This window comes from Bos indicus x Bos taurus, chromosome 3 (assembly GCF_003369695.1).
Source record: "Bos indicus x Bos taurus breed Angus x Brahman F1 hybrid chromosome 3, Bos_hybrid_MaternalHap_v2.0, whole genome shotgun sequence".
In the NCBI taxonomy this organism is placed as follows: Eukaryota; Metazoa; Chordata; class Mammalia; order Artiodactyla; family Bovidae; genus Bos; species Bos indicus x Bos taurus.
In genome coordinates, this window is record NC_040078.1 from 57,076,324 (window position 1) to 57,364,681 (window position 288,358).

Sequence of the window (288,358 nt, forward strand, 5' to 3'; positions counted from 1 at the left end):
TGATAAGCAACAAAAACCTATTGTAGAGCACGTGGAACTCTGCTCAATGTTATGTGCTCAATCTTGTCCCAGCCTGGATGAGACTGGGGTTTGGGGGAGAATGGCTACATGTATATATACGGCTGAGTCCCTTCACTGTTCACTTGGAACTATCACAACATTAATTGGCTATGCCCCAATACAAGATGTTTTTGTTGTTAAAAATAAAAAATGAAATGAAAAATCACCTAACAGATTAATAGAAACCCTCTGCCATGGTTAACTTCAAATATTGATCTATTCTTACTTGTAACTAGAAGTTATTTTGAACACAATAAATCAAGAAAGTGTTAAAACACACACGCACGCACACACACACAAACTACCATTTATTGACCGGGGTATCAGATATCAAGAAACAAAAGCTCAGAAGAAGCATTTCAAAGCACCAAAGTGGCCTAAGCGTGCTTCTCCCTAGTTTTGAGCCTCCCTGGTGAAGGCAGCCTTTGCTGAGTTACAACCGCAGCTGTAGCCCACATGAACAGTGCCATAGCTCCAGGGTCCCACTTCTCCTGGTGCCAAGCCCTGTGGGACTGTAGGAAAGAGGCTGCAATAGACATGTGGCAAGACTTTCAAAACAGACCCTCTCCCCTGCCGTCCCATCTGTCAGAGCCTGTGTCACACAATGGTTGAGGCTAGAAATTTGCAGTCAGACCTGGATTTGAATCCTACCTCCACCACCTCCCAGTCACGTGATTGTGGGAAAGTGGACCTCTGTGAGCCTCATTTCCCTTGTCTGTAAAATAGGGCTAATCGCAGTATCTTCCTTGGAGTTGCAATAGGATGAAATAACACGTGCAAAGCACTGAGTGCCAGCACAGAGGAGACGCTCTGTACATGGACAGCAGTTTCCTTCTTTCAAAAAGAACATGTTGAGGAGAACACATTGCACCTAAGGGCTCAATCTGCCGCTTTGCTGGTTTCTAGAGCCTGTGGAAGGAATAGCCTTGCTATGCAGGGTGGGGCTCAGATCTGAGCTCCTGGAAGATCTTTGAGCTATGGTCTAAGCCTTGGTTTGGGCTCTTGCTTCAAGGAGGGAAAAAAATGCAGATGAAATTCATGAGAAATAGGTGGGTGCTTTTGTTTACCCCACACAGCTAGAAGAGTCTACATGGAACCACAGGCTATGGATCTCAGCTGATGAGGAAAGCACTGGGGATTTCCAAGAAGCTGCAGGTACCCCCATACTGCCTCATGCCACAGCTGTGCAAATATTGCAAGGCAGGGGGCAAGGAGCCCTGCTGCCATTAACTCCATCACAGTGCAGTATCGGGAGTGAACAAGGAACTTGGGCTAGGAAAGACCCAGGTGCAAAACGCTTACTCTGCACAGCAATTTTGGACCTTCTGGTATATTTCTGGATATCCTGATTTGGACATTCTAGTAATCATTTTGGGGACCATCCCTCCTGTTCATCTCATCCAGAAAACAAAAACTCACTAGATGGGGCAGACTTTGTGCCTTACTCCACAAGACATCCAGAGACCTTTATCTTCTTATTGAACTGCCTGTCTCCCAAGGATATTTCAGAAAGGAATTTACCAAAATGGAATATCTAAGCTAGACTATAGTTGTTATAGTTGCTAAGTCATGTCCAACTCTTTGCAACCCCATGGACTATAGTCTGCCAAGCTTCTCTATCCATGGAATTCTCCAGGCAAGAATACTGGAGTGGGTTGCCATTCCCTCCTTCAGGGGATCTTCCCGACCCAGGAATGGAACCCATATCTCCTGCTTGACAGGCGGATTCTTTACTACTGAGCCACCTGGGAAGCCTCAGACGACAATAAGGAACCCCAAAACAGACAATGTTGGAGCCAGACAACATTTTGGCTCACAACCTTTTATTATGGGAGGTCTTATACAGGTTAACCTGGGTGAGCCTGCCCTCTCATCTTTGGACCAGTGCTCTAGTCCAGTGGGTCTTGAACTTTAGTCAGTGTCAGCACCACCTGGAGGGCTTGTTAGCACATACAGATCACTGACCCTACTCAGAGGGTTCTGGGGCTAAAGCATTAGGCTTTCAACAAGCTCCCAGGTGATACTAATGCTGCTGGCCCAGGGATAGGACTACTGAGAACCACTGCCACTGCTAATCTGTATCAGAGCCTTTGTTCGCTTGGAGAGACAGGAACATAGCAGGAAGGACACAGTCTGGTGAAGCAAGACTCATGCGGGATGGGTTAGACCCTCTTCCTCTTACCATGTCAGTTCCCTCAGTTGTACAATGAAGACAATGATACCCATCTTTTAGGTGACAGTGTTAAGTGAAGATAAATACGAAAGTGCCTTATAAACTATAACATTCTATACAATTGTAAAGGATTAAACATGAGGATTATTCTAAGGGTTAAATTTCATAGTCCATGGAGGTTGGTAGTGCAGGGACTGGCATATTGTGGGGCTCAACAGATATTAAATGAAAAAAACCCCAATAAGTAAAAATAGCCACTGACTCCTTGCCAGACATTTCGGTCTCTGTCATATGTTAAACAAAAAAATGGTAATAAAGTTACAACACATGAAATTCATATTCCAGTCGTGGGTGGCAGAGACCTCCTTCTTGGCTTCTGATCCAACTCATTATTCAAACCCTTTTACCATCGAGTGCGCCACGGCTTAATGTGGAACCAACTGTGGATCTTGATAAGAGGAAAAGACTGGGCTCTGTTTCTCCTTTGCTCTTGGCAGTCCTCAGGCCTCCAGGATAACTTTTCTCACAAAATGAATAGTGTTGGCTCCCAGAGAGACCAATCTAATCTCATCTTGTCCACTCAGAAGATCCGTATCAAACGTTACAGACTGTCTGACTGCAGTAAGGGGCATCTAATTCCATCTGGATTTGGACCAGTGTTTAAATGATCAAATAGGGAGCCATTAGCCTGGTAGAGACAGAGAAGCAAAATATAGCCGGCCCACTTTTTCAACATTGTTCTTGTCTAAAGTTTGAAAAGCCCCCATTTGAGAGACAAAGAGAGAAACAGAGAGTAAGAGTGAGAAAGAGCAAGAGAGGAGTTGAAAGCCCATCACCTCCCTTAAAAACACTATGAATGAATCATCCTACATTTTCAGTGTTTACGGGCATGACAGTCTGATCAGATAACCACGCTATGCCAAGAGACCCAATTACCAATCCCCTGGAGAACTTAAATTACTTTCAAAGGAAGAAAAAATAAGTCTCCGGTTACTCTTGGTTGAATAAAAATGTCACTTATTTCCCCTCAGCCATTTTCAGAAAGGCGCTGTTCACTTCAAATGGAAGCCCACTTCAAATCACTGGTGAGCTCTGTTACCCAGAAAACATACACTTCACCAGTCAGTTTTGAGAGATGCTTAAAAAACATCAGTTTCTAACATGTAAGACTCTGAAAACACTCTACATTTTTTTTTTTAATATCTCAGTCTCACTGCGTTATTAAGGGAACATCCAGAATCTGTAAAACAGATACAAATTAAATGTTGTTACAAACACTGTAAGTAAATCTCCAGGGATACAATGTGAAATACCCTGACTTAGGCCAAACTGGCCCATATTTGTGAAATAAAACCAAAGTTTGGACGCCAGATCACATGGGGACTGTAGATCTGTCTTTGCCAGATTCTAACAATTAGATACAGGTTAAAGATGCAACTTGCACCTTTAAAAAGGCACAATCTTATCAAAAATCACAAATTGATTTAGTGTCAGACTTTCTTTGATGTCAACTTTCTACCAAAACTTTGGAAAGAAAAGAGAGGGAGAGAGAGACGGAGCGAAACCGTGGTTCTAGAATCTCAGGATGATGTCTTGAGCCTGCCTGACTCCAGCCTCTCAGTGGACTGCTGAGAGAGAGGAATTTCTTAACATTCTTACAGTTCAAAATACATGTCATTATGTTTCCTGTTTACTGGGAGGGGTGGGGAGAGGTAGTACTTAGAAAGTCTGGGCAGAGTCAGTCTGCTCTTCAGGCTCATCCCGTTTCTTTTCCAGCATCACCGATAGGCTCACAGCTCTAGCAATCCAGTTGCCCAGACCTTTGACTGAAACCCTACAGTTCTGTTTCCCTGTAAACTCTCTCAGGCACTAATGATGTGCAACATCTCTAGGCATGACTTTAATTTTGAAGCTTGAGCTTTAGGGAAGTCACACGAGACGAGGCTGAAGTTGATTGGCGTGTTTCACTACATGTCTGACATCAAACCACAGAGCAGTAGGGTGTTTGAAGGAAATTCTTTGCCAAACCCTAACCCAGGTCACAAAATCTGATCCAGAAGAGGCACGGGAATGAAATACTTAATATTGAGACAGTGAATCCTGTCTTTGTGGTCCTAGCTTCTCTGGACAGACACTGGTCTATTTTGTAAACTTTTAGATGGAAAACAACCACCACTGCATAGCTGGGGCAAAGGCAAAGGATGTTGAGCATCTGTACAGACACAGTGTTTTGCAAACCCAAATATTGCCCACTCTCTTCATTTACTAATCACATCCCATCTGTCACCAAGTGCTGGGTCCTCTGTCCCTGAGATCCATCTGCTTCTCCCCAATATTATCACCACTTCCTTTGACAACTGCAGTAACCTCAGAGGTTCTGCGTCCCCAGCTTTCAGCCCGAGAGCACATTTTCTACACTGCTGCATCTATTTTTCAAAACTCAAAAGTGATTACTTCATCCTCTGCTTACATGCCCCACAGGTTAAAATATGAACCACTCAGCTTTAGGGCTCAAGACTGAAAAATCTCACTGGGGAAAATGGCAGAAAAACTCAATTTTAAGTTCCCCAGTAGGACACCACCCTCAGATTCCTCTGCTCTAATGAAGGGATAACTCCATTAGTATTTAACTTTTGTGGATTAGGCTGGCCCACATGTGTAATGTTGGTTCCACATGGATTTCAAAGAACTGGTTTATAATAAATTCTCAGAATACAACCCATTTTTTAGATTCAGACTACAAATAAAGCACTGCTTTGTCTTTCTCACTGTTTAAATGACTTTGGAATTAAAATATAATATAACTAAAAATTACAACAAAGATGAACAGTGCCTCCCAGAGTAAAAGCTTAGCATTTTAACCCACAAAGCCAACTAGGGATCTGGAGAAGTGGGAGGACAGATTTGTCATGAAACGAAGCCTGTCACAGACATGAAGATGAAAGTGCATTTTAGAGTAAGTAATAGATACTGCATGTTTAGAACTTGATTGCTTGGGCCATGTGGTGCTTCTACTATTTCAAAGCTAAACTAAGAGATGAAGCCGTTACGTGTATTCAAAGGTCTGAGGGTAGAGGTGGGTTATGAATCCTTGTGCTGTGCCGTGCTCAGCCACTCAGTAGTGTCCAACTCTGTGCGAGCTTGTGGTCTGTAGCCCGCCAGACTCCTCTCCATGGGATTCTCCAGGCAAGAATACCCGAGTGGGCTGCCATGCCCTTCTCTATGAAGCCTTACCAACAAAAGGTGGTGGTTTATTAGTAAGGAAAGAGATCTCTGCATGATGCTTGGTATTTCTTCACCTCGTCTCTTATCAACAAATGAAAGTCATGCCTGTTTTGCTCATCTTTCCTGTTCCTCGGGTCATGCGCGCAGGTCAATGAATGACTTCATGGATGCAGTGTGACACAGTGTGTCCAAATAGGTGGCTCCTCCTCTTTTGCTTTCTTATTTATCCTAGCAGGTAATGTTGGCTCTTCATTAGAGAGCTTACTATATAACAGGAAGCAAGTACTAAGTTTATACATATCTCACTGATCCTCAGACTGTTGATTAATGTTAGTCCCATTTTACAAACAAGATTCAGATGTAGGGAGGTTAATTTGTTCAAGATCAGTTAGCTAGTAAGCGGTGGCGCTCCAGAGCCCATATTCTAACCACCATACAAACTGCCTCTTTGTCACAGCTGGCCGTAGAATTCTCTACACCTTGTGATTGCTTCTTTCTTTCTAGTTGTCAGGCTAGGAGAGTCTCCAGAAGCAGTATGTATGTGATGAAGGACTAGGGGGAAAGGAGGCAGGTACTGAGTCTTATGGATGTATGGGAAATCAAATGAAGTCTGAGATCTCAGTTTTCAATGTAAAAAGCAAAGATACTAAAGTTTACAAAAAACCATATGGTGATCTCACCAAGCTGGTCATCTGGTTTGGAATAAACACAGAACCAAAAGACGTGGAGAGAGGAACTAGCCAACTCTTCGGGATTATCTTTTCATGAATCCCCATTGTCACTGTTTTCAGACCAAAAAATAAAGGGGCTTAGTATTCTCTCTCATAGAACGAAACAGGTGAAAGACAGAAAAAAAGATCTTTTTTCCTGTTGTGTCTCCTCACAGGTCTTACAAACTAAATGTATTATCTAGAAATCCATTTTACCTCCCATAGGCCCTTGACATGTTTTTAAACTTTTAGTCTCATGCTACTAGAAGAAATATAGTAAGCCACAAAGAGAACAGTGACTGTATAACAAGTTTATTTATTTATTTAATTTGTTCAACTGGTTATTCCTGAAGTAGAAAGGGAAAAATTTGCAATTTAAAGTCAATTTTGTTGTCGATGCTGTTATTGTGTTTTGCTGCAAGGTGCCACCTGTGGGCTCTGTGGTAACAAAGGTGAGACAGGGTGTAATGGAGGCAAGGTAGGGCAACTGGTGGGCAGGTGCCTTCAGAGCAAGAAAACAAACGGACAGTGCTTTGGAATTTGCATTGTGGCACCTGTCACTACTGGAAGAAAATTCAGAAAGTTCAACTGCTGCTTTAAAAAGGAGCTCGTGATGGTAAGAGTGTGGTGAAAATAAGTCAGTTTAGATTCATAGTAAGTTTATTTTTCAGATATCCTAAAAATGTGGAATTAATGAATTTATAGCCAAGGCAAATGTCCTCTTTTCTTCAAGGATGGAGAGTTTCCTTTCTGTTGAAAGAATGCCAATCAAAGAACGCAAATTACTCCAGGTATCCTGAGTTTTATGTATGTGCTACTTTAAGTCCACACTGTTCAAGAATAATATGTGAACACAGCCACTTCTGGAACAAGCAAGTTCTCCTGTAGGATAATCAGCAACCCCCCTTTTCTCACAGAAAATTTGTAGATGCAAACAACAGCAGGTATCATAATCAATACTAGCTATGCTATAGGATATGTTAAAAAAAAAAAAAAGGCATTAGTGGGCTGTCAATAAAAAAGTAAAATTCAGCAGTATTTATAAAACATTTATAAACACATCTTTTCTAGAGCAACACTACTAGTATTCTGCAGGGTCAGAAAGGCAATATTGTCAACTTCTTGACAATATTCTAACCCAGTACATAAAAGCCCTACCAGTTATTGGTCTGCCCTGGCCAGCACTTTGTATCTACCTTTTCTAACCTTTACAACAAAAATACTGTTCTCTTCACTGATTAGTTACACTGCTAAATGCAGCATGACTCCCAAATTCATGCTCCCTGTTCTGCCTCTGTGGGTGTAGACCAAATTCCCTGTTTAGACAACGCATTACTGAATTGGGTATTTACTCAACCCAGTATCATACAATACTTGCTAGGAACAATGAGCCAGGGCTGAGAACAGGAAAACTGTTAATTGAGAGTCTCTCCTTTTTAAGACTGAAAAGAGAATCAGCAGACATGGGTATTCTCAAAGGAACATTACAGACATGTCTAAACTGTGCAGTAAATGTTAACCAGATTAATTTTTTCTTTCAAATTCCCTTTTTATTCTAAGCTGACAGCTCTTTTTTCTTCTAGTTATGAATATATCCTAAGTATACCTTGTAAATTTTCTATCTGAAATTTCAGTACCAGTAGTGAAGTACAAGGCAAAAAGCAGCAAAGCCCTGTCAGTTTGCAAGTCACAAATAAACCCCCAAATCATGACAGACCAGGGAAGACACGTACCTCTCTGCTGGCAGTGATATCTGAAGGTTAAGTTCATGACACTGCACACGGACTCCACTTGGAAAAATCTCTTTCGGCATCAAGGCCATGGAAGAAAATATTAAAACAGGACACCAAACCATTTTTCCCCTTCCCACTGAGTGTTTATTTTATAGCTTTTTCATCAGGTAATCAACTGAAACACTTGAACAACAGAGAGCTGGCAGAATGTTAAGGAGAAGGAGTGATTCTCTCTCCAACAGATGTGACAAAATGGTTTCAACTTGGAAACAGTATTGTGTAAATGAATCAAGAGAACAGCAGAGGGGGAGAAAAAGAGAAAGCAGAGACAGAGGAAGCAGCAAGCATCTTCCAACGCGGACTGTGAGGGGGAAAAGGCACTCTTCTTCAGCTGTCTTGTGTATTTATAAAGTGAAAGTCAAAATATACAATCCGTTTGCCAAAATTACATTCAACACTGCTTTAGAGATGCTCACACACCTGAGTCTCAGTAGAAAGCTTTAGAAGCTGTCTGAAAAATCAGATAGACAGCACCAGTGTGTCTAAACCATAGGCTTACCAGTAATGGGTTTTAAAAGAGATCATCACCATCAGGGTCCTTTTTATAAACAGGACTGCAAAGGTCACAAAGCTGCATGAACTTAAATTACAGGATAAATCTGATGAACTGATTGCCCATTTCTATCTTTACAATTCCCTCTCCAGTAAATCAGAAAGCAAGCTCCACTCGAGAGGAGTTGAATTGGCAGTGCTCATCTCAAACGGGGTGCTTTTCCCCTCCAAAGGCTGCCTGAGCAGCAGTTTAGTTGGCATCATCCAGCAGCTTTGCATAGGGTAAATGGATGCAAAAATTTAACAGCAATTGCCTTACTTCCTCTCAAAGCAAACAGCACTAACTTATGAAGAGGCACATTTTCAACTTATGAAGTAGAAGCACCTGGACCTCTTAAAAGACAAACTTCATAAAAGGTTACAATACTGGGTGCCTCTCATAATAAAGGATTTTAGGGCCATAGGTGTGTTTGAGAATGATCAATGGGAAAAACCAGAGAGATGGTTTACACAGATGTTCTCTATGTAGAATTTGAATAGAAATTAAAATACCAGCTATGCATTGGGGAGCCAGCCTTTAGTTCAATTCTCTAGCGCTTTTAGAATTTTTATTTCATTTTATTAGAAAAAGAGAATCATTGTCTACAAACTATTTTCTTTCTAACTATTCAAATACAATGAGCAAATCACCTGCAATATCAAAATACTGTTTGTAAATCACAGATGGGACTCACAATTTTAGGAATCTCTGATAGGACATATATTGAGAAATAACAGTGGACTTCAAATTATAGGCATTAACTGAATTTTAAAAATAGAAAATAAAATGCAAAGTTTAAAAGTCAGTAAGTTTTTCTCTGATTTTCAGTCATTTAAATCCAATCATCAGGAATTCAGAAGCACCCAGTATGTTCAAAGTTGCACAAATGCATATGGATGATAGAAAAGTAACCCCCATGCAATACTTTATGTGTTGTTGTCAGATATATTTAGGTGATACTTTACAGATTAAAGCTGGGTAAAACCAAAATACATCCTTTCCATTAAATTTTAAAAGTCACAACAATTTATCAATAGTTGCCATTTCACAGCAATTAGAAAACAAGAGTTGATACAAGATGAACAAAAAGGTACTTTTCCCTCTTTTAGGAAATAAACATATATAGATATATATATACACACATACACACATAACATTATCTTTTAAAATTCAAAGTGGTTAATTTGCTATTGTATTGTATAAAAAAAAATTTTCCCCTATTTTCAAAGTACTGAAAAAAGCGCAGAGGCTGAAAAAGAAAAATCACACTTGCCACTTTAAAAAAATACATTACCATCTCAGTGGTTCTGTTTATTTGATTATAAAGTTAGGTATTATAAGGACTCTGCACTTGTCAGGCTCCTAGGACTATATTAGACCACATGGGATTAAATCTAACCCTTTCTCAGTCTCCAGGAAGGATACTTCTCACCCACCCTGAAAGCTGATAGCATAAACGCCCCTATTCTGAACAGCTAAACTGGGAAAGAAAACCTGCCCACCTGGAAGCAATCCAAGTTATAAAAGTTTATGAATCTGTGGGAGAGACCGCCTGGATCAGAAAGCTATTCTTTGGATATAAGTTAGGAGCAGTTTTGGAAGTATATAAACTCTTTTAGGCCAGTAGGGTACAGATTCAAAAGTGATTTCTCCATAAATAACAACCTGCTACAGGGATTGGCAAAGTGCAACCCATGGTCCATATTTGGCCTGTCACCTGTTTCAGCAATAAAGTTTTATTGGGACACAGCCATACTCATCACTTATGTGTTGTCTGCTTTTATACTAAAATGGCAGAGTTGGGTAGCTGTGGTGGAGACCGATGGCTTGCAAAGTCTGAAACTGTATGTTCTCTGAATCTTCTGACCCTAGATCTATGTGCCACTGTAGTTACCTAAAAGAGCTGATGCACTGTAAGATTTAGCTGGACTCAGAGAATAACCCACATCCTAGGCTTCCCTAGCAGATAAATGTCAGATGTCCCATCCCAAGGCGGTGTTTTACTTTTGGGCAAGGAAATCATTTGTATATATTTTCAACAAATGCCTGCAAAAGGTATTAAATTCACAAAAAAGAAAGTCAAGTAAGAAAAGTATGCCTGTTGATATACTCTTTAATATTGTCCTATTATTGGGGGCGTGGGGAAGGGTGTTATAATGACTTTTCCTGCCAACTTCTTTTAGCTTTTCTTTAAATTTGTCCAAAATGTCTTTTGATAAGTTGCACTCTCTCCTCCTCCCATACAATCAACAACCATTAAAGCAAGCTGCCTGAAATGCTTAACATAGTCTGGTGAGGCCCTGTTACGGGATATTTATTTAAACTAAACATATTAAAGATTACTCTTTTAGAAAATGTTTCCAAAATTCTTTATCTTTGCTACTCCAAGAAGTGGAAGAAAGTAAAGAATGCACAGGGAAATAAAATTCTGCAAAATATACCTTAAAAAACCAGAGGTATAAAATAGCTACCATTTCTGAATGGTAATGTAAAATAAAAACAGAAAAGTCTTCCACATTTGAAGAGCAAATTTTCCTCTGCCCTGAGTCAGCTAATGAAATCTTTTTGCAAACAGGGAACAAACTCCTGAACTCAAGCAGCTGCTCATGAATCTCTAAGAGTTCACAGGTGTTTCAATTTTCAATAGTTGTTGAAACAGGGAAGATAAAACACTGATAAGATATTTATTAAACACAAATTCATATCAAGATGAACTTTTTTCAACCAGCTTATAAGTGAACTTTTCTCTTTTCTTTGTTAAAAAACCAATGATATGAAACTATATGTTAAAGATGTTTCCATAATACCTTACATTTATATCGCGCATAACAATTTTCAAAGTGCTTTCACATGCCATCTCATTTAATCCTCACAACACCCCTGTGAGGTAGGTACAGCAGGTATTATATCCTCATTTCAAGATGAGGAAACTGAGGCAGAGAGAGGTTAAGTGACTTGCCCAAGGTCACACAGCTGATAAGTGGCAGAGCCAAGTCAAGAAATCAAGATTTCCGACTCCTCGTCCAGTACTCTTTCCACTATAACTACTGCCCCCAAGTATGAATAATGTACTTCGTATCAAAATTGAAAGGTTACTGAAGTTCATTTCAGTGATGTCTTAACAGTAAAGTTAAATGAGAAATACAAGAACAGTAGATCTGATGGTTTTACTTGACGTAATAAAATTGGTGCAAAATCACTTGTCTAATTACTTATAACCTTTTGGTCCAAATACATAAAATATGCAATATTTACAGCATTTTCCTTTTTTTTTTATTTTTGTAAATGCAATGCTTTAAAACACATTATAAAGCACCTTAGTAAAAATAGTCTACAAGGAAAAGTACAGAAGTAGGAAAATCCTACCCATACCACAGCTCACTAATGGAGATATAATATGGAGTCACCGATACCTCAGTTTTACAGCTTTACAAATAACCCATGGAGAAACAAACACTAAATTTACTTTTTTGATATTAATATGTGGAAGCCTTAACTAAAACTTTAGGCAGGGTGGATCCTGGTGGTGGAGAAGAGAGCAGCACGGAGCAGAGTGCCCAGGGCTGTGCTCCTGGGGCCCCGGGCAGCTGCCCCGGGTGCAGCCAGCGCTCACCTTGCCAGTCCCAGCACTTGCACCCCGCCGCTGCAGCAGCCAGCATGCTGCACCCGCTGCTGCTTGCCTGGCTCTGCCTAGCTGGCTGGCCTGGGGCCTCCCGCAGCTGCCAGCTGCCCTCTGAGGGGAGACCCCTGAGCGAGGGCTGCCACACCAAGCTGGCCGCGATCATTGTGTACGCCAAGGTGCTGTACCAGGAGTGGCATGGCCTCTACAGCTACCTACCTGCCCTGGCAGTATGCTGGGCTCTTCTACTGGGCCCAGATCAAGATGCTGTGCAACCAAGCGTGGGGCAGCACGCTCCAGGTGCCCGCAGGCTCCAGGCTCAACCTCACTGGCCAGGGCTACTTCTCCTGTCACTCCCACACTGTGGTCCAGGATTACTCCTATTTCTTCTTCCTCAGGATGGATAAGGAATATAACCTCTAGCCTCATGGAGTCAATTTCCAAGATGCCATCTTTCTAGACACTCTAGAGAACAGAAGGATGTTTTCCAGCCTTCAAATTGTTTGCAAAGGCAGCAGCTGGCGACCTTCTCCAATGACTGGGAGGTCCAAGAAGACACCAGGCCCAGGTACCACATCTGAGAGAAGGGCCTTGGAAAGATCCACAAAGCTGCCAGCATGGGCAATGTAGCCAAAGTGCAGCATATTCTCTTGCTCAGAAATAATCGCCTAAACGATGGAGACAAGATGAACAGGACTACCCTCCACTTGGCCTGTGCCAATGGTCATTCAGCGGGGGTAACTCTCCTCCTGGAGAGAAAAATACCTTCCTAACCTCTGAAAAGAGGACAGTGCTGATGAAGGCTGTAGAATGTCAAGCAGAGGAGTTTGCAACTATTCTGCTGGAGCACGGTGCCAACCCAAATGTCACAAACGTCAGCAGCAGCACTGCTCTCAACTATACTGCCTTTTGCCAGAATATATCACTTGCAGCAGAGCTGCTTTCATACGATGCCAATAACAGAAGCCAGGAATAAGGATGACCTCACACCACTGTTACTACAAGTGAAAGGAAACAGCAAATGTTTGGAGTTTTTAGTACAGAAAGAAGCAAATATATATGTGGTTGATAAGATGAAAAGAACAGCCCTCATGCTTGCTGTCAGTTATGAGTCAAATGCAGTCAGTCTTCTTCAGCAAGGTGTTAACATCTTTTCTCAAGATGTTTTTGGATGGACTGCTGAAGAATGTGCTGTTGTTAGTGGTGTTATTATTCACCAACTGATCACTGACTATAAAGAAAAGAGACACCTCCCGAAAATAGCAACTCAGTGGATGAGAATTCTGAGGAAGACTCTTTAAGCAGGTTTTCCAACAAACAACCTGGTGTTGATTTATGGCCTACATCAGACGATAAAGTCTTAAGATTTTAAAACCAAGGTTGAAGAAGAAAAGCAGCAGAACAAAAGTAGTGAAATGCAAGTATCCGACAACATATGTGATGCTGCTGAAGACTGGATTCGTTCAGCAGAGAAAGAGTAGGAAAAAAATAGCAACCAGCTGTTTCCTGCTATGGAGAATGAAGATTCTGATAGTAGCGATCCTAGCATGCATATGAAGGAAGTAAAGAAAAAGGACAATGAAAAACGGACACCAAAATAATATGTGATTACACCAATATTTGAAATGACCAATTCACTGACTAGTGGTCTACTGCATGTGAATGATGACAGTATTTTAAGTAAAGTGGATCAGGATGATGGCAAGCCTGCAAAGAAAATATCTAGTGAACAGAACAAGGTTGAAGAACAAACTAATTCTGTGGATGACCTTGATGACTTAATTCAGTCATCTGAAACCACTTCCAAGGATGGCGAGTTGAATTCCATATTGCTACATAAACAACTGGGCATGAGGTGTAAAGATTCTGTTAGCTTGTTGAAAATTTGGGGTGCAATTCTTTCTATAAAAGATTAGCAGAATTTTTAAAAAGCCACTGTGAACTACTTAGAGGAAAAATTAAAATGGAAAGTAAGGTTAGTGGGCTACAGAAAGAGTTGTCAAGAAACAAAAGAAGTGAAATCACAGAGCAACAGAGAGTGGAGTGGGAACGAGAGCTCCTCAGCTCGAGATGAACAGTCTCTTGGACTCTGTGGGAGAGGGAGAGGGAGAGGGTGGGATGATTTGGGAGAATGGCATTGAAACGTGTATAATATAAGAAATGAATCGCCAGTCCAGGTTCGATGCAGGATACAGGATGCTTGGGGCTGGTGCACTGGGGTGACCCAGAGGGATGGTATGGGGAGGGAGGTGGAAGGGGGTTCAGGATTGGGAACACATGTACACTCGTGGCAGATTCATGTTGATGTATGGCAAAACCAATACAATATTGTAAAGTAAAAAAAAATAATAATAATAAAGCAAGAAGAAGAGAAGAGAAAAAGTCTGGTATGTTATATGAAAAAATTAGGGAGCAGTTAAGAAGAAAAGATTGGTAAGAAGTTGAAATAAAACAACTTGAGTTCACTCTCAGAGCACTAGAAATAAAACTGAAGACTGTGAAAAATAATCTGAATCAGGCTGTAAAAATGAGAAATGACATCAGAAGCAGCTTTCTCGAGAATGGAATGCAAGAATCTTACAGAATGGGAATCCTGACCTTGCCAAACGAAAGGAGATAGAAATGGCTAATAAGGAAATGAACTCGAGTCTATGTCAGAGGATTCACTGGAGGTGACTCATGTTATTGTGCTAACTTAGAAGATGAGCCACAGGATTTAAAGAAGACGTTATGTCAACTCACAAGTCAGATGCAAAAAGCACAGGATCAACGTACGAGGCCCTGAGATGTGCTGAGAAAACACAGGATCATATCCAAAAACTTGAAATTGAAAATGCAAGTTTAAAACCACAGGTCAAAAAGCAAGCAGGCAAAATTGAACAGCTTCAGAAAAACCTGTTAAGTACAAATTCGACTGATGATCTTACAGCAGAGCTAGAAACTGCATCTTCAAAATGTCTGCACCTGGATGCAAAAAGTCAAGTTCTTCGACAGGAGTTATTATCTATGAAAGAAATGCAAAAGAAACATGAAAAACTAGAAAAGAATAAAAAGAAGTTGGAGCAAGAAGTAGTGAACCTCAAAAGTCATACAGAAATGAATATGATGGAACACAGTCAAGCAGAGCAGTATAAAACAGTAGACTGAAGAAAGAGCAAGACAGGCTCTAGTAAACTAAAAGAAGTCAACCTACTTTTGTAGATATAAGCAGCATCTCAAGAAAACTTAGAGCAATCATGAAATTAGAATAATGCTTGAATAAGAAGTCGGATCCTAAAGGAAATACTAAAGGAATTCATCAATCCTAAAGGAATCCTAAAGGAATTAGTCAATCCTAAAGGAAACCAGTCCTCAATATTCACTGGAAGGACTGATGCTGAAGTTCCAATACTGTGACCGCCTGATGTGAAGAACTGACTCACTGGAAAAGACCCTGATGCTGGAAAAGACTGAAGGTGGGAGGAGAAGGGGACAACAGAGGATGAGATGGTTGGATGGCATCACTGACTCGATGGTCATTGAGTTTGAGCAAGCTCCGGGAGTTGGTGATGGACAGGAGACCTGGCGTGCTGCAGTCCATGGGGTCGCAAACAGTCGGACACAACTGAGCGACTGAACTGAAGAAGTCAGATGCAACTCAGCATTACAGACTTGGAATCTGAACTCTCCAAGATGGAAACCTTTTAAGAAATTTCTAATAAAAAGCAGAATTGGGAAAATATAAGCAACTCTACCTAGGAGAACTAAAAGTTAGAAAGTCATTGGCAATTAAACTAGACAAAACTAATGAACGGCAGGCAGAGATCAGAATATAAGTGGAGAACTAGAAGAAGCTGCTGCTGAATTTGAATCTGGATCCCATAGAGTGTCTCCTCTAGGATCCACAGATGAGTCAAATCTATATCAGGACCCACTTTTGAAAACATCACAAGAGTATGTACAGATTTTGAAGAAAAAATATATGATCTAAAGGATAAACAGTCAAAATTTCCCTACTGGACTGTTTATATTACATATTCACTTTTTCCCATTAAACATGATGAAAAAATCTTTCTTAAAGGAAAATATTTTTGTGAGGAAAAAAAAAAAAAGAACTTTAGGCAATGTCAACATTCTCTGAAGTGTTTCCCCAATCTTAGATACTGGGGAGATAGGAATAAGAAATACTGCTTTCTTTTTACAGTATTAATAATGATTTAAATTGGTTTTAACACCAATAATCATCTTTTAAAAGAAAACTAAAATGATCTACATAAATATGGGCAATTCCCACTATAGCAAAAACATTTTTAGCAACCATGACCAAACATTTAAAAATAAAGCACACACTGCCAAACAGTTAATAACACCAGCCAGTAGAGGAGTACAACCCAAACCTCCAGGCAAAGAAGCAGATGGGATTCATCTTCATTGATGGTTAGTTGAAAAAGATGCTTTATCAAAAACAGAATATCAGAACTTTTCTGTAACTGCATCTAGCCTTCCATTAGACCTGCTAGGTATTTATTTTAGGTGATGTGTAGGTTTTGTCCAGGCAGGAGGTTATAACTCCCACCAAAATTTAACCAGAAAAAAATAGGCTGAAACTTAAACTTCCTGGACCACTGACGTGTCAGCCAGAATCTACTTCCTTGACGTCACTGTCTGTACCCTAACGCAAAGTGTCTTATATACCCATCAACAATCCAAGTTGTGGAGCTGAGAACTAAGGTAAAGACAAGGTCGAAGTTGTAGTTCAAGAATCTAACTGTCACACCTTGTACTCAGTTCGATTTAGGGTAAATCTTTTCATAGAAAAAGTTCTGTGCAAGGATGTAGAGGTCTCCATCTTTTTCTCGTACAGCATGGGCTCTGATGAACTGGAACTGCTCTAGTGCAAACTCATAGAACTCGTTCTCCATTTTCCAAATGTCAGACTGCTGTAGTTTTGCAATGGTTTGTTTAGTAGGGAGTTTCTTCTCTGTGGTTTTCCTAAGATGAGATTTCTTTCCTACTTACAAAGGCAAAAGAGAAAAGGTAAATAAATTCTGAGAACACACATAAAAATCAATGCCTGTTTATTTGAAGAGATGACATGTGGAAGGCAGGTAACATAACTGTTTCATCTTAAAATCATTCAGGCAAAAACAGTGTCCTAATCAGTGATTTGTTCTTCGTAAGACAAATCTTTATCCTCGTTAAAGATTTAATGAGATGTCAAATAATAAAAGTAAGAATGGCCACTTGGTAAAGTGTAGATGGTCACTGTATGTTTTATATTCTCAAATGCTTGGTGTTCTGACTAGTTTGTTTTTAAAGATATCAATATCTATTTTCAAACTTTGGACTGATTTCTCATAACCTCTATTCTGTATACCTATGTATTAAAAGCTAGGGCATATGCATATTCTAGGGGAAAAAAAGAGTTCCTCTGTATATTACCAAAGAATATGGGGAAAAAAAATCAGGATTAGGCTGGACCAGCACAGTCACCTTCAGATTTTTAATATCGTCAAGGCTATTGAAGCATACTTTTAGGAGCATTATAACAGACAAGAGCACAGGTTCATTACCAACATGATTCAGTCTTCCGATCCTACCAGTACCTAAATGGCACCAGACGTGTCTAAAGCGTGGAATGCATGGCCGGCACTACTGAGTATCACACAATTTCTAAGGCTGGCACTATAGTCTGTATCTTTCCACTATACCCACAATGCCTTTTAATTATCATCTCATGCACATTTATTCATTCAAAAGATATTTAGTGAACACCATCTGTGTGCCATGTATTGTTCTGTATTGAAAATGGTGAGGAGAAACAGACAATATACCTGCCTTTCTGGAGTTTTACTCAACAGACTTCGAATCATACATATTTTGCAAATGGCAAAGTTAAAGTCAGCTTAAAAAAAACAAAAACAAAAACCATCCTTTATATACCTGTACGATAGAGTTCTGTAGCACCCCTGAAGAACCGGGGTAAAGCTGCCTCCAGTAACATGATAAAATCTTCAAGCTCTTCAGTTACTCCCACCAGAAAGTATTCATTAATTAGGTTATACTTGGCTTGATCCATAGCCCACCTGCTTCCCACATTCCTAAAACCAAAGAAAAAGAATAAAAAACCTGGTTGTAAAATCTGCTAAGTATTTTTGATGACTTTGACACTGTATATTATGGAAAAAACAGATAAACATGTGTTCATTCAAAGCCTTAATGCCCTTTTATTAATGTCCTTCGGGAGGCACACCTGTTCTTAATTTCCTTTGCCTCTGTCTCCAATTTCTGCTGAACCATGCAGGGCTAATTCAAATTTTACTAGGCGACACAATATGAACAGTTAAAAAATATGTATATTTATGTATCTTCCTATCTGATTTAGGCATGAGTGCATCTAATCTTTGTTTACAGTTGACACTTGAACAACATGGGTTTGACCTGCACAGGTCCGCTTATATGCAAATATTTTTCAATAGTAGATATTATAATACCACATGAACCATGGTTGGTTGAATCTGCAGATCCAAGGAATCATGAATACAAAAGGCCAACTATAAGTTATACAGGAATTAACCCCTGCCTTGCTCAAGGGTCAACTGTACTCTAAACTTCATTCATTTTAAGAGCTAGGAAGGTCTAAGCAATTTTGTATAGTGGTTATCTTCATTTAATTTATGAATTTAGGTTTTTTAAAGAAATGGCTCTGCTACAGATCTTTTAATTTTTACATTGTCAGCTACTGACTGTTAATAGCAATTTGGCCCTAAATAAACTATGCCTTTGGGTTCTTTTCAGCATTGACATTTCCTAATCCTGATTCCAAGCTCTGCCTTTAAGCAGTGTGATATTGAGCGAGGGTCTTTCACCTTTCTAAACTTGTTTTCTCAGCCATTAAAAAGCTGGGGTGGGGACTTCTCTGGTGATCCAGTGGATAAGACTCCACATTTCCACTGCAGGGGGCACAGATTGATCCCTGGTTGGGCAACTAAGATTCCCCAAGCCAAAGGATACAGCCAGGAAAAAAAAAAAACCAACCAAAAAATACTAACACTTGTGAATTCCCTTGAGGTCCAGCTAGGACGCTCTTCTTTCTCTGTCAAGGGCAAAGGTTTAACCCCTGGTTGTGGAACTAAGATTCCACACTGCACGGCTAAGGGACTGTGGCTGGTTGGAGAAGTAAACAAGCTGATTTCTAAGGTCCCTAAAGAAGTTCAATTAAAATCTTATTAACACCCAACAGAAAAGTATATTATTGTTCTAAGGTGGGGGTGGCAAGGTTTTCCTATGAAAAGCCAGAGAGTAAAGCCCAAGATGGCTTTACAGGTCATATGGTCTTGGTCACAATTACCTAATTCTGCTTCTGCAGTGTGAAAAGAGCTACAGACAATAAACAAATAGATACAGTTGTCTTTCAAAAAAATTATTTATAAAAACAGGTATTGGGCCAAATTTGGTGTCCAGGTTGTAATTTACTGATTCCTGTTGTAAAGGAAATGATTAAAAATTGAGAAGACATTCTTTCGAAGTGTCCAAGTCTTCTTATGTTATTATAGTTGACCTTTGAACAAGAGGGTTTATGGGTGCCAACTAGACCCAATCCCCCACTCCCCAGTTGAAAGTCTGCGTATAACTTCCAGCCAGCCCTCCATATCCCCAGCTTTATATGTGAGGATTCAGTAGTGCATGACTACAGATCATGCACTACTGTAATACATATTAAAAAAATCTGTGCTTACGTGGGTCCTCAAAGTTCAAACTTGTGTTGTTTAAAGGGTCAACTACATTATGTGTTGATATAACCTACTGAGTAAGACCTTAAGGTTCACAGTGACCTAACGCTACATTTCAAACGATGATGGAAAGAACAGAAGGCATTCCCTGTGTCTCCCATGGTTTTAAGGAAGACACTAACTGCATGTGTTTCTTGTTTGTTTTTCTACTTTTGCTATTAAAATGATTGACTAGAACAAATAAATACATACCATTACTTTTACAAACTGAAAACTCAGCACATTCTGAAGAAATAAACTCTATTAAAGATAAAACATTTTTATTTTACCTTGGCTTCTCTCAAAGTCAAATCAGTTTAACAATAAAACCAGGTAAATAATTTACCCACTAAGCCTCTTCTTGATCTAAAATGGGTGGCTAAAACAACAAGCTTAGGAGAAAACGAGGTTTATGAAAGGACTCCTGACTTCTAATTAAGAACACTGCTAGAATATAGCAATATACATAATATCAAAAATCTTTAAAAACCAGCAACTGAGAAATCATGGCAAGCATCTTATACATGAAGAATCTTTTTAAGGCACTTTTTAAGGTAAGTAAAAAACTAGATATTACTTAATTACATGTTATTTTTGGTCTGGTCTTTCATAAACTTCCTTACATTGAGCCCTTGATTAATGCATCCACCTTTGTGAAATACAGATTATGGAGAAAAATAAGTAGATTATCGATTAACGCTAACTTTATCTCCCTACCAGCATTCTGAGCTGTGGCCACAGAAGAAGGGGATTTGAAGCCAGAGCTTCTCTGGAGCACAGTCTGAGCCTCCCTCGGCTACACATTCATCAAAGGTCTGGAAAAAATACAGAGCAGAACATGTGAGCCACAAACCCGAGCTTCACCTATCAATTATCTTAATGTGGTAAGTTATTAAATCAATGGCAGCAAAGAGTTGGATGAGATAGTGACTTAAAGTGATAGGTTACAAAACATACTTGAGGCACTGAGCAAAGGTAAACATGGGCTTTTCTCATATTTTTGTTTCACACCAATGTTTATAAGAATTCTTTTACCATAAGAATGTAACATCCCCAGATAATAACTTGTCCTTGAAATTAAGTACTGGTTTATGTTGAATCTGTGTATTTATATTTTCTATCCCCTTACCAAAGTAAATAAAATAAGACTCAAGATACTCTTCAGGAAATAATTATTTGAAAATAATATAAAGTAGAACTACACTTAAGTCTTTCCCTCTTTCCTCATTAAAACGAACAAAAACATCATTGTACAAGCAAAAGTGACCCCAGATACTAACGACTGACATGGCCCCTCTCCAAATGCATCTGACTAAATTAACTAAAGGGCTTCCCAAAATGCAAAAGATGCGGGTTTGATCTCTGGGTCAGGAAGAGAAATGGCAACCCACTTGGAGTAGGAAATGGCAACCCACTCCAGTATTCTTGCCTGGACAAGAGGAGCTTGGTGGGCTCCTCTTCGACAGAGGAGCTTGGTGAGGTACAGTCCAGCCAGTTGCAAAGAGCTGGACATGACTGAGCGACTGAGTACATATACAAATTAATGAAAAGGGAAAGAGACTCACAGGTTATGGGTCTAAAATTAAATCAGCTTCACTTTCTTGAGAACTTACTACTATCTGTCACAGGCATTTTTACAGTAGGCTTTATCTATCTGAAATGATATTAAGATGCCAAACTTAGACGCTCAGGCTGTTGCAGTAGTCATCTATAAATACCACCTGTTACTTCTGAGAAGAGAGAATATGAAAGAGTAGAAAGAGAATGCATCCAGAGTCCAGACTTCTGAGTTTCTAGAACCAGGTTTGACCTTATCTTGAGTAAGTCATTATGGCCTCTAAACCTCACTTTGTAATACATTTCATATAAAGTTAGGTAAATTCAAAGGTCCCTTTCAACCAAAACGCTATTGAGAACAGGACCCCAAATCCTTAGATCTATGAATAGAGAAATAGTGGGATAATTATCTTTATTCTGGCAACATTTAAGAGGCAATAGCAAACTGCAGTCCACAATTGACTTGCCCATTTCTTTTACAGATGGCCTTTACCATGATATAGGAAAAAGTTTTATGACTTGGGCTTGAATCTTGAACCAGAAAACTTAAGTTTTGTTTTAGTCTCCTCATCTAGAAACCAAGGACACAGTCTTATTTTGAAGAAGAAACAAAATGATGGATGTAAAACAATCTACCACAAAGACTGGCTGGCTCATTATAACCATTAAATAAATGGGATGTATCCATGTCTGTCTCTCTCTCTCCCCACCTGTCCTCCCTAACAGTCAAATACAATGTTTTATTGCTTCTTATTCTCCTTGACCTCCACAGCACTTGTCTATTTCTTTGAACACTGCCCTTTTGGCTTCTTGTTGCTTCTCTGTACCTTTCTGAACGTACTATCATTATCTTCTTTTAAGGCATGTTTTGGTCCTTCTACCAAGTATGGAAATTCAGATGTCTTTTCTTACCTACACCCTTCCTTAGCTTATTCACACTTCCTTGGAATACTTTATGATTTCCAGGCAGAAGCTTTCCAAATCTGTACCCCTAGATGAATCACTTCTTACGTATTTTCTGATACCTAGTGTGCCTTTTCATTGAGTTTCCAGTATTACCTCATATTTTGTATTTCTGGCAATATGACATTGCCCCTTGTAATTCAGACTCAAGATCTCAGAACATTTCTTAATTTTTCCTCTACTTCACTTAACTTCCTTGAGGTAATCTTACTTTCATCAGGATTTCACAATGCCATTTCTCCATCCTTACAATCACTTTCTAATCAGGTTCTGTTTCCTCTCTTCCTTCAATCTGCTCTTAGACCACCAGATAGTCTAAGTAGTCACTTTTACATCTTCTACTCAGAATACGTCAAAAGCTTCTAATATATTGAAAGAAAGAAGACACAAACTCTTTATCCTGGCTTTAAAGAATGCTTCATACTCTTGACTTCAATGTGCTAGTCTTATCTCTATGTATAACTTCTTTACCAGATTAACCTGTTCTACAGTTTCTCAAGCAAGTCATATGTTCCTGCAGATCTATATATGTTTGCTAAATACATTTTCTTCCTCTGAAAGTGCTGTCCTCTACTAATCTAATATACAAGACGCTATCTTTCCAATGACTACTCTGGCCTCAGGTCACTCATTCTTTTAAACTCATATAAATTAATTATACACTGCCTTGTAAAAGGATCAACTATTAGGATCAGGTATGTATATCTATTTATCTAAAGAACTTGTTTCATGTACTTTGAAAAAAAAAATATTATGTTCACTCTTCCAAACTACAGAAAAACTTCTTGGAGGGATCATGAAGTATGGATTTGTGTCCTCCATAGCACACAATATATTGTTACACCAGTTGTTTGCACAATCAATATTTGTAAATGGCTGGGGAAGACTGCACTTCAGAGATTTTACATGAGGTTTAAAGGCACAATTCTGGTTGAGATGAAGACAGGAGTGGTAACATTTTTTCATGAAGCATTTTGACGTTCCTTAAAGTTCTCCAAAGTTATCTTAGGATTTCCCTTCCCCCATACACACACACACACACACACACACACACACACGTACATCACTCTATTTTTTAAAATGAAAACATCTCAGTTTATACTTAAGACTCAATCAACCCCATTTCCATGGCCATTATATTATTTCTGAAATTTACCAGATGGTCTATTTAAATTTGCTGGTCTAAGTCACTTTCTAAAAAGTGGTTTTATTATCCTTTATGCCAACTTGTAGCTCATAAAAACAAAACCTGTGTATCTATCTCTACCATGTTCCACGTTCCAATAAATCAAGTGGTGATATATCAGAACGTTTCTGATTCCATGCCTATTCAATTTTAAACGAATCCCAAATCATAGTATGGTGCCTCTGAAACTCAGAAGAGGTGCTCTGCTTCATTATACCTCTGTCTGAATAGTCTCAGATAAAAAAAGAAATGAATTACTAAAGTGATTGTGGGTGAACTCACAAACTGTACCACCATTTTGTGTGTGTAGAATTCAAAGACATTAGAAAGATTTTGTTTAAATGTAATAAATTAGGGTATTAAAAGAGGTTACAGTATTAAAAGTTTACAGAGTCACTATATAGACAAGCTTGAGAATTTAAATATACACTATTGGAATCAAAACTGATTAATGAGTAAGCATGTGGGATTGCTATTTTAACCCAAGTTCTCAAGTTGGCCAACTCCTACTTCCTGTGTTCTAAACTGCAGAAAGTATTTGTTTTTCAGACAAAGCAAATATGCTGATAATCTTCAAGTTTACTTTTGGCCAGTAGCTTAAAACCTGCTAAAAAGTTTCCCTGGTGGCTCAGATGGTAAAGCATCTGCCTACAATGCAGGAGACCTGGGTTCAATCCCTGGATCAGGAAGATCTCCTGGAGAAGGAAATGGCAACCCACTCCAGTATTCTTGCCTGGAAAATCCCATGGACGGAGAAGCCTGGTAGGCTACAGCCCATGGGGTCGCAAAGAGTCGGACATGACTGAGCAACTTCACTTCACTTTATTTTTTTATCTTTTTTAAATTTTATTTTTAATCTTTACAAATTGTATTAGTTTTGCCAAATATAAAAATGAATCTGCCACAGGTGTACATGTGTTCCCCATCCTGAACCCTCCTCCCTCCTCCCTCCTCCCTCCCCATACCATCCCTCTGGGTCATCCCGGTGCACTAGCCCCAAGCATCCAGTATCGTGCATCATCTGCTAGCCAACTCTGGGAGACAGATTTACCACCAAAATCCACTCTTCCCTTCTTTTAATCACAATGTTTAGTTTCTCCTGCAGTTAGGTGTGGCCATATGACTAAGTTTTGCCAGTCAGCTGGGGGCAGAAGTAATGTGATCAAGTTCTGGGTCTCTTAGTTAAAAGGAAACTGGTGGGCCTCTACTTTCCTCCTTCCCATGAGCTAGAAGGCAGATGCTGTGGTGACCAATTTAACCAAGCACATAAGGGCAAGCCCCGGAAGGGCAGCAGAGTAACAATATGGCAGGAACCTCACTCGCTGAACGACAGTATGGAGCAAAGCTGCTTTAAGATCCTGGGCCCCTCATCTTTAGGCTTTTATGTATGACAGAAAAAAATCTATCTAAACATTTGAATTTCTTTGTTTTAAAAGCTTGATTTACCCTAATTCACCTACCACACAGTTTTTTTAGACAATATAAAAGTGGAAGAAGCTGTGGTACATATACACAATGGAGTATTACTCAGCCATTAAAAAGAATACATTAGAATCAGTTCTAATGAGGTGGATGAAACTGGAGCCTATTATACAGAGTGAAGTAAGCCAGAAGGAAAAACATAAATACAGTATACTAACACATATATATAGAATTTAGGAAGATGGTAACAATAACCCGGTGTACGAGACAGCAAAAGAGACACTGATGTATAGAACAGTCTTATGGACTCTGTGGGAGAGGGAGAGGGTGGGAAGATTTGGGAGAATGACATTGAAACATGTAAAATATCATGTAAGAAACGAGTTGCCAGTCCAGGTTCGATACACGATACTGGATGCTTGGGGCTAGTGCACTGGGATGACCAAGAGGGATGGTACGGGGAGGGAGGAGGGTTCGGGATGGGGAACACATGTATACCTGTGGCGGATTCATTTTGATATTTGGCAAAACTAATACAATTATGTAAAGTTTAAAAATAAAATAAAATTTATAAAATAAAAAAAAAAAGTGGAAAAATAGTTTGGGTTTTGCCTCCTTTATAGTTCCTTCTTATCATTTGGCAGAGGTGTTTCACTCCTACCAACTTAAAAGAAACAACACAAAGAAGGCCAATAACAAGGAAGATATATTAAAAAAAAACTATAAACAATCAGAAATTGGTGAACATACACGAGTGTGCTAGATCTTAGTGTACAAAAGAAGTCCTATTTCTTTTATCATTTATTTATTTTTTAAGCCACAACGTGTGTGGGATCTTAGTTCCCTAACAAGGTTTTGAATCCACATTCCCTGCATTGGATGCAGAGTCTTGACCACTGGATTGCAAGGGAAGTCCCTCTGCTCTTTCTTTATAAATATGTGATGAAAAAAGTAAACCAAGTGAGAGAAATCAAGTTAACGCAACTCAAAACCATCTTTACTGTGTAAAACCTGAGTGAATCCACCGAGGCCTTAATCAAGATGAACGGCTCCACTGACTCCGACAGTGACACTAGCCCTTGGGTTTCTCACTCACGTCACACCACAGAGGGTGACAGTCACTTAAATGCTGGCCACCAGGATTTTCCCATTGCTTTGCTAACTTCTATTAGCCTTCTCCTAAACATTTGGGCCACATTTCAGAAATGAAATTTTCTATAAATATATGTTTTACTCTGTTATCAGAGTAAAACTTCGAGGTCTTAAAATACAAAATAAAAACAAACAAATGAAATAAAAACACTCTAGTCCAGATCTCTTCCTCTCCCAGAAAACTCAGTTCAGCATACTAGAGAAACAAATTTATAATCACCTTTTTCACTTAAACAACCAGATTACTTAGATTATTACTTTAAACATTTAATTCCTATAATTGAAGGTCAATAATTAAAATTTGATGCTTGGTAGTGATGGCATTTACATTCAAACACTTTTCTACAAATATCTTGCTACACATTTTCTACAGAAGATTGGAAGCTGAGAGTGAGCTCCCCCTTGATTTCTGCTTAGATAAAAGCCTATCTCCATCTGTAGGCCCTACTGCTCTCATATTTTAAATGTATGAAGAAATAACAGCAACTATCCCATAAAATTATTGTATGGACCACCTGAAATGATACACGGTATGTGGCTTAAAAAAGAGCTTGATACACAATAAGTACTCAGTAGATGTGAGCACTATTATTGTTAGCTATATTAAGTAGTATTATTACCTAATTCCCCAAATGAAATAGGATAGCAACCACAAAACCATGGTATCCAGGGCTGACATGACAAATGGTGGATGTAGGAACCTATGTGACTGTGAATCTTTTCCTTACCAACATTAACATTCCTTTAGTTGAAGGAGGGAGATGGATACCGACAATTACCGAGTAAGAGCTACTGTAAATGACAGGGCTAAAATTAAAAAAAGAAATGAAGCAGTTGGCATTGAAGTGAATTTAGAAATAACTACTGATAAACCTTAAAGTACTAGGTCACAAAAGAGTTACACTACTAGATTTTACAAAATTTTGCAGACTTTCCATAGTAACAGAAGTATATATATTTTTTTGAAGATTAAATAATACTAAGAGATTTTTTTTTTCAGTATCCACTGGAAAAAAAAGGGTACTGTACCCTTTTTAGGCAGAAGATCAGTACCTTCTGCCTAAAGCTTTGAGACCACGGAAAGAAATAGCAAATTCTAAAAAATGAAAAGGTAAATATAGAACAAAAAAATTCCACTGCCTTCTCATGCAACAGAGGGCACTGATAACTTAGGAAAACATTAATTGTTGGATGTTAATTATTATAATACATCAAGTATCCAGCATCACTGCTATGCAACACTAGGTTTAAAAGGTGAAAAATTCTCTCACTGAGCCACTTGCTAAGTGTTTACAGACGACCTAAGCACCATAGTAGATGTGGTGTTAACAAAGGTGAATGAAGTATAGTCCCTGCTTCTGGAAGTTCACAGCATTCTGGAGAAGACATATATGTAAACAAATAATTCAAGTACCACAAAATAAATATTTCAAAAATAGTGACATGAATGGAGTACTCTGCTGCTGCTGCTACCAAGTCGCTTCAGTCATGTCCGACTCTGCGACCCCATAGACAGCAGCCCACCAGGCTCTCCCATCCCTGGGATTCTCCAGGCAAGAACAGTGGAGTGGGTTGCCATTTCCTTCTCCAATGCATGAAAGTGAAAAGTGAAAGCGAAGTCGCTTAGTCGTACCTGACTCTTCGAGACCCCATGGACTGCAGCCTATCAGGCTCCTCTGTCCATGGGATTTTCCAGGCAAGAGTGCTGGAGTAGGGTGCCATTGCCTTCTCCGATGGAGTGCTCTGGGAGCTTTGAAAAGGACATGGCTATCTGCCAGAAAAGACTTTATGAAAGAGGTAACACTTGAGCTGGATCTTAAAGGTGGACAAAGAGTTTTTCAGAGTGAAGGAGAGACATTCTAAACACAGGGAACAAAACGTGTGCAAAAAGTATGAAGGGATTAATACATCTGGAGGAATGTGACATTTCCTGCTGAGGCACTGGGGGCTTCAGGGGAGAAAATGAGGCAGGAGAGGGTGGCTGCAGGCTCTGTCAGACTGCATCACCCACGTGTTGGGCACCCCTGTGAGCAGAGTGGTTCCAAGAAAGGTGTTCCACCAAAAAAGTGACAAAAGAGTTTGGTTTCTTAGGAAAGCAAGTCTGGGGTTGCTCTGGAGGATTCACTTTGATAGAAGACAACTCAAATCGGAACCTGCTAAGTAAGAACTCTGTTGAGCTATAATTTTTATCTTGCCTGAAAAAAATAGCTGTTTTAACAAAACAGGGTCCCCAAACAGATGAACACAAATCAGTGTCAACTCCCATCATCAAGATTTAGAGAATCAAAGTATATATCAAATATGTCATATTCATGAACAGCTATAGTAAGCTCACAGAACACTGTTAATAGGACTATAATAAAACAAATATTCAGCCCTGGAACAAAAGTAAAATACTTTCTAAAAAGACAAAATATACACTCCAAAATAGTTTATTTTTGCTTCTTCGTACTTTTTTTGGTTCTTTTGAAATGTTCCACAATAAGCAAGTAATATATTTATAATCATTAATAAATTTCAAAAGCATTCACTGTTCATTGCATGCAATTCACAAACAATTATCTTTATAAAAATTCTGAAGCTAAAATACTACCTTTTTGTCTCCTTGTTTTCGTCTTCTTAATCCTGGTCTATAATCATCTCCAAATCTCAGAAAGTAATAGTAAGAAACTAGCCTCTCAATAGGATCCCTTATGACATTAATGTAAATAGGCTTTTTCTTCACTCCAAATCTGAAACAGAATAAAATTTAAATGGTGAAATCAACACTTTCATTCTGTCTGGGATGTCCTGAATTATAAGTTTGAGGTACTAATTCTGTATGGAAAAAATATGAATTAATTTAAATAGAGTATGCGGAGATTTGGTACAATTGTAATATTTATATTACAATAAAGTAGTAAGACATCTTCACGACCCAGATAATCACGATGGTGTGATCACTCACCTAGAGCCAGACATCCTGGAATGTGAAGTCAAGTGGGCCTTAGAAAGCATCACTACGAACAAAGCTAGTGGAGGTGATGGAATTGCAGTTGAGCTCTTTCAAATCCTGAAAGATGATGCTGTCGAAGTGTTGCACTTAATACGCCAGCAAATTTGGAAAACTCAGCAGTGGCCACAGGACTGGAAAAGGTCAGTTTTCATTCCAATCCCAAAGAAGGCAATGCCAAAGAAGGCTCAAACTACCTCACAATTGCATTCATCTCACACGCTACTAAAGTAATGCTCAAAATTCTCCAAGCCAGGCTTCAGCATACGTGAACCATGAACTTCCAGATGTTCAAGCTGGTTTTAGAAAAGGCAGAGGAACCAGAGACCAAATTGCCAACATCCGCTGGATCATCAAAAAAGCAAGAGAGTTCCAGAAAAGCATCTATTTCTGCTTTATTGACTATGTCAAAGCCTTTGACTGTGTGGATCACAATAAACTGTGGAAAATTCTGAAGGAGATGGGAATACCAGACCACCTGACCTGCCTCTTGAGAAACCTATATGCAGGTCAGGAAGCAACAGTTAGAAGTGGACATGGAACAACAGACTGGTTCGAAATAGGAAAAGGAGTACGTCAAGGCTGTATATTGTCACCCTGCTTATTCAACTTATATGCAAAGTACATCATGAGAAACGCTGGGCTGGAAGAAGCACAAGCTGGAATCAAGACTGCCGGGAGAAATATCAATAACCTCAGATACGCAGATGACACCACCCTTATGGCAGAAAGTGAAGAGGAACTAAAAAGCCTCTTGATGAAGGTGAAAGAGGAGAGTGAAAAAGTTGGGTTAAAACTCAACATTCAGAAAACGAAGATCATAGCGCCTGGTCCCATCACTTCATGGGAAATAGATGGGGAAACAGTGGAAACAGTGTCAGACTTTATTTTTGGGGGCTCCAAAATCACTGCAGATGGTGACTGCAGCCATGAAATTAAAAGACACTTACTCCTTGGAAGAAAAGTTATGACCAACCTAGATAGCATATTCAAAAGCAGAGACATTACTTTGCTAACAAAGGTCCGTCTAGTCAAGGCTATGGTTTTTCCAGTGGTCATGTATGGATGTGAGAGTTGGACTGTGAAGAAAGCTGAGCGCCAAAGAATTGATGCTTTTGAACTGTGGTGTTGGAGAAGACTCTTGAGAGACCCTTGGACTGCAAAGAGATCTAACCAGTCCATTCTAAAGGAGATCAGCCCTGGGATTTCTTTGGAAGGAATAATGCTAAAGCTGAAACTCCAGTCCTTTGGCCACCTCATGTGAAGAGTTGACTCACTGGAAAAGACTCTGATGCTGGGAGGGATTGGGGGCAGGAGGAGAAGGGGACAACAGAGGATGAGATGGCTGGGTGGCATCACTGACTCGATGGATGTGAGTCTGAGTGAACTCCGGGAGATGGTGATGGACAGGGAGGCCTGGCGTCCTGCGATTCATGGGGTCGCAAAGAGTCAGACACAACTGAGCGACTGAACTGAACCGAAAGTAGTAAGAATTTTAAAATTACAAATGAAGATACAGAGTGAGGGGAAAATTGAATGACAAATAATCTTAAATTTTACTAGCAAGAATTACATAAAACATTTGAATTTTATATAGCAATGAGTTCTGATTTCTGGCCCACCAAACTAGTAACTGTTATTTATGGACACAGCAGAAGTCCATACAAGTGTGACCATTTGAGCTTACCCTCTATGGTGCTAATTTTAAAAACTAGATAGAAGTGAAAGACATTAAGTCTTCAGCGTTATTCATTCCTTAGGGAATGAAGAGAGTTGACAGAACACAGAAGGTGTTTGCTTTAGCAATATCTGTAGACCCTAGAATTGTCTCGCTGGTCCCTGTTCTCATATCCTCACTTATCTCAGCCTTGAACTTCAGTGTTACTCCAACTCTCCACTTTCCTTTATTCTTCGTTTAACACAATTACCAAGTTCTTCTGATTTTTTCTTTTGTAGGTTTTTCACAGATTTGATCTGTCTTCATCACTTCCTTTCCTGTGACAACTGCCCTCTTCGCAGGCCTCTTGCTTAGAGCACTGCCATAATTCGTGGCTTTGTAATTAATAATAATAGTTTTCTTGCATCCAATCTCTCTCCCTTTCAATTTACCTTCACGCCAATTCCCAACTGATATTTTGTAAAACATCACTGATAAGATCATTCTCCTTAGGAACCTGAGATACCACTGTTTATGTTGACATCAAACCCAAACTCCTTTGCTTGGTTGTTAATATCTGCTTGCCTTATGTCTTGGGACCCACCTTATTGATTCATTTTTATTTTCAACTCTCCACAGATAAGAAATCATCTATCAGTTATAATTAGGTCCCCCTCTTCTACCTCCCACCAATATATCATACTTCTAGTTCTCAATACATGCCTTTACTCATTGTCTTCCTTAACTAGAATGCCATTCGCATTTCCCTATTCTTTTTATTAATTAATTCATTCAAATATACTTTTTTGTGTATCTAATACATGCCAGGAACTATTTTAATATTAGGAAAACAATAATGGGGAAAAAAAGACAAAATTCCTCGTCTTGCCAAAGTTAACATTCTACTTGGAAGAGACAGAATGTAAACTAATAAGAAAATATCTTAATGGTAAAAATACTAAGGAGAGAAATGATGCAGTGAAAGAGAACAGGGAGAAGGGGGGACTGCTGCTGCTGCTGCTGCTAAGTCGCTTCAGTTGTGTCCGACTCTGTACGACCCCATAGGCGGCAGCCCACCAGGCTCCCCCGTCCCTGGGATTCTCCAGGCAAGAACACTGGAGTGGGTTGCCATTTCCTTCTCCAATGCATGAAAGTGAAAAGTGAAAGTGAAGTCGCTGAGTCGTGTCCGACTCTTAGTGACCCCATGGACTGCAGCCCACCAGGCTCCTCCATCCATGGGATTCTCCAGGCAAGAGTACTGGAGTGGGGTGCCATTGCCTTCTCTAAGAAGGGGGGACAGTACAATTCAAACTAGGGTTTCCCAGGGAGGCAGCACTATTATTACATTTTTTTAATATTTGGCTTCCCTCATAGCTAAGTTAGTAAGAATCTGCCTGCAATGCAGGAGACCCAGGTTCGATCCTGGTTCAATCCCTGGGGCAGGAAGATCCTCTGGAGAAGGAAATGGTAACCCACTCCAGTACTCTTGCCTGGAGAATCCTATGGACAGAGGAGCATGGCAGGCTGCAGTCTGTGGGTTGCAAGAGTCAGACAAGACTAAACCACCACAGCACTATTATTATGTGATGAGAAGAGAGCCCCATCGATATCTGGGAGAAAGTGCTCCAGGAAGATAAGACTTCCAAGCAGGAAGGCCCTAAAGCAGCTAAGTGCTGGGCATTTTTGAGAATCAACAAGGAGGTCAAAATGGCTGAGGCAGCATGAGGAAGGGGGTAATGACAGAGCATGAGAGTGGAGAGAAATGGGGGTGATGGCGGGGGAAGTGTAGACCACGTGGGCCTTGTAGGGCACTACAAGCATCAGGAGGGAGCCTGAGTCAGCAGAGAAGTGTCATGATATGGAATCTAAAGTACAGCATGGTAACTGTAATCAACAAGGTGTGTGTGTGTGCCCAGTCACTCAGTCATGGCCAGCTCTTTGGGACTCCATGGACTTATAACTTAGATTTCCCTTCTTACTAAAATCTTTTTTTAAAGGCACCCAAAAAGCACATAGCTAACCTAACCAGTTTCACATTTCCTCTTACTTTTGCCTGTTACAATGTCTTACACACACACAAACATTCTATAAATATTTTATACTAAATTTTTAGCAAATAAGTAGTGAAGAGAGACCACAGAAGAGAAAAAAGCAAGATGCCAAGATACAACTTGCTTCTCTCAGCCTTTGAATTACTGAAAAGTAACTGAACAGGACATTTCTAATTTACAAACAGGTTGGATTCTGTAAGAAATGCTTTGTGTGTAAAATGGGGTCAACTCTGTTGAATTCCAGTCCTTTTTCTCACTATTAAGCCATTTGTCTAAGTCATTAAAATCTTTTGTACATATGGAAATACTGAAAACTACAGAGAACTTTAGAGCTTATTGCTGAAAGTGAAAGAGGAGGGTGAAAAACTTGGCTTAAAACTCAACATTCAAAAAACTAAGATTATGGCATCTGGTCCCATCACTTCAAGCAAACAGATGGGGAAACAATGGAAACAGTGACAGACTTTATTTTCTTGGGCTCCAAAATCACTGCAGATGGTGACTGCAGCCATGAAAATTAAAAGACGCTTGCTCCTTGGAAGAAAAGCTATGACCAACCTAGACAGCAAATTAAAAAGCAGACATTACTTTGCCAACAAAGGTCCATCTAGTCAAAGTTACAGTTTTTCCAGAAGAATTGATGCTTTTTGAACTGTGGTGTTGGAGAAGACTCTTGAGAGTCCCTTGGACTGCAAGGAGATCAAACCAGTCAATCCTAAAGGAAATCAGTCTCAAATATTCATTGGAAGGACTGATGCTGAAACTGAATACTGCTGAAACTCCAATACTTTGGCCACTGGATGCGACGAACTGACTCATTTGAAAAGACCCTGATGCTGGGAAAGATTGAAGGCGGGAGGAAAAGGGGATGACAGAGGATGAGATAGTTGGATGGCATCACCGACTTGATGGACATGAGTTTGAGCAAGCTCTGGGAGTTGGCGATGGACAGGGAAGCCTGGTGTGCTGCAGCCCATGGGGTTGCAAAGAGCTGGACATAACTGAGTGACTGAACTGGACTGAACAGAGAACTTTTTGGAAAAACATTATTCTATTAAATTTGTGAGTTGGTTGATTAGAGCTTGGGGTATATTTTTTCAATGAGCAACTCATAAGCCTATAAAATCAACAACGATGCAGTAAAATTTTTCTCAATTTTTAGAAAAGGAAACAGTATTGTTGCAAATCTAATGGCATTGTCAAATTAGGTATCAGAGTAGATGCTCCATAAGGGAAGACAACTTTCTCTCTGGTTCATAGCTTTATCATTAATGTTTAGCATGATGTGAGACAGGTGTTGGATATTAGAATCAGGTTAAATGAACTGTTGTGAATTGGCTACTTACAAAAGGCCTTCCTGTGGAACAGTGTACTCACCAGTGAGAAGAGGGTTGGGAGGCATTAGGGAAACATACCTGCTACCTTAACTGATAATCAAATATAATCAAATCCCTTATGACTATACAGTGGAAGTGAGAAATAGATTTAAGGGACTAGATCTGATAGAGTGCCTGATGAACTATGCACTGAGGTTCGTGACACTGTACAGGAGACCGGGATCAAGACCATCCCCATGGAAAAGAAATGCAAAAGGCCTTACAAATAGCTGTGAAAAGAAGAGAAGCGAAAAGCAAAGGAGAAAAGGAAAGATATAAGCATCTGAATGCAGAGTTCCAAAGAACAGCAAGAAGAGATAAGAAAGCCTTCCTCAGAGATCAATGTAAAGAAATAGAGGAAAACAACAGAATGGGAAAGACTACAGATCTCTTCAAGAAGATCAGCGATACCAAGGGAATATTTAATGCAAAGATGGATGCGATAAAGGACAGAAATGGTATGGACCTAACAGAAGCAGAAGATATTAAGAAGAGGTGGCAAGAATACACAGAAGAACTTCACGACCAAGATAATCACGATGGTGTGATCACTCACCTAGAGCCAGACATCCTGGAATGTGAAGTCAAGTGGGCCTTAGAAAGCATCACTACGAACAAAGCTAGTGGAGGTGATGGAATTGCAGTTGAGCTCTTTCAAATCCTGAAAGATGATGCTGTGAAAGTGCTGCACTCAATATGCCAGCAAATTTGGAAAACTCAGCAGTGGCCACAGGACTGGAAAAGGTCAGTTTTCATTCCAATCCCAAAGAAAGGCAATGCCAAAGAATGCTCAAACTACCACACAATTGCACTCATCTCACACGCTAGTAAAGTAATGCTCAAAATTCTCCAAGCCAGGCTTCAGCAATACGTGAACCGTGAACTTCCAGATGTTCAAGCTGGTTTTAGAAAAGGCAGAGGAACGAGAGACCAAATTGCCAACATCCACTGGATCATCGAAAAAGCAAGAGAGTTCCAGAAAAGCATCTATTTCTGCTTTATTGACTATGTCAAAGCCTTTGACTGTATGGATCACAATAAACTGTGGAAAATTCTGAAGGAGATGGGAATACCAGACCACCTGACCTGCCTCTTGAGAAACCTATATGCAGGTCAGGAAGCAACAGTTAAGTTATAAGTGGACATGGAACAACAGACTGGTTCGAAATAGGAAAAGGAGTACGTCAAGGCTGTACATTGTCACCCTGCTTATTTAACTTATATGCAGAGTACATCATGAGAAAACACTGGGCTGGAAGAAGCACAAGTTGGAATCAAGATTGCCGGGAGAAATATCAATAACCTCAGATATGCAGATGATACCACCCTTATGGCAGAAAGTGAAGAGGAACTAAAAAGCTTCTTGATGAGAGTGAAAGAGGAGAGTGAACAAGTTGGCTTAAAGCTCAACATTCAGAAAACAAAGATCATAGCATCTGGTCCCATCACTTCATGGAAAATAGATGGGGAAACAGTGGAAACAGTGTCAGATTTTATTTTTTGGGGCTCCAAAATCACTGCAGATGGTGACTGCAGCCATGAAATTAAAAGACACTTACTCCTTGGAAGAAAAGTTATGACCAACCTAGATAGCATATTCAAAAGCAGAGACATTACTTTGCCAACATAGGTCTGTCTAGTCAAGGCTATGGTTTTTCCAGTGGTCATGTATGGATGTGAGAGTTGGACTGTGAAGAAAGCTGAGCGCCAAAGAATTGATGCTTTTGAACTGTGGTGTTGGAGAAGACTCTTGAGAGTCCCTTGGACTGCAAGGAGATCCAACCAGTCCATTCTGAAGGAGATCAGTCCTGGGATTTCTTTGGAAGGAATGATGCTAAAGCTGAAACTCCAGTACTTTGGCCACCTCATGTGAAGAGTTGACTCATTGGAAAAGACTCTGATGCTGGGAGGGATTGGGGGCAGGAGAAGAAGGGGACGACAGAAGATGAGATGGCTGGATGGCATCACTGACTCGATGGACATGAGTTTGAGTAAACTCTGGGAGTTGGTGATGGACAGGGAGGCCTGGCGTGCTGCGATTCATAGGGTCGCAAATAGTCGGACACGACTGAGCGACTGAACTGAACTGAACCTTAACTGAAAGAGCCAAGAGTCTTATAACAGGTTAGGGCAGGACAATGGGGCAATGACTCCATTCTTAGATTGTGAGATTCCCTGGGCACCTCTTTTATCATCTCTATTATTAGCCACTGATCCACCTGAGCTATCCCCTTGGGAATTACCTCCTCCCAGAATATCTCCTACCAATGCTATGCTAATGCTAAGTCACTTCAGTCGGTCCGACTCTGTGCGACCCCATAGACGGCAGCCCACCAGGCTCTCCCGTCCCTGGGATTCTCCAGGCAAGAACACTGGAGTGGGCTGCCATTTCCTTCTCCAAAGCATGAAAGTGAAAAGTGAAAGTGAAGTCGCTCAGTCGTGTCCGACTCTTTGTGACCCCATGGACTGCAGCCTACCAGGCTCCTCCATCCATGGGATTTTCCAGGCAAGAGTACTGGACTGGGGTGCCATTGCCTTCTCCTACCAATGCCTCCTCTTTTCTCCTAGTCCCTGAAATGTGGAACAGACGGAGATTCTTACCAAGTAGAAGTGAAAGAGGCATATGTCATTTGACAAAATCTTCTTGCTGTCTGGGAAATGACTTTCTGGGGCATGGCTTTAGGTGGCCTTTATCTGTGTGAAACATAATTTTTAATGAGATAATCTATGTGAACTTATTCTGAAAATGGATAAGAGTTATTATTTATAAGTCAGAGTATGGGCATGTAGACATGGAAGCAAAGAATTATAACTGAAAGTAGGCATGATAAAACAGCACTGGACCATTCAGCTCAACTAGTAAGGAAACAAGTTTGTACATTTACGTCTCTGGCCAACCAGGTAGTTTTATACCAGTGGAAAAATACGTTCTGTGGTTGTAGACTCAGCTTTAACCCTGGCCAGACATCTGAGCAATTCCTCAGGAGGGCTCAGATGGAACAGTAGAAAATTCATCTTCACTCCAGGAAACTTAACTATTATTGACCCATTAGAACACAATGTTTCTAGGAAGAGAACATATTTCCTAAGAATCTGTCATGTTAAATGATGATCAAAAGGGGAAAAATATAATCTGAACAGCAAGTTGGTAAGAAACCTTATTCTTGCTGTATTAGCATACATGGTATAACAATAAGGAAGACAAACCAGGAACATTTCTTTACACCCACACTCTATATAGCCCGGACAGATGAATGAAGATCAAGAATAGTTAAAAGAAGTGCACACTCAGAACATTTGAAAGGAACCTTGATAACTAGATGATGAAGCTGAAGGAGGGCTGAAGAGTCTTCATGAAGTTATTTCACTTTGAGATTTATGCTTCACACTAGATTTAACATTTCAAGTTAAGTAGCAGTTTCACACAAGGGACACTGATACACAGTTGATCTGCAGTTAGATGAATTCGCAGATGTGGAAACTAAATAACAAGGGAGGACTGTACACATTCATTCTGGACTCTTTTATCCCTAACACATTCCTAGAAACCTCCAAAACCTGCTACAGTAAATTCCCATTGTCTTGTTTCAAAAATAGTGAATAACCTGTTGGTATTTATTGGTCCCACTGACAATGATATGAAGAACAAAAGATTTTTTAAATAACTATTTCTTGAAATGAGCATTCATCTATTAAAATGGCACAATTTTTTAAAAATAGGAGGGGTGGTCTAACACTACCAAGTTAGTGAGGATATACAGCAAAATAATAAAGTCACTGGGAAAACTGCTTAGCAGTGTCTTACCGTCTAGCAATCTCACTTCTAGGTTTTACACAAGAGAAATGAAGACATTGTGTCCACACAAAACCTATATGCAAATGTTCTGGCAACTTTACTCATAATCAGCAAAAGCTGGAAAAAACCCAAGTATCCAGAAACTGGTGGGTGGACAGAAATTGTTCTGCCTCCATCCTTACTCCCCAGTAAGGAACTAACCACTGACACATGCACCCAACTGGATGAGTATCAAAAGCAGCGCACTAAGAAGCCATTCAAAAAGACCTGGTGACTGACTAGATCCACTGGCAAAGAAAAGGGTGATTCAAAATGACTCTAAAGTTTCTTCTTTGGATGCTTTGATAAATAAAAATGGGTAAACTTCTCAAATGACATTTGGAAAGAAGAACTAGGAAATGTGCTGAAAAATATAAGAATAGGGTTAAGACAAAAAGGAATGAGATAAGGTTAAGACAAGACAGGACAGGAATGCAACTATAACAAGAAGATATTTTTGTTCTTATTCTAAAGTTCTAAACAAAACCAGATAAACATAACCAAAATATTTGCTCTTATTCTAAAGTTCTAAACAAAACCAGATAAATATAACCAAAACATAGCTTGCGCAGATATGGGTTTACAAATAACATGTGTGCTTCCTGTGATCAGTCTAAATTAGAAAGCACTTTTCAATTTTTATTTGTCCATCTTTCTGCCTAGGTTTTCCCGGGTTTGTACTCTTTTTAGTGTTTCTGCTAAGGCAATTGAAAAGCTATGTGATTAAATATTTCTTTCATTGAATTTGACCATTTTTTTTCTTGAAGGCAAGTATTTTAATGGACTCCACAAGGTACTACACCAGTCAAGAATATGTTTTAAAGAATAAAGTATTTTAAAAACTGGTAAGGTGATGTTTCTTTCCTCTCTTCCTTACTTGTTGTGAGTATGACAGTCAAACTAAAAATCATTTTAAAAGATACTAGTTATATCTAAAATAGTTTGTGACTATATACATCAAAATACATTTTCTCTAGTTGATTTTTTTAAGGTATTTGTTTAAAATCTTGTAAAGGTCTATCAAAATTTTTCACAACACTTTTTGCTTCCAATAAAATGAAACATATTATGAAAATATTCAAATCCTTAAACATTTATGTCAGTATTTAATACATGAGATTAATCTTTCCAAGAACTTTGTGTTTTTTCAACTGTAAGAACGCTAGCATACACCAGAGCCAAAAGCAAAAGTACTCAATATTATTTTAATAATGAAAACCTCAAGTATGAAACCAAGCTATGTGTGGGGAAAAAAAAATCATTTATGTGAAAGGGTAACAAACATTCAATTGAAGGATAATGCAGCCCTGAGGGAATATGCATATGAATGAAGTTTATGAAATTGGTTCAGTGCCTCTGCAAAGAAAAATAATTAGTTTATTTTAAAGCTGCCTATAAAATGTTTTCAATATTGCTGTATGAATTATTTATAGAAAAATGTACATCTAACTTTAAAGCTAATATTTTACTGAAAGATCCTGAGTGCTGTAGGAGGAACTAGAAACAAGAATATACTGTTTTATGTATGTAACATTTGGGAGATTCCTTTTAATTATTTGCTTTCCAAAAAAGTTAAGATTTATTATCAGTGTGGATCTGTACCATTTCATTCAACTGTTTTTCTTTTCAAATTTGAAACGCTGAAATGATAGTGGGACACCAATGTAACTTTTGGATTTTACACAGAATGCTCTTTGAAGTTGCCAAATACAAGCGGATATATTACTCTGAAGTCATGACTGCTAAAGAAATGACTGAGCAAATGCATCTAAGATTAAATAATTTAAAAGTAGGGGACTTCCCTGGCAGTCCAGTGGCTAAGACTTTGCCTTCCAATGTGGGTTCAATCCCTGATCAGGAAAGTAAGATTCCACATGCCTCTCAGCCAAAAACATAAAACAGATGCAATACTCTAACAAGTTCAATAAAGACTTTAAAAATGGTCCACATAACAAAATATGTAAAAACATATTTTTAATGTTTTTGAAATTAGTTTTATTATGGAAAAGATTGGCATTTGAGGTTTTCCAACAATAATACTCTATGTGCTACAAAAAAATGTTTAAATAGATTCACCAAACTATACATATTTAGAATATTCCTTTTAATCAGTCTTCTGATTAGTACTTAATGTGGCACAAACTCTAGGGGGAGGCACATAGTGCTCAGATACTGTACAAAGGCCTATACTTTATTAACTTTTCTTGAAAGAGTTATGACAGGAATACCTTGATCCTATGCCTCCCCCAAAACATGGAAAATTAGTTATTTATGTCCAGTTTCAGGCAAATCACTATAAAGAAAAATCACTTTAAAAAAGTCTTTTTATATCTCAATTGTAAAGCTAAAACAAGGTAGCCAAAGGGGAAGTGTGTCTTGGCTGAGCAGCAGACACTTCGGGTTATCAGTAACGGAGTAATGGCTTCTTTGCTTTCTCTGTTCTCAGTCAATGATGTGGTAAGTCATAATTCGACTGGCTTCTAGGTTAAAACTTGGAACTCTCCTAAAATAGTGTTATTTGATTGCACATGAAGCAGAAACATAATGATAAAAAATTTTAAAGGGCATTACCTAAATTTATCTACCTTAAATTTCTAAAATTAATATGACAATAATCAATTTATGAACACTAGAGGGCAGTAAAACACTAGAAGGTGTATTTAAATTACACATCTGAAGTGGCAAATACAAGCCAGTACTTTTTTAAAAATCAAAATCACAATTATTTAATAACTTTATCCCTTTTTAGGTTGCTAAAGTACAAAGCATTCTTTTGTGTATAATTCTGGGTATAACTTACTTTGCAAAATCCAAATAAGAAATGTGCCCATGATAAAACCCTGGTTTCATCTCTTTCCAGGCAGTTATATTCTTTACAAAGCGCACCTAAAAAAGGAGAACATACTCATTATTTAAGTACAATTTAAAGAAAATAAAATTTTGTGATAGCAAAATGCTTTTCATTTAGGCATTTAAAACTGATCACACCACTTTGACAATTATGGAGCTTGAAATACAGGCTTCAACTAAGAAAAGCATAGTGTGATATGTAATTACTAATGCATCATAGAGAAGCTACTGTCACCACTCTTAGAAAAGAGTGAAAGAGGATCTTGAAAACAAAATTGCACAATGCAACCATTTACAATACTGTACAGTGAGTACATTTATGTGGTGGGTGGAGGTATACAAACACACAAGCTGAAGCAGGTAGCAATTCAATATGGGGATAGTCTATGCAAATCTCTTCTTCCTAGAGACTCGTTATTCATAAAAATTCACATTTATAATGACTAACAACTAAAACAAACATCAACTAATCCTAAAACCAAATGAGTGAACAAAAGATGAGTATCAGAAGACTTTAAACCACTAAGAGCAGATATCATATGGTTGAGCAGATATCATCAACTTGCTGATAAAAAAGCTAAAAGGTAAATTTTTAAAAATATCTAAATATTACCATTTTAATCTACTAGAATTAAAAGTATACAAAAGATTAGTTAATATAACAACTTAAGTATAAATATAAAAGTTTCAAGAACTGGTTAATATAGAACTTGATAAACCAGCTATAACAGAATTATGATAAGAATTATGATACATAATTCTTCAAAGAAAAATAATATAAATTTCTGATAATCAAATCTCTGCATGATCAACAGCAAGTGGCTAAGAATCTCTTCTGGAGACTAGAGACAGTGTGGGGATGGCTGAGGGGTGGGGGCCGCCACCCTACACTGCAGGGAAAGCGCCTGTAAGCTGGGATATCAGCCCCTGACACAGACTGTCAATCGCCTACTTCTGACAATTTACCAATCCTTCACTTATATTTCACAATAGTTAGTCACATGGTGATATTCTGGAGCACTTATTACCAGGTTAGTCAATAAATTAATAGCCATGAATGATGGCTCCTGGATAAGGCCCACTGGTAGGAACAAAGTAGGGAAACTGTGGAAGCAGCCTTATGTCGGAGGACGTGAACTAAGGCAAGATGGAAGATTCTGGAAGGAGGATTTATAACTCAAAGACTAACAATGGAGTTAGAAACAATGGGGTTTTTGGAGGGGAAATGAAAAGAACCTTAAATTATTATTTTACACATACACACACATTATTAAAATCTGAAAATTGGATGTAGGTAACAAAACTATGTTGTATTAGAGAATACACAATTATATTTCAGCAGATATTTACAAATTGTCCCCACCAAAACAAATGAGCCAAATAAACATGTGATTTGAGATTTCAGGTTCTTTCCTATTTGTTCTTCAAGACATCAAATAGAATAAAAATATCAAATGGCAAATGAAAAAGAAATAGAAAATAAAATACTACTTAATCCATAAACTGAATCCTTAAAAAAGTTTACATGTTGAATATGAAAAACCCTTATAATTTCTACTTAATGGTAAGTTACACAAGCTTTTGGTTCTGTGAAAATCATTTTCAGTATTTCAGTCCCAAATGAGGAAGAAATACACGGCAAAGAGAATAGGAATGGGAGATGGTGGTTCAAGGGTGCTTAAGACTCTTACAGCTGAGCTCTTCAGAAGCTGAGATTTAAATGGATGTGATGGTATAAGAGGGAAATGAAAGGGAATGACAGATTGAAACCTGAGAAAACAGTGTTATATAAGCCAAATGTTGGAGGATCATAGTACACTGGGATGAAAGACAGGTATAAATTTCAAGTGTCCTTTTTCCCTCCACCCTTCCAAAGGATGGTCAAGATCAAACTAAATTCTGCTAAAGACACACTCCATCTGCTGTGTGTCCTACAAGGTGAGGTGAAGAGCCCTGGAAGCTGGATGAGATCTGCACTGCTACTGGGCTTCCCAAACTCAGTGTGCAAATGAATCATCTGGGGCTCTTGTTAAAATGCAGATTCTGACTCAGCGGGTATGGAGTGGGGCCCAAGATTCTGCACTTCTAAAAAGTTTCCACAGCATGGCCAGGTCAGCGGGTGACACCGAGGAGCAAGCCTTTAGCACGTATGGACCCAGGACCTAACTCTTGGTTTTATCAACATGAAGCTCCTTCTGTAGTGCCTGCAAAGGAGGCCTGAGGTCTATAGAGGCTCTTTAGCAAGGATATACTCTCTCAGTTACTTTCATGAGTTACTTTCTTCTCAGTTACATATCATGCTTTCATGATATGGGGGAAAAAAAAGTATGCTGAACTAAAACAGTGGTTTAAAGGTTATCTACATATATAGATAATATATATACATATATACACACACACACATATAAGCTACCACAACATATAAAACAGAATGAGGGGTGGGAGCGTAATGCCCCCGTCTACTCAGTCTCCTCCATCTGCCCACACAGTGATGCCTGAAGCACTCTGGAACCAAAGCATTCCAAGAAACACAAAGTATAAAATAAATAAAAGGGTTGTGCCTCCGTTGGACTCAGGGAAGTTTGGTGAAGGCAGAACAGAACAAGGATGAAGCATTCACTGCTGTCACCGATCTCAAACTTTCCTGTTTGCAGAATCAGCATTTTATTAGGATATCCTATACTCCTTATGTTACAGAAACTGAAGTCCAAGAACCACATACCTCCGATTTTTGGTCCAATCATCCTTCTATACCACTGGCTAATTTCTTTAATCTATTATTGTCCAATTTAAACAAGGTTGGGGGGGAGGAACGACTTGAAAGAGGAGCAGACAGGTATCTTTAACATCATAATACTGATCAACAGACTTGGACACTGAGAATTTCAGGTTCTGTCCAATGCTCAGGAAATTCCTGAGATCCAGACATTCAAACCTCCAAGATCTCAAAGCTCTGTTGATATATCTCTCTCAACTGTTTATTTTCCTGCTTACATTCATTGTCATCTCAACTTCCAATCTACTCTGTGCACTATCTCTTGTATTGAATAACCATTTTTTGACAATGGCCGCTGACTTATTCTTGCCTTTTTATTGTCCCGGGTAACCTCAAGGGTTGCTGAACAATGCTGGTCAAAACTAAGAGACCCAGTCTAAATGTAGGACTTTGAATCTTACTAGACTGAATACATTCTGAGGCATATTCAGGTATGTTATTAAATTCTCTACAGTTTTTTTTTTCTTTAATTTTATTTTTTGGCTGTGCTGCACAGCATGTGGAATATTAGTTCCTAACCAGGGATCGAATCTGTGCCCCCTGCATTGGGAGCACAAACCATCTGGGAATTCCAGAATAGAGTGTGGAATTCCCTACTGCTATTATTGCTAGTCTCCAAACACACAGAATCTTTCTCTAATCTCCAACTAAGAGAATACTGAAAGCTACAAACTTAATATATATGTGTATGTATTTTTTTTATTTCATCTAATCAATATTTAACTAGGGCAATCTGTTAAAATCTCATTAATAAAGCTGTGGCTGATTTGCAATAAATCAAAAGATGCTGAGCTGAGATTTACCTTCCTTTCACAGGGAAGCAAAAAGTGCTAAGTAGACAAATGCTGTCAGTAAGGTTAAAGTGGTGCTTCATAGTCATCTGGAGAAAAGGCTGAGCATTTAGAAGTGTCATTTACATATGGCTGAAATTCTACACCATCCTAATCTCCTCTTCAAAAGTAATCTCCCAGGGCATAAAAACCTAATTAATGCCCTCTGAAGAACATACTTTTTAAAAGTTTTCCTTTCAAAGTATTAATTTAGCCACATTTAATTTTATCCTCTGAGTTCTCTAGAATTTTCCCTGCCTCTCATCGGTCATATTCGCTTATGCCCTTTCATCAGTCTAGCTGCAGTCCCTGCCCTGTCATTTTCTGTGTTCTCGTCTCTTCTCTTCCACTTGACTTTCAGTTTTTCTTCTGGTTTTCCTCTACAGTGGAGCATTCTGCCCAAGACTGTGAGATAAAGCTCTGGGATAGACAGGAGTAACGGGAGATGTAGATCAGGTGAGCAAGCTTCTACTCAGTTCATTTTATGGATTCTTACTGACTACAATACTTGGCACTAATGAAAGATAAAGAGAAGGGTAAAAAGGAGCAAAACTAATAGTATCAAATGAAGCTGAATCTGAAGACACTGAAAACTCTTGGGGAAAGAAATAAAGTCATCATAGCGACTTTATTCAAAGAGAATTTCCATACTCTGATTGCAAAAGGCTATCAAGAAGATGTTTCAGAAATAGTAGTTAGATACAATACAGGAAAAAGGGATGTTTTTATGGCTAGCCTGGAGCAGATTTTAAACTGTGATTTTTGTCAGATTTTATAACTCTTAAGCAGAGTTAGGCTAGCAAATAATCAGAAGAGGCCTTCAGGGAAAACACAAGCAATGTAGGGAGGGGTGTTGTGATTTATTTGCTAGTTGAACCAGAACTGAACCAGTACAATAGGAAAAGTGAGAAAGCACCCTCTCACTAACACTATATCTAGATTTATATTCTTAATAAGAGTAATCTCAACATTATGATTAAATGTGATCACAAAAGAACTTGTTTTCCCTATCTAAAAGTAGGAATGTCATCCTGAACATCCTGGTCAAATTCCAACTTTGTAATTACTACCTACTGAGTGAACATTACTATTAACTTGGGTAATTATATATACCAAACTCCTACTCATGCATATACTTAAAATAAACATTCACTGTACAGCCGTGGGTAGTTATATGAGGAGAGGAAGTTTTCTATGCAAAGAGAAAAAACGAGTAATAATTGGATACCATATAAGAAAGGTTCAGCAGCAGAAGAACATAATATACTATCTGCACTAAAGCTCAGAACTGTGTTGTTCAATACTACTACTATCAATCAGAGGCACTCCTTCTGCCAGTATTTACCACGCTGGCATCATGCTCAGCTAAGAATTACCTTCAGAACCTAAGCAGGTTCATTTGTTCATTCATTCATTCAACAAAAAGTTACAGACTATCTACTATGTATCTACAATACATACAATATGATATGGAGTATCTACAATAGAATGGGAAAGACTAGAGATCTCTTCAAGAAAATCAGAGATACCAAGGGAATATTTCATGCCAAGATGGGCACAATAAAGGACAGAAATGGTATGGACCTAACAGAAGCAGAAGATATTAAGAAGAGATGGCAAGAATACACAGAAGAACTGTACAAGAAAGATCTTCACCATCCAGATAATCACAATGGTGTGATCATTCACTTAGAACCAGACATCCTGGAATGCGAAGTTAAGTGGGCCTTAGCAAGTATCACTACTAACAAAGCTCATGGAGATGATGGAATTCCAGCTGAAATATTTCAAATTCTAAAAGACGATGCTGTAAAAGTGCTGCACTCAATATGCCAGCAAATTTGGAAAACTCAGCAGTGGCCACAGGATTGGCAAAGGTCAGTTTTCATTCCAATCCCAAAGCCAATGCCAAAGAATGCTCAAACTACTGAACAACTGCATTCATCTCACATGCTAGTAAAGCAACGCTCAAAATTCTCCAAGCCAGGCTTCAACAGACGTTCAAGCTGGTTTTAGAAAAGGCAGAGGAACCAGAGATCAAATTGCCAACATCTGCTGGATCACCGAAAAACCAAGAGAGTTCCAGAAAAACATCTGTTTCTGCTTTCTTGACTATGCTAAAGCCTTTGACTGTGTGGATCACAATAAACTGTGGAAAATTCTTAAACAGATGGGAATATCAGACCACCTGACCTGCGTCTTGAGAAATCCGTATGTAGGTCAAGAAGCAACAGTTAGAACTGGACATGGAAAAACAGACTGGTTCTAAATAGGGAAAGAATTACATCAAGGCTGTATATTGTCACCCTGCTTATTTAACTTGTATGCAGAGTACATCACGAGAAACACTGGGCTGGAAGAAGCACAAGCTAGAATCAAGATTGCCGGGAGAAATATCAATAACCTCAAATATGCAGATGACACCACCCTTATGGCAGAAAGTGAAGAACTAAAGAGCCTCTTGATGAAAGTGAAAGAGGAGCATGAAAAAGTTGGGTTAAAATGCAACATTCAGAAAACTAAGATCATGGTATCTGGTCCCATCACTTCACGGCAAATAGATGGTGAAACAGTGGAAACAGTGTTAGACTTTATTTTCTTGGGCTCTAAAATCACTGCAGATGGTGATTGCAGCCATGAAATTAAAAGACGCTTAGTCCTTGGAAGGAAAGTTATGACCAACCTAGACAGCATATTAAAAAGCAGAGACATTACTTTGTCAACAAAGGTCCGTCTAGTCCAAGCTATGGTTTTTCCAGTAGTCATGTATTGATGTGAGAGTTGGACTATAAAGAAAGCTGAGTGCCGAAGAATTGATGCTTTTGAACTGTGGTGTTGGAGAAGACTCTTATAGAGTCCCTTGGACTGCAAGGAGATCCAACCAGTCCATCCTAGGGGAAATCAGTCCTGAATATTCATTGAAGGACTGAGGCTGAAGCTGAAACTCCAATACTTTGGCCACGTCTTGAGATAACTGATTCATGGGAAAAGACCCTGATGCTTGGAAAGATTGAAGGCAAGAGGAGAAGGGAATGACAGAGGATAAGATGGTTGGATGGCATTACCAACTCAATGGACATGAGTTTGAGTAAACTCTGGGAGTTGGTGATGGACAGGGAGGCCTGGCATGCTGCAGTCCAAAGCGTCACAAAGAGTCCGACACGACTGAGCGACTGAACTGAACTATGTCTTAGGTCTGGTTCTAAGCCCAGGGATACAAAGTGAACAAGACAGACAAGGTCCCTGCCCTTAAGAAACTTAAATTATAATAGAGAAAATGACAGACAGTAAATAAATAGATCAGTAATAGGAAAGATAGTGAAAGAATAATGGTACCCAGTAACCTGGAAGAAGTATTTAATAAATAGGATGGCCAACTAAGGTTTTGCTATGAGGATGTCAATAAGCTGAAACCTTAATGGATAATATAAAGCCAACTGTGAGGCCAGGAGAAGTGCATTCTAAGAAGAAATGTTAAGGACAGAGGCCCTGAAGTGGTAAAGGCTTGGTGCATTCAATGAATCAAAAGTTCAGTGTGGTCAGCAAATAAAAGGCTGAAGCAATGGCCAATGGGCAAGGGTCTGATCAAGAAGGAGGACCTGTTGGCCCAGGTAAGGAATTTAGATTTTGTTGGGGTGGTAGGAATGCTAATTTAAAGATAAGTAACTCACCATCCTGGGAAGATTATAGTACGCATCTCATATGATTCCATCACCCCACTGAGAATCATGTCTAGATCTAGATCTTTGCTATTCAAACTGTGGGTCAAGGACCAGAAGTATCAGTTTTGGCATTAATAGGAAGCCTCACAGAAATTCAAGTATCAGGCTTTATCTCAGTCCTTCTGAATCAAAAACTGTACTTCAACTGGTGTTCAGTATACACATTCTAAGTTGAGAAGCATTCACCTAAAGTGTTGTTCTGAAAAATCCGTATTTGCAAGTATTAATATAAAACCATATGCTTTAATGCAAATAGCCAGAAGTTGGTTTAACAGTAAATTAAAAAAAAAAAATACTACACTGTCCTGTAAGAGAATACAAATTCTGGATAATTCCAGAAAGAGGTTAAATATGATCAGATCAGATCAGATCAGAGATCTATTTATCTCAAATAAATATATGAGAGCAGAAAAGAATAAAGAAGAATCATAAAAGATGATGCCATTTAAACCTATTTGACATTGTTACTTTATATTTTTTTAAATTTAAATTTATTTATTTTAATTGAAGGCTAATTACTTTACAATACTGTATTGGTTTTGCCATATATCAACATGAATCTGCCACAGGTGTACACGTGCTCCCCATTCTGAACCCCCCTCCCACCTCCCTCCTCATACCATCCCTCTAGTTACTTTAAAGACAAAATGTTCCATAATATAAAGATACTTTTGTGTACTAGAGTCAACTTCATTTTCCAACTAGAGGAGCTGATCACCTGTCTCCTGCTGATTCCTGTCTATTAACAGAGTAAAGCCCATCTCAAAAACATAACCTAACATGACTGAGTCTACCTCATACTTACCACTTAAGTCCTTTCGTGCCTTATATTTTCAAATTATTACCTCCTAATCTTGTTCTAACTGTTCCTCTTATTTTATCTCAACTTAATTCTGAAAAACTCTTATTAAACTACAGAAAAGTTGAAAACAGCAGCCAATATTTGTACAATCTTCACCAAGAGTCACTGTTAACATTTTGCCACTTCTGTTTATCTCTTTCTTTCCTCCCCTCTCTCTATGCAGACACACAAATTTTTTCTGAATCAAAGTAGCAGATATTTTGTTCAAGGATCCAATCATGGGTCATGAATTACATTTGGTTTTCATGTCTCGTTAGTCTCCTCTAGCCCATCACTCCCCACCCCCCCCCGCCCCTTTTTGGTTGTTATGACATTGACACTAATAGTTCAGGACAGTTGTCCTAGATATATATGTTCTATATAACATTCTACAACATGGATTTGCTTGTTTTCTCAGGATGAGGTCCAAGTTAAACATTTTGGTTATACATTTTGGTGACAACACAACTTGATGTTTTCTTTTGAATAGTTCTCATAGTTCCTGCAACTATGTTTTATGTTTCCTGCTGCTGCTGCTAAGTCACTTCAGTCCTGTCCGACTCTGTGCGACCCCATAGATGGCAGCCCACCAGGCTCCCCCATCCCTGGGATTCTCCAGGCAAGAACACTGGAGTGGGTTGCCATTTCTTTCTCCAATGCATGAAAGTGAAAAGTGAAAGCGAAGTCGCTCAGTTGTGTCCGACTCCTAGAGACCCCATGGACTGCAGCCCACCAGGCTCCTCTGTCCATGGGATTTTCCATGCAAGAGTACTGGAGTGGGGAGCCATTGCCTTCTCCATTATGTTTCCTGCCGCTGCTACTGCTAAGTCGCTTCAGTCGTGTCCGACTCTGTGCGACCCCATAGACAGCAGCCCACCAGGCTCCCCAGTCCCTGGGATTCTCCAGGCAAGAACACTGGAGTGGGTTGCCATTATGTTTCCTAGTAAATTATAAATAAGCTCTTTGAAAAACATAGCCTTGTTTTTAATTTCTTTGGTAATTCCCCAAGGAATGTAGCATAATCTCAGTATATATTACATGCACAATAAAGGAAAACTTGAAAGTAGAGTTGAGAACTGTGTCTAAGAATACACATAAACTGTTACAGAGGGAATGCTTTTATATCAAACCAGAAATACTCTGTCTTTACCTCTAAGATTTTTGAGAAGAATGATTAAGCAGACAAAAAGTCTAGCAAAGTCTCCCATACAAAAATCAATCTAGGAAAGAGCTGGGGATATTAAAGGCAGATATTAAGCGAACTGGACTGCCGAGGTTGGAAGATGAGAGAACGGAAGGCACGATCATCTACTATATCCCTAAATATTTTTACAAGTAAATTGGGCTTTAAATAGAAGATCAGGACAATAGCAGATTTAATAAAAACCTCATTTTTTAAGTCTCGCTTGAGTTAAATACTGATTAGAAACTATTTCTCAGAGAAGAAAGAAGAGCAAAACAGGTCATTTGTTAATTCTTATTTAAATAACAGGGCAGTTCAGAACAGTTCACAAGGACAATAAAAATACGGTATTAAAATCAAATATTATACAACATGATTTTCAGGAAATATTTTTGAAATTATTTTCAAGGCATCTAGTATTATAATTTAAAAGTTTACATTTAGAGGAAGCTATACTAGGTTGAAAGTAAAATTAAAATGCTATCTAATATATCAAGCAAAGGGAAAGGAAATAGCACCTACGACCTGTTTGAAGAATGTTTCTATTCAGAAGAAAAGATCAGTAAAAAAAAATTAGATACGGTGTATTAGAGAACATTTTGTATATTAAGCCATCCCTACCTAATTAACTCCAGATGCTGAGCTACCAGCTGACATTGTGAAGTATGTCAGCTGGTGATTAAGGCTATTCTTCCACTCTGCCCCCCATTTTAAGTGTTGTTCGTTATGTAACCCAGTTGCCTTTTGTTGCATAAACACATAGACATATACACACACACGACAAGCTATTGAAAGGAAAACAGAAGTTTTATCTCCTCTAAATGCAACTGGAAAAATGTACCAGTACATGATGCCTATAAATGTCTTATGTGGTAAGCTTTGGCAGATTTATATTTCATAGGCCGGGGTTGGGGGGAAGGTCTAAGTCATTATCAGATATATCATAGCTGTAAGACAACTTTCTAACGCTGGACACATAATAATTCTAAAAATTTGAACAAATTAACTCTATTTTTCTAAACAATATTACTGAAGAAATGTAAAATTATTATGTGAGTGTTAAGAAATGCTCTTTGTAAACCAAGATATATTCTGAAAAGTAATCATGCAGATATAAAATCTACCACACACTGTATAAAATCTGATAATTTAGGACATTTGCCCTTGAGATATACAAAATTACATAATGAATAGTTTTTATGACCCACTTAGCTAAATAAGTTCATGTTTCTTCTCATTTACAAAAGAGTTATTTGTTGGCTGATGAGTGTAGATTTTTGGTTCTATAGAAGAGAGTAATTGAGGATACTGCAGAGAGCCAAGAATTATATGGGGATATGATATGCGATATACATTTAGCCTTTACAAATAGCTCTCTAGTAAGAAAGCAAACCTAACCGTGTGTGTCAATGTTATTCTCTTACTTCAATGAGAGGATTAAAGCTATGTAAATAGTGGGATAATAGCAATTCTGTGACAATAAAACAAGGTCAGCTATTTTCAAACAGATAAATACATTTTAACTACATGACTATCACAAATACCTGTCTAATAAGCTACCTCAATATGGTATTTGACACATAGCATTTGCTACTGCTGCTAAGTCACTTCAGTCGTGTCCGACTCTGTGAGACCCCATATACGGCAGCCCACCAGGCTCCCCCGTCCCTGGGATTCTCCAGGCAAGAACACTGGAGTGGGTTGCCATTGCCTTCTCCAATGCATGAAAAGTGAAAAGTGAAAGTGAAGTCGCTCAGTCATGTCTGACTCTTAGGGACCCCATGAATCACAGCACACCAGGCCTCCCTGTCCATCACCAACTCCTGGAGTTCACCCAGACTCACGTCCATCGAGTCAGTGATGCCATCCAGCCATCTCATCCTCTGTCATCCCCTTCTCCTCCTGCCCCCAATCCCTCCCAGCATCAGAGTCTTTTCCAATGAGTGGGGTGCCATTGCCTTCTCCATTTGATACATAGTATTTTCAAATATTATCTTTTCTTATCATGGGGCTCAATTCCTATTCCCTTTAATATCTGTGGAAAGAACTACACTTATAGTCAGAACTCCAGGTGTGAAGAAAATATCTGAAGCTACTGCTCAAGAGGGGAGTCAGTTTCAGTTTCTGAGATAACTTCCTCCACTTTTCTTAAAACCATTTCATAAATTATCTATCCGTTTATCTAAAGATTCTTAACAACTTGAAAGATAGTGCACCCCAATGTTCAGTGCAGCACTTTTTATAAAAGGATACAAATTAACTTAATTACAAAACAGAAGGAGTTACAGATGTGGAAAAGAAGTTTATGGTCACCAGGAGGTAAGGAGGGAAGGGATAAATTGGGAGATTAGGACTGACACAAAACATACTACTATATATCTAAAATAGGTAACTAATAAGGACCTACTGTAGAGCACAGGGAACTCTACTCACTACTCTGTAATGACCTACATGGGATCAGAATCTAAAAGAGTGTATACATGTAAATGTGTAACTGATTCCTTTTGTTGAACAGCAGGAATTAGCTCAACATTGTAAATCAACTATACTCTGATACAAAATTTTTTAAAAAGATTCTCAATAACTTGAAAGGCAAGATTATATTAAAAATACAAGTCATAACCCCTGTTCTCCAGAAGTTTATAGCTAATACTTACATGAATAAAGATAAGATTAAATTCAGGAGTCTAGTCACAAAGAATACAAGTATTCATCAAATAAAGATTTCTCAGTGATGAATTGAGACAATATAGTGATTTTTATTGCAGGGCACCTGCTAAAAATATTTCACAGTTTTAAAGGGCTAGCATACTGAAGAGCATCAAGTTTCTTTTCAAAAATTCAAGCTGTTAATTCATTTATTTCACAAGTATTTGAATACATATTGTAGGCAAGGAAATGTACCAAATACTGTGAAGAATGTAAACTATAGAGAAGTTTGGTTGATGCATTCCTCCAAGAAACTTACAATCCACTGGGTTCAGCATACATATCCCTTAAATGCTTTACCTTCTTGAAATAAAAAACTTGAGTTGGTGTCAGAAAACATTATGAATCCAAGTGGTATTTACCTGATCTTGCAGTGACATCACTGGATTATTTTTGGTAGTGTTGATGTGAAGAACATGGTATTTATTCTTTGCACACAGGTCATAGGCAATATTGGTAAAAGAGGTGCTTGCAGTTTTGGGGACTCTGTTGTAAATGATCACCATGTCGTCTTCCTCATCTAAAGCTACATCTTGCCGAGGGCCGTCCATGGTATGTCGCTGCTCAATCTCTCGAACTTCATGTCGTGCAATGGCCCTTTCTGCAAAGAAAAATATGAACTTAGTTTTGAAAGACACTATAAAGGAAGTTGTAAAACACTGAAAATAATTTCCTATTCCTGGAACATAGTTCTCCTACTCAAGAATGGGGTTAAGAACCACTAAAGAAATGTTTTAAGGACCAAAACTTCAGAATTATTTTGGAGAGATAATAACTCATACATATGAAAAACAAAAGAAAAAACAGTCATTGAGTTTAGAATACAACAGATTAGAGTTCTTCCATGTAGTTCAAAATACACTTTTCATTCCAACAGAATTTTTATAGCCTAAATTAATTCTCAAACCCATAAAGACAGGTTGCATGGAATACTAAACTTCACAGTAAAAATACACTTAGAAAATAAATCACTTATAATTTAGGCAATGATTTAGAAATTTATTACTTAGGATGTAGCTGTGTGTGTGCTCAGTTGTGTCTGACTCTTTGCAACCCCTTGGACTGTAGCCTGCCAGGCCCCTCTGTCCATGGAATTCTCTAGGCAAGAATACTGGAGTGGGGTGCCATTTCCTACTCCAGGGGATCTTCCTCACCCAGGGATCCAACCTGCATCTCTTGTGTCTCTTGCATTGGCAGGTAGATTTCTTACCACTGCACCACCTGGGAAGTATATCGGATATAATAACTCCCCGCCTTATCAGAATGTACTAGGGCAGTGATTATAAACGCTTGTGTGATTTTAGGTAACAAGGGTACAGATGGTATCATAAAACCTTTTTCATTTTGGTGTTTTAATATACAGATAAGTCCTGGCTATGTTTATTAATTAAACTCCATGGTGCCTCTAATTCAAACGACTGTTCACCAAGCAGTTTGAAAAGCAAGTTACATTTTTTTTTCTTATTATTTATTTTTTAATTGAAAGATAACTGCTTTACAGAACTTTGTTGTTTTCTGTCAAACCTCAACATGAATCGGTCACAGGTATACATACTTCCCCTCCCTTTTGAACCTCCCTCCCATCTCCTTCCCCATCCCACCCCTCTCCCTCCCCATCCCACCCCTCTAGGTTGAGGCACAGCCCCTGTTTGAGTTTCCTGAGCCATACTATTCTCTATTTAATATAGGCTTTAACTTCAAATACTCTTTAGAATTAAGAAGCAAGAATATGGGAAGAAATGGGGCGGGGGGAGTAACAAGACTGCAAATTACTCTGCACAAAGACAACTGCTCACACACAGTATGCACCCTCCTTCCACTGGATCTCTGTGCCTCACCCTGCCTTGAACTCTCATTCACTCTCCCTCTAGCTCAATTCTGCCTAGTGAACCCCTCAAACTTCACATTGAATTTAATCATCACCTGCAAGGGAAGCATCATCTAATCTCCCTAACTAGGCCAAACCTCACACATACACACATGATGTATGTATATATACCTCATAATGCACATCTCATACATACACATAAGTGCAATTTTACATTTTATGTGTATTAGCATCCATCTACCATGCTGGCAACAATTCAGTAAAGTGACATAAAAAAGCACTGTGGTACAATTACAGTAACAAGTTCAGGCTTCAAATATTGTTTGACTATGCATCTTAAATTTTGATTCAGAAGATATGGCCACTGCATTATAAAGTATGCTCTGAGCTGAGGATTCACCTTCAGAAGACTTGAAGTTCCAAGCCTGCTGCTTACTGGTGGTGGTTTAGTTGCTAAGTCATGTCTGACTCTGCGACCCCATGGACTGGAGCCCACCAGGCTCCTCTGTTCATGGGATTTCCAGGCAAGAATACTGGAGTGGGTTGCCATTTTCTCCTCCAGGGGATCTTCCTGACCCAAGGATCGACCCCACGTTTCCTATGTCTCCTGAGTTGCAGGCAGATTCTTTACCCACTGAGCCTTCAGGGAAGCCCTACTAGCAGCGGGCTTTCCAAAACAGGAAAGCAGTACACATATGAATATATACTATGCATATATATGTATCTTTTTTCATGGGGGAGAGTTGGTTGGGAATATGGAGAAAACGAGATGAGCTTAATGTGGAACATACTGTTGGACTGCCTGGGATACCCAGGAGACGTAGATAACTGGGCACACAGCTCAAGTGCTTGAGAATAAACATTCATGTAGAAGACAGACATCTGGGAAACCATAGGAATGATGAAACTACATAGATACTACAGAATGTATAGCATGTAAAGAGAATTTAATCTTAGAACAGAATCTTAGGAAGTATCAACATTTAAGGGCCAAGAAAAAAAAGACAATCAAAAGAAAAGACTAAGAAGAAACAGAAGAAGAAACCTGGACAGACTTTTAAGAACCACATACCACATGTTTAGAAAGCACAATATTTTTCAAAATTTACAGTAGTTTACAAATGAATCTGAGGTAATGTATGATGCTCAAGCATCTACACAGGATTTGGAAGTTCTCTCACTAAATTCAGCATGTATTATGGAAAGCCTAAGAATATAATTATATTCAATAATTTTAAAGGAATTGTATCTTCTAAGCAACCCCAAACTGTCACCACAATCCAAAACTATTTCACTATTGTTATGTCCTCACTCTCCCTTTTCCACTATGGGAAATAAAACAGTACTGCTGACATTTAAGTGCTGACAGAAGTTTAAGAGGTTGTTTCCTACAGCAGCCAGATATATATGAAATTACCTTTACTTTTAATGGCTACACCAACAACCAATAATGCTGAATGCTTTCACTAGTTTTTCTGAACTCAGTATTTGGAAAAGAAACAGATTTTGTTATTCTTTAAAGAAGTTATTATTTAGTTTATAGATTAAAAAACTTTTCAAGGTGCTAAAACTCTAGAGCATGAAACTAACATGTTTTTAGAATTAATCATCATTCTTAGTTCATTATGTGTATTAAAGTATATGAACTGTATATTTGACATTTCCTAAATTAAAGACTAGAGATCTCTTCAGGAAAATTAGAGATACCAAGGAAACATTTCATGCAAAGATGGGCACAATAAAGGACAGAAACAGTACGGACCTAACAGAAGCAGAAGATATTAAGAAGAGGTGGCAAGAATACACAGAAGAATTATACAAAAAAGATCTTTATGACCCAGATAACCACAATGGTGTGATCATTCACCTAAAGCCAGATATCCTGAAACGTGAAGTCAAGTGGGCTTTAGGAAGCATCACTATGAACAAAGCTTGTGGAGGTGATAGAATTCCTGCTGAGCTATTTTAAATCCTAAAAGATGATGCTGTGCAAGTGCTACGCTCAGTATGCCAGCAAATTTGGAAAACTCAGCAGTGGCCACAGGACTGGAAAAGGTCAGTTTTCATTCCAATCCCAAAGAAAGGCAATGCCAAAGAATGTTCAAACTACCTACCGCACCATAGAACTCATTTCACACACAAGGAAAGTAATGCTCAAAACTGCCCAAGCAATAGTGGCTCATGATGATTTTTTTGGTCCTTTGAGGATATGATGAAAGCAATAGATCTGGTCTCCAGAACGGCTGATGTGTACATTTCAGAGCTTCCTCCTAGAGCCCAACCATGGACAGGCAGCTCCATGACCCCAAGTTAATTATTTCCAAAAAAAGAAAAAAGGTTCATGGACATCAAGGCCTGATAGTAAACTGCCTAAAGGTATTAGTATATATATTGAAAACAAGAGGTTACTCAGAAATTAGAATTGCAGGCAAAGAGAAATCATAGAGAAAATTGGCAGTGACGATTAGAAAAATGTCCACAGGGAGGGTGCCTTGTCACAAAATTTGACCTGTCAGAACTCCCTGGTAATTATGCCTTTTGCAGAGCCAGACAGAAACTAAGAGCTTGGAGCTATCAAACACCTGAGTTAAAGTGGATCCTTAGCATTTTCTAGGGATAAATCCTCAGTTGTGTAAATCCCCAAATACTGTTCTGAAGTATAATTTGTTCCCCATAAAATATGCACACAATGAGAAGTAGGAAGCAATAAAGGAGCACCAAAAGAAAGCTATTAAAAGGTTAACTGATTCCTTTTCCAGCAGCACTTACTGTGAATGAACTGTCTAGTCAGACACTATCTGATCTTCATGGAAGTAGGATTTGGTAATTATTATGAATTAAACAAATTGGTTGTCCAATAGTATACATCATTTTCTTATGAATATGTTTAGCCTGAGTCAGTTTCATTGAATTCAATCATGCTGCTGCTAAGTAGCTTCAGTCTTGTCCGACTCTGTGCGACCCCATAGATGGCAGCCCACCAGGCTCGGCCATCCCTAGGATTCTTCAGGCAAGAACACTGGAGTGGGTTGCCATTTCCTTCTCCAATGCATGAAAGTGAAAAGTTGAGAGTGAAGTCGCTCAGTTGTGTCCGACTCTTAGCAACCCCATGGACTGCAGCCCACCAGCCTCCTCCATCCTTGGGATTTTCCAGGCAAGAGTACTGGAGTGGGTTGCCATTGTCTTCTCCATCAATCACCATGGGGACTGACAAAATAAATTCCGATGATTAAAGGCTGGACTCTCAACACTAGTAAATGCTTTCTTGTGTGGTTTCCAGGCAGTGAGCAAGAGACACACGTGTTGTCCTTAAAACTTACAAGTGGACTTCCCTGGTGGTCCAGTGGTTAGGATTCCACCTGTCAATGCAGGGGACGCAAGTTTGATCCCTGGTCTGGAAGATTCCACATGCCGCAGGGCAACTACTGAGCTCGCGTGCCACAACCACTGAAGCCCACACACCCCAGAGTCCATGCTCCACAACAAGAGAAGTACCACAGTGAGAAGCCTGCAGTCCACAACTAGAGTTGCTCCTACTTGTTTCAGCTAGAGAAAGCCTGTGTGCAGCAACAAAGACCCAGCACAATAAAAATTAAATAAATTAATTACTTAAAAAATTTTACACATATGTTTAACTGGATCATTCTATAAAAAGAAGTTGAGACCACCTTCTACTTCAAGGAAGATGGTGTAAACTTATGTTTTTGCTATTCCTCTCATGAAGTACAACTAAAACCCTGGACATTATATAAATGACAAACGTAAGACTCTAAAGTTGGAGAGAAGAAAACAGGCTAGTTAGAGCCCTTAAGATTCAAGGAGCAACATGGTGAGTTTCTTTTCTTTAGCCTTATATATCCCAGTCTTGGAGCAGTAGAAGCTGGCAACCCAGGAGCAGGCATACATAAAAAGACGTCCAACAAAAGCCCTGCCAGAACTCCAAGGAAGGGACAGCATAGTAAGACAAAAAACTTTTGGACAATAATCACTCTACTTTAGCCAAACTCCACAGAAAAAACTGTGCCCCACTTCCATTCCTCACAGGCCAAGTAGCTAGCCTAGACTTCTACCCTCACAAAGCTGTAATCAGGTGCCCAGTATCTCTGATGGAACGGTGTCAGAGAAGACAAAGTAGGGAGCCAGAACTTTTATCCTAGGCAACAGGTAACAAGGCACCTCTGCAGTGTCAGTGAAGACCAAGCAAGGAACCAGAATGTCCACTTTCACACAGGAGTGATGAGAGGCCCCCTCCCCTCCCCACTTGGTGCTGTCAGAGGAGACCTAGTGGAGAATCAGGATGTTCACCATCACTCAGTGTAATGAGGCCACTCCCGTCCCTGCCCAAGGTAACAATGAGCTCACCGGGTGTTGATGGTGGCCTATTTGGGAACCTGAACTTCTACCTCCACTTCACAGTAACAAAACAGCAACCCTTTCCTTTGCCAGAGCAGTATTGGAGAAAGTCAACTAAAACAAAAGGTATTTTTAAATAAGATTCAGAGTACCCACAGATACAGAGAACAAACTAGTGGATACCAGTGATGAGAGGGAAAGGGGAGGGATAATACAGGTGTTGGGGGAGAAAGGGGCTATTGTGGATTATATGACATCATGTGTGCGAAACTTTTGAAAATTGCAAAACACTATAGAATTTAAAGAATATTTTCTTCAACTGAAGAAAAAAGATCCAAAGTCTCACAACATAATATAAAAATATCCATGTTTCAATCAAATTGTACTGAGCATATTAAGAACAGGATCTCAAACTCAATGAATAGAGATAAGAAATGACAATATAAAAAGAACAGCAATGTTAGAATTATCAAAGATTTAAAGCAGTCATTATAAAATGCTTTCAAGAACAAGCTTGAACCAAATGAAAAAATAGAAGGCCTCAGAAAATAAGCTCAGTAATGAAATAAAATATATAGATAACTAAATGGAAATTTTAGAACTCAAAGAAGAAAAAACAACAAACAAACAAACCCATAATAAAAAGCTCAGTGAATGGGATCAACAGCAGAATGGAAAGGAAGGAAATTTAGTGAACTGGAACATAGAACAAAAGAAATTATCCAATCAGAATAACAATGAGAGACTATAATAGGGAGAATAAAGCAACAGAACCTTGGGGAACTGTGGGATATAGCAACAGGATTTAAAATTGGTGTCACAGAGTCTTGGAAGGAAAGGAGAAAGAAAGCAGGGCTGAAAGAATTCTTAAAGAAATATGGCTGAAAACTTGACATCCGACAGGAGACAAAGATTTAAGATGCTGAACAAACTCCAAATGGCATAAACCAAAAACATCCAAGACAAGACACATCATAATTAAGCTTCTGGAAACTAAAAATTAAGAAAAAAAGGCTTGAAATCAGCCTGAGAAAATGAAGCCTACTGTAGAAAAGAACTGGAATAACAGCAGATTTCTCATCAGAAGTCAAAGAGCCAGGAGGAGGTGCCACAATTTTTCAAGTGATGAAATAAAATAATCCTACACCCAGAGAAAATCATCCTCAAGAATGAAGGGGTATAAGATATTCTTATATGAAAGAAACCTATAATGATTTATTGCCACTATGATTAATGAGGTTTTCTAGATAGGAAAAAAAAAAACATAAAAGAAGAAATCTTAAAACACAAGGGAAAAAAAAGGCAACAAGAAAATAGAAAGAATAAACACATGGGTAAATACAATAAACTGTCCTTGTGTTTTCAAAAATATGTTTGACATATAAAGAAAAAATTATAACATTGTGTGATATGATTTTAAATGTATGCAGAAGAAACATTTAGTACAATTATGTTGTAAGTGGCAGATAGTAAAAGTATGTAAATCGAGGTAGTTTCCACACTTCACTTGAATTGGTAAACTGATGACACCAATAAACTGTGACAAGTGATATTTATATGATGTAACACACAAAGCAACCATGAAAAATGCTGTATAAAGACTCCGAAACACACTCCAAGTGTTTTAAATTCAAAAACACTATGGATAAATCAAACTGTAACTTTTAGTAAGTGTAAAAGTAATTTATAGGAATGAAGAGAAAGGAAAAGAGGTAAGAAGAAAAACAGAAAACAAAACGGAAAGAAATATCAAGGAAACTTAAATACATAAGTGAATAAAAATGAAAATAAAGTAAGAGGAATTCCCAAGACAGCAAAGACCCTGAGCTTACTTCCCCTCATAAGCACAGCAAAATTACAACTATTTACAGAATAACTATTGATGAAAAAGATTTGAACCTACCAGAAAAGATCGTCTACACTAAAAGTATAAAGAAGGAACCATAATGGAGATGGACAGGAGAGGTAGAGTTGTAGTAGAGTCAAAACCTCAACCCTTGGGTTGGGTGACCCACAAATGGTAGAATTATTTCAACCGCAGAGGTTCTCCCCCAGGGAAAAGGGGTCTGTGCCCCACAATGGGCTCTGTAGCCCAGAGTCGTGTGCCAGAAAGATGAGCCCCCAGAGTATCTGGCTTTGAAGATCAGTGATGCTTATTTTCAGGAGACACAGAAGACTGTGGGAAATAGAGACTCCATTCTGAAAGGGCAGACACAAAATCTTTTCTTTTGTTGGAACCAGGGCAGATGGCAGTAAGGAGCCTGGGTCGGACCTACCTGCTGATCTTGGAGAGTCTCCCAGAGAAGCAGGAGGCAACTGGAGCTCATGCTGAGGCAAAGACACTGCTGGCAGCCATTCTGGGGAGCCTGTCCTACCATGGGGACACTGGTGTTGAAAAATGCCATTCTGGAATACTCCCTCTAGCTTATTAATGTCAGGACCCAGCTCCCTCCACCCCCACCCACCAGTGCTGGGACTCCTCAGGCCAGGCAACTAACCAGGTGGGACACAGCTCCACCCACCAGCAGACAGGGCACCTTAACACCCCTGAGCCCACAGCAGTTCCTGAACATGACCCTAGCCATCACAGGCCCACGACGCAGCTGCACATACCAGTGTGAAGGCACCAGAGCCAGACCTTCCAGAGGCTCTGACCACCAGCAGGCAGGCAAAATCCCCAGAATACTCTGAGACTTACACCAGCAAGCCTGCTTTAGCATTAGGACCAGCTTCATCTATCCTTCCTAAACTATTTCAAGAAACTGCAGAGGAAGGAATGTTTTCAAACTCATTCTATGAGGCCAGCAACACACTGATACCAAAACCAGATAAAGATATCACAAGAATAGAAAATTATAGGCCAGAATAACTGATGTACTTAGATGCAAAAATCCTCAACAAATATTGGCAGAGCAAATACAAAATACATTAAAAGGATCATACTTCATGATCAAATGGACTTCATATCAGGTATGCAAGAATGGTTCAACAGCCACAAATAAACTAATGTGATAAACATTAACAAACTGAAGAATTAAAACTATATAACCATCTCAATAGGGGCAGAAAAAGGTTTTGACAAAATTCAACACCCGTTTATGATTTTAGAAAAACAAAAACAAAAAAACCACTCTCCAGAAAGTGGGCATAGAGAATATACCTCAACATAATAAAGGCCATACATGAAATGGCAACCTACTCCAGTGTTCTTGCCTGGAGAATCCCAGGGATGGGGGAGCCTGGTGGGCTGCCGTCTATGGGGTCACACAGATTCTGGCACGACTGAAGTGACTTAGCAGCAGTAGCATGATAAGCCCAGAGCTAACATCATACTCAACAGTGAAAAGTTGAAAGTATTTTTTCTAACATTAGGAACAATACAAGGATGCCCACTCTCCCCACTTTTATTCAACATAGTATTAGAAATCCTAGCCATAGCCATAGCAATCAGACAAGAAAAATAAAAGGAATCTAAATTGAAAAGTAAGACTGTCACTGACTGCAGATGACATATAATACTATACATAGAAAACCCTAAAGAAAACTACTTGAGTTCATCAATCAATCTGGTAAAGTTGCAGAATACAAAATTAATATATAGAAATCAGTTGCACTTCCATACCCTACCAACGAACTATCAGAAAGAAAACTTAAAGAAACAATCCTATTTACAATTACATTGAAAAGAATAAAATACCTACGAATAAACATATATAAGGGGTAAAAGACCTGTGTCCCTATATACAAGGGCTCTTCTAGACCCTTGTAAATACATGGCTTACATATTTATTATGTTTGTGCATTAATTATATATTGACGCTTAAGATTAATGAAAATATAAAATAAAAATTGAATTTTCTTCCCAAATTTCATCTCACTAATGAATTATGACTAAAAACTTATTGGTTAATGTTCTTAAGAGGATCTATTAGGTAAGAACATTGAAGTAGCTGATCAATATCCCAACAATCTGGTAACTACCAATATAATTATTTTTTTATTGCTAAGATTTAAGTTAAAGGACTATGTATTATATTTATATTGGCTGGTTTTTTACAGTTATTACACAAATATTAAAATGTGAAATTCTTATAACAACCTTCCTTTATATTACCAATCTGAAAAATGCATTAATCACCTATATGAAATATAATATTGTTAATAGCCAACACTGAATTCTCACTATGTGTCTTAAATGTATCATTCTTTACACGCATACTCTGTGTTAAGTGTTTTATATGCATTATCTCAAGTTTTGATTCTTAAAACAACCCTAAGAGGCAATATTATTATTCTCATCTAGATGAGGAAACTGATTCTCAAAGAAGTTAATTGATCAAGTGAAAAGTGAAAGTGAAGTTTCTCAGTCGTGTCCGACTCTTTGCGACCCCATGGACTGTAACCTATCAGGCTCCTCTGTCCATGGGATTTTCCAGGCAAGAGTGCTGGAGTGGATTACCATTTCCTTCTCCAGGGGATCTTCCCGACCCAGGAATCAAACCCAATCTCCTGCATTGCAGGCAGATGCTTTACTGTCTGAGCCACCAGGGAAGCCCAAAATACTAAAGCAGTAAGTAGCTAGTTTGTCTCCTTAAGATACTATCCTATGTGTGTTGAAAGTCACTCTGTCATGTCCAACTATTTGTAGTGCTCAGGCCAGAATACTGGATTGGGTAGCCGTTCCCTCTTCCAGGGGATCTTTCCAATCCAGGGATCGAACCCAGGTCTCCTACACTGCAGGCAGATTTTTTACCATCTGAGCCACCAGGGAAGCCAATGTAAGGATATGGTTTCAGGTCAATCTGACTCTAGAGCCTGTGCTCCACATTATACTTGTCATCTGAGATTTAATCTAATTTCATAAGAGGAAGGAGTAGGGTTGTATAATTAAACACAGCAGGATATTATATAAAAGTACTACTTTTTTTGCAAGTACCCATTTTCAAAATATAGAATATTATAGTTAAAAATCATGGGTGAGCTGACTTCATTCTGTACATATTTCAATCACTTGAAATGAATATTCTGATAGAAATGGGGATTCCAACCAATATTCTTTTCCCTTTTCTCAAGTTTTACCAAGACATCTCAAACATGCCTCATACCTTTTTATACACTTCTCAAGTAATCTATTCTTATTTTAAATTTACATCTTATACAAAGTCAAATAAATGCCATAACAGAGAACAAACTAATTCTGAAATCAAGAATTGGGGTAAAAAACTTACGGAGAAAGATACACTGGATAAGTTGAGCTTTGAAAAGATACTGGGTTTCAAAATATAGAGATGGATCCTTTGGGAAGCTATAAAGGCCTGCAGAGTGACTAAGTTGACAAGTAACACACTAGTAATATTTGATTATAAAATTATTTAACCAAAAGTGTTCTGTGACAACCTAGAGGGGTGGGAGGGGGTGGGAGGGAGGTTCAAGAGAAAGGGGACATATGTACACTGGCTGATCCATACTGTTGTATTCAGTTCAGTCCAGTCGCATCTAACTCTTTGTAAACCATGAACTGTAGCACACCAGGCTTCCCTGTCTATCACCAACTCCCAGAGCCTGCTCAAATTCATGTCCATGGAGCGGTGATGCCATCCAATTATCTCATCCTTTGTCATCCCCTTCTCCTCCTGCTTTCAATTTTCCCCAGCATCAGGGTCTTCTCCAAGGAGTCAGTTCTTCACATCAGGTGGCCAAAGTATTAGAGTTTCAGCTTCAGCATCAGTCCTTCCAATGAATATTCAGGATTGCTTTCCTTTAGGATTGACTGATTTGATCTTCCTGCAGTCAAAGGGGCTCTCAAGTCTTCTCTAACACCACAGTTCAAAAGCATCAAGTCTTCAGTGCTCAGCTTTCTTTCCGGTCCAACTCTCACATCCATACGTGACTACTGGAAAAACCATAGCTTTGACTAGAGGGACCTTTGTCGGCAGTGTAACTGTTGTATGGCAGAAATCAACACAGCACTGTACAGCAATTATGCTCCAATTAAAAATTATTTAACAACAGTAGTGTAAAACAGCTAAAAAAAAATGACAATTTTAGGCTATACTGGAAAGCATATAATTATCAAAGTAACAATTGTTCCATTTACTGAGCCTTTATTATGGGCCAGAAGCAATGCTGCTGTGTGTTTAAACATGTATCACTTCATTTAATTCTTAAAGTAACCCTATGCCTATTACTTATAAGGTAATAATATGGAAACGGAGCGTCAGATTAGTTAAGAGTTTTGAGGAACAGAGTCAGAACCCAAAACTTCAATCTGATACCAAAGCCTAACCAAAATGTAGTCATTACTGTCTTAAACCACAGGAAGGCACTATTCCTAGGAAATCTATGTCACACATGTACCATTATGTATCATTTCAGGCATACACAAAGAATAGAGTACATTCAGGATGGAAAAGAGCTAGATAACCCATGCCACACAAAAAAACTGCTTTTAAAACACCCAGTACACTTAAGTAGAGAGGAGAAATTCCATAAATGTACTAAAGTTATCTTGAAATGTTTGAAAAGTTATTATGAAAAGGAGGCATCCTTTCTTTAGAATCACTCTAGAAGACAAGATAGACTATGTCTCAAGACGGAATGAGCTTTTTAAATAACTAGCAGTGCAAAGAAAAGATATGTGCAGTTTAGGGGGAGGTAAGCTATCAATCTCCAGAGGTACTCATCTAGAGGCTTCATGTGTCTTAGTCATGCACTCGGGTCCGACCCTCTGTGACCCCATGGACTGTAACGTACCAGGCTCCTCTGTTCAAGGGATTCTCCAGGCAAGAATACTGGAGTAGGTAGCCAAGCCCTTCTCCAGGGGATCTTCCCCACCTAAAAATCGAACCCAGGTCTCCAACATTGCAGGCAGATTCTTTATTGAGCCACAAGGAAAAGCCCCAGAGGTGCTTCACGAGGACCCACCAAAAGATGTAGACAGGATTTCTGCACTGATGAGAGCAGAAACCATAGGACATCTGGCATCGGTTACCACTAGGTAAATACCTGTGCTTAGTTGCTCAGTCATGTCTCACTCTTTCCGATCCCCCAGACTGTAGCCCACTGGCTCTCTGTCTATGGGATTTTTCAGGCAAGAATACTGGAGCAGGTTGCCATTTCTTTCTATTAGATACTCCTGACCCAGGAATCCAACCCACGTCTCTGATGCCTCCCACATTACAGGCAAATTCTTTACCCACTGAGCCCACTGGGGAAGCCTGCCTGCTAGCATACAGATTCTTTTGGAGGATTCTCTCCACTGAGCCTCTAACAACGTAGGTAGGAAAAAGCAAAAATAAAGATAGAAGCAGGCTGGTGACAATTAACTAAGAAGAAGGAGTGGAATGCTGACATGCTCTTTCCACAATTCTGTCTTATTCAGTCTTGTTCAATCATGTCCGACTCTGCAACTCTATGGACTGCAGCATGCCAGGCTTCCCTGTCCTTCACCATCTCCCAGAGTTTGCTCAAACTCATGTCTACCTTGAGAAATACTAAGTATGTACCTCTTATGATTATGGCAAAAATTCAGATAATGAGAAGATTGATACCATACTTTATGCTTTAAGTAATGAGAATACTGTGATAATTTATAACCTAGTTCCTCACCACTAGACTCATTAACTAATTCCATTAATATTTACTAAGAATCTATTAATTTACAATTCATCTGGTCCGGAGATAAGCCTAATCCTAGAGAATTTGGTGGCATGGCATTATAATAAAATTTTATAAGATGCAATGGGGAGCCCATAAATGGGATGCTTAAGAAAGGATTCACAAAGAAGACTGAGAAAGAAAAGTACCTCCTGAGTAGAAAAAGAAAGGCATTCTAGGCAGAGAGAAAAACTTGAGCAAAACCCTTGGAGGTATAATACTGCATGATGCATTCAGATCCTAAAAGTGGTTCTTGATAAGTTTACAATATGAAAGAATGGGTAGGGACAAAGTAAAACACGAGGCAGACGAGTGAGTGAGTCAAGTCGCTCAGTCATGTCCGACTCTTTGTGACCCCGTGGACTGTAGCCCCCCAGGCTCTTCTGTCCATGGGATTCTCCAGGCAAGAATACTGAAGTGGGTTGCCATTTCCTTCTCCAAGGAGACAGTGGGCAGAGGCCAAAACACAGTGTCTTAATCACCATACTGGGATATGAATTGTAACTTGAAAGTCAACAATTCTCAAACTCATTAAGCTGAGAACCTCTCTTTATACACTTAAAAATTTGGGACTCCAAAGAGTTTTCATCAGTATAGGTTAGATCTACCAATATCAAATGAGAAATGAAAACTATAAAACTTAAAAATATTTATTAATTTAAAAATAGTAATAAAGCATGTTAGCAAAAATGACAATTCTGTGAAAATACCTATTTCCAAAAGACAAAATTTAGTAAAAAGAGTGACTTTTTAACATTTTTGCATTTATTTTTATATGTCTAACAATGGAAGATAACTGGATTCTCATAACCGCTCTTCCATTAAAAATATTACCACATAGTATTTGGGTTGGAGTCTATGAAGCAATCAGACACACAGATTTTGTACAGATCCACAGCTGGAAAATGGAGAAGGAAACCAGATCCAGTCTTTTTGCCTGGAAAACCCCATGGACAAAGGAGCCCCAGGGCTACAGTCCATGGGGCTGCAAAGAGTCGCGCATGACTGAGCACACGTGCACAATAGTTGGAAAAGGATTATTTTAATAATATTTTCTGATAATTGTTTGACACTACACTAAAACTCAACAAGTGTTATTTCTCAAAGGCTAGTTGTAAAGTGATAACCCATGTTAGTAAACTTTCTATACACAGTATATTGATCTACCTTGTACCATCACTTAAAAATGCTGGTTTATGGAGTTGCACAGATCCACCAAAGGTCATATGTCTAATTATACAACTCCCCCCTCAATCTCATCAAAATACTCAGTATTGGGAAGCTCATAGTGACAAATACAAGTTTTCTCAAATTTTCTACTGGGCAACAAGTATTATCAGTTGTTTTCCTTCAAGCAACAAATTTACTTTGTAATTTTGTAATTCAACTAAGATATTAATTTTGATATTAAACTGGCAGGAAGATTCAGAGACCTCCTCAACTTCTAGCAGAGGTTCAAACTGCTATTAAAATAGATGTGCTTTGACTGTTGAAATAAACACCATACCAAAAAGATGAAAGCATTTTCAAAATCAAGAAAGAAATGCCAATATTGTCTACAAAGCTGAATTATTTTCACACTTCAACAGCTGCACCTGGTGCTCCATTGACTAGTAAGTAAAAAGAATATGGAGTAACTAGGCATCAACTCCAGCTGGGCTTGGAGATCATTAGCTAAAACCTACGCAGCAGCTGTTTGAAAATGAGAATTAGTGATGCTGAAAACCTGCCATTATTTCACTGGAGCTTGATATATATCATATTCAGAGCAGTGGTTTTCAATTTGAGCATGTATCAGGATGACTTGCAGGGTTTGTTAAAATGCAGATTCCAGATTCCCCACCATCTACAGTTGTTAATTCAGGGTCCAATAATTTTCTATCAAGTTCCCAGGTGATGCTGACATGATGGTCCAGGAATACTTTGAGAATGAATACTCTATAGAGAATATTTCTACTGGTTTATTAACAAGATAGGTGGAGATAACAGTCTTTTTTCTATGTGACTAATTAATTAGTATCCCTAGTAATCTGGAATTTACAGTAATTTTAAGTAGTTTAAATATGTAGAAAATAATGCTACTCAATTTCCTGGTAAAACTAGTTGTGAGAGTGTTCTAGTCAGGACATGTTTTACCCTTTAACTTATGGCATTGGTTCTGCTGGGATGGGTGGGTGTCCCATCTCCTTCGAAGAGCTTTTTCATAAAAGCTACCTTCTTTCTGGAAAAGAATGGTGATGACCATTACCCAGAATAGAATAGATATTACATAAATTTGCTTAATGAAAACAATATCAATTCAGTTCAGTTGCTCAGTTGTGTCTGACTCTTTGCAACCCCATGAATCGCCAGGCCTCCCTGTCCATCACCAACTCCCGGAGTTCACTCAAACTCATATCCATCGAGTCGGTGATGCCACCCAGCCATCTCATCCTCTGTTGTCCCCTTCTCCTCCTGCCCTCAATCCCTCCCAGCATCAGAGTCTTTTCCAATGAGTCAACTCTTCGCATGAGGTGGCCAAAGTACTGGAGTTTCAGCTTTAGCATCATTCCTTCCAAAGAACACCCAGGACTGATCTCCTTTAGAATAGAATGGTTGGATCTCCTTGCAGTCCAAGGGACTCTCAAGAGTCTTCTCCAACACCACAGTTCAAAAGCATCAATTCTTCGGTGCTCAGCTTTATTCACAGTCCAACTCTCACATCCATACATGACTACTGGAAAAACCATAGCCTTGATTAGACAGACCTTTGTTGGCAAAATAATGTCTCTGCTTTTAAATATGCTATGTGGGTTGGACATAACTTTCCTTCCAAGGAGTAAGTGTCTTTTAATTTCATGGCTGCAATCACCATCTGCAGTGATTTTGGAGCCCAAAAAAATAAAGTCTGGCACTGTTTTCACTGCTTCCCCATCTATTTCCCATGACGTGATGGGACCAAATGCCATGATCTTCGTTTTCTGAATGTTGAGCTTTAAGCCAACTTTTTCAGTCTCCTCTTTCACTTTCATCAAGAGGCTTTTTAGTTCCTCTTCACTTTCTGCCATAAGGGTGGTGTCATGTATTATTAAATTAATGGATACAGAAGATAAGAGTTCTTCACTAAGCAATCTAAGAAAGAACTACTTTTTAAAAGAAGTGAGAATGTGATATGATGATTTGAACCCTACTAACATAGCAATCAATGTTACACACAGCATGGTCAAAGCTGAAGCTCCACACATATCACACTTTTTCCTATAGGTTTGATATTCTAGGTCTGTCAAATCTTATCCTCAGAGTTTTTTTTCCTCTAATGGTGTCAAGACTATGTGAGAGAGGATAAGGAGCAGGGAAGCTGAAGATTAAAGGAGTTAAATAACACGGTAAATAATTTTCAAGCCTAGATGAAGCCAAAAGTCATAAGGAGAGTTAAGTTATCTTAAATCGAATCCAGGGCATAATAGATTCTGCATGTCTGGGAAAGTACTAGGAATAAATATTTTTAAAAAGCTCCCAGGGTGAAATGAGTCTCAATGACCTGAAAGCTAAAGCGACTGCAGACATTACAAGGTATCCTAGAACAACACTGCAAGCTAGTTAATACATTTTTGTTAACTCTGGTTTATGACTCTATAGGTATCATTCTCCATTTCATACATAACTAAGATATTATGGACGAATTCCCCATAGCATCATTTCTCATTTTTGGAGGCCACTGTATTTCTTACTGAGTTCCAGTTAGTTTCTCCATTTTGGCTTCTTTTTTTGGCAGAGGGGCGGGGGTGGCCTAACATAAACTGGAAATAATGAGTCTAAAAACAAGGTAGTTTAAGGAAAATTAAAATTTAGGAACAATGCTACATTATAAGATGTGATAATTATAGTTCTTAAATCCTTATTTATAACTACAAAAATTAATATTTGCACATTAAGAGTAAATGACCTATACACCCCAATGAAAAGACAGAGATTTTCAGACTGGATAGAAAAAGTATGATTCAACTATATCCTGCCTACAAAAAATTCATTTTAAGATGAAAGAAATAAATGAACTTAAAAAATGGGGGAAAATATATCATGTTAACAAAATTCAAAAGAAAACTGGACTGACCATATTAAACACTAAATGGATTTCAGAGAAAAAAATATTTCTAGGAATAAAAAAGATTATTTCATAATAATAAAGAGGTCAACAGAATAACAATCTTAAATATTTGTGCATCTATAAGAGAATTTCAAACCACACAAAAAACTCAAAACAGACAAATCCACAGGTACAATCAGTGATATCACCATTATTCTCTCAATAACTAATTGAATACATAGTCAAAAATCAGTAAAGATACAGAAAACTTGAACAATACTATCAATTAATTTGGGTCAACTGGCCTTTATAGAACAATAGAGAAGACTGATGTACATTCTTTTCAAGTGCAAGTTGATGAGTCATAAAACAATACTTAATATATGTGAAAGATTCAAATCATACAAAGTATCCTCCCTGATTACTCCAGAATTAAACGATCAATAACAGAAAAGACATTTTAAAAGCCCACAAACATCTGGACTAAATAATACGCTTCAAGTAATCCTCAGGACCTTTTACACAGTTCATGAGGTTTGGGCAAGTATATTGGGGTAGTTTGCCTTCACATTTGTCAGAACTCTCTGCTATGACCCATCCATCTTGGGTGGCCCTGCACAGCATAGTTCAGAGCTTCACTGAGTTATGCAAGCCTCTTTGCCACAAGGCAGTGATCCATAAAGACTCCTGAAAGTTCCTTGGACAGCAAGGAGATCAAATTAGTCAATCTTAAGGTAGATCAACCCTGAATATTCACTGGAAGGACTGATGCCAAAGCTGAAACTCCAGCATTTTGGTCACCTGATGGGAACAGATGACTGACTCATTGGAAAAGACCCTGATGCTGGGAAAGACTGAGGGCAGGAGGAGAAGAGGGTGTCAGAGGATGGGTGTCAGAGGATAAGATTGCTGGACAGCATTACCGATGCAATGAACATGAACTTGGGCAAACTCCAGGAGACAGTTAGGGACAGGGAGTCCTGGCATGCTGCAGTCCATGGGATGCAGAGCCAGACACGACTGGGCGACTAAACAACAACCACCTACAGGACAAAGGAAAAATCTAAAAGGAAATTAGAAAAGCATTCTGAACCTAATAAACATGAAATATACCAAAATTTGTAAGACATAACTAAAGCAGTACTTAGAGAAAAACTAATACTATGATATGATTATATTAGAATAGAAGGTCAGTATCAGTGGATTAGGCCTCACCCTAAGAAAATAGAAGAGTAAACAAAAGCAGAAATCCCTGAAATAGAAAACATAAAAACAACACAGAGAAAAATCAATAAAACCAAAGCTGGTTGTTTGAGCAAATACAGTAAAAATTGATAAACCTACAGCTAAATACAGGACAGGGAGGCCTGGCGTGCTGTGATTCATGGGGTCGCAAAGAGTCAGACACGACTGAGCGACTGATCTGATCTGATAGCTAAATACAAAAAAAAAAGAGAAAAGACCCAATTATGAATATCAGGAAAAAGGGGAAGGCGCTACAGAAAATGGGGGTATATTATATAACAATTCTATGCCAATATACTCGACAACTTAGAAGAAATGGCCAAATCCCTTGAAAATCAAAAACTAACAAAGCTCACTCAAGAATAGATAACTAAACTGAATAACCTTTTATATACTAAAGAAATTAAATTTGAAAAAAAAAACCCTCCCACAAAACAAAGTAAAAAAGGCTTTCCACAGAAAAAACAATAGGCCCAGGTGGCTTCACTGGAAAATTTTATCATACATTAAAGAAAAATACCAGTCCACACACACTCAAAGAACACTGAAGAGAACACTTCCGAACCCATTCTATGCAGCCAGCCTTACTCTGATAGGAAATGAGACAGATATTACAACAGCAGGGATCAAATCCCTTATGAACACAGAGGCAAAAGTTAACAAAATTTAGAGAGGTGAATACAATATATAGAAAGGTAATTATCATCCATATAGTTTATCTCAGAAACATATGGTTCGTTTAACATTCAAAAGTCAATGAAATTCACCATATTAACAAGCTAAAAAAAGAAAAACCACCTTAATATATACAAAGAAAATGTTCAACAAAATCCAATACCCATTCATGATAAAAATCTCAGCAAACTAGGAATAGGAGAAAACTTCCTCAAAATGATAATACAGTATCTTTAAAAAATCCACAGCCAACATCATTCTTTATGGAAAGACTATCTATATGTTTTCCCCTAAGAATGGAAATAAGGCAAAAATGTCTCCTCTCACCTCTTTTGTGCAACACTGGCCTACAAGCTTTAGCCAATTCAGTAAGGAAAGAAAAAGTAATTAATAAGGCACACAGATTAGGGAGCAAGAAGTAAAGCTATCTTTTATCACAGCATGCTTGTCTGTGTAGAAACCCCTACAAAGTGTACAGAAAACCTACTAGAGTTATTTGAGTTTAGCAAGACTGCAGAATAAAAAAATCAGTATACACAAATTAACTTATTTCTATATACTAATCAGAAATTTTAGAAAATTTAAAGACCACTTGAAACAGTATTTTAACAAGGACAAATTCTCAAAAAGATATGCAAGACCTCTACAGTAAAAATTATACAACAGTGCTGAGAAAAAAAAGTAAATAAGACCTAAATAGAAAAGTATATCATGTTCACAGGTGAAAGACTGTTAAGAGGCAATTCTCCCCAAATGTACATATAGACGTCATAAAATTCCAATCAAAACCTAGCAGGCTTTTTTGGTATATATATCTGGTATAATTCTATAATCTTTATACAAATGCAAAGGATCTAAAATAGCCAAAACAATTTTACTAAAGAACAGAACTGGAGGATTTCTACTATTTTATCTCAAGACTTATTATCAAGTTACAGTAATCAAAATGGTATGATGCTGGTGTAAAGACAAAACACTGAAATCAAAACAGAATAGTAAATCCAGAAATATAACCACACATATATGCTCAATTGATTTTTGACAAAGTTATTTAGTATGACAATTTAATAGAGCCTATAATTTTTTTCAAAAAAGGTATCAGAATAGCTTGATAGCCATATATTTAAAAAAATTAAAAGGAACCTTCCATCTTACCTTATATCATACTCAAGAAGGAATTCAAAATGGATCATACCTAAATGTAGGAACTAAAATAATAAAACTTCTAAGGGAAACATAATCCTAGCAATCTTGGGTTTGACCAAAAAAACACACAAGAACTATAAAAGCAAAAATCAATATACTCAACTTCACTGAAATTAAAAGGCACAAAAATCAGAAGGAAAGCCACAGAATGGGAGATCGTGTTTACAAAACATATAGCAAAGAAAAGCCTTGCATCTAGTATATATAGAAAACAACCAATGTAATTTTTTAATGGATAAAAGACTTGTACACTTCCTCAAAGAAGAACTGCAGAATGCAGATAACAATGCAAAAAGATGTTCGAAATTCCTCGTCATTATGGAAAATTATTAAAAGCACAATGACATACCACACATATAGAACGGCAAAAATTAGAAACTGATGATACCACATCTTCACAAGAACGTGTAGAAACTGGAATGCTTATGAACTGCTGTTGGGAATACAAAAGAGGACCACCACTCTAGAAAAGTTTGACAGTTTTTTAAAAAGCTAAACATACATCTAACAATAAAACCTAGTCATTCCACGCCTAGGTATTTACCCAAGGAAAATAAATAACAACATATATATTCATTTAAGTCATGTCCAAACATTCACCTTTATGGGAAACACCAATATGTCCATCAGGAAGTAAATGACTAAACAAATGGAGGTGTATTCATACAATGGTTTGCTACTCAATAAAAAGGAAAGACTTATTCATATATATACATCATGTATAAATCTCAGTATCATCACACTAAGTTAAAAAAGCCAGACCTTGTCTACCTCCCCCACAATGAATATATACTGTATAACATAAATATAATATAGAGAGTAATGAACAACAAAGGTGTTAGTTTCATAAAGTTCACCTTTCAGTCAACTGTTTGTTCCCAAATTATTTTACACCAGTTATATTTAATAGTGTAATTGCATAAATCAATGATACATGCATGCAAAAAACGAGTGAGTTGCTGCTTTTGTAAAAATCAAGCTGGAAGACTGGGAAGACCCAGCAGAAATTGCTCTTAGATCAGATATTTATAAGACAACACAAAAGACTTGAAGAAAAAAATCTAGAGATCTAGATTGCAAACATCTTAATTTTCTTTACTACATTTTATAGAAGCCCAAAGTGGATATAAAGTATTACAGATGTGCTTTCTAAAACTCTTATAAGTAGACCATATTTAAACAAATGCACACATATATTTTGACTTAAAATAATTAAGGTACAATTCTCACATGCATCAAATAGAAAATAAGGGCTTAATCTTATTGAATAAGAAGGGTTCCCCTAGGGCCTTTTGAATTCACTTTTATTTAATGGAAAAGCTAACAAACTCCTGGAAAAGACAGATTTACAGCATCAGAAAGAAGAGGAAAAATAATATATAATCTCACCATCCAAATGTAACCCTATGAATATCTGCAAACATTTCTTTACTGTCTTTTTTCCATACTTTTTAAACAGTGACCATAACATGAACACTTTCATATATTGCCTTTTTTTCCTTAACTTTACAAACATGATAATTTTCCCCTATTATTGAAAACTTTTATTTGGAACAGTTGCAGCTGGTACAGCCTTTGAAAAGTAAACACACCAAGGATATACATATTGATGTCTATCTGTACTGAGGGACAAAGAAAGTCACTCATTTCCCTTCCTGAGTTGAACAACAGGAATCAAAGACAATATGGATTAAGGAGAGCTACAAATTGGATTCCTGATGAAGATGCCATAGGCAATAAATAATTGTTCCCTTAAAGAAAAGGCCTGACCTGACCTATTATTTCTCTTTATTCTGATTTATTACCTCAGCTTATTCAAATCTATACAAATAGCTTCTCAGAGAGACTAAGACAACCAAAAAATTGCTGCTACTCAGTCTTATGGACTCTGTGGGAGAGGGAGAGGGCAGGGAGATTTGGGAGAATGGCATTGAAACATGTATAATATCATGTATGAAACGAGTCGCCAGTCCAGGTTCGATGCACGATACTGGATGCTTGGGGCTGGTGCACTGGGACGACCCAGAGGGAGGGAATGGGGAGGGAGGAGGGAGGAGGGTTCAGGATGGGGAACACAGGTATACCTGTGGCGGATTCATTTCGATATTTGGCAAAACTAATACAATATTGTAAAGTTTCAAAATAAAATAAAATTAAAAAGTAAAAAAAAAAAAAAGACTAGCTTAATATTTGGTTTAAGAAACAGAGCTATGTCTTCTTTGTGTTAAATAACTATCCATGTTAAATAATATATTTGTAAATTAAAAACAAAAAACAACAAAAAAAACAAATAACAACCTTTGGCAATTATCAAAGTATTTCCCATTTCAAAGGAGAACAGTAAAAATAATTACCTATGTGGAGATTTTTAGATGCAGCTTCAAAAACATTTCTTGCTTCTGTAAGACAGAAGTATATTCTGAAATTTCATGCCTGGTATCTAGCTCCTGCTTTTCTAAGTTTGCATTCTAGGGAATCAATAAAATAAATACAATAAAGATGACAGCAATGATAATGTTGTCAACTAGAAAGCTAAGAACAAGTAGAGCTGTAATGTCCAAAAACGTGGGCAATGACTTTAACTGCTCTTTATTTTCTTAGTTCTAGTTGCATATAACAAAAGTATGCCACATTTCAAAATTATATGACTGAATAGTGCTATTAATACCACTTCTCCTGCTGAGTATTTTTGCCTATTGATTGTTTACCAAAGATCTCTTCTAAGCCCAATTTTCAAAGGTGCTACAAAAATTTTAAAGCATTTTACCTAAGTTGCTGTAAGATTTAAAAATACAAGGGTGCTTTTCAGCTATTTCCAAGTTTTCTAAAATAAATATTACTTTTGGAATCCAAAGAACTTTATTCTCACAGAATGTATCATAGTACAAATATAGTCACCAGCTAAAATTTAAAGAAATATATTTCCATTCATGCATTTTGTGGCTATATATACACATTTGTTGATAGATATTAAAGCTGATATATAGAAACAAAGACCTGATACATTTCGTAACACCCTATTTTAAAAGCGGTTTTTATGCATATAAACATACACATCCACTTTTTTCAATGAGAAGGATATCATTTTGGTTCCAAGTGATCACGCACAAAGCAGGATACAGACTACCAACACAGAAGATGTATTTATTTACTTATACATCTGACTACTTTAGGATATAGTAAACACCAAATTGCTGTTAGTTGGTTCTTCAAATAGGAGAAAAAAAATGAATCTCAATATAATAAATTTAGAATGAAAATTTTGTTGATTAAATCAGTCATTTAAGCACTTTTATTTGATCTCATAAAATGGTTCAAATTAATGGTTTAACTTAGAGTCACCTATAAATTAACCACATAGACTATATACAAGGCTAACCTTAACAGTTCAATAAGAGTTCTCAGATTTTCAGAATTTCTTGCTTTCTATGCAGAATCATCAATGGGAAATAGAATTAATTCTAAGGATACAGATCTAGGTTATTATCCCTTACCATCAGCCTGTTTCTCCACAAAATGGTACTTAAATTATCACGAAGATACTGCCTTTCTCATATCACTTCTTTCTCTTTTAGCATATTTTGAGTTGATGACATAATTAATGGAACTGTTTTCTATATGGAAAAATTTGTTACATGCATACCCTTATACAAAACAGGTCTGCTATTCCATGGACAAAATTTAATCTTGAAGGGGGGCAGGGAGGAGGAGAATAAAATAATAACATAATTCCTCTTAACCTTCAATTTTTTTTTTTTTGGCCACCAAGGAATTCCTTCACCTTCAGTTTAAATGGCCACCATGAAGACAGCACATTTTGGACTTGCTTTTAGCAAACATGTAGTCATTTAATTTTTCATGTGGCATTAAGTTTAAAAAAAAAAAAAATCTGGGAAGGAAATTCCTATTAATCATATACTTTTTACACAGTATTTTATTTAACATATTACCAAACATATGGTATTATAAAATATAGCCCATTTGAATCTATGCAGTGATGACTACATAAATACATAATTTCAATATATTTACCATCTTGATACTCTAGCAAAACTAAATAGTATACAAACTCTCTTTATCAGGAAGTTAATTTGTTTTGAAAGAAAAAGTCTTATGTGTTTAGTGGGCAATGCAAGAGAGCACTTCCTCTCTATTTAGCACAGCTAAAAATCTAACTACCCCAAAATATTAAAAGCATAAAAAGAAAATGGACTTTCCATGCCTATTTTTAAAATAAGTGCTATAAAAAGAAATAGCAACTCAAAATGGATTAGAGACTTCAACATAAGAATTAAAAGCATAAAACTCCTAGGAAAAAAACATAGGTCTTGGCAATGACTTCTTGTATATAACAGCAAAAGCACAGGCACCAAAAACAGAAAGAGACAAGCAGGACGACATCAAACTAAAAAGCTTCCACACAGCAAAGGAAAATGACATAGAATAGGGGGAAGTATCTGCAAACCATATATCTGATAAGGAGTTATTACCCATAATTTATAAGGAACTCCTATAACTCAACACCAAAAATACAAAATGGGCAAAGGACTTGAGTACACATTTTTCCAAAAAAGACATACAAATTACCAACAGGTATAGGAAAAGACATTCAACATTATTCATGAGGGAAAAGGAAGTCAAAGCCACAATGAGGTATCCACACCTGACAGAACAAACATTATGAAGAAAAAAAAATCTAGAAAATAATAAGTGTTGATGAAGATGTGGAGAAAATGGAACTCTTGTGCTCTATTGGTGATGTAGCCATTTATGGAAAACAGTATTGAGGTTGCTCGAGAAATACGCAAACAGTGTATGTTCCACCAACCCCATTTCTGGGTATTTATCCAAAGGAATTGAAATCAGGATGGAAAAAAAGACATCTGTACTCCCATGATCATTGCAACATGATTCACAATGCCCAAGAGGCAGAAACAACCTGAATGTCCAAAGACAGAAAAACAGATTTTGTGTGATAAGCACGCACCAAAACCCACCCACACAGGAAGACTATTTAGCCATGAAAAAAGGAAATCCTGTCATGTGTGACAACATGGATGAACCTGGAGGATTTACACTAAATAAAATAAAGGACAAACAGTCACAAAAGGACAAACACTACATGATTCCACTCACATGAGGTATCTAAAGTAGTCAAACTGGTGGAAAGGAAAAGAGAATGGTGGTTGCCAGGGAATTCGAGGAAGAGGAAATGGGGAGCCGCTGTTCAGTAAGTCTTATTTCACTTATACAAGATTGAAAAAAAAGTCCTAGGAGAGATCAGGTGTAAAATTATGCTTATAGTTAACAATTATAATTAACAATAATATACTGTACACTTTTTTGCCATGAGGGTTAAAAAAAGGTTCATGGTTATTTTTACCAAATATTCTTTCCATCAGAAAATTAAAAACAATTTACAACTGTATGTAACTGGAATTATGTTAAATTTATACACTACTAGGAAAGGAAAAAAGCAATATATTCAAGTGATTCAAACATAAATAAGTATTTTTCAAAAGACTGTGCAACAAAAAGTCTCAAGAGGTCCTGTATCCATCCACCCAATTTCCACCCTTCACAATATGTAACCACTATTATTTGTTACCCTTTCAGAGATCATTTTATGCATATACAAGCTAAAACAACTAAATACCTCTCTTTGACACCAATATTAGAATATATACCTTGCCTCTGTTTCTTTTAAATGTAAATATATCTTAAAGATTTTCCCACATAGAGATCTTCCTTGTTCCTTTTTTTTATTTTAAGCAGCAAGGCATTTCAGTGTAGACATATCATAATTTATTCAATCAATCTTAATGATGAACATTTAGCTGGTCTCTTTTCTTTGGCCATAAAAAATATTCTAATAACAACTGGTACATTAAGTTATGGAATTTTTCAGATGCTTAAGAACAATAATGAACACTAAAGTCTTTATTGAGACTTTTTTTCCCAACATGTTTCGCTGACACCTTTCAACAGAATTTTTCCTTATCTATAAAATGGAGGGTTAGGGTTAGATAATCTCTATGACCTTTTCTAGCCCTAATTTTTACCAGATGTTCCAGAACATGAAGTGAGCACAAGACGGCAGAGTGGAAGGATGTGTGCTTATGTTCTCCTGCGAGAACTCCAAAATTGCAACTCACTGCTGAGTTGCAATCCTAAAAGATGATGCTGTTAAAGTGCTGCACTCAATATGTCAGCAAATTTGGAAAACTCAGCAGTGGCCACAGGACTGGAAAAGGTCAGTTTTCATTCCAATCCCAAAGAAAGGCAATGCCAAAGAATGTTCAAACTACCACACAATTGCATTCATGTCACATGCTAGCAAAGTAATGGTCATAATTCTCCAAGCGGGCTTCAACAGTACATGAACTGAGAACTTCCAGATGTTCAAGCTGGATTTAGAAAAGGCAGAGGAACCAGAGGTCAAATTGTCACCATCCATTAGATCACTGAAAAAGCAAGAAAGTTCCAGAAAAAAATCTAGTTCTGCTTTATTGCCTATGCCAAAGCCTTTGACTGTGTGGATCACAACAAACTGTGGAAAATTCTTCAAGAGATGGGAATACCAGACCACCTGTCCTGCCTCCTGAGAAATTCATATGTAGGTCAAGAAGCAATAGTTAAAACTGGACATGGAACAATGGACTGGTTCAAATTTGGGAAAGGAGTATGTCAAAGCTGTATATTGTCATCCTGCTTATTTAACTTATATGCAGAGTACATCATGCAAAATTCCAGGCTGGATGAAGCACAAGCTGGAATCAAGATTGCTGGGAGAAATATCAATAACCTCAGATATGCAGATGACACCACCCTACGGCAGAAAGCAAAGAGGAACTAAAGAGCCTCTTGATCAAAGTGAAAGAGGAGAGTGAAAAAGTTGGCTTAAAACTCAACATTCAGAAAACTAAGATCATGGCATCCAGTCCCATCACTTCGTGCAAATAGAGGTGGAAACAATGGAAACAGTGACAAATTTTATTTTCTTGGGATCCAAAATCACTGCAGATGGTGACTACAGCCATGAAATTAAAAGACGCTTACTCCTTGGAAGGAAAGTTACGACCAACCTAGACAGCATATTAAAAAGCAGAGACATTACTTTGCCAACAAAGGTCCGTCGAGTCAAAGGTATGGTTTTTCCAGTAGTCATGTATGAATGTGAGAGTTGGACCATAAAGAAAGCTGAGCACTGAAGAATTGATGCTTTTGAACTGTGGTGTTAGGAAGACTCTTGAGAGTCCCTTGGACTGCAAGGAGATCAAACCAATCCATCCTAAAGGAAATCAGTCCTGAATATTCATTGGAATATTCTGATGTTGAAGCTGAAGCTTCAACACTTTGGCTACCTGAAGCGAAGAACTGACTCATTAGAAAAGACCCTGATGCCGGGAAAGATTGAAGGTAGGAGAAGAAAGGGACGACAGAGGATGAGATGGTTGGATGGCATCACCGATTCAATGGATATGAGTCTGAGCAAGCCCCGGGAGTTGGTGATGGACAGGGAAGTCTGGTGAGCTGTAGTCCATGTGGTTGCAAAGAGTCAGACAAGACTGAAAGGCTGAACTGAACTTTCAGAATATGTCAGTACAATAATCTTAGCTGCCACCTTCTAACTTTCCATTACTTTTATAGAACTTGTTTTCACTTGACATTTAATTTCAAAATATTGTCATGACAGTAACCCTAATGGTAGATGTTAGAATAATATATAAGAGTAAATAAATTACATACATTTATGTTGAGTTTCCAGGATGGGACCCCAAACTCAAAATAAAACACATGAACTGTCAAATATTTCATTACACTGAAAATAATTATTTCATTGATAGTGATGGACTTTGCTCATCTGTACATTCATTGATACATTTCACTATTTTTCTTAGTAGTAAAAGACTCATTATGAGATAACCGCTGAGTGTTAAGGACACAGCATATTTTCAAAGAAGAGACCAAAGCCATCTTGATCAAATGGATGATCATGACCTAAGCAAACATAATTTCACAGTTTTTAAACTGCAGTATTATGAGGGAGTATAGTTAAGTCTATGGCTATTAATAGGTAAAATTCCATTGGTTAAAATACATTGATCACTAATTCTATAAAGTTTTTCATTGTACTCTTCTCCCATAAAAATGTCCAAAATCAAATTCTAATAGATGAATGAATAGAATACTGACCAAGAAAGAAGCTCCCAATAAAATGTTAAATGAGAAAAGAACCCACAAAAAGAATACAGACGGTAGGATCTCTATTTTACTAAAAATAAAAATTACACACATACACACAAAGACACATAATATGTTGTGAGTAAAAACTGGTAGTATCTCTCTGAGGGCAATTTGGCAAAATAACAATGTAAGCCCTATGCCAAGCAATTTTATTTCTAGGTACCTACTAGAAAAGCATTTGCTTGTGTGTACAAAGAAACATGAATCATAATGTTGACAACTGCTTATAATTTGTTTAAAAAAATTGGATAGAAGCTAAAAGTCCATTAGCAGAATAAATAAGTGCATATATGCTACACAGTATGGCTCCTCACTCCAGTACTCTTGCCTGGAAAATCCCATGGACGGAGGAGCCTGGTAGGCTGCTGTCCATGGGGTCGCTAAGAGTTGGACACGACTGAGCGACTTCACTTTCACTTTTCACTTTCATGCATTGGAGGAGGAAATGGCAACCCACTCCAGTGTTCTTGCCTGGAGAATCCCAGGGACAGCGGGGCCTTGTGGGCTGAGGTCTATGGGGTCGCACAGAGTTGGACACGACTGAAGCGACTTAGCAGCAGCAGTAGCAGCAGTTAAAAAAACTAGATTTAGAAATATGAACGTGGCTAGATGTTAAAACTATTGAGTGAAAAATACAAACTATAGAATCACAATACACTATGATAAACATCTCTGCAAATAAATAAATAAAACTATTTTTTCTATGGTTACATACGTATGAATAAAAATATTTACCAAAATATACTAGATGAATATACATCCCATATATAATAGTTATGTTAGTTCTGTAAGAGAAATGCTTCCCAGGAGGCACTAGTGGTAAAGAACCTGCCTGCCAATGCAGGAGATGTAAGAGATGCAAGTTCAACTCCTGGGTTGGGAAGATTCCCTGGAGGAGGGCATGGCAACCCAATTCAGAATTCTTGCCTGGAGAATGCCATGGACAGAGGAGCCTGGCGGCTACAGTCCATTGGGTTGCAAAGAGTCAGATATGACTGAAGCGACTTAGCACGCACACAAAAGAGAAATAGATGAGAATTGGGATGGTGTCAAAATAAACTTTAGCTTTATTTGAAATTACCTATATTTTAATAAATATTTTTTAAAATGTAGCTATATCTAAAAGTCTGGAAGTAAATATGCCTGTTAATATTTGATAATTCTCACAGCAGTGATTTATCTCCTTCTTTGTACTTTTCTATATTCTTTTAATTTCTAAAATGTTAAGAGAAAAATACTGAAGACAACTTATTTATTGGACCACATTTATTCATACAAACATGCAGAATAAATGGAAAGAATAGATTACATTTTAACTTGCATTTTTCAAAAGCAAGATACAGTGAGTAACTATAACAGTTACCCAACTCAAACCAACTTAGCAATCTTCAATGGTTACTGCACACCACAGGGAGATATTTTTCATTTTGAAGCAAAGGAGAACTATCTCCAAGACATTTACAAATCACAATATAATATAATTAGCAAACATTCAGGTACCTCTTTTACAACTAGAAAATGAGCACATTCAAATGACAAAAAAGCAAAAGTTTGGAGCTCATAAAGAAAATGTCAGTGTATCCATGAATGTGATTAAATTAGACAATAAGGGAAACAAATACATTTATATTATTCATTTCACTGGAACAGGAAAAACATTTCAATTACCAAAATGAGTAACACTTCATTTAACAAATATTGTTGGGAAATGAAGTGACATATGTAAGTGAATTTTCTAGATAACTGGAGCTTATCTGTTTAAAATCAAAACCTTTCAATTTAACCATTCAGATAAAAATCTCTCAAAAATCACATACTTCACTGTGGTTTAAAACACATATTAAATATATCCAAGGTTTTCCTTAAAAACTATAGGTCAGCATTCATTCATTCACTCACTCATTCTGCAAATAAGATTTGTTTTCAAGGAGTTTGCAATACAAATATTCAAGATTAAACAATCTAAGATAATTTTACAGTCAGTTCATCAACTGAATTAAAAATAAAATTCCCCCCCAAAAATTAAATATCTAAGTACTTCATCCCTGTATTATCTCCCACTTCTTCCCTAAATAAATCTTCCAGCCAAACTATTCAGTCTCCATCACCTAGTCTATGTTTTCACATCTTTGGGCCTTTGCTCAGTATTCACTCCACTTGGAATATCCTCCCTCTGACAGGTATTAGAAACCTGCTGATCCTTCAAAGCCCATCTCAAATCTCAACTATATTGTGAATGGTATTTCTTATCTTCCCAATTAAACCAACTGTGCTAAAAATGTAAGATATTCACTTTCCTGAACAATCTGTTTTACAACAGTACTGGAAGTTGAATTTTACATCCTGTGGGAAGATGAAGATTTACACAAAAAGTATTAATTGAGTAACAGGGTCATACTCATACTCCTCACCTGTAAAATACAAGCAGCAGCAAACTTGCAAGGTTATTATGAAATGTACAGCTTATAAGGTGTCTATAAGCAATGATGGATACACAGTAGATGTATAAAAAAATGCATAACTGCTCCTGAATAATTCATCTCTCAGTATATTAAGTATATTGGCTATTTTCCTGTAATACTAACATTTGCAATATAAAGAATCTACATTTTCATTTATCATGGCATAACTTAACTATGACCTTCACTGGTATTGCATTAAGCTGTTATTACCATAAATTCAATTTTTGTTTCAACACTTTCAAACAAATTAAAGGACAGGTGGTCTACTCAATTTTTACTTTGATCAAGATTAAGAACTACCTCTTTATCTTTGAAAGCTAATCCTTTTATATTTGCCAAATACTACTCACTAGACTCAGTATTCATGCCTGGAAAATCCCACGGACAGAGGAGCCTGGTAGGCTACAGTCCACGGGGTTGCAAAGAGTTGGACATGACTGAGTGAATTCACTTCACTCACTAGACAGGTAAAACAATCTGTTCAGCTACTGTGTCTCAACTGATAAACCACTTTTCCACTTCTTTGTTATACTCAAGCTCGTAATTGCTCACTGTGGCACTGAATATTGCTATTCATTATAAGGAATTGTAAGTCCACTCAACAGAGTACAATAATGGCATTATACAAACTAAAAAATTAACCATTTTAAATTAAAATTAGCATTGAAGAGTCAGAGAAAGAAGATAAGTTCAGAGTTCTACTATGGAGCTACTGGGAGGGCATTTCATTCTCATACTGAAGAGTCTGAGTAGTAACTGTGTGACAGTCTTGGAACTCCAGCAGAAAACTCATATTCCCTTCTAGCAAAGATTCTTTATTACCTATTACTTCTGAGTACCCAACAGGGTTTTTGGACTTCATCCATTCTAGTTCACCAATTATGTATCAGTCATCAGAGGAATATTTATGGATAAAATGATATGACGTCTGAGATATGCTACAGTGGGGGAAGTACAGATGAAGCAAGATTCTGTGTGAGCTGATTAGCTGCGATAGCTTAGTGGTATAGGGATTCATCTTACTATTATGTATATCTTGTACATGTCCATAATAATTCAAAAATATATATAATCTCAGCTTCCACAATTTATTAAAACATTTAAATAATGGCATTTATCATTATTTTTCAACCCAGAGGCTCATCATGATTAGAAGACTGGGTTTACAACACATTAAATGAATTAGAAAAAAAGCAAAGATTGAGAATGAGTCAGATGAAAGGAAGGAAATTATTTTTATAAAGGGCAGTAATCACAGATGGTCAAATTGAACCAGCTGTTCATCCAGAAAATCTGTGGGAGTTAATCTGGAGCCTATTCAAAGCTTAATTATACTGGTCTTTCATATATACATTTCATAGCTTTTTAGGCCAAGAATATCTGTTATTGGGACTACTTTCACTGTCAAAATAATTGAAAAAAAAAAAGGCAATAAAAGGAAAAGAAAAGCCAAATGCATTTTTTATTAAAAATAAGAACTCGGACTAGATAAATAGTAAGCAGGACCATGAATAAAGAGAATACTGATTACTTTGGAAATTAACCTCTGCCACTAAAAAGCTGTCACTGCCAATATAGAATAATCTATGACTATCTGCTCCAAGATAAAATACTTTGTTATAATAATCTATAAAAGGATCAAAATAACAAAAAAGCCTCAAATTTATCAATAACATAAAGATGTCTTAACACTGTCTTAAAAGTTAGCAGTTAAAATTAGACCTTCAATTAAATTAGCATTTTAATATTCAAGCCCATTTTTGACTTTTAACATATAAAATTATGCAGGGCTGGGAAAGAGAACTTATATAGCACTGTTATTTCAAAAAAGATTAATTTTCATCCAATACTGTTTATAATGCTATCTTCAAAAACAAAGTTTATAAATTTATAAGCTTCTATATCATATAATCAATTTAAATGTTTATGATACTGAAAAATTTCTCCTAAGCCTGATACTCTCAGTTCACTCATGAACAAATCTTTTGGTATGAGCTATTTGCAGAACAATGTTTACTGATTAACTAATACATTTAAGAGCAATTATTTTCTTAATTTTCTCCAGCTATCATTACTGAAGTCTTATTTAAATAGGACTTTTTACATTTTAAAACTGCTTTGCAATCATTTTTAATAATTAACCATGTGTAATTCAATTATCTCTTGTAACCATGAAAGAAAAATGGTGCATTGAAGCAGTTAAGTATGCCATAAAATATTGGAATTATAATATCATGGTGGTACAGTGGAACATTTTCCATCTTAGAAGAAAAGTGAAAGAAAGTGAAAGTGAAGTTGCTCAGTCGTGTCGGACTCTTTGCGACCCCATGGACTGTTGCCTACCAGGCTCCTCTGTCCATGGGATTTTCCAGGTAAGAATACTGGAGTGGGTTGCCATTTCCAACCAACACCTAAACTTTCTCATGTGTTCTTTAAAAAATGGTCACACATTTTTAACCTTTCAAACTTTGTCATCTCCACTAGCTAAGCAATAGTCTTCTGTTCATTATCATCTTAAATAATATTTCAATCGCAGTTTAAATCAGTAAATTTTAAACAAATTTATATTAAGTATTCAGTCACAGAATTAAGAACTAGGACAGATCTTAGAGAAGTGCTACTCAAAGTGCCCACCTGAGACCAAATAAGGACCTTGTACATGAGTGTAAATTAAATTCACTACTTCTTTAATCAAGTCTTCTACAAAAAAAAAAAAAATCAGCCAAATTAAATAGTGTGCTCATGCTTTAGCTGATTTGCATTCTTGCACAAGCTCCACATATCCTTGTGGACTGGTAATAAATAGTTCAAAGGCTGGCAGACAGTCTGTGAACCACACTCAATAGCACTGTCTTTGAGATCATCTAGTTCAGTAGATCTTAACCCAGGCTCCACACGAGAATTATTTGGGAAACTTTAGAAAACATGAACACCTAGGATTCACCTTCAGAGACTCTGACTTACTTACTGGGTTTTGGTTTACAGCTGGGGCATAACCAAGCCCACTGGGGTATATTTCTGCTGATCTAGACTCATTTCATTCGACAGATGAAAACAGAAGCTTAGAGAAACAAAAAACTTATTCTTAGTTTACAAGAACAGAGAATCAAAGGACCGACATTCAGTACAAGACACTTTCCACTATATCCCATACATAAGATCAGTTACAATTATTACAGCACCATTTTATATTCAGGATACTATGGGAATAAAAACATTAACTTTCTGCTTTATTATTAATAAAGTAAGGAATAACAAAATATAAGTATTAGATGGTTAAATTTAGGTCACTTGAAGAATTAATATCTTCCTCAAGATATAAATTAACTTGTTACTAATTTCTCCAGTGGCTCTTCACCACTTAGTTTCTCAAAGATGGATACTTCCCTGTAGTATGACCCCAAAGATACATTTAAATCAAAATCCTGGAAACAAAATAATGTTCTAAGTATAGGAGAATGCCCACTGCTTGAAGAAAACAGTAACATGAATACTTTAGTGATTCAATCATCCTCAGTCTGTTTTACATTTATAATTTTGTATATCAAATTTTCTTATAGACATGCATGCTTAAAGACCCACTCACTTACTCCATTCAACATATCCTTATTTTGCACCTAGTAAGAACTAGGTATCATGCAAGCTGTTACAGAGACGTAACTAAGACACATTTCTTGTCTTTAAGAAATTCAAAGTCTGGCATTGTCAAGGTATTAGCATGTGTCTCAGTTTCATTCTGTTCATGTAGGCACACAAATAGGCATTATTTTTTATGCAAGTAATAGCATATTGTACATACTGTTCTAACACCCACTTTTTAAACACAGCTTGAAAACATTACACATCAGTTTGTGTAAGTGGTTATTCTTAACAGCAGCACAGTATTCTTCAGAAAGCATGAACTATAACTTATTTAAACCAATGATCTGTTAATAAACATTTAAAGTGTCTTACAATTTCTTTTATGACAAACAATTGCTGCAATCAATAACCTTGTAAATACATCACTGCAAGGTAAGAATATACAGATCACGCATACATCAGACATCAACCAGCTATCTGAGTTTACTGCCTGTGTCATAAGCCATACCCATCTATACCGGCTGTTACACGTTTCCATCCCACTACAGGTAACCTTCCTTCCACCACTTCACAGTAACTCACAAGGTACAACTCTTTTAGGACCCACTTCCACAAGCAAACTTCATGTTCTCTTCAAGGCAAAGTACTGTATTTATTTTAGCATAACTGTTTTACACACATAACAAGTGCTACAATTTTATTAGAATCATATATTTTATGTGTGCCACTGATGAAGTTTTTAAGCATTGTGCCTCTAACCTCATTTTTCTTGCAAGCCCTGTTCGCCTAGTGCAGTGATTTTTAGGAACACATGCCAAATTATGGAAAAACTGACTGTACACTCTCATAACAATGTATGAGGGTGTCTATTTTTCCATTAAAGTGGTGTACTGGAAATATTTTAAACCTTATTGGGTTGGCCAAGAAGTTTGTTTGGGTTTTCTGTAACATGGAAAAATCAGAGGGAACTTTTTTGGCCAACTCAATAATATGATAGGCAACCCACCCACTCCCGTATTCTTGACAGGAAAATCCTATGGACAGAGCAACCTGGTGGGCTACAGTCTGTAGGGTTGCAGAGTTGGACATGACTGAGTGAGCATGAAAACACACAAAAAGTATCTTAGAGTTAGCTTACATTTAAATTATATTTTCAGTATGAAGAAAAATTATCTTCAACAAATGAAAATATATATTATCTACTTAATGAAACTAGTTCATCAAATTAAAATAATCTCTGTCAAAATAGACCTACTGACTTTAGCCATTCTACTATTTTTCCTTTCTAATCTTTCAAAAGAATTTTGGAAATCCTGTTTATCTCAAAGCACAAAACTGTGTTATCTATGGACAGTTCTATGATCTTGCACTCCACATATTATAAGAAAGAGGACACCATTTTCTTACTGGTGTAAGCGAAAAAACAACTTTTGGTTGAAATATATGGAGCTGATGGATCTCTACCACCATTTACACAAAAATAATATGCCAAATATCAACCTCAGATTTTTGTTGTTGTTGTTTGAAAATTATAAATGTGACAAGCAAACTGAGTGCTCGGGCTTATGAGGCTATAATTCTTCATTATCCCAAATACGGATTCATCAAAGAAGTTGGAATTTTTGTAGAGCAAGCAATTATTGGCTGAAAGGAGGACTCAATATCATGTAGTCTCTAAACAAGGTCTGAATTGTGTGCTTCTTGCAAACTCAAAGCAAGTATGGTAGGAATGGGAGAAGGACATATCTGTAAGGCTGGTAGGATGGGCCTACAAGGAATCTATTTGTATGTAATGAAAAAACAGGCTACTAAAGACAAGTCAGTGGAAACCTTCAGGTAAACTCTCCACTAAATCCCTTAAATTACCCCTTAATTAACTTCCTAGCCAGTATTTGGGAGGGGGGGAATAAAGCCACCCTAAATGGGCGGCAAGCTGCAGTTAGCAAACAAAGGACCTTGATATTAAAGCTGGGGTTTGTGGGGGAGGGGAAAACTCTTTGGGTGTATCTTTACAGAATGATACTCAAAACTGTGGAACTTAATATTAAACCTGGGGCTTGTGGGGGAGGGGAAGACTGACTCTTGGATGTATCTTTATGGAATGATACTCAAAACTGTTTATTCTCACACTTCATTTGTATGGTCTAAAGATCTTGTTGTGGGCTGAACTGTGTCCTCCCTGTGATAATATATGATAAATTTAAATCCAATCAACCCTTGAACAACATGGAGATTAGGGGCACTGATCCTTGTGCAGTTGAAAATGCACATATGACACAAAGTTGGCCTTTCTTTTCTGTGGTTCCTCTGTATTCACAGTTCTGCATCCACGGTTCAACCATTAATTCTGTAGTGCTGTATCATTCACTATTGAAAAAAACTGCCACGTAAGTAGACCCGCTAAGTTCAAATACATGTGTTCAAGTGAAAAGTGAAAGTGTCATTCAGTCGTGTCCGACTCTTTGCAACCCCATAGACTGTAGCCCACTAGGTTCCTCTGTTCAGGCAAGAATACTTGCTCTTCTCCAGACAAGAATACTGGAGTGGGTAGCCATTCCCTTCTCCAGAGGATCTTCCCGACCAGGGATATGAGCCACGAGGGAAGCCCTATGTTATTCAAGAGTTAACTGTAAATATTTGGTCTTCACCCCAGCTCCTGGCCAGAGCTCCTAGAACCCTTATAATTCCTTAAGTGAAAAGAATGAAAGGAGCATCTTTTGTTAAAACATTCGGTCTTTTGTCCTCTATTTCTGAAACAGCTTCAGAGCCATAAAGGTGAAAAGAGTCTCTTATGTCATTCATAATAAACCCTTTAAAACTACATTTGAGTATTCGTTAATGAGGTGCTTTTTTGGAAAGTACCTAGGCAACCTCAGGATGGGTGCCTGGTTGTCAGGGGAATCTGGGGAGGGCTGGAGGTAACTGCCAATGATTTAATCACTCATACCCATGGAATGAGGTCTACATTAAAACAAACACAAAAACCTAACCAAAGGGGTGTTGGTGACCTGCCAGATTGCTGAACACATGGAGGTGCTGGGTGGCTGGTGCACCTGGAGAGGGCATGGAAACTCCATATGCCTCCCCATACCTTATTCTATCCATCTCTTTCATTTGGCTTTCCTGAATTGTATCTTTTTCTAACAAACCAATAATCAAATAAGTCAACATTTTCTGAGTTCTGTGAGCCACTCTAGCAAATTATCAAACCTGAGGAGGGGGTGTGGGAACCTTTAATCTACAGCTGCTTGGTCAGCAGCATGGGTAGTGACAAGTGAACTTTTGACTGGCAAGAGGAAGTTGAGTGGAAGCAGACTTGTATGACTGATGCTAACTCCAAGTAATTAGTATCATAATTGAGTTTTACAACACCCAGTTGGTGTCTGGAGTTAAAAAACTGGCTGGTGTGGACAAACTCACACACCTGGGATCAGTAGTGTAGAACAGCAGAGAAGGCAGAAGAGCTGTCTCCTTTCACCCCTGAAATTTGTACGTTGAAGTTCTAACCTCAGTACCTAAGAATGTGACTGGGCTTGTAGATACAGTCTTCAGTTCAGTCACTCAGTCATGTCCGACTCTGCAACCATATGGATTGCAGCACGCCAGGCTTCCCTGTCCATCACCAACTCCCAGAGCTTGCTCAAACTCATGTCCATCAAGTCGGTGATGCCATCCAACCATCTTATCCTCTGTCATCCCCTTCTCTTCCTGCCTTCAGTCTTTCCCAGCATCAGGGTCTTTTTCAATGAGTCAGTTCTTCCCATCAGGCGGCCAAAGTATTGAAGTTTCAGCATCAGTCCTTCCAATGAATATTCAGGACTGATTTCCTTTAGGATTGACTTGTTTGATCTCCTTGCAAGGGACTCTCAAGATAAGAGTCTTGAAAGAAGTAATTAAGGTATAATGAGGTCATCTGGGTGGGCCCTAATTCAAGTTGACTGGGATCTCTTTAAAAAGAGGAGATTAGGACACAGACAAGCACTTCCTGAAGGCAGAGGGAAAAGACAGATGTTGTAAAGATGAGGGGAGACCTCAGGGAAAAAAAATCAATGCTGCTAACACCTTTATCTCAGTTCTAGCCTCCAGAACTGTAAGAAAATAAATTCCTGTGTTTAAGCCACCCAAATTGAGGGAATTTGCTATGGCAGCCCTAGCAAACTAATGCAGATAATAAAACAAGGGACAATTAAAAATTAATTAAATTAAGAACTACAGTATCTAAAAAGTTTGAAACTCAGGAAACTTAGTGCCGTGTTGTGATGAAGAGTGCTGCAGCACATTGATTCACTTCAGCACTGCATCTAGTGGAGCAGGAAAAAAATTCAGAAACGACTAAAGAGCTGCTGATCAGACCTGAGACCAGGAGACACATTTGTAACAGTGGACTAGAGGCAAACACACTCTGTGAGAACTAAAACCCATGGAAGTGTCCAATACTTTATGACACAATAAGGACCATCCTTTTTATCTTTCTTCTGCCCCTCAATTTTAGAGTCAAAGAGATTTGAAACGGCTATAGTTCCATGTGATAAGGAAAATGATTTCTATTTAATAAATGTGAACATATTTTCAGAATAAAATTTAGCAAAAATTATAATAAAAATATCAAAACAACAGTCCCACCCCCAGAGTTAAGCCACACAAAATAATGTATGATACTCTCCATAATAATAGAAAAAAAATTTTTAAGATATTCAAAAGAACTTTGTCTCCCTGACTGCTCAGCTTCCATTATTAGTATCCATGTGAGCAAACTGATTAATTTCTAAGGAAGTCAGAAAAAAGTTTTTATTGTTGACAGCACACACACACTGAATAGCAGATGCTGTCATCAAATTGTAGCATTCAGTTACTCTGCTTTGAAATTAAGTGAAGTACTTGTTTAAAAATGTTTTCTCATTAGAATATATAATGATCATTTTAAATTCTATCTGCTATAATAGGACATTTCTATCACACTGCAATCTGGACTGTGCTATAAACACTATTGTACTTGAACAGATGGAAATCATAAAGTGATATTTAGCTACTGATTTCCTGTCATATAGTTTTGCAAACTGAAAAAACAGAAATCAACATTTGCAATCAACTAAAAACAAAATACTATCTGGTAAGCTAAAGACATGCTAATGTGACATAAGAATATAAATGCTTTCGACTTAATGAACTGTGGCTTTCAAGGAAAAAGAAAATATTAAAGTGATACCTCACAAAGTTAGTCAAGATTGTGAGGTGTGGCAGAAGGCTCAGGGAAGGAAAGAGGAGATATATGCCTGGTATTGTGTACAACAGTTTCAACAGATCAAGTGATAGACTGAATGTATTCTAATGAACTTACCATTAAGTTAAGAAATATCCAAAGGTATTAAGGAATACTCTGAACTTTAGAGCTTTAATTTCTTTAGAAATTAAAAGATGATACTTACAACCTACTTTATAAAATCACAAAAGAAATTAATAAATTTATGCCCAGTACTATATAATGCCAAGTGATTTTAATGCCATGGAGGGTTTTTAAAAACTCATTGGTAGATGAACATCTAAACTATTAACCACACAACATAAGTTCACACAGCAGACTGACTACTAGGAAGTAAAGAAAACATAAATGAATATAAACATAACAGATGTAAGGAGCAACCACTACCCCCAGCACTGAAATAGAGAGACCAGAAAATAACCCCACATCCCATGGCTTCCTAAGATCTACTGTTGGAATAAGGAAAGCCATTCATGGGGAGGTGTCTTACAGCAAGCAGTCCATTGTGAAACCACCCAGAAGCTGCTGGCTGCATGTACCGCAGAAGTCAACACTGTTACTCCAACAACGGTAGCAGGAGAGGTACTCCGCCACAAAACAGCCAGGTGTGCGGGGGTGGGAGTGGTACAGTGTGCAGGAAGAAGCTCCTGGTTATCAGGTGTTGCTGACCATCATGTACTGCAGAAGTCAGGGAAGCTGTAAGCACTCCAAAACCATGAAAAGACCCCTTCCTCCTTCAGTATGACTGTACCAGCACCTTCAACCTGACAAAACCTGACACTGTGCTGGCAGGCAAAGGAAAAACATCTAAAGGGTTCACCTCATTTTCTCCAGATCAGTCAATGAAGGGTGACCATAGAGCTGAGAGGTAATAAATTGATGAGTGCGGCACTCAGCTAGAATTCCAACTGCTGTACATTTCACCTCGAAAACTAAAATTAAACACCTAAGTGAGAGAGTCCAGGATGGAAACCCTTAGATAGAATTCATTCCTTGAACCTCAATTTCCCTAATAATGAAGGAACAACCATCATATTTGACTCATTTGAGTGGGGAGAAGGCAATGGCAACCCACTCCAGTACTCTTGCCTGGAGAATCCCATGGGACAGAGGAGCCTGGTGGGCTGCAGTCCATGGGGTCTCGAAGAGTCGGACATGACTGAACAACTTCACTTTCACTTTTCACTTTCATGCATTGGAGAAGGAAATGGCAAACGACTCCAGTGTTCTTGCCCAGAGATTCCCAGGAACGGGGGAGCCTGGTGGCCTGCCGTCTATGGGGCTGCACAGAGTTGGACATGACTGAAGCGACTTAGCAGCAGCAGCAGCATTTGAGTGGGACAGATTAATAAAACACAAAATCTGAAGTTTCCGACTTGGAGCCTGTCTTCCCTCTGAAATTTAGGCCAAGACAGGGGAAAGAATACACTACTTAAAAACAAACAAACAAACAAAAACATGTATCTTATATCTAGTTACTATGCAAAGAACTGTTTTTACCAGGTCTCACTGAAACGTTTTGCTGACCTAATGTTTCCATCCCCTTTTGCCAAGCACAGCCAAGCAAGAGTAGTTAATATTTAGAATATTCTCCTTGCCAATGGTTCAACTCTAGGATACAATAAAAATGAATAAAAAGATCATTTAAAACAGAGAAAAAGACATAGAAACCACTAATGAAAATTTTGTTGCTGGTTCCTTTCACTCCCAATTTTAGAATCTTGGCCTAGAAACTTTATTCACTCCCACGCTTATGACTAAATCTTTATCTCCAGGCTAACTTCTTTCCTAAATTTCAGACTTGTAGACACCTTAAATACAACATATCACGTGAACTGACCAAGTATCTAGAAAATGTGGTAAAAACTGACATCTCCACCTCCTTTGTCAAAGAAAGAAAACCTGAGAAAAGAAAAATGAAAAATGATAACCATGAAAGAAGCTAAACTGGCAATCAAAAATCTCCCCCATTTTTATACCAACACATACCTTATCTCAAAAGTATTCTGAAAGAAGATGATTTCCTCCCAGATAAACTCTTAGAAACTTTTCGTATGTGGAATTATATAATGAACAATGTCCTCAACAATAGTTTTCAGGCAAATAAAGGGATTCACAAAGCTGGTTCTTCCAAAGACTTTAAAAAAAAGTGCAAAGTGTAAAACTGAGGCTCAGCTCAGTAATTTAATAGAACACCAGGATGATCTGGCCCAAGTATGTATTCGCTAAGTAACCCAAATGGATCTAAGGAGAGTCTTTAGAGTGCCTAGAAGGAAGATGGGTTGCCTATTCTTGAGACAAAAGTGTAAAAGTGAAAGTGTTAGTTGTTCAATCGTGTACAACTCTGCGACCCCATGAACCACAGCCCATCGGGCTCCTCTGTCCATGGGATTTTCCAGGCAAGAATACTGGAGTGGGTTGCCATTTTCTTCTCCAGGGGATCTTTCCCACCCAGGGATCGAACCGGGGTCTCCTGCATTGCAGGCAGACTCTTTACTGTCTGACCCATCAATAATCTTCTTCAGAGTCATTCAGAAGTTGACCTAAAAAGCCAAAAAGGGCATGTTTGTATAGGGCAAACAGTGAGAGAAGACAAGGTGGGATTCTAGTCCTCTTTGTAAATTGGAGCCACTCCTTTCTATGTTTATATACAAGCACTTAAGCTATTAATACAAGGTAATGAGGTCTTCCTTCAATAGCCTTGGCAGATTGGTTCCTAGACCCCCACAGATATCAAAACCTGAGGATGTTCAAGTCCATCATGTAAAATGCCATGGTACATTTGCATATAACCTACGCACATCCTTCTAAAGACCTTAAATCATCTCTAGCTTACTTATAATAACTGAAGTGAAGTGAAGTGAAGTCACTTAGTCATGTCTGACTCTTTGTGACCCCATGGACTGTAGCCTACCAGGCTCCTCCATCCATGAGATTCTCCAGGCAAGAATACTGGAGTGGGTTGCCATTTTCTTCTTCAGGGGATCTTCCTGACCCAGGGATTGAACCTGAGTCTCTTGCATTGCAGGCAGAGGCTTTACCCTCTGAGCCACCACGGAAGCCCAGGGAAGTTATAATAACTAGAGCAATGTAAATATCATGTAAATAGCTGCCAGCATGCTGCAAATGCAAGCTTGCTTTTTGGAACTTTCTGGAATTTTTTTTTTCAGACATCTTTCCCATCCTTGGTTGGCTGAATGCATAGATGCAGAACCCACAGATAAGGAGGACAGACTATAGCTCCCAGGAAAAGCCTTGCATTCTGCAAAATCACACATTATAAATAATTGGACTTGGAGGAAAAGCAGGGTTAATACAGGCCACTCAAAACCTATGCAAATTGAACCAGAGAACTAAGAGGCACAACAACTCTAATAAAAAGATGTGTTAAGTTCCCAGTAAGTAATCACTTTAGTAAATATACAGCATTATTTGTAAAACAGAAGTAAAGAGTGCTTGACAGAAGGGGATATAAGAAACAGTTGGGTTATGGAAAAAAAGGGCAAAGGGAATGAAAATTGTGAAACACAGAGAATAAATACTTCTAAGATAGAGTGTGTTTTCAAACAGAACCAATAGGCAGAATGAGAAGTGAATGGGCTGCAGTTTTCAACATTTGGTCTGTTTTTTATTCAGTTGCTACAATTTGGAAGTACTGGTAAATATCACTGTAAACCAATTCTACTTCCATATTGTACCGACATCATTCCCTTCTGCCCCAATAACGTATAAGCCATATTATTCTCTGAAATGGACAATGTAACAGAATAGATTGTGCTGTGTTTCTATATTATTTTATTCAAAAAAGAATTCTACTGAAGAGAGGGAAGAGGGAAGTAGAGGAGGAGGGCAGGAAAAAGTGAGAGGAAGTGAGGGGGGGAGGAAAGAAGAAAAAGAGGGTAAGGAAGAATGAGGAATCTGTTAATTAATTGACTGATTAATTTGGAATGCAATTGCATTATACCATCTTCCCTAAAACTGACCTCCCATCCAAGTTTATAATGAGAGATGAAAGGTAATGACTTCAAGATTAAGTATCACCAACGAGAAGCTAAGATTCTCTAAAATGGTACCTTCTATTTTTTAACTGGTTCTATCTGGAGTAGGCTGGCACATTTGGCTTTACATTCTGAGTTAAATAAAGATGTAATAACTAGAAAAACCTACGTTCTCACTGAGAAAAAGAGCTAATTGACTCTTCATGGCTTTGAATTTTCAAATTGAAAACTGTATCACTCCAAACCAGGCAATTTAACTTAGAATAAGATGGGCCACCTTAGGCATGTTCTTCCAAATGCCCTTCCAGAAATTATCTAACCAAAAAAAAAGTGATACCAAAGGAAGGTATTGCTGAGTTACAGAATGTTGACACTAATAGAAAAATTTATTTTCTCAATACTAGTGTCAATAAAAAGGTAGACTATGATGGGGGAGAAATCCCCAAATGAAGAAAAGAAATGTGGAAAACATCCAAACATTACTGGCAGTTTCTATTCTCTGAAAGCACTGCAAGACAGCATTGTGGAGAGGTAAGAATCGGTTATGAATAAATGCATTGCACATACACTGAAGGAACACCTTGATAATTATGCTATTATGCAGATACAAAACATGAATTAAGAGAGAATTCAAGCAAGCCCTTCCTAGCAGCTAAGAATATAAATTCCTATGTCCTAGGTATGCTACTTGCACCTCCAAATCAGGTATAAAGACGAAAGTTACAACACCAATCCCTCCAAGCCCATATGCGAGACCTAAATCTGTCATTTTGATAAACTACTTCTGGCTTTGGATGGTACTGTTACCAAGTAAGAAAAATTCTTGTCAACCCTGATAGAGGTGCTCAGTATCATATTAAGATTTAAATTATGCTGATTTTGCTAGATAAGACAGATGGCTGTCCTATAAAATAATGCCCAAATTCTATTACTGTTGAACGAATTGAGAAATGAAAGAACATGTTTATAGAATTAACTCTTTCAAATGGTATTAAGAACACTAGGGATGTAATTTTTATAAAAAGTAAACGTTAATAACTAAACAAAAATATAATGGAATGGGTGCCCTGCTGACTTGACAGAAATAAAAAGTTCAAGATCTCTGTTTTAAATGCAGAATGATTTTTTGTTCATTAATAAGAATATATCTCTAGAATAGATTTGAAGAAGCCTGAAAAAATACCTAGGTTATCCGACTGTCACTGTTTCCACACATCCTAATATACTTTTAGGAGGGTAATTCTTTATTTCACTTGGTTATCACCAGGACAGTATCCTGCCTAAAAATTCCCTGAAAGATATTAACAATAACACTACAAAGTAGGTACTATTCTTATAGATGAAAAAATTGTACCATGGAGAGGTTTAGGAACTTGTTCAAGATGACAAAGTTAACAGAGCTAAGATATAAGCCTAAGATAAAAAAGTTTCTGGTTTCTATCTTGTATAATTAACATCAAGAGCAGTTAGTTTTCTGGGTGAGCTGATACTGTTTATTAAACATAATTTCCCTATGAAAATAAATTCTGAATTATAAATAAATAACAAATTTCACAGGACAAGACTTTTTTTTTTGGTAGCTTTGGAACTCATTCTGTATTTCATCACATCTACTGTCTTAGATGCAGTAACTATGGGGAGTGAGACACAAGTAGATGCCTGTAGGAGCCTTAAAGAGCAGAGCCAGGCAGGATGGCATTGTAACATAATAAATGCTTTTAGACTTAGCAAGCATATAATTCAATTAAGTTTGGCTCAAATATTAATTCACTTCATTTTGTTTTCTTTTAGCATGAAGACTATACAATTTGAGAATTAGAGGAAGCAAGAGAACTGAGTTTTTCTGTTGTGTCTCTCTGATATTATAAAATATCTGCTTTTTACTTTGTTGCTTTTTTATCCTTCATTTTCCTGCCTCTACCAACTGCCTATGGCCCTACAGGGTGCCTTTTTAGTATCTCTCACTTCTTACTTTGATTTGGCTATTAATTCTTGGCTTCATTCCAGAAATCTTTGTCAAAGCCTATCTTTCCATCTACAAGGCCACTGACATGGTCTCAACTTTTTACCTTCCATTTTATTTATTTATTTTTTCATCTCCAACTTGGATGTTGCAACTGGTTCCCCTAAACGCAGTATGCATTAATTGTTAATTGTTGTTCATGTTCCACAAGGGAGATAGAATTTTATGAACAGAGAACGTGAGGATGGTTATTATTTTATACTATTTTTAAAAAACTTCTCAATGTCCTAAGTCCAAACTCCTTAGGCTCACAAACAAAGCTCTTAGTAATCAAGCCCCAAACAACCACTTTCAGTTTTTTTATGTCCACTTCTTTCTCCTTGGTAGAAATACCAGTTTAGCAACAACATAAAGACCAAAATGCCTTTATGAGATTTCCAAATTCCAGTTTAGAAGTTGCAGTACCCCAGGCAGCACAAAGCCAAGAACAACTGCAGCAAAATGGGTAAGAGGAAAGCTTCACTGTACCAACAACAGTTCCTCCACCAAGTCAAAACAGATTAGCCTCAGGAGAATACCCTGGCTTGGAACTTCTCCTGGTTGGGGGTGGGAGTGGGAGATGGAGTATGCATCCAAGGTTCTGGCTTTACAGAAAGAAAACTTGAGGAACTCATTTCTGTCTTGCCCAACTTTTAACCAAGAAGCAAAAAGACTTGTACATTGACAACTAAAAAACAGTGTTGGAAAAAAATAAAGAAGACACAAATTAATGGAGAGACATCCCATGTTCATGAACTGGAAAACTTTATATTATTAAAATGACTCAAAGTGATTTACGGATTCAAGACAATCCCTATCAAAACCTCAATGGCATTTTTTACAGAAATAGAAAAAGCAATTCTAAAATTTATATGGACTCACCCAAATAGCTCCCAATAGAACCCCCAATAGCCAAAACAAACATGAAAAAGAACAAAGCTGGAGGCCTCACACCTCCCAATCTCAAAACATACTCTAAAACTAAAATAATTAGAACAGTATGGTACTGGCATAAAGACAGACATAAACTAATGGAACAGAACTGTAAGCCCAGAAATAGAGTACACATATACAGCCAAATGATCTAAGAGTGCTGGGATTACAGAATAGGGAAGGATAGTTTCTTTAACAAATTGTGCCAGGAAAACTGGATTATCAACATGCAAAAGAATAAAATTGGATCTTTATTTTACACATGCAGAAAAATCAACTCAAAATGTATTAAAGACTTAAATGTGAGATATGAAACTGGAAGAAAATATAAGGCAAAAAGTTTCATGACAACAGTCTTGGCAATGATTTCTTGGATATCACACGAAAAGCACAGGAAACAAAAGAAAAAATAGAGGAGGACAACATCAAACTAAAAAGAACCTGCATAGCATAGAAACAACAAAATAAAAGACAATCTATAGAATTATGGAAGAAAATATTTGCAAATCATATGTCTGATAAGAGTAATTTATTATCCCAAATATATAAGAATATCCTACAGTGCAATAGCAAAAATACAACTCAATTTAAAAATGGGCAAAAGACTTGAATACATAGTTCTTCAAAAGAGATATGTAAATGGCATACAAAAGACATAAGATGTATCAGAAAAAAACATTAAATATCACTCATCATCAGGGAAATGCAAAATGAAAACCCACAATAAAACAATGTTACCTCACATCTGTTAGTATGGCTTTTTTTTTTTTTTTTAATGCTGGTGAAGATGTCAAGAAATTGGAACCCTTTTGCACTGCTGATTGAGAATGTAAAATGGTGCAGCCTCTATGGAAGACAGTATGAAGATTCCTCAGAAAATTAAATACAGAAGTACCATAATGATTCAGCAATTCTACTTCTGGGTATTTAACCAAAAGAACTGAAGCAAGGATCTCAAAGAGACAGTAGCACTTACATATTCATTGTAATACAATTCACAATATCTGAAAGTGGAAACAACTTGAATGCCCTTTGATTCCACTGATGAATGAATAAACAAGGGAAATGTGATATATATTCATTATATATATATATTATATATATATATATATATATATAATGAAATATTATTTGGCCTTAAAAAGGGAAACCCTATACATACAATAAAATGGATGAACTTGGAGGACATTATGCTCTATGAAATAAGTCAGCCACAGAAGGACAAATACTTCATGATTCCACCTATATGAAGAATCTAAAGTAGTCAAACTCATAAAAGCAGAAAGTAGACTGGAGTAGGACAGGGACTAGGGAGAGAAGGAAATGGGGAGCTGTTGTTTAATGGGTACAGAGTTTCAGCTATGCAAAATGAGAGATCTACTATACAACATTGTTATTATAGTTATAGATATGTACTTCACATTTAACAGTTTGTTTAGAGAATAAATCTCATGTTATGTCTTTTTTAAATCACAAAAACCAAATATAAAAACCAACTACAATGCTCATGACGTATCTGTTGGAGTATCTACAAACCATCTCAGGAAAAGGCAAAGAGCCTGCTCTAGGTCTACTACTAACAGGTGGTTCAAGGTTGCTAGAACTAAAGTGTATACCTTCACCAGAAGAAAAACTGTAAGCAAACACAACTTCCAGAGGGGAAATACTATCCAGAATGGACGCTTTGTCCAGTTACTATTAAGGTAAGTTAGGATATGTAATCATAAGGAAGCATACATAAAATCTGAGCAGAGAGAAACTGGGAAGGAAAATTTATTACTTGAGAGGAGCTTGAGGCTCATTTTCACTGTGCAGTAACCACAAATAAGGAAACTATAAATAAGACAGGGGTGAGGGGAGGGTGGGAGGCAGGAGATAGGAACAAATATCCCAGATTCTGGATGGTATTTAAGTGAGCAGAGTCAAAGGCCTCTGTGGAATTTTTAGAAACAAACTATTTCAGTATCTAAGCCAAGAATTACTAAGAAATTTGATTTATTGAGAGTAGAGTAACCATCATGAAGCTTGAGGATATGAATTCTTAAGTGCTGGCAGGGATTCTCTCATTAAGAGAGAAAAAGTAACCTGGGACCATACACAAACTATTAAACTCTATTCTAAATCCAACATTCTCTTAAATAAGACAACACATATAAAAGTACACTGTATAACTATAAAGATGTATCTATATTTCTATATAACTTATCTTTAACTTATATCTATGTTAGTTACATAGATTTATAGACATTATTAATAGCTCAATAATATTCACATACTGATAATTTCTAATCTAATTTGTGAGTTCCATTATTTTATCACATCTCACATTGCAGTTTTAATATCATGCCAAAAAAACCACATTAATATACTTAGTTATTTTTGGTTTACTTAATAAAAAAGGTGAAAATTATCAGTCTTTATAATACTATATTCTAGGTGAACATTCTGTTTAGCTAGCATTTCATTATTTTTTTGTACTTCGCATCAATCTTCTGTACCAATCCTCCCAAAGTAGCTAACATAACACTAGATACAGGACATTAGACAGGCAGACAGGCACACGCATGCTAACACACTCCCTGTCGTTCTCTCAATATCATTTTGTAATTCCACATCCTGGAATCCAAGGTCCTTTACATTCATTAGGTGGCAAATATTTGTTAAGGATATGTTTCTAATTCTAAGCAGAAAATACAGCATTGTTAATAACTTATCAACACAAAAGCCACTTTAAAATTTCTAGGCCCCTCTATTTTCTTAAAATCTCTCTACATTAAGTAATGTGGCCTTCGTAGCTTACACCACGTTCAGTCTTTTCCTTTTATCTTTCTTTTACTGGAGTATAGTTGTTATAATTTATAATGCTGTATTCATTTCTGCTGTACAATGAAGTGATTCAGCTATATGCATACACCTGCTGCTGCTAAGTCGCTTCAGTCGTGTCCAGCTCTGTGCGACCCCATAGACAGCAGCCCACTAGGCTCCCCCGTCCCTGGGATTCTCCAGGCAAGAACACTGGAGTGGATTGCCATTTCCCTCTCCAATGCATGAAAGTGAAAAGTGAAAGAGAAGTCGCTCAGTCGTGTCCGACTCTTAGCAACCCCATGGACTGCAGCCCACCAGGCTCCTCCGTCCATGGGATTTTCCAGGCAAGAGTACTGGAGTGGGGTGCCATTGCCTTCTCCATGCATACACCTATCCCCTCTCTATTGGATGTCCCCTCCCACCTATTCCCCATCCCACCCATCTAGGTCATCACAGAGCACCAAGCTGAGCTGTGCTTTAAGCAGGCTCCCACTAGCTAGCTATTTCACACACGGTAGTGTATACATGTCAATCCTATCTCCCAATTCATCCCACTCCTCCCTTCCCCTGTGTTGGTGGACCTAGAGTCTGTCATACAGAATGAGGTGAGTTGGAAAGAGAGAAATAAGTATCATATATTAATGCACATATGTGGAATCCTTTCTCTTTATCTCTTATTCTAATATGTTTTTCTAGTTCAGAATGTTTCCTCCTGTAAGTTGCCTAAATCCTATATATTCAGGCAAGTTATAAATGTTTAAAAATAGCATTTAAAAGTAAAACAAGTCACATATAATTACTCAAAAATTTTTTTAATGTCCACAAATATTTTGGATTAACTAGATGATATTCTGCAGTGATGCAAAATGAGAACTGGAATTTAATGATTTAATTTTAGAGAGACGAATACACCAAGTAAACCAACAATTCTGTTTCAATTACTCTAGCAACTAAACACAGCACTTATTATTACAATCACAATACCTGACATGTGCTGACAACAGAAATCATCAAGGATTTTTTTAAAAAGAAAAAAAGCTATCTATTTAATATGTGGCTTATTAAGGTTTACTCTATCACAAATTTCCCACTTTGCCTTCTGTCTATACCTAATATCTTGACACCAATTTTCTTTTCTAATCTTAGGAAACTGCCCGAAAAACTAATCAAGAAGCAAAAGCACTGTTTTCTGTTTTAGTAAAAGATGAGCAGAAGATCTGAAAAAAATCAATACCAAGTCCCAGTCACTTTAGGCTTTGTTGGACTTTGTTCCAATGAGATAATGTTCAGCTCAACAATCCCATTAATCTGTGTGGATAAAAGAAGCACTTTCCATTTACAGGGAAGAGAAATGTACTGAAAACTTGTACTGTGAGAATACCGTTCCACCGCTTGTGTTGCTAACTTCTTAATAAATCAGTCTAAGGAATGGGTCACCATTATAATGTTATCAAATTCTCAAAACAGTTTAAAAACTAAAATAGAACCTGGTTTCATTACATATAAAATCACTAGTACAAACCTCTACTATAGCACTTACTTTGTGTATTTATCAATCAACCTTTCTCAAGAGAACATCCTATGACCTAAAAGATTGTAAACAGTCAATAGTCTGCTGAATGAATGAATGATTTTGCTTTTTAAAACACTTTTGAAAGAGACTACTTTCCAAAATCTACCAGTTGGTTTTAAACCAAATAAATGCAAACCAAACAAAACTCAAAAATAATTTTTAAAATTAAAAATAACAAATTCAACATACCCAAACCAGGTTGAGGAAATGAAAAAAGAACACATAGAACTATTCTGGTATACTAAAAAGCAAAATTCCACAATCTACAAATGAAATGGGACCCAAAATACATTAAGATGTACCATAAGGTATGCTTTTTAAAGGACAATAAGGGCTTATAATTAAGCCTGACAATTTCCAGGGTAGAGTGATTTGTATTTTAGACAGTTGGTTGCTAAATTTGTATGACAGATAATACATGTAGCCACTAAAATTACAGTACTGACCTTTTCAAATGCTAACAAATGCTTGATTAGCATTATGTAACTATACCTCCTTTCTGATCAGGACCAGGCAGAATATTTGATCAAAATATGCACACAATATACTGAAATCAGTTCACATTACCACAATGACATTCTACAGTATATAACTAAGTATTATGCAGAACTCAAGTTGGTCTATGGAGGGCAATACAAAAAACAAATACCTAACATCCAAAATAAGAAAATGTCTTTTACTTTTACCAAAGTGAAAGCATGGAAGTCTATTTTATGTGCTTTTATTTTAAATAGTAAATATAAGAAACCTTACTGCAAAGGTTTAGAACTTCAAAATGTTTTCAAATTATATCCATATGAATATAAGAGCAGAACATGAGATATACAAATGTGCAATACAAAGTAACTGGTTGATCTAAATTTCTCTACTGGTTCCTTAATCTCCTGAAAGGTACTCTAGCAAAAGAAAAGAGGAAGAAAAGGTCATTTTTTCTGCATTACTGTCAGCTTTTTTTTTTTTTTGCAGTAACTCAGAAGAGGTCACCAGTATGAATATGAATGACATGATATGCTCTGTAAACTAATCTCTCTACATTTACCAGTGTCACTGATTTTACTAATATTTCCTAATTTCTAGTCTATAAAATATAAATAGTAATTAAGAAAAAAGTCATTATCTATAAAAGCTGAAAAAAATTTCTGTACCTCTCCACCATAACAGTAGGGACAAGGTGAGTGGTTGGGAGAGTAGGGAGACAGGAATAACCTTAGGTATGCAGATGACACCACCCTTATGGCAGAAAGTGAAGAACTAAAGAGCCTCTTGATGAAAGTGAAAGAGGAGAGTGAAAAAGTTGGCTTAAAGCTCAACATTCAGAAAACTAAGATCATGACATCCGGTCCCATCACTTCATGGCAAATAGATGTGGCAACAGTGGCTGACTTTATTTTTTTGTGTTCCAAAATCACTGCAGATGGTGACTGCAGCCATGAAATTAAAAGATGCTTACTCCTTGGAAGGAAAGTTATGACCAACGTAAACAGCATATTGAAAAGCAGAGACATTACTTTGCCAACAAAGGTCTGTCTAGTCAAGGATATGGTTTTTCCAGCAGTCATGTATGGATATGAGAGTTGGACCGTGAAGAAGGCTGAGTGCCGAAGAATTGATGCTTTTGAACTGTGGTGTTGGAGAAGACTCTTGAGAGTCCCTTGGACTGCAAGGAGATTCCAACCAATCCATCCTAAAGGAGATCCATCCTGGGTGTTCTTTGGAAGGACTGATGCTGAAGCTGAAACTCCAATACTTTGGCCACCTGATGCGAAGAGCTGACTCATTTGAAAAGACCCTAATGCTGGGAAAGAATGAGGGCTGGAGGAGAAGGGGACGACAGAGGATGAGATGGTTGGATGGCATCACGGACTCAATGGACATGGGTTTGGGTGGACTCCAGGAGTTGATGATGGACAGGGAGGCCTGGCGTGCTGCAGTTCATGGGGTCACAAAGAGTCGGACACGACTGAGCGACTGAACTGAATTGAAGGGGATGGGAAAATGTAAACACGTAGAACACGTTGAACTCAACTGTTTGGTAGTGTGCCAGGCAGCTGGGCATTAGCAATACTGAACAGAGTTGTTTTCTAATCTCAAACTCCTTCTCCATTTGGCTAGTTATAGAATTAGCACCTAGATTAACATTAGCTACGAGAAATTTTTACTATAAATGTGCGTTGCCTTAGTCGCTTCAGTCGTGTCCCACTCTGTGCGACCCCAGAGACGGCAGCCCACCAGGCTCCCCCATCCCTGGGATTCTCCAGGCAAGAACACTGGAGTGGGTTGCCATTTCCTTCTCCAGTGCGTGAAAGTGAAAAGTGAAAGTGAAGTCACTCAGTCGTGTCTGACTCTTAGCGACCCCATGGACTACTACCCACCAGTCTCCTTGGTCCATGGGATTTTCCAGGCAAGAGTACTGGAGTGGGGTGCCATTGCCTTCTCCGGTTCTTAAGGCAGAGTCAGCCAAACATAAATTTCAACTATTCAGTCTTTTTAATTTTACTCTGCATTGTTTCCTAAGAAATTCACCTATTTACCTTTTTTAAAGGCTTGTCAAAACATTAATTTATGTACTGGGCCAAAAATAATACTAACTGCTGAATTAGAAAATTCACTGAAGAACTGTGTCATAGCTTACAGATAACTGATAGTAGAGTAAATGCAATTAAGTAAGGTATTAGCATGTCATTTTTGCTCAGCAATTATATTTAAAAATATTACAGTAAATAAATGCTCTGCCAAAACATGGCGGAAGCAATCGTATTCATTTTTGTTTCGGTGCTAGATATTACTTAACTATCAATTTTCAAATATGAGCCATTAAACGGTGTATGCCTGCAACTTGTCTTTATTTTTCCCTAAAATCATGGGTTATGAAAAGAAAAATAATGAAATAGATTTCCCTATAAGACTTATTGAACTTGTCTATTTTTTTTTTTTCAGTCACTGCATTATGCTGATTCTGTCTATGGAAGATTTTAAATATGTGGACTTGGCTTCTCTGAGATTTAATGCAGGAGACCTTTGATTTATAACACTTGTTAGGAAAACTAGACCTAAAGCAGGGCCCTAGAATGCCTGTTTTAACTAACCCTTTTTCTGATACAGTATTATTTTCCTTTCTCCACAATTCAGAAATCTGAGTTCGGTTTTTAGCCATTACATGCTGCAACTTAAAGAAGCAAGTTTTACTTTTAGATTAATTTTGCAATCAGGTTAGAAGGTAGAATGGTTTATACTATTTTATGTTATTGAAAATAAAGATAGTTGAGATTGTTGGTGATTTTAAAAATGGATGCACAAGTATACACAAAAAAAGTCCTAAATATAGCATTTAAAGAAGAATTCTATGCATTAAGTTTAAATGAAAGAGAAGCAAGGATATGGGCACCAAGAGGATATGGCGTGCATTAGTGTTGTGTATTGACCGAGCAACTTCACTTTCACTTTTCACTTGCATGCACTGGAGAAGGAAATGGCAACCCACTCCAGTGTTCCTGCCTGGAGAATCCCAGGGACAGGGGACCCTGGGGGGCTGCCGTCTGTGGGGCTGTGCAGAGTCGAATGAGACTGAAGCAACTCAGCAGCAGCAGCAGCAGCAGCAGCACTAGTGTTGTGCATAAATGATAAACTGTCACACCATTAACATTCTACTCAAAAAAAACACTGGAAAGTCTTGTATTGTGCAGTAGGCTTAGAATGGAAAAAATACTGTGTAGCTGTGTGTCACTGGAGATGTCAGATGAGTGCCAAGTATTTTGAGGTTAAAAAAAAAAACAAAACTGAATGGAACATAACAGCCAAGAAGTTAAATGGAAGAAGTAGTTTCTTCTATCACATTTTAACAAGATTTGCTATGATGGCAGTGCATGGGCACCACTCTAACCGCCTCATACTTCTTCAAGTCCTTCTGTGCATTCTTTATAATACCCAGAGGCACAAGCTCATCCTTGTGGGAATCTTGGCAGGATCTACAAATTAACTTGGTAGATCTCTTTATTCACGTGCCAGGAAACAAAGAACTACAAGATCTAAAGATGGAAAGATGCACATACATATACAATGTATCTCTTAGGATTTTACATGAATATGTGTGTAAGAGTACTTAGGATTTTACATGGATATATGTGTAAGAGTAACGTGTATGAAAGTCTATTCTAGATATAACTTTTTAAAGCTAGAACAAAATAATCTCATAAATTCTGATGAATCTGAGTTCCTAAATGACTTCCATCAACTTCTGGTGTGACCAAGGGCTGAAGGATATAAATTAAGAGGTCGCTGTGCTGTGCTTAGTCTCTCAGTCATGTCCAACTCTTTGTGACTCCATGGACTGTAGCTTGCCAGGCTTCTCTGTCCATGGGGATTCTCCAGACAAAAATACTGGAGTCTTGCTGCCATGCCCTCCTCCAAGGGATCTTCCCAACCCAGGGATCACACCCAGGTCTCCCTCATTGCAGGCATATTCTTTACCATCTACCGGGAAGCCCCTTATGAGGCTACTGCTGCTAAGTCGCTTCAGTCATGTCCAACTCTGTGTGACCCCTGAGACGGCAGCCCACCAGGCTCCCCCATCCCTGGGATTCTCCAGGAAAGAACACTGGAGTGGGTTGCCATTTCCTCCTCCGATGCATGAAGGTGAAAAGTGAAAGTGAAGTCGCTCAGTCCTGTCCAAATCTTAGTGACCCCATGGACTACAGCCCTACCAGGCTCCTCCGTCCATTGGATTTTCCAGGCAAGAGTACTGGAGTGGGTTGCCATTGCTTTCTCCACTTACGAGGCTATTTAGGTACAATTCATACAGAATTTGTTGACCAACAAGCTCTTATGTTGTTAGGAAAGAATTTAACCTTCCTACTGCAGAGAACAGCATTACCTATTTAGTTGAAAACCTTTCCTTTAAAATGCTTTCTCTTTTACAAGATTGCTATTTCACTCAGTATACACTACAGAGGCAAAAAAATTTTTTGAGTTAAAGAGATACTGATAAAAACACAATGAAAAGACTAGAGAAATTATACAACAGCATATCAATAATAACATCTTTAATTCAACAGCTACTGGTGGACAAAAATATTGCTAATAAAGAGATTAAGCCAGTATCATTAGCAAAATATCTGAAAATTCATTTCAGATTAATATATGTTACTATTAGAACTGATTAAAATCATCCAGACTTTCTTAGAATATTCATAGCATGACAATTTTAAGTAGTAATTTTAAGTTTTAATAATTTCAAGTTGTGTAACTCAATATAATGAAACGATTCAATCTATTCCATTCAGAATTTTCATCCTGAACTTTCTAATTAACTAAAATCAATAATCATTTGGCTATTAATCATTTGTGCAAAGAATTACTGAAGTGTTGCCTATAATAAATACAATCTCATGGTAACAGGCCTAATCAATCAGAAGACAAGCATTGCCTATATATGCAAACTAGCCTCTCTTGAGGCTAATGCTATGCGTGCATTATTTACCTTGATGCCCTTTGTTAGGGATTCAAGGATATATACTACCCTGTATATCTGGGTAGTACCATAAAAAGTGAACTACCTCAGCAACTCCTATGGCTCACAGCATTACTAAATGTCTTCTGGATATTTTCGCAGCAAAAAATAAGCTAAGTGTGTTAAGTCAATGTTTAAATTTTTCATTAATTCACTACTATCCCTAGGCATTAGTGGTACCTTTTAAGGTAAGAGAAAACTTTACAAGGAAAACAATAAGCACGTCCCCAAATCTCACTGGGTCACTCAACAGCCTGTTACAAAACTTGTCAGTACTCACAAGAATTCCATGAAACTATTTACTTAAAATTTCATTTTAATAATAGAGATTAGACAAGACTTTCTGTTTTATCTAATCTTTAAAATATTATGAAAGATCACATTTTTATATAAAAATAAAATGACTCTAGAAATACATCTTTCTCTTCACTCAAAAATTTAAAGAAGATATTTTTCTTTATATGAGAAGAGGTACAGGCAACAGTAATGTACTTTTTCACTGCTCACAAAATTGTTACTAGAAATCTACTTTTCTCTGTAGTTACATTCGTACTAAAATATCCTAATAAAAACGTATTTTGCTGGAGGAGAATCCTTCCAAACACACTAAATTTTAGTAATCTGACTAGAGGAGAACAAAGATTGGCATGTGATATAGTTCACTCATTAAGTTATAATTAACTAATATAGTTCATTAATTAAATTTAGAAGCATCTCAGTCCTAACAAAAGAACTCTTAAACATACAACAAAAGTAATCTAAATCTCACATACCCAACAAGTAATAACAAGAAGAGTATTAAAAATATTTATCTCACTTCTATTGTACAATCTATGATTGAGTGTGCTGGAAAAAAACATCAGAGGCAAATGTACAGAACTTTGTTATTAATGCCTCAACACAATTTTGTTACCATATTTTTCTTTACAGCTACTCTGCATCTTCCTAGAATCTTTTCTCCCTCGTTTTCATTAATGAAAACTAACAAAAATAAATATTCATGTAATTTCTAATTACTGAATACAAGGACTGCTACAGAGAAATTATGTATAGTGTTAAAATTTTGCCAACTAGAGTAAATCACTGACATCGATTTAAATACAGAATTTCTAATATCATTCAGTTCTGACTTTTATTAATTTTTAAAGATTAAACATTAATACTCACTGTATCACTAAATGTAATAGTTTTTAAGTCAATTTTTTTAAATACATAAAAATAGATTAAAATACTTTGCCTAAAAAGTTATCAGGACTTATTTATTTGAACATTTAGGAAAATTATAGCATCAGACACTCCCCCAAAATTCTCAAACTATCAATACATAAAACATAAAAAGCTCAAGAAAAACGACAAAGCCAACATATACAGAAGTCTGCCTCTAAGTGGACAAAAGAGAATTCATACATTATAAAATTATTCTTCTAAATTTGAGTTTTATGGCAAAAGAAATACACTAGATGTTAAAAAAAAAAAAGCTTACTGAAGGAACATAACTATCTTCAAACATGTCAACTGCCATGTATGGAATGACAGATTAGATCAGGATTAAACTGCTAACTCCAGAGACCAAAACTGAGACCAAAGAATGGAAAATAAGAAACACCTTTAGCTCAACTGATAAGGAATTTTCCAATCATGATAGTTACTTAAAATTAAAATTGATTATCCTTTACTTATGTTACTGTTTCCAGAAATTTTTAGTAGAAGACTGATGCCTGCCTATCAAAAAGAATATGGAGTCAATTTCAATATTGCTTGAGAGGGTAAGCTCAGACAGTAAAGAATCTGCCTACAATGCAGGAGACTTCAAGTTTGATCCCTGGATTGGGAAGATCCCCTGCAGAAGGAAATGGCAACCCACTCCAGTATTCTTGCCTGGAAAATTCCATGGACAGAGGAGCCTGGCAGGCTATAGTCCATGGGTCGCAAGAGTCGGACACAACTTAGTGACGAAACCTGAGAGGGTAAACTGTGTGGCTGTTAACTCCCATTCCAACTCTTGATATTCTTTGAAACACTTAAAGCTCTACAACATCCAGTGTTCACCATGAATCCCTTGCAGAGGCGAGTTCCTATATAGAATATTTTTTCTTACATGTTCTCAGGTTAAACTGTGTATGTAATTCACAGAACACACACATTTATTTTGTCATTCTTCAGATGACAGTGACTCCAATAAGAAGTAAATATTCCTTTATAAAAGCTTGTAAACAATATTTGCTGTAAGATGTACTCCTCTGACAGAGAAGCACTTCCTTAGTCAATAATGACACATAATCACAGTTTAGGTCCTAAAGGTAAAGGTTCGAGATATACGGCTGACACTCAATAAACATTTTTTGATCAATAAATGAACTGCAAAAAGTTATTTGGAAACTATGTTTGGTGGCACAAACAAACATATTCCCCCACACTAAGAATTCTGTCACTAAAAACACAAAAGGCTGATGACTAAAACACAAATACATACTTGACAGTGTCTATAAAGGTAACAGCATCAAGTAAAATCCAAGACAAGCATACAAGAAATTACAAAAACTGACTATTTTTGTTCTAAAACAAAACTAGAATATGCACCACTAAGCACTTCAATTAAATGGGTCAATGGTAATATACACACACACTACTTAACTTTATCATGCTATTTCATGAAAAGAGAAAAAAATAGCTTTTATGCATGAATACTGTATGCATTCACAACTTATTTTTAAACTTTGGTTAATTGCATATAAAATCTCATCTAGTACAAACACTGACGGTGTTCCTATCTAACTTTAAAACTGGGTACACATTATTCTGTTTTTTTCTCCTGAACTTTTTCCTCAACTAATTGCATATCTAACACAAAACAGAAATAAAACATCATAAACAGCTCTTGATTAACCTGTGTCCCACTTCTAAGAAATCAACCATAACGAAGTATTTCCTCAAAACTTGAGGCAGAAACACTTTGCTTTCCCTTGCCAAAGATCCTTCTTCGCCTGACTCATCACTAACTAAAGATGCATTCCACAATCTGGACTGGGATTCATGGAGCCCAAGGAGCTTGGGTCACACACTCATCTTTGCTTATACAAGTTCTTAGGGCTCAGAGTTCACCTCTACAGCTACCACTTCAAAAGGACAATAATATACTTATGTTATATTTATACGTGCTAAGCATCCATGGAAGTTTTAATTAATTAATTTGGTCTTAAGTTAATGCACATGGGCTCTCTAGTTGTAGCACACAGGCTCAGCTGCCCTGTGGCATCTGAGACCTTAGTTTCCTGACCAGGGATCAAAACTGTATCCCCTGTGTTGCAAGGCAGATTCTTAACCACTGGATCACCAGGGAATTCCCTCCATAAGAGATTTTAATTATAAAGTTCCTCTACTAAAAAGTCTGAAGAGCAGTTAGTTTATATTCTAGTCTACTGAGCAATTATTCCCAAAAGAAGTAAAACAAGGATTCTTGAGATCTTTGGTGACCAAAAAGTGGACTTCACACAAAGTATTAAGTGGAAAATGAAAAAGAAATTAATATTTTGTTGAAAGAGCAAGGAAAACAGTAAGAATTTTATATAATAAAAATACTACTGAGATTAAATGAGATACACAGACTTAATATTTAAGAGTCTGAATAATATCTACCCACAAAGTTGTCACCTACCAAAAGATCTAGAAGTGTTATAAAAAGAAAATAGGAATTGGTATCATAATAAATACTTTTCTTAGTCTTTTTTAAATTATACTTTATGTTTTAAGTTTTTTTTTTTTAATTCTAAGCCTAAAGTTCTAAAAGGCTCTTCCTCTAAATTTTCAGAGCATGACTGTTTTGGATTTTTCTTTAACCATTTAAAAGTAAATATTTAAAGTCACATTAAATTTAATTTCAAGTTTCCTCCTTTTCCTCCTGACAGAGAGCCCATATAAAAAGGGACAAGATAAGGAAGATGTATAAAACAAACACTAAACAGATTTTTTTTTCCAAAAAGAAATAAAGATCTGAAATTCACAATACTAACAAAATTCAACTCAGAGATTATATGACTATGTTTTAGAGAAAGGAAGTTGGTTCAAAAAAGATGAACAACATGAGAAATAGCCTATTCATAGTAAATCCAAAGGTATTCATATACAGCAAACCTCTTTTCTTGATTGTCCTCTCTAAACATTTGAGCATTTTAGGAAATTAAGTTTTTAAAAAACATTCCTACTCCAGCTATTCATCTATTTTCCCCATTCCCTACATTAATATAGTAAGATTATCAGGGTTATGCCCATTTGAATAAAACCAAAAAATTTCCCCCACTATAACTGAAACCAACTTTCTATGTACAGCTCAGTGGGAACCCCTCACTGCCTTGACCCTCCGTATGTCTAGGTGGTGGAGGATCTGGATGACCATCTTCAGGTGGGAGTTACCGTGTTTCAGGCCTGCGCTGATGTCGACTGCAGAAATCCCCTCCCCAGCTGGGGCTGAAGCTTCTCTTCTTCTTTACAGTGTCCTATGCTCATATGGGAACTACCCCCACAACCCACCCACCCCACTAATAAAGGCTGACCCACCTTGAGCAAAACAAGACAAAAAAAAAACCAGCAACAACAAAGGAAAAAAACTCTGGAAACCAATATATTGCAGATATTATTTTAAATATCTTTAAAATAGTAGTGAAAAGTGAAAGTCACTCAGTCTTGTCCATGGACTAGAGCCCGCCAGGCTCCTCTGTCTATGGAATTCTCTAGGCAAGAATACTGCAGCGGGTAGCCATTCACTTCTCCAGGGGATACTCCTGACCCAGAGATTGAACCCGGGTCTCCTGCACTGCAGGTGAATCCTTTATCACATGAGCCACCAGTAGTACATGGCTAATCTTCAATAAAAAACAACTGAGGGTAAAATTGTTAAAATTATTCCAGCAGCTCTAACCCAGAAAACAGGGGAGTATTTTCCCAAGACAAAATTGACTATATTTGCACTGTGCTATTATACATTTGAAGTATACAAAAGCTATAAAAGATTAAATGTTTGCCATATATAAAGAAAAAGATGGGAAAAAATGCAGAGTCAAACTTGGCAAAAATCTTACAAGATTTTCAACACAATTTTAGATGTCCCCAACAACCCATTAACCTCAAACTACTAAGTACCTCCTACTCTTGGATCCTCTTTTAGAACATGAAGTCTTCATGTTAAAGCTACTCATGTGCACAGTCTTGATGCCAAATGTCATTTAACCCAAGAGCTAACTTTTTATTCCAAATTGAAAGTGAATATAATTTAGAAACTTTATATTCTCCAGTTTCTGGAGTTTAGACTGAAACTCAAAAGCTGAGAGATGTGCTCTGCATACTATTTTGGCATGTGAAATGTAAAGTGTTAAGTCGCTCAGTCGTGTCCAACTCTTTGCAACCCCATGGACTGCAGCCCTCCAGGAATTCCTCTGTCCATGGAATTTTCCAGACAAGAATACTGGAGTGGGTTGTCATTTCCTCCTCCAGGGGATCTTCCTGACCCAGGGATCAAACCCAGGTCTCCTGCATTACAAGGAGATTCTTTACCATCTGAACCACAAGGGAACAGATGCTATGCTAAGTCATTTCAGTCGTGTCCGACTGTGTGTGACCCCATAGACGGGAGCCACGAGGCTCCCCTGTCCCTGGGATTCTCTAGGCAAGAACACTGGAGTGGGTTGCCATTTCCTTCTCCAATGCATGAAAGTGAAAAGTGAAAGCGAAGTCGCTCAGTCGTGTCCGACTCTTAGCAACCCCATGGACTGCAGACTACCAGGCTCCTCCATCCATGGGATTCTCCAGGCAAAAGTACTGCAGTGGGGTCAAGGGAACAGAGGCAAACATTTAACTCCTGTCTCAGTTTTCTTTAATATAAAATAAAGGGGTCAGGATCTTTAACTTCTATCCCCAAATTGTGTTCAAATTAGTACGTATTAGTTTCTACTTTCTGTATAATCTTATTCAGCCTTAAGAAATAACTCTCTCCATTTTATGCTAAGCAATCATACGGAAATAGTAATTATTCTTCTTAGGTACCTAAAGGTGAGGGTACTGATTATTTGCTTCATAAGAACCATTCTATTTCAGGGGTTTTCAGTTAATTTTAGTTTGTGGTGAATCAAAATGTGTTAAGAGTTATTTACTGCATAACATGGAAACCTTGTTAACTGTAAAAGACAGAAACTTATAATACACAGTCATCAACTGGTAAGACGGACTTGCTAGCATACTATTTTCAACTAAATGATCAAGAATAATTTTTTTTAATTTAAAAAGGTGCATTACAAATACTGCTTTCTGCCAGAAACTCTACTTATACAAGGATGTATATCGTCAGCCTGCTTATTTAATTTATATGCAAAGTGCTGGACGAAGCACAAGCTGGAATCAGGATTGCCAGGAGAAATATCAATAAGCTCAGATGACATCACTCTAATGGCAAAATGCAAAGAGGAATTAAAGAGCCTCTTGATGAAGGTGAAAGAGGAGAGTGAAAAAGCTGGCTTAACACTCAACATTCAAAAAAACGAACATCATGGCATCCGGTCCCATCACTTCATGGCAAATAGATGGGGAAATGATAAAAACAGTGACAGATTTTATTTTCTTGGACTCCAAAATCACTCAGATGGTGACTGCAGCCATGAAATTAAGAGACACTTGCTCCTTGGAAGAAAAGCTATGATAAACCTAGATGGAGTATTAAAAAGCAGAGACATCACTTTGCTGACAAAGATCTGTATAGTCAAAGCTATGGTTTTCCCAGTAATCATGTATGGATGTGAAAGTTGGACCATAAAGAAGGCTGAGTGCTGAAGAATTGATGCTTTCAAACTATGGTGCTGAAAAAGATTCTTGAGAGTCACTTGGACGGCAAAAAGACCAACCAGTTAATCCTAAAGGAAATCACCCCTGAATATTCATTGAAGGACTGATGCTGAAGCTAGTTCCAATACTCTGATCACCTGGTTTGAAGAGCCAACTCATTGGAAAAAGACCCTGATGCTGGGAAAGACTGCAGGCAGGAGAAGGGGGCAGCAGAGGATGAGATGGTTGGATGGCATCATTGACTCCATAGACATTAGTTTGAGCAAACTCTGGGAGATGGTGAAGGACAGGGAAGCCTGGCATGCTGCAGTCCATGGGGTTGCAAAGAGTTACACATGACTGAGCAACTGAACAACAGAAGCAATATAGAAACAGGGAGCTATGTTGAAGACATGAATTCCGTCTCCATCTCTATAAAAGGGATAAAAGGGGTTATAGCAATAAAGAAAGAGGGGAATCACGGAACACAAGAAAAGCTATGAAGAGATTCAGAAAATAGGAGACTTCACTGGGTCTGATACAGATAGGTAATTAACAAAAGCAAGTTAAGAAGGAAAGCATAGTGTGAGAAGGATTGTGATGCATTTAGGACATGATGAATGTCAGAAATGTAAGAGCCCAAGTGAAAAAGATAGTGCTGATTATTTAAAAAGTATGGCAAACAGCTGAGAGCTAAACATGTGAGACTAGATAAGGAAAAAAAAAGGCATAATAAAATGACATAGTACAATCACTAGGAAAAAAAATTATTTTCTAAAAAGCACAGATCATATCAGCCTCCAAGATACCCTTGAAAGCTTTTAAAATACCTTGATTTTTAATTGTGCTTTGTATACGGCTCTTTACCTTTAAAACTTGGGTAGATTAAATATAAACATTAGGAAATAAGCTTTTAGATCAGTGCTTCTCCAACTTTAATGTACATAGGTATCACTGGAGCTTATCAAAATACAGATTACAAATCAGTAAATCTAGGGTAGGGCCCAAGATTCTGCATGTCTAATATGCTTCCAGGTGATGGCCAGAGAATGCTATTCCAAGGACCACAGTTTAAATAGCAAAGTTTTAGATGAATTTCTAAAAATCGACCAAGAGATTAGATTTTTGAGAAAGCCAATAAAATACTTGGTGAATTTCACTTTAAAGTTCAATACAAGATGTTTGAAACATGGTAAAAATGAATTCTAATTAGAAAGAACACTTTTTAAAAGCTGTATTAAATTTGTTTGCATGTATTCAAGGAAAGAAAAAAAAAAAACCCTAAGAAAATTCAAGACCCCAAGACCCAATAAAATCAATCTTACTTTTAAAAGAAACAATAAATCAATAGATCCTTTTCAAAAAAAAACAGGAATGACTTTAGTGCTTCTGTGATTCAGTAAGTAAAAGAGAGACATTATGTCACTTGAGAAAGTAACTATGTATTTAGTGTTTGCTTTATGTATCGCTTGGAAACTTTCTAGTACAAGAGACTTACTGACTTAGACAAGCATATTAGAGAAGGTACTTTAAAAACTAATTCTCAGCAACAGCTCTGTAGAAAATTCATTGACCTGTAAAAAAAAAAACATGCTCCTGAATGCTGTATATTCCTGTGAATGCTGAATGCATCTGGTCATGCATTAACTGTACTGGTCAATCCTGAGGACATTTTAGTGCTTACAGCAAATCTTCTCAAGCATTTAAAAGTAGGTTGTATATGAGAAGAAAGATAAATTGGAAACAGCTAGATGTTTTAAAAAAATGACTTAAAGACTTATATATAGACCAATACAGTGGTATTCTTGACCTCTACTTCTTACTTTCTGGAGTAACTCGGTAGAGCAAGTGAAAAGTCAGTAGGCATCATACACCATACTGTTGAGATAATGCACAGTTATGACTGAAAGGTGTTTTGTTTCATACACTGAAGTATTTGCATTTGGGACACAGTTTAACTCTTCTATATTTTATAAGATAAAAGATCACAATGTCTGGCCTATTTTTGTATTTCTTTAAACAAATTCATTAGCTCTTAAACTATATTCACACAGATGAATATATCTTGGAGGTGTACACACACATATATTAGCTAATGGCTTAAGTGTGCTTCTTACTAGTTTTTGATGGACTTGAATCCAAATACGTCTTCCCCAAGGTTGTGGAAACTTCTACTTAGCTCTGTATGCTCACAGTCAACATTGTCTGATGTCTGGAGTTCTGCCCTGGGTCTGGTAGTTATTAAACTACTATACTTGAGGAAGTTTATATGTGGGTACTTTATGTAGAATGTTCAGTTCTCTGTACTTGTCTCATCTCTAGGATTTGGTCTCAGACCCCAGCTTCTTTGTACCCTTAGCCCAGTAAAACTGCCACTTCTGTTTGAGTTCTATCCGGCACTGAGAACTGGAAAATTCCCTCAAGGAAAAAACTAGATACAAAGATCACTTCACAAGCTTTCCTTTTCTCAGGAATCATAGTTCCCCACCCAAGTCCAGCTTACATTGGTTGTTCTCCAAGGCCTTCAACTGGTTGTTTTACAGACACGGCCCAACTTTCATAATGGTTTCAATAGGAGGGTTCAGTTGATACAAGCTAACTGACAATGCCTGAAACAGAAGGCTCACTATCTTTTTACTGTGTTTTTCATTTCTAAAATTTTAGTTTGGTTCCTTTACAAATATGCTGTGCTGTTTTTCATGGCTTCCATGCAGATATGCCATAACTTGTAAGCATTGTTGTTTTAATTCTGTGTCTAATAATTTCAGTATCTGCAGTCTATGAAGTTCTGTTTCTGCTATTCATTTCCACTGCTTCCATTCAATTGTCTGTTTCTTCATTTGCCTTATCTTTCACTTTTTGCTTGAAAATGTATTTGTAGGGGTTCACTGTAAGATAACGTGCTTCAGCTACAGAAGTTAAATTTTGCTTTAGGGGACACTACAAGATTGGACCATTTCCAGCCAAGTTGGGCAACATTTACCTGGAACACACATATGTGTGAAAGGCAGTCTGTGGCCATACTTCTCAGTTACTTCTTTAAAAGTTCTTTTTTCGCTTTATTCTCCTTTTCTGCTCAGCATCCAGTCGTATTAAGTTATAGGATGCTACACAAAAAGTGGCTGGCTATATTTTTAGACCTTAAGTATTTTTAAACCATTTAAAAATATGTTTTATCCAGCATTTATTTAATTTCACTGAAAAAGTTGATCTAAATAATTTAGCTCACCATTTTAAGAAACCAGACATCACTAGTGCCCTCTCATCACCTTAATTATCACACTTTCAGTGAGACCATCCATGAGCACTGAATTAAAACACTCCCCTAATCCTTCTTTATCACTCCATCCTCTGTTGTTTCCTTCATAGCACTTATGACTCTATGAAATTATGTTTGTTTTTTTTTTGCTACCCCAGAACAGAATGGAAGCTTGTTATCCTGTTTAGTACTGTATCTCCAGAATGTATCTAGCAGTTACTGATACACTATAGTTGTTCCAATATATATTAAAGGAACATGTTAAATCAATAACCTAGACTAGGTACACCATTTCAGTTCTCTCTTTACACAAACTAACTGCTAACAGCTGATTCCCAAATAGCCAAACCTAATCCCCTCTATCTTACTCTCCATGTTATCTCTATGTTTGCCCATGAACTGCTAAATACAGAGATAAATAAAACATTATGTTGGTGTTTTAAAAAGATTTCAAGTATCAAGACTGTGAATTACTACAGATCATATCCTGGTAAATAGATTAATACTCACTGGAACTCTTAAGCACCAAGGTAATCACACACAAAGTTTAAGAGTAGCTATTTTTATATAGAGATGCTACTGCTTAGGGTAAAAGGCTTATAATAGATTTAACTTTTTATATTTAAATTAAAAAAATAATTATAAGATCAATTGTAATTTTTTTGTTTAATTTCCCAGTCAGGAAACAAGAACTTCAACAGTCAAATATACCAGTAAAGTGTATTTGACTTATTTGGACTCTTTCATCTCCAAGAGTAATAAGAAGATGCCAGAGCTGAGAGGAAAACCTCTTACAACCTTTATCAAATTGAAACTTACTGTTTTTAACACACATAGCACCTTTTATGTTTTAAAAAGTGTAAGGAGGAACTAGCTTTACTCTTCATTCTGAATTAGTATGGTTAATCTAGAGGGCCGCTGCCATGTGGTCCTGGCTTTCTTAGTCTCGGTAGCAGCCACAGGGCCCCCAGACTCAATTCAAGATCCTGAGCCCACCCATTTCCGGTCCACGCCACCTCCCACTGTCCGGCTGCTGGGGGCTTCCCTTCTCATCACCCTCAAGTGGCTGTGTGCATTAAGACTCCCTAGAGAGCTGGCTCCAGTTTCTACTGAGAGAGGTGGCAGATAGATTTGCCAGGTGGGCACTCAGAGGGACCCCCTGGCTTTGGGGAGGTGGCTCTGGGAGCCCAGGTCTGGCTCTAGGCCAGGAAACCTTGAACATGGACCTGCTTGGTCAGGATGCATGTTCTCTCCCCAGGAGACCCCCCTCCTGCAATGTTCTCCAAGTCTGCCCATGGGAGTCAGTCAGGCTCGTCCCCCATGGAGCAGGGATCCAGCACCTGAACCCGTGTGACCCTGGAGCTGTGTGCAGAGCTGGTGTGCCCAGGTATGTGTCTGCTTCTGCAGTCAAGAGTGTCTTGAGCAGGAGCCTACTTTTGTAGACAGCTCTGTGGTTTGAAAGGGTTTCCCAGATGGCAATGCAGGAGACTTAAGGCATGGTTTCTATCCTTGGGTTGGGAAAATACCTGGAAAAAGAGTATGGCAACCCACTCCAGTATTCTTGCCTGGAGAATCTCAGACACGACTGAAGAGACAACATTAACACAAAGAAAGTTTTGCTCCCCCCAACTCCCCCCAAAAAAACAATCATTAAAATTTGAAATATTCACATTCCTATTCTAAATACCCTTACTCCAGAATTCCAGAAAAATTCATTTAACAAAAGTACATACTTTACCTTAACTGAAGATACATGAACAAAATACTGTACATCAGAGTGTTAAAAAATGTGTGCATTTTCAGTTTGTTAATTCCTCAAGAAGCAATACAGCTTACACTTTGTAATAAAAACAGTGTCTAAAACATCAGCTTTACTTGTCCTAGCGTTAGGCTTTATCACTGCAACCCCAACACAAACTCAAACACGTCACAAAGATTACAGTGCACTTTCACATTTTCCCCTGAAATCAGCACTACTATTAAATGACTTTTAAAGAAACTGAATCCTCCAAAAAGGGCTGTGGGAGATACTGTGTCTTGAAGATTTCAATCTCACATTACAGTTCTTGTCATCATAAGTACTTTAGTACTCGAGAATTAGCCAACAGTCAATCTGGAGCTGTTGTCAGTATGGGACCTTAAGATGTAATAAAGCAAAGGAATTTTGTTGCCCATACTGAAGAGAAAACATGTAGCTCATCCAATTCTCCACACACCATTCACATACACCCAACTGAAGAGCACTGAAAAAAGACAGAACTGCATATTCTGTGGAATGTTACTTTATATCTATATGAACACCAGTTTACCAAATTGCATCAAGAGAAAATGCTATCATATTGAGTAGATTATATGATTCTGAAATGATTGTATTACGTTTTCCCACTTGGTATAATTTGGCAAATGTACATTTATGTAAATGTGCAATGATGCTTCACAGGTAATGTAACTCACACAGAAATGGGACTAAGGTCTTTCCTTAACATAGTTCTTCAAACACTACATTTATAAACTGTAAGTTTCAATGTAGTTGTGTGTGTTTAAGTACTGTTAATATACAAGGACATGATTTATACAGAATCCAGATGGATCAAAGAGTAAGCATATACATTAGTAGTAAGACTACATTTATAAGCCCCTAAGAAGAGGGTATGTAACGAACTTTTAATTTAGAAATAAAGACAAGAAAACAAAACTTTAAAACCGTATGTTCTAGTAGATATACAAATAGAAGCAAAAAACAAACAAACAAACAAACAAAAAACCCCACTCCTGTATTTTCACCAAGGGAAAACAATTTTGGTCTAAGTACCAGATACACTCCAGTATTCTTGCCTGGAGAATCCCATGGCCAGAGGAGTCTGGTGGGCCACAGTTGGACACAACTGAAGTGACTGAGCACACACTAGATAAGCATGTAGTAGATACAGGGGCACACACCACTCTCCCCTCTCCTCCACCCCGTCTCTCAAACACTCTTCTTGATTTTTAGATCTAAGTATGGCTGCATAAATTACCAACAGGACCTACTGTATCAGTGTATGGACCGCAAGTAATATGAAGTAGATCTATCAATTTCAATGTATCTTATATGAATAACGCTTGAGATCCCCCCATGATCCCTCACAGGAGCCGTGATGCGTCAAATCATGGTCCAAGCTTTCTTTATATATCATAAACCATACCTATGTGGAGATAATCTTCAGGTTAATATCATCCAGTCTTGAAAATAGTGATGGGAACAAGGGAAAGACAGTTGGAGCTCTTTTCTTCTCTTACTAGTATAGGAAATATATAGCTTTTGATATTGAATGCTTAAATATTTGGTCCATGTAGGTGATTCAGGGAGATCTGGAATAATCCTGTTCCGTACCATTAATTCTCCTCATTTATAAAGATCAGTACCACTTACGGGGTAAACAACATTCAGCAAAACAAACAGGATAAAGCAGACTGTTCCTTCTACCAGAGAATACACATAAAGGACAAAAAGATTGTTTTTAGTTGATGTGCAGTGTTGTGTTAGCTCCAGGTGTACAGCAAAGTGACTCAGTTATAAATACATTCTATTCTTTCATAAATTCTTTTCCATTTTACATCATTACAAGACACTGAATATAGTTCCATGTACTATACACTAGGTCCTTGTTGTTATTTTATATACAGTAGTATCTGTTAATCCCAAACTCCTCATTTCCCCCTATCTGCCTTTCCTCTGTGGAAACCAGAAGGTTCCTTTTCTAAGTCTGAGTCTACTTTTGTACTATAAATAAATTCATTGGTAGCATTTTTAGATTCTACATATAAGTGATATGATATTTATCTTTCTCTCCCTTTCTTCACTATTAGGATAATTTCTAGGTTCATTCACATTGCTGCAAATGGCATTACTGTATTATTGTTTGTGTCTGAATAATATTCCATTGTATATACGCATGCATGTATGTGTATATATATACATATATATACACCTACATACATACATATACACCACATCTTCCTTCTCCAGTTACTTGTCGACAGATATTTAAGTGGCTTCCATGTCTTGGCTGTTGTAAATACTACTACAATAAACAAGGGTGCATATATCTTTTCTGGATACACTCAGTAGTGGGACTGCTGGATCATACGGCAAATCTATTTTTAGTTTTTTAAGAAACCTCCATACTCTTCTTCATAGTGACTGAACCAATTTACATTCCCACCAATAGTGTACGAGAGTTCTATCCTCTCCACAACCTCTCCAGCATTTATTATTTGTAGACTTTTGAATGTTGGCCATTCTGACTGGTATGAGGTGATACCTCACTGTAGTTTTGATTTGCATTTCTTTAATAATTAGTGATGTTAAGAGTCTTTTCACATGCCTCTTGGCCATCTTTATGTCTTCTTTGGAGAAATGTTGATTTTGGTCTTCTGGACATTCATTGATTGGGTTTGGGTATTTTTGTTTGTTGTTTTTTTGTTCATATTTTTATGGATATTGAGCTGTAACAGCATTTGTTTTATTTTGGAAATTAAGCCTTTGTCAGTCACATTGTTTGCAAATATTTTCTCCCAGTTCATAGCTTGTCTTTTTGTTTATGGCTTCCTTTGCTGTTCAAAAGCTTTCAAGTTTAGTAAGCCCCATTTGTTTATTTTTGCTTTTATTTCCACTACTTGAGAAGGTGGATCAAAAAAGATCTTGCTGTGATTTATGTCAAAGAGTGTTCTGCTTATGTTTTCCTGTAAGACTTCTATACTATCCAGTCTTACATTTAGGTCTTCAATTCGTCTTTTAATTTTTGTATATGTTGTAAAAGAATGTTCTAACTTCATTCTTATACATGTAGCTGTCCACTTTTCCCAGAACAATTTATTAAAGAGACTGTCTTTTCTCCACTGTATATTCTTGCCTCCTTTGTGGTAGATTGACCATAAGTGCATGGGTTTATTTCTGGGCTTTCTATCTTGTTCCACTTATCTATGTGTCTATTTTTGTGCCTGTACCATATGGTTTTGATTACTCTAGCTCTGTAATATAATCTCAAGTCAGGGAGCATTCTTCCAGCTCCATTCTTTTTTTTCAAAACTGTTTTGGCTATTCAGGGTCTTTTGTGTTTCCATATAAATTTAAAATTTTTTTGCTCTTTCTCTGTGACAAATGTCATTGGAAATTTAACAGGGATTACATGTATTTACTCTGTAAAGTAAGTACCTTGGGTAGTATGGTAATTTTAACAATACTGATTCTTCCAATACAAGAATATGGTATACCTTTCTGTCTGTTTGTGTTCTCTACAATTTCTTTCATCAATGTCTTATGGTTTTTGGAATAGAGGCCTTTAACCTCCTTAGGTAGGTTTATTTCTAGGTATTCTTCATGTGATGGTGAATGGAATTGTTTCCTTTTCTTTCTGATACTGCATTGTTAGTGTAAAGAAATGCAACAAAATTTTGTATATTAATTTTGTATCCTGCAACTTCACTAAATTCATTGATAAGCTCTAGTAGTTTTCTGGTAGCATCCTTAGGATTTTCTTAGTGTAGTATCATTCCACCTACAAACAGTGATAGACAATTTTACTTCTTTGTATTCCTTTTATTTCTTTTCTTCTTCGATTGCTGTGGCTAGGACAGCCAATACCACTAAGTGAACATGAATGCAAAACATCTCAACAATGTACTAGCCAACTAAATCCAACAATACATTGAAATGATCAAGTGAAATTTATCCTAGAGATGCAAAGATTTTTCAACATCCACAAATCAATGTGATACACAATATTAATAAAATGAAGAATAAAAAACATGATCATCTCAGAAAAGCTTCTGATAATATTCAACATCAATTTTTGATTAAAACAAAAAAACTCTCCAGAAAGTGGTCATAGAGGGAACATTTCTCAACATAATAAGGTCATATAAGACAAACACACAGCTAACATCATATTCAACAACGAAAAGCTGAAAGCATTCCCTCTAAGCTCAGAAGCAACACAAAGACGTCCACTATCATCACTTTTACTTGTGAGTTGAATTTTAATAAGGAGAAAGCATTGGTATTTCTTACAATCTACTCAATTAAGTATCTGTAATAATACAGTATAATTGAAAAAATTGAAATATACAAACAAAATTCTCTAATCCTGATCATCATCTTCTAATTTAGCAGTCATAAACTTTTCTTCAGTTCCTAAGAAATTGTAAGACTAATCTAAACCTTAATTACTACTCAGTGATGGGCTTCCCAGGTGGCACAGTGGTAAAGAATCTCTCTACAGGAGATGTAGGACTTTGATCCCTGGGTAAGTAAGATCCCCTGGAGTAGGAAATGGCAACACACACCAGTATTCTTGCCTGGAAAATTCCACGGACAGAGTAGCCTGACAGGCTACAGTTCATGGGACTGCAAAGAGTCAGTCACAAAATGCTAACAAACACATAAAGCCAGATAACAGGAACATCAAAGAGAGGTTCTGTTTGTTTTTTTTTTAAACACCTACATCTGGATAATGAATCTTTGGGTAAACAGTGAGTTCATTTCACATGTCTACTATGAAATAAAAGTGAAGTATTGTTTGTTTTTTTCCTCTGGGCTAAGCAAACAATTTTTAAGATATCTTCATCTAATAATAATGGTCCATCTGCAAAAATAAAAAATAAAGGTACCTTTTGGAATTTAAGTTCAGCTGTTCTATCATATTTTTGGACAAATCACATCAGTAAAAAGATTCCTATTGAATCAACAATAACATTAGAATTTATACAATACTAATAACTGTGTGCAAAGACTGAAAAGTTACCTCCTATTCTGTTAAACTGAAAGATTAAGATGCATGCATGAAATGTATGACTGAAACATGAAACATGTGTGTGACGTGTATGTTACACGCATGAAACATACATGTAACAGTAAATACAGCAGTATAAGTAAAACTGAAAATAATTCCTGTAGCACAAAGGAACACTTCAGTAAGCTATTTATATTTGACAATAATAATCATTTAATCTAGAGATTAAAGATTATTAAAGCTACATTCAGTGTAAGTCTTATTTAGAATCAAAGAAACTCAAGAGACAAAAAACAAGGGCATAATGAATAGTCTTTCCAGTACCTGCAAAACCAAAAGCATTTTCAGGAATGTGTACTCATTTCTTCAATAAATATTTAAGCACCCATAATGATTCAGCACCGTTACAGTCACTCTGAGAGATATGTCAACAGAGAAAAATAATTTCTCTATTGAAATGAAGCAATTTTTTTCTATCCAAATGAGTAAATTACATAGTATAGTAAATGGTGATAAACATTAAGGAGAAAAACATAGCTAAGAGGATTGGATGTATTCAGATAGGTTGGATTGAAGTTTAAACTGGATAGGTAGGGAAAATCTTACTATAATAGTGTCATTTAACCAGAGTTGAAGGTGAGGAAGTAAATCATCCAAAGGTTCCAGGGGGAAAGAAGAGCAAAAGCCCCACACCAGGAGCATGCCTGATATGGTCTAGGAACAGTAAGAAGACAATGTTTCTAGACTAAAGTGAATGGTGACAAAAGAACAGCAGATGAAATCAGAAAGGTCAGGCTGTTAATGGCAATGTGGGTCACAGTAAGATTTAGATCACGGCAGAGGAAAAATGCCACAGCAGTCCTTGTTGTTCAGTCGCTCAGTCATGTCTGACTCTTTGCGACCCCATGGACTGCAGCACGCCAGGCTTCCCTGTCCTTCACCATCTCCCAGAGCTTGCTCAGACTTATGTCCACTGAGTCGGTGATGCCATCCAACCATCTCATCCTTTGTTGTCCCATTCCCTCCTACCTTCCATCTTTCCCAGCATCAGGGTCTTTTTCAATGAGTCAGTTCTTCACAACAGGTGGCCAAAGTATTGGAGCTTCAGCTTCAGCAGCAGTCCTTCCAATGAACATTCAGGGTTGATTTCCTTTAGGACTGACTGGTTTGATCCCCTTGCAGTTCAAGGGACTCTCAAGAGTCTTTTAACACCTCAGTTCAAAAGCATCAATTCTTTGGTGCTCTGCCTTCTTTATGGTCCAACTCGCACATCCATTCATGACTACTGGAAAAACCATAGCTTTGACTATACAACCTTTGTTGGCAAAGTAATGTCTCTGCTTTTTAATATGCTGTCTTGGTATGACAATACCTAATATGATGATACCTTTTCTTCCAAGAAGGAAGTGTCTTTTAATTTCATGGCTGTGGTGGCCATCAGCAGTGATTTTGGAGCCTGAGAAAATTAAGTCTGTCACTGTTTCCATTGTTTCCCCATCTATTTGCCATGAAGTGATGGGACCGCATGCCATGAGCAGCCTCCAGAGTCTGTGGCTTCCAGATCATCAGTGTAGTTCTGAGAGCTCTTCCTGGAACCTAAGCCTGTTCCTATAGCCCTCCCAACAACTGCTTATATGACAGTCTTTTAAAAATTCATCTGTGCTAAAGTTAGCTGCATTGGATTCTTCTATCTGAGACTAAGTACCCTGGCCAATATAATCCTAATAACAAAGGGAATCGAAGGACTATCAAGTTGACAGAAAAAAAGTAGAGAAGAATAAGGAGTCTCTAACAAGGCCTACTGTGAGTAACAAAAAGTATAAGTCACTGGACTCTGTTGTATTATTTTTCTGCAGATCCCATAACAAAGTACCATTAAATATAGTGGCTTAAGACAACACAGATTTATTATCTTACAGTTCTGGAGATGAGAAGTCCAAAACCGGTCTCAATGGGTGAAAATCAAGGTGTCAGAGGACTGTGTTTCTTTCTAGAGTCCCAAGGCTCCAAAGAATCATTTTCTTGCCTTTTCCAACTTCTAGAGGTTGTTCTCAATCCTTGGCTCATGCTCCAGCTTTATCTCCAAAGCCAGCAATAGACATTGTCTTTCTCACATGGCACAATTCTGACACTGACACTGACACTGACACTGACACTTCTGCCTCCATCTTACATTTAAGGATCATTGTGTTTCTACTAGGGCTTTCCAATACTGGGCCCATCTATATAACCCAGGATACTCTCCCTATTTTAAAGTCAGTTGATAACAACCTTAATTTCACCTGCTACCTTAATTCCTCTTAATTCCTCTATGCCATGTAAACAAATTCCAGAGATTAGGACAGACATCCTTGCTGCTGCTGCTAAGTCGCTTCAGTCGTGTCCAACTCTGTGCGACCCCATAGACGGCAGCCCACCAGGCTGCTACTCTTTTCAGATGTAACGGTTTCATCGGGATTCAGAAAGCTGTAGTGGATCAGACGGGCATCGTAAGTGACCATGACTTTTTTTGGGGTGCAAGTTTGGCTTTGGGAAGTGCTTTGGAGCTTCTTCTTGGTCCAACCACTGAGCTGGTAGTGTGGGTCCTATACAGTCCACTTTTCGTTGCATGTCACTATCCGACTGAGAGATGGCGTTGTTGCACAGAAAAAAAGAAGATGACACTTCAAAATGACAATTCTTTTGATTTGCAATCAGTTCATGAGGTACCCACTTATAAAGCATTTTCACCTTTCCAATTTGCTTCCACTGTCAAAAGACCATAGGATGGCTGACACTGAGTTCTTGGGCAACTTCTCATGTAGTTGTAAGAGGATAAGCTTCAATAATCCTCTCAGTTGATCACTGTCAGCTTCTGCTGGCCAGCCACTGAGCTCATCTTCAAGGCTCTCATCTTCTTTACAAAACTTCTTGAACCACCACTACACTATACGTTCATCAGCAGTTTCTGGACTAAATATATTGCTGATGTTGCGAGCTGTCTCTGCTGTTTTATGACCCATTTTGAACTCGAATAAGAAAATCACTCAAAATTTGCTTTTTGTCTAACATCATTTCCCTAGTCTAAAATAAATATCAACAGCAAGTAAAAAGTCATTAGCAAGAAAACACAGTGAAAAATGAGCATTAAAATGATGTATAACATAACCATACTTATTTAGAATATATTCCAATATAAAACAGCAAAGCTCAACAATGCAAAACCACAAGTACTTTTGCACCAATGTATAAATATCCTTAAAAACATTACCAAATGGCCAAGAAAATGGAGACAAGACTTGATAAACTGATGACATTATCTTGGCTTTCTTTTAGGCTTGAGATTAAAGGGCCTTCCCATTTGAAAGGTTTTATAAGTATTAAGTGAATATCCTCATTTAAATACAAGACTTTTGGTATTTTATTAGATGGTCTTTCACATGCTCAGATAACCAAGAAATCATAATTCGGTCTTAGTAAATGTCATTCCAATAACTGTATTATCTACAGACATGACATTACAAATATGTAGTATGTTTTAAAGCTGCTAAGCCCCATGGTAACAAGAATTTTATCCATTTTACTATATATGTACTAATTTTTTAAATGTATACAATTTTGTGTATTTTGTGTATTGAGTATATAAAATCTGAGATATATATCACAAATAATTTGTGCTTTTCTAGTTTAGAAGAAATTATTTAAGTTTTTCATCACTCTTTAAGTATGTATGAGGATATGATCAGTGAAATCCATAAGATTTCATAAACTCGGGCTTATTTACAAGTGACTATTTGGAGAACTGTTAATATTTAAGACAATGTTAAGAGACTAATTTGCCAAATTAACAAAGCTGACACTTAAAAAAGCAAAAACAAAAAGGCTGCTAAGTCAGTATAATACAAAATATTTACTTCAAATTAATCAAAGGTTAATTTGGTCTGTTAGCCTCAAGATGCACTTAGACACTGCACATAGCTCAATCTGTATATTGAGTCAAAATCACACAAATTAAAGGTAATGGCAAATAGCAAACAGTCATTTGCCAGGAAAGACTTCCAGAATAAAAAAATGTTACTTTCAGAGGCACACAATAAAGTGAGATTTTCTCCAGCAATTTTACATCATCAAGAGCAAGTAAATAAAAAGACTAGGTTTTGGTTTGGGCAGATAATTATTAAATACAAAATCTTGTATTTAAATTATTAGTCTGCTAAGAGTTAAATTACTATATTTTCTATAAGAAAGAAGTAACACAAAACCAAATATTCAGTTGGTCTTCAAAAATCACTTGCAACAGCCAGATTATGATACATAGCTTTCAAGTGAACAGGTGGAAAAATAAGGGGCCATGGGCACAGGAGGCATTGTCATTTTCTTTAAAAAAAAAATATGGATACACAATTTTATAAAGACCAATGCTGTCTCATGCTCTAAAAATAATACTCATTCAAATAAAACCCTTTTCATAACAAAATTTGGATATGTTATTCATTGAATTAACCAAAAGTAATGTTAAATTAGGCTCACATTTTTCTCCTTTAAAAATGTTCTGGCTTTATCTTGCCTGTTTTAATTGAGAAGAATCAATTCTAATTATACCTAACAAAGCCAATTGTTTCAGAAAGCTTTAGTGTCTCTAACTTATATCCCATTATCAAGACTTCAGTTCAGTTCAGTTCAGTTCAGTCGCTCAAGTGCAGAAGCCTTCAGCATTGTCCTAACGAAAGCTTTCCAACACAACACTTCATCCTTTCCACTCCTGGGAATGAGCAGCCAGATAGATCACTTCAATGGCAAAGATAAAAGATGAGATAGCAAGTTACTTTGCCATGGCAACAACTTTTAAAATTCTAAACAGATCACTTTCTATTTAAATATAAATGAGGTCTAAAGCAGCTGCTACAATGACTGACAAGTTCTCAATCAAAATCTATCACCACGAGGATTTCCAACTTAGTATGTATAACAATTATTGGTTACTGAATAGAAACAGAAGCTTAAAACATATTATGCCAAACGATGTTTCAAATACAGATATTTAAATTAGAGTCTAATCTCAACATGTCTTTAATAAGTGTATTTCGGTTTTATTCTAGAGAATCAGGACAACACAAAAAATCTTACAGGGCATTTTAAGTTTGGGTTTGCAAACTACATCTCCTGAGAGCTATTTAAATCCTCCGAAGTATTTGATCAAAATATACAGCCCGTAGAAATAGCTAGTGAAGCATGGTATTTTTTATCTATTAGCCCTTTTGTCATACCCTAAAATAGTAACATTCCTACAGAAATATAACCTGGGAACAAAATTTGTAAGATTTTTCTACCAATAATACTTCCATAAAGATTTACTTATTGTTATGCTGCTGCTGCCGCCAAGTCGCTTCAGTTGTGTCTGACTCTGTGCGACCCCATAGACGGCAGCCCACCAGGCTCCCCTGTCCCTGGGATTCTCCAGGCAAGAACACTGGAGTGGGTTGCCATTTCCTTCTCCAATGCATGAAAGTGAAAAGTGAAAGTGAAGTCGCTCAGTCGAATCCAACTCTTAGTGACCCCATGGACTGCAACCCACCAGGCTCCTCCATCCATGGGATCTGCCAGACAAGAGTACAGGAGTGGGGTGCCATTGCCTTCTCTGACTTGTTGTCATAAGTTACATTTAAAAAACAACACAATTTTGGCAGAAGGTATAAAATATTCAGTAACTTACAAATGAACCTAAATCTCAGATAAAACTGTTAAAAACCCAATCCTGATTTTTTCTTCACATTTAAGCAGATTAAGATTCATATTTGTAATTTATCCAGCACAGTTCAAGATCATCTTCATATCATCAAAAAAGTTTTTATTAAACACTGACTACAAGTGTGAGTCAAAAGCTCTGTCCTTGTCTTGAAGCAGTCTATTATTTAGTAGCTTATTATAGATTCGGAATTTCTATTTAAATGTATTACTATCTAAAAAACTGTATGTCATTGCTTGTGCTTATCCTTTCAGCCTTTGATCTTTCTAGGGGAAGAGTTACCAACTAAGTTTACTTCAGTTGGGAAAAACAAAATCAAGTTGCCTTTTCTACATGGCTAATTAGCATTTTGAACACCACCAATCCCAAAAGGACTCCTTCCTTCCCTAGTAACAAAATAAGAAAAGCCAGAATTACAAAACATTCATCTCCTTTCCATAGGATATGATTTTTAAATTACATGGAAAGCAACAAAATTTTAAAATACACATGTAAAAATTTCTCCATCAAAGTCCTTAAGTACTCTGGGAGAGAATAAATTAAATGTAAGGTGTATACACACATACATAAACACTTTGTTGTTCAGTCGCTAAATTGTGTCTGATTCTTTGTGACTCCATGGACTGCAGCACACCAGGCTTCCCTGTCCTTCACTATCTTCTGGAGTTTGCTCAAACATATGTCCATTGAGTTAGTCATGCCATCCAACCATCTCATCCATTGTCACCCCCTTCTCCACCTACCCTCAATCTTTCCCAGCATCAGGGTCTTTTCCAATGAGTTGGCTGTTTGCATCAGGTGGCCAAAGTATTGGAGCCTCAGCTTCAGCAGCAGTCCTTCCAATGAACATTCAGGATTGATTTCCTTTAGGATTGACTGGTTTGATCTCCTTGCAGTCCAAGGGACTCTCAAGAGTCTTCTCCAGCACCCGAATTCAAAAGTTACCAATTCTTCAGCTCTCAGCCTCCTTATATGTGTACAAATAAATATACTTCATACATACACACATATACACAGAGGTAAACCAACAAACGGAGAAGGCAATGGCACCCCACTCCAGTACTCTGGCTTGGAAAATTCCATGGACGGAGGAGCCTGGTAGGCTGCAGTCCATGGGGTCGCTAAGAGTCGGGCACGAATGAGCGACTTCACTTTCACTTTTCACTTTCTTGTATTGGAGAAGGAAATGGCAACCCACTCCAGTGTTCTTGCCTGGAGAATCCCAGGGACAGGGGAGCCTGGTGGGCTGCCGTCTATGGGGTCGCACAGAGTTGGACACGACTGAATCGACTTAGCAGCAGCAGCAGCAGCAAACCAACAAAATCAATCTTAAAAACCTACAGATCACCAAATAAGAAGTTCTGGGAACTTGTCAGGATCCAGGCAGTTCTGGAGTTGCAAAGGGAAGGATAAAATTCTGTGCTCAAAGAGTCTCAAGAAGTTTATTTCAGTCAATTTAACCTCATAATCAATAATACTCCCACTGAATAACCAACTTGAAAGATTCTAAGAAAACCAAAGGCTTTGAAGTCAAAGAAAACCAAAGAAGATCCTAAGGACTTGTAATCCACTTAAGAAAAATGTAAAGTAGGATGAGTTTTGGAAAAGTAATTAAGATATAACATATTTCCTTATTTTAAAAAGCTTCCTCAGTCCACTCTGAGATCAATTTCTCACTCATGGCCCCAAGCACTCTATACACTATCAGTACAATTTAGTTTTGCCTTTTCTAGAATTTCATATTTATTCCCATTATTAATTCTGTGAGATAATATGTGGCTCAGTGAAGTTAAGCACCTTGTACAGTTTCACATAACTCCAAGATTCAAATTGAGGATGTGAAATCAATTGTCTTCGTTTTTGCATCCCTAGCATTTTTGCATAGCTCGCCTCAGAAAAATGAATCAAAGGAAACTGACGTGAACTTGAGACTCAAGAAAAACAAAGGTCCATTTTGAATGATAAAGCAGCAGGTCTCAATCACTGTTTAAAGGGAAAAGAGAAAGATAAAGAGTCCTTGGAGGTTATTTAAGTAGCTCCCAAGAAATTTATTAACAACAATGGGAGAGACAGTAACTTTCCAGTGGAGAAACACAGCAGAAACCACTGTAACCAAAGGATCAAGATGGACATTACTAGTAAGAAAGATATACTGCCTTCACGAACACCACGATAAAAAGCACACACCATGGTAAAAGACACACATCATTTTGGTCAGTAAATAAGACATACTAACTTCATGAATACCAAGATAAAAGGCACACATCATTTCTGGATTCTTGGAAAATAAATAACTTTAGTATAATCATGAGAAAAACTGGCTTGAAACTCAACATTAAAAAAATAAAGATCACAGCATCCAGCCCCATCACTTCATGGCAAATAGAAGGGGAAAAGTAGAAGCAGTGACAAATTTTATTTTTGGGGGCTCCAAAATCACTGCAGACAATGACTGCAGCCACGAAATTAAAAGACACTTGATCCTTAGAAGGAAAGCTATGACAAACCTAGAGAGAATATTAAAAAGCAGAGACATCACTTTGCCAACAATGATGTGTATAGTCAAAGCTATGGTTTTTCCAGTAGTCACGTATGGATGTGAGAGTTGGACCATTAAGAATTGATGCTTTCGAATTGTGGTTCTGCAGAAGACTCCTAAGAGTCCCTTGGACAGCAAGGAGATCAAACCAGTCAAACCCAAAGGAAATCAACTCTGAATATTCATTGGAAGGACTGATGCTGAAGCTCCAATTCTTTGGCAACCTGATGCGAAGACCTGAGTCACTGGAAAAGACCCTTATGCTGGGAAAGACTGAAGGCAGGTGAAGAGGGAGGCAGAGGATGAGATGGTAAATAGCATCACCAACTCAATGGACATGAATTTGAGCAAACTCCAGAAAACAGTGGAAGTGGGAGGAGCCTGGCAAGCTACAGTCCATGGGGTTGCAAAGAGTCGGACAAGACTTAGCCACTGAACAACAACAGTAAGTCATGAGAAAACACTGGACAAACTAAATCGAGGTCATGAAAGACAAAGAAAATCTGAGTAACTATTGCAGACTGCAGGATAATAAAGATGAAATAACAGATAAATCCAGTGTGGGATCCTGAATTGGATCCTGATCTGAAAAAGGGCACTAGTGGAAAAACAAGTGAAATTCAAATAAGGCCTATAGTTTATTTAGTTAACAATACTGTGCCAAGGTTAATTTCCTAATTTTGATAACTGTACAATCCTTATGCAAAATGTTTATATCAGATGAAGTTGGTGACACATAGAAACTCTGCCACTATTTTTGCAACTTTTCTCTAAGTCTGAAATAATTTTAAAACAAAAAGTTAACAAAGGAGGGACCTTGAATATTTTCCTGCAATTTGTGAAAGGAACATAAAAAATGGGATGGATACTGCCAAGAGAGCTCTCTACAATGGAGCTAGGAGGCAATGAGCAAGTGTGGGTTATTATGCACATCTCAGTCTGGACAGAATCTGATCTTTAAACATTCACTGTCCTCAAGATATTCACCAGACCCTCACTCTAAAATAACTCATGACAGCCTGTCTACTTATCAGATCCCTAACCCAAAATAACTCATCATGATTCCTTAAGGACAAATATTCCCTGACTTGCATCACAGTCAATCAAAAATCTCATCAGGCAACTTCAACAAACTTAGGGGTTTTGTCTTTATAAGCCCAATTCTTTGTTCTTCTCAGAATACACTTTTGGTTTTGCCCAAATCCATGTCTCAAAACCCAATTCTTAAGACCCCACATAAAGAAAGCTCTTTTGTTCTTTGAAGCCTCAATAATGATCACAGTTCAACATACTTCATAATCTTACAATAATGAATACATTTAAACCAAACCTATGATGAAACTATAATATATATGGCCAATTTTTGTTCAACTCAAATCATGGAAAGATTTACTGAACATCATCTCTATGTAAGATAGCATGTATTGTAGTGACAGTGACTACCCTCAAACTATTTGTGATATAATAGTGAGCTATGACAAATACAAAAAGTTGAAGCCCAAAATTTTGAAAGAATTAGTCCAAAACACAAAATCAGTTACTCTGAAAAGTATAGTTTTCATATCTTAAGATCAGAATATTTTTGTCTTTTTAGTCTCTCAAGAACAAACAATTCAACCTCAGACTAGTAAGTACTAGATCTTCTCTTTGCACAAATTCCACAAGTTCTTAATAAAAACATGGAATAAAATTTGGAAATCACAGCCAAGCACATCTATGATAGATATACACTGTTAGAGACATTGCTTTGTCTACAGAGAACAAAACAGTGCAAACTTCCTGCTATGAAATGCCCATTTCCCTAGGTTGAAACTGTAAAGAAGCTACCATTTGTATTAAAATCCCGCCCCTTTATGGCTAGGCATCTGGTGGGTCTAGGAGCAGACATCTGACCAAAGTTGATTCTATCATAAACCTCACCTGGTCTATGTATTAGTTAAGCTCTTTTGATTAAAAACAAAACAATCTGAAGAAATTGAAAATAAGATTGGGAGAGAGGCAGTCAGTCAGCTTTATAGGAAAGCTGGAAGGAGACTGGAGTAGTGCCCAGAACTGAAGAATTAAATCATCAGGCTTTAGCATGTTAGATCCAGGGCAGCTCTGTAGAATTTAGTAGCCTACGGGCCTTCCCTCTTGGATGCCGCCATCTCTATGTCAAGCCACAATCTGTTTCAGGAAGACAGGAACAGGTTTTCTACCACTTTATCTCTAGCACTTAAAACAATGTGTGTCGTATAATGGGCCCTCAATAAACTTTTGCTGACTAAATGAATGAATAAAGTTAGTTTTATAAGTAATCCCTGAGTAAGAAAATGCAATTAGCCAAGTTTACATCAGGAATCTACTCATCAATCAATCAAGTGACCCAGGGAAGCTCTGTTAGGATCTTTTCCATAAAAGAGAAACATGTAAATACTAAATGGCACTTAATTGACCTATATTTCTTTCAACTTCTTCTCAGTATTTAGACTGCTTACACAGGAAATTGTATTAATCATAAATATGATTGATATAATTCTACATTAATCCATTATTAATTATAAAATGTCCATTGGTAGAACAAATTACCTAAACAAGACTTAATCATTCTATTATAAAATGTTATTGTTGTCTCTTTAAACACACTCTCTTTTTCTGACTTATCTTTTCTTAAAAATAAAGACTGACTTACAATATTATATTAGATTCAGGTGTACAACACAGTGATTCAGTATTTTTATACATTACAAAATGATCACTAAGGTAAGTCTAGTTACCTGTCACCACACAAATTACAATAGTATTGATTATATTTCCTTTCCTATATATTATATACCCATAACTAAATACTCTTAATTAAAAGATTTTATCTGTCAGTCTTGTTAGTAAACAGGTTTAATAACTGTTAGAGCTAAAAATCAAAAGCCAACTAAACAAAGAAAAATTTACCAGATTATGTTTATAAATTTATAAAATTAGCTCCTCTACTTCATCTGATCATAATTCTAAATTTTGATAATACCTATATAATTAATCTACTTGTTTTTAATGTTTTAAAATATAACACTATTATGACAATCTAACCTTTAGAAAAAACACCAATAAATCATCTCAACCTTGGAATTGAAAAGAATTATATGAAATTAACTGAGAAGGAATGAGTTGCAGCTGCAACATTCCCTCAACCTGCAATCTTTGTACACATACACAATTGTTTATAAAGCTTCTACAGCAAGTTAGAATTAGAGAAATGGGCTCCATCAGACAAATTAAGAGGTTTCCTTCAGAAAGAAAATTCATTCTTAAAAGAAATCCTACTTAAGATCTCAGAGGAACCTAACTAGATACTTGTAACTGGATATAGAATTAAAGAAAATTTTAAAGCTGAAAGACAATTGTAAATCTAACAGATTAATGTAACTGTGTTTACGAACAGGCTTTTAAGACAAAAATCTCATAGATCAAAATAAATTGTTGTGAGTTAAGTAAGAAAAATCCCCTTTATACTTGTGATTCTGGAGTACAAAATATGAAATCAAATTGACCTTTAGGTCCTGGTTGACCTTGTATCAGCTGTATAATCTGGAGAAAATTATTTCACTTCTCTATACCTTAGTTTCTTCATCTATAAACACTTCTTAGATTCGTTGTAAATATCAACGTAATAACACAAGCAAAAGGCCTGGAACTACGTTTGGCACCAGCTCTTTAATACAGACTAGTGATTTTTTTTGTTTTTTAATTGGTAGATAAAGTAAGGGCTTCTCTGGTGGCTCAGATGGTAAATAAAGAATCTGCCTGTGATACAGGAGACCTGGGTTTGATTGCTGAGTAGGGAAGAACCCCTGGAGAAAGGAAATGCTACACATTCCAGTATTTCTGCCTAGAGAATTCCATGGACAGAGGAGCCTGGTAGGCTACAGTCCATGGTGTCAAAAGAGTTGGACATGACTGAGCAACTAACACATTCACTTTCAAAATAACTGCAATTTTTTATATTATAAAAAGACACTGTTGTTATATTTTTCTAAGGACCAATTAGTTGTCCCCATATAAAGCTCAAACCTGGAATAAAAATAACCACATCAACTTAACAAGATAATTTTCATGAGAGTTCTCAGAAATTCCTTTTAATGTTTACTCCCAACCCTAATTTATCTAATAAGATTAATGAGTTAATACTACTTCAAGGAATTAGAGAAATTTTATAAAAATTTATGACGATAAAGCAAAGGATATAGAGAAAGATAAAAAAAGGAAACAAATGTTAAAGGATCGATACAAGAAAAATATTTTATACCCATCAACCGATATGTACCTAATACAGGAGCACTCAAATACATAAAATAAATACTAATAGACAAAAAGAGAAAAAAATAGCAGGAGACCTTAACACTCCACTCCTATCAATGGACAGATCTTCCAGACAGATAATCAATAAGGCAACAGGGGTCCTAAATGATACAACAGAACAGTTAGACTTAATTGATGTTTTTAGGACTCTATATTCAAAAAAAAAAGGCAGAACATGCATTCTTTTCAAATGCAGATGGAATATTCTCTAGGATTGACCACATCCTAGGGCACAAAACTAACCTCAACAAATTTAAGAGTACAGAAATTATTTCAAGCATCTCTGACCACAGTGGCATGAAACTAGAAACCAACCACAGGAAAAGAAACAAGAAAAACATGGAAACTAAATAACATGCCACTAAAAAACCAGTAAGTCAACAGGGAAATCAAAAAAGAAATGAAAAAATACCTTGAGTCAAACAACAATGAAAACACAGCCATACAAAATCTATGGGACACAGTAAAAGCAGTTCTTGGAGGGAAGTTCACAGTGATATAGGCTTTCATCACCAAACCACAAGAAAAATCTCAAGTAAACAACCTAAGTTATCACCTAAAAGAATTAGAAACAGAAAAACAAACAAGACCTGAAGTCAGCAGAATGAATGAAATACTAAAGATCAGGGAAGAAATAATTAAGAGATTTTAAAAAAACAGAAAAAATCAACAAAACCAAGAGCTGGTTCTTTGAAAGGGTAAGCAAAATTGGCAAAACTATCACAAGGCTCACCAAGAAGAAAAGTGAGAACCCAAATTAAAAAAATAAGAAATAAAAAGAAGAAATCTCAGATACCTCAGAAATGCAAAAACAAAAAACAAAAAAGAATGCTATGAATGATTATATGCCAACAAATTTGACAACCTAGAAGAAATGGACAATTTTCTAGAAACATTACAATCCACTGAAATTAAATGAGGAAACAACAGATAGTTTAAACAGACTGATCACTAGAAATGAAGTAGAATCTGTAACAACAACAAAAAACTTTCTACAAACAAAAATCTAGGACCAGATGGCTCCACAAAAAAAAATTTGCCAAATTTTACCAAGCATCCAAAGAACTTACACCAATTCTTCTTAAACTCTTTCAAAAGACTGAAAAGAAGGGAGCATTCTTCAAAACATTCTATGAAGCCACCATCACCTGATACCAAAACCAGATAAACACACCACACGTACAAAAAACTACAGACCAGTATCTATGATGAATATAGACGCAAAAATTCTCAACAAAATATTAGCAAACCAAATCCAACAACATGTTTTTAAAAAGATCATACACCACGACCAAGTGGAATTCATCTCAGGTTCACAAGGATTGTTCAACATACACAAATCAGTCAATGTAATACACCACATTAACAAAAGTCAAAAACCATATGATCATCTCAAAAGATGTAGAAAAAGCACTTAACAAAATTCAACATCTGTTCATGACAAAAGTAGGAATAGAGGGAACATATCTCAACATAACAAAAGCCATTTATGATAAACCCACAGCCAATATAATACTCCACAATGAAAAACTAATAAAATCTGGAAAAAGACAAGGATGCCCACGCCTAACCACTTTTTCATATTAGAAGTCCTAGCCCCAGCAATTAGACAAGAAAAAAATAAAAGGTATCCAAACTGACAAAGCAGGCAAGACTATAAAATGAGAAAACCTCTCTTCAGCAAGTGGTGCTGGTAAAGCTGGACAGCTGCATGTAAATCAATGAAGTGAGAACACTGATAGCATGCACAAAAATAAACTGAAAATGGCTTAAAGACTTAACAGAGCATAGGGAAAACATTCTCTAATATAAATCTTTTCAATGTTTTCTTAGGTCAGTTTCCCAAGGCAATAGAAATACAAAAATAAATAAATGGGACATAATCAAACTTAGAAGATTTTGCACAGTGAAGAAAGCCATTAAAAAATGAAGATAACCTAGAGAATGGGAGAAAATATTTGCAAATGATGCAACAGACAAGGGCTTAATCTCCAAAATATACAAACAGCTCACACAACTAAACAACAACAACAAAAAGCAAATTAAAAAATGGGCAGAAGACCTTAATAGACATTTCTCCATAGAAGACATACAGATGACCAGTAGGCACAAGAAAAGATGCTCAACATCACTAATTATTAGAGAAATGCAAATCAAAACTACAATGAGGTGCCATCTCACACTGGTCAGAATGGCCATCGCTAAAAAGTCTACACATAACAAATGTTGGAGAAGGCATGGAGAAAAGAGAACCCTCTTACAATGTTGGTAGGAATATAAATTGGTACAGCCACTATGGAAAACAGTATGGAGGTTCCTCAGAAAAGAAAAATAGAATTACCATATGATACAGCAACCCCACTCCTGGGAATATATCCAGACAAAACTATAATTCACAAAGATACATGCACCCCTATGTTCATAGCAGCACTGTTCACAATAGCCATGTGGAAATAACCTAAATGTCCATCAACAGATGAATGGATAAAGATGTGGTACATATATACAATAGAATACTTTTACTGTTAGTCATTCAGTCGTGTCCAACTCTTTGTGATCCCTTAGACTGTAGCCCACCAGACTCCTCTGTCCAAATACTACTCAGTCATAAAAAAGAAAAAAATGCCAATTGCAGCAACATGGATGCTAGAGATTATCATACTAAACGAAGTCAGAGAGAGAAAGACAAATATCATATGGTATTACTTATATGTGGAGTCTAAAATATGGCACAAATGAACCTATCTGTAAAACAGAGAGAGACTCATGAACACAAAGAACAGACCTGTGGTTGCCAAGGGGAAGATGAAGACAGCGGGATGGACTGGTAGTCTGGTAGATGCAGACAACAAAGTCTTAGTGTACAGCACAGGGAACTATATTCAATATCCTGTGTAAACCATAATGAGAGGAATATTTAAAAAGAATGGATATATGTGTATAACTGAGTCACTTTGCTGTACAGCAGATTGGCACAATGTTGTAAATCAACTATAATTCAATTAAATAAAAAAATTATGAAAACAGTTATCAGCATTATTTATAATTTTTAAAACTTGGAAATAATGTCTAAAAATAGAGGATGATTAATAGTTAAAACTGTAATAAAAACTAATAATTATCACCATCAATACCATCACAATCACCATGGCTAATAATTTTCAAATGCTTACTAAGTTCCAGGCACTGTTTTAAGTGATTCACATATGTCAATTCATTTAATCCATAACTCCATAATGGAGGTAGTTTTTTCTCCATTTTAGAGATGAAGTGATAAAATATTTTACCCTAAATCAAATGTCTAGAAAGGGAAGGAACCAAGATTTAAGCCCATGTGATTCCAGGACCAAAACTCCCACTAGGCCATGAGACTAACTGCAAAAAAATTAGGTTACTATCTTAACTGGATTGGACTACAAAGTCAATACTCTGGAGAGCTTGTGCTTTGTTTTTAATCTTTACCTGAAACATCGATTCCAAATGTTCACTCAAAACAAAGAAAAATAATATACAGAGATCTTTCATAGAACTCTAATATGATCAACAAATTTCTTAACAACTGTTAAGTCAATAGTTCTTAATCTTGGCTGAATATTAAAAATCATCTAGAAAGCTTTTTTATTTTAATAATTTTTCATTTATTTATTTTTGGCTGTGCTGGGTCTTCCTTGGTACGTGGGCTCTTCTCTAGTTACAGCAAACAAGGGTCACTCTCTAGTTGCCATGCACTGCTCATGTGGTGGCTTCTCCTGCTGTGGAGCGTCAGCAGCCCTAGGATGCATGGGCTCAGGAGCTGCGGTTCCCAGGCTCTAGAGCGCAGGCTCAACAGCTGCAGCACACAGGCCCAGCTGCTAAGCGGAATGTGGGAATCTTCCCAGACCAGGGACTGAACCCTTGTCTCCTGCATTGGCAGGCAGACTCTTTACAACAAAGCCCCTGGAAAGCTTTTAAAAATACCAACGCCCAGTTCCCAACCCCAGAATTCTAGTTTAAACGTCATCCTTAGCCTAGTCCAGTTAAATCAGAATCTCTGAGAATGGGGCTTAGGGATAATATTTTTGTCAATTTCTCAGGTAATCCTAGGTGGAACCAAGGTTGAGAACCAGAACTTTAAATAATGAGGGTCTGGAGGAGGAGATAATTTACCTGAATTTTTTAGCACTTCCTGTCAGCAACCATGAAAAATAGACATTCCTACCTAAAGGATATACATATTCAAAAAATCATATATTTTGAATATACTTACTTATGTGAAACTGATACAAAGAGAAATTTGATGATAATATCTTTATTCAATTTCTTCATCAAAAAACCCATTTTTCTACACTATTCAGCTGAATGGTACTAATGATTTCATATTCATGCCTCTATGCAATGAAGAGATTAAAATTAGTTTACACTTATTTTTAACACCGTTGAAACTAAATTTCCAAATATATGATTTCTTAAATCTTAAAATATAGCAGCATAATGTTTGAGTTTTGCTTTTTTTTTTTAAAACAAACCAAAGACATCAAAGACATTTAAACAACCCACAGAAACAGTCAGAGAAACCACATATGTTTCAAAGACAAAAGAAACAGGTAAGCTGTAGATGACCTAAGCCAAAACCATTCAAATCCACTGTTTTGCCAGGACTTCACAAACTCTGCTACCAAATGCATATATTTGCTTTGGGTATCATGCAAAGGTTACATCTGAATAAATGAATCCCACAGCAAAAGAAACACAGTAAAATGGTCACATATTGAAGAGCTAGTTAATATGCCACTTAAAAAAAACCTGAAGATCCTAAAACTTATTTGAGGATTAAATTAAGAACTATAATCATATTAACAAACTTAGCAAATGTCACAAGTGTTAGCTAACAGTAAAATGTTAGCTCTAGTATTGGATTTTCAAGAACCCTAATGGTTTAAAAAAAAAAAAAAAATCAAAAGAATCAATTAGATAAATTCTCAGTGTATGCTTTAACAAATAAACCAATAAATTTTACTATAATCTTCCTCTGGAAAAAAAAGAGGTTCTTATTCAAATAACTCCCTTTTACACTAGAGTGCTAATCCTAAATCCCTAAAAAATTAAATACATTCTATTATTTTTAAAAATAACCCACATTTAAGTTTAGTAATAGAGATTTAACAGATAACAGAAATTTATACCATGGGCTGAAATGTGAAACAGAAGAGATACCAAAAGTATTCTTAACAATGTAATTACTGGAGAAGACATTATTAATAAGATGCTAATTACAACTGGTATTTAACAACAAGTTTCATTTAAGAAGTCGTGATAAATACATATTTCCCATTAGGTTTCTAACCCAACTAAGAAGTACAAGGGTTCCCCCCACACTTATTAGTATGAATCTTCCAATGGCCAAATCTAGACAGAAGCCTCAGGCTGAACCCCTGAGACAGAAAAAAGGAAGTGAAAATTGAGATATGAATCTTAAAGCAGGAAAATGATAGAATAGAGTACACTCCAAAACTTCTTCTAGTATTAGGAGATATTATACAGATCTTATATTTTATAAAGTCTTATCCACATCATATCCTTATCTAAACCATGCCTCTTCTGAAGTCCTACATTCCTCAATTTAAATTCTTTAAACCACTATGATACCTAAAAACATAAGGACTATATCTAAGTAGTTCAAGTTGTACAGGATTCCAAGGGGCATCTATTCCAGTGGTTAGATTTTAATGACTAGCCAGAGATTTTAATCATCGGAAGCAAGGGTTCACAACTTCCAGGTCACAGATTGGTACAAGTCCGTGGCTTCTTAGGAACTGGGCTGCACAGCAGGAGGTGTTTCATCTGTATTTACAGCCACTGCCTATTGCTCACATTACCACCTGAGCTCCGCTTCCTGTCACATCAGTGGTAGTAAAATAAATGTATGCACTTGAATCATCTAGAAACCATCCACACCATCCCTAAACCCCATCTCAGTCTGTGGAAAAATTGTCTTCCACAAAATCAGTCCCTGGTGCCAAAAATGACTGATTTAAAGAATTAGAAACAAAATCCAGAAACACCAACACCCAGCCCTGCCAAACACACCCTCAAAATCAATTAAACCAAAATCTTCACAAGTGAAGCCCAGGAACTGGTACTTTTTTCTAAAAACTTTCCAAAGTGATTCTAATGTGCAACTAATCTTGAGAACCACTAATCTATCTAAAATATTGCTAAAATTCTAAGGATTAAAAACTAAAACACGCTCAATGATAAACAAAAGCCACAGCCAGAAGAGGGCAGTAAGGAGCTATTTTGGAAAGCCACAGATGTTAAACTAGGTACTAAGGCGCCTTCCTCAGGGAAAGACCCCTGGGAGATTCACAGGTTCAGGGAGAAATGCCATGCCTCAAGTGGGAACTGCTGAGCAGTAAGGAGTCAAGCAGAGATAAGCCAGCAAACAGAGTGAGCTGAAAGAACAAGAAAAAGCCTGAAAATGTTAAAGGAGTACCTAGCACAGACCACACAATGGATAAAGAGGCTAAGATTACAGTCATTGGCAAGCAGAAGGAAATTCTCCAAAATAAGAAGGCACAAGTTAGAACAGTCTCTTGAAGCCTCCATCTTCAACAATAACAACCCCAACTGAACTGAAAAACAGTGTGAATCATGGGAGATGGTTTTGGTATTCACAAAAACACAATAGGTTTAGCATAAAACAAGTAGCTTAAAAACAATATTGGACAGCATAACATAAAGAACCAATATGAGATGTCAGAGCGACCCACAATAAAAAATATATCTTCATTTTAAAAGTGAAACTACATATACTAATAGATGATCTTATTTGCAAAGCAGACACAGAGACACAGACATAGAGAACAAACTTATGGATACCAAGTGGAAGGGCACAGTGGGATGAACTGGGAGATTGGATTGACATATATACACCATTGTGTATAAGACAAATAGCTAATAAGAACTTACTGTATACCACAGAGAACTCTTCAAAGCTCTGTGGTGACCTAAATGGGAAGGAAATCCAAAAAAGAGGGGATATATGTATGTGCATGCTCAGTAGCTTCTTGTCTGACTCTTTGTGACCCTATGGACCGTAGCCCATCAGGCTCCTCTGTGCATAAGACTCTGCAGGCAAAGAATAGTGGAAGTTACCATGCCCTCTCAGGGCTCAAATCCGCATCTCTTGTCTCCTGTATTAGCAGGTAGATTGTTTACCACTAGAACCAAGGGAAGCATGGATATATGTATGCTGTGCTATGCTTAGTCACACAGTGTTGTTCAACTCTTTGCAACCCATAGACTGCAGCCCACCAGGCTCCTCTGTCCTTGGGGATTCTCAAGGTAAGAATACTGGAGTGGGTGGCCATGCCCTCCTCCAGGGGATCTTCCCAAACCAGGGATCAAACCCAGGTCTCTCACATTGCAGGCGGATTCTTTACCTCCTGAGCCACCAGGGAAGCCCAAGAACACTGGAGTGGGTAGCCTATCCCTTCTTCCCGACCCAGGAATCAAACCGGGGTCTCCTGCATTGCAGGCAGATGCTTTACCAGATGAAGGGAAGCCTGGAGATATGTATACATATGATTTATTCACTTTGTTCTACAGCAGAAACTGACACAACAGTATAAAACAACTATACCCCAATTTTTAAAAAACTGAAACTACAAAACTTATGACATTTAGCAATGCGTGATTTCATAATCCTCTTCTACAGAACAAGTAGCTGTTATAATTTAGGCACTCATCTCAACTATTTAAGACCCTTAAGTATTTTTTGGTAAAAAAGAAAACCACCACTTCTCTTTAAACATTAATCCCTCTTTTCATTGGCCATTAGGAAACTCGGGGCTTTTAATTCTTTTTTCTGAGTCTTTTAAGGTTGCATATCACGGCATACATTTTTGAATATTCATTTCATCCTTATAACTACTTATATTCTTTATGCTCCAGTTACCCAAATTTCCTTTTTACATTATCTTACTGTATCACTGAAGAATGCATACAATTCTTTTTGCAATGAGACTGAGATTAAGGGAATCTATTAAAATATGACCCAGACTCACAGAACCTTAGCTATTTAGTTCATTTAGTACTTTACAAACACTATCGGTAATACTACAAATATATGGCATTCCAAAGGGGTTCTAGTGTGAAAGTAAAAAGCAGCTTTAAGCACACGGTAGAGTTTCTCATCCTCTATATATTAAGATATTACTATTCATATCTCTCCTACTAACCATGTAACAATAAAAGCAACAGACTGGGGGTTCAAGATGGTGACGTGGGAACAGCCTGAACTTACTTCCTCCTACACACATAACCAAGTGGCGCTAGTGGTAAAGAGCCTGCCTGCCAAAGCAGGAGACATAAGAGACGTGGGTTCGATCCCTGGGTCGGGAAGATCTGGGGGAGAAGGGCATGACAACTCACTTCACTATTCTTACTTGGAGAATCCCCATGGACAGAGAAGCCTGGCAGGCTACAGTCTACAGGGTCACAAAGAGTCAGACACGACTGAAGTGACTGAGTACATACATATGGATTGATACTCTATGAAAAGAAATTGAGAACTAGATGAACACCTATGCTACAAGAAAGGATAGAGAGGACCACATCAAGATGGGTAAGAGCAGCACAGAAACACTCTTGCCAAAACCCTTTCATCTGTGGCTACACACAGCAATAAGGGATCTCATTAGGTGGGCACTTCCCCCGGAGAGGTGAAGGGTTGGCACACCACATCAGGCACCCCAATTGCTGGGATCTATACCAGATAGACAAACTTCTAAAATGTCTGGCTTAGACAACCAGATGCTGACATCCAGGGTCCCAAAGTGCTATAGGAAACTGAAACTCTCCCCTTAAAAGGCTCTCATGCCCCGAAACACAGTGAAATAGCAGTTTTAAAAGGTGCCAAGACTGTATGAGAAGAAAAGTAGTTTTTCAAATCTAAAAGCTTCAGCTGGAGAGGTTGGGGGGTGGAGGGGGTGTGTGGAAATACTCCCTGTAGTGATGTAGCACTATCTCGCCACATCAATGAAACTGTAGAGCTCCAGTGTTGGATGCAACACGCCCCAGCTCCCCAGGTGAGAAAAGAAGGATCCAAACAAAATCAGAAGTGAAAGAGGAGAAGTTACAACTGATACCACAGAAATACAAAAACTCGTAAGAGACTGCTAGTCACAGTCATATCCCAATGAACTGGACAACCTAAAGAAATGGATAAATGTATAGAAACAGACAATCTTCCAAGACTGAATCATTTAAAAAAGAAAAAAAAAAATATATATATATATATATAACCTGAATAAATCAATTACCAGCAATGAAACTGAGTAATGAGTAATTTAAAAATTCCCAACAAAAAAGTTCAGGACCAGGCAGTCCACAGGTGAACTCTACCAAACACTAAAGAAGAGTTAATATGTATCCTTCTTAAATTATTCCCTAAAAATGGAAGAGGAATGAATGTTTACCACCTCATTTTCAAAGGTCAGCATTACCCTGATATCAAAACCAGACAAAGACACCATGAGAAAGGGAAATTACAGGCCAATATCACTGATAAACACAGAAGCAAAAACTCTCAATATAATATTAGCAAACCAAATTCAACAATACAGTAAAAGAATCATATACCATGATCCAGCGGGATTTGTTTCAGGGATGTAAGAATGGCTCAACACCCTCAAATCATTCAATGCGATATATACCACATTAACAAGGTAAAGAATAAAATTCATATTATCATCTCAACAGGTACAAAAAAGCTTTTGACAAAATTCACCATCCATTCATGATAAAAATTCTCAACAAAGTAACCTCAACATAATAAAAGCCATATACGACAAACTCACAGCTACTTTCATGCTCAATGGTGAAATGCTGAAAGCATTTCCTCTAAGACTGAGAACAAGGATGGCCACTCCTGTCACTTTTATTCAACATAAATCCGGAAGTGTCAGCCACAGCAATTAAGCAGGAAAATTGGAAATGAAGAAGGAAAACTGTTTATGTTTTGCAGATGACATGATACAACATATATAGAAAACACTAAGAACTCCAACAAAACAACTATTAGAACTAATAAATGAATTCAGCGAAGCTGCAGGATACAAAGTTAATATACAGAAGCCCGTTGCATTTCTATACACTAATAACAAGATACCACAAAGAGAAATTAAGAATATCATATATACAACAGCATCAAAAAGAACAAAACACTGAGAAATGAATTTAACCAAAGGAGGTGAAAGAGCTGTATTTGGAAAATTATAAGAAATTGAAGGTGACATAAATAACAAAATCAAACTGAAACAGACTTACAGGTACAGAAAGTAAACTGCTATTTACTATAGGATAGGGAGTTGGGGAAGGGGTGAAGTAGGTAAAGGGGATTAGTAGTATAAACTTTCAGTTATAAACAAATAAATCATGGAAATATGGAGTACACCATAAGGAATACAGTCAATAATACTGTAGCAACTTTGTATGATGACAAGTGGTAACTAGATTGACCAGAGTCACCATTTTGAAAATATATATAAATATCAAATCACTGACATACACTGAAACTGATATGATATGTCATTTATATTTCAATAAAAAATGAATATACTGAACTCAATATCGGAGAAGGCAATGGCACCCCACTCTGGTACTCCTCCCTGGAAAATCCCATGGACGGAGGAGCCTGGTGGGCTGCAGTCCATGGAATCGCTGAGGGTCGGACACAAATGAGCGACTTCACTTTCACTTTTCACTTTCGTGCATTGGAGAAGGAAATGGCAACCCACTCCAGTATTCTTGCCTGGAGAATCCCAGGGATGGAGGAGCCTGGTGGACTGCCGTCTATGGGGTCGCACAGAGTCGGACACGACTGAAGTGAATAAGCAGTAGCACCACTATATAGCTTGTACATATATATCAATATATACACTCAGGCTGGCGCTGAATCAACGGTTACTTTTTCATTACTAAAAAAAAAAATACAAATTTATCGAAGAGTATTTTAAAAGATACTTTGTCTTAGGATTTAGTAAACACAATTTTTCTCATTTTCTGGCAAAAAAAAATATCAGTTCAGTTCAGTTGCTCAGTCATGTCCGACTCTTTGCAACCCCATGAATCGCAGCACACCAGGCCTCCCTGTCCCTCACCATCTCCTAGAGTTCACTCAGACTCACGTCCATCAAGTCAGTGATGCCATCCAGCCATCTCATCCTCTGTCGTTCCCTTCTCCTCCTGCCCCCAATCCCTCCCAGCATCAGAGTCTTTTCCAATGAGTCAACTCTTTGCATGAGGTGGCCAAAGTACTGGAGTTTCAGCTTCAGCATCATTCCTTCCAAAGAAATCCCAGGACTGATCTCCTTTAAAATGGATTGGTTGGATCTCCTTGCAGTCCAAGGGACTCTCAAGAGTCTTCTCCAACACCACAGTTCAAAAGCATCAATTCTTTGGCACTCAGCCTTCTTCACAGTCCAACTCTCACATCCATACATAGAAAGGTATTAAAAATTTTGAAAAAATTTTTAAGGCAAAAACTTAGGCACTACTTTTTAGTTTGTTCAAAAATAAACACAACAAAATCACCTTTTTCCTAACCACCTCAGTTTTCTACAGTTTGAGGAACAAAGAATCATAACCTTGGAAGAGAAGAAATGAATTATCACAGATTTTCACTTCTAATTCACTTGTAATCACAAATGCCTAACTGATCACAGTATCCAAGTGACCTTAATGTCAATCACCTGAGTACAAATTCTGTATGTTATAACTGTATTGTCAATCTTTATTATCTTAAAATTACTCCATCAGTTCAGTTCAGTCGCGCAGTCGTGTCCAACTCTTTGCGACCCCATGAACCGCAGCACGCCAGGCCTCCCTGTCCATAACCAACTCCCGGAGTCCACCCAAACCCATGTCCATTGAGTCGGTGATACTATCCAACCATCTCATCTTCTGTCGTCCCCTTCTCCTCCTGCCCTCAATCTTTCCCAGCATCAGGGTCTTTTCAAATGAGTCAGCTCTCCGCATCAGGTGGCCAAAGTATTGGAGTTTCACCATCAACATCAGTCCCTCCAACGAACACCTAGGATGATCTCCTTTAGGATGGACTGGTTGGATCTCCTTGCAGTCCAAGGGACTCTCAAGAGTCTTCTCCAACACCACAGTTCAAAAGCATCAATTCTTCAGCACTCAGCATTCTTTATAGTCCAACTCTCACATCCATACATGACTACTGGAAAAACCATAGCCTTGACTAGATGGAGCTTTGTTGATAAAGTAACGTCTCTGCTTTTCAATATGCTGTCTAGGTTGGTCATAACTTCCTTTCCAAGGAGTAAGCGTCTTTTAATTTCATGGCTGCAATCACCATCTGCAGTGATTTTGGAGCCCAGAAAAATAAAGTCTGACACTGTTTCCACTGTTTCCCCTTCTACTTGCCATGAAGTGATGGGACCAGATGCCATGATCTTCATTTTCTGAATGTTGAGCTTTAAGCCAACTTTTTCACTCTCCTCTTTCATCAAGAGGCTTTTTAGTTCCTCTTCACTTTCTGCCATAAGGGTGGTGTCATCTGAGTATCTGAGGTTACTGATATTTCTCCCGGCAATCTGGATTCCAGCTTGTGCTTCTTCCAGCCCAGCGTTTCTCATGATGTACTCTGCACAGAAGTTAAATAAGCAGGGTAACAGTATATAGCCTTGATGTACTCCTTTTCCTATTTGGAACCAGTCTGTTGTTCCATGTCCAGTTCTAACTGTTGCTTCCTGACCTGCATATACGTTTCTCAAGAGGTAGGTCAGGTGGTCTGGTATTCCCATCTCTTTCAGAATTTTCCACAGTTTATTGTGATCCACACAGTCAAAGGCTTTGGCATAGTCAATAAAGCAGAAATAGATGTTTCTCTGGAACTCTCTTGCTTTTTCAATGATCCAGTGGATGTTGGCAATTTGATCTCTGGTTCCTCTGCCGTTTCTAAAACCAGCTTGAACATCTGGAAGTTCACGGTTCACATATTGCTGAAGCCTGGCTTGGAGAAATTTGAGCATTACTTTACTAGTGTGGGAGATGAGTGCAATTGTGCAGTAGTTTGAGCATTCTTTGGCATTGACTTTCTTTGGGATTGCAATGAAAACCGACATTTTCCAGTCCTGTGGCCATTGCTGAGTTTTCCAAATTTGCTGGCATATTGAGAGCAGCACTTTCACAGCATCATCTTTCAGGATTTGAAATAGCTCAACTGGAATTCCATCACCTCCACTAGCTTTGTTCACAGTGATGCTTTCTAAGGCCCACTTGACTTCACAGTCCAGGATATCTGGCTCTAGGTAAGTGATCACACCATCGTGATTATCTGGGTCGTGAAGATCTTTTTTGAGCCTTAATTCTTTAAAATGTGCACTATTAGGTTACTGCTTTTGTAATTCTACAATAAAATGCTACATGCTTAATTACATATAAACATCTTGGAAGCAAAGTTTATGCTTAATTCATCTTTATATCTTTATATATTGATGATACAGTAATATGGTCTCAATAAGATCTTTTTCCTTTCCTTACTTTTTCATTGTCATACATATCATACATATAGTGTGGAAAACTAAAAGTTTCAAATGTTTATATCAGAGTTATAAACTTAATATATTTATTAAATATAAAATTATCTGAGTAGAAAGCCAGATGCTCCTCAATGAATTAATGGATCAACAAATTGTGGTATGTATATACAAGGGAATATTACTCAGCTATAAAAAGGAACGAAGTGTGGATACATGTCACAACTTCGATAAATCTCGAAAACTTGATAAGTGAAAGAAGTCTGACAGATAAGGTCACATACTGTGTGATTCTTTTTTATGAATTTTCTTTATATTCAGAATGGGCAAATGCAGAGAGACAAAAATCAGATTGCAGGTTACAAGGGGTTTGGGCAAAAGGGGTGCATGAGGAGTAATCACTTAATGGATATGTTTTTATGGGGTGTTTTTATGAGATAAAATAATTTTGAGAGAAAGCTGTTGGTTGCACATTATAAACACACTAAATACTACTGAATTGTATACTTTAAAATGAATAATTGGAAATTTCACTTCAATAAAAAATATATATCTCAAGAAAAACCATATGTATAATGTAAAGTGTTATGAACAACTGTGTAATACACCACCAAAGTGGGAAATAGTACCACAGAATCCTTTCAAGTGTTCCTCCTTATATCTCCCTTCTCTAGAGATAAAATGTATCCTGATTTTTAATAATAACTGCCTGGCTTTCTTTAGTTTTACCATCCATGAACCCATCCTAAGACAACATAGTACAATTTCACCACATTTTAAGAATTCTTCCTTGCTTTCTTACATTCAACATTACATTTTTAAGAATCATTTACACTGTTGGATTTGGGCCTCCCTGGCGGCTCAGATGGTAAAGAATTTCCTTGCAAAGCAGAACTGAGTTCCAACCCTGGGTCAGGAAGATCCCCTGGAGAATCAAATGGCTACCCATTCCAGCATTCTTGCCTAGAGAATTCCATGAAAAGAGGAGCCTGGCAGGCTACCATCCATGGGGTCGCAAAGAGTTGGATATGATTGAGCAACTAACACTTTCACTACTTTTCACACTGTTGGATTTATCCATGGTTCACTGTGTAGCTTGTACAGTCCAGGGAGATTATTTTTAATTAACCAAAATTTTATGCTAAATATAAGGTTTCTCCATGTCTTCTCATGGCTTGATAGCTGATTTCTTTTTATACTGTATAATGGAATATTATGCAATATTCCATTAGGTAGATGTACCACAGTTTGTTTTTCCTTTCACTTATTGAAGGACATTTTGGTTGCTTCTAAGTTTTAACTAATAAAGTTGTTATAAACAATCATATGCAGGTTTTTGTGTAGACCTAAGTTTTCAACATATCTGGGTTAAATACCAGAGTGTGATTACCCAATCATATGATAAGAGTACATATGTTTAGTTTTGTAAGAAAGCACCAAAGTGCCCTTCAAAATGTCTGTACCATTTTGCATTCTCACTAGCAATAAATGAGAGTTCCTGTTGCTCCATATCCTCACCAACATTGGCTGTTGTCAGTGGTTTTCTTTTTCTTTTTTCTTTTTGGCTGCACTGAGTCTTTGTTGCTGTACACAGGCTTTCCTTAGTTGCAGCAAGTGGGGTTTCCTCTTCCTTACAGTGTGAGGGCTTCTCACCACAGTGGCTTCTCCTGTTGCAGAGCACAGGCTCTAGGTGCACTGGCTTCAGTAGTAGCAGCTTGCAGGTTCTAGAGCATGGGCTCAGTAGTGGTGGTGCATGGGCTTAGTTGCTCCATGGCATGTGGAATCTTCCCAGATCAGGGATCAAACCCATGTCCCCTGAACTGGCAGGTGGATTCTTATCCACTGTACCACCAGCAAAGTCCTACTGTCACTGTTTTGAATTTTAATAATTCTAATAGGTTTATAGTGGTGAACGTTTCTTATAATTTACAAATTCCTAATGACATATGCAGAGAAGGCAATGGCAACCCACTCCAGTACTCTTGCCTGGAAAATCCCATGGATGGAGGAGCCTGGTAGGCTGCAGTCTCTGGGGTTGCTAAGAGTCAGACACAACTGAGCAACTTCATTCTCACTTTTCACTTTCCTGCACTGGAGAAGGAAATGGCAAACCACTCCAGTATTCTTCCCTGGAGAATTACAGGGATGGCAGAGCGTGGTGGGGTGCCGTCTATTGGGTTGCACAGAGTTGGACACAACTGAAGTGACTTAGCAGCAGAAGCAATGATATATGCTGTTAAGCATCTTTTCATCTGCTTGTCATTTGTACATCTTTTTTGATGAGAAAATCATTTAGAAAATTTTTTCATTTAGTATTGGGTTGCTGGGCTCCAAAATCACTGTGGATGGTGATTGCAGCCATGAAATTAAAAGACACTTGCACCTTGGAAGGAAAGTTATGACCAACCTAGATAGCATATTAAAAAGCATATTAAATGTAAAATGCATTGCCAACAAAGGTCTGTCTAGTCAAGGCTATGGTTTTTCCAGTAGTCGTATATGGATGTGAGAGTTGGACTATTAAAGGAAAGCTGAGCACAGAAGAATTGATGCTTTTGAACTGTGGTGTTTGAGAAGACTCTTGAGAGTCCCTTGGTCTGCAAGGAGATCCAACCAGTCCATCCTAAAAGAGATCAGTCCTAGGTGTTCGTTGGAGGGACTGATGTTGATGGTGCAACTCCAATACTTTGGCCACTTGATGCGGAGAGCTGACTCATTTGAAAAGACCCTGATGCTGGGAAAGATTGAGGGTAGGAGGAGAAGGGGACGACAGAGGATGAGATGGTTGGATGGCATCACTGACACAATGGACATGGGTTTGAGTGGACTCCGGGAGTTGGTGATGGACAGGGAGGCCTGGTGTACTGCGGTTCATGGGGTCGCAGAGTCAGACACGACTGAGCGACTGAACTGAATTGCTCATTTGCTTGTTGTTGAATTTTAAAGGTTTTTAGTGTATTTTGGGTACCAGTCATTATCATATATGCGCTTTGCAAAAACTGTCTTTTCAATCTCTTAACAGTATCTTTCACAGACCATTAGTTTTTCATTTTAGTTAGGTCCAAATTCTCAATTTTTTCTTTCATAGATTATGCTTTTGGTGTTGTCTCTAAAAAGCCATCACCAAACCTATGGTAGTCTAAGATTTTCTCCTTTATCATTTTCAGGGAGCTTTACAGTTTTGTACTTAACATTTAGGTCTATGATCCACACGGAGGTAATCTTTGTGAAAGATGTAAGATCTGTGTACAGACTTTTTTTTTTTTGGCATCAGAATATCCTGTTGTTTCAACATCGTTTTTTGAAAAGACTGTCCTTTTCCACTGAAATATCTCAGCTCCTTTCTCAAATATCAGTTGACTACATTTATGTGAGTCCATTTCTGAGCTATTTTGTTTCATTGATTTGCTTATCTATTTTTTTCACCAAATACTATATTGTCATGGTTACCACAGCGTTACAGTAAGTCTTGAAATCCAGTAGTGTCAGTCCTCCAACTTTGTTCATCTTTAATACTGTTTGCTAGTGTGGGTCTTCTCTCCACATAAACAGAGAATCAGTTTGTCAATATCCACAAAACAACTTCATGGGATTTAGATTGTGATTACACTGAATCTAAGTGGCTTAGTGGTAAAGAACCCACCTGCCAATGCAGGAAATGAAGCTTCAACCCATGGGTTGGGAAGATCCCCTGAAGAAGGGGAAGGAAATTGCAACCCATTCCTGTATTCTTGCCTGGAAAATTGCATGGAGAGAAGAGTCCCACAGGCTTCGTCAATGAGGTCACAGAAGAGTTGGACATGACTTAGTGACTAAACAATAAACATCAAGTGAAGAGGAAATGATACCTTAACTACAGAGTCTTCCTAACCATGAACATAGAATATCTTTCTATTTATTTAGATCTTTTTCATCAGAATTTTATCATTTTCCCTCATACAGATCTTAAAGAATTTCAAATTTGGGGCTGCTAATGTAAATGATGTTCACTTTTTAATTTCAAATTCCAATTGCTAGATTTATACCTACTTCAATTTTTTTTCTACTTTTTTCTGATAACGTAAATGACACTGCTTATTTAACATCAAATTTAAATTGTTCACTGTTACTATATAAGAAACCAATAAACTTTTGTATACGAAACTTATACTCTGCAACATTGTCATAATCACTTTTTATTTCCAGAAGATTTTCTTGATTGATATTTTCTATATAGACCATTATACCATCTGTAAATGTTTTATTTATTCCTTCTCAATCTGCATATTTTTTATTTCCTTTTCTGTCCCACCACATTAGCTAGGTATTCCAGGATGATGCTGAATAGTAGTAGTCAGATCATCATGGTCCTTTTTCTGATCTTAATAGGAAAGCATCTATCTCACTAGTAAATATGCTATTATCTGTAGGAATTTTTGCTGATATGCTTTGTCAAAGAAAATTTCCCTCATTCCTAGTTTGCTGAGAGTTTCTATCATGAATGGGTACTGGCTTTTATCAAGAGTTTTCTCTGCAATTCTTGATATGATTTTTTTCTCATTTAGCCTACTAATAGTAATAGATTACATAAATTGCATTTTAAATGTTGAACCAGCCTTGCACAACTGGAATAAATCCCACGTGATCATGACATACAATTTTTTATACATTTTTAAATTCAACTTGCTAATATTTTCAGGATTTTCACATCAATATTCATTAAGATATTGGTCTACAGTTTTCCTTTAACATCTTTAGTCTTGTTATTAGGATAATGCTGGCGTTATTAAATAAGGAAATATTCCCTCTATTTCTGTTTTCTGGAAGAGATTGTAGAGAACTGATATTAACTGTTTTCCCTGAATGTTTAGTACAATCAAAGAGGTTTTACAAAATATTTCATTTTTCAGTTAGAAATGTGAAGGCAATAGCTGTTGCCTATTTTTAAACCTTTAATATCCTCAAGGCAACAGTTCTAATAATAGTATACTTGTAATATTTTCAACAAACACTGAGTTATTAATAAGAAACCAATAAGAAGCACCTTATTAGTTCCTTACTATAATTTTTTTTTAAAGTGAGTTCAAATCAGTTAGTACCTTGGCCCATGGTCACCCAGCTAATATACACAGATGTGGTGTTTTAACGTAATATATTTAACTCTTAACATTTCTTGTATTTCCTCTAGATTTTATCATTAAAACAAAAAACTTTGGGGTTAGAAAGTAAAAGTAAATGAAAGAGCAGATACCTTGACAATTCAGCCTCAGAAAAAAGGTAGGAAGTAACATATCGTAATACCGTTAACTCTACAAATTTTGAGAAGCATGACAGAGTGATTAAGATTTAAATCTTGATTCCATCACTTACTAGGTATGTGACTGTGGGCCATTATCCAATGAGAGACATGCTTTCTTCTCTGTAAAATGGGCCAATTAACTACTTACCCTTATACGGTTTTCAAATTAATCTAATCCAAGGAAAGCATTTGAATAAAAGTCAGGAATCTTTTTCTTTCACAATTTGTCACTGATTTTTAAGATGACAAAATTTATTCAAAAACTTGAACTATAAATGTTCATAATTTGTTTATCACCTAAAGATTTACTTTGTACATACAACTTGTAACCTACAACTCTTGTTAATTTAGGTTAATATCTCCCCTTTCATAACAAAACAAAATGTGGTAGATCTTTTCACAGCATTATTCATCTGTAATTTCAAATGACAATATCATAAATGATTTCAAAGTTATATATAATTCATTTTTACTGTCCAAAGATTCAAGGATGAGAAGTTCTATTCTACACTTTCTGAATACATTCAATAATTCCTCAAATTCAATTAGTGAAGATATATGAGTGACTCCAAGGACTATATCAGAGAAGGCAATGGCACCCCACTCCAGTACTCCTCCCTGGAAAATCCCAAGGGTGGAGGAGCCTGGTAGGCTGCATTCCATGGGGTGGCGAAGAGTTGGACACGACTGAGCGACTTCACTTTCACTCTTCACTTTCACGCATTGGAGAAGGAAATGGCAACCCACTCCAGTGTTCTTGCCTGGAGAATCCTGGGGACAGGGGAGCCTGGTTGGCTGCCATCTATGGGGTTGCACAGAGTCGGACAGGACTGAAGCGACTTAGCAGCTTAGCAGCAAGGACTATATAGTCCATGGATTTCTCCAGGCCAAACACTGGAGTGGGTAAGTCTTTCCCTTCTCCCAACCCAGGGAATGAACCCAGGTCTCCCACATTGCAGGCATATTCTTTACCAGCTGAGCCACAAGGGAAGCCCAAGAATACTGGAATGTGTAGCCTATCCCTTCTCCAGGGGATTTTCCAGATCCAATAATAGAACCAGGGTCTCCTGTATTGCAGGAGGATTCTTTACCAACTGAGCTATCTGGGAAGTCTCAACTAACAAGAAAATGTTACTTAAAGCATAAAAAGAAAAAACCATGCAGCAGTATAAACCACTCTAAACACAGGATAATTTACAAGGGAGGTGAGTACTACAGTTCAGTTCAGCTGCTCAGTCATGTCCAACTCTTTTCGACCTCAAGGAGTGCAGCACACCAGGCTTCCCTGTCCATCACCAACTCCCGGGGTCTGCTCAAACTCATGTCCATCGAATCAGTGATGCCATCCAACCATTTCATCCTCTGTTGTCCCCTTCTCCTCCGGCCTTCAATCCTGACTAGCATCAGGGTCTTTTGTAAGGAGTCAGTTCTTCGCATAAACTGACCGAAGTATTAGACTTTCAGATTCAGCATCAGTCCTTCCAGTGAATATTCCTTTAGGAATATTTAGGAATATTTCTGACTGATTTCCTTTAGGATGGACCAGTTGGATCTCCTTGAAGTCCAAGGGACTCTCAAGAGTCTTCTCCAAGACCATAGTTCAAAAGCATCAATTCTTTGGAGCTCAGCTTTCTTTATAGTCCAACTCTCACATCAATACATGACTAGTGGAAAAAACCACAGCTTTGACTAGACAGACCTTTGTCGGCAAAGTAATATCTCTGCTTTTTAATACTCTGTCTAGGTTGGTCACAACTTTTCTTCCAAGGAGCAAGCGTCTTTTAATTTCATGGCTGCAATCACCATCTGCAGTGATTTTGAAGCCCAAAAAAATAAAGTCAGCCACTGTTTCCACTGTTTCCCCATCTATTTGCCATGAAGTGATGGGACTGGATGCCATGATCTTCGTTTTCTGAATGTTGGGCTTTAAGCCAATTTTTTCACTCTCCTCTTTCACTTTTATCAACAGGCTCTTTAGCTCTTCTTCACTTTCTGCCATAAGGGTGGTGTCATCTGAATATCTGAGGTTATTGATATTTCTCCCAGCAATCTTGATTCCAGCTTGTGTTTCATCCAGCCCAGCATTTCTCATGATGTACTCTGCATATAAGTGAAATAAGCAGGGTGACAATATACAGCCTTTACATACTCCTTTCCCAATTTGGAATCAGTCTTTTGTTCCATGTCCAGTTCTAACTGTTGCTTCTTGACCTGCATACAGATTTCTCAGGAGGCACATAAGGTGGTCTGGTATTCCCACCTCTTTAAGAATTTTTGACTAAAATACCGCCAAAAAAAAAAAAGGTATTTTTCCTAGTAGGAAAATCTTTGTGGGACTCTGTAAAGACACCAATCCTTTCCACCTCAAGGATAGTTTTGTTTTGTTTTGTTTTTTCCCCAAATCATAACTCAAGACAGCAGAACAAAAAGTAGGATCACAGAAACTGACTGGAAGTAAAGGCATCACAAGAAGATAATCTGAAGGAAAAAAATTTCCTTTTACCACCAATTCTCTTTCAGTATGATCACAGTGCTCAACACCAGATTTTTATGGGAGCATTACTGACATTTTTCTACAGCCATGATGACCAACTGGGAATATTTGTTTGAAACGATCTTCCAGCCAGAAATATCTAGGCCATCTATGTTTTAAAGAACTTTAAGGACACTAAATCAGACAAAGAACTGTTCTCTCAGAACAATCCTGGCTTTACCTGCAGATTCTCTAATAGCCTACTTTCCTCTGAATGTGGGACGACTTTGGATTCAAAAGGGAAATTTTAAAATTTTGAATTTCCAGAAAAGGAAATTATCTACTTATGTATTTATTTCTTAAAGCAATAAATTCACTCCTAGTTGATAATCCAAAATAACTGTACTCAAGCTCTTTCCTTGCCCAATTCTTATCAACAAAGAGATTTAGTGAAATTATATATATATGTATATATAATAAATATTACACAAACCTTTATACATACATATATAAGAGAACGTGTGTGCATGTATGTATATATACAAACATACAGGAGAGAGAGAGAGATATCAACCATTTCTTGATATGCTCTAAATTTTATTTTTGAATAAGGATTACTTATTTAAGTCCCAAACCTTCACCCCCAATAAAAATTACACCTAAGAATAATGACATTAGCTTTCACTAAGGATGATGTAAGACAAGAGCTTTGTGAAACCCACCACATCACTCAATACTCCCTTTATGAGATTCCATGCAAGAAGTTTCTTTCAGAAATATACACAAGGAAAAATTCTCCCCCCTCCAAGGAACTACTGCTTTTTATTTTTGGCTTCAGATAGAAGGAAATTTTCAGAATCAAATTCCCAGCCCCAAATCCTCAAGCTGTACATTTAAGATTTACACATTTTACTATAAGTAAATTATAACTCAAAAAAAATTTTTTCCAGCTCAGCTTTAGCAAATGTTCAAGAATTCTAAAGTGTTCTGTTACTGTAGTCTTGACTTTCTAATTTATATTGTACCCTGATCCTAAAACTGTATTCCTTTTTCATCTATTTTATTTTCCACTAAGATATCCATGGGGGAAGCCTGAAAATGCCTTTCAACATACATAAGAAGCAGCAGAAAAAAACAAACTAGGTCTTTGACACAGCCAATCCTACTAGTGAATTTATCATCAATTTCCTAGAGAAGGGGGATTAAATACATACTGTTTACTTAAAGTGTATAAGATATTTATAATTAGTTTAATAATGTATAACTAACCAATTTAGCGAGCCTACTGACCAAGTATTCATGGAGACATTATTTTGAAATAAATGTATTTTTATCTTAAAATCCCAATGCAGAACCTTACCCAAATATTATTTGCTACAAAGCATAACATATCTGAATCTAGGTGGTCAACAAAACGTTAAAAAGGCTGAAACGGGCAACCCCTAATTGATTCTACCTGCAGCTGCCTACCTGTTGAGACTCCGAGCATCTGAAGTCACTGGAAAGTGCTATTAAGAGAACTGACGTACAAATACTTCTTACATGCACTGCAATTTGCCCTAAAAGGGAAGAACAAATCTGAATAATCTACTGTGAATAAATTCTGATGAAACAACACCAAAACATATAAACTAGATATAAACATATATGTAACATATAAACTAAAACACTTTTATGTATATTGTTTCTTTGCCTGAAATGCCTGTCTTCCTACTCACTGCTTGAATCAACTTTCAACTCCTCATCTGAGGTTCAGTTCAATACCACTTTCCATTGAAAGGACTACTGAAACTTCACAAATCCATTCCATTGCTATCACAAAGCAGAAAAAATGGAGGGGAATTTCCTGGAATTGTCTGCTAAACAGAAAAAATAAGAAGCAACCTTTTTTACTCCAACTTTATATTTTAAAAAAATTCAAACCTAAAAAAAAAAAGGTTTAAGAAAATATGATGATGAGCACCCTTACAGCCTTCATCAAGATCATTCAGTATCAGTGGGGGAAATATGACCCCAAAAGGGCAAAATTAGTTCATGGGTTAGGGGTGGTAGTGAAAAACTCTGACCATTACAAAAAGGTTGAGTATTCCACACTGACCAACTATTAACATTCTACCACATTTGCTTTCTCTTTTTATACATACACACTATTTTTCTTTTTGCTGAATCATTTTCAAGTTAGCTGCGTATTTCATGACATTTCACCCCTAAATATGTCAATATGTACTCCTCTAAGAGCATTTTCTTTCACAGTCATTATAATATTAAAATCTATTATTATTATTACCATCCATTCTCAAATTTGTCCAATCAGTCCAAATTTGTCCTTTATGTTTTATCTTCCAATCCAATATAAAATGGACTCAGCACACAACACAGTTAAACTGCAGTGTCTCTTTAGTCTCTTTTAATTGCCCTATTTATTTAATCTTTCATGTTACCAATATTTTTCAAGAATATTTTTACCAATATTTACCAATATTTTTACCAATTGTTCTGTAGAAGATCCCCTACTTGGAGTCCCCTGATTTTTTTTTTCTTCATTAAACTATCATTTTTAAAAAACTGGCAGAAATTTCACATGAGTAAGTTTTATTCTTCTTGGTGTATCACATCAAGATGCATATAACATCAGATCATGCTACAATGTTAAGTTTGATCATTTGGCTGGGTAACCAGTAAAATCTCTCCAGATCCTATCCTAACAATCTTTCACCCAGTGGTTTCAGCATCTTATCTGAATCAATTATTTCTCTAGTGCATATTCTACTTATACAGATTATTCTATTTCTATAATTCTTGACATATTTATTAGTTGGATTAAAAAATAAATAAATAACCACTTTCCAACCATGTAACCTGTGTTGTGAGGGCCAAGGAGAGGTTAAGTGAAGTAGTGGAGTGATTCTTAAATTTCCTCAAGAGCATCTCTGCATCTTACTACCTTTTATATGGGATTCTGTTTAAAATCTCATGAACAAAGGGTTCAACTAACTGGCAGAAAAAAACAATACTGAAAACCACTATTAGAAGAGCACCGTTCAATACAACTCTCTGCAACAATGAAAATGTTCTACACCATCAATATTGGCTACTAGCCACATGCAGCTATCAAGCACTTGAAATGTGGTTAGTCGGAGCAAAAACAATTTCACATTAAATTTAAATTTCCATATGTGGCTAATGTACTGTATTAAACAGTATGCATGCATGCGCAGTTGCTTTAGTCGTGTCCAACTCTTTGCCACCCCATGGACTGAAGCCCACCAGGCTCCTCTGTCCATGGGGATTCTCCAGGCAAGAATACTGGAGTGGGTTGCCATGCCCTCCTTCAGGGGATCTTCCTGACCCAGGGTTGTAACTCACGTCTCTCATGTCTCCACAGGTTCTTTACCACCAGTGCCATCTCGGAAGCCCAATCTCTCAACTTTTTATCACATTCGCCACTTAAATCCAAACACATGCAATGCAAACTTTTAAAAAACAATAACATGGCAAGAGTAATAGTAACTATCTATCATTTGGGAACTTTTTATATTACATAAGGTAATTTATACACATCTTCATTTAATCCTTACGATGACCCTCTAATTGAGAGTACACCTTTCTGAGAAAGGTTTTATGATGAAATTAACCTGTAATAAGAGTAGAATTCTCTTTAACAAAATACACTTAGAAAAACTAGGGTCAGCTAAACTGTTAACTGAATCACTTTTTAATATGCTAAAAATCTTAGTACTACATTAAAAGCATTAGTTGGAAGAAACCAATAGCTACTGAAAACCTCTAACAGCTAGAAGTTTTAAAAAAGTTAGCAACATGTTCACTGTTGCTTAGTCACTAAGTCATGTCCGACTCTCTGCAACCCATGGACTGTAGTCCAACAGGCTCTTTACCAGCCTAATTAAAAATAAATGGCATAGGGAAACTTTATTTAATTTCTAATGTCATGGATAACTTAAGAATATGAACCACATTGTATCTGGAACAAGTGATAAGCCTTTCAAATGAAAAACAAACCACAATTCTGGTCAACAAATATAGAGGTCTGACTGAATAAAGCTATTTTGAAAACTCTGTAACTGATATACAACTATACAGGAATGAAAACTATCCTTTAAACAGCAAATTCATAAGCAATCTTATCCAAATACTGATACCTTTAATACTGCAGCATTCTAACACTATAAGATATATAGTGAAATCTCTCCCCCTCTCCCATCCTCTCCTCCCAAAAAAGAGGTTTCAAGAGTCTGCATGAAAGGTTTCATATGCGACAAGCACAACCCACTGAGATCCATAAAAGCAGAACCTCACTCCCTAACAGAATACAATTTGCAAAGACCTCAACAGGTTTGAATTTGAAACTCTGAAAAAAAAAAAAAAGGTGAGTATCAGTATCATGAAATACTCACAATTCTACCTTCTCTCTCTCTACTCTTCTTGAAATACTCTTTTGCCTATTATCTGTCTTCTCCAAACTCCTTGAATGTTTTTAATTCTCCCAGGAAAACCATTCTAAACCGTTAGCCTATAAGTCTCCTTCCCTCAGCTGGTGCAGGACTGGTTTGAGGATTAAATAAAAACAGAAATAGGTGGCATGTAACAATTCTGAATACAGGACGTGCAATCTTCTATTCTATATACCCTGCTAGCATACAAGTATCTAGTCCACAACAGGCACACAAGTATTTGCTGAAATAAAACAACACAACACAGAGGGAAACTGTTCCAAGATAGAAAGAGAGAGGGGAGATAAAGGAATCAGGAATATGAATATTTTAAAAGAAAATCCAATTAACCAGAACACCCTTCATCAAAACTAACAGAGTTAACTTTCTGGTTATTATAGTTACAAGGGCATGTAACATGCAAACAATAAAAGTATCTCTTCAAATAAAAAGAAAGTCAACAACAAAAAAAAAGGGAACAGAGGTCACACTTCTGAAAATTCATTTTTTTTGGTAATAGCCTTGGAATTTAGAGTGCCTTTCTCTAAAGCAAAATTTGTGCTCCCTAAGTTCAGGGCTCCTCTCCAATAATGCACCCCATTTCATGTGCAGATGTCATCCAGCCGACTTCATGTCACCTATGGCAGGTGGACCTCAGCAAACTCGTGCAAAAACACTGATACTCATGTCTTCTTACCAGCTTCCATGAAACTCTGGCAGGCTAATTTGTTGGTTTACAATGAAATCTCAGAATCTGTATATCCATAAAAGTAATCATATGGAAAAGTCAAAGGTCTCACAAGTCTTTTTTCTTAGTTTTTCAGAACATATATGATAATCCAATCGAATGTCTTTTGTGAGCACTGGAAAGGATAATTTTATGGTATCTGTCCACAAAGCTACCATTAGATTATTAAGCTACCTGTTTTCTAGATACTTACTTCCAAAATACAGTAATATTTTCCATTTTTCTAGCCACAAAGATATGCTTAATGATTAGATGCTTTTGATATGATGGACTCTCTAGCTAAGTGGTTTTCAAAGAGCATCAATATATGCACTTTGTGAAAGATGCCCAGAAGAGTCTGACATATAGCAACCTACATCTCACCCAGGTAAAACCATCGCTTTAGGAGTGCATCCTCATAAACAGTAAGAGACTTCTATCATGAGGGTGACAGTCTACATAACACCCTCTTATAAACACTGGAGGTAGTACAATTTGATAAAAATAGTTGTAGTTCTAGTTCTAACAGCATTAAATGAATAACTAACTTCAGTCACATCATCTTGTTTCCATGCTTCGTTTGCCCTATTTGTTCAAGAAGACTCCACTGGACAATTACTAAGATCCCTTCACCTGTAAAATTCTTTAACTCACATGCTACCAGTTACTAAAATTGCTGTGATTCAATGGAAGATATTCACGTACTACAACAACAATAATAAAAATAGTTTGACATCGCTTTAATATACAAACAATGCTACCTCTGGGTTAGAAAACAAAACAAATACACGTAAGTCAGCTCTAAATTCATGGAGCTAAGAGGTAGTTGCTGCTGCTGCTGCTAAGTCGCTTCAGTCGTGTCAGACTCTGTGCGACCCTAGAGACGGCAGCCCTGTCCCTAGGATTCTCCAGGCAAGAACACTGGAGTGGGTTGCCATTTCCTTCTCCAAGGAAAGGTAGTTAGACACATTATTAAAACCTGATCCTTTTCAGCCCAGACCTAAACTGTCAAATATTTGTGGACAGACAAATGAGGGTATCCCTGAACATACCAGTCTGGCCATTTGTCTCAGACTTTGTTTTTTTTTTTTCGTTTGTTTTTTTAAGAGCCTTGGCTACCAAAGAGGGTATTTTGTTATCCAAAACAGTCTCCTTTTTGTGGGACATCAGTTCATGTTCATGTTCCTGTAGCACTGTATACGTGAAGCAGTGTAGCAGTGTATATTTGAAGTTCTTCCGAAGCTAGGCATCTTAATAATCATGGTTCTTCCCTCAGGCCAATATGTCACCTAGACTATAAGAAGTTCAAGATGTAGCAAAATTCTTGTATAAAATCCACAGGTGACTGTAAGGCAACTTTACCTAGAGAGGACTAACATAGGAGCATATTTTAAGAGATATGTGGATTCAAATCTAACTTATTAGCTGTTTCAGCCTTTTCAACCTAGTTAAAAGCCAACACAGGACTGTTTGTAAGAATTAAATGAGACTATTTCATAAAGGGTCTAACAAACTTGGACCTATTTAAATGTTCAATAATGACACCACCCTTATGGCAGAAAGTAAAGAGGAACTAAAAAGCCTCTTGATGAAAGTGAAAGTGGAGAGTGAAAAAGTTGGCTTAAAGCTCAACATTCAGAAAACAAAGATCATGGCATCCGGTCCCACCACTTCATGGGAAATAGATGGCAAAACAGTGGAAACAGTGTCAGACTTTATTTTTCTGGGCTCCAAAATCACTGCAGATGGTGACTGCAGCCATGAAATTAAAAGATGCTTACTCCTTGGAAGGAAAGTTATGACCAACCTAGATAGCATGTTCAAAAGCAGAGACATTACTTTGCCAACAAAGGTTCGTCTAGTCAAGGCTATGGTTTTTCCTGTGGTCATGTATGGATGTGAGAGTTGGACTGTGAAGAAGGCTGAGCGCCAAAGAATTGATGCTTTTGAACTGTGGTGTTGGAGAAGACTCTTGAGAGTCCCTTGGACTGCAAGGAGATCCAACCAGTCCATTCTGAAGGAGATCAACCCTGGTATTTCTTGGGAAGGAATGATGCTAACGCTGAAACTCCAGTACTTTGGCCACCTCATGTGAAGAGTTGACTCATTGGAAAAGACTCTGATGCTGGGAGGGATTGGGGGCAGGAGGAGAAGAGGATGACAGAGGATGAGATGGCTGGATGGCATCACTGACTCGATGGACGTGAGTCTGGGTGAACTCCGGGAGTTGGTGATGGACAGGGAGGCCTGGCGTGCTGCGATTCATGGGGTCGAAAAGAGTCGGACACAACTGAGCGACTGATCTGATCTGATTATTAAATGACCTGCAATTTGTGATATTCCATGATCTTTTCCTTTAACTTCCCACTTGTATCCCACTATTTCCTAACAAAATTGTACATTTTTAACATGCCACATCACATCTCAAATGTTGAATATGCTTAAGTGCCTTATGTTCATACCTTTGATCATGTCATTCTCTCTGCCTGAATTTTCCCTGGCAAATTCTTATCCATTCTTAGAACTATTGATCAAGTCCCATTCCCTTTCAAGAGAACTTCAAATACCTACTCCTTTCAGAAAGTCAGTCAGACCCCTGGGTGCTTGCAGCTGGGGCTCAAAGGGAAACAAATTATTAACCCCTAAGAAAATTTAGACAACTATAAGAACAGGTGCTGGCTTTGTAGAAAGTAGAAACTATCAACATTACAAATTAACTCAAACATTACAAATAGGCTAAAAGAAAAAAATCTTCATTGTGAAACTAAACTTATATTGAAAGTAGGGCAAAGACAGCAGAATATCTAGAATGTCCAGAATATAGACAGGAGTTGCTTCATGACTATTTGAGTCAATGAATTTATGAAAAAAGCTTGAGGAATTAAAAATACGATTTTGCTATCATGTATGAAACGAGTCGCCAGTCCAGGTTCGATGCACGATACTGGATGCTTGGGGCTGGTGCACTGGGACGACCCAGAGGGAGGGTAAGGGGAAGGAGAGGGAGGAGGGTTCAGGATGGGGAACACAGGTATACCTGTGGCAGATTCATTTCGATATTTGGCAAAACTAATACAATATTGTAAAGTTTAAAAATAAAATAAAATTTTAAAAAAAGATCAATATTCAGATAATTAGAAAAAAAAAAAAATACTATTTTGCGTGGTTCCTGATAGCTATGTTGGAGGAAAAGGCTCACAAAAGTGTTCAAGCAAGTATGCTTCCCACATTAAAAAAAAAAAATCAATTTTTAATAATGTTTCACTTTTTAAATCACTAGGTCAGAGTTATGTCATTCTGGCACTGTTTTGATTTATATACTCAACTTTACCCCCTACCTCAAAAGTCAAAACCTCAGAAGGTACCTAACCTCAAAATTTTCTTTATGCTTCCTATAATCTCTCCCAGACATCTCCTTCCATAAAAAATTTTTTCTTAATTTTCTAATATTTGCATTAAGGCCAACCTAGAGAGTCTCATTTCATAATTTAGGATCCCCCAAAAGAAATGACAAACATTAAATCTTTCAAAGTAACTTTTGAAATCTTTTGTAAGAAGTCTTCAGAAATAAAAACTGTGAATTAAAATTGTTATCACTGGGTACACACCGATGGTGTGATCACTCACACTCACCTAGAGCCAGACATCCTGGAATGTGAAGTCAAGTGGGCCTTAAGAAGCATCACTACGAACAAAGCCAGTGGAGGTGATGGAATTCCAGTTGAGCTCTTTCAAATCCTAAAAGATGATGCTGTGAAAGTGCTGCACTCAATATGTCAGCAAATTTGGAAAACTCATCAGTGGCCACAGGACTGGAAAAGGTCAGTTTTTATTCCAATCCCAAAGAAAGGCAATGCCAAAGAATGCTCAAACTACCGCACAATTGCACTCATTTCACACGCTAGGTAAAGTAATGCTCAATATTCTCCTAGCCAGGCTTCAGCGATACGTGAACCGTGAACTTCCAGATGTTCAAGCTGGTTTTAGAAAACGCAGAGGAACCAGAGATCAAATTGCCAACATCCGCTGGATCATCGAAAAAGCAAGACAGTTCCAGAGAAACATCTATTTCTGCTTTGTTGACTATGCCAAAGCCTTTGACTGTGTGAATCACAATAAATTGTGGAAAATTCTGAAGGAGATGGGAACACCAGACCACCTATATGGTGCTCAGGAAGCAACAGTTAGAACTGGACATGGAACAACAGACTGGTTCCAAATAGGAAAAGGAGTGCGTCAAGGCTGTATATTGTCACCCTGCTTTTTTAACTTACACGCAGAGTACATTATGAGAAACGCTGGGCTGAAGGAAGTACAAGCTGGAATCAAGACTGCCAGGAGAAATATCAATGACCTAAGATATGCAGATGATACCACCCTTATGGCAGAAAGTGAAGAAGAACTAAAAAGCCTCTTGATGAAAGTGAAAGAGGAGAGTGAAAAAGTTGGTCTCAAGCTCAACATTCGGAAAACTAAGATCATGGCATTGGGTCCCATCACTTCATGGGAAATAGATGGGGAAATAGTGGCTGACTTTATTTTCTGGGGCTCCAAAATCACTGCAGATGGTGATTGCAGCCGTGAAATTAAAAGACACTTACTCCTTGGATGCAAAGTTATGACCAACCTAGACAGCATATTAAAAAGCAGAGACATTACTTTGTCAACAAAGATTCGTCTAGTCAAGGCTATGGTTTTTCCAGTAGTCATGTATGGATGTGAGAGTTGGACTATAAAGAAAGCTGAGTGCAGAAGAATTGATGCTTTTGAACTGTGGTGTTGGAGAAGACTCTTGAGAGTGCCTTGAACTGCAAAGAGATCCAACCAGTCCATCCTAAAGGAGATCAGTCCTAGGTGTTCATTGGAGGGACTGATGTTGATGGTGAAACTCCAATACTTTGGCCACCTAACGTGAAGAAGTGACTCATTTGAAAAGACCCTGATGCTGGCAAACACCGAAGGCAGGAGGAGAAGGGGACGACAGAGGATGAGATGGTTGGACGGCATCACGGACTCAATGGACATGGGTTTGGGTAAATTTCGGGAGTTGGTGTTGGACAGGGAGGCCTGGAGCACTGCAGTTCATGGGTCGCAAAAAGTAGGACACAACTGAGCAACTGAACTGAACTGAACTGAACATACCAGGTTATCTCAGCATCAGTGGCTGAAAAGTCTAGTCCCACCTACCTGGATGCTGATTGATTAAGACACTAAATTTACTCTTCTTATTCAGTAAGAGCTTAGTTTTTTCTTCAGAAAAAGTTAGATGTAAAGCTCAGTATTAAACATTTAAGCTCTACTAATAAATATTCAATGTTTCATATGTAATTTTAACACTAAGACTCACACTAAGCACATATTCCTAAATGTTTTTATTCTGAAATTTTAGGATACTTTTAAGAGGAATCTGATCTAAAATCTGTAGTTTTTATTCAAAGTCATTATTAATATTTCTTCAAAAAGGTTTTAATACTATACTTCAACAGTTAATTTTAGATATTAAGGGTCACCATAGTATTTTAAAGCTGGAAGAAACCTCAAACATCTCTTGCTTATTATAAAATGTAAGGCTAAAATATAAGACTAGAAAAGACAAAGAAGTAGAAGCCACAAAGTCTGATGACTGACTATATATAAAGGGAAAAAGTCAAGGATGATTCCCAGTTTTCAAGTCAAAGTAGAGTTTAGAAGGGAAACCAATTGGGAGGGCAGGAAGAGTGGAATAAGAGAAAGGTTATTTTGCTGCTGTTTTAAACAGAGTATGACACTAATCTTACCTTATCAATGGAGAAAAGCTCATTCTTCTGAGATGAATGGGAGGGGTGTGGAGAGGGTGGAAGCTAATCACTGCCCCAGCTTGAAGTAGGAAATCTCTGTCTTCAGCCCATACACAGATCCTTCTCCATTTCCCACAAATAAATACCTAAATTAGTGCCCAGAAATATAGCCCTCACAAAAGCACTTGATTCTCCTATAAATACAAAATATTTCCATTATTTCTAAAATAATTTACTCATATTTTGACCTCTAAAAAGATGTTCAATCTTTGTTCCACCCTCTTTAGCATTACTTCAGTCCTTTTCATGTGAACCAAACAGAATAGCATGTAGAACCAAAATAATCCAATCAACAATAACCTATTTTAACTGTGCACTTTAAATTAAAGTCTAAATGAATTCTATTCATTATCTAAAATTTAAAGGGACTGATCTCTTATTTGACAGAGAATTTACTAAAGATAAAAGACTTGGCTGGTTTCAGTGGTGTGGGCACCGTTAATTGTGCCTGCCAACAAGCTAGTCTCATAAACACTGGATTCTGTTCATCCAAGTTCCTTGTCAACAAGCCATAATCACATTTTGACACACATTAGTAGATTTTAACAAAGTAGAATTAATCCTGTGTGTCTCCTTAAAGTTTAGGTTCTCAAGCTTTTACAATTTTTTAACAGGAAAGTCTTTAAACAATCAGTACTGAAATGTTCATATACAAAAAGATGAAAAAAGTTTATATGCAGAATTGGTTTCATCACTAATTAATAACCTCCAGTGGGGTATCAAGTGTCTGCCCATAAACATTTCTCTCGTAAATTTCATCTCTTTTATTACTTGAGATTTATGAAAATATTTGGTTTATGAAAATATTTCTGGAAAAGATAAACCCCACACAGTGGGTATCTGTGCAGAAGAACAGAGGGAAATAAGTTCAGTGAAAAGTACCAGAGGCTCTGACCTATCTCTAAAGCTTTATTATGAATGTAAAAATATATTACTGTTTTAATAAATCCAAGTGGTATGTACACAGGCTATAAATTAAGTATATGGTTGGGAGGGAAATTATAAAAATCACTTTGTCTCTCAACTCACCTGTTCTACCTCCCCCATGCACTGCTTCACCCCACCAACCCCCCGCAGAAAACTTTACAGCTATAAGCAATTTTGGTCAAAGGGAAAGAAGACATAGTTTGGGAATATTATAAATTTCCTAGGAAGGTAAATCTTGGGAGTGCAGAGTAGGAAAGATTCCAGAAAACAGGCATTCAAATACAAATTATGACATAATTTTGCCAAGAATTACCTGTATCAGTAACTGTCTTTGGAGATGCTTCTAAAATTATCTTTAATATCATTTTCTTTCCAGTTCTACAGCAGATTACAGATGTTTAGGCCACAAACTTTTGATTATCCTGGGAGCAGCTTTTCTAACTTTTGATGTGTTTTTAATAGTCATCATTTTCCAAAATCATATGAGAATTTCAGTTTAATTTTCTCATAGCCAAATATGCTGGAATAAGACTGCCAACAACCTTTACCCAAGTGACATCAATTACTCTGAATAGAACATTAAATATAACTTTAAATCTAATTGGACTTTCTACTATAGACTACTGAATCTGAAAATAATATGAGAAGTTACCTAAAGTTTTTTAACACGTACCTTTAGTAAGCAGTAATTATTAGAATGATGAATCTTTTTTAGTAATGTTCGCACACATAACTTCAAAAATGTCTGTCAAATTTTGAGACTGAGGGAAAAACGACTAGAATACACATGGTGTATTTACAAAATCCTGTGAAAAAATACTGCCAGCAAGAAATGGACTAACTGGGATTTTATTCATTTCCCTGAATTATGTAAGTTGTGGGGCTGACCAAGAAAACAGTTATTTCTCAGCATATCTTGTTATTTCTTGTATTTTGAAGGAAATAACAATTAACTATTAAAGTAACTGTTAAGCCTTTTGGTCTTTTGGTCAAATCTGGTAACCAACGTTCAAAATTTAGGCAGTAACAATGCCAATTTTAAGGTGACCGTGGTAAACTCAAAACCATAATTTAAAATATTCATATTAGTGTTATAACTATGACAAGACTTCTGAGGAGCTTAAAAAAATGACAAAAAGCTATTATACATTTGAACTGAGTAGGTTCAGAATGAGTCCCTAGAATAGAATCTTTCAACCTTATCAACCTCACCTGCACAAGAGAATGACATCACTGAGGGAACTGAGGCCCAGGCCACACCCCAAACCAATCAATGAAACTTGGAAGGGTGGGACCCAGGTATCAGCATTTTTTAACTTTCCAAGGTAATTCCCACAAGTAATTAAGGTTGAGAACCACAACTGTAAGATTCTAACATTATAAACCTGATTTTGGTACCCCACTAAATCACAAAATCACAAAACACTTTGGTACCCCACTAAATCACAAAACACACATGATATGGAGCAAAAAAATTTAAGCAGTCTGCTTTTTTTGTGGTACAACAGACAGGAACTTTTGTGCATATGATCCTGCTGTACTTGAGCTCAAGTGAAGCTTCCATCACAAAAACAAACATGCAAATCCATCAGATACAAGGTGAAAACACCTTTCTATACAACTGATGATTGCACACACTTGCAACTAGTCTATACCCTGAAATAAGTGAGAGATGAAACATCTATTTTTCCTAAGGCTTATACTTCACGCCTGTGCTTAACGAAAATAAAAGTCCAAGCGATAATGATGAAAATCCATCCCTATCAATGAGAAAACATCATATCTGAAAGCAAACCTCAAGAAGCCCTCCTACACATTTTATACGGCAAGAAATTTCAATTGAATCTACTTGCATAAACACTTCACAATTTTATACATATATATTTTTAAAAAACCAACACTTAAGCTTTATGTATATTCAGGTACTAACTAGTATTAGAAGGAAAAAACCATATAGAAATTCAAATGCAGTTTCTTCTTTAAAAGAAGTATCTTCTACCAAAGTATCGTCTACTTTGTTGTATGGCAGACCACATTTATACTGTTCTGACATTTCCTAGACTGCCTAAGAATCAAGCTATCCAACATCTTTGTGAGATGGAAACTAATCAGTTACCCACACATTATTCTCAACTCCTTATTTCTAAGACTGAAAAACTTAACTCATAAGCAGTTACTTAACCGAGCCAAGGAGACTGAGACCAAAAAAAAAAAGTCTGAAAACTTGCCAACATTCATTGTTCCGTTGTTCTGTTTTGTCTTACTAATCCACCCCACCTCAGCCAAAAAAAGGGAAGTTATAACATGTGAACATTTATCCCACTGTTTTTCATAACTGGGGTACCACAAAAGCTATGCAGGGAGTCCTCGCTTTCAAAGAAAAAAAAAAAAACCCTGCTGAAAGAAAAGCAAGTATAAAGAACTCAATAGGGAAGAGAATGAAAAACTGAAGAGAAATGGACAAGAAGAATTATTCACAGCAACTTAATTGAAAGTGATTGATATTTTAACTATTAAGAAAAAAGATTCTCATTAAAAAATTAAGCAACAGTGCATTAATCAAATCTAGAAGATATCCCATTTCCATACGAGTCTATATACACTTTAATTTCAAATTTTCAAGCTGTTTACAAGTAAATAAGCGCACCCAGTTTCTCATTAACTTAGTGCGGAACTTCTGAATAAAAGATGTCTCTACATACAGTTTATCTTTAAAAATAAGACAGAATACACTTTAGACACACTGTTCCACCAATGTACCTTTCATTTGACTAGAAGAAATCAACATATAATCTTACCTTTCCTTCCAGAAGATTTCAGAGTAGTAATACTATGGCAACAGCTCAGTATAAGGAATACAAAGCTAAAATCATTTAACAAGTGACCTAGGTATATGTCAGAGAATGACTGCTGTTTGAGTATACATGTAGAAGAGGTTAATGACAAAAACAAAATGCATTCTTAAAGGATTTAACACGTTAAGATCTAGAAGCACAAGTGTGGTATTCACAGCTTCTATCTAATGAAGTATCTGAAATAGAGAAAGACAGAAGAGAAGGTATCAGTGAATGCTAAAGCAGAAGACATAAGTACCCAAAGAAAACAATACAGCTACTAAAACCAACTGATCAGCTCAGATTTGAAAGGGATATATAGGCACAAGCTAACACGAAAGGCAACCTGACAAGGACAAATATAAGAATGACACAGAGTTAAGAAAACTGTTAAAGACTGCAACCATGGTTAAAAAATTAACCACTTTCCCAGAAATAACATGCTAAAAAAATGTAGAAACTTCCAAAATGTAAAAGAAGACCTGACTAAACAAAGAGAAATAACTTTCCAGATGGGGAACTAGAACATTAGAATGATAACTCTATCATTCTAATCATATTATTAATCTTAAGCAGTTCTGCTTATAATACTGATGCTTTTTTCTTTTACTTAATAAAATGATTCAGAGGTTCAACTGGAATAATAAATAGACATATAAAGTAAAGAACCATGAAGGAAGAATTAACCCTAAAGACTAAAAGGCTGATAAGAACTGAAAGTGCTGCTGCTGCTGCTAAGTCGCTCCAGTCGTGTCTGACTCTGTGCGACCCCATAGACGGCAGCCCACCGGGCTCCCCTGTCCCTGGGATTCTCCAGGCAAGATCATTGGAGTGGGTTGCCATTTCCTTCTCCAATGCATGAAAGTGAAAAGTGAAAGTGAAGTCGCTCAGTTGTGTCCGACCCTCAGCGACCCCATGGACTGCAGCCTACCAGGCTCCTCCGTCTATGGGATTTTCCAGGCAAGGGTACTGGAGTGGGGTGCCATTGCCTTCTCCCAACTGAGAGTAGTATAACCCTAACACAAAAATTATTAGATAAAGCAGTGTAATGATGGCCCAGAAGCATACCATATTCCTTACACCCTTACAAACTTAAAACCCAACAAGAATGGACTGAAAAATAAAAGCCAACAAATACATGAAAAAAATTACATCCCAATTTATAAATTACTAAGGGTTTCTGGTCTGACATGTAGGTGCTTATAAATCATTACCACCATTCTCACAACAAGAAAAAATCTGAACAAACTGAAAATTAACAATGGGTTTTAGATTTCCGCTCACACACGTGTCATTTTCATTTAAGACATATAACTAAAGGCAAAAAACCCAAAAGATAAATGATTTTGACTATCTCAAAACAAAATGTATTGCATACATAAAAATACCACGAACCAAATTAAAAAGCCAACTACTATCTAGGGAAAATTATGAAAATAGTCTTATTACATTTTTTTTAACAAAGCATCTAGGGAGAACATGAAGGATCGATTGCTTTGAGTATAAAATAAATGGGTTTAATTTTATGTACTATACCATGGACAACCAGAAGAATGTTTGGGGGGAAAAAAAGATATCAGCTCTCTTCAAAACTATCTTTAATTTAAGCTTTGGCAATTTCACATTAGACTTTAATATTAATCTAACAGCACTTACTTTAAATCACACATGAATGCTATAGTTCAGAAACGTCAACTCAATCCACATTTTTCTTATTTAGGCAGGCTACATTAATCAGCCATAAACGACTTTATCAGATCTTCTTAAATTAAAAACCATCAAAGAAAAAGATTACTTATATATCATAAATAAACTTTTCTTCAAATTATTACATTGTTTCAAATTCTGTCAAAATATAATTAATAATCAATATGTAAAGTTCTACCTTGATGGATTTTACATTGGAAACAAACTTAAATCATAGTTGGAGCTTCCCAGTAAGAACAGCATTATTACAAATAATTTCTGCTACAATATCCTGGTCTCAGTTCTCATGACTAGACTCCTAATTTTCCCAAACTGTCCAAAAGAAAATGGGCTGAGAAACCTAAAATGGCAGTTAATATTTACACAAATACCTCCTACTTCATTCTGCCTTCTTCCCTCATTCCGTATTACATGTACATCTGGAAATTTCCTCAATAATTTTTTAGGACAAGATAAATGAATAATAAATGTGGAAAAAGTGTATAATATAACTGAAATTTAGAAAATCAACTGCAGATATTTAACTATATTCAACACTATTTAAGTAAGATTTAGTATTCTTATTTAGAATTACTTCTCTTCTCAAAGAACATTTTTAAAAGAGAGTAACTCCATATGAGGATAGGGGAAGGTTAGGTGAAATGCAAAAGGTTTATGGAGTTCTTCAATTCTATCATCCTCAATTCGGGATTGGCAAACTCACGAAGAAATAAACTAAGTCTTAAAGGTACAGCTAAAACGTAAGTAAACAGAGCCCCTAACAAATGCAGCATCTTGGTCAAAATATTTTCACTGCCAATTAGGAAAATTAAAAGTCTTTATGTTTCATAAACATAAAAGCTACTATAATATGCAAATCAAAAATCACTGCTTATTCATGAACTTGTATATCACAATTTTATATCAAACCTTCAGCAATGTTAACCAATACTTAAGAATAGCATGCTAATGCAAGAAAAAAAGAAAAAGCAATAATATATGATCAAAGAGGTGATTGCACTAGAGTTTGTTTCTCACAGCCTCTATCACAAAGGCCTACCAAATTTTCTGATCGCAGAGTGGCAAATAATGTTGACCTGAGTTAAGAAAAAAAAAAAAAAACCTTTGAAGCTGTGTAGGAGCCAAGAATTCTGTTCTTTGGGATTCTCATAATCCCAGCAATTAGTATAAAAGTACAACCTTTTCTATTCTATTCTACATCTGAGTGAAAAGAAAAAAGAAAAAATTGAAGTTCCTAAATTAAAATTAAGGATACAAAACAAGTGTTTTCCCTCTGTTTGAGAAGATGACAATGAATCACTGTGGGAAAACTGACAATAAAGGAACTACCACAGAAAACTTCTTCCATAGTGGAGAAATACATTTTTTTTCCTTCACTAGTTTGATCATCATTAATGTTTTTCAAAAAGAAAAGTACTTAGAATCTAAGGGGTAATTTTATACATATATGTGCGTACACACACACACACTGAAATTCCTCTCACAATCGTACCTTTAAACAGCAAAGTTGGCAAGGATCAGTAGGAAAGAGGGAAGGAAGTCTGGTCATGTTAGAAGGCCAGGGCTTTTCTATAATTTATATGAAAGTAAACAGATTTATACCTTTAAGAGAAAATAATGATATGAACTGATAGTGATTTTTACTTCATCCTAAGAGAGAAAAGAAACGAACAGCTAAACTGAATGTCAAATCTATAACTCATGTAACATCATCATTTATCTGAACCGTTAGACAAGTGTGATCCTTTGAGATAAGCCCATGGCAGGAAGAAATGTAAAGTCCAAACTACATTCAACCAGAAGACAACATCAAAGAGCAAGCAAATGTATTATTATCACTATTAATAACAACTTAAATTGTAGTTTTTACAGTTTACAAACCTTTTTATATTCTTTATACCATTTGAGGATTAACTGTTCTTCCCAGTAACTCTGAGGACAGTAGAAATAAGCATCCTTCACATTAAATAAGTTCTATATTTATAAAACACTTAAAGTATGCTCAGTACACAGTCTGATACAGTAAGTTTAGAGATCATGATGACTTGCCATTGGTAGGGAAAGGTAGAGAACCATGTAAGAAACACTGGTTCAAGGGCAAAGCAGGGAAAGATTCTAAACAAGTTAAAAAAAACCAAAGGGAAGTGGTCATGTGCAAGACTAGATTATAACTTCTCACAGGGTTAATTAGTCACAGAGTTCCAACCAAGGGCAAAAGAAAAAAAGGCACATAATGACATCTCATGGATCAGACAGGTTCCTGGACAAGTTCACCCCAAGCCAAACGGAAACTATCATCACTAACAACTCCCCGGTTCAGAAGCAAAAGTCCTACATACCCCTAATTTTCCTAGCTGGGAAACCGATTTTGAGACACTAAAACAGCATCACAAGTTTGCTTTTTTTCTGTTTTAACCTTCAAAACATGAAAAGAAGATATTTATGTTCTAGAGGACAAAAATGAATGGGTTTTATTCTTTCCTCTTCAACAAAATGAAGAAGTTGTCTACAAAAACATACCTTAAATCAGTCTTTCTAATCAGCTCTTCTATGGAGGAAACAATTGAACTGAGTTGGTTTCCCGCCAGATGTATAACACATTGGGAACATGCAACACTTTATTACAGAGATGGGTGTATATGATGAAATAAAAAAATGCTGGCAACTGGAAGCAGCTTTCTAACATTCAAATACAAAATAATCACAAATTTCTCAGTCATATTTAAGAACCATTGTGTCAAAACTGATTGCGGAACTAGTTTCAGTAAGACATAGGCAAAGCTAAAATTACTAACAAATACAAGGTTGAAGGAAGATTTTATTCATTTTATTTAACTCCAACAACTTAATTTACTCAAACCTCCAATATTCCTCTAAATACTCAAAATATATTTATCACTAAATTTTTAAGGTATTGTCCCTTTATATTACACATCTTAGAAATCTAAAGAACCATAAATAGTCCTAATTAATCACCAAGCTCTTTAGGAAAAAAAAAAAAAAGAACAGCAATAGTGAGAATTTACAACTCTGGTTTGGTTTTTGTTGTTTTGATGTGGACCATTTTTAAAGTCTTTATTGAATTTGTTATAATACTGCTTCTGTTTTTTATGTTTTAGATTTTTGGCCCCCCAAAATGTGGAATCTTAGCTCCCCAACAAGGGATTGAACTCATACCCGCTGCATTGGAAGGCGAAGTCTTAACCACTGGACCATCAGTGAAGTCCCACAACTCTTTACTGAAGAATTTTTTGCATTATGATTTTAGTTACAATGTTCATGCTGTGCAACTAGCTTTTTTTTTTTTTAAGACTTTATTTTTTTAAAGTTACCATTAACTAAAATACAAGTATACTGTAACAAGGTATTATTTTGAAAGTACAATAGCAACAGAAAACTTAATACAAGAGTCATTGTTTAAAGTATGGAGACTCGGATACTAACCTTTTGACTTATTTACCAGGAAAAAGAACTACACTGATCAGTTCATTTCCTATACTCTTTTGCTTCAAAGCATAGAGAGAATATATAACAGGAGGATGTTATCAATGAACCAATAACAGCCCTAAATTACATTCATTAATCAACTCAAGCATAATATATAATTAGAAATAAATATGCCAAGAGCTAGTCTGCACCTGCATAGCCCCTTTGCTTCATTCCGTAACCATACTGAGCAAAATTTTAAGGTATTTTCCAACTTAGACAACATATGATGAGTCTCTAAATTCGTTTGTGTGCTTAACTGTACAAATCACTTATTTTCAGCTATGTTACAAACTTAAGAAATAAATAATGGAAACATATAAGGTGCTATGTGATAAGGTGACAATGGATGACTTCTAAATTCTACTGGAATTTAGAAAAACAGGCATTTCTTTTCCTCTAAATACAGTTTTAAATTGCTACATAAGTACCAAATTGATTTTCAAATTTTCAAATCACTATCTCCCAAAAGGAGAATCCAACAATTTCAATTAAAAGTGGTTGTTCCTCACAGCAGGGGAAGGAGAGCATGGGAGGGATTGAAAGAATAGCACTGACACATATATGCTACCAGATAAAACAGACAGCTAGTGGGAAGCTGTTGTATAGTACAGGGAGCTCAGCTTGGCGCTCTGTGATGATGAGTGGGATTGGGGGTGGAGGGGTGGAAGAGAGGCCCAAGAGGGAAGGGATTTATGTATACTTACAACTGGTTCACACTGTTGTACAGGGGAAACTAACATAATAATGAAGCAATTATTCTCCAATTTAAAAAAAAATGGTTGTCCCTGATATTTTATAGTACCCATAGGGATTCAGTACAACCTAACTACCTTTAGCAAGAATTATTTCATGCAAAGTTGAAAATCTGGTAACTATAATAATACTGTTCATCTTAAGGTAAACTAGGTCCATTTTCTGTTGATGCAACATAATGACCAGGCTTCCTAAGTGGCGCTAGTGGTAAAGAATCCTGCCAGTGCAGGAGATGCGGGCTTGATCCCTGGGTCAGGAAGGTCCCCTGGAGACGGAATGGCAACCCACTTCAATATTCTTGCCTGGGTAATCCCATGGACAGTGGAGCCTGGCGGCGCTATAGTTCCTGGGGTCACAAAGAGAAATGACTGAGCAACTGAGCACACACAATGATTACAGTTACTACTGGTATCAACATCCCTTAGAATTTCCTTCTCTACTGTTTTGCTTGCAATCGGGGTATTACAACAGGAATACAAAAAAGAAGCCTATGAAGAGGACTCATCCACCCACCCCAGCAAGGATGTGACCAATTAGTTCCAGAAGCACACTGACAGGAAAAATAGAAAGCTCTTCCAGAGTCAGAGACTTCACTGCCCAGTTTGAAAGAGCCTCCATTGGACTCAGCTGTATCTAAAGGGATGCAGTAAGAACTGGTTTCTTGAAGTTACAGTAAAATTGGTAACAAACAAAAGAATTAACTGACATCCACTTGAAACTTCAATGGGGACGTGAGGAGATCCAGCTATTGTGAATAAGACTTGCCTCTAACTTGGAACAAACAATTTACTAAGGGCCTGTGTGCAATACCATGCTAGAAATTATGAGCAAATAGAAAAAAAACAAAACATTATTTCACCCTTAAATTTATAATATTAGTTTTAGTTGTCAAATATAATTCAATTTATCCAACTTTATTACTTTCCCCTAAGTCAACCTAGGGACACACAATCAGAGATAACTAGGCCACCTGGCTTCCATTTCCAGCCAAGATGGAGTAACAAGGGATTTATCCTCCCACCTGAAACAACTGAAATACATAAAATATATAACAAAAGGCTTTCATACACTGGACACTAGACAGGAAATCTGTATAGGATGGGGGTCACTGCAAGACAGAAAGAAAATGAAGTGAGTCATATGACTCTCCAAAGAGAGTTTCCAGGCTAGAGTACAGAGAAGGGGATCTCAGAGCCCAAAAGTCTCCCTGAGTTAAGGGGCCAGGATTGGGAGTCCAGGGAGGCCAAGGCAGCTGGCTTATGCTGGGCAGAATACTAAAGAAGACAAAGCTGCAAGAAGAGAATTTTCAGCCAAGTACCAATCAGTGCATATGCATGAAGAAACTGAGGCCACCCAAAATACACAGGTGGAAAATTTTCTGGGGTTCACTCAACCAGCATTCCCACTAGCCAGGGTGGGGAAATAAAATACACAGGGTACTGGGTGGAGTACTCTGAAAGGAACTGCAAGGTTACTGCCTCAGTGGTAGGGCAGAGTTAATCATATATTCTGATCCCATCTAACAAACATAAAAGCAATCTGAGAAAGATCATACTGTTTCTAAGAAACTTGAATGTGTCCCAAATCAAGGCTTATGAATATGTTTAAGAATGTGAAAATATCCAACACCTAAATACCAAGCATATAAAAAAGAAGGAAAATATGGTCCACAATGAAGAAAAAAGCAAACCAACAGAAAAATATTGAGAAAAGACACAGATGATAGAATCAGTAAACAAGAACATCAAAAGAGTCATTATAACAATATGTCATTTGTTCAACAAAATAAAGTAAACGCATGTTAAGGAGACAAACAGAAGTTCTTTGTTGCTGTTGTTTTTAAAGATCCAAAATGAACTTCTAGAAATGGAAAAAATAACTGAAATGAAAAATACACTGAATGGAACTAAAAGCAGAATTACACACACAAAAGAAAGGATTGGTGGATTGAAGACAAAGTAATTAAAAAATACCAAAAAGCAGAAAGACTGGGAAAAATTAAAATGTCATCAAACTGTTATGACAACTAAATGTAGACAATATATATATGTGACTTGAATTTTTGAAGGAAAAGAAGTACATAAAAAATTATATGAAGTATTTAATAGTAATGGCCAAATTTTTCCAAATTTAATAAAAATTATAAACACACAAGTCCAATAAGCTCAACAAACCCAAAGCACAAGAAAAAAATCAAGAAACTACAGCAAGGCTTACCATAATTACTTAAAACTGAGTGAAAATCTTACAGGCAAAGGAAAACATATGAACAGCTGAACAAAGATAAGAACAATGACAGACTTCTCATCACACACAATGCAGGCCAAAAGGCAATGGAGCAACAGCTTTAAAGTACTGAAAGAAAAAAAACGTCAACCTACAATTCTATACCTAACAAAAATTTCTTATAAACATTAAGGTAAATACATACCTTTTAGACATACAAAAGTAAAAAGAATTCATCACCAAGTAGACTTTCATTACAAGTAATTTCAAAAGACATCCTTGAGGATGAAGGAAGAGTACCAGATGGAAATCTGCACCTCCACAAAGGAATGGAAAGCATTAGGAATGATGCATGTATGAATAAGTTCTGTAAAAAAAAGTTTTAATCTTTTTAAAAGATAACTGATTGCTTAAAACAAAAATAACAACAACATATCATGCTTTGTTGTTGTTCAGTTGCCCAGTTATGTCCAACCTTTGCAACCCCATGGACTGCAACATGCCAGGTCTCCCTGTCCCTCACCATCTTCTGGAGTTTGCCCAAGTTCATGTTCACTGCATCAGTGATGCCATCCCGCCATCTCATCCTCTGACGCCCTCTTCTCCTCCTGCCCTCAATCTTTCCCAGCATCAGGGACTTTTCCAATGAGTCATCTCATCACATCAGATGACCAAAATACTGGAGCCTCAGACAAAATACTGGAACTTCAGCATCAGTCCTCCCAGTGAATATTCAGGGTTGACCTCCCTTAAGATTAACTGGTTTGAACTCCTTGCTCTCCAAGGGACTTTCAGGAGTCTTCTCCAGCACCACAGTTCGAAGGCATCAATTTTTTGGCATTCTGCCTTTATGGTCCAGTTCTCACAACCATACGTGACCACCGGGAAGACCATAGCCTTGACTACATGGACCTTAATCAGCAGAGTAATGTCTCCGCTTTTCAACATACTGTCTAGGTTTGTCATCACTTTCCTGACAAGAAGCAATCATCTTCTGATTTCATGCCAGCAGTCACCATCCACAATCATTTTGGAGCCCAAGAAGAGGAAATCTTCCACCTTTCTATCACTACTTCCACCCTTTTCCCTTCTATTTGCCATGTAGTAATGGGGCCAGTGGGCTTCCCTGGTGGCTCAATCAGTAAAGAATCTGCCTACAATGAGGGAGAGCTGGGTTCAATCCCTGGGTTAGGAAGATTACCTGGAGGAGGGCATGGCAACCCACTCCAGTCTTCTTGCCTGGAGAATCCCCATGGACAGAGGCGCCTGGCGGGCTACAGTCCATGGAGCCACAAAGAGTTGGACACAGCTGAATGACTAAGAACCAAGGCGCCAAATGCATGATCTTAGTTTTTTTTTAATATTTAGTCTTAAACCAGCTCTTTCACTCTCCTCTTTCACTCTCATCAAGAGGTTCTTTAGTTCCTCTTCTCTTTCTGTTATTAAGAGTGGTATCATCTGCATTATCTGAAGTTGTTGATTTTTCTCCCACCTATTTTGATTCCAGCTTGTAACTCTTTCAGCCCAGCATTTCTCATAATGTGCCCAGCATATAGGTTAAACAAACAGGGTGACAGCAGATAGCCTTGTCATACTCCTTTCTCAATCTTGAACCAATCAGTTGTTCCATAATGGTTTCTAACTGTTGCTTCTTTACCCACACAGAGGTTTCTAAGGAGACAGGTAAAATGGTCTTGTATTTCCATCTAAGAGCTTTCCACAGTTTGTCATGATCCACATAGTCAAAGGCTTTAGCACAGTCAAAATAAAGACAGGTATTTTTCTGAAATTTCCATTTTCTCTATAATCCAGTGAATGTTGGCAATTTGATCTGTAGTTCCTCTTCCTTTCCTAAACCCAGCTTGGACATCTGGAAGTTCTCAGTTCACATAATGCTGAAACCTAGCATGCAAGATTTTAAGCATGACCTTACTAGCATGGGAGATGAGTGCAACTATCCGATGGTTAGCACATTCTTTGGCACTACCTTTTTTGGGGACTGGGATGAGGATCGACATTTTCAAGTCCTGTGGCCACTGCTGGGCCTTCCAGATTTGCTGACATAAGGAATGCAAAACCTTGATGGCATTATCCTTTAGGGATCTGAATTGTTCTGCAGGAATTTCATCACATGCACTAGCTTTATTAATAGCAGTGCTTCTTAAGGCCCACTTGAGTTTGCACTCTACAATGTCTGGCTTTGGGTAACTAACCATACCATCATAATAATTCGGATCATTAAGATCTTTTTTTACATAGTTCTTTTGTGTATTCTTTCCATCTCTTCTTGATTTCTTCAGCGTCTACTAGGTCTCTACCATTTTGATCCTTTATTGTGCCCATCTTTGGGCAGAATGCTCCCCTGAGGTTTTCAATTTTCCTGAAGAGATCTCTAGTCTCTCCCCTTTTGTTGTTTTCTTTTATTACTAAGCATTGTTCATTGAAGAAGGCCTTCTTGTCTCTTCCAGCTTTTTTTTGGAACTCTGCGTTTAATTGGATGTGCCTTTCCCTCTCTCCCCTGCTTTTCACTTCTCTTCATTCTTCAGCTACTTGTAAAGCCTCCTCAGATAACCACTTTGCCTTCGTGCTTTTCTTTTTCTTTGGGATGGTTTTGTTAGCCACCTGCTTCACAATATTATGTACTTTGGCCACCTCATGCGAAGAGTTGACTCATTGGAAAAGATTCTGATGCTGGGAGGGATTGGGGGCAGGAGGAAAAGGGGACGACAGAGGATGAGATGGCTGGATGGCATCATCAACTCGATGGATGTGAGTCTGAGTGAACTCCGAGAGTTGGTGATGGACAGGGAGGCCTGGAGTGCTGAGATTCATGGGGTCGCAAAGAGTCGGACACGACTGAGCGACTGAACTGAACACAATATTATGGACCTCTGTCTATAGTTCTTCAGGCATGTTGTTAATCAGATCTAGTCCCTTGAATCTATTAATTACTGCTACTACAAATTCAAATGGAATTTGATATAAGTCATACCTGGCTGGCCTAGTGTTTTTCCTGATTTTCTTTAGTTTAAGCTTGAATTTTGCCATGAGAAGCTGATGAGCTGAGCTACAGTCAGCTCCAGGTTTTGTTTTTGCTGACTAGTATACAACTTCTCCATCTTAGGCTACAAAGAACATGATCAATTTTATTTCAGTATTGATCATTTGGTGATGTCCATGTGTAAAGTCATCTCTTGTGTTGTATGAAAAGGGTATTTGCTATGACTAGTGTGTTCTCTTGGCAGAATTCAGTTAACCTTTGCCCTGCTTCATTTTGTTCTCCAAGGACAAGGCCTGTTACTCCAGGTATATCTTGACTTCGTACTCGAGCATTCCAGTTCCCAAAGATAAACAGAACATCTTTTTTAGGTGTTAGTTCTAGGAGGTCTTCTAGGTCTTCACAAAATTGATCAACTTCAGCTTCTCCGGCATCAGTGGTATGAGTATAGCCTTGGATTACTGTGATATTGAATGGCTTGCCTTGGAAATGAACTAAGATCATTCTGTTATTTTTGAGGTTGAACCAAGTACTGTTTATTTTGGACTCTTGTTGCTTATGAGAGCTACTCCATCTCATTTATGGGATTCTTGCCCACAGTAGTAGATATAATGGTCATCTGAATTAAATTCAACCATTCCTATCCATTTTAGTTTGCTGAGTCCTAGGATGCTGATGTTTACTCTTATCATCTCCTGTTTGATCATGTCCAATTTTCCTTGAGTCATGGACCTAACACTCCAGGTTCCCATACAATACTGTTCGTTGCAGCATAGGATTTTACTTTCATCACCAGACACATCCACAACTGAGTGTCGTATCTGCTTTGGCCCAGCCGCTTCATTCATTCTGGGGCTTTTGGTAATTCTCCTTCGCTCTTCCCCAGTAATATACTGGACAAGTTCAGACATGGGGGATTCATCTTTTGGTGTCATATCTTTTTGGCCTTTTATATAGTTCATGCGAAGGTTCTCGTGGCAAGTATACTGGGGTGGTTTGTTATTCCCTCCTCCAGTAGATCACATTTAGTCACAACACTCTACCATGAGCCATCCATCTTGGGTGGCCCTGCCTGGCATGGCTTATAGCCTCACTGAGTTACGCAAGCCTCTTCATCACAAGGAGGGATCCATGAAGGGCACAAAAAGACACAAACAGATTAATATTATACTAAAAGAATGGGAAGGATACACTATGCTAAAACTAATCAAAACTGAAGTGACTAAATTAATAACAGACCAAGTAGGTTTCAGAGCAAAGAATATCACTAAGGATAAAGAGCATCATCTCATAAATGAAGAAGGGGTTAATTAATCAAGAAGATATGACAGTCCTAACATTCATGCAACTAATCACAGTAGTTCAAAACACATGAAGCGAAAAGTAACAGAACTCTAAGGAGAAATAAACCCACAGTCACCACCAGAGACTTCAAAATCCCTCCCTATATAACTGATGAAAGGAGTAGGCAGAAAAAAATCAAGGATACAGAAGATACAGAAGAATGGAACAACTTGACCTGATAGTTATAGCATACTCCACCCTGTAACAACGGGATATACATTTCTCATGTTCACAAAGAACATTAATCAAGACAGTTTATATTCTGAGTCACAAAATATCTGAAAGGATTCAAAAGATTCAAATGTATGCCCCCATCTTTCATAGTACACAGCCACAAATGTTAAAGTGACTGCCAGCTAAAAAACCCATTTTCCACTCCCCCCATCACCCTTGCATAGAGATTGTAACTAGTCCTCATCCATGGCTTCCCTGGTGGCTCTGTGGTAAAGAATCCACCTGCAAATGCAGGAGATACAGGTTCCATCCCTGGTTTGCAAAGATCCCTTGGAGAAGGAAATGGCAACCCACTCCAGTATTCTTGCCTGGGAAATCCCATGGACTGAGGAGCCTAGTGGGCCAGTCCATGGGGTCATAACAGAGTCGGACAAGACTCAGCAACTAAAACAACAACAAAACTCATCAACAGATTGAGGGTAAAAGAGGTCAAAAAAGTTGAGAAAGGGGCACCGCCTCACCTTTCTCTTGCCTCTTCCCCAGGCTGACATCAGAGAACTCCAAACCAGAGGGGATGGTATAACTAATAACAGAAAGTACCCAAGACCTTGAATAACTCATGAAGAGGAAAACCATCCACCAAAATGATCACCTAAAACATGATGGGGAAAAAAGAGTCATTTACTATGTTTAGCCAATAAAATTGTGGACTTTGTTATAAAAACAGCTATCATTACTCTAACTCAGGAAGCTTCTAAAGAGCTTTATGCAGAGGAGTGACATGATTTTTTTACATTTCAAAAGGCTCACCAAACTGTTATATTAAGAATAGTCTGTAGGGAGGCCAAGTGCAGAATCAAACAGACTAGTTAAGACATGGCAGTGATCTAGGGAAGAGACTATAGTATCCTGAATTAGGGTGATAAGAGTGGAAGTGCTTAGTAGTAGTCATATTCTAGAAATATTTTGAAGGTAAAGCTAACAAGATATTTCTGAAAGATTAGATGTAGAGTGTGAGAAAAGAAAAGTCAAGTTAACTAGCAAATGGAGGGATAGAGCTGCTATCAACTGAAATAAAGGTCAGATAAAATTATTCGGGGGGTGTAGGGGGGTACTAAGGCATTGTGCAGAAACACCAGAAGATTCGTTTTGGCCACACTGAATTTAAGTCTATTAATTGTTCAAGTGGGCAACTCAGTTACATGAATCTACACAAATCTAATGTTTAGGAAACAAGTCTCAACTTTAGAAGTTGTCAGCACACAGGTCATCAGCTAAGGAAGAGTAAAGAGGAGTTTCAAGGATTCAGCCCTTTGGTATTCTTATGTTAAGGGGTTGAAGAGAGTACTAAAAAAGAAGCTAACACAAGAGACAGAGAAATGACCCACTGAGGGGGGCAAGAAAGCTAAGAGTTTGATATATTGGAAGCCAAGTGAAGAAAATTGCTCAAAAGGAGGAAGTGATCAACTGTGTCAAATTCTCCTGACTGGTCAAGTAAGAGGAAGACCAAAAACTGACTGTAGGACTTAGGGAAGTCGCTGATGATTGTGGCAATTAGCAACAGTGAAAATAGACAATTTTTAAGTTTTACTGCTAAGGGAAGCTGAAATACAAAACAAACATTGGCTGAGAAAGAGGAGTCAAGAGAAAAATATCATTTTATTTTTGGTTGGGAGAAATAACAGCATGTTTACATGTTAATGAGAAGAATCCAGCAGAAAGGGAGGAAATGATGACTACAGGAGAATGAGGGAAAACTTCTGGAATTACATCTTTAAATAGATGAGGAAACAGTATCAGGTACACAAGTGGTCCAATAGGCAGTTAATCTATAATTAACAGGCAGAAAGGCGAAGTATATAAACACAGTTACTAGTAGTTGGCCAGATAATTATAAATAACTGGACTATAGTGAACCATGATTATAAAGTTCATCTATAGAAACATCTCTCAAAAGTAGTCATTCTGGAGAGCAGTATTTGGATACTTATTATTTCAACTTCACTAAGTACCCAAAAAGCTCTTAGAAGGCTTAGAGAGGTAGAGAGACAGCCTAGCATCACTTTAATTGAAATCAACCGTTTCAGTTGACTGACTACTCTATGGCACTAGATATCCTATCTGGGACTCATAAGTGAGACACCAATTAGCAATTCTAGAATAACAGCATTCCAATTAAATTGTTAAGTCTTTTAAACAGTAACTACTGTAAACTTTGCAAACAATTTTATAAGTAGAGAAATCTATCATTCTTAGGAACATTTTACAAGTATGTACGGTTTCAGGTGGGCTTTCCTGATGTGGTAAAGAACCTGCCTGCCAATTAGGAGACATGGGTTCAATGCCTGGATAGAGAAGATCCCCTGGAGAAGGAGGCAACCCACTCCAGTATTCTTGCCTGGGAAATTCCATGGACAGAGGAGCCCGGTAGGCTATAGCCCACGGGGTTACAAAGCGTCAGACACAACTTAGTGACTAAACAAGAAAAACAGTGGCACTTGTAAAACCTACCAAATTCCAAAGAGGTAAGTCCCAAGCTTGGCCCTGGAAGTTAGTTCATTAGTTAAGGGGGGTTTCAAGAACATAGAGATTAACATACTTTTGACCAATGAAGACAGCTACATAATCCATTCTGAGTTACTGTCTTCATTGAAAACATTAGGTCCTAAAGCATTCATTTATTTAGTGGTCTTACAAGCATATGAACAAAAAATATTATTTTAAATGCTTAGGTCCTATAAAAAATAAAGTTATCAAGCACATAATTCTGACATTTATATAACACAAGTTTCATTGACTGTTCCATCAGTCAAAATTAACAATAGTGTGCTCTTGACACTCAGAAATAACTACTTAGAAAAAGCAACAAATTCTGACAAGCAGAGTTCTAACAGCTAAGTAACTAAGCAGTAACTAAGTAAATTTTCATTTTGACTCCATGTTATTTTCTATACCTCATTAGAAAAATTAAGTTTGTATGCATTTTAATACTTTTCTCAATGTAATACCCACATTAATGTTTGTAATGTAACACCCACATTAATATTAATGTGCTTGCATCCTAAATTTAACTCACAAGTTGCATGTTGTAATAAGTTAATATTAAAAACAAAAAACACACTCACTCCATTAAATATAAACCATCTACTGCAAATCAGTGATTCTTACCATTAAGGGGATTGTGTACTCCTTTGCAAATCTGATAAAAGATATGTATATAATTTCAGGGAATTCATAGATGCCTTGAAGCCTATATATGAGTCCCTAAGACCAAAAGAATCTCTGATTAGTGGAAAATAATGGAGTCCAAAATTTATCCCAGAACATATGAAAACTTAATATGTGACTAAAACAAGAACTGTAACATACAGAGGAGGAAAAAAAAGATGAATTATTAATATAATATTTGCCATAAGTGGCCATTCACTGAGAGAAATTACAATAAACATATGCTTTAAAGAGCTAAATATAAAAATATAAGCTATAAAACACTAACAAAATATAGAGAATAAGAACATAATCTTGGTTGGGGGAAGACTTCTCAAGCAATGTAAGGCACCTACTTGCCTAAATTGATAGATCTGACTGCATAAAATTTTTAACCTCCAGACACCATAAAGTCAAGGGACAAATGACAGACCTGGAGAAAAACACATACAAGACACAACAGATAAATGATTACTACATCTAACATCCGTTTTAAACCCTAAAAATTGGTAAGATGAAACACTGCCCAACAGACATGAAAATGAACATATAAATTATGTTCAACTTAATTAGAAGTCAAGGAAACATAAACTGATACAACAACATACCATTTCACAGCTTTAGAAAAAAATTAAAAGCTAGCAAAAATTAAGAGCTGACAATATCCTGCACTTGTGCGTAGGCTGACAGTTGGGAAATAAATTTTCAGGGAAGTAACAGATTTTAAAATCTGTTAAATTACAATATATATATCTATCTTTTGTCTCAGTAATCCCTTATTAGAATTTATTCTACTGAAAATAGTACCAACAAATAAAGAATTAAATAAACTAATATAAGCATGTTTCTTGTAACACTGTTTTATAATATCAAGAAATAAAACAGTTTAAAAAAAAAGTGAGTGAAGGGGGATAAACTGAATCTTCATTATTGGCATAATGGCTTAAGAATTTATGACTCATGCATACTGTAGAATGTTATACAGCTATTAAAATGAGTAAGTCAAATTTATATTTTTTGACCTGGAAAGATGTTCTGTGACATTAAATGAAAAAAGCAAGATGCAAAGCCAGTATTACGTATACTGTCATTCAATATTCATTGGAAAAAAAAATAACTCTATTATGTGACACTGGTTTTTAGGAATTCCTGTTGATATACTTAATGATGTTTAAGTTTTTTTTTTTTTAAGCCATAAATGCAAAATTTAATAAATTTGACAACACTTTAAGTCAAAATTCTGTGTGACAGATGACACCACAAAAGTTTCTGTAAAGTGAAAATTGTGTAAGTTTTTCTGATGGCAAAATAAAAATGCTTTTATTGTTTGTAATTTTACACTTACAGAAAATAACTATCTTTTTTTTTTCCCGTAGCAAAAGAAAGCTATCTATTTCAGTCCTTTCATTAGATAATATAATTATGTTCATTACATGGGTATAAACAAGCAACAGACATTACACTAAACTAATTCCTTTGTGTCAGAAATTGAATTTTCTAAAAATGATATTCATTCTTAGCAATAAATGCAATTAAACATTGGTGCTAGTTTAAAAATTCTATTCAAACCACTACATCTTAGTGTACTGTCAATATAAAGTCCCAAGCAGCCTGGTATAATTAAAGGGGAACTTGATTTGAAATCAGACATACCTGGGTTCAAATACTGACTTTGCCACTTACTAGGTATGTGGTCAACTTATTTAACTTTTGAACTTGTTCCTGCATCTGTAAAAATGGCTTTCTATGGTGTTCTTGGAAGATCAAATAAGAATAGCACAAATGAAAGGGCCTAGTAGAGTCTGATTGTCAAAATATGCCTCCTTCTGTGTTCCTTTTTCCTAAGGAAGATTACTGACATCTGCTTTAGTACAGGCCGTTTCATAAGACGTTTTTTAAGTCAAAAGACTGCTGATGTGAAGCTATACATTTTATTTGTCATGATTTTACATCTGGAAAAGAAGATGGCAACCACTCCAGTATTCTTGCTTGGAGCATTCCATGGACAGAGGAGTGTGGCAGGTTTACAGTCCATGGGGTCTCAAAGAGTCAAATATGACTTAGCGACTATCACTCACTCAATTCCACATCTCTATTATTAGCTCCTTCTAGCTTTTTGTACATTGGAGAAGGAAATGGCAACCCATTCCAGTATTCTTGCCTGGAGAATCCCAGGGACGACAGAGGAGCCTAGTGGGCTGCCGTCTATGGGGTCACACAGAGTTGGACACGACTAAAGCGACTTAGCAGCAGCAGCAGCAACTTTTTGTAAGAGTCTCCTTTTCAAGAATTATTTCATTTATTCCATATTTACTATTTCTAACAAAATGTAAGAGTTTCTTTCTTGTAAAAAGTCTTAAAGAAACACGTTATCTACCGAGCCACTTACCTGTGGCTTTCTACATTTTTAAAATCATTCAGGTTGTGCCTATAGAAAACAACTTAAATTATTATGGGAAAAAATGTTAGACAAGGAAGGAAAATTAAAATTTGAAGTTATCCCAACCCACCATAATATGTATAAGAAATTCAAAGAGCAATACAACAAAGAATAAATATAAATTTTAATTTAATATAACTTTCAACTTTCTTGAAGAGGAGTCTTTTTTTTTCTGTAAAGCTGGATCATTAACCAGACTAGAATGCTGCTAAACGGGTACAAACAAAAAGAGTATATTGGCCAACCTTCAAAATTTAAAGTGAATATTTTTCCATTGTATACTATACATATTAATAAAATCATAGTAAATAAATTTGATATCTGTTCAAAATTATACAGGGCAAGTTTTACCTTAGAGTTGAAGAGTGGAATTATCCCTATCTTCAAATTTATTTGCACTTGTTAATTTATTTGATGTTCTTTGATAAACTGCACTTTAAAATTGTTTTTTCAAAGTATCAAAATTGCAAATGGCTAGCTACTATTTGTAATATTACAATTATTTTCTGATAGATTTTTCCAAAATATTAATCATAACAGCAGCATATGTTACTTCTAAGTCTAAATTATAAAGCTCCTATTTTATTGTTTGCATTTCAAAACTTATTTTAAATGATGTGGCAGTGAAAGTGTATAAAATATACTTACTAAACATTATTTTCCACATTCAAATTAGAGCCTCTTGGGCTGATTTTTAAGTGCCATGTACATTTTAAAATCAAAATGTATTGCTGACGTTCTTTTAACACTCCCTCCCCGTTCACTCTTCCCAAATGCCACAGTTCCTTACTGCTCCGAAAGTACTTATATGTGCATTCGTCTGGTCTTTCACAACAGCACACTCCAACTGTTTGTACTTCAGATCTCTCTCTCAATTAAAGTAACAAATGTTAATTCTTTAAGGTACTTAACCATACGGTAAACTTGCTGCACTCTTCCTTTCGTTAACTTTAAATCTCATTATAGCAATTTCCCCTCAACCTTTCCTCCCCCTTCTAAATTCACTACACCAACATTGCTGCGAAGCAACATGCACATACAACTCCTTTCTTAAGCTCAAAATACCAGTTTAGCGCCACTAAAAAAGAATTAAAATGCCTGGTTACCTCGTTTCAGAACCTCATGGGAGCTTTTTATTTGCTTTCCTGTTCTACCTGGACAGTCTATTTCTCTCGTCAGTTGCGCGGTCCCTTGCTGCCCCCAGCACGAGTGCAACTCACTACAATGTGTTTCTTTTACACACCATCATTCCAGTATCTCCCCTCCATTTCAGCGCATCTGTCCCTTCGCGAACCTCCCCATTCCCAAAAGATTTAGTATCCAGGTGCCCACATATCAAATTAGAATACCCCTTGCCTGAAACTGCTGGAGCTTTCACTATGACTTCCAAGAGAACAGGCAAGCCTGACCGTTTCGGTCTCCTCCAACTGTCAGTACTGACTCTCCAACGAATTCGATATTCTCTTGCTTTCTCCCCGTGGCAACCCTTTGGCTCGGGGAAGTCCAACCTTGCAACCTCTGCCCCTTGACCTCGTGAGCCCAGCATACCACCCAAGCTTAATTCACACCATTCCTGGGGCTTGTGTTCTCTTTCAGCCTCCAGCCTCCAAGCCAGATTATCAGGTTAGATAAACGCCCACTTGCTGGGCTTGCAGTGCCTCCCCATCCTGGCCCCTTCCACATACCACTCAGCCCGGAGTGACCCGGCTACTCACCTAGCTTCGACCGGGACTCCTCCAGTTTCTGGATCTGGTTCTCCAAGAAGAGCATCGCCACCGCGAAGGCCACCACCGCCAGCAGCTGCAACTTGGGCGGCATCATAATCCTGAGGAGCCCCATGAAACCCGCTGCTCGGGATCAAGACATACCGCGGGGGGTGGGGATCGGGGCCCCGGGGGCGAGGGAGACGCCGGGAGGAGCCCACGGAGCAGGGAGAAAAGCAAGAAGAGCGCGACAGCGAGAGAACCACCGCAACGACCCCCCTTCTCGCGTCCCCAGTCCCCCGCCCCCAGGCGCCAGCAGCAACGCCGCCGGTGCCCGCTTCTCCTCGACCGACTCCACGGCCGACTCCCTTCAAAAGCCCGTGCAGCAAACACAGCGCGAAGCAGCTGCCGGGCTCTCGCCTCCTTGTACTGCCTCAGTCCCCGACCCCCGCGCCCGCCTGCCTAACCGCCTCCTTCTCTTCCTTCCTTCCCTCCCTCCTTTGCTCGCGGCCGCGCGCTTCTCCGCCAGCGCTGCGGCTGCGGCTGCGCCGCCCTCGGCCCCGCCCCCTACCCATCCCTCTCCGCCTCCACGCGCACGCCTCCACGTACGCTGCTCGGCAACCAGAGGCTCCGCCCCCTACTCCCTTTCGGTTCAGCTTATTGGACCGAAGAACTCCAGCGCTTCGCTCTTGGTGCGTGTCACGGTTGGTTTCCTTTGCCGTAGGTGTCAACCAAATCGGCATTCGATTGGGTAAACTTGGAGAAGGAGGCAGGCCGAAACTGGCGAAGGCGGGGCTTCTTGACTGCTTAAGGAAATGTCGTGAATGAAAGGAAGGAGCCCGGGAAGCACAGATTTGAGGAGTTTAGGGAGATGCCTGATGTGAGTTATCGAAAGGACCCAGTGACTTCATATTTACATCAAGTGTAAAGTTTTTGCTCACCTTTAAGCTTACATATGCCCGTAGTTAATGCCCGTCTCCTCAGAATAAGAGACTTGATGGCAGCGGCCTTTAGCAGCCTGCTTTGGATCAGGCACTGGAGTAGACGTCCCTAGCAGAGGGGTCTTCTGGGCAGCCGGAGACCTACCGAAGGCGGCAGTGATGGCGGCCCGGCGGGATGGATGGCTTGGCCCGGCGTTTGGGCTGCGACTGCTGCTGGCGACCGTGCTTCAAACGGTGAGTGGAGGTCACCTCTGCTGCAGCCCCAGGGCGAGCGACAGGAATTGCGCTAAGGAAGACGGAATATTCGGTCCCTTTTGGGAGACACAGCTGAAACGGGTGGGCTCCCCCAGCGGTTGCTGCTGCCGGCGTGCGACGTGGCTTTATTCCGCGTTTGACGATTATCTTTCCCCGCCCTGGGTTTCTAGCAGTTCCTTCTTCTGACCTGAGACTCTCTTGAGTACAATCTGTAAGACATGCTGTAAAAGCGGGGGGTCGGGGCTGGGAAAGGCACTAAGTTTTGCAAAGATGTGAGGATTGTTTTTAAATTGGCAGAAATGCAAGGAACTGCCGTCTTTATGACAAAGCTTCCAGAGGAAAGCCCTCAAGTCTTTGGTCCAGGGTACACTTCCTTTTTACTGTCAATTTTCTGTCATTTGTTTGTGGTAAGTCACTCTTAGTCTTTTACTTCTGTTCTCTGGCACTCACAAGACCGCTGGGTACGCCTCAGTATCATTTGTGGTTTTTAAACAACACTGTTGCAATAAAAGAAACTAGTCCATACTAAAACATAATTTATTCTTGAAATTGATTTTCTAAAATGATAGCGCTCATCTCGCTTAAAATCGATCGTTGTCTAACCAAGTTTTTTTTTTTTTTCGCTTTTATCCATTAACAGAAGAGATACCTTCTTTATATTTGAATGGGGAGAGACTAGTTTCGACGTATTTTCCTGTTCACTCACAAATGACTTATTAGAAGTTTTTAGTTCGTTTAACTGTGAATAATAGAACTTTTTAATAGGCACCATACTTGGAGTTCTTACAAGTGTCTTTTATCAGCCTAATTTTTCAAGTGTTCTCTGTATTGAGTCTGCTGAATATTCTCTTAGAAATCTGGCTTAATTAATTTATTCAAGGTTTGGAGGATTGAGGGTCTATAGGGAAGGCCTCCACAAACACCTGGGCTTTTCTTTCATTAAGGAGTTTAAAGATCTTGCCTATTTACTTTTACAGCCTTACGTAAGCTAAAAGGTGGACTCTTTACTTCTCTCATTAACTTTATAATACTTCATTATTCAGTCATTTGGTGCCTTAGAAATTACTGGAAGACCCCTTTCTAAACTTTGTACTCAAGAATATTTTGTCAGTCTTAGATAATTTGTATTCACCACCATGAAAAGATAAAGAGTAACATTTCAAGTTGACTTCTTCTGATCTCATTATCTCTTTAACTGTTTGATTATCTGTGGCTGTGTAAGCACCCCCCATACTTAGTGGCTTGAAATAATGATTTCTCATGATTCTATGTGATGAGCAGTTTCTGTGTTGATTTCCTTTGGCCTCATTTATACCTTCCCTGGTGGCTCACACGGTAACGCGTCTGTCTACAATGCGGGAGACCTGGGTTAGATCCCTGGGTCGTAGGTCAGGAAGATTCCCTGGAGAAGGAAATGGGAACCCACTCCAGTACTTTTGCCTAGAAAATCCTGCGGACGGAGGAGCCTGGTGCAGGCTACCGTCCATGGGGTCGCAAAGAGTCGGAAATGACTGAGCGACTTCACTTTTCTTTCATTTACACCGTACTGAGCCAGTAGGTCAGCTGAACTACTGGCTAGGGTTCTAGATGGCTTCATACTTAGTGGTGCTGTCAGCTAGGGTGACTTAGGTCTACTCCATGTGACCTCTCATTCTCCAGTAAGGCCAGACACAGAGCAAAAGCGGCATTGCCTCATGAAGCCTAGCCTCAGAAATCCCATACATCACTTCCACATCACAATATTTGCCAAAGCAAACAAGACCAATCTGGATTGCAAGGGTAGGGAAATAGATTCCATCTCTGCATGAGAAGAGTGACATAGTCACATTGCAAAGAAGCATACATACCAAGGTAGGAGGAATTTATGGTTATTAAACAATCTTTCAAAGTGATCCTCCACAGAATTCATGCCAAAGAAATTTGGGTGTCATCTTCAACTCCTACCTTTTCTTACAGACCTCACATCCAGGTAATTATCAAATCTTGTTGATTTTACTTCCTAAATAACTCTCAAGTTCATCCGCTTATAAGTAATCCTTCATTTAGGCCACCAACCTCTCTTTCCTTATAGAAAATTTAACAAACTTTTTTTTAAGAACATATTTATCTATTTATTTGTCTGCCTCGGATCTTACTTGCTGGATGAGGGCCCAGCAGTTGAGGTGCCCTAATGGGCCCAGTTGCTCCTTGGGATGTGGGATCTTAGTCACCTCACTAGGAATCTAACCCAAGTGCCCCACGTTGCAGGGCAGATTCTTGAACCTCTGGACCATCAGGGAAGTCCTTAGAAAACTTATAAACTTAGGCCTAACGGAAAATCTTATGACATTTTGATTCTACTTATTTGTCTTAGTATGAATAGAATGCTAGGTTTCTAATTTAAAAAAAAATAGATATGCAAACAAGCAATAAAGGTTTACTGTATAGCGAAGGGAACTATAGTCAATATCTTATAATAGTCTATAATGGAAAATAACCTGAAAAATAATATATGTGTGTGTGTATTTTTATATATATATATCTAAAGAACTGAATCACCTTGCTGTGCACCTGAAACACTGTAAGTCAACTATACTTCAATAAAATATATTATTAAGAGAAAAATAGAGTTAATAGCAGCTCATGGTTATCAGCATTCCAATGAGGTGACAACTGGGAGGATATAAAATTATTTAATCTGAAAATACATTCTGAGTATGCTTAAGCATTAAAAAAAAAAAGCATAGCCTAAGGGAGCTGTTTTCTAGAGTCTCCTAGAACTAAGTGGTATTCACTTTTTTGTTCTGCTCAAACATAATGTTACTTTATTCAGAAAGGTCCTGTACTGAAAGCAGTCAGTATAAAGTGATTTTCTGTATCACTTATTCTAAGACACCACACTCCATCCCCTTTTCTTCACAAATTATCACCTGGATTGGTCTTATTTCAGTTAGTGTCATAACTGTCAGTGTGTTTATTGTTTTTAGTGGTACATACAATAATGCCACATCGTGGATTCTGTGAAAGGTGGTAATAACAGTGGTTAAGGGTTTTGAGGGCAGGCTGGAATTAAAGCTTTCGTTTCCTTCTTTATAAGGTAAGGATGATACCTCCTTTTTCATAGGAGGATAAGATTAAATGAAATAATGATGTAAAGTGTTTAGCAACACTTGACAAAGTATCTGGTGCCTTGTAAGAGCTTGTCATTATGGCTTGTCATAATGTTTCTGGTACTTATTTTCTTGGGGCTCATCTGTAAACCCATGTATTTGCTTTCATCTCAGATTTGAATCTTTTCAGAATTACTATGTGAGAACCCTGTGAGTTTTCTGAGTAAAGAGACAACTAATCATGTGAATGTATAAGTGTAGTAAAATGTATAGCAATACCAGACTTTTGCCCAAAGAGGTAATGTTGCATTACAGTTATTACAGTTTCTCTGCCAACAACCCTCATGTTTTTAAAGAACTCAATAACACCAGAAAAATAAATGAATAACGCATAGTCTCTTAGCCTGTCAATCCTACTTAGAATTGCAGAAAGTTGTAAATGTTAAGTGGTTATCCCAATTTGAGTTATCCCACCCTGTCCTTAAAATCCATGTCTGTCTTACAAGGGTGGCTAATTATTATAAAATTTAGGGGAATTCCCTGGTCATCCAGGCTTCTGTGCTTTCACTGCCAAGGGCACGGTTCAGTCCTTGGTTGGAGAACTAAGATTCCATAAGCACTGTGGCAGAGCCAAAAATAACAACAGTAAAACAAAACATAAAATGTAATATTTGACCTTACTGTGTACATTTAAATGCTATTCAGTTAGTTTTATGTAATAAAAAGATGGGTGGGTGTAATTTATTGTTGAACTCTCCTATATTATTTAGCATTTTCTACTTATAAAGTGCTTTAAAATATGTTCTGGTGTTCTTATTTGAGTCAAAGCCTTAAGTATGCAAAAAACGAATTATAGTAGAAAAAAAGATTCACTCATGAAATTCACGATACATTCTATCTCCCCCACACTTATTTCTGCTGCTGCTGCTAAGTCACTTCAGTCATGTCCGACTCTGTGCGACCCCATAGACAGCAGCCCACCAGGCTCCTCTGTGCATGGGATTTTCCAGGCAAGAACACTGGAGTGGGGTGCTGTTGCCTTCTCCGTCACTTATCTCTAACCTGTGAGTACTTAATAAATGTTAGAATTATTCCTACCTTCCACTGTGAAAACAAAAACACTATTTATATTTAAATCATTATAATAGACATGGGTTAGAGATAAGTGTCTATTATAATGATTTAAATATAAATAGTGTTTTTGTTTTCACAGTGGAAGGTAGGAGTAATTCTAACATTTATTAAGTACTCACTGTGTACTGGACAGGATACTAGATGCTTTCTGTACTTTTTCTCCTTTAATCCTCCAAACTCTGTGAAGTAAGTGGTTGTTATTCCTATTCAGAAATTCAGAAATAAGGTTGCTCTGAGTTGGTATTTGAATCAGGATGTCAACAGACTCAAATACGTTTTGCATGTTCACTCTACCTGTCAGTTGGTGCTCAGTAAACGCCAGAATAAAACCAAGTATTATAATCCCATGATTTTTCATTTGAGATTCTTGTTTTATAAAACATGCTTTGGTAACAGTTTCTTACATTTGTTTAGCAGTTCACTGTTTCAAAGTGATTTCACTTTTATTGCCTGTTTCAGTTACCATGGCTGGAAAACAGATCACCCTGAAATTTGGTGGTATAAAACCATTGTTTATTTTGCTTTCAGATTCTATGGGTTAGCAATTCAGACAGGCACGACAGCGTGGCTGTATGTTCCACGGTGTCACAGACCTCAGCCTGAGACTAAAGACTAAAGCGTGAAGGCTTTTTACTCACACATCTAGTAGGTGATGCTGTTTGTCAGCTGGAGGCCTCAGTTGTTCTCTGCATGGGCCTCTCCACATTCTCTCTGTAGTTTAGGCTATCTTACAGCATGGTGGCTAAAAATTGAGTATTTTAGAGAAACAGAGACACGGCACCTGCAAGCCCTAGTCAAGCAGAGATGGCTTCCTTTTTTATGGCCTACCTTCAGAAATCACGTAATTATCACTTCTTGACACTCTGTTTGTCAGAATAGTCACAAGCCCCTGCCAGTCACATTTGGGATGATGTATATATTTTGGTGTGGCCATCTTTGGAGAAATAGAAATTAACCTGTGAAATAGATCAAGCAGATCACTTTATAAGTAAATAAACTGTATTCAAAGTATTAGTATAGGAGCAAGGGTCTTAGGTCCTTCTGGCTAGACTGGTATACTTGATCTATTTTGATACATTATGATACATACTGCACCCTATTACTTACCTAAGGTAAAGGATGTTTGTATAAGCTATCAAATTAGGATGTTGACTTAATGTAAGGCCAGTGGGATGATTAGCATTTTGGAGGAGTATGCCAGCAATAGTTAAAGTTTTTTTACAGTGAGATATGCCATTTGGTTTTATCAGCTTGATTAGTTAGCTGGTGGGCCAAATCCAGCAAGCGTTGTTTTTGTAAGTGAAGTTTTATTGGAACACAGACACACATTCATTTATTACTGTCTGTGACTGATTTTGTACTACAGTAGCTGAGTTGAGTAGTTCCAACAGAAACTGTATAGCCACCCAAGTGAAAGTGAAGTCGCTCAGTCGTGTCTGACTCTTTGTGACCGCAGGGACCTGTAGCCCACCAGCCTCCTCCGTCCATGGGATTCTCCAGGCAAGAATACTGGAGTGGGTTGCCATTTCCTTCTCCAATAGCCACCCAAGCCTAACACAATTACTATGGGACCCTTAACATAAAATTTGCAGACTCTTGGTCTAGGAGGTCAACCTGTTACAGTCAATCTGAAATTCCCCATACTTGAGTCTGTGGTTTTGACCAATTCCTCTGCTTATCACACCTGAGAACTAGCATGTCCCTGCATGCTAAGTCACCTTAGTCATGTCTGACTCTTTGCAACCTTATGGACCGTAGCCTGCCAGACTCCTCTGTCCATGGGATTCTCCAGGCAAGAATACTGGAGTGGGTTGCCATGCCCTTCTCTGGGGGATCTTCCCAACCCCAGGATCAAACTCCCATCTCTTAAGTCTCCTGCATTGGCAGGCAAATTCTTTACTGCTAGTGCCACCTGGAAAGCCAAGTGCTGGAAATACAGAGAGATAATGCTTGCCCTTGAAAGAGTTCACAGTATTATTGGGGAATCAAACAATCATAGGTTTACATAGTGCAGTGTCATGAGTGTGCTGTTCTACAGCTATGCATAAATTTCTAAGAAAAGATAGTGGCTAAAGATTGGAATCTGCTTTTTCTCAGAGAAGGCTTCCTAAGAAAACTGATATTGATCAAGTTCTTGGATTAAGTAGAATTTAACAAGGTGGAAACGTATAAAAGAGCCTAGCATAAAAAAAAAAAGAGCAAATGTATGTTTGAGTAAGGGTTTTGTATTTTCAGGTACTGTAGGAGAAAAGTAGAATGGGATTGGAGGTGTAATGAGAAGTAGGACTAGCTGACCATTTAAGTGACTGAGGCAGGAAAGGATTTGAGAGTTCTTTTAGAGACTTGAGACTTGAGAGCTCTGAATTGTCAAAACTTAATTGATTGGTTCTCAGTTCATTCAGTTCAGTTCAGTCACTCAGTCATGTCCGACTCTTTGCGACCCCGTGAACCACAGCACGCCAGGCCTCCCTGACCATCACCAACTCCCAGAGTCCACCGAAACCCATGTCCATCGAGTCAGTGATGCCATCCAATCATCTCATCCTCTGTCATCCCCTTCTCCTCCTGCCCTCAATCTTTCCCAGCATCAGGGTCTTTTCAGATAAGTCAACTCTATGCATCAGGTGACCAAAGTATTGGAGTTTCAGCTTCAACATCAGTCCTTCCAAAACACCCAGGACTGATCTCCTTTAGAATGGACTGGTTGGATCTCCTTGCAGTCCAAGGGACTGTCAAGAGCCTTCTCCAACACCACAGTTCAAAAGCATCAATTCTTCAGCGCTCAGCTTTCTTCATAGTCCAACTCTCACATCCATACATGACCACTGGAAAAACCATAGCCTTGACTAGACAGACCTTTGTTGACAAAGTAATGTCTCTGCTTTTTTTGGTTCTAAGAATGGTGAAGAATGTGAAGTCTAGGTTGACTGACCTGGACGACTGGGTAGTCAGGGAAAATGGGACCATTTTGCTAAGATATTCTGAATATGAATACATTGGAAGGAATAGATTTTTAAAGATGTTTCACTGTTGGAGAATTTGAATTTGTAGTGCCTATATATCTAAATGAGAAGATGTTGGAAGCTTGACGCTTAAGAAAAAAGACTTGAGAGTTTTTAATAAATGAATATTTGAAGCCATGGAAAAGACGTAGTTCTCCGTGGAAAATATGCAAAGAGAGAACCAAAAATAGAAATGGGGAACATTTAGGAGATGTGTAGCAGAAGGAGGAGAGGGCAAGCAGATCCTAAGTTCTTGAAATGAAAATTCATTTTTCTTCAAGATATATATGTATGTATATCACAAAGAAATAATATATAATCTTTTTTGTGAATCCATGTTTTAGCCAAGCTGCAATATGACAAGTTTTTAAGAAAAAAAAAAGGGGGGGGGGAGATGGGAAGAACCAAAGACTCATAAGGTCATAGAGTTTAAAAATAATTTAAAAATTGTCTCCAAATGAGGCGTTTCAGTAACTCTCTAGTATGTGTGTTAGATTTTGACAATTCTTGCTTGTTCTTTTTTGGAAGCTTTGTAATGTAAAGATGACTTTTTTCCCCCTTATTTTTTGTTTTCAGGTCTCTGCATTGGGAGCAGAATTTTCCTCAGAGTCTTGCAGAGAGTTAGGTTTCTCCAGCAACTTGCTCTGCAGCTCCTGTGATTTGCTTGGACAGTTCAACCTTCTGCAGCTGGATCCTGACTGTAGAGGGTGCTGTCAGGAAGAAGCACAATTTGAAACTAAAAAGGTACTGCTTTCTAGTATCTCTCTTCCATTAGATGATTTAGTTGAGATGAGGTAAAATGTTAAATTGCCTAATCAACCTAACTACAAAGAAGTCATTAGCTTCTACATTTTGTAGTTTTAGAAACTCAACTGATTTCTTGCCTGGGGCATTAGATCAGTCAAAGCAAATGAAGGGGAAAATTATGGTTATAGACCAATAGACCATCCTACCATGGCTGTGCTGTCCAGTCTTCCTTACTTCTGGCCACATGAAACCAAAGAATAATTAACTAGATGTTTTTATTCAGTTACAGTAAGAACCTAGTCTTACATTGAAATTTGAGATGAAAGTAAAGCACCTATTACATGCACATAATTGTCAACAGTAAGTTATAACTTTTAATCTGGTTAACTAAAGAATATGATCTGTTAATTTGCACACCTGTTACTACTATTTCCTGATGTCTATTCTCACCGTTAACACCTGAAGACAACCGGGACTAGGTAGTTCTAAGTATCCAGTAAAATCTGCTATGGTTTTACCCACTGTTCAAATTAACAGTAAACTTGCTCAATTTTTAAATCTTTTCATTAGACCTATAGATTAATTAAAAATTATCAGGAACAGGTCACTTATATCATCCAAATCAAGCTGAATTAATGAAGTCCCTATGTTTGAGAAAAATGTCAATATCTCTCTGCTTTGTTTCCTTTTAATATTCTTTCAGTTTTACTTATTGAATCCTGTTTGAGGTATTATGGTTTGTAAAGCTTTCAAATAGTATCTTCTCATTATTAGGTAGTAAAGGATTATTTCTAACAATGAGTACAGTTTTATAGGTTTGTAAGAAAAACAAGCAGACACGCTTTAACATCATTATTCAACCGAAAGTTATCCTTGATTTCTCAGTTGAAAACCTGAAATTCCTATGTCCCAGATATGGCTTCTGTGTCTACAATGGCTTTCATTTTCTTGGTTCACATATACCCATAATATATTTTAATGTTTAGAAGATTCCCATATATAAAAGTTAGTCTTTACTGCAAGTAGGTAAAATCTAAAAAGATTTTTAAAACTGGATTTTAGATAGACTTAAGACATAGGACCTAATTAGTAGGCTCCTTCCTTCCTGTTTTCTGTTTTGTTTCTTCAATGGTATATTCACAGGAGACAAGTGGCTGCAGTGTGGTTCATCCTCTCATCTTTAAGCTGTTATTCTATGGTCTGTACAACACTCGGCCAACAATAATTATTTCCTGAGACACCAAACTGAGATGGATTGAACAACAAGGGGTGTTTTAAAAGAAATAATCTTTATCACACACCCCCTTTGTAATCAAGGGTAAGCTGAGAAAGTCTAGCCTTTGACTGATATCAAATATGCCTTAACTATAAGTGCATATAAAAGCTGTTTTTACTTAATTGCCCTTTCTCAGTAATTCTTTATAATATACAAATTTTGTGAGTTGTTTTTTTTTTTTTTAAGCCACACCATGCCACATACAGGATCTTAGTTCCTCAGCCAGGGATCAAACCCATGCCCCCTGTAGGGCAAGTGCAGAATCTTAACCACTGAACTGCCAGGGAAGTCCTTGTGATACAATTTTAGTAGAACCAAACTTCAGTCACACTTCTCAAATAAATCATATTCCTGTTCAGTTTTCATTATTAATTGAGCTGTGTTTGATATCTTGACACTTTGCAGCAGTTACAGCTCAGCATTATCCGTGGGGAAATAGCCCACTGTTTAATACATGCCTAACTAGTCACACAAACTGAAATGTTTATTATATCTAAGTGCAAGTGAGCCTGTATCCTAATATACCTTTTATACTGTACTTGTTTTTTCTCAACTCCTTGCCCTTAATCTTTAAGATGTACTCTCATTATTTGCTAGGACAGTGTTGCACAAAATCAGTGAATGATTTTCTAGAGGCCTGGTGAAACCAAAACACTTAAAATAGTAGTATAAATATAAAAGTATGGCAGGTCAGGCAAGCTTCCATGTAGATATAAACCACATTCTTATATAAAAGTGGTATGCTTAATTTAATCTCTGCAGTACTACTCTCTGGATTATTGGTACATAATCATAGGTAGTCATGTATGGGTGTGAGAACTGGACTATTAAAAAAGCTGAGTGCCAAAGAATTGATGCTTTTGAACTGTGGTGTTGGAGAAGACTCTTGAGAGTCCCTTGGACTGCAAGGAGATCCAACCAGTCCATCCTAAAGGAAATCAGTCCTGAATATTCATTGGAAGGACTGATGACGAAGCTGAAACTCGAATACTTTGGCCACCTGATGCAAAGAACTGACCCATTTGAAAAGACCCTGATGCTGGGAAAGATTAAAGGCAGGAGAAGGGGATGACAGAGGATGAGATGGTTAGATGGCATCACCAACTCAATGGACATGAGTTTGAGTAAACTCTAGGAGTTGGTGATGGACAGGGAAGCCTGGCATGCTGCTGTCCATGGGGTCGCAAAGAGTTGGACAGGACTGAGCGACTGCACTGAGCTGAACTGAATCATAGGTAACAATATACACAATAGCTTTTCTGTCTCATTCAACTCTGGCTTAAGGCTTAATTTTGAAATTATAGTTTAATTTAGTTCTACTTTAACGAAAGTTAAAATATGCAATATATAGACTAGTTTGTTGTCGTTTAGTCACTAAGTCGTGTCTGACTCTTGAGGTCCCATTGACTGTAGCCCACCAGGTTCCTCTGTCCATGAGATTTCCCAGGCAAGGTTACTGAAGTGGGTTGCCATTTCCTTTTCCAGGAAATATTCCAGATTTGGGGATTGAACCTGCATTATAGACTAGTGCCTTATGTCAAAAATATTAAAAATACTTAAACATGGCTGTGTGTAAATCATCGGGAATATAAATTTTGTAGAAGAGGAAATTTATAGTTTATTTGCAGGACTGTCTTGGCAATTTATAATAAAGAAATGTTACCTAAATGCTCATTTTGGTTCTGTCTTAGTTGCATGCTTTATAGGTCTTTTCAGGGATAAAGCTAATCATTTTTCAAATGCATACACTCAGTCAACAGGCTAAATTTAGCCTTTGATAGGCAAAACATAAAATTTGCTTTTAAAAAAATGTATTTATTCCCAATAAATGCAGAAAATATCTTCTAAGTCCCTTATTCTGCAAGTAGATATTCCTATATTGTTTGTATTTGGTCTTGTTTCTCCCCCACTTTTGATTGTAAAGGACCTAAGTAAAGATCACAAATATAACTAGAATAAGATTTTTTGGTTAGCTGATTTACTACTGTTTTAACTAGTTTTGCTCATAACTGTGTACTTAGGTACAATTTATAAACATTCATAAGGGTATTGACTGAATTATTAAGAGCATACTAATTTATTGTTGTTTAGTCACTAAGTCATATCCAACTCTTTGCGACCCCATGGACAGTAGCCCGTCAGGCCCCTCTGTCTACGAGGTTTCCCAGGCAAGAAGACTGGAAAGGGTTGCCAGGTTCCTTCTCCAGGGATTGAACCCATGTCTCCTGCATTGGCAGGTGGATTCTTTACCATCGAGCCACCAGGAAGGCCTGTATACTAATTTGTAACTTAAAGTAAAAAAACGGTAAACTAATGAAAGAAAAATGTTTACATCTTGGTGCTCTTAGTATTTACTAAGTAGTGTAAGTGACTTCTGCTTTTTGTACATAGAATCTTAAGATGGAAGGGAAGGAACTGTTCACTACTGACTGACTCTTTGCTTGTGATGGGAAAACATACAACTGCCAGTTCTTGCTTGTTGTATTTTACAGCTTTTCCCACCAGAAAAGGACTAATTCTTCTCCTGTTAATGTTTTTGAAGTATTTTAGACAAGGGTTGTTACTAGCTCAAGTTGGGTCACTAACCAGTTATTAGCTAAGATTATGGAATAATGTAAGAACTGCCACAAAAGCTGCCACAGTAGCCATGTGAGAAGTTACACCTGGGAGCAGATGGATGACGCGCTCTTAGGTAAAGAACACACTGGGTTTTCCCCTCAATTACTAGAGTAAACTACTTCTACTTAAGCTGTTTTAAAGATTTAGCTCAAGTGTCCCCTTTGCTGGGAAGTCTTAGCGAATTTCTCCTCCTTAGCCACCACCCCTGCCACTTCCAAGTTACATTAAGCTACACCTAGGTCTTCCCTCATAGCTTTGTCAAGAAAGAATTTGCCTGCAATGCAGGAGACCCGGGTTCGATTCCTGGGTCAGAAAGATCCCCTGGGGTAACCCACTCCAGTATTCTTGCCTGGAGAATCCCATGGACAGAGGAGCCTGGCAGGCTATAGTCCATGGGGTTGCAGGAGTCAGACATGACTTAGCAACTAAACCACCAACCACCACTGCATTTCCAAAGCACTTAAACATGCCTGTGATTTGCAGTTAACTCCATTATATTGTATCTGATGTCTGGCTTTCTTTCTCTCCCAGTATTTTATGCTTTTTGAAGTTCAGAACTATTTTTTTTTTTGTTTCTGAATCCCTAGCCTTTAGCTTATAATATTTCATAAGTTTTCGCCCTTGAATAAGGCTCTTTTTACTAAGAAATAATACATGAAATTATGTGGCCAACTTTAGAGTAATTTAGAAGTCAGCTTAAACAGCATTATTCAAAACAATGGCAAATTTTAAGCTTTACCCTATCAGAAGCTGAATTCTGCTGATGTGTAAAGCATAGAAGGATGAAATGGAGGTTAAGCTAACTGCATGAAATTGTAGTCGCTAAAGAGATTTCACCATTGCTTAAAATAGATTCACTTTTGTAGTGTGTGTAACATCAAATCTATGAACTGATTTCTTCAAAGGAAACAAATTTAATTCAACAGGTTATTCTAATATAAAAACACTGTTCAAAAAGTTTTTTTTTAAACTAAATGTTTAGCAGCAGTTCAAATTCAGTGTAAGAATCAGTAAGACTCGTGAGTAGCAACAATACTAAATAAAGACATAAATTTGCTTAATAATAGCTTCAAACATTCATTAAGTTCTTATTGTATGAAGGTGCTCTTCCAAGACTTTACATGAAGTCACTTATATAATCCTTACAACAACCCCATGAGGTAAGTACCATTATCATCTCTATTTCATACTTAGGTCTAAGGCAAGGAGATCTTGCCTAAAGTCATACAGCTAACAAGTGACAATAAACATGTATGTCATATATTTGTGTAAGAAAAGTTTAAAAGTTTCTTTTGTGCAGTTATTCAGTTGAACTGAAAATAGTTTAAATTTATTTTTTATATTTTCTATACGGGGCATTTCATCTGCCTTTAATATGAAAAATGAATGTGGTCAGTTTTCTTAGGTATTTACAAATCAGAATCAGCTTCTGTCTAAGAATGTTAAAACATTCTGTCACATTTACAGATTGTAATATTTATAAGAAAAATAAACCCTTAAAGTAATCATTATTAATTTCCAGGCTGTCTTACAACTGCATTTCTTTCAGACAAACCTACTTCAGAATCAAAATAAACTTTATGTACTAAATATTACTTCATACTGCAGGCTCTGAGAATGCCAAAATAAGACAGTAGTCACTGTCCTAGAGGACTCGAAGAAATAGACATGGAAATTGGACTACTGGAATGCATTTGGCAGGATATTCTGTTGGGATAAAACATAATATCCAATAATGTAACTGCTAAAAAAAAATTAGAAATTAAAATTGGAAGGAGGAGGGGAATCAATAAATTTCTTAAAGTTGGCATAATCAAGAACTATAGAAACAGCCATGTTAATCACTATGGAAGTGACCAACAGAAGAACTAAAAACACTAAGAACTCAGAGAGATAAGTTCTATAAACAAATGGTATAAAAGCACCACAGAAGAAAGGATATAACCATTTGACAGGTCATGTAAACATTACCCCTTGCTTATGTAGAAGTTGATGCTTATGGTAAGTTGGAAAGTGATTAGGAGAAGGTCATCTCTGGCAGAAGGAAAAGTATTTGAAAAGGAACAGAGTCATCATGAGAGAGATGGCCATCTAAGATGAATCAGAGAGCTTATTATGAAGAGAGAGAACAATAGGTAAGTAAGTAGGGCCTGTGTGCCTTGGTAAGAAGTTTGAACTCTACCCTATAGGCAGGTGATGACAGTTAAGGACTATGAACAGTAAATTGACATCAGATTTGTGTTTTAATAACTTTTGTTGGTGTTGTGAATGATAGTTGATAGAGTAGTAAGGAGTACCATTGGCAGAAAAAGAACTTAAGATGGCAGCTTCCAAAGGAAAGATGCAGGAAGGAGCTTAAGCTAACACACTGTAGTAAAAATGGAGAAGGGGCAGATCTGAAATAGATTTAGGCAACAAGAAACTACAGGATTTATTGACTAACTGGATTGAAATGTGGAAGGGAAGAGTGAGGACACTTTGCAGTGTTTTTATGTCAGAAACTGCTAACCTCAGCACAAGGCTACAACAAAATTCCATCTAGCTACAAGGTAGCCCCTAAGGGCAATGATGGTGGATGGGAAAAGAGACAGCGACAGAGGATAATTTTTAGTAAGGCATACATCCCTTAGTTCCAAACTGCCTTTTCAGTTTTCTTTTTGAAGATAGACGTGTTAAGTTCTACTGTGGCAGGCCATGAATTTTATCTCGGTACCATAATAAGTTCTAAAATAGATAGTATACTCTTCAGAGAGCAGGCAAAAAGTGAAAATGTGTAGACTGGCCTCCTTTCTTTTGTTCTAATTTCACATTGTTGCTCTTCATTTTTGTATACTGCTTAACTTTTGAATTATTGCAGCTCTTTTGGTATCTGTTTTTAAAGTGAAAATACATTAGGTGATTAATTTTAATAGAAATCATTTAATTTGAGCCAGCTCTTATTTTTTATTTCAGATAATTGTAATCTTTCTTGCAAATGATAATAATTGCCTCCTTTTTTATGACCGTGGTGTTCACTATTGGATGGTAATGGAAACACACAAAGAATTGAACTTTCTTTGAAAAGCAGCTTTTCCTGCTTTATCTTTAATATAAAAAATAAGTGTAGTTAATTTTTTTTTTTTTTAGATATTTACAAATCAGAATCTGCTTCTAAGCATGTTAAAACATTCTGTCACATTTGCAGATTATAATATTTAAAAGAGAAATAAATCCTTAAAGTAGTTCATAATCTATCTCCAGGCTGTCTTACAGCCACATTTCCTAAACATACCTACCTCAGAGTCATTGTGGCACATTCATGTTCATTTTTCGAGACTATTGAATGGATATTGAACTGTGTTTTAACAGGATCTCAATCTCAGATTTTCAGATTAACAGAAATATACGTTAACTTTTCAAACACTTAGCAAAAATTAATTAATTTTTTTATTATTGAATTTTTTTATACATTGACTTTTGTTTTTTATTGAGTACTTACACTAAATTGTTTGCCATTTTCTTTATTTATACATATTACCAAGGGGCTAGTTGGTTTTGTTTTTAAAACTGCTTACCTTTAAGATATTCAAGCTTAGGGTCTTTTTTACCATGCTCTGGATATTTTGACCTCAGGAAATATAGTGGCATTGTGTCATTATTCTATACATTGTGTGATATTCCCTAGGTATTAGTAGGGTTGAATATATTGTTCCCAAACTATACCCTGAATTATTCATACTTATAGCTGAAGTGTGTATGGGAATGTGTGTGCTCTGTATCTGTGAATATATTTGCATCTAGGTGGAAATCTGATCGTTAAAGTCTTAACCTCTTGGTGATGAAATTCTCTTTGTTTTAGGTGTATATTCAAATTCTGTTTCTTACCACAGTATTGAAAGAAGCCTTGTTCTTTTCCTCAGATTTCATAGTTAGAATGGTCTAATTTATATTGTGGTGATGTCAGAGAAACATATTTTTTTTTTTTTTTTACATTTTCGTTGAGCTTTTTAGTGGAACAGTGATTGTATCTTTATGGCAAGACTCCCTCAGCATCCTCTTACTTTCTTCAGAGCCTGATTTAAGGTAGTTGTTACCTAGCTTGTTTTTAACTTAGAGGAAGCTTCTTTAGACACAGTCATTGTTTTATATTTTTGCGGAGTTTGGTAGAAAACACCTAAAAATGAATAGTTTGATCTCAGGTATATGATTTTAGAGCATTATATTTACCAGGTTGGTTTGCTAAAATTGTAAAACCCAACTTATTTCCCTGATCCTTTGTATTCGTTCATTGTTCCTATACAAGAATGCCATCAGTCAGAGTGTATGAAAATGTTAATAAATATAACGTTTGCCTTATACACTTAAGGTAACTTAAACTGAATCTTGACAAAAGCTTACTATAAGATCGCAAATATTTAGTACTCTAATTATTTGCTCATGTGTAGTTGTAGCTTTTTGTTTCTAGCATTACAGGTACTTTAAAAAATATTAGAAAATATAGGAATGACTTTGATAAATAATGAATTAAAATTTATAACATCAGCAGATCCCTAGACATAGTTTTAGTTGTAAACATTTTCTCTGAGAATTAACTGACTCAATTTTGCTTAGAAAAAAAATAGCTTCTGCTTAATATATTTTTGCTCTCCAGATGTATGTGAAAAAAGTAAAGTTGACTTTAAAAAAATAACGTTTGTGTGTACTACGTTGCTTCAGTCACGTCCGACTTTGTGTGACCCTATGGACTGTAGCCCACCAGGCTCCTCTGTCCATGGGATTCTCCAAACAAGAATACTGGACTGGGTTGCAATGCCCTTCTCTAGGGGATCTTCCTGACCTAAGATTTGAACTCACATCTCTTGTATCTCCTGCATTGGCAGGGAGGTTCTTTACCACTAGTGATATAATTGTTCTAAGAGTGGGTCGCGTATACTTAAATGTTATCATAATAGTTTTTTCATTTAAGATCTCTAAATATTATAATACTTAGATTTTATCATTTTATAGCTATGCTTCCTTATTTTTAAACTCCTACATTTTAATTAAGAGCAGGGAGCCCTTCAGAGGAGACTTCCCTGGTGGCTCAGACAGTAAAGAATCTGCCACCTGCAGTGCGGGAGACCTGGGTTCCATCCCTGGGTCGGGAAGATCCCCTGGAAAAGGGAGTGGCAACCTACTGCTAGTATTCTTGCCTGGGGAATCCCCATGGATAGAGGAGCCTGGTGGGCTACAGTCTGTGGTGGACAGGACTGAGCAACTAACACTTTGACTTTCACTTTCTCTCAGGGCTTCATAAGACCAATAAAATAGTTGCTGCTCAGATCTGAATTCTGTTCAGCAGTCAAAGCTTTTCCTTTGGCTAACCTAACATTAAGTCATTTTCATCACAGTGCTACTTTCAGTTTTTTTCTAAAGTTCTGCTTTAAAAGAGGATTTCAAAAATTAAAAATGTATGGCTGCAAATGATTCTTCCAACCAACCTAGACAGCATATTAAAAAGCAGAGACATTACTTAGCCAACAAAGGTCCATCTAGTCAAGGCTATGGTTTTTCCAGTAGTCATGTATGGATGTGAGAGTTGGGCTATAAAGAAAGCTGAGTGCAGAATTGATGCTTTTGAACTGTGGTGTTGAAGAAGACTCTTGAGAGTCCCTTGGACTGCAAGGAGGTCCAACCAGTCCATTCTAAAGGAAATTAGTCCTGGGGTCATTGGAAGGACTGATGTTGAAGCTGAAACTCTAATACTTGGGCTACCTGATGTGAAGAGCTGACTCATTTGAAAAGACCCTGATGCTGGGAAAGATTGAGGGCAGAAGGAGAAGGGGACGACAGAGGATGAGATGGTTGGATGGCATCACCAACTCGATGGACATGAGTTTGGGTAAACTCTGGGTTGGTGATGGACAGGGAGGCCTGGCATGCTGCGGTTCATGGGGTCACAAAGAGTCAGAAACTACTGAGCGACTGAACTGAACTGATGAGACGAAAAACAGTATTACAGCATTTATCTTGCTTTAGTCATTGTTTACTTGGTTTACCTTAATTTAGCTAGTCTCTTAAGCAAAAGTCTACTACTATTTGATTGCTTTGTAATTTTTGCCTCTTTAATAGTTGAGGGTAGTCCAAGGCATCCCCAGCCACACATTACAGTCACTTGAATAACTTTAAAAGTAGTATATATTAACCAAAAAACTGGTGCCTAGACCACAACCCAACTCTCCTGATTTACTTGAACTGGGGTGAGTTCCAAGGATCAGTAATTTTCAAAATCTTAGATAATTCAAGTGTATAGTTGTACAGTAAGGCTTGAAAACACTGCTCTAAGGTCATGTGAATTTGAAAGCTTGAGAAATTTTGAAGTGGAGAGGAAAATGTGAAGAAATTCTAGTAACAGGAACAATGAATAACATCCTTGAACAGGCTCTCAGGGCCTCTATGAAAATGGATACACACCTTAACCATAACCGATAGCATGAAAGAAAATATTCACTATTCTTAACGTATTGAGTATCTAAAGAATCCAGGCTTTTTGTGTGTTTTGTGATTTTTTTTTTTTTTTTTTGAATTTGTTTTAGCAACTCTGGAAGGTAGGGAATATTTCTTTTTTGTTGTTTTAAAGGTTTACTTTATTTTTTGGTCGTGCTGGACCTTCCTTGCTGCAAGCAGAGGCTACTCTTCATTGTGGTACACAGGCTTCTCATTGCAGTGACTTCTCTCACTGCGGAGTACAGGCTCTAGGGCCCAGGGGCTTCAGTAGTTGTGGTGCACAGGCCTAAGTTGCTCCCTGGCATGTGGGATCTTCCTGAACCAGGGATTGAACCTGTGGCCCTTGCATTGCAGGATAGACTGTTAATTACTGGACCACCAAGGAAGCCCTGGGAATATTTCTTGTTCAGATGGTAAACTGAAGCTGAGAGAGAATGATTTGCTGTCTGTAACTAGCAGAACTAGAACTAGACCCACATACGCATTTGATTTTTTAACGTGAGCTCTTTTCACTATACTCTTAAAAGATACAGTGAGGCCTATTAAAAATTTTAATGGTTTAAGCATAAATCAATTCAAACTGGGTAACACCCAGCTGGAAGTGGTTAAAAGTGCCCCACCAACAGGAATTAGGGATAGAACTTAGAGACGATGTGGAAGCAAAGCAGCGATATGTTTTGATTGGCTGTAGCTTAAGCTACCTTATTTGGGAAAACCTAGTTGATGACTCGGAGAAGGCAATGGCACCCTACTCCAGTACTCTTGCCTGGAAAATCCCATGGACAGAGGAGCTTGGTAGGCTGCAGTCCATGGGGTCACAAAATGTCGGGCACTACTGAGCGATTTCACTTTCACTTTTCACTTTCATGCATTGGAGAAGGAAATGGCAACCCACTCCAGTGTTCTTGCCCAGAGAATCCCAGGGACGGGGGAGCCTGGTGGGCTGCCCTCTATGGGGTCGCAGAGTCAGACACGACTAAAGCAACTTAGCAGCAGCAGCAGCAAAAGCAGTTGATGACTGGTAATTATAGGACTGGAAAAGGTCAGTTTTCATTCCAATCCCAAAGAAAGGCAATACCAAGGAATGCTCAAACTACCACACAATTGCACTCATCTCACACGCTAGATAAGTAATGCTCAAAATTCTCCAAGCCAGGATTCAACAATACGTGAACCATGAACTTCCACATGTTCAAGCTGGTTTTAGGAAAGGCAGAGGAACCAGAGATCAAATTGCTAACATCCGCTGGATCATGGAAAAAGGAAGAGAATTCCAGAAAAACATCTGTTTCTGCTTTCTTGACTATGCCAAAGCCTTTGACTGTATGGATCACAATAAACTGGAAAATTCTGAAAGAGATGGGAATACCAGACCACCTGACCTGCCTCTTGAGAAACCTATATGCAGGTCAGGAAGTGACAGTTAGAACTGGACATGGAACAACAGACTGGTTCCAAATAGGAAAAGGAGTACGTCAAGGCTGTATATCGTCACCCTGCTTATTTAACTTCTATGCAGAGTACATCGTGAGAAATGCTGGGCTGGAAGAAGCACAAGCTGGAATCAAGATTGCCGGGAGAAATATCAATAACCTCAGATATGCAGATGACACCAGCCTTATGGCAGAAAGTGAAGAGGAACTAAAAAGCTTCTTGATGAAAGTGAAAGAGGAAACTGAAAAAATTGGCTTAAAGCTCAACATTCAGAAAACGAAGATCATGGCATCTGGTCCCATCACTTCATGGGAAATAGATGGGGAAACAGTGTCAGACTTTATTTTTGGGGGCTCCAGAATCACTGCAGATGGTGACTGCAGCCATGAAATTAAAAGACGCTTACTCCTTGGAAGGAAAGTTATGACCAACCTAGATAGCATATTCAAAAGCAGAGACATTACTTTGCCAACAAAGATCCGTCTAGTCAAGGCTATGGTTTTTCCAGTGGTCGTGTATGGTTGTGAGAGTTGAACTGTGAAGAAAGCTGAGTGCCGAAGAATTGATGCTTTAGTACTGTGGTGTTGGCGAAGACTCTTGAGAGTCCCTTGGACTGCAGGGAGATCCAACCAGTTCATTCTAAAGGAGATCAGTCCTGGGTGTTCTTTGGAAGGACTGATGCTAAAGCTGAAACTCCACTACTTTGGCCACCTGATGTGAAGAGTTGACTCACTGGAAAAGACCCTGATGCTGGGAGGGATTGGGGGCAGGAGGAGAAGAGAATGACAGAGAATGATGGCTGGATGGCATCACCGACTCGATGGACGTGAGTTTGGGTAAACTCTGGGAGTTGGTGATGGACAGGGAGGCCTGGCGTGCTGGGATTCATGGGGTCGCAAAGAGTCGGACATGACTGAGCGACTGAACTGAACTGAATTTCAGGTTTAATTTCTTAACTTTAAAGCATTTATAGGCTTAGGTTTTGGTTTGGTTACGTAAGTCACTCATGGCCTAGAACCACCTCTGTGTGGTAGCCTCCTTGTTTAACATACCGTGCTGTATGAAAATTTGATAGTTTGACTTATTTTAAATAACTAGTTTCTCATTGTAATGTTTCTTCAGAGCCATTGATACCATCACCAACAAAAGTATTAAATATTTAGTGTTGAGAAGTAGCAGAATATTTCTTACTTGGACAAGGTTTATAGATTTGTTGTAATGGTGGTAGTATGATGGTGGCAGTAAAAGTTAAATGTAATACTTTTTAAAAATTCTTTGGAAATTTTACAAAACTCACATATGTTGCCTTAACTTACCTAGGAATCTAGCTATCTGGTAGAAAATAGCATAGACTGATCTTTTTGTCTTACTATTAATCTGATCCATTTTATAGCTACATAGTAAAACTTTTAATTGTGGCAAAGTTATCACCACAAAGTAAAGAATTCGGCTGATTTTTTTATATGAGAAACCTCATTATAGGCTCTAACTAAAATTTTGTAACAAGAGGTTGGTCAGTTAGGAAAGAAATCATTATATTTCAACAGTAAATAAATTACCAGGGAAGTCTTTCAACAGTGAAGGGAGTACATGGTCTCAAAATATTAGGAAAATATATGAAATGTACAGAATTTAAATTAAGGTAGCTTATAAATAATAATCTTGGTAATGCTCAAAATATAAGTGCAAAGCTGAAATTTATTTTAAGAATAATAAAAATCAGTTATTTTTTAAATGAAAGGGAAATTGGAATATTCAAAAATCCTGTTACAAATAAGGTGAATTAGTTATAGGGCTGAAGTAGTTAGATATTTCCACTTCCCATTTGAAGGATGCTATCAAAAATTTAGGAAAACTGGCAATAAGTAATATGGAAATAGGTATGGATGCCAAAAGGGGAAATGCAGTTTTGTACATCATTTTCATATTTTTCTAAAGGTGTCTGTATATTTCCATTTAAATTATTTGGGTCAGTGTAATATAATCCTAATGGAATAGTGCCTAGAGTTAGATTATCGGTTCAAATAAGGCTTCTCTTTAACGCACATAGAAGAGAGCCCTACCAACTCGGTGTTGGTAATATATGCAAAATAAAAGCTTGCTATATAGAAGTTATGTAACTTGGTGCTTTGATTTTTCTTCAACTGATATTTTTCCACAAATGTTTGAAGGTCAGTTTTTATATGTTTATGTTACTTTAAAGAGTAAAAACGCTAAAGGTGAAATTCAAGGAAGTTTCAAATTTTAACCTTTTTTTAACCCTTTCATACTTCATACCCTTGATAAATTCTGAGTAGCATATATTTCCTTGTACGTGAATGTATGTGTTGCCAAAGATTCTTATGATTATAAGGCATTGAAAATTTACCACAATTTGTAGTTAATTTACTGCATTTATTCACCACAAAAAACATATTTTCCTATGAACACTGCAAATTCTTAAAAATGCCAAACTAGCATCACAAATTAATGCTTTAAGCACATGAAATTTTCCTTAAGAAGCTCACATCTGAGCTTGTGTAGTCATTAAAAAATACGTTTCTAATATTTTTCATTAATCAGTTCATGTTTTGTGGTGCAAAAAATGGGTTACGAGAGTGCTAGGATCCTTGAGTCCTTTGGGACAACCAAATGGGAACTCAAGTGAGCAGAGGCTCCCAGGCTGCTGCTGCTGCCACTAAGTCACTTCAGGTGTGGGTGACTCTGTGCAACCCCATAGACGGCAGCCCACCAGCCTCCCCGATCCCTGGGATTCTCCAGGCAAGAACACTGGAGTGGGTTGCCATTTCCTTCTCCAGTGCATGAAAATGAAAAGTGAAAGTGAAGTCGTTCAGTCATGTCCAACTCTGCGACCCCAGGGACTGCTGCCTACTAGGCTCCTCCGTCCTTGGGATTTTCCAGGCAGGAGTACTGGAGTGGGTTGCCATTGCCTTCTCCGGCCCCCCAGGCTAGTCATCTCCAGTTCTAAGCAGCAACTTCTTTTACCCCAGTGCTCCAAACAATTGTTACTGTTTTCGCTGTGTAATGATACAAAGAATTTAGGGAAACAATGGTATAGAGGAATGCCATCATCTAAGGTAATGGAATCTCCACTTAGTGTTTCCAAGGGATCATAAACTTGGAAACAGAAGATAAATCTAATAACCAAATTTGTATATAGCCTTATTTTTTAAATTATGGTAAAGTGTACATAAAATTAAGCATTTTAACTGTTTTTAAGTGTTCGATTCAGTGACATCAGGTACATTAACGTTGTTGTCCAAGCTTCATCACCATCTATCACCAAAACTTTCATCTTCCCAACATGAAACATAGTTATTAAACAATAATTCCTCCATACCACCACCCACCAACCTCTGACAACCACCATTCTACTTTGTCTCTGAATTTGACTACTCATAGTACCTCATAAAAGTGCAATCCTGTAGTATTTATACCTTTGTGGCTGCCTTATCTTAGGATAATGCTTTCAGTTGTCATCCCTGTTGTAGCATGTGTCATAACTTCCTTCCTTTGTATGTAATTCTTCAAGAGATGGGAATACCAGACCACCTGACCTGCCTCTTGAGAAATTTGTATGCAGGTCAGGAAGCAACAGTTAGAACTGGACATGGAACAGCAGACTGGTTCCAAATAGGAAAAGGAATTCGTCAAGGCTGTATGTTGTCACCCTGTTTATTTAACTTATATGCAGAGTACATCATGAGAAACGCTGGACTGGAAGAAACACAAGCTGGAATCAAGATTGCCGGGAGAAATATCAATAACCTCAGATATGCAGATGACACCACCCTTATGGCAGAAAGTGAAGAGGAACTCAAAAGCCTCTTGATGAAAGTGAAAGTGGAGAGTGAAAAAGTTGGCTTAAAGCTCAACATTCAGAAAACTAAGATCATGGCATCCGGTCCCACCACTTCATGGGAAATAGATGGGGAAATAGTGGAAACAGTGTTAGACTTTATTTTTCTGGGCTCCAAAATCACTGCAGATGGTGACTGCAGCCATGAAATTAAAAGACGCTTACTCCTTGGAAGAAAAGTTATGCCCAGTCTTGATAACATATTCAAAAGCAGAGACATTACTTTGCCAACAAAGGTTCGTCTAGTCAAGGCTATGGTTTTTCCTGTGGTCATATATGGATGTGAGAGTTGGACTGTGAAGAAGGCTGAGCGCCGAAGAATTGATGCTTTTGAACTGTGGTGTTGGAGAAGACTCTTGAGAGTCCCTTGGACTGCAAGGAGATGCAACCAGTCCATTCTGAAGGAGATCAGCCCTGGGATTTCTTTGGAAGGAATGATGCTAAAGCTGAAACTCCAATACTTTGGCCACCTGATATGAAGAGTTGACTCATTGGAAAAGACTCTGATGCTGTGAGGGATTGGGGGCAGGAGGAGAAGGGGACGACAGAGGATGAGACGGCTGGATGGCATCACTGACTCGATGGACGTGAGTCTGAGTAAACTCTGGGAGTTGGTGATGGACAGGGAGGCCTGGCGTGCTGCGATTCATGGGGTCGCAAAGAGTCAGACATGACTGAGCGACTGATCTGATCTGATACTGCATTTTGGTCAGCCATTCATCTGTCAGTAGACATTTAGGCTGCTTCCACCTTTTGGTTATTCTGAATAATAACACAAATAACTATTCCAGTCCCTGCTTATAATTCTTTTGGGTATATACCTAGAAGTGAAATTGCTGGATCATATAATTCTATTTTTAATTTTTAAAGGAACCACCATTCTGTTTTCCATAGTGGCTGTACCACTTTACATTCCCAACAGCAGTGCACAAGGATTCCGTTTTCTCCACATCCTACTTAATCACTTGTTTTGTTTTTTTTTATAATAGCTTCTAATGAGTGTGAAGTGGTATCTTAATTGTGGTTTTGGTTTAATTTCTGTATTGATTAGTGATGTTAGAATCTTTTTATGAGCTCATTGGTAATATGGCCTTATACTTTTAAAGATTTGGGGTGTGGGATTAGCAAACCAAGATTAACCAAATCTTATTTAAGAATCTTAGAGATCATCAGAGTTCTTAATCTGAAATCCATCAGTGTTTCAGAGTGTCCATGAGTAGTGTGAATGAAAACAAATTCAATCAGACTCTTGAGTGGCTGTGCCTCTCAAAACTTAAGAACTTTATTGATCCAACCCAGAATCCCCAGAATGTTTTTTTAAAGTCATTGTGTTGGGAGGAGTTGGAATTAAGGAGTTTTTTTTAAAATTTCTGTTTTGTGCTTTTATTTTTTAGTGTCTGAAAAAAGAATTCATAGTGCACGTGATTTCTGTGCTATTTTAGAACTTGAAAAGTAAAATTTATCTTTAGCTCTTGGACCTACAACTAAAAAACAAAAAAATGACTAAAAGCTAAGAAGAAGTAAAATGGATGTAGTATGTTTTTATAATTGCCTGTCTTCTCAGAGTCACAGCATTCCCAAGTCACTACCAAAAAATGGACAATGCTCTACAGCTACAAAAAAGTGATATTTACTATTGAATCCATTTCAGCTGAATTCATTGCAATAAAATCATTGCATTTGAGTCTTTTATAATCTTTTTATTATAAAGAGAATGTGTAGATAGAAAAGCAACATTTACCATTGAATTCATTTCAGCTGAATTTCATTAAGAGAAATATTTGCATTTAAGTTCTTTATAATGAAATTTTACTGAGTTTTCAGTAATATCTTTACACATAGGACTCTAATTACTTTTTAAAGGTATTGATTGGGGTTTTGTATTATTTAATTTTAAAACATTGATCACTTAATTTTAAAAGCAACCAAAAGGAATTCTCATTAAATATTTTTGTTGAATAGATGATGGATACACACCTGGATTCACCTTAGCATCCTTAAAAGTAAAACTAGGAAATCTTTAAAATTTTGTAAAAAACTTCCTAGGACAGCTTACCTATTCAAGTTCATTGTCAAGTCTTCATATCTTCTTCAGTCTTTTTGAATAAGTGTGAGTGTACTCCAAGAAGGGTTTGAATACCTCTACTGTTTAATACCCTTAGGCCTTCATTTTCTCTTCTGATGTTTGTTTGATCTATATATCTGCTTAACTGGAATGTTTATACTATGAAATTTTATATTTATTTTATAAATACATTTTTAAAATTTATATTGGTTTTTTAAATTCCTGTTTTTTCTTTTGCAGCTGTATGCAGGAGCTATTCTTGAAGTCTGTGGATGAAAATTGGGGAGGTTCCCTCAAGTCCAAGGTATGTAAAATTAACTCTAGTATAAATTTCAGTTAATAACTTAAAATCAACATTTCACAAAAATAAGAAGAAAATTAAATACCATAAAACTTGAGGTGTAGAAGAAAGGAAATCAATCATACAAGTGCATCTTCATTAAAGATAAATAAGTATGTGAAAGGATAATTGTGAAAGTGTATTTTTTTGGTTGACAGCAAACAGTAATGGAGATTTGTATCTCCAAAAAGACTTGAACCTTTTCTATTCCATTCTTGCATGTCACTTGAAAATCAGTTTTATGAAGGTAATGAAGTGTTTTTTGTAAACTGAAATGCGAAAGTGCTATATTTGTATACCTCATTCTGTTTTTGCTGCCTTTCCTGTGGTTTCTTGACTTGTTTACTCAATGGCAAGAGCGTTTTTGGGGTTTAGTATTATGTAAAATTGCCCATGTTAACACATGCCCTTTATTGCTGGCCTAGAATTATTTATAATAAAATATTGTTCCTTTTGGTACAGAAATGTAATCAAAGAGTTTGACTTAGGGACATTTTATCTGAGACCCAGAGCTGATGCACATCTAATTAAACACATTCTTTATTAGAATAAGAACGTATTCTGATATAGCACAGAATATAACAGCTTCTACTTGGGGAGAAAATTCCTTGCTCTTAGGATTAATTTTGCCTCAAACACTTAAACTCAGAATTGTACCAGAGTTGTTTTAGCTTTTTTTAATATCAGTTATCGAATGATAAAGTGATCATTCTTATTCCTAAAATGTTTTGACATTTCCTTTTAATTATATTGATTACTCATATTTACTGACTTGTCTTATTAATAATTTTTTGTGACTCAGATTTTCATGAGGTCAAGAGTAGATTGCAGTTAGCGCTTCTATTTGTGATGTCAGGTTTTATCATGTCCATAATAATTTCTACAGCTGCTAGTTCAGTCTTTAAAAGATTGAGTGTAGTTTATTAATCTTTGGATTATAACTTAATTATATATATATTTCTTATGTATAGTTAAATTATCAAACTTGTGGGTATATGTGGTCATACTGTCGTTTCCTTTTGAAACATTAGATTTTCAATTCTGTGTATAAATATTTAATTACTACAAACCAATTTAAATTAAAATGATTGTATAATTCTTTAATCCATAGCCATATTTAATATAATTATATTATCAATATTTTCTGAGCCTATGAGAAACTAGTACATTTTTTAAGTTTATTTAAATTAGCCATGTCATGAAACAGAAGGAAAAAATTATGTTAAATTATTCTAGAGAGAAGGATTAAAAATTTGAAATGTCTTATCCACATTAATTAATTCAAGTTTTGTGGGGGGAAAGGAAGTCCCAAATCATGTCTTAGCCAGTTCCAGATATACCTCCTAGAATACTTTGGTTTTCCATGTTACGGTTGTTTAAGTAGGAAAGTCTGTAGGTATAAAAATTTCTTGTTGTATGTTGGATCTAGTGTTCTATCACTTAAGTGACATCAGAGCAATGATGTTGAGTATGTTTTCCTTCTTATGCACGAGTCTTACCATGACAAGGATGTGTCTGCAGTCTGTCTCTCTCCAAAATAAAAAATGTAAATTTCCCCTGATTTTGTAGGTCTTAGCAAACATTTTCTCTAAAAGACCAGATAGTAATACTTTTCAGCTTTAAAGCCAACAGTGTATCCATTGCAGCTTTTGAACTTTGCTTTTGTAGCATAGAAGCAGCCATAGAAAATATTTAAATGAATACATATGCCTGTGTTCCAGTAAAACCTTATTTATAAAAGCAGGGAGGCCAGTGTGGCCTGTGGACTGTAGTTTGCCAGCCTCTGTATTAGAATCATAAATCTTTGGATACAGAAAGGAATTTTAAAATAATATACAAATGAGATAGCAAATAGGTTTTCACTTCTTGAGTGATGCCTAGGATTATGTTATCTCTGAGTTTTACTGAAAGGAATACTGATTGATTAGCACGAGCTTCATCAATTTACTCATTTATAAAGTGGGTTAATAGGTGGTATAAAATCAGTTAATATCTACCTTATTGGACTGTTTTGAGAATTGAATAACAATGACTTTCTAGCATTTGACTCTCTCTTCCCTTCACTTGTGTGAACAGGTTTTTTTATTCTCCTTTTTTGGCATCTCATCTACCACCCAAACTTCAAATATTGGGGTCAGTCACAGGCTGTGTTCTTATTTTCCCTTTTTCTTACTCTGTTAAATGGTGCCCCACTCCCTCGGTTTCTACTGCAGTGTTCACCTGGTGACTCTCAATTTATGTCTTTAACTCAAACTGTTCTTTTGTTTATCACCACACTTCAGACTGTGACTGACATTTCCACTTAGGTGGTCTCATAGTATCTTAAACCAACATACGTATATGTCACCGGGGGTCTTGTTAAAATACAGAGTATAATTCTGTAAATTTGGTTTGTATCCTAACAATTCTATAGATTGTGGCCTACATTTTTAGTTGCTGTTCAGTTGCTCAGTCGTGTCCTACTTTTTGTACCCCAATGGACTGCACCATGCCAGGCTTCCCAGTCCTTCACCATCTCCCAGAGCTTGCTCAAATTCATGTCCTTCAAGTCAGTGATTCCATCCAACCATCTTGTCCTCTGTCATCCCCTTCTCCTCCTGCCTTCAGTCTTGCCCAGCATCAGGGTCTTTTCTAATGAATTGGCTCTTCACATCAGGTGGCCAAAGTATTGGCGCTTCAGCATCAGCCCTTCTAATGAATATTCAGGATTGATTTCCCTTAGGATTGACTGGTTGGATCTCCTTGGAGTCCAAGGGACTCTCAAGAGTCTTCTCCAACACCACAGTTCAAAAGCATCAATTCTTCAGCATTCAGCCTTCTTTATAGTCCAACATCCATACATGATCACTGGAAAAGCCATAGCTTTGACTAGACAGACCTTTGTCGGCAAAGTAATGTCTCCGCTTTTTAACACACCATCTAGGTTTGTCATAGCTTTACTTCCAAGGAGCAAGCATCTTTTAATTCCATGGCTGCAGTCACTGTATGCAGTGATTTTGGAGCCCAAGAAAATAAAGTCTCTCACTGTTTCCAGTGTTTCCCCGTCTATTTGCCATGAAGTGATGGGACTGGATGCCATGTTCTTCGTTTTATGAATGTTGAGTTTTAAGCCAGCCTTTTCACTCTTCTCTTTTACCTTCATCAAGAGGCTCTTTAGTTCCTCTTCGCTTTGTGCCAGAAGGGTGGTATCATCTGCATATCTGAGGTTATTGATATTAACTCCCGGCAATCTTGATTCCACTTTGTGCTTCATCCAACCCAGCATTTCACATGATGTACAACTATTTGAATTTGTTAAAAATCCATATTTTGGAAGGCTCATTATCTTAGAGGCTGAAGTTGTCCAAAGGGGTTCCTGAGAAAAGGAGTGCCTGATTGGTGGGTGCAGATACTGGGCTGACAATAGAACTGCCTTTTACTTTATAATTGAGGTCTAGAATGATCGATTTCTTAGAAATTTTGAGTTTATTTTCTTGTGCTTCCATGTGGAGGAGACAGGGATCCTGACCTCCATAAGGAAAGATAGCTCCATTCAGTCCTGCCCACAGTTTGAAGGACACACACTTTAATTTCTCATTTCCACTTTCCCAGCCCCTGGTGGCCACTAGTCTGCTTTCTATTCCAGTGGATTTTCTGACTCCAGATAAATGGAATCATAATATGAGGTCTTTTTTTACTTACTTCTTTCACTTAATGTGTTTTTAAGATTCATCATATTGTAGTGTATTTCAGAACTTAATTCCTTTTTATGGCTAAATAATATTACATTATACAGTTACACTGGGGGCTTCCCTGGTGGCTCAGATGGTATAAAATATGCCTGCAGTGGAGGAGAGCTGTATTCAACCCCTGGGTCGGGTAGATCCCCTGGAGAAGGAAATGGCAACCCACTCCAGTATTCTTGCCTTGAGAACTCCATGGACAGAGGAGCCTGGTGGGCTATAGTCCATGGGGTCGCAAAAGAGTTGGACATGACTGAGGTGCAACTAACACTGTACACTCCGCATATAAGTTAAAAAGCAGGGTGACAGTATACAGCCTTGACATACTCCTTTCCCAGTTTGGAACCAGTCTACTTTTCCATGTCCAGTTCTGTTGCTTCTTGACCTATATGTGGGTTTTGCAGGAGGCAGGTAAGGTGGTCTGGTATTCCCATCTCTTGAGGAATTTTCCACAGTTTGTTGTGATCCACACAGTCAAAGGCTTTAGTTAGTCAATAGCAGAAGTAGATGTTTTTCTAGAATTCCCTTTCTTTTTCTGTAGTCTATTGGATGTTGGCAATTTAATCTGTGGTTCCTCTGCCTTTTCTAAATCCAGCTTGTACATCTGAAAGTTCTCAGTTCACCTACTGTTGAAGCCTCATTTGGAGAATTTTGAGCCTTACTTTGCAAGCATGTGAAATGAGTGCAATTGTGCGGTAGTTTGAACAATCTTTGGCATTGACCTTCTTTGGGATTGAGATGAAAACTGACCTTTTCATATCTACCTAAAGAAACTAAAGACCTATATATAGAAAACTATAAAACACTGGTGAAAGAAATCAAAGAGGACACTAATAGATGGAGAAATATACCATGTTCATGGATTGGAAGAATCAGTATAGTGAAAATGAGTATACTACCCAAAGCAATTTATAGATTCAATGCAATCCCTATCAAGCTACCAACAGTATTCTTCACAGAGCTAGAACAAATAATTTCACAATTTGTATGGAAATACAAAAAAACCTCGAATAGCCAAAGCGATCTTGAGAAAGAAGAATGGAACTGGAGGCATCAACCTACCTGACTTCAGGCTCTACTACAAAGCCACAGTTATCAATACAGTATGGTACTGGCACAAAGACAGAAATATAGATCAATGGAACAAAATAGAAAGCCCAGAGATAAATCCACGCACATATGGACACCTTATCTTTGACAAAGGAGGCAAGAATATACAATGGATTAAAGACAATCTCTTTAACAAGTGGTGCTGGGAAATCTGGTCAACCACTTGTAAAAGAATGAAACCAGAACACTTTCTAACACCATACACAAAAATAAACTCAAAATGGATTAAAGATCTAAACGTAAGACCAGAAACTATAAAACTCCTAGAGGAGAACATAGGCAAAACACTCTCTGACGTACATCACAGCAGGATCCTCTATGACCCACCTCCCAGAATATTGGAAATAAAAGCAAAAATAAACAAATGGGACCTAATTAACCTTAAAAGCTTCTGCACATCAAAGGAAACTATCAGCAAGGTTAAAAGACAGCCTTCAGAATGGGAGAAAATAATAGCAAATGAAGCAACTGACAAACAACTAATCTCAAAAATATAAAAGCAACTCCTACAGCTCAACTCCAGAAAAATAAATGACCCAATCAAAAAATGGGCCAAAGAACTAAATAGACATTTCTCCAAAGAAGACATACAGATGGCTAACAAACACATGAAAGATGCTCAACATCACTCATTATCAGAGAAATGCAAATCAAAACCACTGTGAGGTACCATTTCACACCAGTCAGAATGGCTGCGATCCAAAAGTCTACAAATAATCAATGCTGGAGAGGGTGTGGAGAAAAGGGAACCCTCTTACACTGTTGGTGGGAATGCAAACTAGTACAGCCACTATGGAGAACAGTGTGGAGATTCCTTAAAAAACTGGAAATAGAACTGCCTTATGATCCAGCAATCCCCCTGCTGGGCATACACACTGAGGAAACCAGAAGGGAAAGAGACACGTGTACCCCAGTGTTCATCGCAGCACTGTTTATAATAGCCAGGACATGGAAGCAACCTAGATGTCCATCAGCAGACGAATGGATAAGAAAGCTGTGGTACATATACACAATGGAGTATTACTCAGCCATTAAAAAGAATACATTTGAATCAGTTCTAATGAGGTGGATGAAACTGGAGCCTATTATACAGAGTGAAGTAAGCCAGAAGGAAAAACACCAATACAGTATACTAACGCATATATATGGAATTTAGAAAGATGGTAACAATAACCCTGTGTACAAGACAGCAAAAGAGACACTGATGTATAGAACAGTCTTATGGACTCTGTGGGAGAGGGAGAGGGTGGGAAGATTTGGGAGAATGGCATTGAAATATGTAAAATATCATGTATGAAATGAGATGCCAGTCCAGGTTCGATGCACGATACTGGATGCTTGAGGCTAGTGCACTGGGACGACCCAGAGGGATGGTATGGGGAGGGAGGAGGGAGGAGGGTTCAGGATGGGGAACACAGGTATACCTGTGGCAGATTCATTTTGATATTTGGCAAAACTAATACAATTATGTAAAGTTTAAAAATAAAATAAAAATAAAAAATGCAGTAAGTACATCAAAAAAAAAGAAAACTGACTTTTTCCAGTCCTGTGGCCACTGCTGAGTTTTCCATATTTGCCGGCATATTGAATACAGCACTTTCACAGAATCATTTTTTAGTATTTGAAATAGATCAGCGGGAATTCCATCACCTCCGCTAGCTTTGTTCCTAGTGATGCTTCCTAAGGCCCACTTGACTTCACACTCCAAGATGTCTGGCACTAGATGAGTGATCACACTATTGTGGTTATCTGGGTTGTTAAGATCTTTTTTCTGTAGCTCTTCTGTGTATTCTTGCCACCTCTTCTTAATATCTTCTGCTTCTGTTAGATCCATACCATTTCTGTCCTTTATTGTGCCCATCCTTGCATGAAATGTTTCCTTGGTATCTCTAATTTTCTTAAAGAGATCCCTAGTCTTTTCCACATTGTTTACTGAGGAAGGCTTTCTTATCTCTCCTTGCTATTCTTTGGAACTCTGCATTTAGATGGATGTATCTTTCTTTTTCTCCTTTGCCTTTTGCTTCTCTTCTTTTCTCAGCTATTTGTAAGGCCTCCTCAGACAGTCATTTTGCCTTTTTATATTTTTAGTAGAGAGGCCTTAAACCCAGAACATTCAAAAATTAAATTAATCCTCTTCTCTAAAACTACACTGTCTTCTTCACTATTTCCACAAATGGCAGTATCATCAAGCAAAAGTATTAGCATGAAACCCGAGACGCATGATTAACACTTGCATACTTTTTACCCAGCTAGTCACCAAGTTGTGTCTCTTCCTCCTCCTTAATAACTTATTTCATATCTTTATATCTTACTCCTTTGGCCTATTCTGTGATTTTAATCAGCCTTTAGCATCTTTATCTGAAAGAATTAGTTACTCGTTATCTGACCTACCTGTTTTCTTCCCTTTTCTTCTATTATCTCTCCTACACAACTACCAAAAAGACCTTTTCCAGAAGACAGATTTGATTATGTGAACCTCTTATTTAAAATTCTCTGTGGTTCCCCATAACATAGAGAATAAATGTCAAACTCAGCATCATAAACAAGACCTATCATGACATGGACTCTCTTTTCTAGGTTTATGTCTTTAGTTTATATGCAGAACTCTTGCAGTTCTCTGAACTCTGACCTCTAAGTCTTTGCACACACTGCATGTTCTTCCTGACTTATGCTTTTTGCCCATTCTTGTGATGAACCCCTATTCATTCAAAAGTCAATTCAAACATTTGGGGATTACTTTTGCACAGAATTTTTCACTCTCCGCATTGTGTTCCATAGCATTTCCTGCATAATATTTTAATGTATGTATTTGCTTTACTGATCTTCTGCCTCTAGCAAACTTTGTTGTTCAATCGCTAAGTCATGTTTGACTCTGCAACCCCATGGACTGCAGCTCCTCTATCTTCCACTGTCTCCCAGAGTTTGCTCAGATTCATGTCCATTGAGTCGGTGATGCTATCTAGCCATCTCATCCTCTGCCGCCCCCTTCTCCTTTTGCCTTCAATCTTTTCCAGCATCAGGAGCTGTCTAGTGAGTTGGCTATTCACATCAGGTGGCCAAAGTATTGGAGCCTCAGCTTCAGCAACAGTCCTTCCAGTGAATGTTCAGGGTTGATTTCCTTTAGATTTGACTGGTTTGATCTCCTTGCAGTCCAGGGTACTCTCAAGAGTCTTCTCCAGCACCACAATTCAAAAGTATCAATTTTTCAACACTCAGCCTTCTTTATGGTCCAACTCTCACATCTGTACACAATTACTGGAAAAGCCATAGCTTTGACTATATGGACCTTTGTCAGCAAACTGATGTCTGTACTTTTTATTACACTATCTAGGTTTGTCATAGCTTCCCTTCCAAGGATCAAGCATCTTTGGATTTCATGGCCTCAGTCACTGTCCACAGTGATTTTGGAGCCCAAGAAAATAGAATCCATCGGTGCTTCCACTTTTTCTCCTTCTGTTTGCCTTGAAATGATGGGACCAGATGCCATGATCTTCATTTTTTGAATGTTGAATTTCAAGCCAGCTTTTCTGCTCTTCTATTTCACCATCATCAAGAGGCTCTTTAATTCCTCTTCAGTTTCTGCCATTAGAGTGGTATCATCTGCATATCTGAGGTTGTTGGTATTTCTCTAGGCAAAATACGTTGGTCTGGTATTCCCATCTCTAAGAATTTTTCAGTTTGTTGTGATCCACGCTAGGCTTTAAGCATAGTGTATGATGAAGGCTGAGCACCAAAGAATTGATGCTTTTGAACTGTGGTGTTGGAGAAGACTCTTGAGAGTCCCTTGGACTGCAAGGAGATCCAACCAGTCCATTCTGAAGATCAGCCCTGGGATTTCTTTGGAAAGAATGATGCTAAAGCTGAAACTCCAGTACTTTGGCCACCTCATGCGAAGAGTTGACTCATTGGAAAAGACTCTGATGCTGGGAGGGATTGGGGGCAGGAGGAGAAGGGGACGACAGAGGATGAGATGGCTGGATGGCATCACTGACTCGATGGACGTGGGTCTGGGTGAACTCCGGGAGTTGGTGATGGACAGGGAGGCCTGGCGTGCTGCGATTCATGGGGTCGCAAAGAGTCGGACACGACTGAGCGACTGATCTGATCTGATGAAGCAGAAATAGAGGTTTTTCTGGAGGAACTCCTTAAAGTTCAATTTTTAAATTTTTTATCACTAATATACTCCCAGTCATCCTAACACTGTACCTCATATTAAGAGGAATTCAGATACATATTGAATGAATGAGTGTATTTACTAAAGTTATCCATTTCAAGGGAGGTTCCACTTTTGACAAATGGGAATCTGGTTAAAAGCCTATGTTTACATTGGTTATATACCTTTTATGAATATATAGTCTTCAGTAGTCCTTTTCTGACTTTTTTATTCTGATCTGAAAAGTGATAATCTTTTTAGTCTGTCTTGTCTTCGTTATTGTACCTCCAGTCTTCTCAGATTATTTTATTTAAGTTGCCATTCTCTGAATGTTTTTAAATGCTTTTAAATTGTCTTGTTGGAAGGACCAAAATAAGTCATGATACAAACTCCAGATAGTTTGTATACAATAGTACATGTTCTTATTTTAGAAATATATGGATTCCCAGTAGTTTTTATTGAGCACAGTTGAGAATTCAGTTCTCTTGTTGTTGTTGCTGGTGCTCTTCTCTTTGTATTCTTGCTTCTGGATATGATATGACCTTTTTATTTAGAATATATACTGATTCAAATGTACTTATTTCTAATCAACAGTAAAATACCTAATTATCATTCCATGTAACTTTGTATTGGCACTTCACAAATCTTAATTGTACCTGCTCTAAGCCTTTATTTCGGAGAAGGCAAAGGCACCCCACTCCAGTACTCTTGCCTGGAGAATCCCATGGATGGAGGAGCCTGGTAGGCTGCAGTCCATGGGGTCACGAAGGGTTGGACCCGACTGAGCAACTTCACTTTCACTTTTCACTTTCATGCATTGGAGGAGGAAATGGCAACCGAATCCAGTGTTTTTGCCTGGAGAATCCCAGGGATGGCGAAGCCTGGTGGGCTGCCGTCTATGGGATCACACAGTCGGACACTACTGAAGCAACTTAGCAGCAGCAGCAGCAAGCCTTTATTTATTAAATCTTTAAACCAATAGAGTACATTGTATGACTGCTTCTAATGTGATCAAAGATACATCATTATATCTAGCAAAGTATATTTTGCTTCTATATTTTCACTTGTTTATGATTTTGAAAATAATAGTTCAAACTTTTTTTTATTTCTAGACATATCCTTCCTATTACCCCTCATCCCCACTTATCCTCTTTTGGAAGATAGATTTTTATTTTTTAATACTCTTCAGTTAACTTTGAAGAGCTTCTGAATTATAAGAAGAGTCCTATGACTTTGTAAGCAGTGTATATAGCAAATATTTACCCTGACTTCTAGGCAGCTGCACAAATGCCATGCTGATAAGAATCTTAACGAAACTGAATCATTTAACCTGTTTTCTAATCATTTCTGTATATTTGATCACTTTAAATTGTTATTTACAAATCTGCCTTGGTAATTGACAAATAGTTAAATGGCATAAGAACATTTCCTTGAAATAGTGGCTGAATTAATCTCTAGGAATCTTCAGGCTGATATCATTTAGTTAGTTATTTTTAGAACAGCAGAGGCTTCCCTGGTGATGCAGTAGTTAAGAATGAATGTGCAGTGCAGGGGAAACCAGTTCAGTCCCTGGTCTGGGAAGATCCTACATGCTGCAGGGCCAACTAAGGCTGTGTGCCCCAGCTACTGAGCCCAAGCACAGCAACTGCTGAGCCCACACGCCGCAGCTACTGATGTGCACCAAGGGCTTTTGCCCCACAACAAGAGCAGCCACAGCTATGTGAAACCCGCACACCACAGGGAGAGAGGAGCCCCTGCTCTCCACAGCTAGAGAAAGCCTGCACACAGCGGCAAAGACCCAGTGCAGCCAAAAAAAAATAAAAGAAAAAAGATTTAAAAAAATAAAACAGCAGAAAGTAAAGTAGAAAAATAAGTTACTCTGGGATGTTTTTTTGCAAGTCTCATATTCTCATATAGTCGATCCTAGTGCTGTGTGTATATAGTAAATATTCAAATATCTTTTAAAAGTTTAGTTTACCGCCTATAAAATGTGTTTTGCCACTACAGTGTATTTAATGGATGTTTCCTTCATTCAAAATTAGGAGCTTGTGGATTTATACATAGCAGAGAGAAGAGAAAAGAACAGATGAAGATAGTCATTATTTCACTCTCCATGAGTCATTAAGTGACTCATCTTAATATTTCTTTTAAATGTATTCCTCATTCCAGCCTGTTAAAAATCTTCTGAAAGACAAAGTTATAGCTTTTGTTATAAATACGAAAAAATATTTAAGAGTAGTTCTTTTCTCTAGAGATATTTTTTTTGTAGTTGTAAACAAACTGTGTTAAATGATGCTTTGCACAGGTGTGCATTATAGCATTTGCCAAAGGAATGGTATAAAACCCACAGGATATCACAAGCTCATTTTCATTTGGGAACTCAGGAGTATTTGGACAAATCTGAAAGGATGAAGGTAATAGAGAAGACATTCTAATAAGCCAGAATAGTAGAATCAATTTTATTTTGAACTAAATATAGTGGGGGAAATTCAGATGGGATATCTAAATCTCTTCCAACAGTTCTGCAAAACCTTGAAAAGAAAAAGTATTTATTAATTTTTGTTTGGTTGTCCTAGATGCACATATATAAAGATCTTCATAGTGAAACATGTCTACAGTTCTATTGCTAGTTGATTCTTAGTTTAAAAAATAAGTTCTCAGGACTTCGCTGGCGCTCCAGTGGCTAACTGCACTCCCAGTTCAGGGGGCCCAGATTTGATCCCTGGTCGGGAAACTAGATCCCACGTGCCACAACTAAGACCCAGTGCAGCCAAATAAGTTAAAAAAAAGAAAAGATAAGTTCTCAAAAGCATGCCTGTCACTATAAAATCTAATTGGAAACTAATGCAAATGATTATAGAACTGGTATTAAGAACTGTCTTATATCTAAATGAAACATGTTACTTGTATATTTTTTTAATATATTGTAAAATTTTCTAACTTGGACAGTTAAGATATGATCATTACTAAAGACTTGGTAAAATATAGATCAATAGTAACCCAAAAAGGAAGATATTTATTTAAAACTTCCCCAAACCCTGTGCTCCAGATATAACTCCTATTAAAATAATAGTTATTGTTTTGAACTATTAGGTGTATTCTGCTAAGTATTTTATATTTTCTCACTTAATCTTTTTTTTTAAATTTCGTTGAATGCTTCCAACCTTTTTCCTTTGCAAATATATATTTACAGATAAATATATAAATACATTAATGTAAATATATAAAAACAATGTATCTTTTTTTAATAACCATGGAAAACAAACTGATCTCTAAACCTTTATATGCATTTGTGTCTATATCACTAAATATAGATTAATACAATTTTTAAATGATTGGGTGTGTATGAAACACACATACATGTGAGTGAGGTCCATGTTAATTTATTTAAGCAATAGCCTTTTACACACTTAGATTATTTTCAGATCCAGACTTGGTTAGCAGGACCTTGTATCTGTGTTTGCCTTATATAGTGTCATTGTTTCCTCAGAATAAAGAAATTCTGAGAAAGATACTTGCAGGTCTAAAGAGTGTGCACATTTTTAAGACATTGGTTCTTTTTGCTAAAAATCCTTCAGGAAGGATGTGTCCATTTATATTTCTCCCACAGCTAACCCTCAGCAAAATGTTCTCTACCCCCTCTCTAACCTTAACTATTCTTTTTAATTTTTGCCACTCCAAATAAGGTTACCTCATTGTTTTGACAGTTCTTGGATTATTTTCTGAGGTTGAACATTTATTTCAAATGTTTAGTGACCACTAGTGTATTTGTATATTACATGTTCCTGTCCTTAGTTCATTCTAGTACCTAGTATTTTTTATTATTATTAATAGGAGCCCTCTTATATACTGTTAGAAATAATTTTCCCCAATTTGTCATTTTTACTTTAACTTTGTTTCTAGTGGTGTTTTGCTATACTGTGTTTGCGTTTTTATAGAGGCACATTTATAAATCATTTTCTTTAGAATCATATGTAGGAAATTTTTATTTTATTTATCCAGGTTGTCTGTGTTAAATGTCATGGTAATAATCCAAATCTTTTTTTTAAACACTTATCACAATTCAGATTATCAGTTGAATGATTACTTGTTTAGCATCTTTCTTCCCCACCAGACTATAAACTCCATAAGAGCAGGAGTCCTGTCTGTTTTGTATAGCTTTATCTCTGCTGTCTGGTATACAATAGATATTCAAAAGTATTTATTGCATAATACACACATACACACTCCCAGACACATGCATACATAATCTTTTTCTTTCTCTCTCTCTGGCTTGATAGCTTTACCATATAAAAAAATAGAGGTGTTTTGAACTCTCTAGATTTCCTAATCTGTTCCTTTGTCTTATCCATTCTGATAATAAGTATCACATAGTATATTAAATAACAGTTGAACAAATTCTCCCATATTTTACTTTTTTTAAACTGCTCTATTCTCAAACATTTACTCTTATATACTCTTATACTCTTACAGAGTTTTGTTGTCATTTTGTCAAGCCCTTAAAATCCTATTGTAATTTGGGGTTTTTATTAACTTGAAATGACATCTTAAAATATTTAGTCTTTCCAATATGGGATATCTTTCTACTTATAGGTGTTTTAACTTCCTTGGTTTTCCCATATAGAAAAGAATCTAATTTTTTTATTTGTTGTATTTATTTTTCCTTTCTGTATTGATCTTTATAGTCGCTTATATCTGGAAGTGACAATTTGAATCTATTTTTCTTTTCTTTAAAGCTTTCGTCAGGAGTGATAAACCCAAGCTATTCAAAGGACTACAAATCAAGGTAATGTAATTTTAATGTGATCCTTTTTTTCCAGCTTTTTTTTTTTTTAATTTAAAAATTATTTATATTTTAAATTAACTTTTATTTTTTAGAACAATTTTAGGTTTATAGAAAAATTGATTCTAGAGTTTTCATATACTCCCATCTCCATCGTCCAGTTACCTTATTAACATCCTACATTGATGTACATTTGCAGATGAACCAATATTAATACATTATTAAGTGAATTTCATAGTTTGCATTAGGACTTATTCTTTGTCCAGTTCTAGGAGTTTTACCAAATGCATAATGTCATATATCCACCATTATAGTATCATACAGAAGTTTCACTGTTCCCAAAACTCCCCGGTGCTCCACACCCCACCCCTGCCAAACACTGGGCAACCACTGACCTTTTTACTGTCTCTATAGTCTTGGCTCTTCCAGGTTATCATATAGTTGGAATTATATAGTAGATAGTTTTTTCAGATTTCAGATTTAACTTGATATACATTTACATTTCCTTTGTGTCTTTTCTGTAGCTGAATAGCTCATTTCTTTCTAATGCTGAATAATATGAACAATATTCTGTTATATCATGGTTTGTTTTTCTGTTCACCTGTGGAAGGGCATGGTGGTCACTTCCAGTTTTTAGCAATTACAAGTAACAGTGCTGTGTACATTTTTATGTAGACATAAGTTTATCTTTGGAGAAGGCAGTGGCACCCCACTCCAGTATTCTTGCCTGGAAAGTCCCATGGACGGAGGAGCCTGGTGGGCTGCAGTCCATGGGGTCGTGAAGAGTCGGACATGACTGAGCGACTTTCCTTTCACTTTTCACTTTCATGCATTGGAGAAGGAAATGGCAACCCACTCCAGTGTTCTTGCCTGGAGAATCCCAGGGACAGGGGGAGCCTGGTGGGCTGCCGTCTATGGGGTCACACAGAGTTGGACACGACTGAAGTGACTTAGCAGCAGCAGCAAGTTTATCTTATCCTAGAAGCACAATTACTGAATCATATAGTAAGACTGTTGGGCACTTCTTACAAAGCTAAACTGTTTTCCGAAGTAGCTATATGCTGCAGTCCCTTAATAATAGATGGGAGTTCCTGTTGATCCACATTCATCAAAATTAGTTATTGTCAGTGTTTGAATTTTAGCCATTCTAATAAGTGTGTTGTTATCTCATTTTCATTTGCATTTTCTTAATTGAGCATCATTTCACATGCTTATTTGCCATCTGTATATCTTTTGTGGTGAATCTAAGATCTTTTGCTCACTGTTTAAAATTTTAATTACGGTTAAAAAAATTTTTTAAGAAATTTCCCTAGTGGTCCAGCACTTAAGACCCCATGGGGACACAGGTTTCGTCTCTGGTCAGGGAACTGAGATCCCACATGCTGTGCAGTCAAAAATTTAAAACTTAAAAGCAGTTAGGATGGTAAGTTCAATGTTAAGAGCACAGTTCAGTAGTGTTAAATATATTCACACTGTTGTGCAGTAGATCTAGAATTTTTTCATCTTGCAAAACTGAAACTCTATATCCATTAAATACTAATTCCCCTCTCTCCTGTCTCCCACCCATGGCAACCAACTTTGTTTCTATGATTTTGACTGCTTTAGATACTTCATATCCTTTCATGACTGGCTTATTTCACTTTAGCGTGATGTCTTTGAGGTTCATCCATTTTGTAGCATGTGACAGGATGCTTTCTCTGCATTTGTTGATACAAGATTTCTTGTTTAGCCTGTTGGTAATAATGGATTACATTAATTCATTTTCAAATATTGCACCAGCTTTGTATACTTGGAGCAAATCCAAATTGGTCATGGTATATGATTCTTTATACATTGTTGGGTTTGATTTAATATTTGAATATTTTTGCAGCTGTGTTCTATGTAGTTTCTAATTTTGTGACTGAGTTTTTTTTTAATTAAAAAATGAAGTTTTTAAGCACAGTTTATATAGATATTCTGATCCAAAAGATTTTAGTAGTAATGTTATTGCTTCATTAGCTTAGAGGGCCACAAATGGGTTGAGAATATACCCAATGCTAATAATCACATCAGAGCTTGTCTTCATCTCCCGAGTTCACAACCCTAGAAAACCTAGAAAAACTGAAGCATAATTGCTAAAAGAAGTTCTCAGAGCTCCCTTTATCATCACTGCTACATTCTAGTTATGTGGTCCTTAATTTAGCATTGAAGATTGATCACTTAATGAATGGGATCATGTTTGTTATCCCATTTACCCAGAGTAAGAATTCCTCAGAGCCTTCAGGCGAAATATTGGACCCTGCTACTTAGGTCTGAAGTTTTAGGAATCCAACCAGATTATAAACTATTTACAACAAAATTAATTTTCTCTGGTTTAAGAAATCGAATGAAAGTCCAGTGTAGAATTATCTGATAATTGGTAGGCACAGTCTTTTTTAACATCGCTCTTAACTATCATTCTCTTCATGTATGCAATAAACACTTGTTATATTCAAAAGTAAGCTTAAACCCCAAGTAAAACTGTCTTGATCCACAGCAAGTGTTTCTCTTCAAAAGTAAAGTGTGGTTTTTTTCCCCCTATTTTTTATGAAATCCTAAAAGACTTTAAAAGCTTATTATTATTAAATTTAGTTAAGCTAGATTGAATTGGTTTGGATTTTGGTTGAAGCTTAAGAAGACGACTTCTAAGCAGAAAATTATATTCCTCTTTTTTGTAGTATGTTCGCGGTTCAGACCCTGTGCTAAAGCTTTTGGACGACAGTGGGAACATTGCTGAAGAACTAAGCATCCTCAAATGGAACACAGACAGTGTAGAAGAATTCCTGAGTGAAAAGTTGGAACGCATATAAATCTTAAATTTTGTCCTATCTTTCTGTTACCTTGTTCAATGAAACACTATAGCACCTAGAAAATAATTTAGTTTTGCTTTCTTCCATTGATCAGTCTTTTACTGTGAGGCATTAAACATCTAATTAAAAGTTCAAGCAGCAGCGCAGCCCATGATAGGTAAGAAGTTAACAAAACCCTTTTTTATAAGTTTCCATCCATCATTTGTTGATACCACTAGTAACAGAATGCCTTCTAATAGACTTGTGGTTAATTATGCAAATGATAGTTTGTGATAATTGGTCAGTTTTATGAACAACAGATTTTTAAATTAGGGAGGTTAATAAGGGAGATGATTATTGTGCCTCGTGTACTGTGTGCTCTTTGAAAGTAACAACAACAAACTTGAAAGCAAGTAAGACATACCGAGCCTCAAGAGATTGCCTGTTCCCCAGATCCTCTCATATTTTTGTACACCCAGCCTTCCTTTTAATAGAAATGTATAGTTTATAATGAATGCACTGCATAAAGACTTTATGGCTGCATTATTGTAAAACAGATTCAAGATCTACAGTAAGAGTGAAATATTCACACAAAGATTTGCATTAATGAAGACTACACAGAAAACCTTCCTGAGGATTTGTGTGGCCCTGATACTTAGCAAATTTTTGTGCTTTACGTTCTTATGGAAAAGTCAATTTAAAAATGATCATTTGTAAGACCAAAATATAAATAAAAAGTTTCAAAAATCTATCTGAATTTGAAATCTTTCCTGTTTAAAAAATGACACATTTCTCAGTACATTTTTATTTTCATATAAGCCTTTGTTCCAAGCCAAAAAACACTTAAAATGAACACATTTTCATTAATACCTTATTATATAAGGAATATCTCTTAAAATACTACCTCTTTTTTTATGAGCTATTAAAAATGACTTTGCTTAGTCTTTTGTGTGATGAAAGTGACTTCTTAAAAGATGGTTCACTAAGACCAGCATTCGTCCAAATGACTTTAGGTCATTTACACCTCTTACTAAATTAAATTGGTCTAAAATCTTACTGTATTAAGTCAATCTTAGAATAAATAAACTATCTTAATGAAGGGTATTTGAAATTCTTTTAAAGACAGCTCTGCCAGGAAATGTTGTAGAATATTTAACAGAGGTCAGTTGTTAATATTTACTGGCATTTTGTGACATGTCATTTTAATTAAGACATTTTAAAAGCCAGCTGGAAAATGAAAAAATGCTGTAAGTCCTGGCATACAAGCTGTGGTCTATTTTTGGTCATCCATAGTAATGGAGAGAGCCATCACTTTGATAGTACAAGGCCCTGGATAATATACTAATCCCTAATGGTGGTTATTGGGCTTCCCTGATGGCTCAGTGATAAAGAATCTGTCTTCCAATGCAGGAGACGGGAGTTCAATCCCTGGGTCGGGAAGATGCCCTGGGGAATGAAATAGCACCCCACTCCAGTATTGTTGCCTGGGAAATCCCATGGACAGAGGAGCCTGGTGGGCTTCTGTCCATGGGGTCACATAAGAGTTGGACATGACTTACCAACTAAAATAACAACAAATGGTGGTTATTCAGAACACAAAGAAAGTGAAGTCAATCATGGAAAGTGGAGGAAAACCAGCAAAAGAGGAATTGCTGCCACATACAGAGAAACAGCTGTATAGAAAGGGTGAAACTTCAGAACTTCTGGGGTTGGCACAGAAACAGGAGGAGCCAGTCAAATGAGTTATCTGGCATTGAGAAGCCTGAAAACTCTATTGTATCCAAGTTGTTATTAGAGATCAAAAGAGACTGAAGAACCTTAAACTTTGAAAAACTTTTAAGTTCTTAAGTTGATGAATAAATGTGTTATCTACCAAGCTCTATTTTAATTGGGAAGTTTGAGTTAATTAGCCAGTTCCAACTCTTTTTCACCAATTCCAATCAACAGCTAAAACCTTTTTAAAGAAACAAATCTTGATTACCAAGAAGAGGGTATATAAATACTGATCCAAAATAGTACCATTTTATAGCCAAATTTTGACATTTGATTAAGCTTATTCAAGTTCACAGATATGGATATGTAATAGTCACTTGATATTTATACATTTGTTCCCCATGCCAACATTTTGTTACTTACAACGTAAAGCAGTTAAAATGTGTCTCTAAATTCCTGAATTTGGCAAAAGCCTCTTAGAAGGAGCTATGAGCAAGAGCTGACATTTCCTGTTTTAAGAGGATTTGAGACTTGAAAGCCAATCTAAAATTAAAGTTAATAAAATGCATAAAATATTTTTTAAAGCAAAACTGAAAAACTTTGGAAATTAAAATTGGCAGTAGCTACCATGTGAAAGCATGTCTACAAATATATAGAAAGTAGGAGTACAAATTACAGATATGAGCACAACTAGGTAAGTATTTCTTTTACTTAAAAATTAAAGTATATTCTAATTACATCCTGTGGTGACAGACAACTTTTTCTAGGAGAAGATTGCATGCGTTTGTGATAAATTCAAATTAGACTTTTGCTGATTAAAATAAACATTTTCATTTTGCCTTCAAACTGGTCTTTAACCCAGGAATCTAGCATGAAACATGATTACCTAGAAATGCTAAAGGAATAAAACTAAGAATGATCTGAGACCTCTAAAACTAGTTCTTTCCTATTAGCTAGTCTTGAAACAGACTACGAATACATACAACATTTTATCTAGTATTATGAGAAGACTGAAGTTTAGACCTTAAAATTCAAAATGTTTTTTAAAAACCATTTTGGTAGAAAGACTAAGCTAAAGTTGACCCTTATTCACAAATTCCGTATTTGCAAATTCACCTGCTCATTGAAATATAATTGTAACCCAATCACAATACTCTTGGCGCTTTTGAAGTCGGCCATGGATGTGTGCGAAGCAGTGAAAAATCTGAGTGCCCCAATGCACACATTCCCAGCCAAGGTCAGACAAAGTGACATTCTGCCTTGCTTCAGCTCATGCTGTGAACAAGCATCCTTTTCACAGTCGATTTAATACTACATATTTTGCATTTTTGGGCTTTTTGTTGATGATTTCACCCTTAAGAATGGCTCTCAAGCGCAGTACTAAAGTGCTGTCTAGTGTTCCTAATAAGTGCAAGAAAGCTGCGATGTGCCTTCTGGGAAAAAATTCGTTTTAGTTAAGTTTTTTTTTTTTTTTTTTAGGTAAGTTCAGGCTTGAGTTGCAGTGCTGTTGGCCATGAGTTCATTGTTAGCAATATATTTTAAATAAGCAATATATTTTAAATAAGGTGTCTTTAAACAGAAACACAAAGCAAGGTTATGTACCCATAAGTTAGCAAAAATGTGACCAGAGGCTTCCAGGATTCTAACCCTATGTATCCCCTAAAAGCAGTAGTTTTGTGTTCACCAGTTAAGTGCTTACAGTGACTTTATAGCACATAATAACTACTGTGAGTAATGAGGATTAACTGCAATTTAACATTTTTATTGAGACATTTCATATTTAAAATTCACCTACTTAGAGTATGCAATTCACTGGTTTTTTAGTATATTTACAGAATTATCCAGCCATCACTACAATCTAAATTTAGAAGATTTTCATCACTCCAAAAAAGAAATCCTCTACCCGTCTGCAGTCAATCCCACACCCAAACAACCTCAGTCCTAGACACCTATCCAGGTTGTCTCTGGATTTCTCTATGAATTTGCCTATTCTGGACATTTCGTATAAACAGAATCACAGTATGTGCCTTTTGTGTCTGATTTCTTTAGTATGTCTTCAAGATTCATTCATATTACAGCATGTATCAGTCCTTCGGTTCTTTTTGTGGCTGCATAATAGTTCTTTATATGAATATACCATGTTTTATCTATTATTTGGTAGACCTGGGTTGTTTCCAGTTTGTGGCAATTATGAATAACAGCTCTATTCACTGATGTATCACTGTTTGTGTGGAGATGTTTTCATTTTTCTTAGATACATAACCTGGGAGTGGGGTAATATACTGTCAATGTTTACCTTTTTAAGGAACTGCCAAACTTTTCTAAAGTGGCTACACCATTTTACATTGTAAAATGTAAAATGTACATTGTACATCAGCAATGTACAAGAGTTCTGATTACTGCACATCTATAGTCTTCATCTCTCATTAAGGGTACTCATTTTATACCCTTATCATCTGGGGACATTAAGTGTTAATAAGCACTGTGCCCTCCACTAAAAGTGAATTAAAGACCAAAATTCTTTTAATTCCTTAGATCTCTCTCTCAATTTTTCCTGCCTCTTGTGCCTTCTCTCACTTTACTGGATTTTAGCTTATTTTTCTCTTCCCCAATTGGAGTCCTGAAAAAACGTAACTGTTCCCATATCTACTAGAGGTCACATTCTAGTGTGAGAGGCAACCATTAAACAAATAAAGGTACAAATATATCATTGCAATTATGGTACAAACAATGAAGAAAAAAGTTACTCAGTATTACAAAGGAGACAAGCGAGTAGTTCAGAGACCTCTGGAGGATGTGAGATTTAAACCAAGGCCTGAAATATAAATGGAAGCTATTTAAGAAAAGAATACTTTGAAATGCCTTTCAGTTAGAGGGAAGAGTATGTGCCAAGACCCAGACTTTGGAGGAAGTCAGGCACTTCCACACACCTGCAAGAAGTCAGTACGTCTGGAAACTCATGGTCCAGAGAGGAGGATAGTAGGAAGTGAGGTTGGGAAGGTAGGCAGGGAGGGTCTGTGCTGTCTTACGACTTTAGCTGCACTCTGAGTTGCTTTTGGGATAAAACCAGAAAAGGAAAAACACCTCAATCAGGGGAGTGACAAAATCCGATAAGATCAACTCTCATGGGCACACTCAGAAAATATGTCTATGTAAACACTTCAGTGCTTTACCTACTGCACTTATAGCCTCTTTAGGAGCATCTAGTGTATAATTTACGCTTTAAAATCACTCATCAACTTGCTTTGAGAACAACAAAGACAACTGTAAGCTAAAATGTTAAGTTTTATGAGATTTCAATGTTTATTTGTATCTATACTCAAGGATCCTTAGACTATTCACTAGTTATACAGACTCATAGGGGGTCCTGTTAGTCCACACCATACCCGGGCATTCTACCTTGCCCCTCTAAATTGAGCATTAAAGCAATTCTAGCTCCAAGGAAAGAACATGGAGCTCCAGCCTTGAAACTATGTGACTCCATATCCATAGCGGTCTTTCTGTCACCACCCCCACTGTAACTAGTACCAGAGTTCTTGTGCCCGGTTTCACCTATATTCAAGCTTTTGACCCATGTCCGTGGCTCCTGTTTCACCTGATCTCCCACATCATAAATACCTATATGACTCAATAAGACTGTTTTAGCTGCCGTTCCAAATTCTGAAATCTATTCTCCTGGCCTGAAGTGTTTCCCCATTTCTTCCTTCCTGGCTTGAACATCTGGACCTATAGCCCAGACTCTGATGTGATCTCAATGTTTCCTGCCTAATCTAGTCCTATGAACAATGACTAATTCATCTACTTTAAACTCATATCTCTTCATCGTAGCCTGACAATACAGGACTCTTCCGTTTCTCCCCAAATAGAGTGAAATCTTTATCCAGCTGTACCCCTTGCCTATCCACTCAGAATCAGCTCGATCTTATCCCAAAGCCCAGCCCAGATCCCAGCCAACCTCTTTTGGTCTAGTTTCCACTGCTGCATTACCAATCATCCCAAAACTTAATGGTTTAAATATTTGTATATCTGTGTATAAACAAATAGAGAAGGGAAAAGATTCCATTGATTCTGTTTTCCTAGAGAAGTCTAATATACCTCTTGCAATTCTCTGTGCATTAATGATTAACTTTCACTTAGAAAGATTTGCAAGGAAAGGGTCAACATAAGTCTAGACTACACAGGCTTAGAATCCTCCTGCAATGCAGGAAACTCGGGTTCAATCCCTGGGTCAAGAAGATCCCCTGGAGGAGGGCATGGCAACCTATTCCAGTATTCTAGCAGGAAAATCCCATGGCGAGAAAAGCCTGAAAGGCTACAGTCTGGACACAACTGAAGCGATTAAGCACGTACAACCTATGTTCAGAGATTGTCAGACTGACAGTGTTTCAGTTTTAACAGAATTTTGACAGGCTCCTCTTCATAGCCACCTAGCCAAAGGGCCTTCGTCAAAGTGGTGGTGTTCTCCTCATTAGCAGTAACACTTGAGATTGTGTTTATGTTTGACTGTATACAGGATATACCATCAAAGCTGATTAAATGAATCATTTAACACTGTTTACAGGAAAAGACTTAACAGATGTCAGAAAGAAGAAAATCGTCTTTTGAGTGTAAACAGTGATGTCAGTTGCTACAGAAGTTTCTGAAAGGCAAAACAATTGTGGGAAAAATATGTTTTGTAACTGATGTGCAAACAGAAGGGGGAAAGTTAGGGAGTAGTAAATTAGCCTGCTCTGGAAGAAATACTTCCTGTCAAATCAGTGTAATCTTTCTCCACAGAGTTACTGGCCTGTTAGGACAGGGATGGGTATAATCTGTCCTCAGTGTGGCCAGGAATTTTATCCTAACTTTACAGAGTTATTTGTAAACTAGGAGAAACATCATCTAATACCTCCATTTTTTTAAGTGGGTACATTTGAGAATGAGAAGGTATTGTTTCTGAATTCTTTTCAATAGCTGAGTATCAGTGTAGAGCAAAGCAAGGGGCATCTTCAGGTTTCCATTATGTATAACTTACTAGAATCACTTGGCTTTTCAGTGAGAAGCCAAGAGGGGGAAAATCAACAACTGGGGATTCTCTTACTCCTGTCATTTTTTCCCATCAGTGTCTGACTTTTGTTTCCCCTTCAGGTGATGTCTCTTGGAATAAATGATACATTTGCTTCAGACTCACGTTCCCTGATGCCAGCTCTCTATGAAGAAAGCCCCTCTGCCCTCTCTTGAGTATTTTGCCTCACATGATTTTTCATGATCACTGGGGCACACCAGTCCATTCTAAAGGAGATCAGTCCTGGGTGTTCTTTGGAAAGACTGATGCTGAAGCTGAAACTCCAGTACTTTGGCCACCTCATGCGAAGAGTTGACTCATTGGAAAAGACCCTGATGCTGGGAGGGATTGGGGGCAGGAGGAGAAGGGGATGACAGAGGATGAGATGGCTGGATGGCATCACCAACTCGATGGACGTGAGTTTGAGTGAACTCCGAGAGTTGGTGATGGACAGGGAGGCCTGGCGTGCTGCGATTCATGGGGTCGCAGAGAGTCGGACATGACTGAGTGACTGAACTGAACTGAACGGGGGCACATTAGAGAACTTGGCCTCTTCTGTGTCCTCATTGCATTCTGAGGCACTGAGGGCTAGGATTTCATCATATCTCATCATAATTGGAAGGACTCCATTAAGCCCATAACACTGCCTGAAACTAAATTTCAGGGTAGCGAAGGGAGAAGTGGGCTGAAGAGAAATTGGGAGGTGGGACATAGAGACAACTGTTGGGAGAAATTTGAATGAGAGAGGAAGAAGCTAGATTGGATTTGAGAGTTGAAGGATAAGTTTTTTTTTAGACTGAGAGAAACTTGAGTGTGTTATAAACAGGGGGGGAAATTTCAGGGAAGACGTGAAATGAAGAGAGGCAATGTGCAGAGAGACATGCCTTTGAGCAGAAGGGAGAGCCTGGAGGACAAGCAATGGGATGGCATACATGGCCAGGGCTCACACGGTAGGAGCACAGGATGGCAGTCAGGGACCTCTGCTTCCAGTGATGCCGGGGCAGGGTCATTCATCAGGACTGTAGAGAGCAGACAAAGCAGTGAGCAACAGACTTGTAAAGAAGGTTTGGAGCAGTTGCTGAGGAAGGCAGAAGAGGAAATAGGAGATCTAGAGTGGCGCTGATCTTACTTGGAATCTAGCCCTGCCTCACTAACCTACTGTGTGAGTTTGGCTCAGTTATCTAATTTTTTTTTTTCATGTTATTCTCATCGGTGAAACGGTTAATAATAGCCACTGTGAATACTCTACATTATGATGAGGATTAAATCAGAAAGAGGTTGAACTTTCAGTGACACTGTTAGTAGCATTCTGGTTCTCACATTACCCAGCACTGGCACCCTGGTTTAGCAAACTGGTTCTAACTTCTCATTTTCTTATTCAAGCTTCATCTGGGCCATTTATCAAGGATTCATTTGTCTGACTGCATAGATTTGTTGATGGTATCCCCATTTCCCATTCAAATGTTAAGCCAGGAGGTATTCCCTTGCCCATTTAGTCTTAATCATTCCCAGAACATCCCAAATAAAGTCTGTTTTTTCTCAAAGAAAATAAAACACACGCATACCAAGACATTCTCAAAATAGGCACTAAACAGACATATTTCTGCCAAGAATAATTTCTGTTCTACTCAAAACTGGTTTACAGGATTGTAAATTGAGATCAGCCTTTGCGTCTTACTCTATAGGGGCAATGAGTCAGGATTTCCTGAAATTAAGCAATCATGTAAAATGCATTAGTGGCTTCTAAAAGACCTTAGGTGCTTCCTTGTGCCAAGAAATTAACCTGTTTAATTCTTGGCATCTCTTTCATTTCCCCCAATGACTTAGTTAAGGTCCTTCCATCAGTCACAGAGTCAGTATGACAATGTAGCCAAGATGCAATGAAATTTTGTTTTCTAGAAATGTAAGTCTGGTAATGACTGCTGTGTATCAATGAGAAGGCTGGATTCCAAGTCTGAATAATTATTTTTTAGTCAAAACTACACTGGCCTCTAGTCCTAGTTCAATTCTTTGCATTGCTTAATCCAATCATAATCTAGTTTTGCCCCACTTCAAACAGTAATCTAATTATTAATCCTTTGTTCTCATTCTATTAATGTTTGAATTTTCTGTACTGATTTCACTTCTGTCTTAGAATACCTTTTGCTTTCAACACACCACTTTTTCTTAGTTCTCTTCTATCCTTCATTAGTTACTTCTCCTCTGCCTATTCCACAAATAATTGCAAGTTGTCCCTCACGGCCCCTTCTCTCTGCCCAGTGTTAGAAATTTAAATGGCATTAGGGGCCAGGCTAGGCAGGTAATACCAAGGTCAGATACAATTAATAAGGAGTGATAAGAACTCAGGCAAAGAGAAAAGGCATATTCCATGTAAAATCACCCACAGCTGAAAAAATTTTAAACAACTATCTTGGCTAAAATCCTTCCTATGGACTGGACTGGACAGCTGCTTTATGACCGCTGTTTTCAGAACTCAGGTCTTCCTGCCCAAGACTCCGAGGTTAGGACCTATTTACGGGGTGTTTTGTGTACCTGTTAACCCCTAAATCAGAGAAGGCGATGGCACCCCACTCCAGTACTCTTGCCTGGAAAATCCCATGGACGGAGGAGCCTGGTAGGCTGCAGTCCATGGGGTCGCGAAGAGTCGGACACGACTGAGCAACTTCACTTTCACTTTTCACTTTCATGCATTGGAGGAGGAAATGGCAACCCACTCCAGTGTTCTTGCCTGGAGAATCCCAGGGATGGGACAGCCTGGTGGGCTGCCGTCTATGGGGTCACACACAGAGTTGGACACGACTGAAGCAACTTTGCATCAGCAGCAGTAACCCCTATATAACAAAACAACATTCATTTCTGACTTTGAGTTCAGGGATCTTGTGTAAGTCACCCAGACCTGATTTGTTTTCTTTTTTTCAAGAAGGTATTAAATTTTCTATTGATTACACATCATAATGGATGATATACAAGCTTCATTCCTATAACTTTATCTGGTACCATAATTCAATTTAGATATATTGCATAGGATGTGACAACAATCATTAATAACCAAAAAAAAAAAAAAACCAACCCATGACTTTGCATGGGTGACTGTCTTAATGGTGAACTTCAGGTTACAACACAGTAACTGTCAGTTCAACAACACCAAGGTTCTGAAGACAACAGCTTCTCCACCAAAGCAGGTTGTAAATAAATTTCAAATGGAACCTGGCATCACCCTGAAGGAATTCTTACTTCACACTGTTGGGGTAGTTTACCAAAATGGCTTCAGAGTAAACTAACTTTACACAGCACATTAAAAAAAAAAAAAAAGACATTTATTCTGCATCATGATCAGACTATTACATTTAGAAATCAACAGCATGGGTGCAAAAAAAAAAAAAAAAAATCTACATTAAAACCTTTTGTTGGAATGGTTTATACTTTCCACAGAACAGAAACTAAAATACAATTAAGTTTATACAATTGTTATAAATTAACTGTTATACAATTAAGTCACAAGTATAGTCCTCGAGTTTTTTGCCCATATACATGAGTATTGTCTAAAACATGTCTTCTTTGTAGCAGCTAGGCCCTGCCACCACTGTGCTCGGCTGAGTTCACAAATCTGTTGTAACCTGTAGCTTCCCTGTCACTTCTCTGGCTCTCCTCTCCTGCTAAGCTTTGTTTCCCGGCAGTAATTAAAACCTTCTGCCACTGCCATAGCTCCTGCTGCTGCTGGAGCCACCATAGCCACCTTCATTTCATGGTTTGGCGAAGTATTGGCCTCCACCACCATAGGGGCCAGAACTTCTGCCTCCAACGTTTCCTCCTTTCATGGGTCCAAAATTTGAAGATTAATTGTAATTGCCAAAATCATTGTAGCTTCCGCCACCTCCAAAATTGCTTCCATCATTACCAAATCCATTATATCCATCCCCGCTGCCACCATATCCGCCACCACCACGGCTGCCACCAAAGCCACCTCGACCACTGAAGTTTCCTCCACGACCAAAGTTGTCACTCCCACCCAAACCACCTCCACGACCGCCACCAAAGTCTTCAGAACCACTTCGACCTCTCTGGCTGGATGAAGCACTAGCCATCTCTCGCTTAGACAGGGCTTTTCTGACTTCACAGTTGAGGCCATTCCCAGTGTGGTATTTCTGAATGACAATCTTATCTATGGAGTCATGGTCATCAAAGAGTATGAAAGCAAAGCCTCTCTTTAACACTGCCTTGGTCAGTCATGATTTCAATCACTTCAGTTTTCCCATACTGTTCAAAATAATCTCTCAGGTGATGTTCTTCAGTGTCTTCTTTAATGCCACCAACAAAAACCTTTTTCACAGGTAAGTGGGCACCAGGTCTTTGAGAATCTTCTCTTGAGACGGCCCACTTGGGTTCCACAACTCTTCCGTCCACCTGTGTGGCCTTCCTTTCACCTCCTCCACCGCGGCGTATGTGACAAACCCGAAGCCTCAGGGGCGCTTGGCGTTTGGATCCCTCCTTACCACACGCTGTGAGCGTTCCCCATTGCTCAGAACGGCTCCTCAGACCCTCGTCAGTTGTTTCAAAGCTCAATCCTCTGATGAAGAGCTTCCGCAGCTGTTCAGGCTCTTTGGGAGATTCTGACTCAGACATGACGGCAATGGAGGTGGGATGGGGGAACTTCAACAATGCTTTCTTGGCGGCGTACACAGGCAGAAAGCCTGATTTATTTTTAATCTGTAAAACAAAATTCCTCAGAGGCTCACTTAAATTTCTTAATATGAGGCAAACATTTTGCTAAGTGACAATGACATCATTTACTTTAAGTTTTCCAAAGGGCCCTTTTCTATTTCTCTAACTTAGAATTGTCACCTCCATGGTACAGAAGTGTTCTCTCCCACCTGTGTCATCCACCCAGAGTTTATACCATCACATGACACTTGCACAGAACTCAGGAGGGAATAGCATAGTCCATCTGAAAGGAAGCCCTCACCTTCTCTACCAAAGGTCTTTGTTTTTTATGCTCTGCCTGTACGGTTTGGAAAACTCTATTCTCTTGGACTTACCACCACAAATAGTTATTTCTTTAACATTCTTTCTCAATGAAGTTCAATTTTCTATGAGAAAACTTGTTTTAAAGAAGAATCTGAATTAGAACTGTACATCTGAAGGTACTTTTTCTTGTACACTCAGAACAGACATTTAAAAAATTACAGCGTTTTCTTGAGAAAGTTCTTGAAATGATGCACAGTCTTATACAGTAATTTTCATGTTTGTTGAAGCTGCTACACAGACTCCAGAGGAATCCCTCTTGGGGGCAGAGACTAAGAAGACAGAGTTGCTTCTCCATAATATCTTAGCATCAGCTCAGCAGTGCCAGTTCAACTCAGCTCAAGAATCACTGGTCCTCATTTTGCAAGATTCTGAACAAGTGAAACAGTCCCTACTCGTAGTTTGAAATGAAAGAGGATCCAGGTTGTCAAGGTAACATAAAAAGAGACACAGGAAGAAGCACAAGGCCAAAGTTCAGTCTTCCCACCACCCTCCCACACTTGGCCACCATTTCCCCACCTCAATCCTCTCTGCATATTATAGATTAAAATACCACGCATTTTCATCAAGTCCTCTCTTGAAACAGTCACTCCATTTCCATCTTCCTCCAGCTCATCTGGCCAGTTCTTTCCTTCCCACTTCGTCTCTAACAATTGATGGGAATAAAATTCTGTCTCCTTACATGGGTGTTTCCTGCACAGTCCGCTAGAGTGTAAGTGCCACAAGAACAGAGACCCTGTGCCTATTATTACTATTATATTCACAAAGCTGAGTTGAGTGTCTGGCACAAGGGAGGTGCTTCATGAAAACTTGTTAAAGTAAATGGAGTGTTCATTACAGCACCACGTCTTTGTCCCAGTGATTCTCTCTACTCTTTCTACCCAGTATGTCCTCACTCTTCCTCTCCAAAATTCTCAGACCCACACTCATCTCTGTGATGGACTGAATGTTTGTGTTTCCCCACCCCAAATTCATATGTTGAAATCCTGACCCACAATGTAAAGGTATTAGGAGATGAAGGCTGTAGGTCATGAGGGTAGAGCCCTGGTGAATGGGATTCAGTTCAGTTCAGTTCAGTCACTCAGTCGTGTCTGACTCTTTGTGACACCGTGAATCGTGGCATGCCAGGCCTCCCTGTCCATCACCAACTCCTGGAGTTCACTCAGACTCACGTCCATCGCATCAGTGATGCCATCCAGCCACTTCATCCTCTGTCGTCCCCTTCTCCTCCTGCCCCCAATCCCTTCCAGCATCAGAGTCTTTTCCAATGAGTCAACTCTTCGCATGAGGTGGCCAAAGTACTGGAGTTTCAGCTTTAAATGGGATTAGTGCCTTTCTAAGAAAGCCCTGAAAGAGCTCTTACCATGTAAAGATACAACACCATGTAAAGATACAACAAGAAGATGGCTGTCTGTGAGACAGAAAGCCAGCTCTCAACAGACACCAGATCTGGTGGTCTTGAACTTCTCAGCCTCCAGAACCGTGAGAAATAAACATATGTTGTTTGGCTATGTAGTCTCGATGCTTTGTTATGGAAGCTCAGAGTGACTATACTGATCTCATTCCTCTGACAGCTATATAATTTCAAGTTTGCTCTGTACAGCTTAATGTTTGAATATATCCCACTTTGATGATACTCATTCAATTTTCAGGAAAAGACATAGTTGACTGTTAAGTTCTTTGCTGCTCCTAACACATTGAGTTACTCAGTGAAGACTGAAAGTCCTCAAGGAGACACTTACTTATAATATCTGATACTTGCCAGAAGGAGCTCCACTTAATATTTTGAGATCAGGACTGCAGGGTTCAGCTTTCAAATAAGTCAGCTTAACTCCAGGAAAGTCTGAGTAACAGTAAGAAGTCAGAAAGATAGAACAAGCTGCTCTGACCCAAGAAACACAAGATCTTCCTTAAGGTTATTTCCAAAGAAGGGAGATAAATTTCCTCAACAGGAACATTTGGGCCTGACTTTTCTAAAGATCCAGTTCTTCCCCTCCACAAAACAAACCCCAGCTCTCATTTTTAAATGAACTGAATAAGAGCTCTTCTACAGGGCTCTTGAGCATTTGTGAGTGTCAGCCTCTGGGATCATTTTGTCTTTCAGTCAAGTGAGGACTCTGGTCTCTTGTGGACCCTTTGCTCTAAGGTAAAGATTCCTAGGAGTACTTGTTTCTCCTTTGTGACAAGGAGGAGATAAACACCAGCTAAAATCCAACTTCTGTGGCAATAGCACATGACCCTGCAGAATGGACTTACAAAGGGATTTTTTTTTTTCTCCTAAAAGTTTCTATTTCCTGACAGAAATGACCAGTTTCTCTACCATTAGGGCATCTGTGACCTACTAGATAAAGATCATATTTTATCGAATGGAAATTTATATCAGGACTTTTCCCACTGTAGTGAGAGAAATCTACTCAGACTAAGCCAAAAAGGGAATTCAATGGCAAACCTAACTGAGAAGTCCTAAGGTTATCTGGCTTTAGGTATGGTTTGGGTAGGAGCTGGCGAACTATAACTCATTGCCTGTTTTTGTAAATAAAGTTTTACTGGCACAGCCATGATTGTTCTTTTACATATTGTTCATGGTTCTTTCAAGCTGCAACAGCGGTACTGAGTACTCACAAGAGAGACCTTACAGCCAGCAAAACCTAAAGTATTACATGGCTCTTTCTAGAAAAAGTTTGCTAGCCCCTAACCTAGGAGCCCAGGTGATGTCCTCAGGATTCTCTAAGCTCTTGCCTTTGATCCAACTCTGAGATGGCTTCATATGTGTCTCCAGCATCCCCATGCTGATATCATTCCTTTCTGCTAACAGTTCTAGTTGAGAAGAGCACTTCTTTCCCAGTAACTCTTGCCAAAATCCTAGGGTTTACCCTAAACTGACAAGTTGGGTAAGGTACCCATCCTTGGATTGATGCTTTACGGTTTGGAGGATGGACTTTTCACTGATTGGCGTAGGCCTGGGTCACACCATCCTGGTGCTGGAGTTGGATCAGTCATCCCAAGCATTCCTCCCAAGAGAGAAGAATGCTAGGAAGGTGAACATCTACAAATGTCCATTATGAGCCTTTTCCCTGGTTGGTCACATTCTGAGCTTGGACATTTCTCAGAGTATGTCAATGAGCTATCTGCATAATTTTAGAAACCCTTAAACGGAGTTACTATTAATGACAACCAGCTGTTATTGATGAGGTTTCAGTGCCAGATACTATACTAAGGATTAAATATTATCTGGTTTATCCTCTCAACAGCTATAAACACTAGGCATTTTTATTTCCAGTTTACCAATGAGGAAAATAAGGATGAGAGATTTAATAATAAGTTGGCTTCAAAGTTTCACAGTCAGGATTGGAAGCTAGAGCTGTCTAACTGTGAACTTGAATTATGCTGCCTGCTTCCCCACCCCTATAGCCTTCCTTTTCTGGGAATTCCCTACTCACCCCCCTGTGCCCAAATAGTGCTTGAGCACTGAACTCGCGACCAACAGGCCGGAGCTCTAGTGAACTCAGCTCTCCCATTAACTCACCGGATGACTTTTAGCAAGTTACTTAGCTTTTGGAATTTCAGTTTCCTCATCTGTAAAAATGAACAGCTTAAACTATCAGTGACGTTCAAACTATGTTCTACTAGCAGGGGGGCTTCTGTGGCAGTGCCCTAGAGTTTGCCATAGAGAGTGAGGGACACTTGACCAGCTGTCTCTCCACACTCCCCCAATCTCATAATCTCCGTCGCTTTCCATTAGACTCCTTCTTAAGTCTAATATGTAAAGAATAAACATTCCTGTTGCAAAAAAAAAAAAATTAATCATGGGACTAAAAGACCTTTCAGATCTGTCAATACTTTCTGCCTGTTCTTGTACCTCTCTCTACCTGCTTATGTCCTGGGAGGCTGACCTGTATGGATGGACTACATCAACAGGTTTTCTGTGCTCTGGCTTCCTGTTGGGTTCAGCCAATAGGAAAGTAGTGGAAAGGGGATGAAAGGGGAGAGAGGTCAGGGTACGGATTCCCCTGGCTCAGTGGCTAGGTTCAAAGATTACAGCTCTTGCTGGGTAACTCCCTCCATCAGCTCTGTTTGGGTTTGGGAAACTGTTTCATTCTCTTCCCCAATCCTATCCAGGAGTAGTAACGGTTCCTTGCTGTCACTAGCCCTGGGGTGCCTTGCCATTCCTTGGAGTCTTGTTATAATGATAGTATGTCTGGTTATGTAGATGCTGTTGTAAGTAGTTGCTTCTTTAAGTATTCCTCGCTGGGGAAGGTGGTCAGGATGGCAAGTAGGAAGAACCAGAACTCATTTCCTCCCATGGACACACCAAGACTACAAATTCTTTGAGAACCATCTGAAGTACTAGCATAAAAGATTTTCCATGACTAAAGACATACAGAAAACAACAACAATAAAATAACGAAACAGGTAGGAGGGGCAGAGATGTGGCATAGTCAGGACTCACACCCCCGAGTCAGTGACCCTCATATGGGAGGAATATCACAATCACAGAGGTCCTCTCCAAGGAGCAAAGAAACTGAACTCCACATCAGGGTCCCTGGCCAAGGGGCCCCCAAGGGAACAGATGAGAACGCCTGACTTCAACAACCAATGGGATTTATAGTCAGAAGATCTAGAAAGCTAAAAGAAACAGAGATTTCACTCTTGAAGGACTCATTCAAAAGCTCACATGCTGTAAGTCTCAGAGCAGAGGCAATAGTTTGAAAGGAGGCTTATTCAGACCTACTTGCTAATCTTGGGGAGCCTCCTAGAGAGACCGGGGGCAACTGGGACACGCCCTGGGGATGGACATGCTGGTGGCAGAACTTCTGGGGAGCTTATTTAATCACAGTAACACTGGTACTTGAAAGAGCCATTTTGGAATACTCTCTTTAATCTATTAGCATCAGGGACCCGGCCCCTCCCAACAGTGGCCTGGCACCCCCACACCTCTCAGGATACAGCAAAAGCAGTTCTAAGAGCAAAGCTTATAGCAATGCAAGCTTACCTCATAAGAAGAAATAAGAAAAATCTCATCAACCTAACTTTATACCTAAAGGAACCAGAGAAAGAACAAGCAAAACCCAAAGTTAGTAGAAGGAAATAAATCATAAAAATCAGAGCAGAAATAAATGAAACAGAGACTAAAAAAGAAAAAAATCAATAGAAAAAATAAAAAAAGAAGCTAAGAATTGTGAAAACCAAGGAGAAATTGGTAGATAGAGTTTGGAGGAATGTTCCAGATGAAGAGAACAACATGACCATAGGCCTATCAGCCAGAAATTACAGGAAGTGCTTCAGACACCATATAAGAGTTCAATCTGACTCAGGCAGACGTGAGAGTTCTGTTTTTGCCACTCAGCCACAATTATTCATCCTTTTTCTACTGGAAATAATATGACATATTGTATTTTGAGAATAACCCCTCCCTGTAGTTATCTCATTGGTAGTAAGAGATTGACAACCTTCAACTTGTAATGCGGGTCCCAACTGGGTTCATTTAGCATAATCTAGCCCCAGAGTGACTGATTCAATGATGGGCATGTAACTCAATTTGGACCAGTGAGAATCAGAGGCAAGACCTGTGTTGAAAGTGACAGAGTTTTATCCAGAATTTAACTGTAAATTCTCTTTCCACTGGATTTGAAATTAAGAGGATGTAGAGGCAGAAGCTGCTGCAACCAGCTCGTGACCATGAGGGCAGAGCTTGACTAAGAATGGAGCCAGCACAGCTGAAAGGCATCCTAAAAGGTAGAAAGATAAAACCTTGTTTCTGATCAATTTACTCCTGAAGCTGAAACAATCTGTGAGTAATCCATTAGCCAGTTAATTACGACATCAATGAATTCCCTTTATCTCTTAAGCCAGTTTAAACTAGAATTTCTATGTCTACTTAAAAACATAAGGGTTAAGACTAGGAAGATAGTTTGAATCCAGGACAAAGGATGTTGAATAGCAAGTTTTGAACTAGATTTCACAGGAAAAATTTTGGACAAGGATTGACGTAATTCTTCAATTTCCCTTTAGGCTGTACAAAGCAGTTTTACATAAACCATCTTATTGAATCTTTAGTTTTCCAATGTAATACATATTATCTTCCATGAGGAAATGGAGTATCAGAAAGTCTAAATGACTTGCTTTAAAATCATGCAGCTTGTGAAAGAGCAAAGTGTCAGTTTTGGATCTTTCAATTCTGAATCGTGCTAAGATCTTCTGCATCGGAGGTGGATTCTTTACTGTCTGAGACACCAGGGGAGCCCAAAGCCATTTCACCAACATGCAAAAGAAAAACCAAAAGCAAAACAAGCAAACAAAAAACCCCTGAATCTGAAGATCTGAGGATCCTTACCCCTGAGATAACTTTCTGATTTCATGACCTGTCAGTGTTGGAATTCACATTTGGACAGAATGAGGTGATGCTGGTATAGATCTCTTCTGATCCTTGGAATCATCTAGATGAGCTTCAAGTACATAAAGCTTGACTACTCCATATCACTACGGCCACTGAGCAATTCATTCAATATTTCCTCATTTGTAAAACAGTGATGACAATTGCTACCTCGTAGGGTCAATATGAAAATTGAACATGTAAAGCGTCTGTTACAAAATAGACATCTGTAAAAGTTAGGTCTCTTTATTATGGAAGGTAGTAGAAGCAGGTTTTTGAATCAGTCTTGGTTTTAAATTTTCACTCTTTTCCTAACTAGCTATATGCACCCACCTGTAGAGTTGACTCTTTTTTTTTTTTAATCTGTTGTTTTGTTTTGTTTTTTACTTATTTATGTGGCTGCATTGGATCTCAGTTGCATCATGTGGGATCTTCTGTTGCGGCACATGGACTCCTGATCAGTAGTTGTGGCGCTCCAGCTTAGTTGCTCCTCGGCATGTGGGATCTTAGTTCCCCTACCAGGGATTGAACCCTGATCCCTTGGATTTCAAGGTGGATTCTTAACCATTGGACCACCAGGGAAGTCCCTAGAGTTGGTTCTTGAAGGACAGGTACTGTGTCTGTCCTTATCTCTGCTGAATCCACAGTGGCTCTAGGAGGCAGTCAGTAAATGTTTAAATTTAAATGACAAGTTTCCTAAGCTTTAAACAGTTGACATAAAATATATAGTACAAGTATAGTATAAGAAATCAGGATATAACATAAAACAGTCCAATGCCTGGCCCATAGTAAGTGTTCAGTAAATAATAATTGCAGTTAATTTCTATTGAATACTTACTATGTACCAGTCCCTGCTCTAAACACCACAGATATTCATACAATTCTCAAATCCCCATCCCTGGTTTACAGATAAAAATCAAAGCCTCATTTTTATTATTATCTAAATATTTGACGTCACTTTAGGCCCCATGACTTGTGAGTCCAACTCTTTCCTTTTAAGGGTTGGGACCCTCGAGGAGTCTGATTCAGGGTCTGTTAAATTATGGCTTCTCTTTTTCCTTTTTTGCATTGTTAGAATGAAATAAAGCCTTCTTTCTTTAAGAACACAATGAAGACTTTCTTTAGATTTTCCTCCTCTTTCTCCCATTATTTCCAGAGTGAGGTTGGACTGCCTGAGGTTTTGTCTGGCAGGAGCCCTTTAATTCAGAGACAGCCAACAACTCAATGAGCCAGCAGGCCTTTGCCCTCAGCTGGCTGACACTGAAGCAGCAGTTGGACCTCCCAGTTGGGGTTGTCTTGCATTCTTTCCCCGAAATTGCCTGCTGCCATCTGCTGGCCAAATCTAGTCATCACACTCATGTTTTCAAGGTTTCCTAATGAGGCTGCGGAGAAGGCAATGGCACCCCACTCCAGTACCCTTGCCTGGAAAATCCCATGGACGCAGGAGTCTGGTAGGCTGCAGTCCATGGGGTCGCTAAGAGTCGGACACGACTGAGCGACTTAACTTTCACTCTTCACTTTCATGCATTGGAGAAGGAAATGGTAGCCCACTCCAGTGTTCTTGCCTGGAGAATCCCAGGGACAGGGGAGCCTGGTGGGCTGCCCTCTATGGGGTCGCACAGAGTCGGACACGACTGAAGCGACTCAGCAGCAGCAGCAATGAGGCTGCAGTCCATGGGGTCACGAAGAGTCTGACACGACTGAGAGACTTCACTTTCACTTTTCACTTTCATGCATTGGAGAAGGAAATGGCAGCCCACTCCAGTGTTCTTGCCTGGAGAATCCCAGGGACGGGGGAGCCTGGTGGGCTGCCATCTCTGGGGTCGCACAGAGTCGGACATGACTGAAGCGACTTAGCAGCAGCAGCAGCAAATGAGGCTCCATCTGTCTCTCACAACTGCTTTCCAAAACACCTTCAGGGGCTACCCCAGAGGTGAATTTAGCAGACAGACCAACGTGACAAGTCTGGACAACGTGACAAGTCTGGACAGACCAACGTGACAAGTTGGACCTTGGTTTAAGCTAAGGTGCTCAGGCGAAGACTGTTGGTGGCTGATTTCCATTCAGGAACGTAGAAGTGAGTTTCCATTTCACTGCACTGGTGAAACCCTTACACTAACCCTCCTTCTATCCTACAAGTATGCCATCTTGTCCAGAGCCACATGTTTTATACCCATCTCCATCTCCCACCAACCTGAGATTCTTCCATCCATGAGACTTGAATTACCATAATTCAAGTGTGGTGAAACAGCCACACTCAGCAAAGTTACAAGGGAAGCACAGAGTCTTCTATATCCTTCTCCCAGGTCTCCCAGAGACCCCGTTCAAATTTTCCCAGTTGTCTCAGTTGTTCCTCTGCAACCATTTGGATTAAATGGATTTAATCCAAAGGCGGGTGCTGTTACTCCTCTCATGGTCTCTTAGTATCTTTCAATCTGGAACATTCCTCACTTTTTGACTTTTATAACCTTGGCATCTGTTGGGGTGCAGTCCCTGGCCTACAAACCTTATAGTTGCCCAGACTCAAGACCAAAGAAAGAGCCCAGAAACAGTGACAGAGACATCAGTGCCTTTTTGGATAAGGGATCTTACATGTCCAAAGCAAAGGGGCCTGGAGCAACATCCCACCATGGTCAGCAGACAGCAGGCAGGGCATGGCAGCAATCTCTGCTTCTTGGGGGAGAAGGGGACTACGATTTATAGGTGAATTGATGTCAGGTTGGTTCATCTGTTATGAGGAGAAACCAGCAGCTAGCGCAGGGGGCAAGCATGTAACCAGTTACTGATTAAGCCCTGTAATTAAGAGGCTAGAATAGCCATGTGAGTGAAGCAGGAACTGGCAGAGCAGGAAATGAGCAGAGAGCAAGAGAACAGTCATCCTGAGTGACCTGACCATGCATTCCACCCCTACATACCCTTGCCGTCTTGGTCTGCCCCTTTTCCATGCTATCCCTGGGGTCAAGTATGTAGAGGTGCACTGCAACCCAGACACCACAAATGCAATACAGAGATCGACAGCTAGAGAGTAAAAATATGGGCAAACTTTGGAGCCAGGTGCTTATTGGGTCAATTTTTTTCATGAAAGTCCAGAGGAGGATAACAAGGGCGCCTTGCTGACTGTGCAAACTGTTATTCCTGAATCCTCAAATCCTAGTCATCCCTCTGATCAGGCTACGGATGAAATGGAGACATTTAACAGGCACAGTATAGGCAAGATCATGACCATTAGGCAGACTTCAAGCAGTAACAGCGTTCTAGGTCATACCACCCCTGCCCGTGGGCTTTGTCCTGGCCAGCAGCACCATCCCGCCTGTCCACCCTCAGTGCCCACAGCCGGGGCCGAATCCAGGAGAGGTGGCAAACCACAGACCGCAGGTTTAGTACAGCGGCACCTGTCTCCAGTAGGGCCCAGATTAGTTACCTTTGGAGTCTCAGACGGGCCAGGTAGAAGACAGGTGAAACGTGTTAAGTCTCTTTCTAATCCTATTCCCCATGAAGAAGCAAACGCAAACCAACAGGGGCTTACCTGCCAGCCCCAGGGCCTTTCTATGGTGTTCCCCTCAGTGTAGACCCTGCAGCCAGGGTAAAAGTGACTTGTTGCCCTGACCCATAGTTGGCAGTAGTCCTTCAGCGGGCAGCAGTTGAAGTTGGATGGTGTGGGCTGGTTGCCTCTGGGTTAACGTGGTGCAGGCACTGGGACAATTGCTCCTGGGTGTGTCCATGTGTTGGAGGTCTCAACTGTTGTTGAAGTAGCCCCCTCATCCTTCCCATTAGTCTGGGAGCAGCAGGGTGGTGAGGCAGGTGGAAACACCAGTATATGACTTTTTATCAGCCCATTCCTGATGGGAATGGCCTTCATGGCTGGCAAAGTGGGATCCCGGGTCACTATGAATACCGGTGGGTGCCCTGTGTGTCATGCACAGCTGTTCTAGACCCTGAACATTGGTTCTCCTGGTGGTTTGATGACGCGGGTACGCCTGTTGTGACATCTTCCGCCTGTTGTAAGGCACAGTAGGGTGCATATTGTGGCTGTTCCATCACACTGTATCCTTCCAGAGCTGAGGACAGAAGTCCAAGGGCACTCTATTATTTCGCTGTTACCATAGTTACCACAGGCCCCAAACAAACCCTTCCAGGTAACTGTGTATGCTTAGTCGCTCAGTCGTGTCTGACTCTTTGTGACTCCATGGACTGTAGCCCAACAAGCTCCTCTGCTCATGTGATTCTTCAGGCAAGAATACTAAAGTGGGTTGCCATTTTCTTTTCCAAGGGATCTTCCCGAGCCAGGGATCAAACCATAGTTTCCTACATTTCAGGCAGATTCTTTACGGTCTGAGCCACCAAGTAACTGGCCATGTCCAATTTGCAAGCCTGTCCCTGAGTTAACATCCCTAAAGCCTGAGTCTGTAACTGTTTAGGAGTGGTGGGTCTTGGGTATCCTTGTATTTTGTAGATAATCCAAGTCCTTTCATTTTGTCTGTACTCACCAGCCACCCCCATGCCGTCAGATGAGCCATGAGCATGGTTTAAATTGAAAGAGATGAAGGTTTATAGAGTATCATTAATATAACGGAAGAGGAAAACATCTCTCATGGTGTTCAACTGCCACAGGCCCCACAGGCTAGTGGACAATCACCTCGGGGTTACCTGCACAACTTTCTGTTTCTTGTCCTTATTTCCTGACTTCTCAGCCCCCACGGGAGTTTCCTTGGCCTCTTGACTGGCTTACCAATTGCCAGGTTGCACCCACAGGCCTGCAAGCCTTGTAGCTGCCCAGCTTCAAGACCAAAGATAGAGCCCAGAGACAGTGACAGAGACATCTGTGGTTTAATAGATGGGGGACCTAACATGCCTGAAGCAAGGTCCTGGGGTGAAACCCCATCGTGTATGGCAGAAAACAGTCAGGATGTAACAGCAATCTGTGCTACCTGGGAGAAAACTGCTACTGCTAAAGTCACCTCAGTCGTGTCCGACTCTGCATGACCCCATAGATGGCAGCCCACCAGGCTCCCCTGTCCCTGGGATTCTCCAGGCAAGAATAATGGAGTGGGTTGCCATTTCCTTCTCCAATGCATGAAAATGAAAAGTGAAAGTAAAGTCGCTCAGTTGTGTCCGACCCTCAGCCACCACATGGACCGCAGCCTTCCAGGCTCCTCCGTCCATGGGACTCTCCAGGCAGGAGTACTGGAGTGGGGTGCCATTGCCTTCTCCCCCTGGGAGAAAAGGGGGCTACTATTTATACGGGGAACTGACATCAAGTCGACCCATCAGTTTCCAGGGAAGCCAGCAGCTGGGGCACCTGCTTCATAGCCCCTCAAGTTAACAACCATCACAAGGGGCAGAGGTTTCCCTTTAGTAAACAAGCAGGTGGAGCTGTTCTGGCTTCAGGGGCAAGGGGCAAGCATGTTCGTGTGAGTAGAGTGTAGGTGAAACAGGGACTAGTCGAGCAGGGAAAGTACAGAGAGCAAGAGAACAGCCATCTGGAGTGGCTTGACCATACAGCATTTTAAAAAAGTGAAATCTACATTCATTTTGTAGAACGTCCCTCAGTTTGGGTTGTCTGATGCTGTCTCATGATAAAACCCAGCTTATGCATTTTGAGCCAAAATAGAGCACATGCTGTTTTTTCACTGTCTCATATCTGACGAAACACAGATGGTACACTATTTGTTTATGACAGTGTTAATTTTAATCACGTTCATTCAGATAGTATCTGTCTGATTCCTCTGTTATGAAGTTTCTTTATTTCCCTTTGTGACTATGTCAGTTTTCTATTGCTTCTGTAACAAATTACCACAAACTTCATGAGTTAGAACAATATACATGTATTATGTTATAGTTCTGGACTTCAGAAGGCTGACCAGTATCACTGACTTAAAATCAGTGTCACAGGGCTGTGTTAATTCTGGAGGCTTTAAGGGAGGATCTGTTTCCTTGCTTTTTCCAAATTATATAGGCCACCTGCATGCCTTGGCTTGTGGTCCTTCTTCCCATCATCAAAGCCAGCAGCATAGCATCTTCAAGCCTTTCTCCAACTCGGACCTCTGCTCTGTCATCACATCTCCCTCTCTGACTCCCCTGCCTCTCTCTTTCATTTATAAAGACCCTTGTGATTCCACTGGGCCCACCTGGATGAACTCCCCAGATTAAGATCATCACCTTCATCACACCTGCAAAGTCCCTTTCACCAGGTAAGGAAACGAATCCACAGCTTCCAGGATAGTATCTGAGCATCTTTCAGGGAGTATTATGCTGCCTTCCATGGTTACTAATCTTATTCTTGGAAAGATACTTTGAGACCATGAAAACTTCTGTTACTTAACCTACTTCTACCAACTAGTTTTAGCATCCTTTGATGTTTCTTGCCTGATTAATGATTGCCAGATGATGGTTTTCTACTACTATCATTCATTTTACATTTATTAATTGGCTTTCTACTATGAGGGGAGCTTTCTCTTCTCTCCATTTATCTATCCTTTTCATTCATTCATTTATATCAATGTGGACACATAGGTTCCTTATTTTGTTCAATAGATTATGATCCATTACTATTGGCATTTATTTTGGTGTTGAATTATCTCAGATTTGGCCAGTGGAAGCTCCTTCAAGCCCCCTTTTATGCCCTTTTAACATTTTTTGTCATTCTTTGAGCACTTTCTTCCTTTGTGTCCAAAGAGAGTTTAGGCTCATCTTTTCATTTCTCTGCTCAATCCTGGAATCAGCCATTCTCCAAGGAGCCCTGGTTCCTTTTAGTGGAGAGAAGTGTTTGGAAACCAAGATCTGGGCACTACATGTGCTCATTGCTACTAGGGTATCACTGCTCCCAATTCCTCTCAATTGACAGAATTAGGAAACATGTGTACATACACACAGAGTCACACACAGTCGCACACACACACCCCTCTCTATTCCTTTGTCTGTGTATGTTGAAAACCAAGAGTTTGTAGTGATACCTACAACTCTAATTTACCACCACAGGTTCATTTTAGGTTTTCTTCTTTCCATATTGCTGCCATCTTTGTGAGAAAACTGATTCAGAAGCACCCTCTGAGTAACCCTCACTTAGGCTTCCCGGGTGGCTCAATGTAAAGAACCCACCTGCCAATGCAGGAGACATGGATTCGATCCTTGGGTCAGGTAGATCCCTGGAGAGGGAGATGGCAGCTTGCTCCAGTATTCTTGCCTGGGAAATCCTATGGACAGAGGTGCCTGGCAGACTACAGTCTCTGGGGTCATAAAGAGTTGCACATTCTTGAGCATGAGCATGCATCCTCACTTACCCTCAAACCATTTACTTATCTGCTTGATCTTCCTGTGTGTAAATGATTTTTTAACCCAGCTGTGTGCTATCCCTGTCTAGTGCAGCCTACAATCCCCGGCTCAGGCTGCTTTCTCCACTCTGACTGACTACCTTGTTTGAGCCTATCTAATAGGATGACAGAGGATGAGATGGCTGGATGGCATCACCAACTCGATGGACATGAGTTTGAGTGATCTCCGGGAGTTGGTGATGGACAGGGAGGCCTGGCATGCTGCGATTCATGGGGTCGCAGAGTCGGACATGACAGAGCGACTGAACTGAACTGAACTGAATGGCTTTTTAAGGAAGAAAGAAAGGTAGACAGGCAATATATATATTATATATATATATATATAATATATATTTTTAAAGGGAAAAGAAGGAAATGAAAGAAGAGAAAATCATGTACATTTTTAATAGAACTATTTATCACTGTTGTAATTATTTATTTGTTTAATGGTAATTTTCTCTAAAATTTAAACTCCATGTAGACAATGGAACAACAGACTGGTTCTAAATAGGAAAAGGAGTACGTCAAGGCTGTCTATTGTCACCCTGCTTATTTAATTTATATGCAGAGTACATCATGAGAAACGCTGGGCTGGCAGAAGCACAAGCTGGAATAAAGATTGCCAGGAGAAATATCAATAACCTCAGATATTCAAATGACACTACCCTTAAGGCAGAAAGTGAAGAACAACTAAAGAGTCTCTTGATGAAAGTGAAAGAGGAGAGTAAAAAAGTTGTCTTAAAGCTCAACATTCAGAAAACTAAGATCAGGGCATCCGGTCCCATCACTTCATGGGAAATAGATGGGGAAACAGTGGAAACAGTGGCTGACTTTATTTTTGGGGGCTCCCAAATCACTGCAGATGGTGACTGCAGCCATGAAATTAAAAGACGCTTACTCCTTGGAAGGAAAGTTATGACCAACCTAGATAGCATATTCAAAAGCAGAGACATTACTTTGTCAACAAAGGTCCGTCTTGTCAAGGCTATGGTTTTTCCTGTGGTCATGTATGGATGTAAGAGTTGGACTGTAAAGAAAGCTGAGTGCTGAAGAATTGATGCTTTTGAACTGTGGTGCTGGAGAAGACTCTTGAGAGTCCCTTGGACTGCAAGGAGATCCAACCAGTCCATCCTAAAGGAGATCAGTCCTGGGTGTTCCTTGGTAGGACTGATGTTGAAGCTGAAACTCCAATACTTTGGCCCCCTGATGGGAAGGGCTAACTCACTTAGCTGGGAAAGATTGAGGGTAGGAGAAGAAGGGGACGACAGAGGATGAGTTGGCTGGATGGTATCACCGACTCAATGGACATAGGTTTGGGTAAACTCCGGGAGTTGGTGATGGACAAGGAGGCCTTGCATGCTGTGGTTCATGGGATTGCAAAGAGTCAGACACGACTGAGCAAATGAACTGAACTGAACTGAACTGAGACAATGACCATGTCTGCCTTGCTCACTATGGATTGAATCCCCAGGGCCTAACACAATGCCCAGCAAGCACATAAATAAATACTTAATATGCTTTTGAATAAATGATTGTCATATAAAGCAACAATAACAAAATTATAACTATTAAACAATTTATAATACAACCAAGTGTCCACAACCTAAACAATTACCACTGTCTACATTGCTCAAATCATCTTATCATCTTTGACTTTTCTTAACCATAAACTAAAATTTGACACCTTAAATAAATGTGCTTCCCCCGCAACACACAACCTTTTTCCCTCCAAGGATGAGTTCCCTGGGGGAAAGAGGTATCTTCTCTTTTACTAAACTTTTGTGAAATATTTCTTTAGTTTTGGAGTCTATTTAGTTATTTCAAACAGATTTTCAAAAATAAGAATTTCAGTACAAAGTCGTATCTCAAGACAACTTCACATGTCACTGTCCCGAAGTATTTGGTAGAATGGATGTTGGCACAGGCAAAACAATGGAATGTTCCAGAGTCTTGTTGTGAGAAATAACTGCTGTCATACCTAGCCTTGCACCAACATAATAGGCAAATTCCTTCATGCCAGGCCTGTCCCTTCATTCTCCTGCAAGCAGCTTTTAAATGGCTGTAATTCTTTGTTCCCAGCTTCTACCAGCAAATGTCAAAGACAGTCTTAACTATATAGTGTTTGCTTCTCCCCTCTGATTTCCTCTCAGAGATGAAGTCCTAATGCATTTGTGCTTTCCTCAAGTTAAAGGCATCCTTTTCAGTGACTGATGAAATAAACAGCTGGACCCTTTCAGAGGCACCTAGAAAGTGAGGGTTTGTGCTGAAGCACAGCTGCTGTCAGTGCTCAGAGTGGTTGCTCAGCACAAAGGGCTACAACTTCGGGCAGAAAGAGCCATACTTTTCCATCTCTCATAAAACCTGCCTTTCAGGGGTCACTCCAGTTCAGTGGAAAACAGCCTAAGTGGTGCTGCCTCCCAGAAATGATAACATCAGCCAGGAGAGCAGGAAGGGAGCTGAGCTCAAGAATTCAGGTTGCTTTTTGTGCCAGGACCTCTCAGTTGACCACTGGTCTCTGTGATGAGCCCACCCACCAAGCCCCCAACATCCCAGCTTCAGCCATGGCTGTATGGCTGTGAAGACCCAGAGAAAGTAAAAGATTTGAATTCCAAGGGCTGCTTCTGACTCCAGGCCCTGGGGAGAGCAATGAACCCCCATTATTAATTGTCTCATCTGCAACCAGACCTTCTAACCCAGTGGTTCTCAACCCTGGCTGCTCAGAATCATTTTATCAAAATCCTAGTGTCCAAGAACCACCTGCAAAGATCCCAAGTTAGCTGGTTCAGGAGGGGCCACCCACAAGTTCATTCAAAACTGGCCCAATGATTCCTCTGTGCAGCCAGGGTTGAGAACCACTGTCCCAGGCTCGGTCCTCCTGTAGGCTGGTGAGGGTGAAGCCAAGAACACCAGGGCGCCTAAGCTCAGTGACTCCACCTTGGTGCACGTTAGAATCGCCTAGGGAATTGCCTAAAATTCCACTGCCCCAGATGAATTTTATCATTTCTCTGGGAGTGGTTCCATGATCTGCACTTTTTAAAACCCCTCAGGAGATTAAAATGGGCAGCCAAATCTGAGAGCCATGGAGCTCCTCTGAGTCTTCCAGTATGCTCTGAGATGATGCTTCTCAAACTACTGCTGAAAGACTAGCTTTGAGTTTTGTATTTGTTTTTTAGCTTTTCATCCTTTGCTGACCGATACTTTTGTAAAATTCAAGAAAAATAAATCGCTAGCAAAATGGAGATTTTAAAAGCAGACATAGAAGATAAACCCCAGATGTTTTAATTATTAGATTGAAAGACACAGTATTGCTTTTGAAAGTTTCTAAACTATCTCCATTTCTGTACTTAGGGATTGTTTACAGTTTGTGAACCTGAGCTGGTCTGTGGGCCACACTTTGAGAAACAGTGCTCTGAGGAACACCATTACAGGAACTGTAGATAAATGCTGTATGGTGGGAGGAGGGATTGGATAGATTTGATAAATATAATAGATTATATCTAGTCATCCAGTCCCACCAGGTTTTCCCTAAATGGACTGGGGTCTCTCCACTCCTGCCCACTGGCTCTACCTGAATACCTGCTCTTTACCCTTGAAACGAGAACGATAGTGCTGAAATCCAAATCCGATCATGTCATTTCACTGCCTATGAACTTCTTTGGCTACCACTGTTGGCTGTCTTAAACCATCACTCCGCATCTGTCCACACTGAGTTAGTAACAACTCCCTGTGTACACAGAAGCTTCTTCTAGCTGTCCCCACCTCTCCATCTCTCTCTGTCCTGTCTGGCTAACTCAGCCTTCAGAGTCAGCCTAGATGTCCCCTCTCCGGGAACCTTTCTCCACCCATTCAATTTAGGGTGGGGATCCCTCTTCTGTGATCCCTCAGGACCAGTCATCGTACATTCTGTGTTGTGATTGGCTGTTGACCCACTAGATGTGAATTCCTTCAAGACAGGATTTATGCCTTACTCACTGTTCTATCCTTAGCACCTGGTATCCTGCCTAGAATAGATAAGCTAATCAATAAACACTTATTGAAAAAGATAGATTAATCAATAAACAGAATGAATCCAGGCCTGAACCATAAGGGGCCCTAGAACTAAAAGATTGCATTTCAGCATCTCAGAAACTCCCCAGATCCAGCAAGCACCTCCATTTCAAACTTCATCATTTATCCAGTTACCCAAGGGATTTCCTTTTTCCTGTTCTTAGGATTCTGACTTTCTACTCAACTCTTCAGGCTGATACCTCTGTTGAACCATTGGCCTGATTTGTAGTTTAGGTTTTACTTTTTTGAAGCTGCCTCTCAGATCATTCTCAGAGTCGTAGTTCCTACCCCAAGGATCTGGGGTCCTCGTTTCCTGACTCTAGATCAGCAGTCTGGGCTCCTACTTTTCCTGGTGGAGTCAGGGCATCATCACTAGGCCACTGCACTTACTTAGAACAATCACCCAGGCCAGGTTGATCTGGCCCGTGCAGAGGGGGGCTTTCTGAGACTTATGGAATTATAAACCTGCTGGGCTGGTTATTCTCTGCTTGTCCCTCTGCACTCATTCTCCATCTTCCTCTGTCTGCTCTGCCCATCACATTGGCTCCAGTGCCCTGTGGGTTCCTGATGGAGTTAGCTAACATGGGGCACCAGAGGGCATTGGAGGTAGGGAGGAAGAAGTCTGGAGTGCATTCCTTGGCTCCATCCTGTTGGGTGGGGTTTGGTAGTGCCTGGATTCCTCCACCACCACAGCTCCTGTGAGATGGTTTCTCTTCCAGGGTGCCAGCTCTCACAGCTTCAGGTTGTGGGTGGAGCTTCCTGCCTCTGCGAGTCCCTGATACTTCGTGGGCTCCTGTTGGTTCACTTCACTCTGCTCCATACTTCTGTTAGTACTCTCTCCATGAAACCTTCTTTAATTCAGCCTTTGAGTGCACCATCTGTGTCTTGCCAGGACTCTGTCCGATGAGATTCCCTTCTTGTACATCAACTAGAACCATCTCCTGAGCTAGTCCAGTGTTTTTTCCACCCACTGTCATCACTTCCCTTACTCTGGAATCTAGAACCTAAATGGTACATGTAATAATAATACAAAACAATAGCAACAACAATAATAATAGTTATCATTTGAGTTTTTCTTATATGCCAAGCATTGTGCTAACTGAATGAATTCCTTGTATTCTTACCCCAAGCCTGTGAGGCAGGTATTACTTACTATCTTCATTTTAAAATTAAAAACCCTGAATCTTACAGAGAGTGAGTAATCTGGCAGAATTCACACAGAAAGTAAATAGCAGAGCAGGGGCTTCTGTCTGGCTCTTTGACTCCTAAACTGGTGCTTTGATAACTATGAGGACGTTTGCTCTTGTGACGACCCCATCGCACTGTTGACTCTTTGAGCTCACTGTCAACTTACACTCCATGAGATAATAGATGTGGTTTGGTTGGGGCCTGCTGGGGAATCAGAATGAGAGAAAAACCAGCCCTGAAAACAGTGATGAGACGAGATAGTTCTGCCTCAACAAAGAAGTTGGCCAAGAGCCAGAGTTTAAAAGGCAATGCTGGCGACTCAGTAAAAGAAAGGGCAGAACAGGCTTCAGGTGGAAAAAAGTTGCAGGTGGTTTATATCACACCCCAAGAGTGACCACCCTCCATGCCTGTGAGGCTGGGTAACGAAAGCCCCTGGAGTTCCCAGAGAGAAGGCAGAACTGGGCTTGGATTTTTAAGAGTAGGAGAGCAGCGTTTGCCACTGTATATGCTGGGAGTCATCGAAGAGCATCCAGGCCAGAGTCAATCCTTGTCTATTTACTAGTGACATCTCCAGGTGAAGGAGAAGAAAATATGGGCCTTTGAGCATGAAGAGACCAAATTTCTCTCTTGCATTCCTCTATTCTCAAGTAGCCCAAAAGTGATTAAAATGAATCCTTTATTTTGTTCCTTACTTGTCCCTCATTTGATGAATGAAACATAAAAATATTTAATAAATATTTGCATTTTTGCACCTCCCAGTGAGTTCAAAACTGTCGATGAATCCCTATATTCTTCCCTCAGATAGAAAGTAAACTACTCTAAGATGTTTTCCTGTGAAACATGGATAGTTGGAAGAGCTTATTTTTCCTATTCTAAATTACAGAATGAAGTTCTTGGTGTTGGTGGTGTTTCTACATTGTAGGGTTTGCTACAGATGAAGAAAGTGGACACCCTGTGCTATAAGCATTTTCCTGAGCTCATTCCATTATTTGTTCTCTGAAGAGTGAAGTTATCATCAAGCAGCAACTTACCATCATGAGCACTTTTCAATGGAGAACTATGATTTCAAAAGTACTACATTTCAGTTCAGTTTGCTGCTGCTGCTAAGTCACTTCAGTCGTGTCCGACTCTGTGCGACCCCATAGACAGCAGCTCACCAGGCTCTGCCGTCCCTGGGATTCTCCAGGCAAGAACACTGGAGTGGGTTGCCATTGCCTTCAGTTTACAAGGCGGTAATTTTGGAAAACAGTATGAAATATATGATGAAGGAGTCAGCATGCTGGTGAGAAGCAGTGAATGCCTTCAGCAACTCAGCCGAAAGCATACTTCTAGAAGGAAGGGAGAGGCCAAGGAGTGAGGGGAGGAGAGAAGGAAAGAAGAGCTCACAGTAGCTGGCCAAGAGGCTGCTCCCCACTCTTTGCACAAACCCCAGCGTCTTTTAAGAGGCTCAGCCTGCTTTATCTCTCAGGGCCTTGAGCTAAAATTTGGATGCTACTTCCAGGCCCAGCCCAGTTAAGAGCATTTTCTTTGTAGAGGGGTGACTTTCAGATCTTGCTCACTGTTTTTTGAAGTAGCAATTTCCCAATTCATTATTCCAATTTTAGCAATTTTACTTCTACTTATAATTGTGTACAGACATTTTAAAGCTTTAATTCATTTTGTAATACTAAATAGTTCCCCTTTCATCGTTCATGTCAGACACCTATTAACATTTCTTAAAAATTTATAAAACAATTCTGAGCTGTCAGAAAAAAAAAAGCCTCTTTAAGATTCAGATTATTAATTTGCTGTCTGTTCTCCATGTTAATGTATTTTCTCTCAGTCACTGGTGTCACGAAACTGTTTGTACAAGGCTTAATATTCAGAAAGTAATTTTATATTTTTACACATGGGAAATGTTTTCCTACATTCTCTCCATCTCAAATATGCTGTCTGTCAACCTCCCCTGTTTGTTTTATTTCGCTTTATCTTTGACCCTTCTCAATGTCTTTGCTCTGAAAGGGCTGATCACCACCACCTACAGGAAACGAGACCACCACGCACAGTGGAGCACGGCTCGGGAATGCGACAGCCCTGGGCCCGACTCTTGGTGAGGCCTTTTCCGAGCTATGTGAGCGTGAGTAAGTTAAGATCTTCTGAGCCTCAGGTTCTGCAGCTGGTAAACTGAGCAATAGTACCTACCTCAGTCGTAAAGGTCAGGAGAAGGCCCTCGTATGGCTCATAGTAACAGCTTCACATATTGTAGCTACACACACACACACACACACACACACACAGAGTGGATGACTGTTGACACTGTCACAATTACTGTCTATCCTTCCTTTCTAGGGTTGAGAACTATTTCTCTCCCTATTTCTATCCCTCACAGGGAACAGCTGAAAAAAAGGCAGAAGAGAAGGCAGAGACTGGGGGTGGAAGTCATAAAGATTTGTTATCTTAATCTATGGTATTGGAATAGGCTATGTTGGTAGGAATCATGGGCAGGAATACAAACTTAACTGGGTAAATAATGTGGAATGAAGTACAAAATATCATTAGCCATTAAGAAGAATACAGCTTATCCTCTTCCATTTATAAATCCCCTTGGTTAGCTACCAATCAGAGATTTCAAATAGGCATGGTAAATGTGTAGTTAATTAGCAATGATGAGTATTATTCTATACCTAACCCATGCTGAAGAGAATATAAAAATGTGAGACTATTCCTGCTGATGCAGCAGAGAAAAAGGTCCTAGAGGTTGAGTAAAAATCCTGGCTCCATACCTTTTGCTCTGGGATTGGGGTGAGCAACTTAAATGTTCCTCATCTGTGAAACAGGACAAGAGGAAATATCATGCAGAGCTGTGTGGATGCTCAGTACCCCGCCCTGTGCTTGGTCCCTAGAGAGTGCTCAGTGACTATCTGCCCTTCCCTTCAGGTTTTATGGGGAGAGATAATTAGAAAAGATGGTTCAGATGCTAAGATGCTAAATACAAGCAAGGGCAGAGAGAGAAAAATAGGTATGTAGAATGGTAAGTGAAGATTCTTCGGAGGAGGGGTCTTAACCAAGTGGGGCGGTGCTAATGAGAAAGGTATCACTGATGAACCCAGAGATCCTCCAATTTTCTACTCTCAAGAAAAGTAGGGGCTCAGCTTGGGCACCAGTGCCTCCCCCAAACAGAGCCCTGTTTGCTTCAACATAGAACAATTTGGGTTGTGAAGCCCAAGCAGCACACTGACATTCCTAAGTGTCCCCTTCAAAAAGCCAGTGTAAGCAAGAGATGCTCAGGGCCAGGAGAGAAGGCCCTTTTCCCCTGCTTTCCAGACAGAAAATGAGAGGCCCCTGCCTGCTGCTGCCCAGTTTTTAAACTGGAACCTTGCTCTTGTCTTCAACAATCACATTTCAATTTTTTAAAGCAAAGAAGGATTGAGGGTGCTTCAAACAAGACAAACCTCCTCTGATGTCTCCTTTCATGTGATGAAGTGCCCATTCTCCTCTCTTCTTGCCTGAAAGAAGTTTAGCATGCGGCAGCAGAATCTCATTGGATGTCCCAGCGGCCCCGATACACAGAGCACAGCTGTCCCTCTCCTGGTGAGCTGGTGCGGTCCCTGGCTGCACTGTGCTCACATCTGAGCTTTCATTTTCCCCTTCTCTTGGCCTGCAGCTGAGGAAAAGCTCACGGGAGGGGAGACAGTCCTTTGAAGCAAATTAAGGACCATGTTGGGCTTTTGAACTTAAAGCAGTTTGTGTTTACACTCATGCCCTCTGCAAATGGCTCTTAAGGCCACAAATGGATTTCCTTCCTCAGATTACACTCCCCAGCAGCTAGGGATTTCTGTTCATTCTGGGACACCCACTAAAGACAGAACTGTGACCACATCTTCCCTTTCCTCCAGACAGCAAAAATATGATTTCAAGGGGAAAATAGCCACAGATACATTTTTGAGAACTTGACACTTAGCAGCCCTGTTATGTTTTGTTAGGCACACCAACCACCCCAATCAAATCTTCATGGGCCACAGCAACAAGAAACAATCTCTCTGCCACCAAAAAGAGCTGGGCCCAGAGCAGTAGGAGGGGAAATCTCCCTCCCAGCATAAAGACTTCCCCAGGGGCTGAGCAAACCAAACAGGTGGTGAAGGATCATAAAACCCTGCTTATTGGAATAGCTGAAGGGAAGCAGGGCAGTGGGCTGCAAATATGAAAAGAGTTGCTAAGGAGAAGAGAGGTTAGGTTAGATTTGCTCTAAATGAACTTGTACCGGGTCGTGGATCTCCAGGGTCTGGATCCAAACACCTGTATCTTCAAAGGCTGAAAAGGAGTATTTCAGAAAGAAGCATCATAAGAGAGGCTGTACTGATCAACTTTCCAAGTCCCTTCCAACCCTGAGATTCTCTGAGGAGCAATGGAGAGAGGAGCTGTAAACTCAATCCCTGCCTTTCTCTTCTCAACACCCTCCAGTTTGGTTTGGGCACCCCACATGATTCTAGGAGCTCATTTCATGTGATTCAGTTGGTGAGCAAGACTAAACCAGTTAGCCGTCTCTTGCTCTCTCTCCCCCTCTCTCTCTCACACACACACACAGAGCCACAATAATTGATTCAGTGATTATTGGAATTATTTAATCCCTTTAAATTAAATTATAAGAATTTGTTAGGGATATTAAAACAAATAGGGGCTTCCCTGGTGGCTCAGATGGTAAAGGGTCTGCCTGCAGTGCGGGAGACCTGGGTTCAATCCTTGGGTTGGGAAGATCCCCTGGAGAAGGAAATGGCAACCCACTCCGGTATTCTTGCTTTGAAAATTACATGGATGGAGGAGCCTGGCAGGCTACAGTCCATGGGGTCACAAAGAGTCGGACACAACTGAGCAACTTCGCGCATGCAAAACAAATAATGCTTTCTCTTCTCTGTTAGATACAAGTAAGGAAAGCAAGAAGTCTGAACTGCTGTTGGCAGGTATTTGGGGCCACTACAGAAGCCATCTTTCAGAGAAGACAAGATGAAGGAAGGAAAGGGACCTTGGTGACATGGCTGAATCTTGGATCAAGCCTTAACCAAAGTCAGACCTACCTGTGGACCTTTTGAAGTTGAGAATAAATAAAATTCGTTGATTGTTTAAACCAGTTTTTGTTAGGTTTTTCTCTAATTTGGAAATAAAAGTCTTAATCAAAGTGGGGCAATAATAAGAAATTAAGTCTCAGTCCTTGCCCTCAAAGAACTTCCTACATAGCTGAGGAGATGAGACATTTACGGGATAAATAGTAGTGGACAGGAGAGGAATGTAAGCAATAACCACGTAGGTGCACGATGGGTGTCACTGAAAAACGTGAAAAACCACAGAAAGAGTGAAGACAGTTCTATAAACTACTGAAGCACAGGCACGGAGCCCTGTCTTCCCCTTTGCCTTATTTCTGGTGATCTTTGTGACCCAGTGATTGAAAGCATGGTCTCTGGAGCCACATCGTATAGACTTGTATAGTTTCCACTTAGCACCTGTGTGATCTTGGGCTAGTAACTTAATCTTTCCGCACCTTCATTTTCTAATCTGTAAAATGAGTATAAAAACAGTAATTACTTCTTAGGGCATACAACGCACAATAAATATTAGTTATTTTGTGTGTGTGTGTGTGTGTGTGTGTGTGTGTGTGCTTGTGTGCTCAGTCACTTCAGTTGTGTTTGACTCTGCGACTCTATGCACTATAGCCTGCCAGGCTTCTCTGTCCATAGGATTTCCCAGGCAAGAATACTGGAGTGGGTTGCCGTGCCCTCCTCCAGGGGATCTTAAAGATCAAGGGATCAAAGGATCGAACTCACATCTCCTCCATTGGCAGTCAGGTCCTTTACCACTAGCACCACTTGGGAAGCCCTAAAGCTATGGTTTTTCCAGTGGTCATGTATGGATGTGAGTTGGACTCTAAAGAAAGCTGAGCACTGAAGAACTGATGCTTCTGAACTGTGGTGTTGGAGAAGACTATTGAGAGCCTCTTGGACAGCTAGGAAATCAAATCGGTCCATCCTAAAGGAAATCAGTCCTGAATATTCATTAGAAGGACTAATGCTGAAGCTGAAACTCCAATATTTTGGCCACCTGATGCAAAGAACTGACCCATTGGAAAAGACCCTGATGCTGGGAAAAGTTGAAGGCTGGAGGAGAAGGGGAAGACAGAAATGAGATAGTTGGATGGCATCACCAGCTTGATGGACATGAGTCTGAGCAAGCTCTGGGAGTTGGTGATGGACAGGGAGGCCTGGCATGCTGCAGTCCATGGGGTCTCAGAGTCGGACATGACTGAGTGACTGAACTGAAGTATTAGTTATTACCATGATTCAAAAAAAAGTTTGTGAAAACTAATATATTAAACTATTTGGAGTATAATAACAATAAATGAAACATAGTCTTCGCCTCTAATGGGGTTACAAATTTGATGAAGGATACAAAATAGTGAACAGGCAATTGAGGAGTATGATAAATAAGCACAGGGAGGATAGATTAGCTAATACTCTTTGGTTATGAGAAACAAAAAACAACTGAGTGCTTTCTTAAGCAAAAGAGGAATTTTGTAATAAGGTGTAGAGGTATGTCAGATGGTAGTAGAAGCAGGAGCTGGAAAACCATTGGGCCTCCCAAGTACTCTTACTTTGCAGCTTGGCTGCATTCTTTCTTTTTTTTGCTGCAGCTGGGCCTCCTGCTTTCCTGTTCTCACAGAGAAATATAACCAGCCCACATTTTGCTCCTGAGTTTGCAAACTGCTCCCTTACCAAGAGACTGGATGCCTGTCTCTAAGTCCTTATTTCAAGTTCATGTGGCAGAGAAACTTATGCGCCCACTTAGGTGAGGGTTCTGGTCTAATTTGGCAGGGTGAGGGTAGAAACATGGCTGCTAGGAGCCACTGACTGTAAACAATGGGGGAGGTGCCAGTGGGTGTCAGTGCTCAGAAAAAAAGCACAGCTCATGGGTTGATTCGATACCTTCAAAGGAGTCAACCGCAGCAGGAATCTAACCCAGCCTTGAGTCAAAGGAAGCTTCCAAGGGGACATCACGTATAGGCTGAAATTTCTATGCCTTGTGGGAATGAGAAAAGGAAGGAGGGTATGGGAAGAGAATATTCTTGTAAACAGAGAGAATATTGAGTAGAGGGAATCTAGCATGTCTGGGGAATATCACAGGGAGGCCAGAGATAGGAGACTTCTGCACGAGCGGAAGTTAGATCATAAAGAGTCTTGTAAGCTTTTTACAAGAACAGAGGAACCAGAGACCAAATTGCCAACACCCGCTGGATCATCGAAAAAGCAAAAGAGTTCCAGAAAAACATCTATTTCTGCTTTATTGACTATGCCAAAGCCTTTGACTGTGTGGATCACAATAAACTGTGGAAAATTCTGAAAGAGATGGAAATACCAGACCACCTGACCTGCCTCTTGAGAAATTTGTATGCAGGTGAGGAAGCAACAGTTAGAATTGGACATGGAACAACAGACTGGTTCCAAATAGGAAAAGGAGTACATCAAGGCTGTAAATTGTCACCCTGCTTATTTAACTTATATGCAGAGTACATCATGAGAAATGCTGGGCTGGAAGAAGCACAAGCTGGAATTAAGATTACCGGGAGAAATATCAATAACCTCAGATATGCAGATGACACCACCCTTATGGCAGAAAGTGAAGAGGAACTCAAAAGCCTCTTGATGAAAGTCAAAGATGAGGGTGAAAAAGTTGGCTTAAAGCTCAACATTCAGAAAACGAAGATCATGACATCCGGTCTCATCACTTCATGGGAAATAGATGGGGAAACAGTGGAAACAGTGTCAGACTTTATTTTTTGGGCTCCAAAATCACTGTAGGTGGTGACTGCAGCCATGAAATTAAAAGATGCTTACTCCTTGGAAGAAAAGTTATTGCCAACCTAGATAGCATATTGAAAAGCAGAGACATTACTTTGCCAACAAAGGTCCATCTAGTCAAGGCTATGGTTTTTCCAGTGGTCATGTATGGATGTGAGAGTTGGACTGTGAAGAAAGCTGAGCACCGAAGAATTGATACTTTTGAACTGTGGTGTTGGAGAAGACTCTTGGGAGTCCCTTGGACTGCAAGGAGATCCAACAAGTCCATTCTGAAGGAGATCAGCCCTGGGACTTCTTTGGAAAGAATGATGCTAAAGCTGAAACTCCAGTACTTTGGCCACCTCATGAGAAGAGTTGACTCATTGGAAAAGACTCTGATGCTGGGAGGGATTGGGGGCAGGAGGAGAAGGGGACAACAGAGGATGAGATGGCTGGATGGCATCACTGACTCAATGGACGTGAGTCTGGGTGAACTCCGGGAGTTGGTGATGGACAGGAAGGCCTGGTGTGCTACGATTCATGGGGTCGAAAAGAGTCGGACACGACTGAGCGACTCAACTGAACGGACTGAAGCTTTTTACTGTCTTAGGACTTAATTGTCAGTTCAGCAGGAAAGCATTACAGATTTTCAAAGAGAAATGAAGAACGTGATCAAATGTTTATGTTGGAAAGTTATTTGAGCAACAATATGGAGAATACATTAGGTTTGTGAAGTGAACTCACTCAGTCGTGTCCGACTCTTTGTGACCCCGTGGACTGTAGCTCGCCAGGCTCCTCTGTCCATGGGATTCTCCAGGCAAGAATACTGGAGTAGGTTGCCATTTCCTTCTCCAGGGGATCTTCCCAACCCAGGGATCGAACCCGGGTCTCCCACATGGCAGGCAGATGCTTTAGGTGATCAGGGTGATGGTAGTATGAACTGAAATAGCAATAGGGAGAATGAAGAAAAAAGTTGTGTGCAACTTAGGATACCCACAATAGCACAGTGCCTGGTTTATACTGGGGCTTCCCTGGTGGCTCAGCAGTGAAGAATCTACCTGCAATGCAGGAGACATGGGTTTGATCCCTGGGTCAGGAAGATCGCCTGGAGAAGAAAATGGCAATCCACTCCAATATTCTTGTCTGGGAAATCCTGTGGACAGAGGAGCCTGATGGGCTATAGTTCGTGGGATTGCAAAAGAGTCGGACATGACTTGGTGCCTAAACAAAACTGGTTTATATTAGGATGTTTGCTGAGTAATAGCAACAGAGAGATCAGATAAACTGGAGCTGTTACCTCTAGTTCAGTTATTGCTTGTGGCTTTGGTAATCAGTGATGCTAGATTGGAGGACTGGCTAGTAAATTCCGGCTGTAGGTCTGCACCAGAAGAGATAGATTAATGTTATTGTCTCCCATCATCATTTGTAAGTGTTGATGTTCCTTGATGTGCTGGGGAACTTCAGCATTGTAACTCAGGAAGGAGAGAAGTGTTATGGATCAGGGCAAGGCCAGAGAAGGAGTGGGGAGAGGTGGGATGAATGGCATGGATCTCCATCCTGATTGGTCTCTGAGTGAAACAAACAGAAAAGATTATTTTCCAGTGAGTCTTTGTGAGGCATGAGAGGGGGACAAGGACCAGGTGACAGCTGTTCATAGGAAATGGGGTGGGAGCCAAGCAGGAGAAACATGGCGCTGCTGTGGGGGGATGCAGGTGCTAGAGTGTTTCAGGAGCCCACATGGAATCCCCTTTGAGAAATATCTGGGGAGAGTAGGAGGAGGCCTAAGGGGAAGAACTGAATTCCTGCCTCTGTGTCTGTGTGCTTGTGTGCGTGTGTGTGAATTAATGCAAGGAAGGTGGGGTGGAAGTTCATTTCTGTCCTTGTAATTTGGACAAAACTGTAAAGAAACAGTATTTTCTAGACTGGAGGCATGGTCATTGAACCAGACAATCAATCAATCTGGGGTCAAGAAAACAAATAGAAAACACACTGGGCAAATATTTAAGCATCTTATTATTTTGTTCCCACGTCTCTATTGCGGGGGTATTTTATTCACTCTCTGGGTCCACAGGACACACTACCTTGCCAGTGAGGCCTCAGTGTGAATCTTCCTTATGCCTGAGCTGCAGAGCTTAGCTGGACCACAGGTAAAGTTCCCTAAGTTCACAAGGACATTGCCTACCAATCAGGCTACATAGACGATTTCCTTTTATAAATCTGATGGTGGGATACTTAGTCTTCTCCTTGTTTTTAAAGACTTTCTTAAAATTAATATTTATTAGTTTTTTAAAAAGCCACATTAAGTCAATAATTTTAAAAAGTAATTTAGGATAACACTTTGTAAAGGACTTTGCTTAATTACGAAAAATCCTATATACTTGGTAAAAAAACTGATGATAAAATATTTGATCGGAAACTTCCATTCAGGTTACAAGAATGAAGAAGTTGGTGCATTTAATTTATGTTCTATTCCATGATAAGTGGAAATGTTTTTTCTCTAAGTCAGAAAAAATCCTTGAGTGCCCTGCCTACATCCCTTGGACTCTACTATTTCAGTAAATTTCAAGATTTTCAAATGCCTTTATCTATCTCTTTATGCCTGAGAACTTTCTCCAAAACTGAGATGAGCTGCCACTGAGCAGGCAGGAAGCACTGGAGAATTAATACTATTCAGGAACAGACCTCAATAAATGACTCAGGGATTGGCATATAAATACTCCAGTTCCATCTTCTTTGGGTAGGATAATTCTGACACCATGTTTTATATAGTTTCCTTATGGGATTAAGCTCCAACATCACCCACAATGGTAGCAGACATAATGATCTACTCTCAAATTAATCAAACAAGTAGGCCATTAGACTGAGGTGGTTCTAAGGCCTTAAAAGTGTATATAAGCCCACCAAAACCTCAGTCTGTAATGCCTCAAGGCCAAGAATATGAAACTAGGGCCAACTAATCACAAATAGTTATTAGGTGTTTAGTTGCTAAGTCATGTCCAACTCTTTTGGGATTCCATGGGTTGTAGCCCTCTAGGCTCTTCTTTCCATGAGATTTCGCAGGCAAGAATATTGGAGTGGGTTGCAATTTCCTCCTCCAGGGAATCTTCCCAACCCAGGGATCAAACCTGAGTCTCCTACATTGGCAGGTGGATTCTTTACCATATTGAGCCACTGCTACTGCTAAGTCACTTCAGTCGTGTCCGACTCTGTGCGACCCCTGAGACGGCAGCCCACTAGGCTCCCCCGTCCCTGGGATTCTCCAGGCAAGAACACTGGAGTGGGTTGCCATTTCCTTCTCCCATGCATGAAAGTGAAAAGTGAAAGTGAAGTCGCTCAGTCGTGTCCGACCCTCAGCGACCCCATGGACTGCAGCCTTCCAGGCTCCTCTATCCATGGGATTTTCCAGGCAGGAGTACTGGAGTGGGGTGCCATTGCCTTCTCCGACTGAGCCACTAGGGAAGCCCAAATAGTTAATTAGGCTTTTCCAAATAATACAATTTAAGCTATACCAAATCAAATAATTTCTGTGCGTCACTTTTGTCTTTTCTCCGTAGAAGTCTTTCCCCTAGCTCCTGTCAGTGGAGCACTCCTAACCACTTCTGTTTTGGCACTACTGAATTCAAATCAATTTTTGCCCAGATAAATTCCTGAAATGTTTAATGTGCTTCTGCTTATCTTTCAACAAACTGCTGTTAGCTGTCTTATGTGGGGGAGGAAAAATTCTCCCTTCTAACCTTCTAGGTTCTGTAGCTTGTCTAAGAATTTAAAAGACAGATTAACAGGGCAATGTTTTAAAATTACTTAGCCTTGTACCAGAGCCCACTCCAGTACTCTTGCCTGGAAAATCCCATGGACGGAGGAGCCTGGTAGGCTGCAGTCCATGGGGTAGCTGAGAGTTGGACACGACTGAGCGGCTTCACTTTCACTTTTCACTTTCATGCATTGGAGAAGGAAATGGCAACCCACTCCAGTGTTCTTGCCTGGAGAATCCCAGGGACGGGGGAGCCTGCTGGGCTGCCATCTCAGGGGTCGCAGAGTCGGACACGACTGAAGTGACTTAGCAGCAGCAGCAGCAGAGCTTTACAAGTCTTATATATCATCCTGAAGTAGGGGAAGGGGTTTGGACTTCCGAGGGGCTGCTGGCGGAGGAGGTAATTCCCTGGAATGCGAGAGGAGGAAACGCATGATAAATAAAGTTTGCCTGGCTTTACAGATGTCTCTTAAGTGAGGAAAAAACCCCCCCAAAACCTGTAATCTCTGGCAGTAGCTCTCTTCCTGAAACACGTACTCTTTCTAATGGAAATTTATTTTTTAAATGTAGAATTCCCTCACAAATGGGATAATTTTTACTTTCTTTTTGGCATCTAAAGAGGAGGTAAAACACTTCTATTGAGTCTGCTGGGTCTTGATTGCCTTCAGGTCAAAATAATCCATCTGCCAAAGGGGCATGTATCAGGGTGGCATGTTCTGAGCCCCTTCACTTCAATTGTCTGAGTCACTTCCTCGCTTCCTTTCCAGTGGTCCTTGTACCTCCAAGATAAGCTACTGTGCTCAAATTCTTGTCTAAGGTCTACTTCTGGGGAATCCCAACTCAGACAAGACAGTTATTTAAAATGGGATTGTTCTACTATTGCAAATTCTGTTAAATGCTGATTGAGTATCAAAGTATACTTTTCACACTGTTAGAAAGATAACTCTCATACAATAGATAACTTGTGTCAAGGTTTTATTTAATTCATTTATGGCAGAATAATAAAGATGACTCAGTGTAATGATATATCGACATTAGAAAAAGGAATGCTGAATAGATGGCTAAATTAGATGTAAAATTAGTTAATCCTTCAGCAGGGCCATACACCCTAACCCTTGAGTTGTATTATCAACCAGAGGAACAAATATCATCATAGCATCAGATTTTCTACAGAGATCGAAAACTCTAACTTTACAGATTTCTAAGAGATCTGATGTTCAAGCTGGTTTTAGAAAAGGCAGAGGAACCAGAGATTAAATTGCCAACATCTGCTGGATCATGGAAAAAGCAAGAGAGTTCCAGAAAAACATCTATTTCTGCTTTATTGACTATGCCAAAGCCTTTGACTGTGTGGATCACAATAAACTGTGGAAAATTCTGAAAGAGATGGGAATACCAGACCACCTGACCTGCCTCTTGAGAAATTTGTATGTAGGTCAGGAAGCAACAGTTAGAACTGGACATGGAACAACAGACTGGTTCCAAATAGGAAAAGGAGTTCGTCAAGGCTGTATATTGTCACCCTGCTTATTTAACTTATATGCAGAGTACAACATGAGAAATGCTGGACTGGAAGAAGCACAAGCTGGAATGAAGTTTGCGGGAGAAATATCAATAACCTCAGATATGCAGGTGACACCACCCTTATGGCAGAAAGTGAAGAGGAACTCAAAAGCCTCTTGATGAAAGTCAAAGATGAGGGTGAAAAAGTTGGCTTAAAGCTCAACATTCAGAAAACGAAGATCATGACATCCGGTCTCATCACTTCATGGGAAATAGATGGGGAAACAGTGGAAACAGTGTCAGACTTTATTTTTTGGGCTCCAAAATCACTGCAGATAGTGACTGCAGCCATGAAATTAAAAGACGCTTACTCCTTGAAAGGAAAGTTATGACCAACCTAGATAGCACATTCAAAAGCAGAGACATTACTTTGCCAACAAAGGTCCATCTAGTTAAGGCTATGGTTTTTCCTGTGGTCATGTATGGATGTGAGAGTTGGACTGTGAAGAAGGCTGAGTGCCGAAGAATTGATGCTTTTGAACTGTGGTGTTGGAGAAGACTCTTGAGAGTGCCTTGGACTGCAAGGAGATCCAACAAGTCCATCCTGAAGGAGATCAGCCCTGGGATTTCTTTGGAAGGAATGATGCTAAAGCTGAAACTCCAGTACTTTGGCCACCTCATGTGAAGAGTTGACTCATTGGAAAAGACTCTGATGCTGGGAGGGATTGGGGGCAGGAGGAGAAGGGGAAGACAGAGGATGAGATGGCTGGATGGCATCACTGACTCGATGGACGTGAGTCTGAGTGAGCTCTGGGAGTTGGTGATGGACAGAGAGGCCTGGCGTGCTGCGATTCATGGGGTTGCAAAGAATCGGACACGACTGAGCGACTGATCTGATCTGATCTGATCTGAAGAGGTCTGAGCCACCAGTCAATTGGTTGTGCAGGGGAGCAAAATTTGTCATCCCAAATTCTGTCTCTTTGGTATGAGGATTAATTTTGGCTGATAATTTTTAAGGCCTCAAAGACTCAGGGATCTTCAATCTTCTTCCTAACCGCCTAAAAGAAGGTAGGTAGACTACCTATTCCAGGAAGTAAGCTATTAAATAGGTAACTACAGTGTGAACTAGGTTCTGTGTATATAGTTATAACTGTAGGGAGGAACCTAGCAAAGTCTGTTTGCTAAAATTTCTTTCTGCATCCCATTGTCTCTGCATAGCCTAGCAAATATTTGTTTGCCAAACATACGCTTTTTAATTGTTGTAGCCACACATTCCCGGAAACAAAGACTCAGAAGGACAATGCAGATAGTGAAGTACAGTTTATTACACCAGCGGGCCCAAGGCAGAGTCTCCTCTTAGCCAAGGACCCCAACCAGTTTTTGTGAAAACTTTATATACCCTAAGTGTATGTGCCCAAACCCACCTCCCCAAATTCCCTGAAACTAGTCTGAACAAAGGAAGAGAAAGATACAATCAAAGTTAACCCATGATTCCTATGCCTTAAGCCTAGGTAGTTAACAGTGGACAATTATCAATAGGCCTGTGGTCATACCGCAATAAGCATAATAGAATTTATGATTCCATTTGGTTACACAGATAATTAGGGTATTCTTTTAGGCGACGGAGAATTTAGGTATGAGCCCTGGCGTTATTCCATCCAGGGGGCCTGGTTTTCCAGTTGGTATGTCGTTTCCATAGATACTGGGCATATAGCTGAAAGTCCACAGTCCGGCCCAAGATGGAGTCCTGCTTTCAAGAGCCTGATCTGTCTGTTTCCTCCTTCACAATCTCCATAAAATCGCCTTTCTCCCCTTTGAAGGTCAAACTCTGCTCCTAACATCGTTTTTTGTCTTTAGCTGAAGAAGGTATTTAAGGTGAGGGCTTTGGCCATTTTGGCAAGTTACTAGCTTCTCCTGGGTCTCTCTCATGTATCCATGTTATTAAACTTTTGCTTGATTTTCTTCTGTTTATCTGTCTCCTGTCAATTTAATTCTCAGACCAGCCAGAAGAACCTAGGAGGGTAGAGGAAAATGTCTTCCTTCCCAGCAGTAATAGTAAGTCAAATAATGTTACACATCAGATGGACTAATTAGAAAATGCCTGAGCATGATCAAAATGTCACTCAATAATTTTTTTAAACTTATTTCCAAGTTTAGAATCATTTTTCTGAACAACAGGAGAATTTTAAGGTTTTTCATAAGTGATCTATGGATTAATGAATGCAGTATTCTTAGATCAGTAAGTTGTAAAATATATGTGTTTTAATGTATTTTGAAATTTTAATTTTACTTGTTTGGGACCAAAATATGTTTTTAAGACATTTTAAAAATAAGAGATGCTGCACATTTCAATATAGATTTTAAAAAATGGAACATAGGCTATCAAAAACAAACTCCCCCTATCCTAGGTATTGGTCTTTTCTGTTTTAGTTTGTATTAAGTGTATCTAATATTTTGGGGAGAAGTGTTAGTCGCTCAGTCATGTCCTACTCTTTGGGACCCCATGTACTGTAGCCCTCCATGTTCCTCTGTCCATGGAATTCTCCAGCAAGAGTGGATTGACATTCCCTTCTCCAGAGGATCTTCCAGATCCAGGGATCGAACTTGGGTCTCCTGCATTGCAGGCAGAGTCTTTACTGTCTGAGCTACAGGGAAGTCCATATTTGGTGAAATTATCTGTAAATTCTAGATCTGGAAATTGGTTACAGATATACTGTCCCCGGATTTCCCTTAATGGCAAAGGATCTCTGTGAAAACATCAATTATACTAGTTTTAAAAACAAGACAATAGACCCAAAAACGGAGTCAGTTATGCTGAACCTTATGACACCAAACCGAAACTTAATTTCAGCATCTCCCAGAAATGGAATCTTAAACCAATCAATCAGGAACCACCTAATCAATGCACTAGATAATTTGCTTGAAAGACTCCTGTCATCCCCTAAAGGAAAGTAAACTGGTAAGAATCAATCCACTACTTTTTTGGGGGGGTGGGGGGAGGGGGTGGGGGCTAGTAAAACTTCCTTGTTGCTACTCCTTTCTGTCTATAAAAGTGTTTCAGCTTCTACAGCTCCTTGGAGCTCCTTTCTACGTGCTACGTTGCATGCTACTCCATTCATGAATCACTGAATAAAGCCAGTAAAATCTCTATAGAGGCCTAAAAGTAAATAAATAACACAGGGTGTATATCACCAGCCTCTGAAAATTGTACTTCTTTTGGTTTGGTCTTAAAAGAATCTGAATGGACTTCTTTAAGGTCATTATGCTTTTTTTCCCTTCCCATATCAAATTGTGATTAATGATGTAAAAAAGACAAAGACAATCTTCTTTCCACTCTATTGTTAGAGAGCCCTGAAGGATGGTCCCATTATCAGCTAACAAGATCTGCCTGCAACACTCCATTTGCAAACTCAGAAAAAATAAGCAAGGAGCACCCTCTGCTCTTCCACACCAGGGGATTTGGAGTGGAAAACCTTTGCATAGTTTCAGGAATTAAGAGGAGGTAGTTTAAGAGACATTCTCAAAGCCTGAGCTCAAATGGGCTCCTCTCTTCAGAGTTCTCTTTGAAAGCCAGTATCTCTGAATGCTGGCAGGAGATGGGAGCATTCTCTCTTTGTAAATGGAATGACCTGATTTTTATCTCTAGTTGAATTCCAGGAGGAAGCATGATGTCATTTCAACCACTGGCCAACAAACTTCTTGCTTAATGAGCATTTTGAACTTACTGGCAGCCAAGAAGGCCTTTGTTTATAGTGCTTCCAAGCAGAGGTCAAAGATCCTGTTTCTTCAGCTTTAAGAAACAAAGAGACAGGCTTGCTAACCAGCCCCTATCAGCAAGTAAGTTTCAGACAATGGCAAACAGAGAAATACAGAGGGCTTCCCAAAAGGTTATACAGTCTAAGAGGCCAATAGGACAGGAGACAGAAGGAGCCGGAATGCCATCAAAGACAGGTTTTCTGCCTCATGATGGTGCATAAGTGATCCCAATCTGACCCTGAGTAGGGGCGGGGTTTCAGGCCAGCAACCTGTGGCAGGTGTGCACTAGTCACCCCATCCCCTCACTAACTCCTCCTTTGTCCCTTCCCTTCCTCCCCCTCCCCCAGATTCCCTCAGCTGTTTGAGCAGTTGCAAAGGGCTTCGACAGTCTCCACCCACTGGCAGCTGTTGAAATGTATTCTGTGGGTGGAAGCAGATCTCTGGAACTCTGGTTGCTGACTACCGAGGGCAATACCAGCAATACAAGCAGAGAAAAGGAGCTGTGGATTGATTCCTGCTGTGATGCCTAATAAATTATATATCAGGCAAAAATGGAAAGCACAGTGAAGCCCGTTTTCCAATAGAAATAGTGAAAGCCCTCTGAAAATTTTTCATTTTGAAAAAAGAACAGCATTATTGAATTGACATACAAAAAAACTGAGCATGGTTAAATTGTATAGTTTGATAAGTTTTGACATATGTATATGTTTGTGAAAATCCATCACCACCATCAGGATTGTCAGCTCCAAAAGTTTCTTCCTATCTCTCTGTAAGCCTTCCTTTCTACGGCCAGCCCTTCCCCACTCCGTTTTCCCCATCCTCCTCTGACCATAGCTGCTTTCTGTAACTAAAGGTTGTTTTGGATTCCCTAGAGTTTTATGTCGGAGAAGGCGATAGCACCCCACTCCAGTACTCGTGCCTGGAGAATCCCATGGACGGAGGAGCCTGGTGGGTTGCAGTCCATGGGGTCTCGAGGAGTCCAACACGACTGAGGGACTTCACTTTCACTTTCATGCACTGGAGAAGGAAATGGCAACCCACTCCAGTGTTCTTGCCTGGAGAATCCCAGGGACGGGGGAGCCTGGTGGGCTGCCGTCTGTGGGGTTGCACAGACTCGGACATGACTGAAGCAACTCAGC

General features: G+C 38.2%; 2 protein-coding genes and 2 pseudogenes across 5 annotated transcripts; 2 read left to right on the top strand and 2 right to left on the bottom strand.

Annotated features, from left to right (window-relative positions):
• Positions 1–9,029: 9,029 nt before the first annotated feature.
• Positions 9,030–196,443, bottom strand: HS2ST1 (heparan sulfate 2-O-sulfotransferase 1). Of its 3 annotated transcripts, none has more exons than XM_027536650.1 (7): positions 195,922–196,443; positions 53,328–53,566; positions 40,855–40,940; positions 28,737–28,875; positions 20,581–20,678; positions 18,035–18,192; positions 9,030–17,102 (listed from the first exon to the last, which is right to left on the bottom strand). In XM_027536650.1, exons 1-7 carry the CDS (start codon positions 196,043–196,045, stop codon positions 16,876–16,878), a joined length of 1,071 nt encoding a protein of 356 aa, XP_027392451.1. In that variant the 5' UTR covers positions 196,046–196,443; the 3' UTR covers positions 9,030–16,875. The 3 variants fall into 3 exon arrangements, with proteins under 3 accessions (XP_027392451.1, XP_027392450.1, XP_027392452.1); XM_027536649.1 differs by having other exon boundaries at positions 15,663–17,105; positions 195,922–196,433; XM_027536651.1 differs by lacking the exon at positions 195,922–196,443 and adding an exon at positions 191,728–191,796 and having other exon boundaries at positions 15,663–17,105.
• LOC113890329 lies at positions 12,151–14,204 on the top strand (annotated as a pseudogene).
• A 322-nt stretch (positions 196,444–196,765) lies between the features above and the next one.
• Positions 196,766–240,461, top strand: SELENOF (selenoprotein F). 2 transcript variants are annotated; one of them, XM_027536653.1, is made up of 5 exons: positions 196,766–197,084; positions 204,907–205,074; positions 223,036–223,099; positions 236,857–236,906; positions 239,600–240,461. In XM_027536653.1, exons 1-5 carry the CDS (start codon positions 197,010–197,012, stop codon positions 239,729–239,731), a joined length of 489 nt encoding a protein of 162 aa, XP_027392454.1. In that variant the 5' UTR covers positions 196,766–197,009; the 3' UTR covers positions 239,732–240,461. The 2 variants fall into 2 exon arrangements, with proteins under 2 accessions (XP_027392454.1, XP_027392453.1); XM_027536652.1 differs by lacking the exon at positions 196,766–197,084 and adding an exon at positions 197,403–197,512.
• Positions 240,462–250,058: 9,597 nt separating this feature from the next.
• Positions 250,059–251,105, bottom strand: LOC113889662 (annotated as a pseudogene).
• Between the last annotated feature and the right edge of the window lie 37,253 nt (positions 251,106–288,358).

Coding starts and splice junctions, on each gene's coding strand:
- HS2ST1 (XM_027536649.1), bottom strand. CDS start 196,045: ATGGGGCTCCTCAGGATTATGATGCCGCCCAAGTTGCAGCTGCTGGCG. Junction 20,679..28,736: donor GAAAACAAGGAGACAAAAAG/GTAGTATTTTAG, acceptor TATTTTTTCCAG/ACCTTTGATGAATGTGTAGC. Junction 17,106..18,034: donor TACAGAACTCTATCGTACAG/GTATATAAAGGA, acceptor TGCCTTTGTAAG/TAGGAAAGAAATCTCATCTT.